Raw genomic sequence first — 269110 nt, 5'->3', positions numbered from 1 at the left:
TTTAGTGCTTCTGCAGCAATCATGTAACCATCATGACTGAGGAGGTCATGCTGGTAACCTTCATGTTCCTTTGAAACTAAACAGAGGTCATTCATCAGCTGGTTCAGCTATATTGTATGAATGTAATTAATAGAACAAACCGAATACTCCAATGAACTTGGATGTCCGTCCAATAGCATATGGTGTGCCACCAAAGCTGCAGAGGTTACCTAGGAAGGTCAAAGGGCACTGTAGTCACGGCTACATAGTTTGTCCACATGAGGGCAGTAATGTATAACGATTTGTTCTGCATTATGTAAAAATGCAGTGCTGTATGGAGTTACTCCATACTTTCCTAATTGTATGATGTGGATGCAAACATTTATGTCGTTTAATTTAAATGCTGAAGTTACCTGTTTAACAAAATATAGATGGCAGTCTGACAGAGCCAAAAAAAAAACCCAAAAACAAAACTTACACAAGGGCAGTGACCTAATATTTATATGTGTATGCATGAGAACAGTGCAGAAAACTAGTGTCTTATTAGCAACAACTCCAAGAATATATGCAAACAAAGTACTGTTTATCTCTCTTTGTGTTTTTAGAGCACTTGAACACCTGTAAGGGATTTTCACGCAGAGAACCTGTGTGGGAATTTCCTGACTGACACCCATAACACAGGTTACACGAACTCACACACACACACACACACACACACACACACACACACACACACACACACACACACACACACACACACACACACACACACGTATTCTTATTTTCCCTCATTACAGGAAGCTAATACTAATGACTGTTTTGTCCCTGATCGCCTCTCTCTGTTTGCTGCCGTGCAGACAGGGTTTACTGGAGTCTTAACCCAAAGACAACATCAGCCACACTGTCTCCACACTTCTACTCCTGATTAACTTTCTATGTAGTCATCACTTCAAGCACTAATTAACTACTGCAGCTGTAATAGCTAAATAAATAGGCAACAGATGCACAAGATTGGGTTCAGTTATGCAGCTGCTCATCAGTCACTGATAATAGCGATTGCAGCTCTTTGTTTTTCTGGCTGCTATCTTGGCAGAACATAGAATCATTGCACGTTTGGCAAACTGCCTCAGATGCTATTTCTTGGATTCTTCAACACAGTGTTTTACTGTAACAGGACAAAGCAAACAGCCACGGGACTTGGATATCAGTCTAAAGTAAATGATGTGTGTGAATATCACCGGACAAGCAATAGTGGAGTGGGTGGAGAAAAAAACGGAAAGCCTTGAGGCAGCCAGACAGTACTTAAATGTGTTTTCCTAGTTTTATGGCAGTTTTGACTCATAAACACTTAAACACTTGGCTTGTTTTCCTGGGACCGAGAGGCGTGTACTCAGCTGCAGCAAATCTTAATGTCACTCTCCCTGTTTATAGTATCTTTAACTGACCTTATCACTTGCTTCTCTCAATTAATACGCATTGTGCAATAGCATGTATTTTCTTAAGATATGCTGTTGAGGGTGGATTTGTATAGTTTTGGATGGTATACACCATCAGTTGGTGATCAGTGGTTGGAATAGCCTCCCGCTGCGCTAACAAGACTGAGTGAATTGTTAACTGGTCTGGTCTGTCTTTAAGCCAGAGTGTGCACAGAAAAGAACTAGAGACCATAGAGCCTCGACTTGTAATTACCCCATGGAGGGCAATAGTTCTCCTAGCCTACATCTCTTCGGGGCCCCTTTGAAGATGCTCCATAGGGAGCTGGTTGTAATCAGGACACATGACTCATTGATTAGTTCTTTGCGGTCTTCCAGGAACACAGCACAAGGAGTGGACAAATCCTGGGGGGAGGGTAGTCCCCTCAGAGCTGTGCAGGCAGACTGCAGATAGACTGGAGGTAACGATGCAGGATGGAGAGTGTGGCTTAGATACAAATTAGATCCTATAAACAATTGAATGTGCATTTTTTTTTTTCAAAAAGTGGCTATTCATTAATGTCTCAAACAAGAATGTGGAACCATGTGTCAAGAAAGGCCACAAATCTGCAGGTTTTCACTCCAGCCATACTCATTAGTACACTGATAAATAAATACAATGCTAACCAGGGAGAGAGGGACCTAACCGCTGTAGGCTGTAATACATTTTCCTCTTACATTACAGGTGCTGGGAGCTGAATTTGTCGGTATTAAACTACATGTCATCTAAAACAACAGTTTCTACAAGATTTTGTGCTGCAGAGAGTTAAAACTTTCCAGTATAATGCCATCAACTGTTTGATAACTTCCATTTTTCTATTCCTTCTCTAATCTCCAAGGCAAGCTTACCGTTACCCCGTGTTCTCGACTATTTCTTGTCCTTCTTGATCTATGATTTCCCCCAAACTCTATTAAACACAAGGTTACAGGAATGCTGTGTTAAACATTTTAACAGCTATCCTCAAGATGAGCGCTGGCTGGACTTGATTAATTGCTACGGGAGTCTCAGCCAACACGGAAAACTTAAGTGCACGCATATAACAAAGTCTAAACACAGAGAAACTTTAGCAACAATTGCAAGACTTTTAGTTAACAATCTGAGTTTTAAATGTGCATTCTTGTGAGTCTTTGTGCTCACCAAAGACAAAAGTTTGTTCAATAACTAATGATAATGCAAAGTTGTGTAAAAACACATAGAGAGAGAAACGAGGTGAGTGGAGAAGAAACACTCAGTGCATCATGGGAAGCCCCCAACAGCCTAAGCCTACTGCACTATAACTAAGAGAGGGTTCAGGGTCACCTAAGCCAGCTTTAATTATAAGCAAAAAGGAAAGTTTTAAGCCCAATATTAAAAGTGTAAAGGGTTTTCTGTCTCCTGATTTTAAACTGGGAGCTGGTTCCACATCTTAATAAACTGTAATCAACTACATTATATTATAAACATATGCTGTAGGTTGCTAATATATGTTTTCATTCCCTCACAAAGAAGAACATTTTGCCATACATTTCCTGTGTTTTTACAGCTATTAGTCACCACGTCGATTTAAATTACACGCATTAAACATCCAATGAATGAATTTTCACGTTTTAGGTTTTGTTATTATAGCCAGTATTACTTGTTTGTTCAGTCATAAGTGATGCCAGTCACCTGCGTTATGTGATGATGCCACATAATTATGCAGTAAACAAGTATCGGGTAGTTTTGCAAATAATCTGTTTGAACCTGGTCGTAGAGCTCAAAATAAGTTCACACAGCTCCTAATGAGATATATTTGCCTGTCCGTAAAGATTATAATCAGTAACATAACCAGCACTTATGGCCTCAACACCCAGCTGACGATGGTTGTGCAGAATATAGAGTTTTGGCAGAAAACAACAACAAAGCAGTCATCTTTAAGAGCTCTGCAAAGTATCAGCTGGACATTCTTCGACAATACTTGAGTTAACATTTAGAGAGGCATCTCTGCTAAACAGATTGGGCAAACCGAGTAGATCATAAACATGGTCTTAAAAGGTGCCTTTTGATGTTTTTCGGCTTGCAGTCTGGACACCTGTGGGGTTGAACCCGGTGACTGGCTGTCCTATGTGAGCACGGTGCGCAGGGGGAATTGGGTCATTACGCAGCAAGAAATAAAGCTTGAGGTAATGCTTAAGGCAGTGGAAATTAGTTTTAATTGCTCCGTGCATGAAAAAGTGATTTGTGGTGTAGTGTAAGTGCAGATTTAACATCTCATTTCATTTCATCTTTTGTTAAATTAAAAGCAAACAAACATCCAAATTAATTTGATAATTTGTTCGTGTGACTTTGCCCCTGCAAACTTACATTAATAACACCACACACAGATGCTTTTTTTTTCAGTTAGCTGTCATAAGTGATATATGCTGTATGGTTTCTATTTGTATTGGATTGTCCTTTGTCAGTCAAGCATTGTGGACGTCTGTAGCTGAGCCACTCTCTTGGCTTCTACGAGTGAGCGTTAGTGATGCGGGGTGTGTCATTCCGGCCTGTGCTGATTGCAAAACAAGAATCAGGGGAGCGTGAAGCTGCAGACAGGCTGCATACACACCCATTTCATTGTTGATGACCACACCGGAACAACTTAGAGTAGCAGAAAAGGCTCGCGGCAAAGAAAGTCAATCAAGGACTGCAGACTTGTAGAGGCTCATTGATCACATTGTGTCTATGTTTTGATGGATATGAGAACCTTGTGTACTCCAGATGCCACCTTAGCACACTTTCTCCTCTTGTTTGTCTTCATTTATTTTGTGATGTCTGGATGATAGCGTGTGACCTTTCGGAGTAAGACTTTCTAGGTAAAAGCGAGCTATAAATAAGACAGCTGTCACGCAGGCAGCTCCACGCACTCGCCCTGAGCATTTGTGTGTCTGGAGCACTTTTGCAAAAAGGCAAACATTTAAATGTCTATAATTCTTTATTTGCCTGTGTTTAGCATCTTCCTGCCTCCCACCTTTTACAAAGAGAGTGGTTTGAGTAATCTTCTTTGCGGGGTAGGCTGGGCTTATTTGCCAGTTGACATTTGGTGAAAGGGTGTTAGATGAAAAAAAGCACCTCACACCATGAGGTAGTACCCTCACACCAAAACCCATTCAGACATGTTGCGTTTGTGTGTAAAGAGGAGCTCGTTTTACCGCTCTCTTCTCAGTGCTGTGGCAAGTGTGCTGATCTGTGCCCAGAGACTCTTCTTTAGAAAGTATTTTTGTGCAAATAAACAAAGATAGTTTGAATAAATTTGCCTGCTTACTCCTTTTCATTGTTTTGACAGCATAATGGATGTAATTGCATGTTGATAACCGGTTTTTGGGACTTGTTATCTTAGCATTATCATTAGAGTAGTCCCGGTTAATTACATTACTCACCGTATAATTACTTTAGTGGGACAACAAGATGAGGGCAATTGTGCAATAGTAGCACAGGTCAGGTTCATCCATTCAGCAGTTAAAATGTGTATCTTTATTGAAAGAGAAATACTTTTAAGTGATTTTTTTCACGGATCTAATGGGTCATTACATTTTTGGAATCGCTCATTTTCTGCTTAAAATGTTTCAAACCATTAGTGATGCTCTAAATTAACATTATCTTTATGTTTTATTCATTTGTGAGGGTGTTATTCTGAAGGAAAGTGTGCTCATTCATCCTCCAGTACAGACACATTTACATATAATGACAGCAAATCAAGTCAAATCAGGATTTCAGCTACTCTTGAGCTATTACTGTACAGCCTGAGGCGAAAAAAGTTAATAATGCTTTAAAGATTCAGCAATGCTCAATAATAGCTCTGCACTTTTGAGAATAAAGTCCAATTTTAAAGATTAACTCACTGCAGGACTGATGAGTCTCTATTTCGAGAGTACCCTTTAGTTTATCTGTACAAGAGAGAATATTTTTGTCTCCAGTCAGTTCAAGCAGTGAACACTTTTCGTACCACTCTGAACGATAAAGCAGAAAAAGGGCAAGTCCAGTAAGGCTGAACAACATGATAGGAAAGACAGGCCCTGGACAGAGATGAAGTAATGGGTCAGAATCTAAGCCCCTCATTAGGCAGGGGACTCGTTCAGGGATGAAGGAAACTGCAGGGGGTTGCAATGTTAGATTTACTATAAAGAAATGGCAGAGTGCTAGGAATGTGTAGTGAAGTGCAAGTCAGCTGACGTTTCTTTGAACTGACTCTTTCTTTCTCTTCAGTTACCACACATCTCTTTGTGTATTATATGTAGGAAACAGGGATATTGCTTTTTAAACGTATATTAAGATTCACATTTGCAGCTCTGGACTGGAAAGTTTACAGTGAGCCACCTTTTAGTTCCCCAGTAACACAAACAGAACTGTTTAAAGCACCATTTGATCACACTGGTCTTGTAAACAGCTTCGGCCAGTCTCAGTAAAAGTGATAGTAAGAGATTTTGTTGATTGAAGTAATCACTGTCATGTTTTTGCCTAAGTACAGTGATTCTAGGTACAATGATTCTTCTTTAGGCTATGTTATTAAAGGGTATTATGGAGGTATTTCAAGTGTATGACGCAAAGGTCCAGTGTGTCTGCCTGATGAATGTGCTGTCTGGGCTTGTCTTCATGGAATGAAAGTAAAAGAGCGACTGGCCTCGTGAAACAGACAATAATAGAACAGAAGAATTTGAAATGAAAACAAAAAGTAACTGCTGATTAAAAACAATTTTTTATGGCTTCAAATTGTAAGTAGTTAACTATATAGGAATTATTTGAACCACCATTCAAATACAGATGCAGACGAACTTTAGCAACAAGCTAATGCAAAAAGTAGTCAAAGTACTGGTCTAATCAAATATACTCCATGACAATGAAAATATTAAATGCCCTTTTCAAATGTATACAACTTAAATTAAATTATACTTATATTATAACTGATTATTGATTTAAACATGAATGTATGTTGTTCTCATAAAAGAAAACACAGAAAATAAATGCCTTAATATTGTTTTATTTTATTTTTAAAATTTGAATTAACATTTGCTTGGTTGCTCATGTAAACTGTGGTATGTTTTTGAAAATGAAACTGTACAAAAACCATAAACATTAAATGTAAAACAGCTTTTTTACATTCATTTTAACACACACACATGCGCACACACACACGCACGCACACACACACACACACACACACACACACACATTCTTACTCGAATAACACACATATTTGTGGATAAATATAACTGTTGTGGAATTACATTTTCATATGTAAGCTTACATTTTCATTTAAATATAGGACCCTGCAGGAGCCTGAATATTAGTAGTTTTACCAAATAATTCAGAAATAAATGTAATGAAAACTACTGATGAAGCTGTATAAACCTCAGGGGATCACAGAACTATTGCATTTCCTTCATCCTCAGGGTGAAATGACTGAATCAATAATCAATCAAGTGCTTATTGAGACATCTCACTCAAAACCAAAGGTCAGGTCAAACTGAGTCAAGTTAAGGCAAGCCCATTTTCTGTGTCAGGTCTCCACAAATCCAACTACAAAACACAAAAACACACATAAACAGCACATTATTATGGAAAGCAAAGCTAGCTAGCAAGCTCAAATGATAAAAGGAGTCGAATAAAAATGAAATATAAATATAAATAATAGGAACAAGAGCTAAAATAAAACAAAAAAGATGTAAGAAAACAATTACAGTGGACTCGACAAAACCATAACGCGTCTCAGAATAACAGAAAGTGAAAATGTGTAGGTCTTTAGAACTGATTTAGATAGGTCCTTATATGGATGGCAGATATTTCCAGACCAGAGGAAAAACAGAGAAAACCTGCTTGGTGTCAGTGTTTAGGCAGCAGGGGGGCATTGACAGAAATGACTGAATTGCATGAATATTTGTGAAAAACAATATTACAATGCAATAGTTGGTGAGACTGAACAGACATCAGACAGATGACATGGCTGCAGCACCAGCTTGGCTAAAACTGATCCAGATTATTATATCTCCAGCTCCAGAGTCTGCTTTTATCTGCAGTGGAGTGAAGTACTGATTTAAATTGCTAAAACAAAACATACAAACAAATACAAAAAATTAACATAAATGTTACATGAAGTTATACCGCAGTAATAAAAGCAATGGAAATGCAGTGTGCTTTCACAGTAAAACAATATTCTAACAAAAGTATTTAATCAGTAATGTTTGATCTGAGGATTAAGAGAGAAAATGATTGCTTTCAACATTAGAGGGATCCAGTGTTCTCCAGTAAAAGCAGCTCCACCATACGGACTCCAGCATGTGTCAGGAAACAGCCTCTACAGTAAAGAGCCTTTTGTCAGCAGGGTAGCAGCTTGCTCTGTCATTATGCAACAGCAGCACACATCACTTCTTAACTGAGCTGTTTACATTAGGTGATTGATGACAGTTATTCCCCTGCCACCTCTCCAGCAGGCTCAAAGGTGCATTTAAGGTTTACAGTACTCCATTACTGGTGCATATGCATGCCTTGTTAAGAGGGAACAATGTCTGAGGAAATTGATCTCACACATGGATATGCTGCTTGGACTTCCAGCCCAGATTGTTGCTGATGTCAGGCTAAAGTGAGGCCAGATTACTGTCCTCTGACCCTTACTTAGAATCTTCTATAAATACAACCTGGTTTCCTGGTTGACAAATCCACTTATGGGACAGAGATGTCCTGTCTTCTTTGTAAGAATGTGCCATATGTTGATGTCCTGCCTGCTGATGCGATGAAAGGAGCGATGAAGCGGAAGAATAAGAGCAGAGACGTTGTTTGCCATTGGCATTCTCCCCAGTTTGATGGAAAAGTGATGTACAGGCTCAGTTCTTACACTGTTGACGCCTCAGATTAGCTTCCCTTCTGTGGCTGTGTGTTTTTCCTCCACGGAGGATCCATAGACTTCACTGCTGCTGCTGTGGTGACCAGCATCCTGTGCCTCACTGTAGGACTGCCCAAGACGCTTGGTAAACACAGGAAATACAAAGCCACTAAATACATCCCTACTGTGTTTGGAGGACTGCCATGACAACACATAGTGGATCTCCTGGAGAGCTGGGGTGTTTGTTAGGTGGATACACACTGAGATATGCCCAAGCGTTGCCCTTCTGTGCAGGGGCATGCAGCTTTGACTTATGTGCTGCCTGTCACTCCACTAAAATAAGAAGCTCTCTGGCTGCAGGGACACAGTTTGTTTAAGACAGGAATCTGTTCTTGGCTTTCACACATGTTGAACTCTACTGGAATGCTGGGCTAAAACTCTCAGCCTTAATCTGCTTCATGAATCTTTATGCTGGAGTTTTGAGATAAGGCCAGTGATCCTCATGCGTGCACCATAGAGGTCAGAGCAAGTACGCGCTGACTTCTCTGGTACATGGATGAGGATCTTCAGACTGCTGCAGAAACGACCGTCAAGGCTAATGTGCTCTATAAGCACGAGTCAGCTGGAGACAGGATCAAAATGGGACTTTCTAGCCAAACGGTCCCTGCCTTATTGTATTTTTTTTCTTCCTTGCCCCTCTTTTGTTCTTTAGAGTTTAATAGCTTTCCTGACTAGAGAGGAGGAAATCCAAATCTGCACACACATCCTGCAGAGAGGACGTCTTTGCTGTCATTGATCGCACCGAGGAAGGATACGCTTTTTGGTGCAGCTTGTAAAAAGCAGTGAAAAGAGACAGGCATTGATCAAGCTAAAGCACACCCAGCACCGATCAATAAAATAGATCGGCTGGGGAGCCACGAGCATGAGGGCGTCAAATTAAACTGAATGAGGGCTGAAGGCTGCTGGAGAGCAGTCTGACAGGAACCTCTAAAGCTGTGCGTCACCCTATCTGTCATCGTTTTCTTTATTTATTTAATGATTGTGGCATTTGTTAGGTGGCGCCGAAAGGTAGCGTGACTACATAAGCCTACCTGAGGCCACAGTGAGCAGAGTTCCCACAGAATATACTTTAATAGTTGTTTTGACATGAAACTCCCTACCACCTAACCTTGCAAGAGCCACAGACCTGTATTGTTTCAAAAGAGCTTTTCTGTAGAAGTAAAACTGCTTGTACTAACAAAGTGGCACGTGGTTCACTGATCTTTAGCACTCCCTTTCTCCGCTTTTTGCAAAACCATGTAGTGTACATTTCTATGAGTCGCCTGGACATGTTGCTACGGATTTATCTGTTGGATTTGTGCCATTAGTCAAGGCCTATCACTGCCAAATATTTATATGGTTAACTGAATCTACGCAGATTTTCAGCGATGCTTTGATGTTCTTGAACTTCTTCATGTGAAAACACCTCCAAAAGCTCAAAGGGTGTTATGTTTTTGATACAGGTGAAGCCCAGCTGCTCTTATTGTAATGAATGACACACACACACATAAAGATAAGGGATCTTACTTGCATTCCTCCTTTGAGACCCTCTAAACTCTCTGTCCTTCATGTGCAAATCCCTCAACAAGCTGGCATAGTGTGTCCCCCTGGGTTGTCCTGTTCAAAGGAGCTGCAGGGTCAGACTTGGCAGGTCAACCTCAGAGTGCCAGAGTTTACCCCCAAACTATCCCCCATCCTTCTAAAAACACAAGGGCCCCCAGATCTACTATCATCCTTCCTCACGACCCAGCCCCGTGTTGATTTACTGCCTCAGTGCACACCCCGTATAAACATATCATCCTCATGTCATCATCCAGGCCTGCTTCACTGAGCTGACGTCCACATTTGGATGAGTTATCCACTTCTCTGCAGTTAACACCATGAAACATTAGTCATAACCAGGCCAGTTTTCTCCAGAAGCCCCTTCATCTTTGCCTGCAGAACATTTATCAAACACTAATCCTGGTTTATCTGGAAGCACATTCACTCTCAGGTGTTAATGTTTATCTTAAGAGCCATAAATGGGAAGTTCATTTGCCGCCCTTTTAACATATTTATGCCAGGAAGCTGTGGCGCTAACATCCAAAAGCGATAACAGAAGCCTCGCCGTATGTTTCCTTCCACTTCCACAGCATGCAGCTCATACAATATAGAAATATGATAATTAGTGAAATAATAGATTTTTTTTCTCTATTTGAAAGATCCTTTTAGAATGGCTTAAACCCCATTTCCTGTCGTAATTCTTCTCTTCAACTTTCCCTACTACCACAGTAAAAGGGCTTAAGACCAGCCCTCCCCCATCAGCTGCTTTTGTGTCATGTTTCAAAGACCCATTCCTCAGTACAACATAAACAAATGACACTCGAGTGCATTCAAACAAACTTTGGCCCTCTGGAGCTTCAAATTATTAGGTTTCACGTTACGTATTTACGTAAATGTGTAGCGTAAACTGTCCATCTCTTATTCTTGTAACTATACTGGCCTTTTATGTTTTTTTTTTCTTTTACAAATCTATAAATTAAGCTATGAGAGATATTTTGGAATATTTTGTGTTATCTCTGTGTTTCCTGAAGGTGCAGTGAGTTGATACCACTTGGTCTGTTCCCTGCATGACCCCTGACCCCTGTGATGAGAGAAGAGGCCTGTCCAAATCAGCTCTTTGACAAGACCTCAGGGTGTCCTGCAGTTTGTTAGTGGAGCCAGATGAAATTACATTTGTCTGCTCCACAGTTTTCTGTTTGTTTGACTTTTGCCTTGAGACACTGAAAAAAAAAAAGGCGAAATAGAGACTAATGCAAAACAAAAGGACAGAAAGGAGGTTCTGAGTTAGGGTGTGTTACGGAAAGAGCCTTATTATTTCCTGCAGTTTCTTAGTGTTGGATCTTTTCCATTGCACCTGCGAGCTGGGACCTGTCTCAGATGAGGGGTGTGCAAGCTAACCACTGTACCTTGGAGACGGAGGCAAACAAACGAAACGGCAAGATACTGACCCCAAGGAAATGTGGCACTTTCCACCATAACAAGCAGTTTCCCCCAGCTGACTCGAATTTAATTGGATGGTCTCGGATACTTTCAAGAAAATACAGCGTGTGTATTTCATTAGAATTTCTTTATTTGATGGTGCTTTTCCTTTTAAATCAAGTAGCTATTTAAAAAATGTTTGAATTGCTTAAATGAATGAGGAGCACTTGGGATCATAAATCTGTGACAAACAAACAGTTTAGAGCTCCTAAAATTAACAGAATATTGACTTGTTTAAAACAAGCCAGCTGAGCCCATCTTTAACTGGAACACATGGGCTGGAAAGAGACAAATGGGGAGTCCTCGCTCAAAGTCTGAAATATTTTTACAGGTGTTAGGCTCGAGTCCATTACGGTTGGAGCTGTAGAAAGCCACAGCTTTCAAGTGGTCGGCTGCAAACGCTCCCAATGGATTTACGGCATCTTGTGGAAGGAGAGCAGTCACATGTGAAGGACAGGCAAACAGAGTGGAGGTGATAACTAAAGATAGCTAGAGGTCAAAGATAAAATGCCTGTAGCTTGGTGGGTGAACGAATAAACGCTTTATTTTAATAGAGATATTATTTGTATGCACAGATGTGCCTGAAGTCGGAATATTCACAGAAAGAACTGATGTGTTGGTAGGTGAGAGTCTTGTTAGTAGCCATATGGGAGCAGTAAGGAGGGTGACGGGGCGTGAGGGAGGTACCTGTTGGGTCTCATGTACTCCTGTCACTCTGATCTTATCAGGGGGCCAGACCAAGAGGAGGACCAGCTGTCACTCTCCCCGCTCTTTTGATGTCCTCCTTCAGAGCTCTCACACAACACTTCAGAGGAGTCAAGGCTTGTTTTTTGTTCATGATGAGAATTGGTGGCTTTGTTGGCGAGCCAGTTGACAAACCCAACAGTAGGGGGAAAAATGCAAGATAAAGCAAGATAGTTAGTGCTCTCTGAGGATGTATGAGGCCCGGGTGGTTCAATTTAGTAGTTTAGAGCCTGAGGCTGGACAAAAGAGAAGCAATTCCTTGAGCTGAAACAGGACATCCTGCTCATAAAAACGCCAGGACATCCTCACGGAGACACTGAAACTGATAAAAACAAAAAGGGGGAAATGTTACCTAATACTTCACAAATACACTCTCCCTTTTCCATAATGAGCTTATGATTTTTTTTTTTTTAAATTGCACACTTTAGGTACAGTCCCACTAAGCTACAAGGGGACTGTGGAGTAATCATTTTCCCTATCCAAGCGTGAAAACACTAGGAGTGGACTGTTTTTTAATAAAAACACAGACATGCTTGAGCATTAACTAATAAACTTAAAGCATTACTGGATTAAAAGTCAATTTTCCATATCCGACTGATTTATATAATCTCAACTGTTTTTAGCTGAGAGAGCATGTTCACACCTTGCTTTCTGGATCCCTACTTCAATGTTTTTAGCATTTATATATTAACAAAACAAGAGTGGTTTTTAGCCAAGCAGGGAAGGCAATATATGTTATATGGATAGTTGGGTGAAAGTGATGAAGTGTTCAGATATTTGTGGTTTCCACAAGATAAACCCAACCACTTAGATTTACAGGAAATGTCCCTGTTGAATTACAGATAGCTTGTAAGTAAGGTCAGTAGTACTGTTAGATGTGGCAGCATTAAAATCTTGTTTCCGTTTCAATTCCTGAACAGTGATAAAATATCATGATTTGCCCCAGTTCCACGACACCACAGGCCACACAAAATACCATTTTACCACAAGGAAGCTCATTGTGTGCTGTTCTCTGGTAGTCACATAACACGTATGCAGAAATCAAAGTCCAAGCACAGCGTTACTGAGTGAGAGTGACAACAGTGTTATATTACTGATTTGAATTTAAACATGCCCACCAATATAAAAAAGCTACTGTAGTAAAAATGTTGCTGTTAATATTTCTTTTCTTAGCGACATCAGCATTTTATTATTCAAGGAATTGCACATTATTGTAAATGACTAAATTTGGAAAATACTTTTCCACTTGCACATCTGTTTAACATTTATGATTTTTAATTGAAACGCCTCAGCAGCGTGTGGATTTATTTAACCAATCAGATGTTACTTTATTATCTGAGATTACTTTGATCTCCATCCAAAACTGTTATTTGTTTACTTTCGTTGATGATCAGATACCTGAGCTTCCACTGAGCTTTGTATTCGCTGTCAAATTAATTATTATTATATTGTCGTTAATTTTGTCTGCACATATCTTCTCACAAATGTGTGTCTTTACATGGATTGCTAATACAATCTGTACTGTAGTCTGCCCAATTATCTGTGTTCCATTGTTTTGGTTTTTTTTTTTTTCATATTAAAAAAGCTGATAATGTTGGCTTCAAATGCTAGAACCCCACGACTCCCTCACATGCGTGCACAATCTTTGTCTCAGACAATTGCTTAGCAGGAGCGAAAATACTCACAATGCCCTCAGTTACTGAGAGTGCGTGCCCTCCATACACTGCGAACTTTTGAACCAGCTCTTGACCACAGCTTGAAGGGAGTAGAGACAATGGTTAGTAAACATGCTGGAATGAATGAAGGGATTAGGTATTAAATGACAGGATGTGCTTAAAGAGGAACAGGTGGTAGCTGAGAAAGGGCCAGCTAAGCCCTAACATCATGCATCTCCCTGCAGCTTTTTCTCAATTTTCTGCATTTTCATGCTCTGTCTCTATTGCTCTCCATCTTTCACACTTGTCTCTGGTTGCTCATCTCTTCCTGTTTACATCCCTGCTTTTCTAAAGTGTTGTCTCTCTGTTCTCTATCTCTATTGTCCACTTCTACACAACCAGCGAAGCCTGCTCCTTAACCCAAGTCTCAGACTATTGACATTCATTAGATTGGACATTCTGGTCCAGCCCCATTCATATGTACAGTAAGCAAAGGGACAAAAGCCTTCCCACACACTACAGAGCCCATCCCCCATGCAAAGGACTGCAGTTGAGTTGCTGGTTGAATCAGTGGCTTAACTAAAAGCGCAGAGACTACAGTTAAAAACCCAGTCATCTTGTCAACATGTTCGCTCACCACAAAATATCTGGTGACATTTCAAAATACAACCACAGTTTTCACTAAGATGTCATGTTGATAAGCTGTATCATTGCATTTTGCACGTTTGCACCATCAAGTAATAATCTGTGTGTTACTGTGCCAACATACATCTTTTTCAGCTGATCTTAAGTTCTCATATGAGCCAAATCTGCAATCATCCTTCAGAAATCAGTCCATGATGATCTGAAATAAAAACGACTAAATGAGCTACAGGCGAAATATGGCCATGACTCGGCTGTGGCTGTTCTCATGAGTCAGTCTGCTTTGGCTCTGTTATCCAACATGTTAAACTAAAGTTAATCCTTCTTGTTTTCTTGCAGGATCCTGGAAAAGCATGAGACCCCCTCCTGGGCTTCCGGGGGGTTCCACTTTGGGCAGGAGAGGAAAGCTCCTCTCATCGGAGTGGTAATGAGTTTCTGAGCTCACATTTGTCAACATAGTAAATCCACATCTTATATCTGAAGCCCAGCACCCTCTTTCACATGAGGGAAGCAACACAGCCTCAAATAAATCATGTAAAAAAAAAAAAAAGAACTAGATGATGGGAAATATACAACCAAGAAATGAAGAGAATTACACAATAAGCAGCGTGAATTGAAAAAGGAGTATTATATACTGGAGTAACTGTGATGAGGAGATGAAACAGACTGCTTGATGTGATATTATGCGCTGTGAACATGCAGGCAGATTGGGAAGGGCTGGTGTGGATCGGGTTTTGGGATTACCTCGTGCATGTGTAAGAGCAGAATCCCTCCTCCATCTGTGACCCAGTGTGAACCAAGTCAAAATTGAATTACTGTAGTACCTGTCTGTGACACGCCCTTTGTTGTTCTTTTTCTGCTCTCAGTCACGCTTGTTTGTGATATTTACCTTGTTTTTCAGATGTGACATTGTTACAGAATTGCTAACTTCAATCTAAAATAATCTGATTCCCTTTTTTTTAAATCTCTCTTGTTATTTTTGGGTCTTTTACAGAGATGGAGCTATGAATGGACTATTAATCAAATCACATGCATGTTAGCTGAAGAAGTAAGGCGTTCATGCATAATAAGATCACTGTAACTGTAAAAGCCAGCTCAGTGGCGTGCGTTCTTGGCACCGTTTAACTGTCCTAGTACTGAAAGTAAATCAGCATTACACATGCACCTATTTATAACTCCCTGAACACTCACAAGCCTGGACTGCATGTGCATGTAAGGAAACCTAATGTGCTATTTAAATTTTTCTACTTACTTAGGTAATGTACCATCATTGCTTTGATGCTATTTCAATCAAGACTTTTTACAAAAGTATGATATTTAAAAACACTAAACGAAACACCTTTGTTAACACCTTTGACTGGCAGGTGTGAGCCAGGAAGATGCCTCATCTTGATTAGATGTGATCATTTGCCCATGTGTTCACACGTATATGGTGTCAGACTCAGAGCAGAGTGGCTGTAATGAGATCCCACACGACATCTGTAGTCCTTCAGTATGACTTGACCCGTATCCACTGGGAATCCTTCTCCTATGTGTACACAACTTTAAACCCTATAAAATGTCATGGGAAGATCCTGTTTGCAGGTGTTTGCCTGCATACCTGATGCTCAGCGTGCAGCTTTCAGTTCCACCCACCGTGGTTTCGTCACCTTGGCAAATTATTTCCCCCAGGTATCCGAGTATAATAACAGTTAAGATCCTGACTGATTCTGCATGAAAACGCAAGATTTTGCGTGGAACGGGCTTGCAGTAGACAGCCAGGCTTGCCCTCTTGCCACGGTCTCAAACAGCGAGTTAAAAGAAAGTTACTGGCTGATATGTCGGACACGGAGGAACACAATAAAGAAAGCCCAGAGACGGCAAGCATAAAACAAGACCCCTGACCTCTTTGTTATGACGAGATGCTCTCTCAGAGATGAGCTGGCCCTACATCTGGAAAGGTCACTGAACACACAAGGTCAGGCCGTCGCGATCCTGCAATACTCAACATCAAAGACAAGTCCAGCTCCTGTCATGCTCTCTCTGAGCTGGGCTGAAAACAACAGCGTTAATCCCACCGACCACTTGCTGACACTCTTACAAAGAGGACAGAGGTCAGCTGGATGTACGAACCCTAATAAGCTGTTTTGATTGTTGCAACTTTGTGAACTTAAAGTGATGACTTAGATCAGCATGCACCCCCTCCCCCTTTTCCCCTTTGTGTCTAAAACGAATAGAAGAAATGTGCTTCTGCTCTTTATCGAGCATTTCTATTTAAAAGAAAATGCATTTTTTAAACCTCTGAAGGTAAAGTGAACATTTCTAGTTAAAAGAGAGCGAGACTCATGCTGAATAAATGATTCATGAGCCAAAAATAACGGCCTTCGTAATGACTGGATTTGCAGGGACCACATCAAAGCAAAATTTGATCAAATGCTGAAAATGTTTGTCAGGCCTGTAAGCTTCTTAGTTGTGAACTTTGAGGTCACTGCGGCCTCCTGATGGGAGAAAACATTATCAAATATGACCAAAGTAGAGAGGACTGATTTTTGGAAGTGCTGCCTACCTTCATTCATGCCCTTTCACTCACCCCATCTCTGAAAGAATTTTAATGGAAAGATACCGAGGCAGGCTTTTTAGAAACGAGATTATTGGGCAACTTCGTGCAGCTGCCCTCTGCCTAAGCTTCTCATGACAGCTCAGAAATGAGGAGGCTCTTATCATCTGTCATTACTTCTAAATCCCATGTGCCCCATGCTATACACACCGACTGATTTAAAAACTGCACGTCTCTCCACAGAAACCCGAACCTCTGCAGCGACCGTCATCTAGGTGTCTGTTTGCGAAACTCTAGGAGTGGGAGTGTGTGTTTTAGTTCGTCATTGCGAGTATTTACTTACATTCAAACGAATGGGGCTGATAGGTTTAACCCTGTAATTAAACACGACCGGCTGGATTGATTGTTGAAGCTGCGACTTATTAAACCAACAGCTGGGCAGAATCAGGAAAGCAGATAAGGAGCTATCTATGCTAAACTGGGCAGCCACAGTGGGATGTTTGTGAGGATTAAGCAGAGACTTTTCCAACATGACTGATAACAAAGAGAGAGCAGAAGAAGAAGGAAGTTACCAGATAAGACACTGGCGACACTGTTTTGCTCACTAGTTCATTTGAGAAATGTCTACAGTATCTAGCTGTCTGAATATATGAGGAAAAAAGGACACAGTGTACATTAAATATCAGTTTATTCAAATAAGATGATTAACTATAAGCAATCAGCCAAGTGAAAGTAAAATGGTAACTAAACAAGATTTATTTCTCATGTACAGACAGTTATAAGACAGAGAAATGAAATTGTTCAATGCAGCTGCAAGCTATGAGAAAATTCCATTATAGCAATATGTATTTTAAAATAATTAAGTGTAAGGGTTGCATTTTTATACATGCAGTACATACAGTGATTTTTTTTACACTTTCAGATTCATTCATACATTGTTGGTTTTTTTTCTGTGTTTTTTGTCATAGTAATTACACACTCAGTGCACAAATGCGATCCAACTTGAATTAGGGGTTTTCTTACAATAGACTGCATTAGATCTTAACAGTTCTGGGAGGCTAAAGCTCTCTGTGTTTTCCCCAGGAATTCTCATTGTGCCTGGAGGAAACTCTTCTACACCAGGGTCATGACCTTTAAGGAGGCTGGCTGGAACCGACGAATCTTCTTCTTCAGGGCTCTGGAAGCTTTGATGCGGCAGGCTGCGGGCTCGGGGCGGGGTGGGAGCTGCTTGAGGGGCCTTCCAGCTGCGGTGGGTCCCAGCGCAGCCTCAGCCCACACCATGCTTCCCTCCTCATCGTGGCTTTCTGCCTGCTCTCCCTCGTACAGAGACAGGCTGCTGTCGGAGTCTGAGAAGGATTGGAAGCTTTGGCTGGACTCGCTATCTCCGAAGCGGTTGGTGGTGTTATCGCTCATCTCTCCCTCGCTGCTTTCAGCGATGGTGGAGTGAAACAGTGAGGCGCATTCAGCTGAATACTCAGACTCACACCTTGGAGGGTAGTGACTGGTAACGTGAAAGGGTGCTGGAGGGTATTTGGCATTAAGACTGTGGAGAAAAGAGCTAGAAGACACGGAGGACTGGAAGGGGAGTGCAGGTCGTATCCACTGGCCTGGCTTGGCACTCATACTCCGGACCATCTGCATGCTCCCTGGTGCCAGAGCGTGGGGCTCTTTTGACCTCAGACGCTGACCACACGAGGCCAGGAACATGTCCGCATCAGAAGGCCATTTGGCAGTCATCTGCCTCTTCTTCCTCTGCTCTACAGGCTGCTCATACTCCAGAGACTGCAGTCTGGGGCTTTTGCTGGACTTTGTAACCACATGGCTGGGATGCGACTTTGGGTGGGTCTTGTGGGCAGACATGAGTCCAGGACTGTAGAGGCTGGAGTCTGAGCCTGAACCCTGTCTGTATCCCTCTGTTTGACAGGTGGGATTTTTCTGGGTCGCTTTCCCCTTTCCCGATCTTCTGTGGTCTCCCTTTCTTCCAGTGCTCATCTCTCTGGTCCTCTCACAGAAGGAGTCAAAGTTTTGGTGCCTCGCAGCTCGAGGCTTCTCATTGGTTTTCCTTTTCAGTTTCAAAGCCTTGCTTTTACGATCTGCCTGCCTAACTTTGACCTTCTGAGATCCCGCAGGCACAAATTTGGCATGGACAAACTCAGGTGAAGCTGTGTGACTGCTATGAACCTCAAAGCCTTGACTTTCCTCTGCACTAGAGCTATGGGTCATCACCGGTCTTTGCCTATGATCCTTCCTATCTTGCGGCCTTGGCTCTGGATTTTCTCCACATCGTTTGTCAGAAAGGCTCTTTGCTACACTGCCATACCTTTCTTGTGGTTTATCATTTCTCTTCAGCGATGAATAGGTGACCTCATCAGAGCTGTACTCCTTTATGGCAGCAGGATAGGAGTACTGCTGTGGCACCTGTGGGCCTCTCACCGACTGTTTATGGTCTGCAATATTGACCAGCTCTTGGCTGGAGTATGCCATGCAGTGTCTCTTCTCGGTGAAGTCTAATGGAATGATGTTTGTCATCTTAGTTGGAGGAGGCTGCAGCATAAGCACCTCTTTCTGAGCCACTTCAGAAAAAACACTTTTATCTTCAATGGGTTTCCTGCAATAGTCACTGTGTTTCTCCAGAGTTCGACTTCCTGCATCACTCTGGATTTTGCTCAGGCTGCGCTGGAGAAGGTTGTCAATGTAATGTGTCAGTGTCTTTGTCTCATAGGGCTTTTCTAGGGTGTTGTAATTGTTTCCTGGGGGTCCTTGACCCTCTAGTAGTCCATACATGCTTGCTTCACCCCCATTGGAAAAGATGGGACTCTGGAGAGCCACCGCGTGCAGGGGGCTGGGATAGTGGTACTTTTCAGTCCCAATGCGGGACTCCAGATTGCGCTGAAACTTCGGGTCCCCTGTGGAGGTCTTAAGGTTTGGACACATTGGGGGTTTCTTTGCATCCGCAGACTTGTAGTAGCCTGGAACTTGAGCCAGCATTCTGTCAAGATCACCTGATGGAAACAAAAACAGACATTAACTTTCCACAGCTCAGGCTCCTTTTACAAGAAGAAAGACTGTCTTAATAAAAAATTAAGAGATGTCGTTACCAGTTGACACAGGTCTTGGCCGCGCCTGTTCGGAGCCTGTAGCGCTTGCTCGGATCCTGCTGCTGCCCAGATGAAGGCCTGAACCCCGCGGAGGGTTAGGCTGGGTAGTGCTCTCATCAGCAGAACGTCGGCGGCATACATCAACTTGTGGTGGTGGAGGGCTAACGTGACAATTAGAAGGGCTCATGGGAGCGAGGAGAAGGCTTGTTTGTGAAGATGACAGGCTCTCGCTGTACACTGAATTGCACGAGTTTGACAGGGAACAAGAGCCGCCATCACTGAGCTCATAGAAACCTTGAAAGAAAAGGAACAATTCAATGAGGATCTTCTCAGTATTTAAGAGTATGTGTAGTAGGTTGGGTGTATGCTTTAATATAGTGTGCCACCACACCTGAACTTGGCCTGCTGTCACTCTCCAGCTGCTCCGTGGAGGCCTTGCTCACATCCAGCTTCAGCTCACTGATCTGCTGGTCCAGCTGCTGCAAGTGAGTCTTCAGGCCCACATCCTGCTTTCGAAGACGAGACTGAAAAACAGGCAACACATACAAAAGTGTGAGTGGTACACCCTAGAACAAAGACCGTCTCTAAAAAGATTTCCTTAGAAAGGTAGAAGATTTCTAAGCTACACAATAAAGCTTCCCATGCAAACAAGGATTTCACTCAGAGTTTCTTTGTGCCAGTCTCTGAACAGGAAAATTGGTCTTAAAAGTCAAAGTCTATGTCAGTAATGCTGTAATTCCATTAAGATTAGGTCTGTTGTTTAGATAAAAGAAGCTCTAATGTAGAACCATCAGAAAAACAAAAGCGACTCAGCTGTGGCTGATGATTAACCCCAGCAGGACATGGGGGAGCATGGAAGAAGCAGTGGTGGATAACTCATTTCTCCCCCACAGCGAGGGGCTGGCCATTGTGTAAACTACTACAGGAGGAAAGCTTGGGGGTTGGGGCGAAGCACTGCTTACTTTGCAGCTTGAGTGGGGTATTTACTGTTACAGTGGTTCTTAAAGTGAAATCTCTGGAGTCAGTGCCTGCAAACACACTATTTTATGAATGCTACATTCTCTTGGAAGATCACGTTAGATCATCTGGTTTCTATTTAAACTGAGACCATTCTTGGAAAACTCCCAGTGGTTATCAGCATGATTGCAAAACGCAATTTAAACCTTATGCTGTCTGATGCATTTGACCAGTGCTGCATGTCAAGTATAGCACCCTAATCCCTTGCACTTCCTTTAAAATGCTCATAACAGCAGCCTGCATGGAAAAAGCTTGTCATGGAAAACTCCACAGAGCTCTCTGTCTCCACAACTCCTCTGATGAACAAGACTCCCTTGATTCTTATCCACAGCAAAAGTTCCATTTTTTTTTTAAATTTCCCAGCATTAGTGGTTAATGATTGAGGTTTGACCCCCTGCGGTCCTCGTGCACCAAGTGCGCGCGCACACACAGCTAAAAAGTCCTCGGGTCCTGCAGTGAACCTTGATTTATGACACCCATCCTACTTCCTACCCCCAGCTGAGGACATAAAAGTGTGTCTGGTAATAATTGAAGGCGGACTGCACATGAGCATCAGCTGACGGAAACCCCTTCTATACAAATAAACTGTTTATTAAAAATAAATAATAAATAAATAAATGTGAGCACAGTGAAGCTCTCTAATATTTAATGAAAACTGCAATAAAATATCATGACAGCATCAAGCTGTGCATAAGCATAGTATCACAAGAGATTCTGTTGTTTTTATTCTTTATAGATTTTTAATGAAATGATATCTTACCAGCTGTTGCTTCAGGGCTGTCAGGGTCGCCTCCAGTCGCTGCTCCTCGGCCCCCATGAGCCGCGCACCTTCTGAGTCTGCATTGACCGAAGTGACCGGTTCTTCTTGGTCGACTCTCAGCGCCCAGTTCACCATATCGCTCTGTCTGTCCCGGAGAAGCTGCAGCTCGTGCAGCCCTGCCAGAGCAGCCTGCAGCCTCTCTCCGACCCTGCTGCGGTCCACTACGGCTGCTGCGCTCAACATCCCCGTACAAGAGCCCTTCCTGCTCAGCATGCTGAATGATCAGCGCCGCCCGGGAACATCCAGAAACACAATGCCGTTAAGGATAACCGCTTCCCTTCTCCCCCGGCTCTTGTTGTGCTGTTTGGATTTTAAACTACCTGTTAGAATAAATTTTGAGTAGAGAATAGCGACTAAGCTCCTCCCACAGACCAAACGGTCCTCCTCCTTATTGGCTGACACGTCGGTCCCAATAAACATCTGGTTCCAATCCTCCCCATTCAAGTCCTCGCTGACTGAAGCTGCCCAGGCATGCGCAAAGTTCATCTGCGTATTACCACAAGATACCGCAGACACTTTATTATGCGATTTCCATCATTCTTTTGTTGCTATTAATCTCTCCAGTAGCGGAGCAAAACAAAGATCCGGAATCATCTTTGTGGACATCTGCCAATGTTTTCAGGGAAAGTAGACGTGAATAAAAACGACAAGTATTTCTGTAGTCACGAGACAACGCATTTAATCCCATCAGAGGCATGAAATTCAACAAATTTGAGGCAGAAAGTTCATCTTTAAATTGGTGTGATCTCGATGGCGCTTTTAAAAAAAGTCTTCTTCAATATAATCTTCATCGGGTTAAAACTCACACAAATCATAGTTGTTCATTTTTGTTTTTATTGTTATTATTTTGGAAATGGATTAAAAATTAAACAAATGCAATAAAAGAGACTGGTCGGTTGATATAGACCAATGACAGATAAACAGCTCCATCGTGTGGTTGAACAGAAAGATACAGATATAGCCAGTTTATGACACTGGCTATTTTTTTTAAACTCATCATCTCTATAATGAGTTAAAAACAGCTGCTTTAAGCTAAGACAATGACTAATAAACTCAATTTAGTCTTTTAGAAATTAAACTGCATTTTATTAAGGGATTATAACGACACAGCATTTAAGAATGACAAGCAATGCCTCACCTACCTCGTGTCACTAAGTGTTAAGAGCCAGCTTAGCAGCACATAGTGGGAAGGTGGTGATGACTGTGGATAAACAATGAGAAAATGTATACAGAACTGAAAAGAAAGACAATGATTTTTGATGAGACAGTACTGATATTGTAGGGTCTAACAATATAAAGCAACTTGGGGCAACTCTTGTTGTCAGTTCATGTTGTAGAAATAAAGTTTATTTGATATGATATGAATCACGTGGAATGCCCACCAATTACATACAGTGTAGTTTATACATATTTTTAATGGGTGAAAAAAAGCCAAAGTTAATAGAGTCAACGATTGGAACAAATCTACACACCCGAAACATTGGAAAGCACAACTTCAAATAAAACCTTTCTATGAAGATAAACTCCACAGTATCTACTTTTGAGTAAAAAATGAAAATGTTGTGCCTTATCTGATGAATTTACAATTACAGTCACAGTAAAAAGGAAGAAAACTCAAGCTTTCATGTATCAGGACATAATAACAATTATCTCTTTCTAACCAGGTTTTAAATTAAGCAATTACAACCTCACATGAACAACAACACATGCCAAGTTACACTGTCATTTTTTATTTAACAAAAAGAGTCAAAATACAGAAAGAGTGTGTGGAAAAACTGCATACGACCCATGATTCATGACCTTGTAGAACAAACTTTGACAAAAAATTGAAGTACTTGTTTTCTGTGTGGCTTTATCAGTGTCTCACCTTGTTGTGGAGGAATTTTGACCCACTCTTCTTTACAAAATTGCTGAGGTCAGTGAGGTTTGAGGACATTTGTATATACACAGCTCTCTTAAGGTCCCGCCCCAGAATTTGACTCAGATTGAGGTCTGGGATTGTTGTCGATTTGCTGCTGTGCTTGGGATCAGTGTTGTGGTGCATGGCCCAGTGTTAACCACGCTTTAGCTGTCAGGCAAATGGCCTCACATTTGACTCTAATATACTTTGGTATACAGCAGAGTTCATGGTCAAATCGATGACTAAATGTTTTCCACTTGTGAATAATCTTCCTCACTGCAGAATCATGGAATTGGCATTTTTTGAAAATGGCCTTATAATCACTTCCCAGTCAGGTTGGTAGCAACTATTACTTCTTTAAGGTCATTACTGATGTCTTTTCCTCCATGGCACTTTCTTACCCTTTTAAGTGCTATTGACGCTCTAAGGATGCTGTAAGGATGTATTTACAACGTTGAATTCTCTCAATTTTTTGTGTGTTTGTCACACTTAAATATTTCAGATCATTAAACAACATAAATTAATTGTGGCGTATCGCATCTTTGGAAAGCTGATTTCAATTTCTCCAGCCACACGCAGGCCTGGTTACTGCTACACCTGTTCTCAATCAAGAAACTTGAATTGGACCTGCCTTAAAAGGCAGACATCATGCTGCAATCAGAGGAAATTCAGAAACAAATGAGAAACAAAGTAATTGAGATCACTCAGTCTGGAAAAGGTTATAAATCCATTTCTGCAGCAAAACACGGTGAGAGCCATTATCCACAAACAGCAAAAACATGGAACGGTGGTGAACTTTCCTGGGAGTGGCCGGCTGACCAAAATTACCCCCTAAGACTGCAGTGATGTCTCATCCAAGGGGTCACAAAAGACCCCAGAACAAATTCCAAAGAACTGAAGGCCTCACTTGCCTCGGTTAAGAAGAAAGAAAGAGCCATAAGAAAAAGACTGGGCAAAAATGGCCTGAATGTCAGAGTGCCAAGACGAAGACCACTGCTGAGCGAAAAGGAACATAAAGGCTCTACTTAGTTTTGCCAGAAAACATCTTGATGATCCCCAAGACCTTTAGGAAAATACTCTGTGGACTGACGAGACAAAAGTTGTACTTTTTGGAAAGTGTAGAAGTAAAAGTAACAGCATTCCAGAAAAGAAACATGATACGAACAGTAAAATATCGTGGTGGTAGTGTGATAGTCTGGGGCTGTTGTGCTGCCTCAGAACCTGGAAGACTTGCTGCTGTTAAAGGGAACCATGAATCTGTAAAGTATCCTGAATTAGAATGTCTGGCCATCTGTTCATGACCTCAAGCTGAAGCGCACTTGAGTTCTGCAGTAGGACAATGATCCAGAACACACCAGCAAGTCCACCAACGAATAGATTAAGAAAAACAAAATGAAGACTTTGGAGTCAAAGTCTTGACCTAAATCTGATTGAGATGCTGTGGCACAAGCTTTAAAAAGGTTCTTCATGCTTAAAAGCCTTTGGCCTTTGTTCTTTCATATAGCCATTAATTATATGTTATACTGTATAAAGATTCCAGTCTTGCTCTTTTATGGAATGAAAATCTAAATCCAACAAATGTTAGTAGACTCAGTATGACTCTTAGGACAAACTTCGGAGTTCTTTCCAACTCAGCTGCTGTTTCAATAACTAAGAAAAACAACCTACTTGATTTTTGCCAGAAATCGGATAAGAAATAAATGACAGAAAATGACTGAGCCACGGCTTCATGCTATGGGGGGCGGCATGCGACTGTTCATTTACAATTAGATAAATAATATACATTTATTTATTTAACAAAAAATACACCGAAATGAAGATACATTGTGTGGAAAAAATAAGTACATCGTCACTGCTTTTATAGGGATAACAGAATAAGTAGCATCTATTTGCTGCTAGTCAAATGAGCAGTGCTTGATTGACTGATCATCATCAAGCGTGAGCAAAATTTTGGCAGTTTGCTGATCTGGAGCATTCAGGTGTGCATTAACTCAATGCCACAATAAGAAAAGATAGAGGGCCAATAATTAAATTAAATAGGAATAAATTAAATATATAAACATCCATCCATTTTCTGTCGCTTATCTGGGGCCTGATCGCGGGGAAACCAAAGTGTTCCCAGGCCAGCCGAGAGATATAATCTCTCCACGTGTCCTGGGTCTTCCTCCGGGCCTCCTCCTGGTGGGACATACCTGGAACACCTCACCCAGGAGGCATCCTTGTCAGATGCCCAAATGACCTCAACTAGCTCCTTTCGATGTGGAGGAACAGCGGCTCTACTCTGAGCCCCTCCCGGATGGCCGAACTCCTCACCCTTCGGAGAAAACTCATTTCCACCGCTTGTATGGGCGATCTTTTTTCTTTCGGTCAGTACCCAAAGCTCGTGACCATATGAGGGTAGGGATGTAGCTCGACTGGTAAATTGAGAGCTTCGCTTTTACACCATCAATTGCTACCTTATCGTGGTGGAGGGGTTTGTGTGTTCCAGGGATCCCAGGGGCTTTTTTGTTGGGGGCTTTTTGTCCTCTGGTAGGGTCTCCCGTGGTAAATTGGCCACAGTTCACACTGCCTGGGATAGCAGGGCCCTGTCCTGGAGCCAGGCCCGGGGAGGGTGCCCAAGGGTGAGCGTCTGGTGGCCGGGCCTCAGTCCATGGTGCCCGGTCGGGCATAGCCCAAAAAAAGGGACATGTGCTCACCCTCCTGTTGCCCACTACCCGCACACATTGTATGCTTTGCGGTGGAAGGGGGCAGAGACCCTTGCTGGTAAATCCCCAGCTACCAACATGGAATATATAAGCAATTATTTCCAACATTAGTTAATTAGTTTCCAATTGCAATTCATTAATGATATATTTAAATAATCATTTAATGACAAATTTATTTAATTCATTTTGGCATTTGTGGCCCTTCAATGAAATATCAGGAATGATTTAAAACAAGCAATTCTTGTAGTCCATCAGTTTGGGCAGCGTTAAAAGCAGGTGTAATGTGTTTTTACTATGACTGGACATTGCTGCTGTTCACACTGAATCACAGGTGGAAAATCAGGCTGCCCGAATTGAAAATAAATGTTTGTAAGTGCTAATAAAACAAGCCCCAGAATGAAAACAAAATGAGGCTAATGAGGCTAATTAGTTCTTTGCCTTATATAGTGTACAAAGGTTGCAGCCTTGTTCTATCATGGAAATGTTAGTAGACTCCTAACAGTATGACTCACAGAACATTTGAGAAAAAAACGAGTAAATTAATTAATTAGTTAAATATATACACAGTTAATCAAATATCAGTTTATTTCATTTTAACATTTAATAAACTATTTATCTGTTCATTTCAATTTTTAATTCATTAATGACACATTAATCAACTCTAACTCCACCCATACTTACACATACCCACATGCATGCTACATGGGATTAAGAAAGCTTGACTAACAACAACATGGCTTAAAAAAAATGAAGACACCAGACACTAGAGGGTGGTGTTACACAACTTCTCAATTTATGTGAGAATCCTTTTTACACTTTGCTATATTGTTGGTGCATACACTTTTATGGACGTGGCATTATCGCTCTCACCTGGAATTCTGATCCTGGATGGAAAAATAAAGCCATGTCACTCCTTCACTATGTAGCGGATCGTGAAACATGAAGATTATTTTTAAGATACAAAGCTAAAATCATTTGTTTACCAACCTCTGATTGCACAAACACATCCGCATCACTTTGACAGCCCACTTTGGCAGGACCCCCATCAAGATGCTCACATTATAGCAAACATATACAGTGCATTGTGAAGCCCACTCCTTACAGGGATAGCGTCATGTCCTTGTGATGGTGCTGGAATAAAACACTGCTTTGTGATGCCTGGATGTAGCTGTGCCCTCATCGCCTTCAAAGCACTTCCTTCAATGTGACATCACTTGGGGTACTGCTCCAAAAAGGTCCCCCTTTAGCAGGCAAGTACGTACCTAGTTTCTTATCCTCTTCCACTTGGACTTCCAAAAGCACATTTAACTACTTTGCCAGGCCAAGTCCAAAAATATCTATCTTTGTGTGCCTTTTTTTTTTGCGTGCTGCATTTATCAGCATATTTTCCATCCTCCCACTTTTTCCACACACTTAAGGTATGATAAAACAGACAAAAGCACATGGGTGCGGATCCCTTTTATGGTATCCGTGACACTTCTTGAAAACAGCCAAGACAGGACGAGTGTTTTCTACATGCTCAGGTAGATTTCAGAAACAAAGCAGCAGACGATGATGCCACAAACAGGATGCGCGTGATGGAAGGGGTAAACATTAGGTGCTGTCATATGTGGGAGGTTGAGAGGAGGAGGACAGGAGTGGATCCATTGTGAGCTCTGTGTACATGGAAAAAAAAGCTTTTTACATGTAGGCATTTTGACCTTTTAACTTCAAAAGATGAAAATCTGATATCATAGACAAGACACAGGCTTAAAAAAGAAGCAGAATTCCTCTGAAGGGAGTTGCTGATTTTAAGTTATTTCCTGGCCTTGTTGTATTGTCACATCTTTCTGTGTACTGTTGATCTTGTCAGGGGATTCCCATGAAGGCTCACTAATTGACAATCCAGGTAACAAAGCCAAAGATGGGGACTTTCAGAGATCAAAGTGGCCCCTTGTATCTGACAACAGAGCCTCCCTTGCTTTGCCACCTCTGGCCACCACAACACGAGTATCACTCGCTGCACTGAATGAATGAGTCTTGTAGAACCTCACATGGCGAAAACAGCTTTTTTGATGTTAACATGCGGCTGCTCACCAGTCTCCTTCCTTCACTAGAGTTACTTAGAGAGATTATGGCATTAGATTTTATGTCCAAAGTGAGTTTTACTGGGAAAGTTAATGCATCTGTCCTTCATCTGCAGCTTCTTGCACATATATGTGCTCTTAAAAGAAAGGCTGGCGGTAGAATCGCTCTCTGCTGCGGTTTTGTATGTTATGAAACTGTTGGCTTACTTTTAATGCCTCAAGTGATTTTTAATCTAAAGAGATCCAACTCGATCTCGCCCATGAGACATGTCAGGAATTCCAGCGGGCTGCCTGGGAATTCATTGCTCTCAAAGTTCCAAAACAGAAAGCAGAACTGACATTTGTTGATCCAATTTATGTTACTGACCACACTCAGAACAGTTCCCAGGAATTTTTGTTTTTTACAAGGTATTTGAGATATGTTCTGCTTGTGTCTACAGTTACTGACTTAAGAGCAAAGATCAGACAGTCACTACGCAATCCACCATGTAAGTTTCCAATTCATTGCCAGCGGAGCAGATCCAAGATTTTGTCTCTTGATGAAATCCCAGATTAGAGGTTTGTGTGTGTGTGTGTGGGTTTTTAGCCACGAGTTGTCCACAATAAAGCATATTGAATGGCCTGTCTAATATTGTTAGAATTCTCCCTTGGGTTAGTTTCATTACTCAATCGGGACATTTATTTAAATAATAAAGAGAGATATTCATTAAAGCAGGCATAACACGGGTTCCCTCAGGTAGAGCATTTAAATCCTGAAAAGCTTATATGAGGTTTGTAAAGATGTCATAGTTTAAGAAGACCCGGAGGATAATTTAATTTTGAAAGGTACAAAATAAATTTTGGGGGCGCATGGGCGTATCTCCAGTGTTGGACCGGACTGATGGTATCGCTCTCTATCATCTTGTCTTGTGTGCTGAACTAACTCTTTAGACTTTCATTTGATTTGCCCTCTGAGTGCAGAAACCCCGCACAAGAGAGAGACCTTTATACTGCAGGCTCGCAAAATTATCTCCTCATCAAATTTTATTTGGGTTGAGCAAATTTTTGTTTATTCAGCAAGTGAAGGAGACTGGCTTCCACGCTGTACTCCTGCAAATCATAAAGACATCAGTCTAAATTAACTGATTTAGTATTGCCTTACCTTTTGAATGCAGTGTGCTGCTTTCAGCCAAGTTCCACTGGATGGTCTATACCTCTTGTGTGACAAGCTGGGAAAGCTGTTTGGAAAGTCCCCCCCCCCACACACACACACACTTATGTATCCTCAGTGGGATTGGTCAAGGGGCACAGTGTGCTGTGCACAATCGGCACAAATGTGGAGTTAAAAAAAAATCATATTTATATGTTTACACCTGCTTCACTCTCACCCTCATATATTTTATAGAGATTTGAGATAACTTATGTGTACCTATGTGTACAGTATGCATGTCTGTTTGGGCTTCAGAAGGAGAAAAACAGAATTAAGACGTTAGTCTGAAAGACATCATTTACCAGGGGAATGGTTACATTTCACGCATGAATGTAAAAGTGTCAAAGTCCATACAAGGGACACTTATCATGGAGAGTCTCAAATGGCCTGTATCTTTTCATAGGCATGGAGACATTCATCTGAGCAGTGGAAGGCTTGGACATCGTACTTAGGTAACCATGTCTGGAGACCCATGCTACTCCACAGACTGCAGCATAGGGAATAAACTGAATTCCACACGTGCTAATAAAAAGGAGAATTTTATTATTGCTAATTAGATTTAAATTAGATTAAATAGTTTTACACAGACCACACAATGACACAGTCCACATATTTCCTTGCTGTCATCTCTTTGCTTTGTTTCTAGCCAAACAACAGCAGAGACCAGACACTTTAATTTTCTGCTTTTTTCCAATTGCTGCAGCTGAAAAGATTGTTATTCCCATAAACTGTATATAAAAGAGAGATTTGGTCCCAGGGTCTGTACTGTGAGCATAGAAGTGACCTAAACTTCCAATTTTTCCAAAGGCCTGCAGGGGGTGACTCCTCTGGCTGTGAAAAAAGAAAGACGGTACAGGAGTCCATGGGGAAAAACAATGTCTCAGTAAAGAGTTTATGGTCTCAATTACCTTCAAGTCTTATTTCATACAGCATGGTGTTCATTTTGTAAATTATGATCCCATTTACAGTAAAACAGAAGATAGAGCAGGGTATTATTTAGGGCATGACTACCTTGTGATTAACAAGTTGCTACTCAGTGTGTAATGTTCCTTGTTTTCTCAATCAGATTCCTCACTCGCATCTACATTTGAATTAAAAAAAAGAAAGAAAGAACAAAGAAGATTAAATAAAAATACTTAAAATAAGGTTTTACAACAGGAGTCTATAAACCAATAGGCGATGACACAGCGGCATGTTTTTATATACAGTGTAGTAGGGTGGCTACTTCTGGACAGAGTTGAGCAATAGCCTTAGGATTTGCAACGAGATGGAGACTGAAGGTCACTGACATTTCTTCTTTTTTGCCAACAAAGATAATTGAACAGTAGTGGTTGAAACAACAGCTCACTTCTCTGGTCCAACTCCTGCCCAGATTGAAATGAGCTGACAACAATGGAACGGTTTGCAATTAAAATTCGAACAGATATTAATGCAGTGAGCACCCTGTATGTGACTCTTGTTTGTAGCTACAAGTCTACTGCAGAAGACCATTTGATTTTAGCCATTAACTGATCTATCGGTATCAACATTCATAGTTGCCAATAGATGAAATGGAAAAAAAATGAAGAAGAGATGGGAGAAACACCATTCAGTCATGTTATGAGTGCTGATGCTGTCCACTAGAGGGCACTCTGCGAGTTTGTTGTCAGCAAGACATGTTTAGTACGCCACAAACACCTAATTTTATCTGGTGTTTAAGTCTGACGTCATTAGCCATGTCTGGGCCCAAACTCCGCTGCAGGTCCCAAAGTTAAATGATCACTGTAGCATTACTGAGAGTTTAAAACTGTCTAAATTCTTTCATCTGTAATAAAATGATCAACTTGGCTGCTCTACCAGGTGTAACAGTTAAGTTTAACATCCAGTCATCCATGAAAACAGAATTTATTACATTTAACAGAGTTAGAAGTTAGCAGGGAGTTAGCTCCCTAGCTTCCATCTAAATATAATATACCATGTTCTGACTGAGAGATTTCTGAAACAAATTAAGACGTACAGCTTTGCTCTCACTTCCAACTTAAATGAAGTCAGTGATGGCAATGACTTTTGTAGGGTTACTGAAGTTTGGCTAGCTGGTATATAATGATGTGCTGCGTGATGACTAGCGACACAGCTATGTTAGCATAATATAAACAGTGAAGCTGGAGGATGAACGCTAACGAACGGAGGACTTTTTTCCACTTGATCAAAGTTAACATGAGGGTTCCCGATGGCTAGGGGCAAATACAATTGCATGGCAGGATGCTGTAAACGGACCAAACTTCAGTCAGGAGAACAACTGAGATAATCCATCCACAATAATAAAAACTGAGCTTTAAAATGATTAATGAATAAAAACCAAGCCGACAGTGATCACTGACTGTTTTTAGGGGGCTTGTTGAGATTAAACAGAACAAGCAGAGTAGTTTGGGCCTGGAAGCAGGATTCATCACGCCATCACTTAAAGACCTGATAGCAGTTTTATGAGAAAAGATTCTGACCCCCCAAAATTCTCTGATATTAGTCCGAATATCAGCCACTAGCAATAAATTTGAAAAATTAAACATGTTCTGTTCAGGTCTAGGAAAGACTAGAAAAATGGCAGCGAGGAACTGATATCAACAAGAAATTCTTGGCTATGGGTGACACAATAAGCCAACAGTCACAAAAACGTTCCACTGTAAACTGTCTGCAAGTTGTTCCAAGTTGTCCTGCTGTTTGAGTTGTCTACATTGGTTAGGGTAGTTTCTCGCCGTTTCTCCTTGGCTTTTGAATGTAATCATTCTGTGATTCCATGAAGTACACAGTGATTCATTCAGTGCATGAAGCTGTAATGATTGGGGGCTGTGCAGATGGCAGAAGACGGGCATTGTGAAGAAGAATAACGCAGACCACCTAATTTAAAATACATTAGAAATGAATGTGAGCTGCTTACATTTTCGAATTGTGAATTTGGTTCAGAATTAATTATTGTAAACTATGAAGGGCAGCTAGCCCATTTTAATCTGTATGAAATTTACTTTAACAGACACACACACACAATGTGTGAAGCTGCACAATCCTGACCATGACACACATTTGTGGTTCTGAGTCAAAAGTCAAGCCAAATACAATCAGTGTGCCGCTATCACATTTCAAAAACTGATCAAAAGTGTAAGTATACAATACAGGCTTTTATCCACTGTCTCTCTATTGCACAAATGCTCGTGAAGAGAGGAAGTTTTGTTTTCCACCCAGCTTCTGTTATCGCCATCCAGTGAAGGGAAGTTCTGTTGTTAAAGAGAGCTACGTGTCATTTGTTGTGTCCTTTCTCCTGCATTCGCTGTTTATGTATGTTTATCACAATGGTGGTAGGGACATAGAAGCTTCTTTTAGCTACAACAAGTAAATCTCCTCTCCTCCTTTCGGGGGGACAGAGCATGTTGCTTCTTGTACACAGGAACACCAGCAGACATTGCTTTAAGCCATCACAATGAAGTTACAAGACAAACTCGGGAGAACCAAACCTGCCTTGTCTAAACCTCCCTCATGTCCGATCGGAATCAGATTTTGGCATCAAATCTGCGTGAGATGAGTTTGTGCTGAGATCTGTTGCTGGCTTGATAGGAACATAACCACAGGCTATACAGGCTGAGTGCTGAAATGCTGCAGCATGCAGGTGTGCAGTTTTAAGGGGCCTCTTTATTTGCAGAATCCCCTCCTGTGGGGAGTGTGACAGAACTGCTCATGCCCCTAGGCTAACGTTACAATACATCTGTCCGCGCAGAATGGTCGAATTCATCAAATGTGCCCCCAACTGCCCCACTCCCCTCTCCCTTATACACAAATAGAAAAATGTGAGCCCCTGCTTCAGCTCTATGCTTTTGAGACATGAGAACCTTGCTGTTTGTCAAGACAAATCGATGTGCTGTGTGATTTGTAACCACAACCCGCAATTCATCAAACTGAGGCAAACTGCCGCTCTCTCCCTCCTTGATTGTAGTCAACAGGAAAACTTCAGACTCAGGTGATCCTGTGCCCCTCGGACGAGCAGATTCTTCAGTGTGAATGTGAGAAAATTACAACTGATAGGTGGACGAGCTGAGGCGGATATCGGCGCAAGGAGGCTCAATGAAAATAATACATCACAGCACATTAATTGAGGAGATCAATCCAAAACCTCAGCCTGACCCCTAAACACTTGATCCTAAACCCTTTCCCTCCTCTGGTGTGCTAATCCTCCTAGAGCCCTCCACGGGAGCTCATGTGGTCGGGAGGCAATGGACCAGAGCCCAATGAGGCTGACAGCACCAACACAGCTGGCCTGCTGAATCAAAGGTTGGGACTGGGACCCGCCTTGGACGCTCTTTCACACAAGTGATGATTGCCAAGGAGAATGAAAACCCTCTCCTGCCCCATGCCCGTGTTGCGCCGGCCCCTTCAGAAACCACACTCCATAGTTAACATTATGTGCTAGCTAGTGATCCGATGGCCGTGAGAGGCATACGTGAGTGTGTTTCATTAGACAAGGGACCACACAAGACTGTTGTTCGGTATTTCCATAAACATTCGAAATAAAAGGCAAGATCTATCAAGAGCACCAGATTAAAGTTTGATTTTGCACAAACAAAGGCTCAGGGCTGCGTTCCCAGAGCCATCATAGAGCGAAAGTCCGCTGAAAAATGTACCTTTTTGTTTTTGAGGTGTTTGCCCACAACCTCTGCAACTCACATGTCTTTAAAATTATGAGCAGACTTTTACTGAGGCCCAAACGGGGAGAACAAGAGCCATTCTAGAGCGTCCTGTTTCCCAGGGCTTTAGTTTTATTGTATTTTCACTCCGGAAGCCCACTCACGAACACTAAATCAGCAAATTTATCTGCTATTTAAGGTAGAACGAATCGAACAAACAGAGCTCAGCACAGTAAGAAAAACAATTGCTGCTAACCGCTCTCCGAGCTAGAGCAATTATGCTTCCCTCCTATCAGGAAAAGAGTAAGGATTAGGAGTGTTTGTAACAAGATAATGCGCAGCAAATGTTTGCAAATTCCTCAGCATTACTCCTTACATATCTAAAGAATGAGAGCTCTAAACTGTACTGGCAGGCCGTTACTCAGACCTTATATGCTGAATGATATCCTCCTTTGACCAAGACTTGACACCTAATATAGAGGAAGCCAAAGGTCAAGCTGTGGAGCACATGGAGTCATTTATAAAATGTCAGAGATCGGTTGTTGGAGGCTGTGGGAAAGTATTATCTGTTGGATGGCTTAAATCCTCCATCCTAGCTTTTCCTTTCTCCTCAGAAGATTCGGCTCACATTATGTTTATGGAAGCAGGGGTGGTGGGGTGGGGGCACATTCTGGTGTAGCAGATGATGGAGCTGTTCTTTTTTCCTAGTTATTATTTATTAGTAATTAATTAGCTGTATTTATTGGTCATGTATTTCTCCCCAAAAGACCTACAAATCATTAAATCCTTCTAGGATCACATATCAGGGAGAGTATTTAAAATGGAACAGCCAAGCGACTATTTAAATAAGCATTCAAGCTCTGAATTAATGTATCACTGTGTTTGGTTGGCAAATAGATTTTGATGGAGTGGCTGATAGCGCAGACGTGTTTCTGGACAAGACTGGGTGCTGAGTTCCCCAGCTTCTAGAGCCAAGAGCTAAAACACGTGAGCAGAAGAGGAAAATTTGGGGGTGAAATTAAAAAAAAAAAAACTCCATCCCTGACATTTTCTTGTGGTGAAAAAGTTGTGAACTACAGGGGAGAAGCAGAGGCCAAGGCGCCATAATATAGCCCTTCTCTCCAAGGCCAGGTCTGACGCAGGGAGTCCGACGCTTTGCAGGTCGGGACAGAGCAGGTCTGTGTGGTGAGCCAACCACAGAAACTCTGTCACCTCTGTATGCCGCATGGAAACCCCTGTGTGCTGTCGCGGACAGCATCCCGCAACAGCCACATATTGATTCTGTCGATCTGTGAAGCATCAGCTGCATTTTGTTTCCCACATAAAGGTACTTAACAAAAGCTCCTGGTTTAAGAAACTGTAAGAACTCGCTTGATTAGGTGAAATATCTGCAAAACATTTCCCTTTGTTTACTACCCCAAGTCCAAAAAAAGTTGTGATGCTGTGCAATGCCCAGTTTACACTTCTGCTGGGAATCTTTGTAGAGGTTATGACGTAATCTAGCTATGTCGCTAATGTTGTTTTTGCTTGTGCTGATGCATTACTTGTTAAAAATGACTTTTTTCCTTCCTGGTTACACTTTGCTGTGTCCATTTTTTCAGGTGCAGATCTATTTGTCCCTCTAGTTTTTCCATTTCTTTGTGCATTCCCTCAAGTCCATTCCAACAATTTCAATAATTTTCCTCCAGGAATTTGCTGATATTTTGAGTGGAGTATTATCCTTCATACTGGAACAACTGGTTGTTATTCCATCACTGAAACATTCAAAATCTGTAGTGTAAAAGTAGCCTGAAATGCACAGAAGGAATTGTCAGATATGCACGTCAGGTTACATTGCAGGTTTTTGGCATAGGTTTCAAAACTGAGGAAAGGGGTTCATTTAAAAACACGTCTAAAAAAAGTTGGGACAGAGGGAAATATGACAATATCATATGATGTATGATCCATATGTTGTCAAATGGTGAAAGGTCTGGACTGCAGGCATCACCTGGACTCTTCTACTATGAAGCCATGCTGTTGTAATATTTGATTTTGAATATTCTTGCTGAAATATGCAAGGCAGTGCGTACACGTGGTAGATGTATATATTAGTGAGCTGATGTTCCAGGCTGAAAAATGCAGGAAAAATAAAAAAAAGTTAAAATTATAAACAGACAGAATGTTTTGCACTACAGAAAGTCAAACTTTGCTTTTCAAAAGTTTAATCATTACATTCATCTGTGTCAGCGAGCTACTTGGTTTGGTAACCAGCTGTTCATGTTTCGTACGTAACCGGAATATTTTTTTCAGTTTTTCTTGAGTACTAGCCAAACAACCATTACTATTGATATCTACTATTGAGGGTTTCAAGTCCTTGTAATTATATACATGTTGGAATCTATCAATTTCTGCTTGTTTGTAATTTTAATATTTAGCTCTGGTCTTGCAGTGTTTTAGTGGTGAAGTAAATAAAATAAAAACATTTAAAATTTTATATCTTTGTTCAAGAGAGACTAAAATAACAACAATATTCAGGATATGATAGAGGGAAAATGATCAGTCACAACTTTGCACTTCTCAAAAAAAAACCCCACTCAATATTAGCTGAATATGAATAAACACTGTGCAAAAGTAATGGGCCACCCCTTTCTTTATAATTTGCTAGGAAAATGGGAAAGCTATTTATGGACTGTTAATCTGGAATACCCAAACACTGCCAATGCAGTAAAAGCATCCTTGGATGGAAAAACACACAGTGGAACACTATCAGTCATTGATTGGCCTCCCTGCAGCATGGGGACACCATAAGACCCATTGCCACTGATTTTCAGTGTAATTTGGCATACTTCAGCCTTTTCTCCCTGTCCCTTCTTCAAGATTGGCTTCTTGACAGCCACCCCTCCACTGAGTGAATATCTGATTAACCTTTTGCGATCAATAAATTGATCAGATCCTTTATCAGCTCTTGGGTGGATGTTTTCTTTTCCCATTTCATGACTTTGATATACCACTCATTTCCTGTAGTATTTTTTTTAAATGTGCCACTTCTTCTTTTACACTTTACACTCTTTACATTTGTCCAGTTTCCTCAAATTTTTTAAGGAAAGGCTGCACACTATGCTGAGAGATGCTATGTTTTCAGGTAATAGCTCTTAGGAATGATCTTTTACTTTATGCCTTTTAAACTATGTGATCTTTGGCATTTTACACAGATTCAACTTAAGAAATTGGAACAAATGATTTTATGATTGTTTTTTGATTGTTTTTTTTTTTTGCAACAGGCTGCTTGAAACAAAGTGCATAAATATATAATTTACAATTCGTTATTTGCAAAGTTGTCATTTATATGTAGAAACAACACTCCTTCATCTGGATCAGGTGTTGAATGATTCATAGGTCAGTAAAAAAAAAACAAACATTTCTCTGAAAATGGTCAGATACATGGACTGGACTGAAAATGAGTGAAAAAGCTGCCAAAAATAGTGAAGAGGAAAAACCTTCATAAAGCCTGGAGAACTATTGCTCAAGACCACTTTCAAAAAAATACAATAAATCTGGCTCCTTGAATGGAAAATAAAAAGAAATGAGTGCTGGCTCAAGGCTTCTGCAAAGTACTGAATTAACGTTTAATTAAACGTGCTTTTTAGTAAAATACTTCAGGAGCTGCCACTTATGGTGACCTGTCATAACATTTTAATTTCTTTATGGAGACCCGGTCAAAGTTACTGTATATCACCAAATATTTTTTTAAATCATGACCATTAATTCCAAATTTACCAACATTTTACCTTTTACCAAGCCAAGATAAGGGAAACCGAATATATTAAAAACTTCAATATGCTAGCATTCTAGCATGCTAGCTTTGTTAATATTGACGTGTTAGCATACATAGCATTATGTCAAAATACAAACTAATCAGTTTATAGCCTATATATAAAGACTCATGCTGGGTGTTGTAAGTGTACCACAAGAAATTACTGTCAAGAGCAATGCTTCTTCATCCAGGGAAATAGAGCATGTTTTGTTGTGATAGAATCTGTCTTAGCTTCCGACAGCATGCTGGAGATACAGTGAGGTGCAGCTACGTTAGATCATCCTGCCAGGTTAAACCACATTTGCTGATTAGTTCCTATCTGCCCTCTGCGTGATACGGATGTGCACGGCGAAAAGGCCAGAATATCTCTCTGAGCTATGTAAACTCACCACTGCTGGTCATGGCGCAACAACTCCTTCCCCCACAGATCTGCTCCGAGAGACAATGGCAAAGGTAAAGAACAACATGGCTCTATTTTGCAGGATGAGTCACAGATAGTGTCATCACCACGATGAGATGAAGAGGAAAGTGCCAGGGTGCCATGTCTTTATCGTGACTGCTCATCTCTCGCCCCGCTACATGGCTATGCATGAATGGTTGGTGATAATTTAGTGTAATCATAAATATGGGTAAAGATTGCCTCATTACCTCGTTATCTACCTCAATATCTGGCGGCAGGTTCTAAGAAATGAACGCTCATGTTGCAACTTGATGAAACTTATTAACCCTGATTTTGCGTTAGATAAGATGAGCACAGACTAAAGCCTTGTGAAATGGTCAGTGTAAGTGGCTCCAGCCCTTTGGAGGATCACAAAACGTAAATGAATTTTAAACCACAGTTTCTGTTTAAGCTACATTTCTTGGATTTTATACCGCACCGCTTGAAGTTACCATCATGCCACACACTCTGTGGCCTGTGGCACTGGATGGTTACATCACTCAGTTACATCCGACTTGGGTCTAACAGGGAAATGTTACAGCATTTCCCTGTTAAAAAAAGAAAAGTGAGTTTATGCGTGTGTAAGAGATATCCATGACTACAATCAAGAGCATGCAATAGGGGCTTTGCATATGGGAATATGGGCTTGCGTTACCTGGGGCTGAATAGAGTCTGCGAGGCATGTCTCGGTGGCTAAAATGAAGAGGTACATTTAAATGCTAATGAAAAACATTAATGATATGCAAAGAAAAATATCAGGATTGGAAGCAGCGTGGGGAGCCACACACAAATAAGTCACATATAAAAAGCCAATAAAAACTTCATGCAAAATGAGGCATGAATGCTTTCTTGTGCCACCAAATATTAGATTATGCAAGTAATCCTTTCAGTCAGTGATGGCTTGGAATTTGAGGAGGCACCGAAGGCCAAGCCGTGTCAAGCCATCGGCTCCTTTCGCCAGCTCGTCCCCACTATTTGTGATTGATGACTATGGCTTGCACATGACCTAGCACAGTGAGGAGCCTCTTGAGCACTGACCAGCACTGAACAGTGCAGGGTTTTACTCGGTTTACATCATGGTAAAAACAGCCATCACCCTCCCTCATATTTCCAATACGTTGATGTTTTCTTGAACGCTGAAAAGCATCTTGATATCGCAGCCTTAGATCCTCTCTGTAGGGACTCATAAACTTTACATTTTCAATCAGATGAATTTAGCGCAGACTTCCAACTAGAGCATGGAAAAATACGCTTTTGGTTGATGTCTCCTTTATGGTTTTGATTTCAGCTGTTGTCTTTTGTTGCCAGATATTCATCAGAGTTGCAACATAACCTACGTTGTTGATATTTTCATGGAGAAAAACCTTCGTTCTGCTGGGCTCAAACCCAGCATGGCAACAACTCTGCATTCACGTGCCAGCTGTGAATGTCACACCAGGTTTTATTGACAGCTGCAATGATTGCGTTTCATATATACTGTAATTACCACAGTCAAAATATTGTCTCAAGGCATGAGAAATGCTAAGGGGCAGGAATCTACGCAAAATACACACACAGCTGAGGCTTTGGGGTTTTTTTTGCTTACACTGGTAATGCAGGCTTTTCAGTGAATTTTAGAGAAACCTGCGTCATGCGTGCACGTTTTGGCGTGGAATTGTTCATGTTGAATCATTTTAACGTGACAAATCACTGGTGGAGGGACAGAGATGAAGATAACAGATAACAGAGCGGTGATATGAGAGTGTCAGAAGGGAAGACAAAGTGAGAGAGAGTGGGTAGCGCCTCGCGTTCTTTGGAGTGCACGTCTGAGCTCTGAATTATCTCTTGTGTCTCGGCAGACGAGGCAGAGGGCTAGGGTATCCGTGCTGGTGACTGTACATGAAACATTCCACGCCGGGTTCAGGACGGGGTTCCTCTTGACTCGTCGTCCGTCATTGCATAAAGCTCGCTCTCAGCTGTGAAGCAGCCAGTTCTTTTGTTAACGGCGCGGCGAGCAGTAAATTATCATGGTACTCGCTCACTGTTGAAAGCTCCATCACCTCCCTTTTTCCCTGTCTCCCTAATCCACCTCTTGTGAACATCTGCTCCGATGGCCCACGGAGCACAAGCTCATGCCAGAGCTATTGTGCGCCACACACAGCTGTGGCTGAAGCGTCTGTCTTCACCTCAGTAACATTGCAGACGAACTAAAGAAGATAATCTTTAAAAGAAATCGCAGGTAAATACCTGCATGCTTTTTTTTAAAACCAGTGATTCAGAACAAGTCTCTTTCTGCTCTGCTGAAACTGAAGGCAAACTTGGACAAAATCAACCAAAAGCCAGTGAGACACACAAAAGCGCCTCATTAAAAAAAATACATTCAGTGGAAAGTTGCTGAGCAGGCATGCTCTTTACAAAAATATCCACACTCACACCTGGGAGCCTTCCTGTATAAATATTGCAATTGCTCAGCAGATTTTCACTGCTGTGCTCAATTGCATCTCAAAGAGGAAGTCATTGAGAAGTATCTGGAGATGCGCTCAATATTCGGGCAAGACGCGATCTCCAGAATGCTGTATCTGCGCTGTGTCCGAGTCTCGCTCTTAATTTGCATGTGTTTATGTGGCTAATTCTTCATAATGCTTTTTGGAGAGGAGTGAAAAGCTCTCCTCAGGGAGCGAACGGGCCCAGGTAGCCCTCACATCTGAAGAGTGGCCTAATGGGAAAGCAAACACGGTGATTACCAAGGCCCCTTTACAAGGAGCAGCCTGCAGCGAGAGTGCAGTCCTGCACCTGAGCAAGCATGGGTGTGTGTGTGTGTGTGTGTGTATTTTCTCGCTCATGTAGTGTATGTAGTTGGAGTTGACTGAAGCACGTAGCTTCCTTTCTTTTGTTTGGGAAAGATTGCAAAACTGCATTATCTATGATATGCTATTGCATAAAATAAATGTGGCATCAGTGCTGTGTAAACAGGATTCAAAGTACATTTTAAAGCCTTTTGTGTTAGCATTATGGCAGCTGCCTTATACTTGTTTTTGTAATCTAAAAATGCATTTGGATGAGCTGATGGTGTTATCTAGTAGCAAGCTTGATTAGCAAGCTTGATTAGCAAGCTGCATCAATAAACTGTATGGGTCTGTGGGGATTAATTCACTTTTGGAGCGAGCCTCAAGGGGCAACTCCAGGAATGGAAGTTTGGGGCTTTGTTTATTGTTTTTAGCTCCCAGTGTACCCAAGCTTGAGGAAAAAGGATAAATGTGACTTGTTTAAAGAAATTTCAGAAATATTGGATATGATCTATGTAAAATCAAGAGTCCTACATGAACAGGCCTGACAGTTCACCTCACAGCTACCCTATAAAATATGAGTCTTTGCCCTCGTAAACATGAAATGCAACGGAAATGTGTAAAAATGTAAAATATGATTGGTTTATTTAGAGTTAGCGTTTTACTTTGTACCTATGCAAAAATATTAATGGAAGATTTACATTTAATGACTTAAAGTCAGTCATTCTTTTTATACATATTGTAGCATTCGCCACCGGCATCAGTCAGCTTGCTGGCCATGTACGGGTAACTATTTGTTGCTTGTCATCCCTCCTTTCTCTCCACTTGCCGTCTCTAACACCATCTACAAAAGCACTAAATGTCATAAGGAAACCTTAATATGCTACTGCTATCAAAACTAAACAAAAGGAGTTCATGCAGATTTGTGCACAGTATGTTTACACATAGATGATAATAACAAATAGTGCAAATGTTTTACATGAAGGCATATAAATGTGGCAGGCTGATTCAATCAGCAATCGGGCTACTGATTACTAAGACTGGAAAACTAATACAAGCCAACACCGGTGACATGTCTTTGTATCATACTCTCATAGTGTATGATCAAAATTCAGTAAAATGTAATGGTACTGCTGCTAAGATTATTATGAACTCATACATAACTCAAACGAACAGAAACATGGAACTGGATGTTAAAGAAATACTTTTTCACGAACCATTTGTGTACTTTTAATACATATTTTAAACATATACTATAACATATATTTATCATCTATTTACACTCTTCCTCTTTAAACAACAACAACAAAAAAATGATTCCCAGCATGAAAGCCTGCTGGTGTGGTGTGCCATGTCTCCTCGGGGAGCCCGGCTGTTGCATATAGAGGGGCTTTCTCTGAAAGCACACGGGCCCTCTTCACTCTGTGTTGACTTAGTAAATTACTTGGGATGTCAGGGCCCAACCACAGCTTATCCTCTGAGAGAGGGGGGTGGGGTGGGGCACGGGTGCGGGAGGTGTGGGGGCTGGGGGGTGGTGGGTGCAGCGTGGCTGTGAGAAAACAAGTGAGTGTGAGAGCGAGGGAGGGAAATCATTGTAGAGGGCTAAGGTGCAGGTAGGAGCCAAAGTGTGCATTTACGAAGAGGAGGCCCGACTCAAGAATGAAAAAAACAACAACAAAACAAACAAAACAGTAATCATGAAATCATTTTTGCACTTTATCTACAGCAGTACAGACAGAGTATTAAACTTGTGCACATAAAAGAATATTTGAGCAGCTATAATGGAAAACGCATGCTCAATTTCAGAATAAAAGCTGATTTTTGGATGATAGCTATTACACAAAATCTCTTTTATGTCGTGTTTGAAGGTGCACAAAACAATCTGATCTTTTCCCCTAAGATATGCATGCTGGTACTCTGCAATCATGACATCCTTACATTCACAAAACTTGTGCTATGTTTGCAGAAAAAGGCACCACATGTTGTTTTTTGTCTCGTAATGGATCATTTTCAGAGTGCTGTGCTTCTTGTGCAGCCATCCAGGTGCTTGCAGGAGGTCAGTCAAAGAGACTCCTGCAGGACAAACTGCTGTATATGTTTTGTACGCTGGCCCTTGGAACTGTCTGCAGTCTGCACTCAGGTGAGAGGACTGCACACCTGTGGCAACTCTATCCTGTTTGCTTTGACACCTCGTATGCCGTCTCCTTCAACAACATATCTGTCATGCCCACACCCTCCCACACCAAACACCACACACACATACACATACCACTTTTTTTATGGTATATGCAGTTAACTTGAAATGGACCAATTACTGTATGTCCCATCGCTGATTATTTTCTTGTCAGTTTTGGCAGAAAAATTATTAAAAAACAAATTAATTCCAAATATTTTACCTCAAGCAAACTGTGTGGCAACCTCTTTCTGTGACAGCAGAATTTCTTTTCTCGCAGCTTAGCGTGCTGTTCTGCATAAAATGTGTTGAATTATGGGCTAAAACGGGCTTTCTGTTTGATGATGGCCTGCTTCCATCAACACTTGAACTGAGTCCTATGATCTGTTCTCTTACACTTCACTGGCTTCTTACATTTTTTTTCCCTCTTTTTCCTAATTTTTTTCTTCAGAATCACATTTTCTCCTTCATCTGTCCGCAGATCACGCTAAGCCTTTGATAGAGATGGCAGTAGAGGGGGCATGGGAGCGACGGGGGTGGAGGTTGATGTGCGATTGTGGGTCGGGGTGTCAGTGGCTCCCCCAGGACCTACTATGAAAGGATGTGTCTGAATCCAGGGCCAAGTGAAGACAAAAAAAAAAAATGCTCTCAAAGAATAAAGAAGGGCTTTGTGTGTAACCATCTAGCCGTGATCGTGCTACAATCAGCGTTTCTAATTTGTCATAACATGTTTTGCCATTTGTTGACATCCGTCATCCACCCTTACAGAGAAGTTTCCACACTTGGATGCACGCTATTTGGATTACAATAAAATGTGGAAAATGTTCTTCAGAATTAAGTTTGTGTGGTAATTTAACCTCGATGTCACGTGTTTATCCCTTCAAATACAATACAAAAAGTGTGAAAATGTGTGAAGATGGAAAAAGGTGGAAAAAGTTGATTGCCTCACGGTGTAAGGTGCAATAAATCTATTTTTCTTTGTCCATTTTATGTAAATGTGCTGTAGATATATGCATACATATTAACTGAGCCCCCAAAAAGTAGTGAAAGGTCCGAACAGTTTAATGTAACAGGTCCGGTATTTTCATTTAGTGCTTTCTAAAGTGGTTTTTAAAATAAATGTTCTTGTAGTGATGGATGTGTGCAGGGATCTGAATCAGCTGCAGCCATCTGGTCTTTTTTTTTGAAGAGTCCCATTCTCAGGCCTACAGATCTGAAGCGAAGCGCTAGAATGTCTTCTCTGATATAGACATTCAAAACTAACGCCATAACAGCAGCCCTCTGACACTGGACATTCACATAACGTGACTTCTAAGTTTTCCAGCGGCTAGAAGGAAGGGAGGGCAGCAACAAGAGCCTCTTTCAGAGGCATTTCACTGTTGATTACAGCGGCTGACTGCTCCCCGCGTTTGAACAATGCGACCACGAGGCCTTCGTGATTTGTAGCTTTGCTGGATTCGGCACTTTTGATAAATCATTGAATCACCTTTTGGGGAAAAAAATGAGGTAGAAAGATTAAACCAGCATGAGAACCATATGGAGACACGGGGAGGAAAACAGGGTGCACAGAAAGAGATATGCTCAGTATGTCACTCATAAATATTAAATTCGCGATTTATATTCTTGTATAAATTAACTTTTGTCCAAATTTATGAAGCAGTCTCTCAAAAGACAGCTTTGTGCTTCAGTTACAAATACAGAGTTAGTCATAGCATGCAGGATTAATGAGGGAAATGATCACGAGACATGTTTACCGTTGGCCTGTCGAGTTGCTTTCCTGTTGCCTCTGGCTTGTTTGTGAGTCGTGTGATTTAGGACTCTATCAATCTACCTCTATGTTGTTCTTGATGTTTGCATCGAGTGACTGGCGGAGGGTTTATGTGAGGTGTACCTCCTTCGTCCTGGACTTGCTTAAAGCTTGAGCTCAGACAGGGAAAGTACAAAGCCTTGCCTGGTGGTCTGCACATATGCCTAGATGATCTGCCCAAAACAGCCTGGATGGTGGTGTGGCAAAGACACACCTGCTTTGTCAACACCATCTTCCTCACTACTGCGGCCAACTGAAAATCCATCCTGTATAATTGCAAAGACTGTAAGGCACCATAGATTTGAAGCAGATTTGATAGGAGAATACTGAATACTTAATCTGAACACTTAAATGGAGTTTGAGCCATGTGTGTAGATCCTTTGTTTCCTGCTGTTTGCTATTTACAAGCGAAGGTTTAAAGTTATTAGATTAGCATTTAGGTATTGATTTATTGCGGGAAATTTGAGAGTTGTGTTACAAAAAGCAGTTTAGGTTATTGTTTAAGATGTTGCAAATTATGTAATTAACCAAAAAAAAAAAGACTAAAGCTATCATTTAAAGCCATGTGAAAAAAAAGTTTTCACAGGACCTTCATGGAGTTCTGTAAAAAACTAAATACTCCCCATGATTTAGTAGCTCGTAGAACCACCTTTAGCAGCATCAACCTGAATCATTTTACTGTCACTTTATTATCTCCCGCAGCACTCGCCTCAAGGTCCTTAAAAGTGCTTACTTTAGTTCTTTGAGGTTTGCAGGCATTCATTTATGCACAGCTGTTTTAAGGTCCGACCAATGTTGTCAGACAGATGTCGTTACATTTGACTCTAGAGTACTTTGGTATATAGAGGAGTTGACTGTGAAGTGCCCAGGTCCTGTGGCCCTTCATGCTTGAGAGTTAGTGTGCAGTGTCGGGTGCTGATGTGTTTTGTTTGGGTGGCACTGTGCATTATGGTCAAACATCTCCACTTTGTTCTCAAATGCCAAAAGAACATTCAATTCAATTCAGTTTTACTTACAAAGCTCAAATCACAACCCCCTTTGAGCAAGCACTTGGCGACAGTGGGAAGGAAAAACTGCCCTTTAACAGGAGGAAATCTCCACCTCCAGCAGAACCAGGCTTAGGGAGGGGCAGCCATCTGCTGCGACCGGTTGGGGGTGATGGGAGGAAGTCAGGACAAAAGACACGCTGTGTAAGAGATCCAGAGATTAATAATAATAACTAATGATTAAATGCAAAGTGGTGTATAAACAGAGTGAAAAGAGATGAGTGGGAAGGAAATGTTCAGTGTATCATGGGAAGCTCACAGCAGCCTAAGCTTAATGCAGCATAACTAAGGGAGGATTAAAGGTCACCTGATCCAGCCCTAACTATAGGCTCTATCAAAAAGTAAAGTTTGAAGCTTAATCTTAAAAGTAGAGAGGGTGTCCGTCTCCTGAATCCAAACTGGGAGCTGGTTCCACAGATGTGGGATCTGAAAGCTGAAGGCTCTGCCTCCCATTGTACTTTGAAATATCCTGGGAAGCACAAGTTAGCTTGCAGTCTGAGAGTGAAGTGCTCTCTTGGGGTGATATGGTACTATGACATTTTTATGATACGATGGAGAGTGATGATGAGGAGAAAGATTTCAAATTTAGTTCTGGATTTAACAGTATGGGGGAAAACATGGTCTCTCTTTCTAGTCCCTTACTGGATTACTGATTACTGGATCAGTTGAAGGCTTATCAGGGAGTTTTTAGGACAGCCTGATAATAATGAATTACAGTATAAGTAATAAATAGCATCACTCTGAGAAGTCCTCTCCAGAAGTCTTGTGGCGTTCAGATGCAGCTTTGCAAACCTAGGTTGTTCTGCCATACTCTGTGTTATGGCAAAGAGGCTTTCTCATGGCAACCCTTCCAAACAACCCATCCTTATTCAGTCTTTTTCTCACTGTACTGTCATGAACTTTAACATTTAACGTTCTAATTGAGGCCTGTAGAGTCTGAAATGTAGCTCTGGGGTTTTTTGCAATTTCTCTAAGCATTACACAGTCTGACCTGGGGGTGAATTTTCTGGGACATCCACTCCTGGGAAGATTGTGACATTGTGTTAACACACACAAGAATGTCTCAGACTAGCAAACTGCCAAAACTTCTACCAAGAGTAAAATGATGAAAGATGAAATTGGCACACTCATCCAACACTGACACTGAAGCATGCAACCCTATTAAAAAAAACACCGTACCTACAGTGCAAGTACCTTGAAGAGCAGTTGTGAATATTTTTACTTTATAATTTACTGCTTTACTTAAATGGAAGTACAAATCTTTTAGACAGATCCCTTGTTTTTTTATTTGTTTATTTTTTCCTTAGCAACAAACAAACCAGAAGTCTGTGATGTTCATCCAACAGAGTGATCCTGGTTTATCACCTTTGACCTCAAAGCCTCACCACCTGAGTGTTGCCGTGCCCCCTCCACACACCAACGTTCACCTGATGTTGGGACAGACAACCTGGTTCTCGAAACAGGGGAGGCATGACAGGGCAGGTCACCGGAGAGAGCGCAAAACAAAGAGTCAGATTTCACAGACCCTCTATCAATCAAACATCTTAGAAGCACAGTCCCACTACCTTCAGGAATCCCACTGGCTTCAAAGGGAAATGTGTGAGGGATTTTTTTTCCTCGCTTCTGAACACAGGATTGTTGTAGATCAGCGGCAGTGTTTATTGTCCTTTGTTGTAACATCCTCGGGCACAACCTTAGGATGTCACTAAAACCCTTTTGTGTTTACCCATATGGTAATAATACAACGCTGAAAAAATACAGCAAAAAAAAAAATCCTTTGTTTCCCATATTTGCAAAGTAATACTCAACGCTGCACGGCAAGCAGGGGCAAGATCTCGTACATTCCCAAACACAAATTAAGGCATGACAAATGAATTCACTTACGCTGTTGTGTGTGTTGCTAAATGCCAAGTCTGCTTTGTATACAGCTCGACGAAATGACTGGACTGAGACAAATGGGCATTGTTTTGGTGTGAAAAGCAGCCGAGACGTTTGTGCTGCTTTTCTAGATTTGCCACAGACTCAACTAAATCAGCTCAGGAAGGTGACTATAAGCATTGTTTGCAAAGTGTGTCAACCTCTGCCTCTATCTATTGTTTTTAGCAGTTTCTTTAAATGGTTATTGATCGGCACAGATGCCTGTTTTCAGGTGCTCTATAGGCTGATGTGGTTAGGCATGGATGTTTGCTTTGCTCCTTACCACCTTAGGCACTCTGTCTCCTTCGCACATCTACCCACCTCCTGCCTTGATTTGGCTGTGCACCTGTCTGGTGGAGGCAGCTGTGGGTGGGCGGGCCTTAGCTGTCAGTGGAACATTCCAGAGGAGAAGTCACCCCGTTAATCCCTTGGGTTTAGGCCAGACAGCTCCCCACCTCCTTCCCTCCCACCTTCATTACCTCCAGTACCCTCGGTTGCCTCCCTCTCTCTCTCTCGTTGTACTTTGCACGCGGTTCCCACTCTCAGCCCTGGTCAGGCTCAAATGGAATACTGCTATGTCAAAGTTGGACACTGAGAATGAGATTAAAGGACAAGTAACCCCCCTCCGCATGCACACCAACCCTCCAGCTCCCAGGCCCAGAGGTTTTAATCCCCCCAAATATTCAAGAATGGAAGAAAAAATCATGTCCAAATCTGTAGGCTTATTTTTGGGAAGGAAAAACATTAACAGACACAAAACTTATAGTGTCCATTTTAAGTTTATATGCAATAAAACTGTGACTTTATCAGTCTTGAATCAATAATTGTTGTCATGAACACACGTTTTTAGAAATCTGCTGTCCATTCCCTCTGTTCTCCGAATGTGTGCCCGTGTGTGTAATTAGTGGGTGTGTGTAGGTGCGAAGACCATGTGCATAACTCTGTCTATTGGAATTTAAAACAAGAGTCTCTTTATCTCCCTGTGAAATTCTGATGTCAGGCCAGATCCCGAACTTGGCAGCCGCTCCATTCAGCTGGAACACATAAATGAGAAAAGTATCCCAATTCACCCTAAAAGCACAGAAGATGACGCTCCCTTCAAGTTTTCCTATCTATAGCAGAACATTTTATCTCGCTCAGTCGGCTGTGCGGAAGGGGTGACTAATGCCGTGTGTGTCCGTGTCCAGCAAGGAAGGCTGAACTAGTTCTGGACAACAGCAACACTTGTGTTTTGGTGCAGGAAGTTTATAGACTACAGATGACTGATTGAAGCAGACAATTGAAGCAAACAGGGCCATATTAAATGTTTTGAAAACAAGTCTGATGTGTGTATGACAATACAGTGCATGTGGAAAGTATTCTCAGCACTTCACTTGTTCCACATTTTGTCAAGTTACAGCCGTATTCCATAATGGATTAAATTAATTTTTCACCTCAAAATTCTACAGTTTCTTCAGCATTGAAGGTCCCAATGAGCACAGTGACCTCCATCATCTGTAAATGGAAGATGTTTGAAACCACCAATAAGGCCTGTATGGTAGAGTGGCCAGACAGAAGCCATGCCTCAGTAAAAGTCACATGACAGCCTGCTTGGAGTTTGCCAAAAGGTACCTGAAGCACTCTTGGACCACGAGAAACAAAATTCTCTGGTATGATAAAACAAATATTGAACTCTCCAGCCTAAATGCCAAGCATCATGTCTGGAGGAAACCAGGCACTGCTCATCACCTCGCCAATACCATCCCTACAGAGAAGCAGCATGGTGGCACCATCATGCTGTGGGGATGTTTCAGTAGGAACTGGAAGACTAGTCAGGGTCAAGGGAAAGATTAATGCAGATGAAAGATGAATGTACTGAGACATCCTGGATGATAACCTGCAGTCTGGACCTCAAAGGTTCATCTTCAAACAGGGCAACGACCCTAAACACACACCTAAAATAACAAAGGAGTGGCTTCAGGGCCACTCTGTGAATGTGCTTGAGTGGCCCAGCCAGAGCCCAGTGTTGAACCTGGCTGAACATCTCTGCTAATAAGTCTGAAAATGCCTGCGCACCCACACTCCCCATTCAACCTGATGGCACTTGAGAAAGTCTGCAAAGAAGAATGGGAGAAGCTGCCCAAAAATAGGTCTGCCAAGCTTGTAGTGTCATACTCAGATAATTTGAGGCTGGTGCTGCCAAGGGTACTTCAACAAGGTATTGACCAAAGGCTGTGAATACTTATGTAGATCTTATATATGATTTATTTTGAATAAATTTAAAGCATTATGGGATATCGTGTGTAGATTTTTGAGATGAAAAATTTATTTAATTTGTTGGACTGAGGCTGTGACATGACTCAATGTGGAACAAGTGAAGCGCTGTGAATACTTTCCAGATGCACATTATGACAGAAAGCTGTATGAATAGGAAATAGATTGTCTGTCTTTGTATGAAGGAGAAAGAAAATCTACTTACCACTATTTTCCTATTTTATTTATTTAGCATTAGCATGTATTTGTCTCCCAAATGCACTCATACACTCTATGGACTCACCCTGCCTAAGCTCACTTTAGGCTCCAATAAAAACAGTACACACAATTTATGCTTACTTGAACAAAGTAATCCCATTTAAATTGTATAATGAAAGCAAACAACCACTAAGAAAGTTGCACTAATTAAGCCACTGTAGCAAAAATAATTATTCAGAGGGGAGGTAAAGTATGAAAAGGCCCCTTGTGTGAATTCACCTAGTCCTTTATGCTGCTTATTTTTCGTTTGCACCCCATCCATTAAAAAGTCACACCTCCTCTAGCAATTCATTTTCTTGAGTGTAATGTCAGACCGTGCTCTGCCATAGTGGCTGGACTGCTGGGGAAGCAGTAAGAGAGAGGCTCCCAGGGTGCACGCTGTCCTCATGCTATTTACCCACAGACCAGAACCCCCTCTGAAGGCCAGGGGGAAGCCATGGCTGGGCCAGAGGCTATTAAAGCCCTGATGGCTTTTGACAGTAATTTCTTCATGAGTCCACAGCCCGCAGGGCCTGCCAGCAGTAAGATCGGGTGCCTCCTCTTGCCCATTAAAGCACACAAACTGTGCCCACAAATCACGGTCAATGGTATCTCTGTGCTCAGGGAGTGTGTTTGCGCATATGCGAAAGAGAGAAGTGAGGAAGCACGGCTAAGGAGAAGAGGAGGGGGGAACTGTGAGAAGGTCCTGGTAACTGGGCCAAAAGGTTTGGATGCCTTTCTTCAACTACTCCATCAGTTCAGGCAAAAGTCCAAGCCAGCAGGGAAACATATTCGGAAAACCACACCTTGACGTGAAGCCAAATCATAAACTGTGTTTACATGCATTTGAGCCCAGGGGAGTAGAAACTACACAACAAAGCTCTAGCATTGTGTTGGTTATGGGACGGAGCTTCGGTAGCAGACATCTGGCTTGCTATAGGTTGATGCATTTGCTGGTACACCTGCAACTAGTATGGTGACCTTAACAGATTGTATGGTTGTTTGAGAAAAGCAAATGTTTTCGTGGGCATGGTGCTAACATCACCTTCAGGTTGACAAACCAGGAACATGGTTGGAAATTTAGAATTAGCAGACTGTATTTTAGTACATAGAGCATCACAGATGGCTGGAGCTAATCAAAAGGCGGTTTTTAAAAATATATAGACAGGCTTGGTTGGATACTTTGTTTCTGGGAAACAGAAATCTAAATATCCTTACTACTTTAGGCCTGTTGCTTCAGATATAACTTTTCCTTTGCTGTGGATGGAGAGGGGACTTAAAAAGGCCGTAGGTTATCTATAGCTAATCCACCATCGGTTATAATCTCTCCTCTGGTTCCCCTGTGGTGTTAAAACCAGACCATTGGGTTGGATTATATCAAAGAAAGGAGAGCAATGTGCTAATCATAAATTAGAGGATAAGCCTGAGTGAGCAGGTCAGCCTGAGGTCAGCCGCTGAGCCCTATAGAGGATTGTATGTGTGAAAAGCCACAGCTTACCACTTAGCCTCAACATAATAAATAATCAGGCAGGAACAATGTACAGTAGTGTAAAGTGTCACGGCTGCTCTGAGCTGAGAGCTGTTTCTTAACAAAGAATCTATTGAAACTTTATTTTGACTCTTTGGGTTTACATTTAACTATACCATAATCAACCATACATGCGCGTGCACACAAACAGAAGCTCATATAATGCCCTTCTAATGGGCACTCATACTGTACAGAGCTGAGAATAGTCTATTTATCTGTCTTCAGTCAATATGACAAAACTGTAAAACAGTACCATCTATTTTTTTCCAATTCTCCAACGTTGCCTTAGGGGAATTGGAAAACTGTCTTTAAATGGGATGATACACGACCTCTGCTATGTATGACTAATACTTGGCTCTTAAACACTGTGTCAACAAGGTGTTTTATTAAAGACACAGCAAGAAAAGACAAAATGGCAAAGACATTACAAGATTTATATAACGAGGGAAAATACAGAAGACTAATTGGATCCAAAGAAAGTCGCCGACCTGATTCCTCCTCTTTGACACATTAAGCAGACACAAGGAGCAAAATATATAAAAGAGTTCTTTATTTCTAGTAATCATGAATATATGCGAACATGTAGAATGTTGTTTATGATGCATCTTCCAAACATTCTTGCAAACTGCTTTACAAAGTACAGGAAAAGATGAAATAGGTCAGTACATGAGAGATGGTAAGGTTATTGTAGCTGTGTAGGAAACGATCAGTATAAACACCTCGATATCATTAATACAAGAAGAAAAGTAAACTGGGGAGAAATGGGCACAAAAATGTAACATCAAACATGAAAACTTAGACAACTTTCAAAAGTACACTTTTTAGACACAAAAGGACACATACATTGTATGTGTTAAATATTTTTTGTTTTGTCAGGACATAAAAAGCTAACTACATAATTCACAGATTCAGCAGTCTGTTTAAATACCTCATTTCTACAAAGTGAATTTACATTTTTTTTTTTTTAAAGTACAAAGTGCAAATACTATGGTTTCCATTTGCCGATTGGTGAGGGCGGATTCTCCAGATGAGAGGGGAAATCACTGTTGTAGGGCTTAGCCTTGCTTCTTTGAGGGATTCTAGGAAGAGGAAATTGAAGTTACTTCATTTTAATGTGCCCCTTTTTCAGAAATACACATTTTAAGGACTGCTTCAGTCAACACTACCGGAGACAATAACATTTCAGTTAGGCTGGAAATATGCAATGAAGGAAGAGTGTACTTACTAGTTTACTGGCTAAGCCTTCTCCTGGTATGGACCCTTTAGGATAAAAGAAACGTGACATGAATTTGAAGTATTATGGAGAAACTTTTGCAGAGTATAATTGTGCTGTGTAATTAAGCACTGCTGTTAGTGGATTCTGTTATTTGCAAGTACTGTAGCTAGGTGCTAGCTGGCTAATTATCACTTAAATGTTTTTAGTTGGTTAAAAACTATTGTTTTCCAGCTGACTCTGGTACAGCGTGCTGTAAAACATTATATTATGCCATTCAAGTGCTAATTAGACAACTTAGCTTACTCTTTTCAGGGGTGGGCAACTCCGGGCCTCGAGGGCCAGTGTCCCGCATGTTTTAGATATCACTCTGGGTCAGCACACCTGAATCACATGATTAGTTCATTACCAAGCCTCTGGAGAACTTCAGGACATGTTGGAGAGGTCATTTAGCCATTTGAATCAGCTGCGTTGGATCAATGACATATCTAAAACCTGCAGGCCCTCGAGGCCTGGAATTGCCCACCCCGCTTTATGTCATCACTTGGCGTAGGTCACATGTTGCTGTTGGATTTTTGTTTTTGAAATGTGATTATAACTGCCCTTTGTGCATCACTTTGTCATATGGATGAACCCAAAATCTTTCTGGTGCCTCGTTGCCCCATTACTGGGCAATAACGTTTGGAGGAGAGGTTTAAAAAAATTCAGGGTGATTAGTTTACATTCATCTAACCTTCTTCCTTGGTCACCCCAAGGCAGCCCATGAGCTCCTGCAGAGACAGTGCTTTGTCATTGCTGATGTCGCAGTACTCCACGAACTTCTTAACACACTTCTTTGGCTTGGACTTCTTGCGCAGGAAGCGTTTGAAAGGCTTGATCTCCTTCTTTCCAATGTCCCCACTGGAGTTTTTGTCCAGCTGACTGAAATACCAGTGGACAACCCTCTCCTCCAGGGTGTGACTGGGGTCTGGCTCAGCCACCCTAAAGGTCAGGTACAAATCAGATTATCAGCCAGTAATCACATCTCTCTTTATGCAGCAACTAAAAAAACAACTCAGTGAAATGCAGTCGCTCGCTTTCAGAGGGGAAAAAAAGCTTTTCCCACTTTTCAGTGCACTCAAAATTGGTGAGTGGCATACATTTATGTGTTTGTGGTGAATGATTGAACCCACTGATCCATAACTAACCATAGCATGAATATACACACTTTGAAATGTCATACCTTCCCGCAGATGCTGGATCTGTGACAGCGTGCACCATGTCTGTCGACAGCGCGTCAAGAACACTTGTCAGGAACTCTGTTTTCTTAGCCCCGGGACAGCCTGGAAAATCAACCACAGATACATGGATGTGTGAAAGCAGGAATTATGCCCTTGTATGAAAGCGAGTATGCAGACAAAGAGATTCTCTTGCAAAAAAAGCTTTGCAACAATGTTAAATGCTCTCATCATAGGTGGCCCAATAAATGTCTGGGGAGGGATGTCATGTAACAGCCGGCGTAGTTTTAATGTAGACGTCACATAAAAAGAGAAAAGAAACCCAGGACACTCGCAGTTGCTCCAATAAAGAATCAGAGCTCCCCTCCTGTGGAGGAGTGGAGGAAACCTGCCAATCATTGTGCAGTGTTTTTTCTTTCCACAGGTATAGGCATACCTGTTACTATTAACAAGATTTTACTAATTACTGAGGTGTTTGCTTTAAAGATATCCAAGCAGAGAGCAACAGACAAAATTTAGAACGCGATGTTCAACGTGTGGCGGGGTTACTCTATAAATGACTGACAGAGAATGGCAATATAATCAGACCATGAACCTATAGGGTGAAATGTGTCATTATCCACCCAGTAAAAACTAACAGTAAAGCATTATTGCATGCAGACTGATGGGAAAAAATTAAAATGAAGAACAACACTGGGTGAATGACCCTAATGACAGTAATTGTCTGTGAGCCCATTTTAAGGGTGAGGAGACCAAAGTTATTCCTTTAGAGCTGAAGGCTACAGAGACCTGAGGGATTCCAGCTCTTTTCTCCTTTCTCACAATCTTGTTTCCCTGCGCCGTTGGAGAAGAAGAAATTGTCCATAGTTTTCTGCTTTTTTTTATGGCCCAGGCCTGCGGGGCCCGATTCTCCTGTGTTGGAGATAATAGCATGCTTTGCATCTCTAACAGGTGGCGACCAGCATCGGCATAAACATCCAGCCTCTGCTTCACCTTTCAGGGCTTTAGCAGCTTGTACCGAGACCAAGGTTTTAAAAAGTCACATCCAAACTCTTCCGCGGTCTCCTTTACACGTTAAACAGACTTGTACTTAACTTTTAGTAGGCCCTCCCTGGCTCTTGCCCAGTAAAATATCTGACCCACCTGATAATAGCCAAAATGGTGCCTTGTGGACCTTCTTGTGGTAAATTAGTCTAGACAGTCAAATAATTGCACCCTCAGAAGGCAAAGTGTTTTTTTTATCTGGCTTCTAAATGAAGAGAGGTTCGTGGGATGCAGTGAGACTTGTTTGAGGCTCAGTGTTTTTCATGGAGAGCACCGGCGCTCTCTGTAATGCTGCAGGAATCTTAGCACGTCTGCAATTCATTCAGGGAGGGAAGCCATCATGTAATGTTTCAGTCGTTTCCTCTTAGCAGCAATGCTTTCACTGTGGGGGTGGGACAGATCGGCTTCTGTATGTCTGGACACTGTTTAGCTGAAGGGAAGGACACGAATGTGCCTGCTGTCATTTGAGGGAAATTGTGTCTGGCCATTTTCCGTCCATTTCAAGGCTGCAACAGTACACGGTTGCTGTCTTATTCCATAATAATTATAATTATGTAATACCAAAGTTTGACAGCTGCAGGACAGAATCAGGTTGAGAAAGCCTTCATGATTTCAATGTTTTTTCTTTTTGAAACGCAAAGAGCTGCACCACCATTCACAAGCCTCCATATATCTGCGGCCTGTAAAAAGTTGGCGTGTAAGTGCGTGTTTACATGTGTGTGCCTGTGCGTTACTGTCAGTAAGGAGCAGTGTTTTTGTACGGAGCCACATGGGGCTGAGCCCTGTCAGCACTCGCGGCCGCAGCTCCCAGCGCCTGCCCCAGTGCTGTCCCATGAGCCTGCTGCGGGGATAGAGTTAGCCAAATACTCAGCTTTACTTTCCTGGCTCTTCCTGGGCCTTTCTCAAGTCTCGCCCCATAAACCTCTCAACACCAGCTCTTCAACAGCAAATGGGTTGCAGCAATGTGAAGGCAACGTTTATAATTATACCTGGATCGTACAGTAACACGGTTTACAGCCATTGACGCAATTGCTCATAAAGAAAACAAGATGCTACGTTTTTTTCTTCTTCTTCTTCTTCTTTTTTTTTTTTACTGTATGAGCATACTGACTGATCAGGTGCAGATTTTTTTTTGACAGGTTTAAAATTCGGTCTGTGCAGCTTAACACATGCAGAGACATAATGTTTCAGTCTTAGGGTCTTTCTCACGGGATAGCGTCGCTGCTTTTTCTTCTTTTTTTTTTTACCCCCATTGCCTCCGCATACTTTCTGGAAAGCAAAAAATGAATAGCATTTGGTGGTCTACCAACCATTTATGTCTGTCTATGTCCCTCTGTTTTATATTAACTGTACAAGAATCATTGATGCTTGAGCAGAGACAGAGTGCTGCTCTCCTGCTAAACGCAGCACCTGCGAGCAAGAGAGCTCAGCTCTGGCCTGGCGCACTCTTACATAAACAGTTGTGGAGAGGACTGGAACAGTGGTGGCTCTGTTCACATGCTGCTGGACTATTAACATGTTTACTAAACCACCAAAAAAAATTGCAAATTAGCCAAGCACCATTCATCTTTAAACTGTGATTTGGTTGTAGGCAGCAGTTGAACGCTGTATCTCTACTTCACCTATCTTTGGCTTAATGAGAGGTACAAGTTGTGCAGTTACGTGATGAGTAAAAAAAGCGAGTGCAGCCGAATGAAAGCTGGCGCATCTTTAAAAATGGTTTAGTCATCTCAGTGTGGTTTTGAATGTGAGTTTCATCACAGAGCAAGAAGATCATTTTAAGATCCACGTGCATACAACAACTTTAACTACAACTTGACTTATTTTTAATGTAATATCTCCCTTGCTTTAGGAAAACTGGACATGAGACAGTTTTCCAAATTTTACTAACCACGGCAGAAGTCTCCTTGAAAAGAGTCCTGCAGCTGCATTTTCCTTCCAAAGTGACACATGTAAGTCAGATACTTTTGGCAGGTTACCGAGACCTGATTCTGTTTAGCGTCTCCAGCAGAAAGTTGTTAGTTCAAGTCCTACTTCCAGCATGAAGAGAAAGTGAGGCAGCACCAAATCATGTTTTAACTTTGTCTACATATAGCAATAAATTAGCCAAATGTTTTAGCCTACGGAACATGAATGAACAACTTTTTTTGTGCGCATATGTGTGTGCTTGTGTGTAAAAACAGTGAATGATAGGATAATGTAACACATTAGCTAATTTAACTCTGAAAAACATCTTAAAAACCCCTCAGTGCTTAGGCCCAGTAATGTATTGGCAAGTAGTTTGTTTTCTAAATATGCCTAAAAATAATGAAATATGCAGTAATTTAATTAATATTTAGCCCTATATGTTTGTAAGTAACATTCACATACTATATGCACCCAGCACCAGCAGAGTTTCACCTGTAATTAAGTCCGCTACATGACCTCCACCCCCAAAGTGATCTTCTGCCCTCAATATAGTTATCTACACTGTTATCAATCCCATGATCACCACCTATCTCTGGCATCCAATTATCCATTATCACTCACCTCCCTGCTGTTTCACCTCTTTGCTTTCATCCCACTATGCTCCAGCTTCCATGTCACTCGAAGATGAATTCTCCCCCAATCTGTCCCTATCTCCCTGCTTATTGACCAACGAAGGGCAGGGTCTGGCAATCCTCAACTCTTTAACAAGCGTTTCTTTGACCAACAGCACTAATGATGGTTTTACACACACGCATAGTTGCACTGTTATCACAACTTTGGAAACGAGGCAGCAGTTAGAGGAAGGCTGCAGAGGAACATCCCCGTGTGGTCTGGACACAAAGAAAAAACAGAGACCGAGTTCAGTTTTGAAAAACTTACCTTGGAGATGTCTGCTTTTATAATGGTCCTTAGGTTTAGCTGGGTGGGCCCTAGCATTGCCATCACATTTTGGCTGTTCATACCTGTGACAGAAAATGCACCACGTAAAAAAATAAATAAATACAAAATCTGTTCAATCAAGGGAAATGGGTGAAAGGGACTGTCAATAACAGTGAAACTATCTTTACTGTAAAGTCAGAGAGGACTCCCATGCTTTCCAATTACCCATTGCAGTTAAATCTTAGGGATAGAAATAACTGTTTTGTGGCAAATCCAGGGGCTGTGAAACACATCCAATAAGAGGGGAAGGATTTGGAACTGGTATGAGGATAGAAATGGGAAGGGAGATAGAAGTGTGGGAGACAGGGAGCGTGGGACACAAGGAAGCTTTCACAGTCTCCGTCGCAGAGCCCAGATTGCTGCTGTGCAAGTGGGCCAAAAGCTGGCCTGGGACAATAAAGAAAATCCATGCTTCCATATGCGTGCTAATGTGCTGTCTGGCACTCTGCCTGGAGCCTTGTTAATTTGATACCCAGCCATGCTGCTCAATAAGAGTGTACCAGTTCTCCAGTCTGCCAGGCTCACTGACCTATGACCTGCCACTCACCAGACCACCGAGACACTCTGCGCCATCAGCAATGGAGATGTCCATGTGTGTTCTTAGACGTGCAATCTCACAAGTCTGACATTTATGCAGTTTTACAAATCCCTGATAGAAAACCTGTTTTTAATCTCTGAAATTTATTTTTTTTCTAAGAGCTTCTTTTCAGTATTTTCAAAGTTTGCAGGGTTGAGAGCCTGCAGATATTAAGACCTGTTGTAAGATAATTCCAAATCTAGTTTTAGAACATTTAATGCAGAAGATGCTTGCCAAAGGGCAAAATGCAAGGTCATCTAGTTGAGCAGATTCTCTTTCTTGTGACCTCTCTGCTCTGTTAAGCTTGGCTAATGATCACTTACCTGCTTTGTGTAGCAACTTTCTAGTTTGTTTCCCACACAGAACAAGGCAATAAATGCCAAGGATATTTGAACAGGGTAATTAAGTACCACACATAAAGGTGCAAATATCTGTATACCACGTTGTTTTTTTTGTAGGTGATATTTTGCCCACCTTGTAGAGGTCCCAGGTATGGGCCGTCCAGTATCCACAAGCACACACCAGCAGTAGCCAGTAGAGGGGTGGCATTGGACAGGCTTGTAAAGTCCTCCTTGGGCACAGTCTGGTACAAATACAGCGTCGTTCTTGTGCTGCCTTGCCTCTTCTTGGGCAGAAAGCTTCTCCTGGTCACATGACGAGGCTGGGAAAGATCAGAGGTTATATAGGAATCAGCAAAGGTATTAGCGTATTGGTCACAAGAACGTAAGCACACATGCATGTGGTCTATAACCTGAGCTTTTGTTTTGATGGTCTGGGTTGTGTGACTTGGCAAACACTCACTCCAGAGAGGCACATTTGATATGAACAAGAGGGTATGTTTGAAGTTTAAATTTGGACTTAGTCCTAACCAGATCTGGCAACCACATTTGGAATTATACAACGTGCATTATGGTTGAATTAATTTCTGTATAAAAGCAAAACGCATGCAGCTGCTCTCTCATTCCATTCTAACCATTGCTGCAAATCCCCGAGGAGCAGGAGGAGGAGGAGGAAGACAAAGCGGTGGAGGACGAGCGCTCGGAGACAGGGTGTGTAGACTGCTATATCAGCCCCCCATGGCACTGTTTACGGACATTAACGGGCTAATGACTAAGCACGGGCTCCCCGTGCCCCAAGTTAAGTAAATATTTGGACACTCAACTGCCCTTTGTGGATGTGTGTGACAGCGAGAGAAATAGACAGGACAAAGGCAGCACAGTGGTCAGTTGGGGCTATGCTGTCAAACACCCACACAGACCGACACATAGCTGCAGGATACTGTAAAGTACCACAGACCTATATGTTTATATGTTCAGAATTCCCCTGAAAAAGTGCACGTTCCTGTCTTTTATCCATACATACAGAAAATGAAGTGGCTTGATGGGTTTTTACTGAGCCTCACCAGGATCTAATCAGACTTTTTTTTTCCCTGCACAGCAGCCGCATTAAACAGAGGAATGGAAGGAGAGCTCTTCTGGCCATGAGGGATTTTTATCTCTTCCTCTTTTCGGTGCTTGCCTCAAGGCTCGCAGGCTTCTGCAGGATTATGGATATCCCTTTTCTTTGTTTATTTTCATTAGAGATCTTTACCCACACAAAAGAGACCAAATGAAATGCCTCCCCACTTTCTCAACCAACTTTCTTCGCTCCAGTTGTTCCGTATGGGCTCTCTTTGTTGGAGCGGGTGGGGGTTTTTTTTTTCACCCCAATACCCCAAAGAGCATGTGGTAATCAAAACCATCAATGCTGCATTTCTCAAGCTTTTTATTGGTTGTAAATTATGATAATGGGATTCACACAGAAATGCACACATGCACAGAAGTTTCTTGTCTCTAGGCCAGCCTAAAATACTATTGTTTGGTACGAAAAGCTGCACATTTCGGAGACAACTGAGCTTAACGCGCGTGTTTGTAAAAAGAGAGCAGGATTGACCAAGCCGACTGACAGAAAATCATCTGCCCGTGCCATGTGAGGATATTTACAGGAACGCTGCAATGAGAAGAACCACAGAGAAGCAGATCCTCAAAGCCTGACGCACTCCGACACCAAGATGTATTGGTTTCACAACCCGCCATCTGTCCTTAAAAGACAGGAACAGCCTCAAACCACGATTGCTCACACAAGCTGGAAAAACACAGCGGGCTTTCAGTTGAGGTTTGCAAACACCCGCTCGCCATCATTAAGTAAAAAGCGGCCTTTGAAAACTCACATGGTGCTCTGGTTCTATTGTTCTGTCGGCTGCGAACCTGCTCCGTCCACAGAGTGGGGTACTGGGAATTGCTATCTGAAAGAAATCACCAAGGCAGCTTCATTAGCTTCAGTCAAACACATGCTCGTAAATCATCTGAAGCAAACCAAAACTCACAGCCTGTATAATGCACATGAAGGTTATCATATCTCAAACTGCTGCAGTGGATGCGGATAATAAATTGCATATGAAAGCTGCGACCAGAGTTATAGCATCAAAAGATGGGTGGGTAGGCTAGAATCTATTATTTATCAAATGATCGCATTAGCGTGACGCCGTAAAACGCTACTTTGCTCAAAAAATATATAAACTAGTTATAAAAGTGCTCAAATGCAGCAGATTTCCATTCATTATCTTTGAAGTAAAACGTGGGAAGCAACTTTTCTACATATATAAGTACCACATCCTCCTGCTACTGCATAGCTGCTGGTTATTTAACTGACAAGTTCAATATTTCTGGCAGATTTCGATAATACTGATTTAATGACTCATTTTCTTATGCTACAGTTGGACTATGCTTTAGAATTAAATATGCTTCACTTGCTGTATACAATACACAAGGAAAAAATTTTCATCATATCTCATCATTACAAAACAGTGTTTTACTATAACGTTTTCCACAGTGACCTTTTTGGAGCATGGGGCTGTAACTGACTCGGGCAGGCTCTTCTGCCCATTTAAGGGTTTTTTTCTTTTGAGTCAGTCAGCGGTATGTCAGTAAACACAGGCACAGGACCAAACATTTTTTACTCACAGTCTGACGAATAACAGCTCACCTTCTTCGTGTTCGGGAGGCTGAGGATCGATCACTAGGTCGGTGTCATCTGCATTTAGAATGGAGAATATTTGCAAGGAGACTACAATTACGAGAGTACGCTAGATTAGAGAACACTTGAACTATGTGAGATTTGCACATTGCCCGGTCAAGAAGGATGGAAGCAGAGTTAGAGGGATGAAAAATGACCAAGAGAGGCTGCACGTGTGCTGAAAACGGAAAGATGTGACTTGCAATATGAGAAAAGGAAAGCTAGGAATGTAGTGGTCACATATTCCAATGGTATCACGTCATGCAACGGAGGGAGATCACAGTGCTACAGAGGACAGATTTTGATCAATTATAGTAAATTAGGAGAGAATTAGGACTGATTGTCCCTGATGTTCTTCTTCAATCTTTCATTTCCTGCACTTGGATTAGGAAAGCTGTGCGTAGGTGGCGGCGGCGCAGAAGAGGGTTAAAATGCAGTAGCCAAGTTTCAGATGAACCAATTAACAGCGGGAGAACTGAGTATGTTTGTTTGGTCTCCGTTTGTTTGATTTGTGGTGAGAGACAGCGATGGAGGTTTTGGAGCGCTCCGGGTGAAACCATGGCTGTAGGTGTGGTTAACCTCAGAACTGGTCACTCCTCCTGCTTGAAGTAAAGCCCCATTAATGTATGAGTCAGAGAATCTCTAATGGTTGGCTCCACAAACAGGGATTAGGCTCAAATACATTTTCTTTAACAATGACTTTCCATGGCAAAGTCAAATACAGTTATGGCAGCCATTCATCTCCTCAAACACGTAAGGTGGATAAAAATACGTAGAGTCTGTGTGCAGTGTAAATAACTGAGGCAGACGTGTTATTACTCTGCTCACTTCAAGGATGGAAATGCCATTTCAAAAAGTGCATTTATGATTTGGATTTATGATAAACCACTAATGGCCTATCTTTACTTTGTGGCCTTTTACATGACTGTAACACCTCTTTAAGCATGTGCCAGGAAACCCCCGTGCTATTTGTGGTCATATGGCATTAGTTTTACTGCTGTTTGTCAGTCGTCAGCTGCATATGATTCCAGCATGTGAATTTGTTAAGTCAAGTAACAGAAATGGCTTTATTGCAAAATGCTAAGTGCACATCTCTTCCTACTTTAAGAAATGCTGCAAAGGCAGCTGTGAAATGGCTTCTTTTTTCTTTATTTTTTTTTACTGATGGGCTTTTGCTGAATCAAAATATTGATGCAATCACTGCTATTTTGAGCGCTGGCACACCACAAACCTACAGTTTATTCTGCTTTTCACCACCCTGTTTATCCAACCAGTTCAGATTGAACCACAACCAACCCCTCCACCTCTTTTCCTCCCTCTTTCCTTCTCCCACAATCCCACCTCCTCTCTCAAATTTTGCATTCCCACTTGATCTATGCGTAATGACTTGGCTGGGTTCAGACAGACGCTATACCCAAGACTGTTTACACAGAGAGAGAGAGAGAGACAGAGCGAGAGAGAGGCACAGACATGAATGTCACACTGACAGGAATAACCCATGTGACAAACACAAGTGGATGTGCACACACTTTCTCTCTCTCTCTCTCTCATGCAACCATGCACTGTCACATACAATCACATAACGAGTCAATCTGAATGAACCCAAATTGGACTCTTTGTGAGTCAAATCACAGCAGTTAAACAAATTGTCTCTTAAGAGATGAGAAAGCTATACAAATTTTGGAGCGCAGTCACAGGGAAGCTTAGTGGTTCTATATCTGGAAGAGGGAAGATGCTTGATGAGAGACACAGAAAAAGTAGACTTGAGTGTGAACATTTCGCTGTATCTTATGACACTGTGGCTGAAAAAGGAACCAAAATGGAGAGAGGTTAGTGAAGGAGAACTTAAGATAAGTCAGCGGTCCTCCGGTCTTGCTCCTGCTGCTTGCCTGGTAAAGACAACAAGCAAGTTATAGGCACCAAAGCTGCCAGTGGTGTGCAAAGTTTATCACACACTCTTAACTCAAGACTGCTTTTATATCAGCCTTCAGGCAGCTCGAACGTTCATGAATTGACAAAATATTAGTGAGGCAAGCCTAAACAGGCGACCCGTCTTGAACATCTCTGACAAAGATGAAGACAAATAGACAGATACAAAGGAACACACACACACATTCTCAGTGCCAGCGTTGATAGGTACATACATGCACACGAACAAACACAAAAGCAAACATGCATCGCCAAGGAGCCAGCGTGCCTATGAGGGGGAACTTTTCTTGAATTCTCACCTGATTTACCAGGCTCTCTTGTAGTTGTCTTCTCCTGCTTTGATCCTGAAAAGCAAAAGGCTCAAATTAATTAAACATTCACAACCGTGCTGCTGATTTTCCCTTTTTGACAGAGACAACAGATTGGAAATCTTTGGCACGCTTTAAGAATAAAATAGGCTGACACATGGTAACTCTTAACCCCCTACCCACTTTTATTAAAGCCACCTAATTTAAAAGTAACACGCTGCAAGTCAGCTGGAATGTGTTTTATGAAATATTTAGGCTTCATATCAGCTTACCCCCATACCCTAACCCTAACCCTGCCAAATGCAGCAGAAACACTGCTGCTGCAAATATTACTTCTACAGGCTTCTTACTATTGAGACAGCAACAAACTACAAGGCAGCCCCTTAGATGCAAAGGGATTTGATATTTTTAAATTTCACCTTTATTTATACAATGGGAGAGACAGTGTGTCATCTTCAAGACTGACCTGTTCTAAATATGTTAAAACATACACGTCATATAATCAGCTAACTGGAAAAATACAACTAAAACTAAAAAGACAGTAACAATAACACATCATGAACAGGAACGGTCATCCAGTAATCTTTTCTCCTTTGTCCTTAGAATTTGTTTAAATTCCTTGAGTTCAGTTAAACTGCACAGCTTCAAATCCTGTTGCAATTTGCTCCAAGTATAAGGAGCATTGTAAGAAAATGCCTTTTTCCCAAGTTCTGTATGTGGTGAAGGAACAGTGAATGTAATAAAGGCTTGTGAGCGGAGGCTGTATTTACTCTGTTTAGGTGACATACAGGAAGTTAGATACACTGGTGGCAATTCAGTTATTGATTTATAAATGAAAATAGACCAATGTATAGTCTGTGTGTAGACAGTGAAGGTAAGTTAACCAAAGAGTATAGAGTACAATGGTGGGTAAGAGTTTTACATCCTGTGATGAATCTCAAGAGGATAAACCACATCCAACATCTGTAAAGAGCTAACAGCAGTGTTCATAGTGTTTGGCAGATGCTACCCTCCAGTGACATTTACATTCCTCGCAGCTGAACTTCGTTTCTCAATTCTGCAGCACAGATTTTCTGCCAGGCTTATTTTTACTAACGCCCCATGCCTTGAGCAACACTCAGTCCTCGTATGGCCCTCGAACCCTCTGGCCGTCAGTCCACTCGCTGACCGCTTTCCCACAGGACTGAATGCTACACCCCCACACAAACATAAAATGCCATTTTATGCTGTGCTGACTTTGATTTATCATCATTGCTACACTGAATTACTGAAACCAAGTGCCATACGTCAAGCATATTACAAAATTAGATGCCAAGAGCTGAGAACTGCAAATCTGAAAAGACTTGGGTTTTACTGACCTTGGCATCGAGGTTTCTTATTGGCCACTGCTGAGCCACTGATTGGCCGGCCATTGGGGGTAACACACCAGCAGTATCCAGTGTAGCTATGGCACTGAACCTGCAATCAAAACAGCATACACACACAGAGTCAGTACAAGCTGCATTTGGAAACCCATCATGTTAGAATCAAATGAAATGAAAGAAGAGTTTTATTTGTGCGGAACAAATGAGAATTTTTAGAAAAATGTTGACTGTTGGTATGGTTGTTAGCTTTGGCTTGTGCAGTAAAGTTAATATAATTCATAGAGTGTTGTTCGTTACCTCGCTGTACGTGCCATCAGGGTTGCAAACAGGCACAAAGACCTGTGGGAAGAGCTTCTTGGCCTGCTGCTCTGTGTACTTCTTCTCTGCTACACATCTGGATGTATCTGAGGAGCATCACAAATCAGCAAAATCACTAGACACGCTATTTTCTTATGGTCCACAACTATGTAAGCAACATACTTAAAAAGTCAGAAGAAGATGTCGAATTTTACAGACGATGAAGAATAGAAGAAACATGCAGGGAGAGAGCAGCGACGGAGGGGGAAACAATTCAAGACATTTCGGAAGCAGCAGATACTTGTGTGGCTGGGAATAGAACCAACACCCCCACTCTTATTAGGACAAGTCAGGCAAGCCTGCACACCGCCTGGTGGTAAAGCCATTACTGAGCGAGACAGCTCATGCTGCTCTTGTAAGAACATTCCAGTCACCCAAGAAAAGGGCTGATGCACGGGGAAAACCTGACCCTTCCTTAATGTCTGAGTCTGCCTCACTCTCCTCTAAAAACCTCGACCGTCTGAGAGGTTCAGCCAAGGTTGTCCCCTCAAACTCAGCAACTTTTCATCCAGGTGTGCCTCCAGTTTTTGCACATCCCTTAAACCAGTCTTCCAAAGCTGCTTTATCTCACCTGGCCAGCAGCAGCAGCTGTACAAATGAGTCTGATGGTAACTCAGTGTAATGCAGTAGCTACTGCAAAGTGCTGGATGGGCTTCAAATCGCACTGAAACAATAATTAATGCCAAGTTTAAAAACATTCACCAGTTTGATGGCAGTCTTGTTGCCAGCATGGCTTCTAGGTAGATTAGCCATGTGAGGTGGGATGTGCACTGCTTTCTCTTACTCTAGTGTGCACCCTTTGTGTGTGTGCGTTTTGCTGACTGGTGAGGAGAGCAGGCAAGATGCTGGATGCTCTGGAGGGAGGAAAACAGTGAATTGAGGAGCTCTAAAGTTAGCTGCAGTGGAAAACCCCAAAACCATCATCCTTCTCCAGGGGGCTCTGACCAAAAAGCTGACTGGAAAAAATGACAGGACACTTGAATCATCCTAGCACAGTGATAGAAAACAAATGTGGTGCCACTCTCACCATCTGCACAATCCCATCTCTGTGCTTTTAGGCAAGGCGAGACCTCCGGTTTATTTCGGGTGCTGTTGCTGTGTCTATACTCCGCCCCCCCCCCCCCTATCCAGAAGCAGTAGGGGGGTCCAAACTCTTATAGACCCGATGTTATTGACGCATACAATACGACTTTCATGGACCCTCGTGCCTTTCAGCTTCCTGGCTGGAATCCTCTATTCTGCGTCCCGGCACTGTCCGCCACATCCAGATGTCCGCTTAGAGACGTTGCCATGGAAACCCAGCACGGGCATAAAATTGTGGAATGCTTTTCCATCATATGACACCTCTTTTTAAGCAAACTTTTTTGCTCACATTCCCTGTATTAGAGGTCTAATGTAATGCGGTAAGAATGGGTCATTGTCCCCAGTCTACAGAGCGATGAACTAGCAGTATAGAGTGAGCCTGTGGGGCAGGGGTGAAAGGGTTCAGGGGCTGAAGAACTGGGGTGTATGGGTTCTTCTTCCTTCCTTCAACGACTAACAATGAGAGAGTCTGTGAGCTTCCTGACCTCACAGGCTCTCCTTCCCTTTCCCTCTCTTCAACTTATCATATATATAAAGCTTTACATCCAGGATGATGAAATCTTTGTCACGATTTGTCAAGATATTTCTGCAATTTCCATAAATGAGGAAATCACTCATGTAATTAAAATAATTCATGATTTGTCAAATTAATGATGCGTCTCTCATCACACAAATGGTGTGAAATTATAAAACCACGCAGGCAGCAGTAAGCCCCCACTTCTACAGTGTCAAACCCACTTGTCCTCCCACCACTCAAAGAATCAATTATGCTGAAATGAATTTAACCCACAAGTTTCTACTGTGACCCCCCTCTGTGCATTTGAGAGCATCAGGCGGCGATGAAGCGTGACTCATGACCTGACCTTTGCATGGCCCTCGGCTGACCTCCAGCTGGGAGTCGCGGCACTTGGCTCGGAGGTACTCGCAGCGCGATGTGAAGGTCCTGCCATCGGAGGCGCACAGGGGCTTGCGAGGAGCTCCGCTGCATTCCATGTTGCAATCCTTATCCTGATCCACCCGCAGGAACTGCACAAGTGAGAAGGGAGGAGATAAGCAGAGAAATCAGTTGCTAAATGAGCCATTTCTGGGAATAAGTGTACTCTGCACCAAAACATTTTAATCTGCACACCAACAGGTAGGAGTTTTGAGGAATTTAGGAAGGCTGGGAGCTGGCGCTGGTGGAGCAAAATGTATTTTTGTGAAAACAAGCTACAACAGAAAAAAAAAATGCCTATTATTAAAAATCAAGCGCAAGAAGACACTGATAATCTGTACAAGACACAGACACAAAGATGGGGCAGTGTTGCTGCAAATCTGCAAAGGTGCAGCTGTGCTTTGTCTTTGTCTAAAGGGCTAAAGAGGACTTGACTAACACTTCCTCTTTTCTTTGTCTGTGCCAACACCTGCACAGGTATTCACCTGGAATCACTGCTAAGGATGTTTTACTCAGCCATGAAAAGAGGAACAAGGACAGGAGAATCCAGGCTCAACGCATCGGATCACCTGTGTCAATGCCACCATTGTATCTGCCACCACGGTATGAAACTCCCTCGCCAGGCCACACAATGGGGCCGTGGTGGTGGAAAAGGTGGGGGTTGGCAACAAGCTGTGACGGCTACAATGAATTAAAAGACAGCGAATGGGTACCTGAATAAACTAGATGTCAGCGGGCTTTGTGCTGCTACAGTGTGAGCGGCTTCATAAAGTTTGCATGATTCATTCACTTTGGGCAGACTGAAAAAAACCCAAAAAACAAACAAACTTGATACTCATGCAGATGCAGGTGCACTTTCAGTCAGTCATATCCACAGAGAAATACCTCGGTGAACTTTTGTCTCCTCTTTTAATAAAAATAATTGCACATATGAGACACTGTTGTTTTGTTCTAATTTTCCTAGATTCACAAACACCCCAAAAATCTCTGCATGTCATCTATTATACGGCAGACAGATAGACAGACAAGTGGGAACTTTCATCCACTCCCACTTATCAATCTGTGGCAAAAACCGTTTGCTAAAAAGGCTGTGGTAATGCCAAAGACAAAATTTGTTGTGTCTGACATCTTACAAATATACTGAGGAGGAGGAGGAGGGGCAACTCCCCCTCCCCACCCCCCGCATTCTGACAGGCAGAGCTGCAGGGCTGCATGCACCTGGAAGAGGGTTAACAGGTAAGGTAAAGTTGCCCTGGGCCAGTGGGAGGGAGGGTGGGGGTTGGGGGGGGGGTGGGGGTAACACAGATACACTCTGTCAACCATGCTCATAAATCTCCCAATGGGTAGATCAGAGATGGTAGGCCCGTTCAAACACACTAGAAGAAGGAGCTGTGAGGGGGAAGATGAATGTGTTGGAATGAATCAAAAATTTTCGAAAGGTAAGTATAAAACTGTCACGAGGAAGACAAGAAGCTTTATATAGTGTCACAATGTAGAGGAGAGGAGAGGAGATGATTTCTGGGGCTACATTCATTTATAGTCTGTTGTTCTGAAATAAACAAGAGGTCTTACTCTTACTGTCTGTGATAACATGTCACAAATCATCAAACAGTTATCCTTTTAAGGCAGAACTGGGGAAATTATCCATTATATGTTTGCTCTCTCTAATTGATACCTGATCAATATAAAACACTTTGCTGTGATATTTAAAAGTAGAATGGGAGGCAGAACCTTCAGCGTTCAGGCCCCTCTTCTGTCAAATAAGCTCCCACTTTGGATCCCTTTCTACTTTTAAGATCAGGCTTAAAACTTTCCTTTTTGATAAATCCTATAGTTACGGCTGGATCTGGTGACCCTGAACCCTTTCTTAGTTATGCTGCTCTAGGGCTAGACTCCTGGGTGCTTCCAATGATGCATTGAACATTTCCTCCTCTCTCACATCTTCTAACTCTGTTTATACACCACTTTGCATTTAATCGTTAGTTATTATCAATCTCTGGCACTCTTCCACAGCGTGTCTTTTGTCTTGTCTTCCTCCCCTTATCCCCAACCAGTTGTGGCGGATGGCTGCCTGGTTCTGCCGCAGATTTCTTCTTGCTGAAAAGGAGTTTTTCCTTCCCAATGTTGCCAAGTGCTTGCTAATGGAGTGTTGGTGTGATTGTTGGAGTTTTCTCTCCACCATGAGGTGATGGTTGTTATTATTTGGTGCTATATGAATGAAACTGAATTTAATTGATCTGTGCAGAGATTCCTGTTCATAAAATATTAGTGAAATCAAGACTGAATTTGAAACAAACATCTGCACTTTTTGTCTTCAACTAAACACTTAAGAGGTTCTATTTTTGGTTGCTTATGTATTTGGCTCGCTCTTGATAAACACAAGATCTTACATGTCCTGCCCCTACTCCCTCATTGCATCTCTCAGCTGTTTGAATTATTTGCATCATTGCATTTAACTGACAGAGTCCCATTAGTACAATCCTCCCTTCCTTCTGTTCCTCTTCTCTCCAGTGCTACTAGCTTCACACACAGGTAAGGAGGGCATACGTATTCAACACCGAAAGTCTCTCATAGCTCCCCCTTCACATTCAGACAGTTCTGAAGCCAATTACTACACTGATGGTGTCTTAGAGCATCCAACCCCACTTGGTGGTGACTGTCCAGCACTTGCCACAGCCAATGTACTGCCACTACACCAGCATTAGCCCCTGCCAGCCAGCAGACTGACATCGCAAACAGAGTCATTCAGCGGCCCAGCATCCTGCTAGAAGTCTGCTCTCCAGCACACACAGCATAGTGCCAAGCTCCAGCAAGTTTACAGTGAAGCTCCAAGAACGCAGCATGGAAAAACACAGTTGAAATCATGAAATCAGCCACCCATGAAATCAACCACCCAGACTCAGTTTCAGACATCCGAGTATTTATTTCTAAGTCGTTTCAAAGTTGGCCACACTGAAGGAAGTACAAAAAAATAAGACGTGAAAGTGAGGAAGAGGAAGAAACTTTGGAGACTAATGGTGCTTTGAGGGCTTCTTCCTCCTGTGTCCACCTAATTGTAGTTAGCTCTCTGCTACAGATCTCTGTGTGTTTTTTGCCTGTGGTGATGGATGGGTGAGGCTGAGGCAGAGCCCCGACACTCCCCTGATGTCTCATTCCAGCCTCTCTGAGTCGACACCATCATCCTGCACAGGAACATGGTGGAGAGTGATGGATGGCCTCTGCTTCAGCTACATGCGGCACAGACTTCCACCCTGAATTATCATAAAAGGAGACTCGTGCAAGTCTGAACATGCATTTTGACTCAAATCAATTTATTGCTCAAATCCCACTCCCGTCTACTTGCAGACATCTGGCGCTCACTTTCTCTGTTTGCCCTTCTCTTTATTTGGCCTCTCTCATGATTTTTTCCTTTTGTTCTTTGTGGGATCTCTCTTGGAAGATGCTTTTTGCATCTGCTCTAATAATACAGGAGGTTGGCAAAAGAACAAGAGACAGGCAAGAGAGGGCGAGGCGGGTGGAGTGTAAGGGAAATTTTTTTTTTCTAAGATCAACCAGCATACAAATCAAATCCTATTACCTCCCCCTGGCTCGACGGCATTGTGGGATTGAATGGGGTATGGAGGAGGCGAACCTCCAGCAGAGAGCGCATTGTAGGCTGATAAGAGCCTTCTGGGCTGGGAGGCCCCTGCTTCCAGCGCCTTGAGAGGCCCCTCACACCACAGCCTCACAGGGTCAATGGGGGCCCCAGCTGAGAGCTGTGGCAAACGTGTTAAATGCCCTTGCCGGGAGTTTCCTGTGTGGATGCTAGGATGCAAAGGGAATCATTAGTTTCCAGCATGGTGGAAAGGGAAGAAAGTGTCAGCCTTTAACCAGCCTACTAACTCAATCAAAGGAAAAAGGCATTTAATTGCTTTGAAAGATGTTAAAAAGAAAAGGAGGTGTCGCAAAAGGCCAGTGATAGTCATGTGATAAAGAAACCCGCCTCTTTGAGCAGGTGGAAAATTTTAGGAAAGCACTTGGGGGGCAACAGGGCCCGTGTTAGATCAAGATTTCTACATAAAGATTTGAAAATGAGGCAGCCACTATTCTGTGTGCCCTCATCTTCTCACACACTATTTCATATTTCCATAAACAATGGAAAAAATCGGTCTCATGAATAACCCTGGGCAAATATCTCATATATTTAACTGCCTGTCTGACCTCAAATATGCACAAAATATAACATGAAGACATTTTCTTTTAACTAGTAATGGTCTCTCCTGTATATGTCAGACAATAAGCCATTAATCACTTGCAACCTTCTTTGTAAAAGAAAGTTTCATGTGTTATTCCACTAAAGACAGTCTGATTAGCCCGTGTTGGGAGGTACGGCACACAATATGAAACAAAATTAAACTGAGGCACGCAACAAAGTAGAGTAGTTTCTCGTTCTTACACACGTCTCCAGAGCACAGCAGATAATGTGTCATATCCAAACAACCACAAACACAGCTACACCTGTGTAACCTTTCTATTAAATGACAGTAAATGGTATCAACCATGGCACAAATAGAGAAACGCTCCTCACACTAATTATCTGTAGCCTTGGTCTGTGTGTGTGTTTGTGTGTATCAACTCAGTGAAGCATCTGCTCAGTACAACACTTCCTCCCACATTCCACAACTCTGTAGTGCCGTCAGGCAGAAAGGATCTCCGACCCTTCACCTGAAGGTTAACAACTCATGGCCATTTGTTTCCAATTGGATACCGAGGCATCTTCTCCAGAACCATAAATACTGGTGCTGGGAGAGGTGGCTGTCACATCAGCCTCTAAATCAAAAGGGGGAGCCTCTGACAATGCACATTCCACTCTCTATTAAGTGTCCTTTAGCACTGTACCTGCACTTGATCATGGCCATGAAATTCCCCAGAAGATGCACTTTCTGTCAGAGTTTAATGTAAGATGGAGAGGATGCTGCTGTAAACAATGCCATGTGCTTTAATGCAGAAGATCCCGGCAGCTCAGCCTCTGAAGAGCAACTAGAACAACAGGAGCAAACCAGACAGAAAGGCAGCAGAGCCGAGAAGCTGGCAGGCAGGTTACAGCAGCAAAACCAAACCTGCAAAGGATCTGCTGCACACCCACCAACTGCTTACAAACCTGTAGCCTTTGCTGTGCCAACACTCTGTAAGCTGTGGCGCTCAGTTTACATGACTGACAAAAAACACAGAGCCATTTTCTCAGTGCACAGCTCTAGTTGATGCTCTCTTGAGCTCTAAAATGGATTTCTGCCTCATATAAAACATCCGACCAATACAGCCCACTTCTTTTAGAGCGAGATAACCTCAGACTCAGACTTCGGTGTAAGAATGTGGCAGAGTGTAGTAGTAATTGACTTCAAATGCGTCATTATAGGTATTGACTATTTTATTATTTCAGATTCTTAGACTAAATAGATCACAAGAAGCTTGACTTTTAAGAAAAGGGTGCGTAGGAACTATTTCTTTTATATTAAAAAATATATTTTCCAGATTGTGAATTTTGGAATTTTATTCATAGAAAGCACAAGCACATCCTTTCCCTTTAAAACAACTTTTACTCATGAAATTGAATGACATTCATTCTGGGAGTTAAGTGCCTCCTCATACCTTGAGAGCGGAGAACTTCTGAACGCCTCCAGCGCACTGTAGACAGAGGAAGACCAGCAGTGGACAGATGCGCATCCTGACGCAGCGTGGTAATATACTCTCCAAATTACGCACGGTCCAAAATCGTGTTGGCAGGAGTTCACCTAGGCGCAAAACTGTCTATGGGAGAAGTCAAAAATTGTTTAAAATCCGCACCAGTCCTTTCGAAGAAGTCACTGGGGGTCGGTGGTGTATTTCACGTCGTTTCCTTGGTTTCGTCTGCCAGCCCGTTTGTGTAGACACGCTCCTTATTTCTGGCAGTCCGATAAACCCCCCCCGTGTCCCTGACCTTTTCCCCTCCCTCGGTGTCTCTTTCTCCCTCTCTTTAACTCAACTTCGTTTCTCCACACCCCCTTTTCTGCTACACTTGATTCTGTGGACTAGATCCCTTATCGGATGCAGGCGGGTCCCCTAGTAAGTCAGGTAGGCGTAAGCTTACGCCGTCAGCTGCTGGTAGTCAAACACGTCAGGTATTCTTTTCTTTCACGTAAGAAAGTGGTGTGAGGATGCTCAACCCCAGTGACGAGAAAACACAGGAAGGGGTCAGAAAGTGTCTGCTAGGTGGATCAGCAAATACATTTTCGTTCTGGTGGACGCATACACAATCACATTCAATTTTTTTGATTATACGGCTATATACAATTCTCAAAACAAAGTTAGACAAGCCCCTGAGTTTCACACAATACAGATTAAAAAAACAAGGGGAGCCTAGAATAACAGATATTTTGGCAAACTATTAAACCATTCTCAGCTTTGTAACTATATGCTGTATGAGCACGAATCAGTTTGCAGTTTCTTCCCAATAACTCTCCATTCGCCGAGTCCACGGCCACTAGTGCAACGTTTCAGAGCGTCCCATTACGACTATAACGCCACCTAACGGTAGATGATAGTCTTCACAGCCTGCTCGATACACTTCATATGGTCAAATAGTTGTCGGGGATTTCGAAATTCTACACAGTCAGTTCTGACCTTTGCGTTTGTCAGAACTCCGCGTACTGCATTTTCCACAAGTTTATTTTATTCTCCACTAGAAAAATTAGGCTGAGTTTTCAACATGCATTTTTGTGCAGGAATCAAAGAAACGTGACAAATAAGAACATAAAGCCTATATCAAATTGTATCTGTTCCTCTTGGTGGTTTGTTTTTCAGTACCTGCACAAGAAGCCCTGCAGTAGAAAGGCATGTCTCGCCAGGAGTCCGTTTGTTTCCCGAATATATGTTTGGTCAAAACTGGTGTAGCCTAATTAGTATCATTAGTCATCTTTACAATACATTATGGTGAGTAAAAAGCACAGCTGTAAACAAATGGACAGATGCCGTGTCACGACCAGACACTAGCAAAACAATGAGGTTCATAAAATACATTTATGAAACCCTAATCAGAGCCCTAGCTTGCTCTTGTTCTCAGTTACACAGGTTTCATTCCCTAAGAGAAACTTAAGAAGAAAAAAACGCGGAAAGAAATGGTTATTCGTTTTTAAATTCACCACCCTCTACATCTTTTTTGTTTGAAATGGCTTTTAGAGGAGATATGCGAAAGTTTGAGAATCAAGTGTTTCTTTTCGTGAACAACAAACTCAATTTCCCATAGTGCTCCAATTACGATGCGTGTCACTCCTACGTCACAGCTACTTCCTTCCGCTTCTTCCCATCTCTCCACCGCCAGCTGCGTGGTTTAGCGGCGGTAGCTAATTGAGCACATATTCTCTTTTTTCACTCCAGCATCTAAACTAGCTTGGACTAATAGCTAATACAATGTCATACCACGACGAAGAGGATGTAAGTACACATTTACTCCTTCAGACATTTGTACGTTTTGACTGCAATAACAATGGCACACTGTTAGCTAGGTAGCTGTGTAGCTAGCTCGACTCCACCGGCATAGTATAACAGTGGCTTCAATGAGTTAGTGTGATATAAATTTACTCTTAAACCCTGCTTTAAGACAATGCAACCAAAAAAGTAGCTAATTGTCTGTAACTCTTTTTAGTGCATTTTTATTATTATAAAATATCACTATATAATCGATCAGGTGGTCGTTTCTCGCTGGGCAGATCAATATCAGATGCTGTAGCTGTATCAGTAACAAATGCCTGATTGCTTTGTTTCCTTACAGTACGATCCTTACTCCTACACAAACGACTACGATCTGCACACTGGTAAGTATACAAATAACCATCCCTTTTATACTCATACTATCTATTTTTACAGATACAATCCTCTTGTTTAGTCAGTCACACAACATAAGTAACTTTTAGAGCAGATTAAAGGATGTTCTTTTAATTTTCCTTGCAGGTGACCCTAAAGCAGACCTTGCCTACGAGAGGCAGTATGAGCAGCAGACCTACCATGTCATCCCAGAGGTGATCAAGAACTTTCTGCAGTATTTCCACAAAACCATCTCTGACTTGATTGACCAGAAGGTTTATGAGCTGCAGTCCAACCGGGTGTCTAGTGAGAGCATTGAGCAGAAGATCTATGAGATCCAGGACGTCTATGAAAACAGGTAAACTTAACTCTGTGCACATAACTCTCACACCGTGCGTGATCAATATGCTGACTTTTTCATGCTCTTACCTATTAAGCTGGAACAAGTTGACTGACCGTTTCTTCAAGACCTCTCCCTGGCCAGAGGCCGAGGCCATCGCATCACTTGTTGGCAATGGTGAGAGCGTTATCCATTACTTGTTCTACTTTTGATTTTGTATGGATAGTATCATTTTTATTCTTTATTGTTTGAGTGTGATTTAAAAAAAAAAAAAAAGATAAACTTGCACCGCTTAAGATTATTATTATTTATTTTATATATTTAAGAGTTTTAGGCCTCCTTTGTGTGGTTCAGTGGAGATGTTTCATGTTGTTTTTGTCTCTTGTGTTTTGCAGATGCCGTGTTTCTCATTCTCTACAAAGAACTCTATTACAGACACATCTACGCTAAAGTCAGCGTGAGTAGCTGCTAAATATGAACAGTCGTCTGTGTCTTTTTTATCACTGTCCAAAAAACTTTCTAGAATTTGGTTGAAAAAAATATGTTCTGTATAATCAGGGTGGACCAACTTTGGACCAGAGATTTGAGTCCTACTACAATTACTGCAACCTCTTCAACTACATTCTCAGTAAGGAGCACACATTGTCCATACATTTTCTCTTATCCGTTAGTGCAAGCAAGAACAGCAGCTATATGAGATCATTGTTGACTCTAAACAGATGCTGATGGGCCGGCCCCCTTGGAGCTGCCAAACCAGTGGCTCTGGGACATCATTGATGAGTTTATCTACCAGGTACATTACAGTGTTTTTAGAGTGCATGCTCAACAATCAATAAGATCCAAATAAAGAAAAGGGCTGATAGCTGTTGTTGTTAATGTTATCATTGCTTTAAGCACCAGATAGGTGACATATTAATGAAGATATTCATGGTCTTTAATGATCACTAGTCCACGTGGCTAGAAAGCATATTTAAAATCCACTAACAGACATCTCTTCCACCTTCAGTTTCAGTCGTTCAGTCAGTACCGCTGTAAGACAGCCAAAAAGTCTGAGGAGGAAATTGAGTTCCTGAGGAGCAACCCGAAGATCTGGAACGTCCACAGTGTCCTCAATGTTCTCCACTCCCTGGTGGACAAGAGCAACATCAACCGTCAGCTTGAGGTCTACACAAGTGGAGGTAAAGAAGAGTGTTTTTATGATATTTATAGAAACAATGGAGTATTCATAGAAACCTAATTATTTTAAAATCTTGAATTATGTCAATTTAAGGCTTTAGAGTCCAGGACTGTATAGGTCGTGAACATGTTATGTGTTCTTGTAATGCAGGAGACCCAGAAAGCGTGGCTGGAGAATATGGCCGTCACTCCCTGTACAAGATGTTGGGTTACTTCAGCTTGGTCGGGCTTTTGAGGCTTCACTCTCTGCTTGGTGACTATTACCAGGCCATCAAAGTCCTGGAGAACATTGAGCTCAATAAGAAGGTACGACCTTATTTAAGACCTCATGTAGAGAGAGGTCTGGTCTGCTCCCACTAGTGATGATGAGCGCTGGGATTGAGTGTCATTATGGAAATGTGTTGTTGGTGTTGTTTCCTCTTGTCCTAGAAGGATTGATACAATGCTGACAGATACTGATGTTTTTAATTTAAAACAAACAAACGATATTCTCAGAGGATTCTTGTGATAATTTGACTCGACACAGTTTCTGCTTTATCAGTCTTCATGCTCATGAAATTTAATGTGGGCAAAGTGAAGTTGCAGTAAAAAAGAAGGAACTCATTAATTTACCTGACACATTAACAATGAATAACTATTATAATACTTTATAAAGTAAATACATAATTCAAAGTTCTCAGTTCTTCAGTAGCACAGAGTCATATAGTTCATTTCATCTCAGAGTTTAAAGTTTCTATTAAATCAACCTTTGTAGCAACAAATAAAGTTTGGTTGATCTGTTGAAATTAAACATTAAAAAATGAAACTGCTCGTTTGCTCTGTAATTCATATTTCTGCATATTTTTTTTTCTCCCTGTCTTTCAGAGTATGTACTCGCGTGTTCCAGAGTGCCAAATCACCACATATTACTATGTGGGTTTTGCCTACCTTATGATGAGGCGCTACCAGGATGCCATTCGAGTCTTTGCTAACATCCTGCTCTATATCCAGAGAACAAGAAACATGTTCCAGAGGTCAACGTATAAATATGAGATGGTCAGTAACAGCAGTGGTTTTATTGTCTTATCTTTAGCTGTAGGTTCTTTTACTTATGTCTGTACAGAACGTGGTGAGAGAACTTCAGACAGCAACATTTGGGATGTGCTGATTTGCTTTAAAATGCTTTGACACGTGAATAATAATCAGGCGCACTCATTGTGTTGGATGATCAAACAGTATTATGTTTGGAACAGGTGTCATAATACCTGTATGTTTTCTTCAGATTAACAAACAAAATGAGCAGATGCACGGCCTGCTGGCTATCGCTCTGACCATGTACCCGATGCGCATCGACGAGAGCATCCACACCCAGCTGAGGGAGAAGTACGGAGATAAGATGCTCCGCATGCAAAAGGGGTAAGACCTACACTCACTGCCTTGCTTTACAACATATTTGTTTAAGTTGTGAGTCAGTCCTTTTCTGTTTTACTGTTATGATTTTGTATTATGTAGAATGTTATATAAAGTGTGGAGCTTTGCTTATGGGATATGGAATCAGTAATGTATGACTTTATCAGCATTTGTGCTCGTAGCCTCAAACATTTCTTTTGACGCAAATGTTACTTTTACCATCTCAGAGATCTGCAGGTGTTCGAGGAGCTGTTCAGCTTTGCCTGTCCCAAGTTCTTGTCACCTGTAGTGCCAAACTACGACAACGTCCACCCGAACTACCACAAAGAACCTTTTCAACAGCAGTTGAAGGTCTTTGCTGAGGAGGTGCAGCAGCAGGCCCAGCTCTCCACCATTCGAAGGTGAGTCCACCAACTTGTGAGTATGTGGAGGTTGTAGTTTTATCTGTAAAAGCTGGAGTAATGTACAAAAATATCCTGAATCTCCTCCAAACGTTTTGCCACACTTTACATATTTAAATCCTTTACATGAAGTATTAGATTGTGTCTGAGTGCTTATACATGTCATCTAAGTCACAATATGTCATCGTAGCTTCTTGAAGCTGTACACCACCATGCCAGTAGCCAAGCTGGCCGGATTTCTGGACATGACAGAGCAGGAGTTCCGCATTCAGCTGCTCGTCTTCAAACACAAGATGAAGAATCTGGTGTGGACCAGCGGCATCTCAGCGCTGGACGGAGAGTTCCAGTCTGCGTCTGAGGTCGACTTTTACATTGACAAGGTGAACATCTTTTAAATGAAAGTGCTCCTTTTGATGTTTCTGTGCTGCTGTTTAAATAGCATGTCACAGGGCTGGATGGCTCTGAGGAATGCCTCAGGTGTTTAGTTTGGGTAAAATTAAGCATAAGATTTAAATTAAGTTTTACAGAAGTTAGATATGTGGATGTGGCTTGTTGTACTTTATATTTGATGGCATTTTTCCCACAGGACATGATCCACATTGCCGACACCAAAGTCGCTCGTCGGTATGGAGACTTTTTCATCAGACAGATCCACAAGTTTGAGGAGGTAAGCAATCGTCCATAATGCCTCTGAATGGGAAAATATTTAATATGTTTCAGATGCTAACTATTACAAGGTGTAACAATCTAATTTGAATATTAAAAGTTTGGAAATTAAACAGTTGTCTCTAATATTAAAATTAAAAACATCACCTGCTCCTTTGGTTTGCCCCGCACTGAAAAGATTTTGAATACAGGACTAATGATCACTTCTTGTGTCCCTACAGTTGAACAGGACTCTGAAGAAGATGTCAACCACTGCTACCACTGTGACATCAGGAACCGCTACAGGCCGATGAGACAAGACATCACATCACGTCTTCTAATGCCTCCTTCCAGTTTTTTGACAGCTATTATTAATGAAAAATTTTCTATGTAATCTAATAACAATAAAAGGATGGATTGGAGTGCAAACTAATTACTTGTATGTTTTTGCTCCCTAATACCAGGTGTGTTCCACTAGGAGGCAGTATTTACCACCTCACCACAGTTGCTAAGTCTTCTTTTGTAGTGTTATGTTCCCACTTAAGCTTTTGTTTGCGGGTAGAACAGACGTCAACTGTGAGGTAACTGGGGGACTAATATTTAGGTTTATTAATGTTTATTTTCAGATTCCCAGGCTTTTTGTTCCTGCCTGAGCTCGTTCTGCTGCATCAGACACCAGACATATGGCAACATCTATTGAGGTCAGAGGCCATTGCATAAGTCTTTTTATTACCACAGACCATCCCACAACATTTCCCAACACAGATCTCAGGGCTGGTGACAAAAATGACAAAGAAATAAAAACTTACAAAATGGGAATATAAAAAAATCATTATTTTTTTAAAACACACCACTCATCAGAAACAGCATTAGTTGTCCTGCAAAGGAAAACAGAACGACATGTCACCATAGCACAAAATACACATACTCCAAACATCCAAAGTTGTTCCCTACCGATTTTGGTAAGCCAGCATATTTTTTTTTTCTTCAAAAATATCTTTTAATTCCATCACATATTCTAGAAAATAAAAAAATAAAGCAAACATTGCTCATTGGAGCATGACTTTTACTCCCTCAGGTGGCAGTGTAAAGTCTCTGGGCACAATGCCTTCTTTATGTCTATAAAATGGGATAATTCATAGTTTCCCCCATTTATAAGTCTTTATCAAGGCTTTCTCTAACTGCCCTTAATATCAAAGATTTATTTACTCCCTGTAACCCCAGTACCAGATAACAGTCATCCTTCATCCACCATGTTCATCATTTAAGAAGTCTTCCTCTTCTTATGCAGGTTCTTGCTTTAACTGTGACTGACACAGTTATGCTCTAAAAAGTGAGCTGGACTAGAGTCTGAATGTTCTCTGCTGCTCTTCAGACGATCAAAAAGAGCTCAGGCCTCCTCATCCCTTTGTGTGAGGCGAAAACGCCACTCCGTGAGCATCACTGGGAAAATACAGAGGTTCCCCTGTATCCATAAAGTGTTCATCAATAAAGTCCCAACAGCAACATCTAATATCTCATTCAACACAGACATGGGCATCTTTCAATAAGGAAAAATATCAGCGTGATAAGGAATTGTTATTGTCTCAGTCTCCCATTGACGGCCATCCGCTGGTCTGAGTGTGTGTAGCATCATTTTTATTCTATTTATTTATTTTGAGTGTGTGTGTGCGTTTGTGTGAGTGTCTGCAGTCCAGGCATGCCTTCAAAAAGTTTAGTGAGAACGAGGCACCTTCTGACGATTTTAAGGTCGTGGTTCAACAAGCTTCTCCCACAGGGAGGCTTAGTCCCTCTTTTCCACTCAGCTCTTCAAATAAAAGTTGATGAAACCAGTTTTTTTTTTCCTGTCTCGCTGAAGGAAAGTGTCGAGCTTGTCACTTTCCTTTATTAATATGTTTTCTTTTTAAATAAACCATCTCTTGACAAAATCCAACATGGGACCGTTTCCAATGCAAGATCCACCGACGCTGACCCAGTGCTGCGTTCGTCCTTTATCGGGATGTCTCAATGATGCACTGACGTTCGATGATGATGTTCCCTAGACTACGCACACTGCTCCTCCAGTCCTTCCCAAACTTATCAGGGTGGCGGTGTGAAGGCACAAGGACACACACACACACACGCGCACACACACACACACACGAGTCGTGGTTTGCTCTCAGACCAGCGAGGCCTCGGCTAGTCATAACTCTGTGATCTCCAGCGGACTCTCGGACAGGGTGTCCCCATCCTTGTGGCGGTGCATCGGGGTGGACTTTGCAGACTCTGTACGGGCGTTGCGCTCAGAGTACAGCACCCCATCAGAATTTAGTGCCTCCAGAGAACGTGCCAGGGCCCGCTGGTCGTCCTCAGGCAGGCTGTTGAGGTCAGACGTGAGGAGCGTGCCTGTGCTGCCGTGGACCACGTGCACACCCTCAGACCCTTTCAACTCCACAGGAAGCTTGTGCTTGAAACGGAGAGTGCCCCGACCTCCACCCATACCCAGATGCTCATCGTCCTCATCATCCAAATCGCTCTGGATCAGCTGTTAAAGGAGGACAGGAGAGGAGAGGGAGAGTGAATGAAGCTGCTAGCTATTAATGCTGGGATTAAAATGCATTAGGTTGACAAAGAAATAGCTTTGACAAGGTGCTAGAAAGGAGTAAATAAGTGGAATGAAACAGAAGTGAAATTAGTAGGTCACTGGAAGAAAAACACTTGAAACAAATAATCAGCAAATTTTAAGCTTAAACTCTGTTTGACCTGAAGTCTGGTTCACAGTACACGAGAAAGGAGAACCAGCAGGAAGGAATCACGTCAGAGTACTCAGACAAGCTGTCAGAAAGGGAACTGAGAGAAACAGAAGATCATTCTCCAGCAGACAGGAACACCTTCAGCAGGTGCAGAGAGCTCGTCCGTTTTTTGTAGCCCACCTCAGTGACAGATGAGATGTCTCCTTCGGTTGTGGATGCTGTGACAAGCCGTGCGGCAAAGAGCTTTTTCAGTCTCAGGTAGTCGTCCAGGACCACCTTGAGCAGGGAACCCTGACAGGATGGCAGTCATGATCAAACATAGTATGTAACACCATCCACCTTTGCACACCCGCGCTGTCACAGGACAGATAAATAAGAATCCAGAGCAGGAAGGCCTATCCCTGAAGTCACGTTAAAAGCCTATAATAGAGTCCTCAGGGTCTGCCTCTATATTTTATACTCAGGACCTCCTCCACTTCTTAAAAATAGGGGAAGGCTTGAGTTCTGGGACAAGAAACTGTCCCGACAATTATGAGATGGATGGAGCAAAAATAAAAAAGAAAGCATGCGCATGTGTGAGTGCATTACTCCTGGTCTCACCTTGATAGGGCCCTCCCTCATGATATGGCCCAGTTTAGCAATGTTGTCGTACTCCTGAATTGCTGCCCTCAAGTAACGATCATCCTCAGGTTTCGCTTGAGGCTCTCGACCAAATGTGCCCTGTGAGAACAAATGGTGAAAACGTTATGGTAGAGTATTTCATGGTAAACGATACAAACTCCCATATTCTACATCTCTTGAGTATTAAAACACATAGCAAAATTGTATCTATTAATATACTTGGGGTGTTGTTGAGAAATACAAATGGATGTTGGTACTGACGTGAGTGCGTGCGGGGCTGTTCCACAGGTCAGTTATCTCACTCAGGTTCTCAGGCAGGTCATCCTCATGGTCAGCCTGAGCAGCCAGCTCAAGGTTGCGACAGAATGGGTCCAGCCACACTGGATTGGCCCTGCAGAAGCATTAAATCCATCAGTGAGAGGTTATACAAAGGACCTTGCCTTTGAAGGCATCAAAATAAGCTTCAAGGAAATGGTTAATTCAAATGAACTTCCTGATCTATGGAGAAAGGAAAGAAATGATTGGATTATGTGTCTCTTTTCTCATAATTTGTTGTGCTATAGAAATGCTGAGGATACCTAATTATGGTGAAAACAGCTCAAATAGTCATGACAATGCAGTTAACTATGATTTTTACAACTATTTTGTCTGTAAGCTAATTATAAAGCTAATGTGCAGTTAGCTTAGTTTGATATAATGACACTGGAAACAGCTAGCCCGGAGCTATGCAGAGATAACACTTACTTACACTTAACACTTACTAATTAACATGTTAGTCTTGTTGTCACACGTTAAAACAACACTTTACGGTTTTGTGGGCAATTAAAATCCGATAATATTTCTTGGGGTTGCAGGACGATGATTTTTAACTTTCAACTTTTTAGGTTGTTCACTAGTTTTGTATACTGGTCTTTTTATTTTCGTGAGCATTTTGGAGCATTTAATTCTTGTTATAATTTAGTCCTTTTAATTTGTTCCCTCTTGTAGCTTAAGATTAAGTTAAAACGTTTAGTTATGGCGCTTACTTCCTGTTTTATTTTGATAAAAGCTAGTGGTGTCTAGTGTTTAGTTTTACTTCCCCTCCTGTATCACTGTCTTTCATTATTGTCAAGTGTCTTGTCTCCCTCCTGTGCCCTGCTCTTCTTCTGTCCTTTGTTGCAGTGTCTGTTAACCTCCTCTGTTATATTAGTAATAAATACACTTATTAAGCATTTATTTGTTTATTGTTTTCTAAGTCAAGGAGAGGCATGCCTGAAAAAACAGAAGTTGTCAAACAACAAAAATCAAGTGAGACTTTGAAAAAACAGAACTTGTCAAAAAACAAACATCAAGTGAGAACTTTGTTGTAAGTGAGAACTTCTTGTAAATAATGTTAGCCAGTAAAATGTAAAAATAAAGCTATTATCTTACCCCTCAAAGGAGTACTTGTTAGTGTTGGGCATGTCCAGGATATCCATTAGTCCCTGGTTTCCTGTGAGGTAGAGGAAAGTTCAATGTAATGGAAAAACAGCTTTGAGTTAACTGATATTTTGTACTGTACATCAGCAGATAGCAAAGTCATTTCCTGATCAACAGATAAAGGGACCGTCCCATCAGTCGAGCTGCTTCTCACCTGTTGATCCTGCGACAATTGCTTTCAACTTCCTCTCATGTCTGCGTCAAACAAAAAGACACATTATGAGATCATAAACATGTTGATCAGCTGCTCAGACTGGTAGCGTGACTGAGCGAGTTTCAAACAATGTAAACAAATGTGCCTTAATACAAAATTCTTACACTCTGCGATAATGCCAATTCATTGTGACAAACAAAATCCCCGCAAAGCACAGCAGCACAGCCAAGATAATGATGACCAGCTGTGAAAGAGAAAAAGAAAGACACCTTAAAAGCACCAAAACCAAATAACATCTGCAGCAGGCTGGAGACTTCCAGAGTTGGCAGCTTTGCACACCTGCAGAGTAGAGATGTCGTCTGGCAGTTTGTCCCCAACAGCTGGCTGGACGTCCACAACATTGTATTTTCTGAACAGGTTTCTCAGCTGCTCTTTGTTTTCATCGATCATCTGAATAACCCTGGAAAGTATTAAAAACAGGAAATCGGTTCAGAATGTGTAGTCTTTATATAAAAGAGGCCTTATTGCACTGGCCTTATTATGCCTAGTGTATGTGAATCAAAGTGCAACCACGCTGCTTTGGAGCGCTAGTGCATACACGACCTTTCAACATCTAGGATGGTGTTGGTCTGATTGTTGACAACGTGGATGAGCATATCAGTCTGAACATAGCTCACTCTGCCCTTCTTGTCCACATGAAACTGAAAAAAAGGGTCAAAGATGTCAGATATCTACACACTGCAAACAAATCAAAGCATTTCTCTAAGAAAGCCTAACCTGTATGTCATCTAAATTGACAATAGCACCGGTGATGTTGGAGAGCAGGTTGATGAAATCTTCCTGGTTTGCACGAACAAAATCGGGAATCTCATTGAAGACTATCTTGACCCTCTGGTCATCCCGGAGAATATAGATATTCACATTAGTTGTTGTGCTGTGTCCAGCGAAATCACATGCCAAAATCTCAAGCTGAAAGTAGCCGGGATTAAAGGCTGTGAAGAGATCGTAAGTGCGGATGATGCCATCTGTCAAACCTGGGGAAATCAAGGGACAGCATTGTTTCTGTGTAAGAAATTTGCTAAACTCGGGAGCAAAAAGACTTTTGTCACTGTATGTACACAAGTACAACTGAAACCATGCAGAAAAGATCTGAAAATAGGCGGTGGTTTAAGTAACTTTCTCTGCGTCTGCGTGGGAAAATGGTTACGGGAAGCAAAATGTTCATGTGTGAGAACGCTGTTACTATTTGTTAACTCGGTTTTATTGAAGCCATTTCAATTCCTATAATTTGTTTGCAAACGAGTTCAAAGTCTGAACTTACTCATTTGTGACAGAGTCGTCCTTATCTTTTAAAACAATATGTGAACAGTTTTTCATCAAGTTTTTATTATGAGATATTTGACATCTGCATTTACTTTAAATCTCTCGCCATTGCTACACAGTGTTTTTGCCCTCTAGAATTCCGAAATACTTGTTGTGCAAGTTTCTTAAATTTCTTTTTTCTCACAGGTCAAAATGTACCCAAGATTAAAATACAATGCATTTTGGTTCCCCCTTCAGAGGATTTGCATTACAGCAATGCATTATAGAAACGCACCGATGATGAACATATTGCCAACATCCTCACTGCCGTTGCTCTGTGAGTGGAAGTAGCGGATCGTAACGATGTGGTACTGGACCACGCTGTTGTTGCCTATATCATTATCTATAGCCACCAACTTGATAAGCTCTGAGCCCACTTTGGCGTTTGCTGCAACTCCTAAAACAAGAAAGAAATGTATAAAGTAAATGTCGGCATCACATAGTCCATCATACAGATTTATGCAGGAAAGCAGGTTACCTGCAGTGTACTCTGTCTTTATGAAGCGTGGTGTCTGGTCATTGATGTCTTCCAGTTCAATCCGGACATCCAGCAGACTGGGGTCTTGAGCCGGATCCAGAGCTTTAGCCCGTAATGACCTCTGACCCCTGGGGGGAGTCCAGCTCTTGTTGCTGGAAGCCTTGATTATGATGGAGTAGACTGGGATCTCCTCTCGGTCCAGATCTTTGAGCACTTTTAACTCTCCATCTAGACTCAAGCCAAAGTTTCCGTCGCTGTTTCCTCCTTCAGGAAGAGACACATTTGGCCACATTAAACACTGAAGCTTCAAAGAGCGAACAAAGACAGCTAGATCCATACAAATGTCTTCATTATTCTCAAGCTTTTGAAGTACAAGGACTTTCATATGGCCACACAATAGAGATACAATAAGTTAGGAAAAACTTGTTTTATAATCTTCCTAAATTCAAGACTTTGGCTACATCAGTTATTGAACTGACTGAGAAAAAAAATCACAATTAACAGCAAAAACATGCTACTGTGTGTAGAGCACCGAGTGACCTGCAATAAAGTAGTAGACGATTGCATTGGAGCCCTCATCGGCGTCCACAGCTCTGGTTATGTTGCCCACAGTGGTTCCTGGAGGGGAGTGCTCAGGCACTGTCAGCTTCTGGTAAGGCAAGCCACCACGCTGGGAAGGGCACACACACACAGACCATGGGAAAATATTACATAAAAACACATGAACATGATCTCTTATGTACAGATGACCACATTTATGATGTATTCCTAGATCTGTGTGCTCACAGGCGGTTTGAGGAAGACAGGCTCATTGTCGTCGATGTCCGACAGCGCCACCTGCAGAGGCTGTGTGGTCTCATAAGGCACTGGTTGGCCCATGTCACGGGCCACAATAATAAGCTGAGAGAACAGTTTGCACAGGGTTAGCGTCACATACCTACAATTACACCAACTGAAAACACAAACAAACTCTGGTGACTCACGCTAAGCAAGGCCTGCTTCTCTCGGTCAAGCTTTGCAGTAGTAGTAATGACTCCAGTCACGGCATCAATGTGAAAGTTTTCCCAGTCTCTGTTACCGGCTCCCGTCTGCAGGAAGGCATAGCGCACTTCTCCATTGAGCCCCTCATCAGCATCTGTAGCATGCACTTCATACACCACCAGTTCTGGACGTTGTTCCTGTACAGAGCAAAGAAGGGCAGTGAGTGTTTGTGTGACGTGAACTAAATAACCTATCTATATTACTCAAATGCAAGAAATCTGTGGTTTATGAGAGGTTTATATATTGTGATATGGTATGATGTCTCTCAGTTGGAAGATAAACAACTCTTGAAAGACCACAACCAAACCACAATAAGGGTTATTTTATTAGAGCCATTTATGATACTGATGGAGTGTCAGACAAATATGACTAATCCACATGAAATACATTTTATTAGCAGTGTATTAAAAAGGAAGTAAAAGTATAAGTTCAACTCTTCACAGTAAAACCAGTGACTCATTTCTTTTGAGCATCATAGTAGCACTAGAGTAAAGAAATCAGGACATATATATCCTTGCACAACAGAAGCGTACGGCAAAAGCACATGCTGACAACGATGACTTAAAGAAGGCTGTGAATGCAGATGGTACCTCTAAGATATGGATGATAGTTCCATTGGCAGGCCTAACAAACATAGGTCTGTTGTCATTGACATCTATGACTATGATGATCAGGTCCGCTGTGCCCCATAGGGGGGGATGCCCCTGGTCTGTAGCCACCACAGTCAGGTTGAAACGTTCCGACGACTGAAGCAGACGTCGAGATCGCACCAGTCCTGTGTTTGGATCCAGGGAGAACGCATCTGAAAAAGCGCAAGAGAAGACAAAGTTGTGATACTATTCTCTTTCCACCAATTATACAAGTGATTAAAAAGTAAAGTGTGGATATTTATTGGAAGAATTCAAGCTGTACCTAAGGTAGTAAATTTTAATTCAAAGCATAGTTCATTGAAAAGATTTAGTCATGTGACCCTATTGAGGATTTTATTGCATCTTGCGTCTTCATACCTGAATGGGGTCCCAACATGTTGTAGAGTACTGCGCCATTCTCGCCTTCATCCAGGTCAGTAGCCTTTATTGTTATCACAGAAGTACCACTGGGCTCATTCTCAAACACACTGGTGTTGTACACTCGCTCTGAGAAGCGCGGCCGAAAGTCGTTGATATCGAGAACAGTCACCAGGACCTGATTTGACACATTATAATGCAAAAGGATATTAGGGATAGTATTAGCTTGGGCTTTAAGATCTGCAGAGTTTAGCTCAGCACGCAGTTAAAACAATAGTTCAAATTATAAAAATTATATATATATTATAAGATAAGCATTGGCTTCAAATTCATAGATTCTCCTGGTCGACACCCTTAATAAGTATTTGATCAAGTGTTTGCATGATTTGCTATTTTTTGACTTTGACAACACAACTTGTAAAATTGGCCTATTTCTCATTTCCATAAGGGTTCAATGAATCACCCAAATACTAAAGACATATTTACAATATTGTTTATGTGTAAACCAAATATTTTTGCCATCATGAACTACGATTTCTACCTGGACAGAGTTCTCTCGTCTCTTGTTTGGACTGTCGCCGGGATTGTCTCGGGCGACAGCTGTTAAAGTGTAGTGATCCTTTGTCTCTCTGTCTAGAGGGGACAGGATGTAGATCTCTCCCTAACGCAGAAGAGAAAGAATGATGAGGGGAAGAAGTAAAAGTGTTGACTGGGAGAACATTTAGTTGGCTCTGTGTTTATGATAGAACAGAAGTCAAATACAGTCAAATATGTACTGTAGATATTTTTAGGTCATTAAAATCCTTCTGGATAAACTCGTGTTTCCTGGTGGTATGCTCCTCAGTCCTGCTAGGAGAGATAACACAGTAAAACACTCCTCACTACTCAATAAATGTTTATTTTTTTCCCCAGAGGACAGAAATTCCACATTTTCAGTGGAACCTGCTGTTCAAAGGTTATGGATTGCTTGGCTTTAACCTTTCCACTAAAATCTCACACAGTGGAATGTTACATTTACTGTAACTACTCTGAGATGTTTTTGTTACACTTTAAGCAAAGCTTTGTCATTTTGGATTTTCTAGGAAATGCTAAAACAAAACTCTAATTGCAGAAACAAAAATAAAGCAATTTTATTTACACTAGATCAGATTTTGCTGGTGTATGAGTTCACTTACAGTAGATGGTCTGATTCCAAACTTGCCCTCTCCATCTACCAGGCTGTACTCAATCACTGCAAAGAGCCCAGAATCAGCATCTGTAGCACGGACGCGAACTATGGTGGTGCCTAAGTCTACATTCTCAAACACAGGCTCCTACAAACAAGAAAAAAAGAACAAAAAAACACTCATGCAGTACAATGCTTGATGACATTGCAAAGCAAGCTCATTTTTACAGTTAATACACTGGTGGCAGTTTACTGTGGTGAATTAATTTCATGGATTTTGTGTGCTCTTATTCATAATTTAATGACTTTGTTATTTCTCGGTTTGCTGTGTTTTGTCCTTTTCGGGCTCACGTGCGCTGGTACTTTATTTAATTTAGACATAGATGTAACTAATGACACTAATAACACTGGCATCCTGAGGCTTGTACTTCTCCTGCGGTAGGCTCTTAAAATCTCCACAAATATCAAGTTTAAGCAGTGATCACAGAGAATATAGAAACATTTTAAGCAACAGTCCTACACAAATTTGCTTCAATTGTGTTCGTGTTTCTTAACATCCTCTTTAATACCTGATATGACGGTTGTACAAAGACAGGGTTGTTGTCGTTGACATCTACAATACGCAGATAAACTGGCAGCTCAGCAATCTTGGGAGGAGTGCCGTGGTCCTGAGCACGAATTGTAAAATTCAGCCATTGGACCTGCTCAAAATCTACCGTCTGGTTGGCTACGATCTTACCTAGAAAAAATGGTATCACAATGATAGTCACGGTCAACATTCATATACTATAGCCTGTGTTTAGATTTTAAATTTGCATGACAACAAGTACGGAAAAGTATAATATAAACACAATTACAATAAAAACAAGTCAAATAAAAAAATAAAGCTAGTAAATAGTAGCTTGTAAATCTCATAAACCCATATTTTCACAGAACAGAACATAGAAAACTTATTTAAACTGAGAAAATGTACCAGTTTAAGAGAAATAGTTTCTTATTTTGTTCTGTAGATTATGAGACATTCAAAGTGTTTGCAATTTTACATTAAGGAATATTATTCTGAAATCCTTTTACAGATGCAGTTTTTTTTTTTTGCCTCTGCCCTCTTTACTTCTGAGTTTACTCTCAGTTTACTTCATTAGTTGCAAAATGTTTCAAAATGTGGCACCATCCCAAGTTCTTTGAGACATGTCAAATTCAAAATGAGCTAATATTTTTCATTAAATATAAAAAATATTTCAGTTCAAACATGTGTTTTTGTTGTATACTGTGAATAAAATAAGATTAGCAAATTAGCAAATCATTGCATTCTGCTTTATTTGATGTTCCAAGTAACAGCACACAGCATCTTAAATGAAAGCAAATCTAAAACTGGTGCATGCTGCGTTTGTTGACAGCATGCAGCCAACGACAGCCCACCAACTGAAGGGTCCTCTAGTCTAACGTATCCCCCTCGAGGCAAGTGAAGCAGTTGGTAGATGATCTGGCCATTGGGACCCTTGTCTGGATCTACAGCTGACACTGACAACAGCGTTGTGCCTGGCTGAGCTCCTTCTAAAATCTTCTCTGTGAAGTTAGTCACTCCAAAAGGCCGGAAACGAGGAGCATTGTCATTTACATCCAACACGTTGATGGTTAATCTCGCTGTAGAGGAGATCATGATATGAGAGATAAGTGGAAACTACTTAGGAAATCACTTATAATAAACTGAAGGTTAAAGAGTCACTTACCATTGGGAACACTGCCTGACCTGTCAATAACATCGCTGGCATTGTCATGTACAGACACAATGATCTCAAATGTAGCTACCAGCTCTCTGTTGAGAGGGTTGCGTACAAATACCGCGCCTGAAAGTCCATATAAAGACACACAAAAGACCTGATATAGCCGGTATCCATCATCATTACTCAAAGTAAAGCTTTTTAGATCTAAATATACAACGCGGTAGAAATATATGTCTCACCTGTGTGTAGATCAATCCCAAAGGACTCCTGGAGCCCATCCACTGGGTTGTTCCCATCATCCTTTGCCTCCACGGAAATAATGTAATACTCCAACCGCGGATGCAGATCAGGGTCCTCGGCAGTCAGCGTGGCTACCACCACACCGGGCGGAGTGGACTCATTGACGTTTATCACGGTTACAGGCTGTATAAAACGTGGCCGTGAGTCGTTGACATCATCCAGGATAACAGTCAGGGTGGCCGTGCCAGACAAAGGGGGTGTGCCGCGGTCAGTTGCTATGATGACAAGACGGTATGATCCGCGCTCCTCTCTGTCAAGCGTGGTGTTGCCCACTAAGACAGCGCCAGACAGCGCTTCGACCACAAAGCGGTCCTCGGCGCCACTTTCCAACCGATACGTCAGCCATCCGTTAGAGCCAGAGTCAGCATCGGTGGCAGACAGCTGAGTCACCACAACACCTGGAAGAGACAAAGTAATGACTGGAGAGCAAACATACACACACACATTGTGATCAGGTATCACTACACCGAAGACAAAAAGCCCCTAAACCTCATACAGTGGAGGGGTAATACTTTTGTTTCAACGCCCCTCCTCCCATCCCACTCACTGACCCAGATCATAGAAACAAAGCAATGCACACACCAGTCGGGCTGTTTTCAGGAAGTCGAACGCTGAAACTGGACGGGCTAAAGACAGGAGGGTTGTCATTTTGATCCAGGATGGTGACTGTGAGAGGTACGCTGTTGTTTAAACCTCCTACGTCCTCCGCAACCAGAAACAGCTCTACACGAGGCTCCTGAAATGCCTCTCGGTCCAACTTTGCTCCCTGGCGCACAAGTATCACACCTGGAGGGAGATACAGACTTTACCATCACACTTTTTAAAAAAAGAAATCTTCTTTCTTGTTACTGGAGAGTCACAATGTTACCAGTATCAGCATCTACGGTGAAGAGGTCCACCCTGGGTCCCAGCAGGCGGTACTTCACCACAGCATTACGTCCAATGTCTTTATCCTCAGCTAGAACTGGTCCATTTAAAACTGTTACAGTGGTTCCTACAAGACAGACAGAGATGTCAGGAATGAGGAAAAAGCTGTCCTCCCAATTTAAATCAATATGTGGTAAAAAGAAAAGTCATCTTAATTATTACACACTGAAAATTATTCACGTAAAATTCTTTGCTTTTCTTCTTTAAAAAGTAGTCCTTGTTTGGGGATAGATTTAGGCTTGTCACTTATGCTGACTTTAGTCTCACATTGATCATCAGTCCTTACAAGGTAAAGGACTTTTGGAAGAAGTCTTCTGTACTGTCCCCAGGTCACGTGTTTGTTATTTGTGTTTTGAACAAATGTATTTTGTGTATCTGAAGTGTATTTATAATACAAGGCTATTTGTAAATCACTCGACAAAGTGAAAAAAAAGTCTTTGCTGAACACGAACTGTGTGTAAACAGATTCAGGAAGTGGGTTAGACAGTGCTACAGACCATGTTGCTCTGCCATGCAGTTATAGGTTGCAAAGGTAGACACACACACACACACCCACACACACACGGATGATACCTGCAGCAGAGTTTTCTGTGATTTCAGCCCTGTAGCTGCTCCTGGTAAACACAGGCCTATTGTCATTCTCATCCAAAATGGTGATAACCAAGAAGTCTGAATCCTGGTGTGTGGGACAAAAGATTCATGGAAACAAAATGCTTAGAAGACTGTGTGACACAGCAAGCAAGAGACAAATATAGGTCAGTCAACCTGCAAACTAATATAGAGATATCAGACATCAGATCAGACAGATTTTGCACTACTTTGTTGCATGCACTAATGGACTGCATTCAGACTCTTAGCGGTTCACATCTCTGCAGGCAAGAAGAACAGTTTCACACCTTTTCCCACAGATGCATGGTGCGTTTAAAGAAAACCTCACAACTGCAGTTTGATGAACTATGTTACTCTCGCTTTAAGTAAAAAGACCACATAGGAACACGATGCAGGAAGTAAAGTATCAAAAATACCAAACAGGTGGGACATAGGTATAAACAGAAGTGTCTTATAACTCTTAAAGTATCAAAATTATGTAACTTTCAAAGATGAACTTTATTTGAACTCACGTATCACTGTACCTAGTAGAGCAAAATGGGCACAGAAAAACTTTAGATTGAAAGTTTTGCTATTTTTCTTACATGAATCCACCGTTTGCACTTTTTACATTATATAACTTTTATAGTTGTGATCAAAGGATTATATACAGTCATCATGGGCATGAATGTCATGGTAAATTTGTCACCATACAACTGAGTGGTGGGTGTGTCGGGGCTGGCGGTCTTCTTCCTGGGTCCACCTTGAGGCGAGTCAGGCAATCTCCTTCACCTCCCTCAGTGGATTTCCTCCACTATCACTGCCTCCACCCTGCCCACTGAAGCTCTGGATTCCCTGCCACAAAACCATTCACTTGGGTTCACGACGACGCCTCCCAATTGGAAAACCGCTCTGATCCAAGTAAGCAGCCACACCTACTGAATCACTCCTCAGATTTCCTGCCTCACTTTGCCTCATTGTCTTTGTTCTCCTTGTGCCCTGGAGGAGACTGTAATCCTGTTCTGGTTAAACCAGTCATCTGTGCCCGTCTTCCGCTCCTGAGTTTCCCTAAGAAGTCTCCCCTCCACCTCACTGATGCTCCGCACATCTTGCCCATATTGTACATATTCATGTAAATAGTTGTTTAATATCTTGTGGGGTTGTTGTGGGTTTTGGTGTTTGTAAATGGCTTTGATATCACTGAATAAATCAAGTGTAAATTCATCGCTGAGCTTACTGAGTCTGCTTTTGGGTCCTTTCCCTCAAGCTGGCCTCCAGGTCACCTTGTGATAAACATGGGCTTTTAAACTTTTAAAACTTCGAAGTTTTCTTTTTCCAGTACAGCATGCATACATGCTTTTGGTAGACATCAACAAGCTTTTGCATAACTTAGGCTGGATATTTGACCATTCTCCTTGGTAGATTTGGTAGAATTCATATACTTTAGTTGGTTTCCTGGCACATGCTAGTTTTAAGCATGGGGTTAAGGTTGGGGCTTTAGGAACACCAATCAAAAAGCTTAACGTTTACTGCTTTATCGACTGGAAAACCAGTTTTGATATGTGTTTGGATCATTTTCCTGTTGTAGCACCCAGCTGTGTCAAGTTTCAAACATCAAGCTGCTGATTTCAGGTGAAGTTGATGATGTCTCGTCTGACCATAAAATCTATTCTCCAGAAGGCATTTGGCTTGTCCATGTGAGTCAGAACTCACCACCAACACAACGCAGAAGCTGGCCGCCCCTCCCAGAGCCTGGTTCTGTTGCAGTTTTCCTGTTAAAAGAGTTTCTCCTTTCCACTGTCATCAAATGCTTGCTCGTAGGCGTGTCTGATTGTTGGGTTTTCTCTCTGTTATGGTGGGCATCTGTTATTGTACAATATAAATCAACTTGAGGTCACTGTTGTTGTGATTTAGGGCTATATTACCCATTTGTGCCTTGTTCATCGTTCAAACTAAAGCAATCACCCAGAGTTTGAAGGGCTCATTTACATTTCATTCACATTATGGCAAGTGCTTTCGTGAAACAACTATTTGTGCATAACCTAAAAACCACGCTTGCAGTTAAATTCCCGAGATAAGCTGCAAAGACACACTATTTTATTTGCAGGCAGATGGGTTCATTGGTCTCTCTGTGAAACTGTCAGGGTGGTAGCATGCAAACACTTGCAACAAATGCACACAGGAGAGTGAGCTTACCCTACGAGCGATGCGGGGATTCTCGGGGTTGTCTTTGACGGTGATGGTGAGCGTGTATTCCGCTACTCGCTCTCTGTCTAGTGGTCTGTTGACCTGGACGACACCAGTCTGTGATACAAACAAGAGACATATTTCACCCTTATCTAAAAAAAAAAGACAAATTCATATCCTGTCACATAAGCTTTTTATTTATAGTCTATACACAGCTAATGTATATAGCAGGACTGCAGATTAAAGGGAGCCTAAACACTTCCATAGGTTAAACTAAACTGATAAACTGATCTGGGACTAAATCTAGAAGTACTTGGATGCTTCTTTATCTTCCACCACCTGCTCCACCTTTTTCAGCCTAAACCCCACCACCCAGTTCTCTCACTGTGTCATTGATGTAGAAGGCTCCATCCTGGTTGCCAGCAGTGATGTTATAAGTGAGCAGTGCGTTGCGTCCGCTGTCTGCATCTTGCGCCCGGACTCTGGCCACAGACGTGTGTACTGACGCGCCTTCACTTACACTTGTGTTGTAAGGCAGGTTAAGGAGGACCGGGTCGTTATCATTGATATCGAGAACATAAACCCCCACCAGCACCTGAAAAAAATAAGAGCCACCTTTAAAAAATAAAGGCATTCAGTTCAAGCTGGTTGAACAGCTATTAATAAACCCATAAAAACAAGACTTTATTATGATTTTTTATATCGTGGGTTATGTGACATAAAAAGATTAAAAAAACTACAGCAGTCATTCAGGTGATATATGGTATCCTACATGTGGTTAATGTGTATAGTAAGCAAATAATAGAACTAAGCCACATTTAACACACAGTAAGAGACATGGCAGAGTGTGTGGGTGCTTATGTGTGAAAGCGTGGCCCACCGAGCTGTTGCGAGACGGGGTTCCCAGATCTCGGGCTGTGACAGTGATGTTATAGAAGGCAGTGGTCTCTCTGTCGAGCTCTACATCCTTTCTCACTCGAAGCTCACCCTCCACTGGGGAAACCATGAACTCGTCTGACAGAAAAACATATAAGAGAGTGGAGATGCATATCAGTGTAGAAGGGGGTGTTCCTAGGCTTCTTATGTGACGTTATCTAAAGGTTCTCTACTTCACTAAAGGTGAAAAATGTCCCAGACCTTCACAGGACGCTGGGGATGTCCCTGAAACGCCCTGCCTCGGTTGTGAAAATGCTGCACGTCCCTTTTATACGACTATAAAATTTGGTTACTTAATAGTCAGGTTACAATGTCGCAAGGACATTTTGGACACGTTTCCAGGAAGTGTTACGAGACGGTGCCCTTCACAATAACTGTAATGTTCTCAGGATGTTCAGAGACATTTTGAGGGATTTCATAACAGTTTACCGTCACCACAGCAAATCAGTCTGATACGAACTTTGGAAATCTCCACCGGTGATGCTGTACTCCACTTTGCCGTTGAGCCCGGAGTCTTCATCCCTGGCTCGGAGCGTCCACACCCGAGGCCCTGGCTGACCTTCAGTAACTTCAAAAGGTCCCTCGTAGGCTCTGGGAAAAGTGGGTGTCACATCGTTTATATCCAGGACGTTCACCAACACCTAAAGAGGGGACAGGAGGGGAGAGTCAAATGAGAGCTGGTACACAGACGAAGGCGATCCTCGATAAAATGCAGAATGCATGTGGGAGGATTTCTATGTGCGTTATTCTGTAAATATAAATATGAGTGTTCGTCATCACTGTTGTGCTAGATGTCAGGCGAAGAGCAGGTTTTGGACACTGGTCCGTAGCTGTGACCACCAGCGCATAATGTCCGTTGCTGATCTCAAAGTCCAGCTCCTTCACAGCGGTAATTCTCCCCTAAACAAACACAGCATTAACAGAAGGTTAACATTTTTCTGCTGCTGCTTGTGACGCTTCAGCATAACTGCTCTTATGTCTCACCGTGATGCTGTTGATGTTAAAAGTCTGGATCAGGTTGCCTGAAGCGATGGCATATCGCAAGGTGCCGTTCAAACCCTCATCTGGGTCAATGGCCGTTACCGTAGCGATGGTGGCACCCACTGTCTCCGGTCCCTCGCTCAGCACTGTGACGTACTCCTCTTCGGGGAACTCCGGGGCGTTATCGTTCTCATCCACAATACGAACGTAGATGGTGGTTGAGGTCTGCATTACACACAGAGAAACACAGAAAAGCATTCACAGCTGCATGCTCTGTTTAGAGTGATTTTATTTATGTGAATGACAAAAAAACGATTAACTTGTGGCAACTGAGGCTGCAAGGGAGTCTCAATATGAGTTCATACTTCTTTTGTATTGCAATTACAATGAAACTACAATGAGTTATCATCAGTTGGGCGTGCAAAGGTCAACAACACAACAAAACACTTGTGATGCTCTCATGTGACACTGGATATTCAGCATTCACTTTATATGAAGGAATAATAAAACAAAGAAATAAAAACAGGTGCATTTTTTGCTGAAAGAATATCTTGTGAGAACCAAAACTGCAAAATCATGAAAGTGAGCCATAAAGCCCAGCCTGTTCCAACTCATTTCTGGTTGTTCAGATCTTGACACATCAGCAGAAGTAAAGGTATCACTGCAAGAGATAAAGGTCATGCAAGTTCCTGCTCCACCAGTTCCCCAACCAGTGCTGCAATAAGAACGAGCGACTAACCTGGCCCTTCAGGCTGGGGGGGTTAAATTCGTCATTCGAATTTTATAATGCTCCAAAAACAAAACCCACCAAGTGATAACCTGAATATCACCACAGCTTTGTTTACTCTAAATAGTTTTTGGCTAAATCAAAAAAAAGAAAAGACCTCAGTAAAACTTTCAAGGCCCAAAAGTGAAGTGCGATCGTTTTTCACAGGAAGATCAGTTTACTTGTAAAAGAGCTCTCTTACTGTCACGTTTATGTTTTGTGTCCTCGTGATGCCACTGGGGTCATCTCAGTCTTAATTGTGCCTGAAAAAAACTCTGATTGGAAACAAACAAAATCCCAGTTTGCTACAAACTGGATACTGAGCATTCGCAATAAACATTATTGAGATTTATCAGAAATATATTCTACCACTCCAAAACATGTCTTCTGGGCTGCAGACTATCACAGACTAAACGTCTAGATATTTCTAGACATACCTAACTAGAAGTAAAATCTTACAAGTCAGCAGACATTTCCTGATATTGTGACATCTCACAGATATAGTGGTCAGATATGCACCAGTCTGAAAATGTCCGTCAACAGAACAAGCTCATTTAGAAACAGTTTAATCACATAATTAGGGTTTGTTTTATCCACCAAAAGACTCCAGCACCCTCAACACTATGTGCAACACATGTCGAGTCAACATATGTCTTGATGGTCATTTGCTAACTACCGTGTGAAAGCTAACAATAATATAAACAATGACTGAGCGAGCTGATAAGGTAATACTTTGGTGCGATTACAGTATGCAGATGTAAAAGCCTGCATGCTGCCCCCCAAAATGTGATGATGCAACATTTTAAACTTTGCACCACTGAAAACAGCTCAAACTCTTTTAATATAAGTCTAACAGACAGGAACGCAAAAACAAATATATACATAATTTTTAAATCCCTAAACATTTATATCAATATTGCCGTTAAAAAACAAACTAGTATCTGTGAAGCTCTTTTTGCGAGAAAGGATAGTGGGTGGGTCACTGAGAGCGAGAGAGAGAGAAAGGGAAACAATGAGGAGGAGCGAATAAGGGACTGTCACGCTGCTTCACAACTCAGAGAAGCTGGAGAGACAAGGGACGATAAACCTCCCCAACTGTTCTGGAGTAAAGTTCAGACAAGTCGCCTAGTTTTAGACTGAATGGGAAGAAAGTTGAACAAAGGCTACTTGTAGATCTAGTTGAAAGCCAAATGTTTTTTATCCGGACAGCCATGGAATGGGTCTCACTCCGTCGCTCATCAGTCTGGGGAAAGAAGTTCGTGTTTTGGTCGCTTTTGCTTTGCATAGCTGGAGGTAAGCACACACGTCCATCCTTTTAAGACTCGCTTAACTGGCTGATCCGGGCGTGTATGAACTTGTCAGTTGTGTTGTTTAGTGAGCAGCTAGTTGACTGGAGTCACAGATGGATTTTCTGTTTTAGAAAAGTCACCTGTCACACACTGATATATATATATATATATATATATATATATATATAAAGCATCTACATGGACAAAACAGCCAACTTGCTGTGTCTTACGTGTCTGTACCAATGACAGTAAACCCTCTGCACACTCTGACTTTGGTATTTTAACCTCTGTTAGCTTTTTACCACATGCACTTGAACGCAGCGACCCTGTAAGCCCGTTATTTTATCCCGCGTGTCTCTAGGTTTTTACTGAGTTGGTTTGTTGCTGTTTTGAGACAGAACATCTGGCGTGGAGCTGTTTAAACCGCCCGCCATGGATGCAGCCCAGTGGAGTGTAAATCCACCTTAAAGTCAGCGACTTTGAGCTTGACGAGATCAGAAGACCCCCCCCCCCCCCCAGGTTTCAAAACAACTTGTAAAATAAATGCAGCGGACACGAAAAGAGGCGCCTGCAAAAACGCAAGAAGTTGATCCTCTGAAAGAAGTTGAGGAAAAGACTTCCTTGTGCCGTGCAGCGCAAGAACTGCACATAGTTTATCTTTTTAAGACGTCCGTAGGTTTCTGTTTTCTTGGAATTTATTGGGGATTCAGCTGGGAGCTGCGATCATACCCACACTTCATGTATTTATTTTATAAAAGGGACTTTGGGATTGGCTGAAGTTTAGGCAACTGACGGCGGAGGAGAGAAAAGATGCAGCTGTCGCCTCCGGGGTGTAGGGTCCACTTCAAACGCCGCTTAAAAACTCGGGAGAGGTTATCAGCTTTCGCCTTTAGGATTTAAATAAGCTCACCCAAAAGCGAATGTAATGTTTTACTTAAACTTTAAGCGAACTCTATACAAATCAAAGCGTTTCTAGAGCAGTTGCTTGTGGGGATTCAGGTATAAAGCCAAAACATTCAGTGACTCAGATATACCATTTGATATGTTTCTGAATTGTTTATGCAGCACAATGAAATCCGTATCGTTTAAGACAGTTTCCTCCTTTCAGTCTTGTTATGTCTTCCTTGTTGGGACGTTTCCTTCCTTTCAGCTTATGATGAAAACAGCTGTCTTTGCCACTGCCAGCAGTGGGTGTCTTCCCCATAAAAAAAAACTGGAACCAAACGGTGCCAATTTTCCAACCAGTGAGTAAAAATAAAATTACTCATTCTTTCTCTGCCTCCTTTTCTGCTCCTGTTGTGGCAGGGATTGTGCTTGGTCACATGTGCCAGATGGGCAAATCTTTACCTATGCAGCAATAAGCTGAAGATGGGGAGGGGGAGGCCCCGTCTTCGGCTTGAAATTTTTCTGGTCATCAGATTTTGAAAGGTCTGTGCATTTGTAGTAAAATCATAATATGAGTCACCAAAAGCAGCGGCCTTCATGCTGCTAGCAAGGGGTTTTCTCTCGCAAGGGCGTTTCTCTGAACAGCTCGAGGACACAGTGATGACCACTGTTGGTGGAACCTTGACTCTGCTTTCAACCTAATGCGACCTGAGATATGAAGACATTTAACTGTGCCAGAAAAAGTTTAACACTGGACGATGTATTGAAAAACAGGAAGGCAAGGTCAAAGTAAAAAGAGGAAGTTAGTTTATAATAATGAAGTCAGTTTTTAAAAATGATGTAATCCCTGGATTTTTACCATTTTTGAAAAGACAGAAAGACCCACGTCTGCTCATTTCCACGTCTGAAATGAGAGGCCACCTTCATTTTTAAAGTGAGGAAATAATCGTGCAATCGTGTTGTAAAACTTCTCACAAAGCTGTCATTACACAACCGTTTACATGCCATTTATTATGTCAAGAAGAAAAGAAAGAGGAAGACAAATTAAACACACAAAGTGCACACGTTATTTTGGAAAATGCTGCCACAAATTTAGTTTACAAAGTACCAAGGGGCACATCAGATTATTATAAGAAAATGTAAATCTCTAAACGTTGACCTGCAGCTGTGACCCATAACCACTTCCCTTTGTGACAATGTAGAGTGTAGAGCAACATATTTAAAAGGCTTCCTGTTGCTGAAAAGGTGCATCTGTTTGCCATTTCATGCCAGGGGCTTTAACTGAAACTCTCTTACTTTAGAGAGGAGCTCGTCTCCTGCTGCTTTCACTAACACCCTGTAATGGGTTTGATCATCATTACCATTACAGTGGGTGTGAAAAGGGCAGGATATGTGTTGGGAAACAACACTTGCAAGTAGAGGATTAATGCAGTTTGAGAAAACCAGATTTATCTGAAGGGTTCAGCAGCTTCTGTACCATGAGGTAATATCACTGTGCAGACTCACCACAGGGTTATTCAAGACGTCAAAGGTGGAGAAATTTTAGCAGGGTTAATATATGTTTAATCAGCACAGACTATCATCCATGTCTGAACGAAAGAAAGCTGTCAGTGGCAACATGTCCTAAACAGGTGGCATTCTGCCTTAATACAAAGGAGGGCCTGTTTCTGGGCCCTCTGGGGCTATCAGGATTCTGAGAACAGAGATCAGAGGAGGAAACTTATATGTATAATTGAGCCAAAAACACGTCTGTTGTATACATGCAAGAGAAAATCAGACTGTTCCAGACACATGGCATAGGTTGCTGGTTTGGAAACCACATCAAGACAGCTCAGGTAGTGCCGACACTGCAAACGCCACCCACTTGGCGTGCTAAAAAAAATCATATTCATTTCCTTTGAATACCTATTTAAAGATCACAGCGTTGTCGGTAAGAAATGTGTGTGCACATTAGCTCTTCCAAGCTGTTCCCCCAGCAATTAGTTAACATTTAGCTATATTTACCGAAAAAAATGCTGTCTTTACTCTCGCCTTCGATATGCATCACTTCTGTGAAATAGGTCTACAGAAAGCTTAAAGAGCTGTCAAAATGAAATTAGGAGAAGAGGAAGGTAGGGTGGGTGTGAAACAGGAGAGGCGAAGGGCTTCCTCTCCTATTGTCCCACTAGGAAGCCATGAACAGTGGGGGGATAAAAGTTTCACTTTAATCACCATCCCAGGTCTTCCTATTGCTTTTCCTAACACACAATGGCTCCAGTAGAGTTCAGCCCCGAATACAGAATTATGGCATCGACCTAACATTGTGTTACACACACACACACACACACACACACACACACACACACACACACACACACACACACACACACACAGGATGCACACATACTGTGCAAACAAATGTGCCAGCCAATGAAAGAGGAAAGGTGATCGACTGTTCTGCTGTATTTAACAGCAGCTGATTCTGTTAATATTTAGACAAAAACACTTGTGTGCTTATTAATTCTGGCTTGTTTGCACGGTGCAGCTTCCCCTTATAAATAAGTAGCACTGCCAGTAAGAGCCAGCAAGTAGTTAAATCCACTCTAATCACATTCAAAGCAAAAGTTTCTGCAGGCTTAGACGCATGTGGAAGTGCTTTCAGTGATTCACAAAAACATGGGTAGTTACTTTGGAGATTTAACTATCTAAATTATACAGCTACATAGAACAACATAACTGAACTAATAAAACATGGGAGCTTTTAAATTACTTTTCTTTCTTTGATGAAGTTTGTCAGCTTATTTTTTTCATAACTAGCAGGGGAAAAGACTTTAAACGAAGCAGTAGCTCTCTAAGAAAACTATTAATAGAGAACACACCGCAACAAGCAGGACAGCAGAACAAGTTAAAACTAGAAAGCGAAAATTTCTGAAGAAATTTTAAGTGTGCCTATGCCGCCGCTAATCAGTATAGTTTGCCATTCAAACGGCTACAGAGAGCAAAACTCAGCAGAGCAGCCATTCTCCACCATGAACTATGGTAAAACCAAACACCGCTCGCGCCTCACAGATGACAGCTTACAGTTTTGTGTAAAGATGAGGTGACTTCGTACAGCCCCAATTTGTAGACGCTGTGCGCAGAGGTTCATAAGCAGACCCGACAATGTTTGCATGAACACACTTTGAAGCATTACGTTATGGACCACTTTTCACACATAGTTGCTGTACCCACACAGCCGGCTGTAGCTTTTCATCTCATAGCCCGACACATACACAAAAAAAAAAAAAAAAAGCAGAGAGAGCACAGACTTTACACCTGAGAGGCGTGATTGCAGATGCCGCTGAGGTGGGTCCACCTCCCCTGCAGCGGCACTGCAGACCACGCCCTGCCACACACATCAAACACGTAAAATAAATATTTATGCACTTTTCATTCACTTTTTGTTTTTTGTTATTTTTACACAGTGTTCTGAATGATTAACAATGGTCTACAGCCAATCTTGTGTATTATTATACAAACTTTGGTTGTAAGATTCAGATAACTATTTAATAAAAGCTAAATATTTTATATGAGAGTAAGAAAGAAAAGTATATCTTTGTCTCATACTCTCATCAGACAATACATGAACCTCTCAATAAACAAAATATATGCTCGGCTTAAATGACAAACCGCTATTTTAGACAGTGGAACACTTATTTTTAAACAAAACCAATGCAGTTCGCCACTGACAGTGCTTACCTTTGCACATCACAGTAAACACTGAACCAAGATGGCGCCCACGCGAACGAGAAATCTGAACTACGGTGTCCTGCAGAGGACAAATGGTCAAAATTGCTAAAATTTACAACATATATGCAGCTCAACAGCGACACCTTGTGACTTATTCCAGTCACTACCTTACATATACATAACGTCTTACCTGACATTCTCGCCTGAAAATAGGGGAGGCTGTCATAAAGTTCAACATCAGTAACTTAGCGCGCACAGCTGTATAGAAACTCCGTCGTGCTAGCTAGCACGCAGTACAGTTATTGTAACTGTCAGCACAACGAAAATAAACTACACCTAAACTCGGTTTATATCTGACCCAAATAGAGTGCAGTTAATAACGTCTTACCTGAAATTCAGTTCACCAGCCGCCTGCTTCTCCTGCATTGGGTTTCCCTTATCCACGATTGAGCTCCGCGTTAGCCACCACCGGTCGATCGGTGTTTCTTTCCCCCGCATACGAGGGGAAGAGACATATACCGGTGGCTAACGCGGAGCTAGCTAGCCACCGGTATATGAACAACTCAGTTATTTTTTCCACATCGACCAGCATCATCGGCCCATATAAACGAAAAATAAGTCCAGCTAAGACAAAGACTGTTTGCGGAGCGATCAGGGGTGAAAGGAGTTAGAGACGCCTCACTGAAAGCCAAGCCTGGGTGCTTTTGAGCGAAGCGGCGCTAGCTAGCCGAGCTAGCTAGCCGGCTAGCCGGCCGGCCGAACTAGCTAGCCGGCTAGCAGCAACATCGTGAGAAATCTGTTGCTAATATGGGATGTTTTAACAAAACGAGCAGATATTTGACGTTTACACACCTACATTCTCACCTGAAAACCGGTCGATCGGCGGCCGCCTCACATGTTTCTTTCCCCACATATGAGGGGAAAGAGACACATACCGGTGGCTAGCTAGCTCCGCGTTAGCCACCACCAAACAACTCAGTTAGTTTTTCCTCATCGACCAGCATCATCGGCCCATATAAACGAAAAATAAGTCCAGCTAAGACAAAGACTGTTTGCGGAGCTATCGGGGATGAAAGGAGTTAGAGACGCCTCACTGAAAGCCAAGCCTGGGTGCTTTTGAGTGAAGCTGCGCTAGCCGGCTAGCTAGCCGCGCTAGCTAGCCAACATCGTGAAAAATCTGTTGCCAATATGGGATGTTTTGACAAAACGAGCAGATATTTGACGTTTACACACCTACATTCTCACCTGAAAATATCTTAAAAGTTTACTTTGTGACCTAGAAACACAAATAAGAGGAATATATTAAACCAAGTGGCAGCCGCCATTGTTTGACTGGTAGAGGCGTGCTTTGAATTGTGGGATATGCAGTTTTCCACCAAGCATACACCCTTGCCGTTACCGTAACTATTCAATGCTTCGTGCAACCTTAAGAATTCCAATGGTTCCTGAAAGCACCGACGCTGTGCGCGCCGTTCATATTGTTGTCATTATGGTAATCCAAATACGGGGACATACCACTAGAGTGAGCCAACACACCACAAATTAAGTGAGTGAGCAAACACACCACAAAGTAAGTAAAGTTTCACTTTCGTTCGTTCCCATTCATTTGAATGGGCAAAAACTTGCATTAAAATATTCATATTTAAAAAACTATAGAAGTAATAAACACCAAAAGTCATAGCACACCATTCCTGATCCAGCCGCACAAAATGATATAACATATATGAAGCTTGTGTCAAAACTGTGGGATGAGTTACGCGCGAAAATTTCAGGCTGAAAAAGGAAAATAATAATAACTAGAAAGCGAAAATTTCTGAAGAAATTTTAAGTGTGCCTATGCCGCTGCCAATGAGTGTAGTTTGCCATTCATACGGCTCCAAAAAAAAAATCCAAATAAGGGTAGACAGGCCGTACTACTGCTGGCATACCACTAGAGTGAGCCAACACCACAAATGAAGTGAGTGAGCCAACACTCCACAAATTAAGTTTCACTTTCGTTTCAAGTTAAGTTTCACTTTCCGTCCCATTCATTTCAATGGGAAAAAACTTGCATTAAAATATTCATATTTAAAAAACTATAGAAGTAATAAACACCAAAAGTCATAGCACACCATTCCTGATCCAGCCGCACAAAATGGTATAACATATATGAAGCTTGTGTCAAAACTGTGGGATGAGTTACGCGCGGAAATTTCAGGCTGAAAAAGGAAAATAATAATAATAATAATAATAAGAATAATAAATCCGAGCAATAGTAATAAGTGTGCCTTTTGGCATAGGCACACTTAATAATAATAATAATAATAAGAATAATAAATCCGAGCAATAGTAATAAGTGTGCCTTTTGGCATAGGCACACTTAATGAATCTGTGCAAACACAAAGAGTTAGGACCAAAGTTTTTAAAGTTTGGGATATGACTGTAATGCGGCAGGCACAACAAAGTTAATCCCCCACTGTTTGAATGATCAAGTAATTGTGTAAGTAATGTGTAAACTGGTTAATGTATTGCCTCATATTGTAGGAAAGCTGATCTTTAGGGTTTTTTTAAATAGTTGTGTAGACAAATACAGTAAAGATGTGCTAGGAAATAATGACTGGCATTTTATACACATTTAAATAGTTTAATCAAGACTCTGATTTACAGGTTAATCCCCAACATTAATAGTGAGCATAAATCAGCAGGGACAGTCATCTCCAACGCTATAATTACTGGCATTGTGGGTAGTGGTCCAACCTGCTCGAGGTTTTTATCACATAAAGAATCACGAAGTTTGCAACATCTGAAGTTTGGCTTCGTGGAATAATGAGCAAGAAACGGGGAGTGGAAGTGTTTATGTGCTGGGATAACTCAGGAAGGAAGTCCACTCCCCAAATTCTGGCATTGACTGAGACTCCACCCTGACTTTCCCAAACAGACATATGGACACACACACACACACACACACACACACACATTTACTGTAAAATTTTGCCATGGTGTCATTATAAAAGGTACACATACGTGGGCAAACTCTTCTTTCTCTGCAGTCCACCCACACACGCACCCGTGCATGCAGCCTTCCTGTAACTTTTGCAGCAGTAAGCATTCTTTAATCATCTGTTACAAAGGCAGATCATTACAAAATAATGAGTCCGTTGACAAAGCTAGAGAATGACAGCCTTTTTACGCTGCTCTTTTACAACATAGCGAGGCGTTATATAGGGTGTGCATTTTCCAGATCATGTGTCTGCTTTAAAGTGAGGTTCTGAGAGTGGCATCACACTGCCTAGCCTGAGGATGAGCTAATTTTGTTGTGTTTTTGCAATGCAATAATCATTGAAAGCACACAATTTATGTTTATCTATTCATGCATTCCACTGCAACACTGAAGAATTCACAACAGGATGTGGTTGAGGCAGAGAGTGAGAGAGGGAGAAAGGTTTATGCAATAAGCTGAGAACGGGCTCACAGCTGTGCAGCCGGTTTCCTGAATGTATATGAGTGTGTGCAGAAGATCTTTGAGCGTACCATCCTTTGAGATATTAATACACATAATCGATACACAACAATTGCTGTGTATTAATACCAAACAGCAAGATGATATTTAAAGTTAATAAACAGAACTTCAGTGGGATTTTTTTTTATACTGTCCCCATTTTAAGAGATGAAGAAGTTCCTGCCTATATTTCTGTAGCTGACAAAGAGGAACAAGAGATTTAACTCCCTCAGGACATTTGTATATTTTTCAAGACAGCAAACTATGCATGGTTTTTAACCACAGTTTAAATGTACAAAATAGGAAGCAAACTTTGCACAAAAACCCAGGAAGCATGCAGAAGTGTGCCACTAAAGCCCATGTTAAGTTTGGCAGGTGATAAAATTACTGCTTTTACTGTGGTTACTTGTGCAATGACTCACTTTACCTGGCAGGAACTCAACTCAGCGCAACTTTTAGGTGTGCAACTAATTTCAGCAGACCTGCCATTTATTTTCTACATTCATTTCAAATTGCTCAAAACATGTTATTATCAAAATGTCACTGTAGGGTTTTATCCTTTGCTTTGCTATCTTTGCTTATCTTTCGTTATGTAATTTTTCCCTGGCAGTTTGTACCCTGGAAAGGCCCGCTGCCAAACCAGATGCGACTTATATTTGTACTTCCTTTTTTCCTCTGGTTTTTCTGGGTCATCTGTAATAGACAGCTATAGGGAATTTGTGTGATCTGAACCGAGCAGAATAATAACAAGAATGGCTATTATTGCTTTGACCTTGTGACTCTGTGTTTGTCATTATGGTGAAATATAGTGCTGGAGACTTAGTTTAGTAAGTCTGTAGTAGGAACAACCAGAAAGGTTGCTTTGAGTACTTTGAGCTTCATGGGAGTTGTTGAAACAAAATAATAATAATAATAAAAAAGCAATATATAAAACATCAGCAAATAAAAGACTCTTTTTTTTTTGTTTTATTAGAATGAAGAAGTATAAACTTATATGATCCTACTTCTCCTTCCTGTCTTCTCGTTCCAAAGTTATACCAGCAAATGATCCGTCAGTGACGCACTCCACACTGATATGTATACGTAAAACATGTGCAGTTATACATCTATACATCCATTCAACTATACTATACATATCTGTACCCTTGGATTGACTCACACTCACAGCCACTTTCTTACACTTTACTCTACACCTACACTTTATCCCAATTTTAATAAATAATCATATTTATACTACATTGAAGTGTTATTAAATAAGCAAACAGAAATAAATCAATATGGCACAGTCTCACCCATGAGTACACACAGTGAAGATGCAAATGATCTGAGAACTCATTTGCATCACTGTTGTAGTTGGTGTGATCCTATTAAAAGCTGGCCACAAGTTTCACTGTCCCGCCTCTTTCAGTAGCGACACCCTAACATTAGCATCCCTAAACTGAAACATTTCTATGGATACGTAGAAAGGAGGAGGTACCATCTGAAAGGAAGTTATCTGCGTTACCTACATTCTTCCATTGCTTTTGTCTTTTCTCTCTAGCCAAAGGTGAGACACACCACGCCCAGCCCCATTCCACGCTGATTGCTTCTCCTCCCCACCTGTACTACACCTGTCCTGAAGGTGCAAGAGTCAACATGACGTGCGTCCAGAAAGGTACCCTGCTTTCCCCCAACGATGTTGTGAGGAGCACTTGGCTCTTCACAGCCCACAGTGACCAGCACTGTCATCCAGGAATGGGCCCAAGGAATTTTTCTCACCCACACCGTAACAGCACATTGCCACCAGGAGTGAAGATGGATCGCATGGGCCACAACCACTGGTTGATTCTAGAGAATGTGAAACCTTCGGACCAGGGCCGCTACTGCTGTGGGATTCTAGAATTCAATAAACATAGCTTGGTGCAGAAAGCCTACAACCATGTTATTCTACAAGTTATACCGCGTAAGTATGTCAAACGCTGTGAATGTGCACTAAGGTTATCAATAATATATTTTGCAAGAAGCTCAGGAGCTGATGTTGCTGAACAGTGAAACTGTTTTGACACGAGTGAGAACCGATATATTTATCTCTTTCCAGCAAGGAAAGGATTTCAGAATTGCACTGTCTGGGATCCCACACCAACTGCAGGTACTGCAAGTAAGTATGAAACATTATTCAGGCCTTCAACCAATAAATGTCTGAGGCAGTTATTTCGTGATGTTATTAAACTCACAGCCTGTCTGTTGCTTCCCTAGGCTCTGTGCCAGTGGCCTTGGCTATAACAGCCTGCATCGTGGCTCTGCTGTCCCTGCCTCTTATTCTAGTGCTCGTGTACAAACAGAGGGAGAATTCACCGTTAGGAAGACGTATGTATTACTGATGTGCACAAACAGCTACACACACACACTCACACTTAATTTCCACCTTTGGGCCACATAAGTCTCTCACACTGGACTTCCCATGGTGTTTGTTCTGACACGTTTCCTGTCAGTGAGCTCGATTAACTGTATTTCACACAGTAGGAAGTGCATTCATAGTCTTTTTGTAGTGTTCCGCTTTGTTTCAATTCATTTACAATGGCCCATTTCCTATTTCCTCTCTCCCAGGTGGACAAGAGCTAGTGAGGATGGACAGGTAAGGTTTCCCACAGGCAGCTGATCTCAGCGACCAGCTTCAAAACACAGCTGCTCTTTAGAATAATAGACTGTGACCATAATGGCCACAACACTTGTGACACAATAGCTAGATTAAACCCACTAGCCTCATTAAAATAAACTAGTTAAAACCATGTATACATTTTTTTCTTTTGCCATGATGTGTCCTGTATATGCAAATCCTACTGCTAATCATTTAAGTGTAGTGTTAAATTGTCATTACAGAAAATCCCTTATTAAATCCAAAGTGACAAACATGAAACTCTTGCATGTCTCTAGGAAAGTTTTGAAACAGTTTACTGGGTCATATTGAAAGTTGCTCACTTGTAATCATGCTTCTTCTTCATGTATATGTGTGTGTGTGTTCAGTGAGGCTCTGGGCCATGAAAACCCAGTGTTTCGAGGGGGATCACCAGAAACAAAGACCCGCACTGTTTCTCAGATCATGACCAGGCAGTCATCCGAGACAGGTCGCCACCTGTTGTCCGAACCGGGAACACCCCTTTCTCCTCCGGCACATGGCGACGTATTCTTCCCAGCAGAAGGTAGGACCCCCCCCACCCTGCCTCACAACTTGTACTCATACAATATTCATGCTGAGACTGAGTCGCTGACATAAGGGACCTTCCACTGGTAAACATCAAAGCCCAAAAAGGCAGTGCAAGTCATCTCACTTTTAGAGGTCATTTACATGGCTTAGTGTGTTATATCTGTTGTTCCGATATTCTTATTGTTGTGAATGAATGCAAATCACTTTGTTCACATTTATTTCACACTCAAAAAAAGAAACACTTAAAAAAACAAAAATGAAAAAGTACCGGGATATGCGTGTAACTGCATTGCACACAAGGGTTTTGCAAGACACCTATATCAAAATGTGCACTCACTCTGGTAAAAGACTGATGCAATCAAGAACCACTAGTTCTTTCTGTGCTTTTGCTGAAACATCCTGCGTTTGGTGGAAGTGTTGGTGGAAAGATGCTCGTGAATTTGTAGTGCGTAGCTGCACACTCAAAAACAGCTGGGCTGAGTCTCGCATGACTCTGAAAATATATTGTGTAGGAGATTTCATCCCCCCCCGCGCACACACACACACACACACACACACACACACACACACACACACACACACACACGAAACCACCCCCTTACACTGTCCTCTTCTTAATTCTTCTCACAAGTCATTCTCCACCCATCAGCACTCTCATTGAACACTAATGGCTCCTTCAGTTGTTCCTTCTGACTCAACTTGAAATAATATTGAAACATTAGACACGGTTAAGGGGTTCAATCCTTAGTGTTTTTCTGCCGATTCCTGGGACACCTGTGCAGACATTCCAGGCATACTGAGGCGGATTGCCCCCATTTCCTTATAGCACGGTTTGAGATGTGCATGGGAAGAGGGTAAGGTACAACTTACTGAGTATACAGCCTTAAGCAATCCATAAAGGTTTCAACACTGTAATAGGTGAATATATGGACAAGCCTTTCTGAAGCTCAAACAGAAATGAGAAACATAAACATAAGGTAAAATTGTGCCATATGCTGCAGTTTTCGCCTCTTCAATCAAACATTATTCTTTTACTGGGGAGCTGGACGCCTTTTCCATTTCTTGGTGTGATCTCTATGTTTCCCGTCTGCAAAGAAAAGTCAAAATTATTGATAAAACCTTCATATGTTTGACATAAAAAACAATATCTTTGACATTTGTCAAGGAGGATTTTCCATGCCGGAGCTCATTTCCTTCAGTGGTCCACAGATGTTATGTTGAAATACACAGCTTCTCATAAGGTTTCATGTTACGTGGATGGAGGCCACACTTTAGCTTTCTTCTTCATTTTTTCCAACTTGCTGACCTTAAACTTTGCGGAATTCAACAAGCAGCACTTCCCTGTTATCGCTAGCATGTCGCAACCCAGACCCAAGGCCTTGTTGTTCTGCTTTTTAATGAGTTTTCAGAAACACGAGTAGTTCTGTGGAACTGATCAGTCTCCATGTGTGTCTGTAGTACTCTGAGATGTGGGAGTTATGGAAAAAAAAAGTAAAGAAAAGGAAATTCTTTCAATTTTTTCATTTGACTTTTGAAAGATCGGGTATGTTTGAGGCAGGAAGTGCACATTTGCATGTTCGAACACCCCCATATCTAATTTTCCACATAACAAAAAAAGGAAAAGAAAAGAATTGTGTGTTTGTGTAGGTGGATAGTGATACCTACAATGATTTCTGTGCTCTCACCGACATGCACTCTCTTTGCTTGCAGCTGCCATCCCTGAGTTTCCAGAGTTCCTGTAGGTTTAAAGAGGAGCTGAACCTCAATCATCACTCAAACTGCTGATCTGGAAACAGCCCCGCAACTATCTTCCTCTTCTCTCTGCCTTCAGACTGACGCTCTCCTTCGAGCCATCTCAGAATAATCCCGGATTTTAGTCTGTACGTTGTCTGGACCCAAGGAGGGAAAAAAGAAGGCTGCATTTCTTTGATTCATAAACTACTTCCACCTGCAACAACAGCTGCAGGCAAAAAGTGAACTTTGGCTCGTGACGACTTGTTGTGCTTCATTTTACATCCAAACACTGGCGATGGCTTGCAAACCATTCATTCGAATCAGGTACCTCGTTTGGATGAAACACACTGCTTATAATAGTGTTGGCATGTTTTTGATTCCAGCCCTAAATAACTCACTTTGCGTGACTGTCTGTATAATTTGTGTCAGTATTGCGGTTTCTATATGTCAGCAAGGACACCAACCAAAGATCTATGCTATAGAAAATGTGCAGGGGTGGCATGTTGTTTAGGGCAAGTCAAACCCTAAAGAACTCACAATGATTTCTGTAAATTTCCTGTGTCACTCTTGTGGTTTCTTTGTAACTGTAAGGGGGCCAACCGAAGACTTATTGTAAATCTGTCTTTATGTATTTGCTAAATGCACAAGCTGTCTAAGAAACAATCCTATGTAAAAGACCCCACACAAGACTACTTTTTAACTTGTTGATGTTGTAACCTTTACACAAGAAGGCAGGAAGGTTACATCTCCAGGAAGCAAACAGTGTTGTTTTTGTTTTCTTTCTTCTTCATGTTTTTTTTTTTTAAAAAACCGAACAACTGGTGTGAGGACGACTTAACACCCTTTTCTCCCTTTAGTCATTTTACATAAGCCGTCTGCACCAGCGAACTCTCAATCATCAGAGAAGTGCCAAAGGTCTTGTACAAAAAAAGAACAGTTTTTGCTTTTACAGGCATTATGCTGTTCCTCTGTTTTAACTTGAACTTGCCATGTTTTCTATTTCTTCTTTGCTACCTCAGCTATGCGTAAACTCTGTTGTTTTAAATACTGTCTTTCCTTCCTGTGCTTCCAGAAACGCAGCCCTTCACAGTGGCCTTAAATATTCTCATAAAGTGCTGAAAATTGCAGGAAGAATTTAGAAAAAGCATTCAGAAAAGATGTTCTTGCTTGTGCTCGTGTACAGTTCAATAATTCTAAACAAAATGTTTATTGTTTTTTACTCTTGAATGTAGCTGATTTTTATTAAATAAAGAACAACAACAAAAACCTTAAAACAGTTTAATCACTGCAGTGGAAGTAAATCTTTTATCAATATTTTTGTTTTTTATTTTCTTTATTTGACTGTGGTAAAATATATTGTAGTATTCATTTCTATTTTATTAGTACGTGTGCAATGGGGCTGTTTGATAAATATCAAATATTTCAAGTGAAAGTGCGGGAAAAAAGCTTTAAAATGTTAACCTAAGATCAGTGAACACAACTTGGCTTAAGAGAAGAAGGGCGAACGTATATATGACAGCATTTTTGATATTATTTAGTGTGACTGTAAAAACCACCGGTGGGTTTTTTTTCACACTGAGGTGTACAGGAGGTGCTTGGAGGAAATCCTCTCTAGAACGATGTGTAGCAAGTGTACAGTTCGGGTTATTATGTAAAGGTGTTTTTATTCTCTAAGAGTTAATGATTGTTTTTTGTGTTTAAATGCTTGTGTTTTCCATTATGCCTGCTTATGTGTGTCTGGGTATGTGTGTTTTTAAAAAAAATCTGGACTGTGACCACATGTTGACATGAGTGCAAACGTTAACAAAATACAAAAAGGCTTGTAATTAGCATGTTTGTTCTGTATATTACCGCTGAATCCTGCTATTAGTGGCTTTTATAATAAAGTGGCACTTTAAAGCCTTGTGTCTCTCAGTTGTTCCTTTCAAATGGCAGGTCTCCAAAACTATTACATTACAAGGACATACTGCACTTCTGTCTGGGGAGCCATCACAGATAGAACAAGGTTGTTCCACTTGTGTGCTTCTAAGATGGTGCACACCAGAGGGAGACCGGCATTGAGGAGAGAAAATGATAAAACAAGCTTAGCATCTTGTTTCATGAGAAAAGACAGAGCTAGATGACTGATAAGTGAAAATCCCCGGTGATGGCCATTGTTCTCTTCCCAGCTTTTTCTCCAGCTTTACATTGACTGTTTATACAATGCATTAAAAAATGTGCATTATTATAGGTGTAAAGTAAATTTATAGCACAAAACTCAAGTACAAGTTACATGACAGTGGATGCCTTTGTGACTCATACAGTACTGTACATTATTCCTTCTGTATAAGCACACAAAGGGGAAAAGAAGAAATGTGAATTGTGGCTTTCGTTTTGACAAAATGAAAGCCATTTAACTTAAAGAGAATATCAAGAAACCACTATATTTGTCTTCCTGCATTTTATATTTGCCATATTTGTGCCTTAATTAGGTCAAGCAGATAAGAAAGCATTAAGCAGACCTTAACAGAACCCGTGTCTCGGACAAGAGTGTGAGTAAGATCAAAACTGTTATGTATAAGAAGCTGAATCCTCTTAACCAGCATTATTCAACTTTACTCATCATCATTATTTGTCCTGAAACTCACCTTGAAATTACATTTAAGTATATTTCCCAGTTATTATTTTAACATCTATTTCTTAAATATAACACTTACATGTGTTATTTGAGAGCTTATATCCATCATTAGTACACTGAAAATAACCCATCTGTCTGCATACTGCTGGAGCCTATGCTAGGTATCATAGGGGCAAGAGGGAGGGTACACCCTGAACAGGTCGCCGGGCCAACACATGAGTCCAATTTAAAAAAATGGGGTAAATTACAAATCCCCAAATAGCGCTCGTAGGTGTCTGTTTTGTTTTCCCAACACAGCTGCAGTGAGTTTACTTTAATATCAAGTGCCAAAAATAACACATTCTTTTCATCCACTGAGCTGTGGCGTCTGGCAGTACTATTTACGTCACAACCCAGATTGCGGCGGCGCTACGTGTTAGTAAATGTGGCCCATAGAGACAGAACTATTCATGTCTACCTCATGCATGCACACTTACAAACACAAAAAATGGTTAGTTATTTATTATCCTGATGAATTCAGATTCAATACTCTCAGTGATCTGAGAGTAGCTAAAGGAAAAAATTGTTGGAATTGATATTAATAAGATATGTTTGCAGCATGTTGTAATGCCATGCTTACTGCTGTGCCCTACCGACAGAGGTGGCGTGCCGTCATCTTCCACGGTGACCGTTAGTCGGTACTCGGACTGGCGCTCTCGATCGGGAGGGGATGGGCGCGTCACCATCTCTCCGGTCACTCGGTCCATGCGGAAGGTCAGGTCCTGGTTTCCAGCAGTGAGGTAGTAAAACAGCATGGCATTGGGACCGATGTCCCGGTCTGTCGCCATCACACGGACGACTGATGTACCTCCTCCAACGTTCTGCAAAATACATCAAAAAAGAAGCCTTGTTAAATTATGGATCATCTGTGGTAGACTATAATAAAACTTAACAGGTGAATACTATTTCCGTATACACTGACATCACTGGCTTGCTTAGCTTAGATCGTGTGTCGAGTGCATCCCTACCTCATTCACGCTGACGTTGTAGCCCCTCTGGCTCTCAACAACTGGCGCATTATCATTAACGTCCAGTATGTTGATGGTGAGAGAGTGGTCCGTGTGTCTGGGAGGTGAGCCATTGTCAGTGGCACGGACCTAAAACAATACATGTGAACTGATGTGCATTAGAACACAAGCCTCAGCATGCATTTTGATACCTGGCATTAAACCCCACAGAGGATAAATAAATGAAACGCATGCACTTTGAATACTTTATTAAAATCCGTTTTCATTAACATCAATAATATTAAAACATGACGAGTAAATGAAAAACACTAGTGCCTTTTGTCTCTACAGAACAACAGTCTCAAAAAATGTCTATTTGGTTTTCAATTAAAAGCATCAAACATAAGGCCTGGGGGCCAGAATCGGCCCAGCAAACACTCCAATCTGGCCATTGAATGGCTTTGGAAAATGTGAAGTAAGATCTCGGACTTTAAACTGTATTTTCTGAACTTTTTGTACTAAAGAAAGACCTCCCTCATTGCCATTCATCCTAACAAATGTGATTAATTAACTCTTTAATGGTTAAAAAATTAAAGATGTTTTTTCATAATCTACCACAGAGATTTTTCTTCGAATTAATAAGAACTTCATGTTTTATAATTACTGGACAGTCTGAGTCTAAGCTACCAGAACTTCCTCTGTAATTTTACACGCTTCTTAGAATTTAACCTCAATGCGTCACACTGACCAAGACTCAATGTTGAATTGCACTTCTTTTTCATATACAGAGATATTTCAATGATTTTAATATCTAATTAAACTTCCTAAACAGTGACAGAAAGGGGGGTTATGTGTGTGGCCCAACATGTAAAATGTGTTTGGAGTTCCTGGTTAAAAGTATGACAAGTAATTAGTTCATTGTTGTGCTGAATCAGGGATGAGGTGTAAGTTTAGAGCATGAATGTGAAAGAGACACAGGTGTCTGGTAAAACTGTCCTACAGTAACTATAGTAATCTGACCTTCAGTAGATAGCGGTCTACAGACTCCCTGTCCAGAGGAGCATTGACATAAACCTCTCCGTAAGTGTTGTTCACAGTCTTGATCATGAACACATCTTCCATGTTGCCTGCCACCAGAGTGAAATTGACCTGGCAAAGAGCAACAAGTCAGAATGAGTGAAAGAAAAATGGGGGCAGACAGTCACTGACTGAATGTCAGATGATTACTTCTACTTACTGCAACCAAAAATGAGAGTGTGGGTATTTTTAATAGCTTTTCTTTCACATTAAGAAAGTAAATCAAGAAATAAGAAGTGAGAGTCCACAACCTGCGCAGTAGGAAGTAGCAAAAAAGGAAAATGTGATACTGGCAGCTTAAGTTGGCCATCGAGATGCCAAAATCTAAGAGAGTCGATGTGAAACTGAAATAAGTTTAATTTGACTTCTTGTATTGCAATCTGAGGAAGTAAATATTTGTAGTACTAGTGCCAGATTAAGAGATACACAACCTAAAATAAGGGAAACACAAGTTATAAATGTCACATTCACTTTTGAGATGCCGGGAAAGCACGCTTGCTTGATTCAGGATGTGTTAGGAACTAAGAAGTGAAAAAATAAAGCACCATATTTAGGAAGCAACGTCTTTTTTGCTCTTTGTCAGCTGTTAAGTGCAGTAAAACGTAAAGTAAAAGATATGATATTAAGCGCCACACACAGAAGATCTTTCATTATTTTCTGCTGTTTTAAAAAAACCCTCACCAGTCCATTTAAACCAGCATCTCTGTCCCTTCCCAGAACTACTGCCACCTTTGTACCCTTGGGTGTGTTTTCCGGGATGGCGCGTGAAATATCAGATGTGATGTCAAACTCTGGACTGTTGTCATTCTCATCCAGAATGGTGATGGACACCTGTACAGAGGTACGATCGAATGGAGGTTAAATTCCACATTTGCAAAGTAATACTTACCTTGAACATTAAATAAACCCGGGCAAACAAAACATAATGATCACATTACACAGCAAATGCATTTACTGTTGTACTTAACATTCCCCATAAAAAGAACGTAAAGTCTTACCTTCTGCAGTTCCAGAGAGGGATGCAATTAATAAAAGAGGAAGGCCATTAGCTTTCTGCGCCAGAATAGACACAAACACATGAAGTAATAAATCCACAAGGCACAATAATAGGAGGGGTAGGCCCGAAACAACACCATTCACAACAAAGGGGCGTACCACAGTGGAGTCCTTTTTGGGTCCTCCATCATCAGCGACAACAGTCAGCGTGTACATATCACCCTTTTCTCTGTCCAGCAGGCCTGTCACTGTGATGCGGCCCTGAAACAACACACAGACACGCATCAGCAGATACCGTAACCATCATAGAGTCCATACAAGATGTATGTCCCAGTGTGACAACGACGAAAACAGAAGAAAATTAACAAGTATCACACAAATCAACAAAGGAATCCCCATTTCTCATCTATCAAAGGAATCAAATGACTTCAAAGCACCTAAAGCACTTTGATCAGCTTACAGTCATACAGCAACACGAGTGTTAGCCTAAATCACCGGGGACGAGGTGTTACTGAGTCGCATTGCGGTTAATGGATGAAGCATATTTGACGGAAGGTAGGCGCAGCCTTTGAAGTGCACACACACGAAAACAAGGCATGCACACTGTGATCAAATCATCAGTGACCTTTCTTCCACCTCTTCCTCACCGTGACGCTGTCTATCTTGAAGAGGGCCAGAGCTGCGGGCGACGTGTCGGGGTCGAAACGGTACTTCAGCTGGTTCAAGTTGTCGGCAGACTGCGCCTGCACCTGGACCACCTCTGTGCCCGTGGCGATGTTCTCACGAAGCGAAGCCTCGTAACCAGCGGAGAAGAAGGCCACGGCCTCATCCAGCTCATTAAGTAACGTGACGTAAACGGTGCAGAAGCCGCGGTGGAACGGCGGAGCTTGGTCGGTGGCTGAGACGTTCATGAGGTAGGAGGTCTTGGTCTCGTAGTCCAGGTAGTCCACAGTGGTAATCAGGCCGGTGCTTACGTCCACCTCAAACTTGCGGTCTGAGCCGGATACGAGGGCGTAGGCGACGGCTCCACCATCACCTGAACAGCAAGAGAGGAAAAAGGTGTCATTTCAAAGAAAAACAACTTATAATAAAAAGGTGTTTTTCCCCCACCTACTGTTACTAAGAATAACAACTTTAAAAGTTTGTAACATTGTTTCGATGAAGCTATAGTTACAAAACACAACCTTTTTCCTCAAGTCTGTTTTTTATTAATCACAGTTGTCAACGCTGCTCTTTTGGCTATATGATGTTTATTTCGGTTTCAGGCCTGATCCTGATCTAATGTTTTGGAAAATGTATGTCACGGTACAAGATGCGTCAGAAGCTGCCTAAGCAACACTTTACCCGACGGGAAGTGAATAAGAGGAAGTTTGTGCCATGGAGCAGAAGTAGTGATTTAAATGCCAATTGCGATGTTTCGTGCGCACCATAGTTACAAAACCAGAGGGGAAAAAAAATAAAGAAGAGGTTGGTTTGTTCTCTTTGTGGAGGCACCCACTAGTGTTAGGTTTATTGATCTGCAAGCTGATGATCAAAGGCACAAGCTATGCTAAATAGCACAGCTAAATATGTATTTCCATTTGGTGTTAGATGAAGAAAACCTGATGCTGAATGGTCATTAAAAAGATCTGGAATCAAACATTCCCTTTTCTTGCCATATTTGAAACCGAACTTACCAGTATCACGGTCAGTGGCACGCACCACAATCACAGAGGTGCCGATGCCAGCGGTCTCTCTCAGGCCCAGACGGTTGTACTGTTGCTGGGTAAACACTGGCACCTCATCATTGGCATCGTCTACGTATATGATCACCTGAGGAGGAGACGGTTCACATTTCCTAAATAAATATATCGAACAGCCACATAAAAGACAATAATTTCACCTCCAAACAAATTGATTATAATGCACATATAATATATTTTTCATCGGATGTGGTTTCTCTGCTTCTCACCCTCACTGAGCTCCTCATGCTGCCCTCATCACTGTTGTACGCCTCCACTTCCAACATATGGGAGCTGCTGGTTTCTCTGTCCAGAGCCCTGAGGCCTCTTGTCACCAGTCCGGTGTCTCTCTCTATACTGAACAGATTGTTGCTGTTCCCTGCATGCATCACAAACACGAGCGCACAGACAGAGAGACAGTGAAAGGAAAGGAAGGTGAGATGAAGCCAAGAGACCTGAACAAAATTGCACATTTAACCTAGGTTTACTGAAGTCCACTACGTGGGTCATTTCATTTACTGACATGGCAAATTCAACTTGTTTAAAGAGCCCGTCATCACAAATACTCTGACTCTTTGGCAAGACCTGACTCATATACACTGAGTAAAGCTAAAGCACAGGAACCAAGAGGAATGATCAAATCAGTGAATCTTGAGAATTTTACTATGTCGACAATTTTCTAAAGAACGTATCTTCACAAAGCTGCCATCACATATTTTGAGACTGTGTTTAAACTTGTAGACATTCAATCAGCGAACAGAATGACCACGTGCAAAGGTTTTCTAAAGGACTGCGACACTTACCAGTGAGGATCCTGTACAGGACTCTCCCATTCTCTCCCTGGTCTGCATCTGTAGCTTGAACCTTTACAGACCAAAAATGAAAAAACAAATAAAGACATCTGCATTTTCTTAAAACACCTGCACAGGATCACTGAACCTAATCAAATGCTAAATAACATGGAAAAGCAAACCAGCTCCGAGAAAGGAAACAGCTCTGCAGTTGTTTTTGCTTTAAAATTGGCAAAGGCACGCTTTAAAAAAAGTGATAGTCTAATGGCAATTATTGCAACTTTATGTGAGAGCTATCATTGCTCAAAACTAAAATCATGACGGACTTAAACAGTTGGATTTGGTTATCACAAGGTTTGAGCATCTCAGTTTTTCTAGTCTCTTTCTCCGATGATAGACAGAACATTTCATATGCACTTTTAATAATTGTCAAGGCAGAGGGAGAAATCTGTATACTATCCCATGCACCACACATTGCCGGGTGCCCAGTGTCTTGTTGCCACAACAACCTCTTCGCAGCTTGGCAGCAATAAACTCTCTCTCTCTGTGTTACAGGCAGATGGCCAGAAACACCCCAAAAAAAGCCAATCTCAGCACAGACAGCACGACTCCACAGCGTACACAGATAAACAGTGAAACCTATTGGGATGCTGGTGAATGGGCCATGTCATACGACTGACTTTCTGAATCCAGCATTGTCGCCGGCACTGGATGAGGCCGACTTTATGTCACACCTCGCTTCTCTGTGAATGTGTCAAAATCTGTGGAGGTACCTACAAAGTGCAGACTTATATGCACACAGAAGAAACGCTTATTCAAGCACATTTACATGTGCAGTCAGGTGCACGCATATAGTGAGACCCACACTCTCGCGGTCTCTGTCTTGCCCTGTGTGTCCTCCTTTGCTTGCTCTCACTCCCTCCGTGAAGAGGGGCCCAACTTCAGTCTCATTAGTTTTATAAAGAGATGTAGAGAGGAGAGGAGAAAGAGGAGGTGAGGGGAGGGGGAGACGGGAGGAAAAAAAGTGGCTGGGGGTCAGATTGGTGAGTGATGAATAGGGCACTACACAGCGGAATGCACCACTTGGTCCATAAAAGGGGGTGCCTGAAAGTGCAAGACTACATTGCGGAGCCAGATGTTGGAAGTGCAATCGTGTGGTGTAGACGCACAGCTTTTTTTTAAATCTAAGACTCTGTGTGACTGACAAAATATTTTATTGTCTTTGGCTCTGTGTCATTAAAGCAGCTGAGACGTATTACTTCTGTGATGCTGTTCCTGAGACTTTACCCCCTTTTCAACCCCATTCCCCTCTTCCTCCCCAGCGTTTCCCCCTCTGTTTCTGGGAAAAGCCGTAGTTTGAGGGGGGAAAAACAAGAGCGTGCAGTTACAAAGTGTGGATCTACAAAACAGATCTGACCTCAACTACTGGAACGAAGCAAAGTTCTGCTTTAAAGTCTCCAAAGTGTCAGCGTGAGTATATATTTTCAAGGGATTTCAGCGTCAATATTAATTGCTAAGAATATACCACAACAGTAAATTATTGAAATCACTGGAGATGTTATATTGCTAGAATTCATTTTGTTTCTACTAGAAATTAATTATTAGTGAAATTGCGTGCACAGTCAGTTAAATTTGCAAATGTGAATCTGACAAACAAAGCGTGCTAGAAAAAAGTTTTGTTGGTTTCAAAACTAGCTGAGTAGTCAGATCTGGAGGAGCAACAATGTGGGGAGAAACAGAGGGAGAGCACCTTAGAGCCAGGCTGCCGAGCTTAAGAACAGCGCGTCTAATCACGAATATGTGCAAGCTACAATATGTGTGGGTGAGAAAGAAAGTTTGTGTTTGAATAGCCGTGTGTTTGTGTGTGTGTGCATGCATGCGAGTGCGGCGTATGTGCTTGGAGGCGCTGACTAATGAACTGACTCTCTAACGAGCCATCCTGCTCCACTGGCCTTTTCACAGCTTTCCTGGCATTTGGTCTTAAAAATAATTTCACGTCCCAATGTGTTTCCCTTAAACCGATAAGCCATGCTTTGTCTCCACTGAATTAAGGACGATGACATTTACAAATGTTACTATGCTGAAGATGGGAGGGAGGGACGGGGGTGGGTAATTGGAGACTGGGGTAGAAGAGGTGGGTTCCTTGCATTTTACAAGAGGGCAATTTAATAAACCCAATTTGTTTTACATTGAGGAAAGCCTGTCAAGCATTGACTGTTTTGTAGTCCTTGATTTAATAGCTACATAATTGCCGCAAATGCCAAACAGTCCCTGCATCTGGCTGTGCGTGCAGGCGTTTCTATGCATATTTGTGCATGTGTGTCATTGTGTATAATGAGCTCTTGAGTGTATGAGCCTAATTAAGCAAAAACATGAGAATAGGCCTAAAATAAACCTAGTCAGCAAAGTTAGGCTTGGCTGGAGATGCAAGCACGTCAAGAGAGCTGTTATGGCACTTTGATGGAGGCTGACCACACACACACACACACACACACACACACACACACACACACACACACACACACACACACACATGCATACACTGAAATTAGCCAAATAGACTAAAACCAACACTCACACAATCTCTGAAACATCCTGACTAATATAGCTTTCTCCTTCCAGAACCGAGACAATATGAACACCACTGATCCGGGCTCCAACGTCACCTTTACTTCTAACACAGAAAACATCACTCTGTCCACCCTCACCACCACTGCCACCTCTGTCACCATTCGACAGCCCCCATCTTATTCTTCAGACATCCACGACCCAGAATTCACCATCATGGTGGTGCTGGGGCTGTCGCTGCTGCTGGCAGGGTTTGCAGCCTTCCTGGCAGTGTGCCGGCCCTCTGAACAGGACGGGGACTCCGAGGCGAGCTGCGGGCCGGGGGAGAGTTCGACTCGTAGAAGGAGGACGTCCAGCGAGCCCCAGCTGAAGGTGTGGAAGAGGCTGGGCTCGTATCGGCGTTCGTACAATCTCTCCTTCAGACGGCCGCCTCATCGCAGGCCGCAGGAGCGCGAGAGCACACGCGCTCCCCTGCCTCCAACTCAACAGACAACACAGCCAGAGGCCAGCGGAGAACCCCACCTCACTGTGCCTTGTCTATTTGACTATGTTACCGAAATCTGACTTGAAGAGCACCTGAAGGACGATTGACTGTGCAGCAAACATCACTAATACCAGGAGAGAGTGAAGAGTGCATTTATAGTATTTCTCTAACCTTCTTTGAATGCTAGGTGGAGGAAGTTTGGTATAAAACACAGGAAAAGTATTTAAAATTTAGATAATCAAAAAGCATATTTTTGTTACTGATCCCAGGTCGAAGTTTGGATCACAGGCGATCTTTTTCATCACAGCTCTGTGCTATAGTCACAAGTGACTTTACAGTGAGCAAAAGAAATCAATACAGAAAATTTTTAACACAAGACACCAGCAAAACGACTTGGAGGCGAAAATTAAGCCTCAGATGACAGAATATCACTTTAGTCTGTTTCTATATTTTCACTCAAATTCAAGCATCGCTACCCAACATCACACCTCTTGTTGCTCTGATGCACCGAAACCCATCCATCTGGAAATTCACACACCTTAAGACAAACACAGTCACGCTAGTCTCAGATTATGGGGGGACTCCCTGTATGGACAAGAAGACAAATGTAACTCAAGCCAAAAAGAGATCACTGTAACTCACTCAGTGTGTTTTAAGGAAATAAATTTGAGTTTTAAATTCGCTAACAGTGCCATTTCTGTCAGGATGTGTTTTGCAGTATATATGAGCGTGTGTTTGTGTGTGGGCGTGTGTATTTTTCACCTGAAGGATGCTTGTTCCTCGGGGAACACTTTCCAGTATGCTGGTCTCGTAACTGTTTTGGAGGAAGATGGGTCTGTTGTCATTAACGTCCTGCACCTCGACGAACACGGTAGCCGTGCCTGTCCTTCGGCTGCCAGCCGGACCATTGTCTACGTGCAAAAACAAACACGTTTGCATCAGTTTCAAGGTTAACATCAATTTTAGACATTGATAACAGAAACAGACACAGTCACTGACACAGACTAAATAATCTATTAATCCTCCTAAAAGAGATTTTTTATATAATATACTTGACTCATTAAAAACTGGGTCATTTTCAGCTGAATGAGGACAATGTGCACAGTTTTACATTATCTCTGCTTCTTCTCCCAGCGCTGGCGTCTCTGGCCTCTTCAGCAGATAAGCTACCCCCACTCAATGCTTTCCAAAACAGGAAAACCTCCGAGTTTTTGTTCTTTTTTTTTCACACAGGAACAAAGGCAGTTGAGCAATGGTCTGAAATCACTGCAGATGTGCAGGCAGTTTTTTTTTCCTTACACCATTATCATGCATGCACAAAGAAACAAGAGCAGCTTTGAAGATAAACCACATTATTTAAATATATATATAAACACACAGTATGTAAAAATGACAAAGACACAAGATCAAGTTTTATGACACACCTATAGCTTCTATGATCAGAGTGTACGCTGCTTGCGTCTCTCTGTCTAGACCGACCACTGTCCGAACAATACCGTCTCTGAAACCCACGCTGAATTTACCATCCTGATTACCATCTAAAAATGAAAAGAAGTCACAATTTTAGAAATTAAGCGCATTAATATCTGTACGTAGTAAAAGGCACATGCAAAGGAGCTCAGTACATACACAAACTCTCACACGCATGGATGGATTGAAGGAAGGTACGGGTGGCACACAAAATCTCCCGTGGCTTTAAAAACATTAACTCAAGAACACAGAAAAACATCTCCCACTGTGACCTCTGACCTGTGATGAAGTAGCTAAGTTCAGCGTTGAGACCCGCGTCGTTGTCAAAGCAGCTGAGGCGGGCTACAGTGTGGTCTCTAGGGACACTCTCCTTCAGGGAAACATTGTACACGCGAGGGTTGAAGGTAGGCGTCTCATCGTTTACATCCAGAACTGACGTACGCCACACACAGAAAGACACGAGGACACACGGATAGATGCACATGAGGACAAATAAAGGCAGCAGGGTGGTGCAGTGAGTAGTACATTTTTTTCCCTTTTTGCCTTTCTTGCTCAGGTGTCCTGTTTTCTGGCTGATGGCAGCAGATTTTCCAATCTTCTTCAGTCACATCCAGAGCAATCAGCCCAGTCCCCATTTGGGGTTTTACAAATCCCACCAGCAGGTGGCAGCATTTTATTCAGAAGATGTTTGAGAAATCAGAGGTGGGCTATTTGCCGTAATGAAGCAACTCTTTATTATTTCATTATTTTGGTTTTCAACTTTCACATTAGGGTAATTTCAGAGAAAGCAAAGGTAAATTAAATCTGAATCTCTCACCTATGACAGTGAGGGTTGACGTAGAGGTACGAGGGAACCGTCCTGCATCATATGCAATTATCCTCAATTGGTACTGTTGGATCCGCTCACGATCCAGGACTGCTGATGAGGTGAGGACGCCAGTGGAGATGTTCAGGTAGAAATCGAGGCGAGGCATTCCCATCTGTAATGTTAGTGTAATCAAACCATTCTTATCTTCGTCAGGGTCCTCAACCTGGATCTACAGAAGAAAGAGAGGAAGCGATACAGAGAAAAGAAAACCCATAGAAGATTACTCACAGGGTAACAGATAGCAGATGGTGAATAAAATGTGGTTAAATTGTGTTTATTTTAACTGATTAAAACTTATTATTCAGTGTTGCAGTGTTATTTGGCAGTCAAGTCTTTTAAAAAAAGTGAGAAATTACTTTAGGACTTTGTGTTTCTGTCTGTCATCGCCTATCTTCACTAAATATGGTGATAATATAATCCTCATTTAAAAGTTGGGACAGAAAATATAAATCAAAACAGAATGAAATTATTTTGACATTTAATAATTCCAAATTTAATCACAATAAAATGCAGGAAACACAACAAATATTTAAACTGTTAAAATTGACCATTTTGAGAAAAGTGTATATACGTATGTATGGATAGATAGAAACATATATATATATATAAAGAATAATAAAAAAAAATACACATGACATATAATGTAATTGCAAGGAGGTATTTCTGTAGTCTATTGATTACTAGATAGTGGAAAAGGGGTGGGAATAAATAAGCTTATGCTTCTTCCTGCTCCTTTTTGAACATGAAAGTTATTTGTAGTTGTGGTTGCTCGTTTTCCTTTTGTTTTGCTTTGTTCATTTGTCTCTTTTAATTCCATGTTGTTGTACTTTTTCAACATGTTCAAAATAAAGATTCAATCAAAAAAATCAAAATCAAAAGTGTAAGCTCATTTTGAATTTGATGACAGCAGCAAGATTGTTGTTGCTCAAGACTTCTGAGTATTCTTTGTCCTATTTTTGGTTTGTGATGATTCAAAATGATTCATGATGATTTCACGATTTTTCATCTTATCCGCACTCTTCTGCTCTGAAGCCGTACTGTTGTATGACATTAACTGCGGCTTAGTATTGTCTTGCTGAAATATGGAAGGCTTTCCTGGATGTGAGCATGTGTCGCTCTAAAACCTGAATATACCTGTCGTCATTGATGGGGCCTTTCCAGATGTGCAAGCTGCCAAGCCAATAGGCACTAACACAGCCCCATACCATCAGAGATGCAGACTTTTGAACTGAGCACTGATAAGAAGCTGGATGGTCCCTGTTCCCTTTAATCCAAAGGAGTCAGTATCCATGTTTTACAAAAGGAATTTCAAATTTCAGTCAGTTTGACCACAGAACAGATTTCCATTTTCCCTCAGTCCATTTTAAAGTTTTGCCTCAGAGAAGATGGCAGTGTTTGTGCATCATGTTCACATATGGCTTCTTCTTTGCACGACAGAGTTTAACCTGCATTTGTGAATGAACCTTGTAAATGCAGACCTGTCTGAGGGCCTGGAGATCATGGACTGCACAGATTTTTAGAGACTTTTAATGATATTATGCACTTTAGATTTTGATATATTCAGTCTGCACAATGCTTCATCAAGGAAGATTCATCTGAAAATCTTCCACAATTTGTAGAGATAATTTACCAATAGTACCAGTAGTCGGATGGTAACAAAAAGAGGGAAATTAGTCCGAACAGAGGGGATTGCACTACCAGAAGGCAACATTGTAGACATCTAAAAAAGCTACAAGTACCTGGAAATTGCAAAGGGAAATGGGAATCATAAAGAAGCCATTAGGAAAACTGCACCCCCCAAATACCTGCAGAGAGTAAGGCAAGTCCTGAAGAGTCAGCTGAATGAGAAGTAGAGGATCTGGGCAATCAACACCTATGCCCTGTCACTGATCAGATACCCTGCTGGGATAATAAGCTGGCCAAAGGAGGAGGTAGAAGCTACTGACATCAAGACAAGAAGCCTCCTCACACCATGCATGGATTGTTTCAACCCAAATCCAGCACCTATGCACGCTAAGCGAACAGAAGGAGGCCGAGGACTAGTGAGTGTCAAAACCAGGATGTCCAGGATGAGACAACAAACATCCATGAGTACATCAGGAATATGACCACAACCGACTGCGTGAAAACCTCAGCCAGAGAGAGTGGTAGGGTCCTCAAAGAGGACCTGAGCTTGAAGGATAAAGACCACCAGCAGGGCGAGAGGGGAAATTCTTAGTCTTTTACACGTCCTAGTGCATTACTGGGTTATAAAATGAAATTCATGTAACAAATTGTAAGGAAGGATTTATGATAGGACAGAGCATATAATGAAAAAAGTAGAAAATAATTAGTCACTAAATAGTATTAAATAAAACAATAGGGATTAAACAAATTTACGCTTCTCCTGAGTCCTTTTTGAACATGACTATTATGATTTTCACTATTAATTTTTTCCTTGCATCATTTTAACATGTACAAAATAAACCCCAAATGCAATGGAATACCATTTTACAAAGCACCAGTCTTTTATTTTACCCTAAAAAATGAGGATCCAATGGGAAGTCCCTCGGGTACTTCAGCCACAGATGGCAGATTAAGGAAGGTTGGGTCATTGTCATTGAGATCCAGCAGGTTGACAAATACTGTGGTGCTTGCTGATGCACGCAGTGGAGGTGTACCACCTAAAGAGGGCGCCAAAGGGATAGATAAAGATATATTTATATGCACACACACACACACACACACACACACACACACACACACACACACACACACACACACACACACACACACACACACCATATCTCATGGTCAAAAGAGTTTATTAGCCACCGTAAAGAGTTTCATGGTCAACATAAAACTTTAGGAATGAGGCTTGGAGGAAGAGGCTCATCGCTGAGAACTGAAAACTATAACGTGATAATGATACATTACAATTTAAGCTTGCTTTTGGATCCCCTGTAATTAATAGGAGCATTTTACAAGCACAAACCAACATCATACTGCAACACACTACTCACGGTCGACAGCTGACACGACGATAGTCCTCATAAGAACCGTGTCCCTGGGGTTTGTGCTTTCCCTGTCCAGTGTTACCCCACTGGTGCGGATCTTCCCAGTACTGCTGTTGATGGTGTAGAAAGGATTTTCTGGATTGATACTGTATATCACTGTCCCATTCTCCCCATTGTCAGGGTCCACTGCCAGCACCTGGACACAGAAACCAGTAAAGAAAACCCTTTACTTTCATTTGCCTGAGCTCTTCAGACAGCTTCCTCAAAAACGTTTACTATACACACATATATCACCCACATATAGAGATATATAAAAAGCTAAATTAGTGGTTTACTTTGCAAAAACAACTTAAAGATGAAGGGATGATCTGCAACAGAACTTTTCTGGTGAAAAAAGAAAGGAGGAAGAGGAAGGAGGAGGAACAAGAGAGGGAGGGAAAAGAATAACAGCAGCTGAGCATCGTGTACAATTCCTTTCAACTTTCCGAACACATCAGTCAGCTAAAAGAAAAATAGTAATGTCTCATTTTGTGACACAGAGTTGCGATGGGTGATGAATGCACGAAGCCGGGAGCCCAGCTAAAGCACAGGCTGATTTTTAAAGAGCTGATCAATTATTCAAAGCGCTGACTAAAAATGCTGGAAACTGGTTAATTGGTCATTAGAGGAACAAAGGTTTTGCAGGTATTTAATTATTAAGGGGACATGGTAGGCAGGCATCTCAGAGCCTCATTGATTAGCAACTGCACAGACAAAGGCAGGTGATATAAGACAGGGAGAAGTGCCTGACCGGGGCCCGTTGAAATGATCAATTCTGGCCCGAGCAGAGCACATTAAAAGATGGAGAGCAAATATATTAGCCTTGTCTATTGAACTGTGGTCCTCGTCTGACTGCAGAGAGGCAGAAAAGGGAATATTGTTTTGAAAGGCGATCTTCGAGGAGGCTTACGGTGTGTGTGTGTGTGTGTGTGGAGGCTGCAGCATTGATGGTGGGGTTCTCTGAGATTTGAGTGGGCTGATCCTTGCACTGGACACAGCGGCCAAATTCATCGGCTCACTGGACACCTCCAGGAGGACTCAGCAGGTGGCCTCTTGTCACCATGGAAACACTGGCTGGGCCAGGGCTACACTGGGGCCAATTACAGGACTGTAAGCCTGGGTGGTCAGATTTATTGAAAAATGGTCAGAGGAGCAACTGTGTCTGTCCACTGTGCACATGGAGACACATACAGTATGCAGCGCAGTGCTGGATGCACCATGAAAGAAGTCAACTGACGAATAACTACAGGAGATTAGGAAAAAGTGGCAACATTTTAGCAGTGCAAAGCTTATCTACCATTTCTTTTTCTCCACCGTTTCTTCATTTCACTTTTTTTTGCACTGCAAGATGGGTTCTTGCTTCTTTCTCTGCGTAGAAGCTGAATAATTTGCTTTGCGTATGACTGCGGGCTACATTTTAATTAGCAATTGGACTCCCTTAATTACACTCACTGACGCCTCTTTAATTAATGGACAATCAGGGCTTAATTAACAACAACACATTGCCAAAGACACCGGCAGGACAATGAGAGTTTGGGCTAATAGAGGAGTTTACTTTGTGATGACCTATGCATGACGGCCATTTGTCCATCGATAGCCGAGTATGCATGCAGATCTATATTTCAAATGTTGTTCTTCAGTTAAAGCAGAAAAAAATGGATGATTCAATCTTCACACTTTGATCACTCTGTATCTGACACTGAGTATTTTTTTTAAAATTAAAAACACATCTTTGGCATGTGTTTTCAAAATCAGATTAATCAAATTAAGCTGCAAAATACTGATTCAAAACAGGAAAAAAAAAAAGAATCAAATGACAGCAGTGCACCAATCAAAAGATATAAAAAATTCAGTAACTTACTTCTAAATTCATTCACCACCCGTCCTACACGAAACTACTCCAGGACCACAGTACTGACTTTTAAAGTAATTGCAGTCCCAACATGTGCAAAGTTGAGGCTTTTGCCCCCTTTTAATATTCTCGACATAATTTCAAGTGTTTTTTTTGCTGCTATGGTACAGGAAGTTTTTGAAAAAAATATATAAAAAATATTCAAAAACATGTTCATGTGTTCAAATGGTTAGAATTTCTTACTGTAATGTTAATAAAAAAAGTCAAATTAGTCAAATTAGTCTGAAAACCTAGTGTTATTTTAAATAGCTCTATAATAACTCTCCTTCAATCACCGTGAAGGAGAGGTCAGAGGTCACACCCCACTCTACACCCCTAAAATATCAGAATTGATGTAATTGTGTTTACAGACAGAATGACACACATGCTAGTGAAAACATAACCGCGTTGGTGGAGATAATAAACATGTAATTTTAGTATTATTATTACAGTGTGCCCATGTTACTATTAGTAAGACCACCTAATGAATCAAGTTACAAGTTGGGCTAGAGACACTCACAGAGATGACATCAGTGTTGATAGGACTCATCTCAACTACGTTGGCATTATATGGCTCGTCTCGCCACATGGGGGCATTGTCGTTGATGTCCAGGATGGTGATGTTCACCTAAATTCAGCAGGAGAGGGAAATTATTTTCATTAACTGACTATACTGATGCAATATGATGAGCCAAGTCCGATTACTAGTACCTCATAGCTTTTATACTACAGAAAAAAAACATGCCATGGAGCGTCTATGCTGACGAAGCAGAATTTATTGATGTCAAATTATTGGTTGATGGGTGATATAAAATTGTTACCGTGGCAATCCCAGTCTTCTGCTGTGGGCCCACGCCTCCATCCACTGCTCTGACTATCAGGATGTACTCTGACTTCAGTTCACGGTCAAGCAGTGCTGTGGTAGTAATCTCTCCTGAAACACACATGGTATCAGATCAAAAGTGCCAAGAAAGGAAAAAGAAAACAACAAGAACAACAACAGCAAACACTCAGAGAGCGCAAACCCCCGCAGAGACAGCTCACTTTACTTTAGCAAACAGTATTATATTTTATATGTATTCATTTTGTTTTATTTGTTCTTATTAAAGGCACTTTAAGAAGTTTGTAGAGTAGTAAAAAAAAGATTTATTTTTCTTTTGATGAGGATCGCTGTGGACACGGGGTGCAAGCCAGTCACAAAGTGCACAGAAGCAAAGTAACCAAAAAACACAAAAGGTTGTGCATACACAGATTTAAATAAACCATCACTTCCAGCATGATCTTACAGTCAAATCTAAAATCAATTTTCCCTGGTACAAAGACACACCATGCACACACACGTACCTGAGCGTGAGTTGAGACGGAACTGAGAGGAGCCCTCCAGGGAGTAGATGAGTGAGGCCTGGCCAAACTCCCGCGAGGCGTCCAAATCAGTAGCATTCACAAGCAGCACAGTAGCCCCTGCAGAAGGGGGGGGGGGGGGGGTTAGACATAAAGAAAGTTACAACTCACTGAAGTGAGAGACAGTATCATGGAGAAAACATGTGAAGTCTAGGAAAAAGGAAAGAAGTCAGGGATAGACGAGCAGCAGAGACAGACTGAAATGGCAAACACAGAGCTAGTGTCTTCACCGCCCCCATCCACAACTCGACTGATGGCATGACAGTGAGTGGGTTTATGGATTAGTGGATTATCAGCTTGTTTGGCACAGCCCATACTTGGCACAGACTTGATCAATACCCTGGCAGGCAGAGGGGATGAGAGGCTAGCCAGAGCCGCAGGGTTAGCCCTGAGCGCAGCCTTGCATCCCAAGCCTCGGGCCTTCAGCTCAGGGCCAAACACTTTAGACATAGTCTCCTAAACCTCGAGCCCCGGCCCAAGCAGCTCAGCTATGCGCTCCTTCAAAATCGGGCCCGAGGAATAAAAACTGGCCAGGATCTGGCAGAACTCGAGACAGAGAACAAGGCGGTCAAATATCTCATTTCCCTCTAGCGACTGGAAACTAATCTATTGTCTGGGATGAAAGAGTCTTTTGAATGCATGCATGAGAATGAATATAGCATCCAGTGATTTCCCTTGAATAGTCAATATCCTATTCTGACTGAGAATTTTAAAACATTATGCAAAATCAAAACAAATAAGACAGTGCAGGCCAGAGGATGGAAATAAAATAAAACATTTTAAAAAAGAAAAAAAAAGGAAACACAGCCCCAAGACAGCAGAGCCATTTGTTGTATATCCTAATAGTAAGGCAATTCGAGTGAGTGGTGACTGTATGTGCAACACATGGTGTTTGTCTGGAGTGTTTAAGTGCTGTGTTGGCTGCGCCGACCAGAAAAATGTATTCTAGCAACTAAACTGTAACCCCAAACGTATGAAATGACTCACCGGCGATAATGTTCTCGGGGATTTTGATGATGTAGGACTGTTTGCTGAACTCGGGTGGGTTGTCATTTTCATCCTGGGGGAGGTACAAACATCAACAACAGCTTGAGTCAATGTGCTAAACAATGAGAAAATGCTAATGTTGCTTAAAAAAGAAGAGTTGCTGAAACTGTCGTCACACATTAACACTGAGATTAGCAAATTTGGGAATTAAGACAGTGAGAAGCACAAACGTTTTTAATAGCATCAGTGCTGGTGGAATCTCTTTGAAGATGGCTACTGAGCTGAAAGACCCTATAATATATTATTTTATGACTTCAAACACTTTGTCATGCCGGCTGCTGTTTTCACTGTCCAATCAGAAACTATTTTGTAGCTACTACACTAACTATCCCACCAGTGAATGCAATGTTAGGTGTTTTGTGGCTTTAGGAGAAAGAAAGTAGGCTGGACAATAAGTGGATTGATGCTCAAGCTGAGGTAGATATTAAAAAAGAAGACACTGTTGCAACAATATATGAGAAAATAGTTAGAAACATTATTATTATTGCTTCTAATGGCACTGCCTGAAGCAAAAGAGTAATCAGGGCCTGTATACTGATAGGAATCACGGACTAGAGCGTGCTACAGCTTCTGCTGAAAAACAGACTTTGTAAGAGTATTTACATTTCCTCACAACCTCCCACTCGCTGAATTAGACTATTTCACACCAACACATCCAGTTGTGTGGCTATTCACAGAGAGTTTCCCCACTGTGTGAGCCGCTGAGAAATGTTAACACTTTAACAACAGTCACTGGCACTATTATCTATCTGGGCTCTGTGCTACGCTGGCGCAAAGCATTGTGTGTATGTGATGCTGCCAGCCACTGATAAACCCCTGTGGTGTGAGTCACGACACTGTGGAGGACAGCAAGAGAGAGAGAGGGAGAGAGAGGGAGAGCATAATGAATTTGGCACATCTCTCCCAGTTGTTTTACACAATATTTCTCCCTCTTGTAGGATGTGTACAGATATGATTACTGTCCGTGCATATCAAAGAATATTCCAACTGGATTCATCCATTCTACCGCCATTTTTTTCCTCGTATGAACAAAAGGTTTCATGTCTAATTGATGGCTATCATGGGAAATGAGCTTAAGAGCCAGCAGAGAGACTGTTTATTAGTGTTGGGTTGTTCGTTATATTTTTACAGCTGTATTTATTGCACCTTAGCAAAGGTCAATATTCATTCTTTTTTTAGTCAACAAAAATACAATATTACACCTACAACCTGATTAATGTGAGAATTTGGACACATATTAGACAGCTTTCTGTGACCACGGTTCCAACGCGAGTCGTCTTGAACGTGCAAGCATGATGTCATTACTGCCTTTAATTAGGACATTTGAACGACCTCCATTCACATCAGCATTCAAACATGGTTCAAAGATAACTTAAAAACCTAAAAGCATCATGAAATGAAACCATATAGGTGAAAATTTCCCGTGCATAGCATCACAATACGGTCTGTCCCACGAAACAAAAGAGAATTCTTCATGTACACATTTGCAGGGAAACATGCATCAAAAGCTCTGAATCACTATTTTGTAGGATCAGAACCCAGAACCTCATGCAGAGTGTTTTCTTTCCTCCATCCTTTAATATATTAAAACATCTGTGATGCAGTGCGGGTGCGAGTAGACAGCTGTGACTTTTTCTAGTGCCTCAAAATAAGACATTTACTGATAAGACTGACAAGCGAACTGGAAGCTCAGATAGCTGCACAGACTGCGATAAAGCTGCAGACAAAGTTGCAGTGAGACACGGGTTAAAAGGATTGAGAAGGTAAACAGTGAAGGAATACTGAAAGCAATATGTAAGTCAGAAACATATGAAACAATCCACCAGATGAGGCTGGTGACACCTGTCACAAACTGCAATGTGGATTTTTATAAGTATAAGGAAGCTCTGTGTTCATTCACTACATATGATATAAGAGCTCTGTGGGCTTCTTTCCTTTCCTTTTAAAGGGTTTGGCAAAAGTGTCTTAAAAGTGGGGAGACTGTAAGGATTTCTGTCGCAGGGTCTGGAATTAGAAAGAATCTCAGCTTTGATCAAAATAGTTACTATATAAAGAAGTTATTTACGTTGTGAAATATTAGTTGCAAATAAAGTCAATAAATGGGCATCTTTAAGTCTTAATGAATTACATGCAGGTTCCACATCAGCTAATCTTAAGAAAGAAAACAGAGGTTGAAGGCCGCTAGGGTACTAGTAACTTTTTTAAAGTTGTGTTTATAATCCTAAAAGTGCCAGCCGCTTAAGCATGCTGCACAATGGTAATGGGGAAATGCATGTTTTCTCTGATAGATTTAGCATTACTAACCTCTGTGAACTCTGTGCAAGCACTCTAGTTACACTGAACTGTTTGAGCCCTCTTAGACCTACCTTTCAGGTTTTATTTCCTGGAACAACTAACAAACCCCTGAACCCAGAACAACTAAACTTCAAATCACATCTGCTTGCGGGTTTGCTGTAAATAACTTTGGAAGAACAGCATTCAAATGTATTTGACATCCCGGGAAAAGATGCCACCCCGTTGGTGATAATGTGAGGTCAATAACATTTTTAGACATAAGCAAGGCTTCATAAAAGCTGCTATATGCCGATGGACAGTACATAGCAAGACGTGACAGTTGTTGCTTAAGATCATTAGTCTTCATCTAAGAGAATGTACAAAGCACCGGATGGTAGAAAACGTTCACAGCTTGAATAAGGCTGCATACTTGTCATGTTTATATTTGGGTTATGCAGGTGGAAAACATGCTGAAGATTTAACCAAGTCAAAAGCTGTGTACTTGCAAAATACTGCTCTGTGTCTGCATTTGTTGACAGCTGTCAGCAAAAACTGCAGGAGGAACTGATACTTGAACCTCCAGTTGTGGCTGTGTGTCATTAAGTTGTTGCTGTTGTGTGTATGTTGCAGGGTTATACTTACAATCACCTCCACCGTAACAGGAACAGTGCTGTTGAGGGCTGGATTTCCCCCATCTTTGGCCATCACTGTCAGATAGATCATGCCCTTGGGAACCATCTCATAGTCCAGAGGTCTGATGACACTGATCACTGGAGGAAGGCGCACAAACATCACATCTTAGTAAAATTGCTGGTCAAATAATTATTATAATCCCAAATAATCCAAGCAAAAACTTACGTATAAACAATCCTTGGATATATAATCTGTTTTTAGCTGAACGCGCACACTCTTAAACTCAACCACATCTGCGTACCTGCGTAGCCTTCCACCATGATGATACGGAAGTAATCAGGGAAGGCCGACGCTGAAATGATGGTATATGTCAACACGTTGTTGGGAGGAGAATCTTCATCTGTAGCCTGTGATTGGGCACAAGGTGTGCGAGAGTAGACGATGTTAGTGACTTGTGGCTCAGTAGGCCTTTTTATACATCCAGTGTGTCTTAATGGTGGCAGACGTAATGCTGGAAGAGTGTGATAGCATGCTGGCTTAGCGGAATCAAAGGTGTGCTTTGTGCACAAAAGCTTCAGCTTTCTGGATCTGCTTTCTACACATGCATACAGTACATTACCACCTCCACTGCCGGCTTCAGGGCGGTACCTCAAAGCACTCTTATTTTGCCTTTTTACCTTTTATATGGAGCAGTGAGGTGTAATAATGGTGGGGTTTTCCCACCTTGAAAAGGGAGTGCAAAAGAAGCTATTGACAGGCAAAGTCTCGCAGAGTGCGATGGGACAGATGTTGCATTAGACAGTGATAATATTTATGACTATATGTCTGCACAGCATGGGTGTTTTTGAGTCTGAGTGTATATGTGCAGCCAGGAAAGTGTCAGTCAGCGTCGATATGTTATTGGACAGATTAAAGCTGATTCTGGCTATTAGTGGCGCAGGCGTCAATACTGGATGAACACCAACCGAGCCTAGACAAGCCAAGCAGGCAGAGGACAGATGAAACCGTACTTTGCAGGTCTAATCCACAACAACAACAACAACAATGATGACACCCCCTCATTATTCTCGAGTTGGCAGGAACTTAAACACGAGTCCTCCGGCTGTGAGGGGAGTCTACTGGGCCCTCACTGGCATCATTAGAGGCTGGACAGGCTGTCAAAAACACTCACTTGTTTCCCTCCATAACACAAATCTCTCCTCTTTGATTTAACGCCAGAGTGTTGAGTAAGCAATACCTTTCTTCCCCCACAACTTCCTAAGCTGTGGCTTTCTCTTCCAGACCGTCTTCCTCTATCAAATTCCGACAAATAGTTTTGCATTACCACTCAAAGGTAAGAGGAGTTGGGGGCAGCAAATCAAATAGATGAGCGGCTAAGGAAGCAAAGGAATAAGGAGTGTTGAGAAAATGAAAAAAGATTTAGCTAGAAAGCATAAGCGCAGTGGTAGGAGGCACAAATCTCCAAGGCAAAAAGCAAACAACACAAGAGCCTCTCTTTGCTTTGTCTCTCAAAACACCCTCTCCTTCTATTTCAGCGTTCTTTCGTTTCCTCCATCCCTCCCTGTTTTCCTGGAGTACTCTGTGTGTGCGTGCGCGCACATTTATTTGTGTCTGCACAAGAGGTTCCAAGGCATACTGCTGACACACACAATTATGCGACCGGCTCCCTCCCTCCCCTTCCTCCTGAGGCGGCGTATTAATATCAGCAGCGTTTAAGGTTAGCTCAGACTAATCAAACACAGCGAGCCAAAGCACTGAGCCTGGCCATCAGCTCGGTTCCCACAATGCAAAAGGCAAACTGCCATAGTGTAACCGTAGCAGCGTAAAGCCACAAGGGATGTAATAGTCTTTCTCTTGTGGGTGCAATCAAAGCAAACACTGACCCACTGGTTACCACTGTGCCTGCGCACCACTGCCTTATGTGTGGCAGTGACTGATGGCCAACACAGTAAGCTGACCTGTTCTTTTTGGATACAGTGCAGACAAACATATTACTGCGTGATTACAGTAACAGAGAAGGAACACGGAAGAAAGACGAGAAGGGCAGCAAAGCCAAAAGGTCTGGGAGTCAGATTTGTGGTGGGGTTTGAGTGAGATTCTGTATAGCAGGGTGTAGTTTTTATGTGAATGTACCAAATAAGTGCAAGAGAACACGGGGAAATATTCTGTCTCAGTGCTCAGTGTGTGGAATAATTTCATTTCAAATCAATAATAAATAAACATTATTTTTTATCTTACAACGTAATTTGTTTATTGCAACCAAACAAACTGTTGCTATGCGGCACTTCAATACCATTATGGATGTTGATCTTAGTCTCGAGTGTTAATATTTAAAACCCGCGATGGTCACAGGTGTATGTTTATGGGGTATTTTACAGCAGCTATAAACGGGACACGTTTACGACACTGTCTTGTAAAGAGCATGTAATTTTGCCTACAAATTGTACAGTAAACATGCTTTAAAAACTCCGCTGCCTTTTGTGTGTAGGTGCTTCTTCGACCTTATGCGTTTATAATCACCCTGATTCGTGCCACTGACTGCACAGTCTGTTCGTTCTCTCGCAGAGAGCCCACATACGCCTCCTTTTGGAAGAGTGGCGCATTGTCGTTGACGTCCAATACGTTGACTCGGACCCTCCCCGTGGTCTCCTCCCCACCGCCGTCCTTCGCCAGCACAGTCAGCGTGAAGCGGCGCATTAACTCATAGTCAAGGCTGGCCTGCAGAACGACCCAGCCTGTCTCTTCGTCAATTGAAAACCTGCAAGAGAAAAGTGAGGTTAGAGGCCCATTTTTTTCCTTCCTGTGACTACAAGTGCACCGCACTAACTTTATTTCATAAGATTAATATGGCTAGCTCTGGCTGTAAGCACAGAAACCCCCAACACTGTCCCACGGACCACTCTCTACCACAGGAAATTTACATCTTTGGACTACAGCTCCAAAGGGGCCAATTAATTCTGGCAAGCAGCCCCTATGAAACTAGAAATCCAGAGAGTAGTTAGAAAATGACACAGCTCTGGGTGAGAGCCCAGAAGTCCCATGCAACTGGCACGCAAATCTTTTGTTTGTGAAAGGGAGCCAATCAGGAGAAAGCTGGCTTAAGAGATGGAGAAGGTAGCTAAAGACAGATTTTAAACTGTCATGCAAAGCTGCTCAAATATATATAATACAGAGTTGTTTAACACAGAGTTGTGTTAAAAAAAATAATTAAATAATTTTGTTAAAGACAGAAAAATATACATATTATAGGAAGCCACAGTAATGGTGGTCTTTTAAAACACTGGAGATTATTAATGAGTGAATTTTGTGAGTGTTTGTTTTTCTAGGTGTTTGTGGCCTGAAGAGAGCAGACATTGAGATAAGCGCCAGACATTGTTGTAGCTCAGCTGTCTCTGGTGATGCTATGTGCCAGAAACAGTGCGGTACAATTGTTAACAAGGGGCCAAATAAATGAAAAATTAATGTGCTTGTGTGTGTGTTTTTGTGTGTGTGGACTGATTGACTATGTGTAAGTGAGTGTGTGTGTGTAGCTGTGTCTTACTGGTCTGGCTCATCAGTGAAGTAGTACCGCACAATCCCAAAAGTGCCTGCATCTCCGTCTGTGGCCTAGACGGGCAAAAAAACCCAAAAAACAAAAAGAAGACAAACATTTAAAATCATGTTTAATTTTGTTTATTTGCTTCCCAGTAAAGTTTTACAGTATGTTCAGTTCCTGTCGTTTGTCCATTTTAATTTTTTATCCCGACTTTTTTCTTTTTTTTTTTTGCTTCTCATCCACTTTAACTTTTGAGTCACTTTCAATTTCAAGCATCATTTGGCTAAACTATTTTCATGTGGAAAAAAAAGTTTTGTGCCATGTGTCTGTGTACCTTGATTTTCTGTGCTGTAGCCAATTAGGAAGGGAAGTTAATGTTGAACTTTTGCGACATGATAGCAAAGACACATTATAATCATTTTTTTTTCACAAACCAGACATGAAATATTCATCCCATTCGAGACAACGTATCTGTTATGCTATTCCTCTGCATACATTTGTGCCTGTCTGTGTTGAAGTGTGGGGCAGCATGAGCTCACTTGTCATGACTGCACTTTGCTCCTTTTCCTAAATTTCTCACTCTAACAGCTGTCTATGACTCTATGATAAAACATGAAAGCCATGCTTCACGCTCCAAAGGTGTTGATTGGATTAAGTCTGATGGGAGGAGTGATACATTTTCCTCACCCGCATGACCCGCAGTTGCCTTAAAAGCAACAACAATTGCTGTCATAAGTTTTGCAGATAAAAGGGGTGTCAGAAGAAATACCATAGAAAGAGCAACACTTTTAGAAATCTTGTGCTTAATGAAATGCCACATTAAAGCAATCTGTCTTTGAAAAAACACACACAAACACACACGCCTGCTTGTGTACACGTGAACTGGCGTGTGTACACGGGGTGTTGTGTTGGCGCTGATGGATCGCGGCTGGAGAGGGTCTTGTAATAGAGTTTCACTTGAGTGCCTCTACAGTCAGTTGAAGGGCCAGACTCAAACGTGTCTGCAGCCTGCTCTGTCAACCACAGTGCTGGTCTCTGTGATTCAGTGATGCCCCGATACCGACCTTATTATGTGGACCTTTGCGTACACGTGTGTGTCCAGAGTGCGTGCTTTTTTTTTTCTGGAACGCAGCTGTGACATGTCCATGTGAGCTCGGATAGCTGCAGCTATCAATGTGTTTTCCACTTCCTTCTAAAAATTACCCTATGCTGTTTAGCTGAAGCTTGTAATTTCACAGAGCTTCGAGTACATTGTCCGGGATGGCAAATCGATGTTTCTTTTTAATGTCCGAACGGCCCCTTCTCAGTTGTCAAGTGTAATGGAGCACATCCTGCTGAACAAGTAGAGAGCGGGTTGCTAAATACAAACGGAGTGTTTGGAAATCCAGTCAGGTTCTAATGTTAACCTTTGAGTTTTCATCTATTGAGTCTGAATGACTTCATCATTTAATGCCGCTCAGCTGGCTGCCCCCCCCCCCTTCTCCGTCTTTGCATTCCAGCCCATCCCTTCTCCACTATCTTCCCCTTTTGCCTTCTGTCTTTTCCTCACTTTCCTCCCTGCATCCGAGCGCCTTTCCACGTTCTCCCCTCTCCTGCACGTATCTCCCTTAGCACACCCTTGGCCCTCGGTGCCTCCCTCCCTCCCTTTGCTCCCAGGTGAGTGACAGGCCCATAAGTGCTCCAATGATAGTGGCAGGGGTGTTAGCGTGACAGCTATCGAGGCAGTGACAGGAGCCCGAGCCCAGCCTGGGAGCTAATGTCGCTTCTGCTGCTATAGCTGAACTGCTCTCGCTACGACAGACAGACAGACGGGGCAGAGCGAGAGACAGGCAGGGAGAAAGAGAAATGAAGAGAGGTAGACGGCATCCACTCCCCTCCAGTCATTCACCAGCCAAACAATCGCCATGGCCCAGTCACTTTGCCAACTGTATGTCAAAGACTTTCAACTTTAGCCACAGAAGGCCCTCAGCAGATGGACGGCAGAGACTGGTTGGCAGAGGGATTTTGCAGCCACTTAGCATCCTGGGAATCGGAATCATTGACACCAGTGTATTATGCACTTGCCCCTCGTTGCCATGGCAGCTTAAACTTCTTTCTTAGTCAGTGGGTTGGAGGTGATAGAAAAGTTGAGGTGGGGTGCACAGGGAGAGAGTGAGCGTAGGACTTAATGAGGAAAGAAATGACATGGAAATAAAGCTGGGCAATGTGCCTTACTAATGTGACTAAAATCCTAGCAGACAATTACAACCACCATTTAAAGTGCAGTGATGGTTCACGCGGATAAATAGTTTTCATGCTAATGGATTCATGAAACACGACTTTTTAGGGAGCCACTGAAATAACTGAAAAGAGTTCGAAAAACTCAAAAAGAAAAAAAATAAACTGTAAAGGAGGCATTCTGGTAAGTGAATGCTGTATACCAGGATAGCACAAAACACTTTAGGTATATCACTACTGTGTTCTACTACTGTGTACAGACTATGGTGCAGATGTACTGATAAATACCAGGCCTAGACTGTAACAGCGCTGAGGAGGAGGGCACTGAGGTATCAGAGTCAGCGTCCTGATCAGAGTCCAAACTAAATTGTTAAGAAGTTTCTGCACAAAGAGTCACAGTGCTGCTGATTGCCACTATAAACTCTGCAAACCCTAGGGTCCTCAGGCAGTAACTACAAAGAAGAAATTAGTTCTCAGTTGACCAGTTTGGTTAAATGATGTGTTTCTTCACATCACAGGGGCAGAGCCAGTAGGCAAACACAGTTCTGTGTGTGTGTGAGTACCTGTGTATTTACCTTTGTATTTTGTATTGGATGGTGTGTGTATGTGTGCGCATATGTTTGTGAACATGTGAGAAGGATACACATGGACAGAGATTCATAGGTTCATTCAGTTTTGAGGTAAAAATGCACCCAAACCATTTACAGTATAAACAGCTATTATTACACTCAATTGCTTTCAAGAGAAAACGGAAATGAGAGCTTCCCCTCAAGGATGGCAGAGAGACAAGGCTAGTCTGTGTGCGTATGTGTGTAAGTTAGGGCTGGGATTGAGGGAGTGGGGGTTTGCAGGACCATTTTCCTTAGCGAGGAGGTTAAAGCTGCACGGGCTTCTCTATCTTGAGTGAGCTAAAATTTGAATTGATTGGCTACCAAAATTGCTTTTTCTGCAGGAGCTTTGGAGGCATGGAAAAGGAAACCAATTACTGCCTGTCAAAGCATGCTGTCAAAATAGAGATGACCCCCAGTCCCAACACAGACAACCTCTTCTGTCTCAGTGTTGCACACCTAAACACAATCACAAAGAAGGGATAGCAAATGCGGACCCACATGTGCACATAAACAGTAAAAGTAAAGCTGTCCAGTCTGTGAGAGTGACTGTGGAGGAGGTGGTCCACAAGGTTATCGTCCTGAACCTGGGTTCCTCTGCTCTGGTTAGGTTTCCACACTACTGATTGTGGCAAAATCATAGATTAACATTCATAAATGCTACGTAAGAATTAAGGCCCAGAGAACAATCATTTAATCAAACCCTCCTACATCATTGTGAATACTTAAATCAGTACACGTACAGTACGTTACATGTACAATGTTCTTTGTGAATAGATAGTGCTAAACAGTTTTTAGTGTAAATTTGTGCCTTTTGTTTTACACAATGAATATGGCGCTTACAAAGAAGACGAAGAAGAACCTCTTTTGCCATCTCACTATATACGATATATAATTAAAATAAAAAAAAACATGATAATTTAACATCCATGTCTATTTTTCTATACATAAGTAAAGTGAAAAATGGACATAGTTATATATAGTTATAAATAAAAGACAGAGGTATTTTCAGGTCTGAGACGTAAAACCAGTACAAGGTGTCTTAAAACTGCACTTTTTTTTAAATGACCAGCAGGTAGTGAGGCCTCTGGATGCAAAAAGGGTGGTATACAAGTCCCTGGTAAAACGGCCATCGGCTTCCTTGTCTGTAATCTCAGGCTCGTTTATCACGTTGTTAGGCAGTAAGCGTGTAGTGTCGGTTTCACAGTCAGATCGCATGACGCATCCTTTTTCAAAATAAAATGGCGATGGTGAACCGTACTTCACTAACTCTCGAAATATAAAAGAATTCTGTCACAACAGCTCTGCTTGTTAATCATCAGCAACAAACTTACAAACCAGCAGACAGAAGTGTTGGTGATTAAATTGCTTTGAAATACTGTATACACATGTCACGTAGTAATATCTTCTGATATGGCCATGTGGTCCACATAATAAGTGAAGATGCCCTTGCTAAAGTTTAGGAACTCCACAATCAACATTACGCAACTTCTTTAATGAACAGATTAATGCAGGCTGTAATGGTCTAAATTAATCAGATCTAATTGACATTAAAATCTTAATTAAAGCCAGTGTTTCCCGTGTTGTGCATTGGTGGAGTAATGTAAGTGAACTTACACTACAAAGTTTGGGGAACACCAAATTGCTTTGTTCAACTTGAATGCTGCTTTCTGGAACTTGAAATTGTATAAGCAGAAGTAAATGGTTGGATGGATGGATGGATGGATGGATGGATGCAATGCTACTGCAGACAGGAGAAACAAAATCAAACTAAAGCTGTTTCATCATACATATAGGTGCATTATTATCATTATTTAATTCAAGTTGTTTTAAGTTACAGAACAATGTAATTCCATCCTTTAACAATCCTCTAAAGAACATGGATTTAAAAAAAAAAATTGGCGAGCTGAGTTAATTACTCTGTAAATTAACATCAACATAACTGACAGGGGACAAGTCAACAAGTCACATTCCAACCGAAGACGTGTGAAAAAGTGAATTAAATAATTTAAATGTAATTTAAATTATTTAATTAAATAAACAGGTGTTGGCTTTCACTCAGATCTCTGTTTCTATGCCCGCAAACTAACATGGGACCGTATAGAGCCTGTCTGTGTCTCTGATCAATTCTACAGAGCAAGACTCAGCAGAGCAGCAGCCTGGAAAAAGCACAGAAACTCAGATACCACGTTGGGGCTATTCAGACATGTGTCCAATTAATGATCACATATCCTGAACATCTACTGACTCAACACTCCTGTGACTGAGCTAATGAGTGAATTTTATACATTCTTCTTCACTTTCATATCGGACACACGAAGCTGTGCGATAAGACACAAAACTCAAACCCCAACAGCAAAACTGAAATGAAATACACCTCCCCTCCTCGGATCGCACTAGGACTGACCGCTCCTCTCTCCAGCTGTGACCTAGAGCACCTGCTTGGGGTTGATGGGAGCTGTGTGTGTGTGTCTGTGTGTGTGTGTGTGTGTTTTTCATGGCAGACACTTTAGTGCAATGAAGATGGCGAGTGTACATTTACGACTGCTTTATTTCTTCAAACCATTAACAAGCAGGTGGGGGTGCTCAAAGCAATCGCCGCCTGCCGACAGGATTGAACTGCCTGCTTCTATTATCTCCTGACCACCCAGATAACAGCAAGACAACGGGAACGAGAAAGAGATAAAAGTTTAACGCTTTTCTAACAATGTCTCCAACAAAGAGGAGGGGATGTTTTCACGCACACTGTGGCAGCTTGCAAGATAAATTCTGTCTTTGCATGAATATGTAGCCACTTTATCATTTTCCACATGTAGACCTCTGGAAAAGAAGTCTGTGAAAGTGAGAAGAGAAGCGAGGAGTAAGACAGAGAAAGAGAGATGACTCTAGTGTGGGCATAAGCTATAGACAGAGTTTGAGCTTAATGCAGTTCTCAGCGTCTGGCAGCTTCACTTTACCAGCAGGTCTTGATTTCCCCTTCTCTGTCTCCCTGTGTTCCTCTGGCCTCAGTGATGAAGGAATGACATTAACACAAGAACAGGGAGGATGTAGAGACACGATAAAGAGTAAAGAAAACTCTACAAAGGTGGTGTATGCAAAGGGAAAGACAAAAATGTGTCTATAAATAAAAGTAGTAGAACTGAGGTCAACAAATTACACAATGACAATGGCAACAGCAGAAAAATGCGAACAAACAAACAAACCAAAAGTACTTTTAGATTTTCAGTAGTGATTTATATAAATGTAAAGTGAGCATCATAGAATTTAAGCTAAAAATATGTTAATTTGAAACCTTCTTCTTGAGTCTTGTATTAAAGATACATTATTTTCACATTTTATAGACCAGCTAGTGCTCTGACTAAACATCACTTGTAATTTTAACACCTCCTGTGACCAAAAGCTTCCAGTTCTTAACAAATATTTCAATATTGTCCAGATAAAAATGAGCCAACATAGAAATCAAACTGGAACGGGAGCTTATAGTGCACCAACTCTTGGAAAGCACTCGCTTTTCATAACTCTCAGCTTCTGTCGATTCACCCTCTGCGCCGGACTCCCATTCACAGCCCATTTCACAATGTCAGGACACCCATGATGAGGGCCCATTATTAACAGAAACTCTGTATGAGCATTCAGTAGCAGGAGAGAGCTGGTTTTCACCCCTTTTATTACAATAATGAATTATAATTGCTGTTGTGACTATTACCCTAAAAAACGGCTGTCTAAACAGTAGCGGTGGGTTCATCTGCAACTCTGTAATTTAAAACCACCCACTTGAGGCATTTATCACTGTGCCTTAAAACGCAGAGCATCTGCACAGAACCTGTAAAACACACATCACGGGAAGGTTACAAGACAGAAGGAGAAAGCCGCTAATACCAACTATACGAGGGGAGAAGGGGGAAGGCAAACTCCAGTATGCATAATGTGCATATTTTCAGTGCTCGGTGGATAGAAAGCACGAGCACTAGAGAACGTCATCCAAGCAGAAATGGGCAAAGAATCACAGAGCGAATCAGAGCAACACCTGAAAACCATTAGCAATCTAATGGTAAAACAGAAAAAGAGGAAAAAACAACAAGAACTGAAGGCATACGATAAATAAGAAATGAAAAAGGCTGATTTTCTGAAACCCAAGGAGAGGAAAAAAAATCACAGTGATTCACTGATACGAGCAGCTGCTTGGTTTCCCCAGGGTAAGGAACAGACAGAAGAACAGAGAGAGAGAAAAAGACCCAGACAAAAGAGTAAATCACAATAAATATTTATAATGATAAGTAATGCTGCAGACCATAAATATTAAAGAGCCGCTGCTTTTGCGTATGTGTGTGTGTGTTTGTGTCTGTGTATCAGTGCGCGCTGGTATGTTAAGCATAAGTGTCCACGGGGATGCAGGAGCGGACACTGAGTAATGCATTTACTAACATTGTGCACAAGCTCTGATCAGATGAGCTATGAATATTAACCCAAAAAAAGCATTTCAGATTGGCTGTTTGGCACTTCTTTACCTTTTTTTAAACAACTAGGAACCAACATGCATAAATTCAATTAGCATAGGTATAAAGAATTACCCGCCCTCTTTACATACAAGCCACTTTCAGCACAGTATTAATATGCTACACAGATACAAAAACATTTTCATTCTTAGGAAGCACAACAACACAACAAGCAAGAGAGAAACTACTATCAGTCTCTATGTAGTAAAAAAGTAGGGGATGAATCTTAACTGGACGATCCTCCCTGTTATTGTTGTTCCTACATGGCAGATCCAGACTGTCCTACAGCATTACAGAGGGTAATTTCTCACTTTATTGCAATAGCAAAAATGTTTTCAAACTGAATGAGTCTTTTTTTGACCAATAAAAGAGCAGATTCAACTCCGATACTAATCCAGGCATCATGATTGTCTAAAAAAAAGCTTTTCTTCTTTTCAGTATAATGATATTACCTCATTGCTGTCATCGGTAATGACAAGAGCTTTCTAAAAAGCTTAAATGATGCTTAAAGCCAGGTTAACATTATTATTGTTGAGTCCCTAGGCGGGCACATATTCAGGTAGATACAAATACAAAGACTGTATGGATCAGTGAATTTTTCGGACATTTATGATGTTCCTTAAAATTATGTAAGGGCTGATACACCAATCAGGTATCACACTATGGCCACTTAGAGGTGAAGTGAATAACACTGATTATCTCTTCATCATGGCACCTATTAGTGGGTGGGATATATTAGTGAGCTAATGAACATTTTGTCCTCAAAGTTGATCCTTTAAAAGCAGGAAAACAAAAGCACAAGTAGTAAGTCAAATAGTAATGGCTTCACAACTTGGTCAGAGCATCTCCAAAACTGCAGCTCTTGTGGGATGTTCCCAGTCTGCTGTAGTCAGTATCTATCTAAAGTAGTCCAATGACAAAACACTGATGGATGAGCCACAGGTTCATGGGCGGCCAAGGCTCATTTGTGTACATGGGGAGCGAAGGGTGAACCAGGGGATTCAACCCAACAGACAAGCTACTGTAGCTCAGATTGCTAACACTATACAGTGTCCATTCTGACAGTACACAACAAACAGTGTACCACAGTTTGTTGTTTATGGGGCTGCCATGCCACAGACCAGTCGGGGTTCCCGTGTTGAAAGCATCAAGAGTGAGCACATGAGCATCTGAACTGGACAACAGAGCAATGGAAGAAGGTGGCCTCGCCTGAGTCATGTTTTTTTTTTTTACATCTAGGGAATGGCTGGGTGCGTGTGTGTTACTAGGGAACACCTGGCACCAGGCTGCATTATGGGAAGAAGGCAAGCCATTCAGGTAGCGTGAACTGGACCATTGAGCAATGGTCTGCTGGGAAACCTTGGGCCCTGACATCCATTTAAATATTACCTTGAGACTTTTTGACATTACCACCTACGTAAACATTAGTGCTCCTTTTTATGGAAACAGAATAGCTGGGCTGGACGAACATGTCCGATCCATTTGGACTTACAGGATCTGTTGCTAACATCTTGGTGCCAGACAGCACAACACAACTTCAGGGGTCTCGTGGAGTCTGTGCCTTGATGAGTCAGAGTAGGTTTAGCAGCAAACTGGGGACCAGCGCTACATTAGGCAAGTGGGCATAATGTTGGTGTATCACTTAACATGATTATTTTAAGGTATATCTATGATATACATGATAACAAAACTGCACTACACTGCAGGTACCCAACAGCCTCCTAGTAGACACACCTATGGTATCAATTTCAAAATCCTATGTCGCCTGGTTCTCGAGTTATTGCATTCAAAACTTTGCGTGTCCACACCGCCTGCCTGACCAACGAGGCCTGGCCAATGAGATGATGACCACGTGTAAACTCAGTTGGTCCTTACCAGGTCTTAAAATTAGTTAAATACACGTTCAGATGAATAACAACACATGACATATTAAACTGGGTCATTACTTATTTAACAACCATTAAACAAAAATGGAGAGGCAACCTGGGAACCTTCCAGTCACCGAGATAACCACATACACCTCTGTATACCACAGTACCCTAGTATCAAATCTGAGGCCATCTGTCCGACAGTTAAAGCTTGGATGAAATGACTTCACGCAACATGTCAATGATCCCAAGTTTAGCAGCAAATCTACAACAGAGCCACTGGGTGGAAAAAAAGAAAGAAAAAAAAAAAAACAGAATCAAGGTGCTGCAATGGCCCAGTCAAAGTCCAGACCTCTACCTCAAGGAAAGTGTGCATAAACGAATGCCCACGAAACTTAATAAACTGAAGCAACGTGGCAAAGAAGAGTGAGAAAGAATTCCTCCACAACAATGTGAGCCTAATAAAGTATTAAAAGAAAGTGATTACTCCAAGTTATTGCTGCTACTAGGGTGTAATTAGTTTTTCACACACTGCTTCTGCATTTTGGCTTAGTTTTTGTTAAATAAATAATGACATTGTAACATGTCATGTTGTTCATCTACGGCTCTATTTAAGTAATTTTTGAACGTGGTAAGACCCAAACAATTTTTTTAATCATGTGCTGATATAAAAACATAAAGGTATCATATTATTTATTTTTTCACATATGTACTAATTTTCACATATTCTAATACGTGATTACCTCATTTTATCTTAAAGTTTGGAAATAAGGAGAAACCACTTACTTGGTTCTGACCAAGAGGGGAATAATGCAAACCAACAATGCAGTAAATAATCTTGTCAAACACTTATTTACCTATATGTGTGTTCAGTAGTTTCTAGCACAGTGTGTAAGTATGTGTGCCTGTGTGTTTGCGGCTGCATTTTGAAGACGGCCCACCAGGGTACACTGATTAAGAATGAAGGAGTTATCCTTCTGTTTGGTACAAAAACATAATTTGACCACCATCTGTTGCATTTTACAGCCACCTGACAGGGAGCACTGTGAGTTCAGTCGAGTCTGGTTATACTGTGATACCAGGGGTACAACTCCAGCAACTGCTGGTAAAGACTGAGACAGGTATGCAGAGTATCAGAAAAATGACAATACAACTGCTGTATAAACAAGTCCAGCAACAATTAACAGCACAGTTGCATAGAGCTATAAAATATCAATGTTAAGTAAAAATGTAATAAGTGAAACACTAGCAAAGGTCTTTATGAATTAATTTATTCACAACTAATGTTCCATCTCAGCATGATTTTCTGTGCTTGGGGATCAGGATAATTTGACCTTAACAGTCAGGTGATAGACAAGGTAGGTTATTATTTTACCTGGTACAGACCGACTTGAGTGGAATTTGAAGTGTTCTAGCATAAGATGAATATAGCCTAGGCCACTTTTGAATTCCTGCACTTTAAAATTTATGGCCAGAACAGAATATTCATTTAAAGACATATGATTCATTACATTTTACAAAAGGATCATGAGCTTATTTATCCTTTCTCCCCTTTATTTTTTCTTTGAACATTACGAACCAGAAACAACAGCTTGATGGATTTAACATCTTCTTGTGCCTCACTTTGGACATTATCGCTTATTTTATAAATACATGCACTGCCAGAGCCAAAATAAATATGTTATCATTCACACAAACACACGCGAGGCAGACGAAGCTTGTTTGCTCCGACTGCAGCATGAAAATAAACACTATCTGTGTTTTTCACTGGATCACAACCACTCTAACTTACTGTCTAAATTACTAATTAACTACATTATGACAAACCCACATAGGTAAACAAATCTATACAAACAGATTATTAATATGAGTCTTACAGAAGAGAAAATAGAGAAGAGCCAAAAATAAATAAGGACTTTGGTTTTAGGCATCTTGTGTTGACCTTGAGGGTGTTCAGGGAGATTGATGTGTCTATATTCCATGCATATATACATTGACCAGCCATAAATCACAGGGGAAAAACAGTAACAGGTGAGGGGACTAATTCCTGGTCATTCTGCTACAATCCAATGGTCTGCTGGGAAACCTTAGTGCAAGAGATTCATTTTACTTATGCTCACTCCACCTAACACAGTGTTTGAATCCCTAGCCTCCCTAATGCTGGACAAGGCACTCTAGAACTGCTTAGGAAAGTGTTGCAGAACACAAAAGCATCCAAACCAACGACCCGAGTAACCTTAGCTGTCCCAGATCCCAAGAGGATGCACAGCAAACACACCTGTTCAATGGAACAACCACAAAAAAACCTACAGGCCCCAAAGGGTCAAGCTCTGACCCTTCAGTACATGGAACCAGGGTCTCTGCATTTGATGTCATAGCATGTCTAGCAGAAAGAATGTGGCAGGAGATTTTTAGGTTCTGTGGATTGCTATATTTTTCCAAACATAGCCTGTTATGACAGTATCTTAGATTTTGCAGTATTTCCAGTTAGTTGTGAAAGGCAATCTGCTGTACCACTCCCAGCAAGTACATTTTCCCTTTCAGTGTAAACAGATCTGCCTCCAGGTCTTGGCAGGGTCTCTCCGGGTGATCTGCTGGGAGCAGTGGGTCTCTGTGGTTAGCATGCTCCTCAGTGCAAGTTTTATTTTCAAAACTAGTTCATTCAGTTGCTGACTCAAGCTAGACTGTCATATGCTCCACTGCACGTGCCCTGAATTTGGCTACTCATAGATGTTCCTTATGTAGACCATTGAGGACTGTGTTTCTTAAACTTACAGCAATGACCAGATACAGTGGGGCAAAAAAGTATTTAGTCAGCCACCGATTGTGCAAGTTCCCCCACCTAAAATGATGACAGAGGTCAGTAATTTGCACCAGAGGTACACTTCAACTGTGAGAGACAGAATGTGAAAGAAAAATCCATGAATCCACATGGTAGGATTTGTAAAGAATTTATTCGTAAATCAGGGTGGAAAATAAGTATTTGGTCAATAACAAAAATACAACTCAATACTTTGTAACATAACCTTTGTTGGCAATAACAGAGGTCAAACGTTTACTATAGGTCTTTACCAGGTTTGCACACACAGTAGCTGGTATTTTGGCCCATTCCTCCATGCAGATCTTCTCGAGAGCAGTGATGTTTTGGGGCTGTCGCCGAGCAACACGGACTTTCAACTCCCGCCACAGATTTTCTATGGGGTTGAGGTCTGGAGACTGGCTAGGCCACTCCAGGACTTTCAAATGCTTCTTACGGAGCCACTCCTTTGTTGCCCGGGCGGTGTGTTTTGGATCATTGTCATGTTGGAAGACCCAGCCTCGTTTCATCTTCAAAGTTCTCACTGATGGAAGGAGGTTTTGGCTCAAAATCTCACGATACATGGCCCCATTCATTCTGTCCTTAACACGGATCAGTCGTCCTGTCCCCTTGGCAGAAAAACAGCCCCATAGCATGATGTTTCCACCCCCATGCTTCACAGTAGGTATGGTGTTCTTGGGATGCAACTCAGTATTCTTCTTCCTCCAAACACGACGAGTTGAGTTTATACCAAAAAGTTCTACTTTGGTTTCATCTGACCACATGACATTCTCCCAATCCTCTGCTGTATCATCCATGTGCTCTCTGGCAAACTTCAGACGGGCCTGGACATGCACTGGCTTCAGCAGCGGAACACGTCTGGCACTGCGGGATTTGATTCCCTGCCGTTGTAGTGTGTTACTGATGGTGACCTTTGTTACTTTGGTCCCAGCTCTCTACAGGTCATTCACCAGGTCCCCCCGTGTGGTTCTGGGATCTTTGCTCACCGTTCTCATGATCATTTTGACCCCACGGGATGAGATCTTGCGTGGAGCCCCAGATCGAGGGAGATTATCAGTGGTCTTGTATGTCTTCCATTTTCTGATGATTGCTCCCACAGTTGATTTTTTCACACCAAGCTGCTTGCCTATTGTAGATTCACTCTTCCCAGTCTGGTGCAGGTCTACAATACTTTTCCTGGTGTCCTTCGAAAGCTCTTTGGTCTTGGCCATGGCGGAGTTTGGAGTCTGACTGTTTGAGGCTGTGGACAGGTGTCTTTTATACAGATGATGAGTTCAAACAGGTGCCATTCATACAGGTAACGAGTGGGGGACAGAAAAGCTTCTTACAGGGGACGTTACAGGTCAGTGAGAGCCAGAGATTTTCCTTGTTTGAGGTGACCAAATACTTATTTTCCACCCTAATTTACGAATAAATTCTTTACAAATCCTACCATGTGAATTCATGGATTTTTCTTTCACATTCTGTCTCTCACAGTTGAAGTGTACCTCTGGTGCAAATTACTGACCTCTGTCATCATTTTAAGTGGGGGAACTTGCACAATCGGTGGCTGACTAAATACTTTTTTGCCCCACTGTATGCCCTCTTCATGCCTGTGCCAATATATTATACAAGAATCTTCCCGTGGACACTCTAAAATCACAACATCATTTATGTGACACATTAATCAATCCAGACCTACAACAACCTCTGACATCATGCTTTTTTAGAATAGGGGCCAAGTGATGTCATAAAGGTTGTTGGTTTAGCAAACTCTTTAGCTAGAGGGATTTACAAAAGACCCATGTTACAGTCAAGACTCAGTGAGCTTAGTGAAGTCAACACATATGTAAGGATCACTTGTCTTTTTAGACACCACCATCATACTGCTATCCAGTGGTTCATCAACTCTCCTTACTCCAGTCTTCTCCATTCACTCTAGGTCTTTCTTGGCTTTCAGAGTTAGTGATAAGGGAATCCATTGTGGGGTCTTTAAAGAGAACAGCATAGCACTGGGTTTCAGTTTGACGGTAAATAGGTGCTACCTCAGACCAAGACCATTGCACACCTTCAAATATTTGTTGTTCAGCGTCTCTAGGCTGACACTAACTACTCGAGCTACCAGGCCTAGCACCTCAACAGCAGGTATGCTGAGCAGAGAACAGTGCAGATGCCAAGGAATATGTTGTCTTCTTCCTGAACCTCTTGATGAGGCACACACTCTTTTATAATGGCAGATCGAACAGTTTGCTGGACACTCCACTTTTGGGGTCTGAGGGACTTTTCCACATTTCTAGCATTTAGACAGTCTACTAGTCTATACATGTTACTGGCTGGGCTTTCCCCCCCTCTTATTGAGTTTCTTCTTCTCGTGAAGATGTTTGTCTCTGCTCATAACTCTATTTAACAAGCATGTCTCTCTTTTTCCCACAGTATCCCACGCACGTGTATATCTGTATATCCTAGAACCAGCCTGTCTTTGATTAGCTCATCATGAAACATGCAACATAATTGCAGCGTTCTGCTAAAGAATATAAATCAGTAACAGATGAGTCCACAGTTTCATTTTCTCCTTGTTTTCTCAAGTTAAAGGATGATTTTTCATATACCACATTTGCTTTGCCAATGAAAAAGCTGTGGAGTCCATCTCTCACCGTAGCATACTGACAGACAAGTTCAGCCCCTCCTCTTGGCGTCCGCTTCATCACCCATGCAGTACATGAGTGAATGTTTACCTGGTTGTCTTCTGATGTTGTGTGGAGATTACTAGCTTGCTGAAAGCACTCAAACTATCTATTCCATTTCACCCATTTCTAATGTTTGCTGAAGTCAAAAGGCTCTGGTGGCTTTAGCCGAGTGTCACACTTGGCCTGGAAACGGGGCCTTATCCACGCCCTGCAGCTGCTCTAACTCCATTGTCTGCGATCTCACCCAGGCTTTTCCAAACGCCGGTATATACTATCCCACTTGTCACACCATGTTTCCTTACCATTTAAACTCATGGGAAATCATAGAGATCCAGTATCCTGGCACAAGCATCCATCATTGTGCACAACTTTAGTCCCTAGTACAACAAAAATAACATTACCCAGAACCGTCTGGGCCTCCTTATATTTCCGACATAACCATAGCACCACAGAGGACTACTTGCTGGCTGTGGCTCAGCTGTTTGATATGGGAACTGGAAAGGATTGAGCTTTGGGAACGGCCAGTTGGTCTAAAGTCTTGAACACAGTAATAAAGACTGGATTGTGTAGTAACATCTTGCTCCTTAGACTGGTGTAGTTTAATTTCATTTCATTGTATTAATATAAAAATGTATCTTTTTAAAAAAAAAAAATTGTTGTTTCCCTTTGGACTTTAAATACATTCTTTATACAGATTGTTGTTCGTGTATTATTGTGGGGGAAAATAAAATAAATTCTTTAGTTAATATTGGTGCTCCCATCTCTGTCCTTGGGCTAGGTTGCGCTGCTCTCCCCTGTGGACCCAAAACAAAAACTAATAAACTAATAACTAATAAATAAAATAAAAATCATATATATATATATATATATATATAAACACCCAGCACGCCCCTGCGGGCGGTTTATCCTTCAAGCTCGGGTCCTCTACCAGAGGCCTGGGAGTGTAGCTGATGAACAGAAATAGAAATTCTGTGTTGTCCCCGTGGCTGAGCCTTAACAGCAGATGTCTGAGGCAGGCCACATTTTATTATTTCTGGACGACTTCCTCCTTTGTAGCTCGTAGAGACGGTACGAGAACCTCAGCATTTCACTGGCCCAAACTTAGGCTATGTCCACACGTTTTCTCTCAGTTTTGGCCTCCCATCCACACTGGGATGACGTTTTCCCCGAAGGAAAATGCAGCGTTTTGAAAACGCTCTTGAAAACGAATACATTTGAAGACGGTGCTTTCACGTCGCAGTGTGGGCAGCGAAAACGGAGACTTTTGAAAACGATGATGTATTTTGGTCATGTGATGCAGTCATGTGACCAATTAAACAAAGATAGCAGTGGGCATTATACAGCAGTTTTGTTTGCTCTCAATTTTGACAGCCCTATTAAAGATTAATATCAGTTTGTACAAGCTTCAGATAGCTTTTCTTCAAATTCCTTAATTCTCACTCACTTTTGCAACTTTGTACTTTTGTGTTACTCGCAGCAACAATTCCACCTCATTGTTAGTCCATTTACAAAAACTCGGTGCTTTTCCTCAACATTTTGCAGTGACGTTTCAATGAGCCGGAAAGTAAATAAACAAAAGTGGTGTGCGGATCGATACTGAAATATTGATTCTTCCGATACCAGTAATTTATGTTCTAGAATCGATTCTCATATTAAAATATCGATATTTTAGTACTTTGGGGTAAATTTGTAGTTTTTCATTAACAGGAACACAGTGGAAAGAAACTATATCATTCGGATCTTCTAAATTTGAAGGAACTACTTCCTCTTACGCCTTTCATAGTCACAAGTGAAATACGGCTGTATAAATGTGTTGCAGCCCCTGGCATGTACACTCACAACAATGGCTGAGCGTAAACTGAGTCATGTGTTGATGTATTTTACCTCCACAAACAGCCAAGACGTGGTTTCCGATACATGTGGCAAGACAGTGAGGTGTTGTGGCAACGCCAATAACCTCGTCAAACACCTCAGAGTAAATCATATCACAGAATATGATGAGCTTATGTTGAGGCGAAGTGAAGAGGAGGAGGACAGGTGCTGCTAGGGCGAGACAGGCATCTCTCGCGGAGTCCTTTAATGCTGCAGGCAGGCAACGTGTTCAAACAGCGCACAACTTCAAGTTTTTTTTTTTATTTCTATATGATTATTCTGTACAGTAGTCTGATGTCCTGTAATCATTATGAAGCCATATCCTTATAGTATTACTACAATTACATAATACAATTATATATTGTGGCGTGTTGGGGGAGCAGCTAGTTCTCTCCCAACATGCCTTGGGACATGTGCTGCTGTTTAGATGTTCTTGTTTTATTGTTTATGGTTACGTTACTTTTAACTGTTATCTTGAATGTTGTGTTTACGCTGTGGTGCAGAGTCACTGACAGTTGTTGTTTTGTAGAGAGAGTGCTGTACCCTGAGTGAGTTCTGTTGTGCTGTTGTTGACCCCTGAGGCACATTGTAGCAATGGCAAGTGTTTTAATATAGAGCTCCCCCTACCAGTTTGGGGTTGAACAGCAAGCTCAATCTCTCTGTGAGCTTCTTTGTTAAGATTACTCTGCATGCCACATAGGTGTCAAAAGAGGGCTTCCAAGAGCATGGCCACTATTTTGAAAGAGGAAGAGGAGCTGAGGAAGACTGAGGAGCTTATCACCTGCCTGGAAGCAGTGAATGGAGCACAACCAAAGAAGTGGGGAGAGCCCCAGGCAGCAGCAAACCAGCCAGGGGAAGATCTGTTGGGCTTACCAGATGGAGCCTCACACCCCTGCCCACTGGGAAGCTGTCGGAGCTGCAAAGGCATGCTGCAGGCTCCAAGACAACGAGCAGCCAGCCAGCCTCCACTCAGGGTGATGCCTGGGAGCAGCACACCCTCATTGCTGGCAGCTGAGGGGGACAACGCCAACTGCCTCCTGGACCAAGTACACTGCCACCAGGGGCTCCTGTCTGGGGGAGCATGAAGCTGCCACGCTATAATGGGGAGGCACCTCCAGAGACCTATCTTATCCAGGTACAGCTGGCTGCTCAGCTAAATGGATGGTCAATAGAGGAGACAGCTGTCCAGGTTGCCCTCACCTTGGAAGGCAGGGCCCTGCAGATCCGCACAGATCTTCAGCCAGAAGAGCGTTTAAGTTGGCCTGCTGTTGCCAGAGCAATGTGGAGCAGGCTTGGCCTCCGTACACATGCAGATGATGCCCGAGATAAACTTGCCAGCTGCCCACGGAGACAAGAGGAGAGTCTGGGTGCCTATGCTGCTGACCTTCGTCTTTACGCACGAAGACGGTACCCTGCTTTTGATGCTGCAGCACAAGAAGAGCTTGCTCTCCAGGCTTTCGTTTGGGGTCTCCAGCCAAAACGACTACAAGAGCACATCCGTCTGCATGCACCGGAAACCCTGGCAGCAGCTCTAACTGAGGCAGAAAGAGTGGAGCATGTGCTCAGCTCAGGTGCACGCAGCCCTGGCACAAATCACCGAGTGTGTCAAACGGAGTACAAAAGGAGCAACCAGGAGGAGACGGCCCTCCAAACCACCATCACACCACCCTGGCGATCTTGGCGAGGGAATAGGCCAGCAGGTGGCTAATCCAGGGACAACTGCCATCGGTGTGGAGAACCAGGCCACATCGCACGCTACTGTCCAGCACCGAGCCCATGAGGCCTGGCACCCCAGCTGCCGTTAAACTAAGGCGGGGTGGCACAATGGAGGAACTGCCCCCCACCACCAATCTGTCCTCCGAATCACACTTGCGGGTTGGCTGGCTGGCCAGACACGGGGACTGTATCTGGACTGTGACCTTGCTGGCACCACCTGTAGAGCCCTGATAGAAACTGGATCTATGCTTTCTTTGGTACAGGCAGGAGTCCTCCCTGGTACTGACAGCCCAAGACTGCAGGGTTGGCAGCCTACTCAGCTCCACATCACCACAGTCACGGGGGAGCGTGCCAAAGTTAAGTGGGAAAGATCCCTCCTGGTGACTGTTGCTAACTGCACTGTGGACCACCAGTTCTGGCTAGCCGGCATCCAGGACCAATGCATCATTGGTCTGGACCTGCTGGCCAAATGGGAGGCCACAGGGTACGTGTCCAGAGGAATCCTTTACCTGGGCACGGAGGCTGTGAAGCTCCACACCACCAAGGAAGTCCCGCTGCCTGCCTCCACTTTTTCAGCCAGTGTCAGGAAGCCTGAGGACCTGTCGCCGCTGGCGGTGGAAAGGACCTCTCCTTCACCAGCAGTACAGCAACTGTCCACAGAGACCAAGCAAGCTGTCGAGGACTTATACCAGAGGAGCTGCGAGGGTCTCCAGGCTGATCAGCAACGGCAGCTGTGGAAGATACTCGACTTGTTTGCCGACATCTTTGCAGCCAAAGATGAGGACTGCATGCAAATCAGGCTGGTACAACATGACATTGACACTGGGGATGCACGGCCCATCTGCCTCTGCCCTCGTCGCCTTCCCCTTGCCAAGCGTGCTGCAGCAGAGCAGAAGATCAGGGAAATGGCAGAGGTGGGCATCATCGAACCCTCAGACAGCCCCTGGGCAGCCCTGGCCGTACTGTTTCGGAAAAAGGATGGTACCTGGCGGTTTTTATGTCGACTATCGTCTACTCAACAGCATCACATGCAAGGACTCCTACCCATTGCCCTGGATTGACGATGCCCTTGATGACATTGCTGGGTCCTGCTGGTTCAATTCCCTCAATTTGCGCAGTGGCTACTGGCAGGTGGAGCTGACGCCAGAGGCCCGCCCAAAGACTGCTTTCTCTATTGGCCAGGGACTATGGCAGTTTAAGGTGATGCCCTTTGGCCTCTGCAATGCCCCAGCCACATTCGAGCGCCTAATGGAGAGGGTTCTACATTCCCCATGACCGCTGTGTGGTCTACCTGGATGACCTCCTTGTCCAAGCAACAGACGTCGAGAAAGCTTTGGCTAACCTGACTGCTGTTTTCCATGCTATCCGCCAGGCTGGCCTTCGTCTCCACCTCAAAAAGTGCCACCTCTTCCGAAATGAGACACGTTGTCACGTTGGGTCACGTTGTCAGCAGAGCAGGGGTTTCCACTGATCCTGCGAAGGCGGCTGCTGTGAAGGACTGGCCCATTCCAGGCAATACTGCTGAGTTGCGGAGCTTCCTTGGCCTGGCATCATACTACCGGCGTTTTGTCAAGGACTTTGCTACCATTGCAAGCCCCCTGCACTGGCTCACACAGGAGGGCCGAGAGTTCCACTGGAGTGAGGACTGCGCTGTGGCATTTGATTGGCTCCGATCTGCACTGGTTGAGGAACCGGTGCTAGCCTACCCAGACCTGCATCTTCCTTTTGTCGTGGACACCGATGCCAGCAACACGGGCGTGGGGGCTGTACTGTCGCTTGGAAGGCCCTGAGGGAGAGCGGGTCATCTCCTACTACAGCCGTTCCCTCAGCAGACCAGAGAGGAACTATTGTGTCACCCGTCGAGAGCTGCTGACCACCATCCTGGGCCTCTGCCATTTCAGACCCTACCTCTACGGGAATAAGTTCCTCCTGTGCATAGACCATGCATCCCTCACTTGGCTGCTCAGCTTTAAAGAACCGGAGGGACAGCTAGCCCGGTGGTTGGAGACGTTGCAAGATTACCACTTTGAGGTTCGTTACCGGGCGGGATGTCTCCACACCAATGCAGATGCCCTCTCCCGACGCCCTTGTGAGGAAGAACAGTGCAGGTACTGCCAATGCCTGGAGGACCAGGAGTGCATGACTTTAGTGATAGCGTCACCACAGGGTGGCCATGAGAATGACTCTGTTCAAGGTGGGCACTGTAGCAGTCTTCAGGTCCAGTCCGCTGCAGGGCACACTGAGGGTCTGGAGGCCATGGATCCCCAACAGCTGCAACATGACCAGAACCAAGACCCTGCCCTTTCACAGGTTCAGTGTTGGATTGGGGCCGGTCAGAGACCATCATGGCCAGGAGTATCTGCACTGGACCTCAAGACCAAGGCTTTCTACTCCCAATGGGCTAACCTCACAAGCCGGAACGGCCTCCTCTATCGCCGCTGGCAGGCTCCCGGGGGTCACAGTGAGGTCTTCCAGCTCTTGGTACCTCAACAGTTGCAGTCCAGGGTCCTCCAGCTGGTCCATGGTGTGGCGGGGGCAGGACACTTTGGAGTTACCAAGACTCTGCGGCGACTTCGGTCTCGGTTCTACTGGCCCAGGTGTCGCCAGGATGTAGAGCTCCATATCCATCTGTGATGCCTGCACGTCTCAGAAAGGGCCTTCCCAACGCTCTCATGCCCCCTTGCAGCAGTATCAGGTGGGGGCTCCCATGGAGTGGGTCGGAGTGGACATCCTGGGACCCTTCCCCACCACTGACCAGGGGAAGCGCTACATCCTGGTTGCCATGGACTACTTCACTAAGTGGCCTGAGGCCTATTATGCAGTCCCTGACCAGTGTGCGGGGACCCCGGGTTGGACTACCTCCACAACCTCCCGGCCCGGCTATGGGAGGTGCACCAGTTGACCAGGCAGGCTCTCCAAGACGCAGGCTCCCAGCAGAAGCGAACTTCTGATAGCTGTTGCAAGGGGGAAGGACTCTCGCCAGGTCAGCATGTGTGGGTCTACAGCCCGGAAAGGAAAAAAGGGCTTTCCCCCAAACTGATGAGCCAGTGGGTTGGACCCTGCACTGTTCTGGAGAGGCTGTCCGATGTGGTCTACAGGGTGTGGCTGGAACAGGGTGGTCGTACTCCATCGTGATCGCCTGGCACCCTATCAGCCCTTGAGTCCACCCAGGGAGGATCCTGGCCTCAGAGACGGCTGGGCCTCAGAGCTGGCCTCAGAGATGGCTGGGGGACCCACGGAACGTCCTCAACGACGCCGTCGCCTTCCCCAACACCTCAGAGACTTTGCTATGGACATGCTGGTTGCTGGGGACAGCTAACCACTCAGGTGGGGGCTGTGTGGCATGTTGGGGGAGCAGCTAGTTCTCTCCCATCATGCCTTGGGACATGTGCTGCTGTTTAGATGTTTTTGTTTTATTGTTTATGGTTACATTATTATGAAGTCACTGACAGTTGTTGTTTTGTAGAGAGAGTGCTGTACCATGAGTGAGTTCTGTTGTGCTGTTGTTGACCCCTGAGGCACATTGTAGCAACGGCAAGTGTTTTAATAAAGAGCTCCCCCTACCAGTTTGGGGTTGAACAGCAAGCTCAATCTCTCTGTGAGCTTCTTTGTTAAGATTCTTCTGCATGCCACAATATTGTATTATGAAATACAATGAAACATTACATTTTTGTCGATACCACCCTGAATTTTACTTGGTATCGGATCAGAAAGGAAATCAGTGGTATCGCACATCACTAATAAACGGCAGACAGAAATGAGGCAGGTCGAATCTTCTTGCGTTTCACGCATGCGCAGTACTGGAATGTGGACGCACAACTCCGTGAAAATGACTGAAAACGCTAGTGTGGACGCCGAGCGTTTTGAAAACGCCATTTTCAAATCTATGTGTGGACGTGGCCTTAGAGCAACCCCCCACCTGGGATAGGGTGCGCAGCTGCTGATGAAGGTTAAGGTGTTAGGAAATACCACCATTAAAGGGGTGGGGGATGTCACAAGGTAGAATATTTGGGTTAATGTGCTTTGCCTGTTTATTTTGTGCTTGTAGCGTTTTAGCTTTTTTTTCTGCTTGTTGTTGGTTTTATTTGTTTTTAGATGTCTTGATTTTAATTGATATATGTGTAGTTTTAATAACCTGCCAGATTTAATGACTGTAAAATTGACCTAAATGAAGAGTGTGAGAGAAAGCTGCCAAAGATTTCAGCCTGGGGCAGGTCACTGAGGAACATTTAGTAGCTGCAATATGGAGATATAGGTGGGAGATCTGATCAATACCCAGAGATATTATAAGTAGCCTAAAGCAGAGGAACATGGGGAATGCCAGCGTAAGATGCCAAAGTAGAAGATGTGCTACCACAAACACCTTGCCATTACTAACCGACCATAACGAGACTCAAAGCTAGATGCTATAGTCAAATCTGGTCCCACAAGGAGCCAAAGGGCAGAGCCCAGAGCTTCGCACACCTCTGTTAGTAACCTGTTTCAACTCTTTGTGAAGCAGCTGGACTAGTGTCGGGATAGCAGGAGTTCCAGAGGGGCATTCGGGATTAGAAGGAGCTGTGTTGGTATCAGAGTTGTTTGCAGCAGCTCTGTTTTACCAACAGCACTGCCCAGTGTTGTAGTATCAGGAGGGAGGCACGGTGTTGAGGGAAGAGGTGTGTTTGCTGTCTGTGGCAGGCTGTTTGATATGGGGATGGGAAAGGATCATGCTTTGATCTGAAATCTTGGATAGAGTAACACAGACTGGACTATGCTGTAACAGCATGTTTGTCAGGCTGGTGTAGTTTATTTTATTTCATTTGTTTTAATGTACCGGTGTATATCTTATGAATAAAGTTTTTTTGACAAGTTAAGTTTCTTTTCCTTTAGTATTTTAATGCTCAACTGTTTTACTCTTTTTAGTCACTTTTATTGACTTTTATCGAGTCAGGTTACCTTCTATTTACAGATTGTTTTCCTTTTATTATCGAAAGGGAAATTAAAATGTGTTTTTTTTCCAAACACATCCTTGCTCCAGTCTCTGTCCTTGGGCTAGGTTGCATTGCCTTCCCTTGTGGAATCAAAACAAAAACTAATAACTTAGAAACAAGATTTCCCCGGCTCTTTAAAACCTAGGTGGCATTATCATTAATAAAGCAAGTGGAAAGTTATCACTTAGCCTTGGCCCCACAGAGCAAAAGAGCAGAAACTTCACCACAGATACAGAATTTGCAAGATGAAGAAAACACGATTCCAGTCAGCAAAAGCACTGTAATGGCCATCAAGTAGTATTACTGACATCAGACTATGTGTAGAAGTCTCTAAACATGAAGGCGTATAGATGACAAGAGATTTTAGAGGAGCTGCAACATGTCAGTGGGAATATTCAAGTCTGGAGCTGTTTGCCTTTTCCTGGAGTTGGACACCTGCACCAAATGGATTCCTCTTATGCCAGAGACAAGTGCTCTTTCATTTCTGTAGAGACAGGAGACGCCATCTGCATCTTTGCAAAGAAAATTTCATAGTGCAGAAAAAAGAAAGAATCCCAACTGAAACAGAAAATACTTTCCAAGCACCATGTGAAGACCAAAGAAGGTCAAAGAGTACAGACAGTCATGGACTTTCATCTGACGTCAAAAGTATAAGCTCCACAGCTTTAATATTAAATACTGCATATACTGTACCCTGTAGGTGTGTATGTGTCTGTTATTTCTCAGTCTCAAAACCCACCTAGAAATGTGTACTATATTAAACGCCTCTTTAAAATGCATGTTACGTCTCAATCTCAGAGGACTAATGTCTATATCAGTGCAGTTTTGTGTGTGTTTGATAACAGGTCAGACAATCGAAACCTTTATCTAACAGGGTATACGAGTTCTGTCAGTCATGCCAGTGTATATTCCTCACTGAAACCGTCACATTTCATTCTGTTTACAGTCCACTCACTCCCCACAGCCAGATATCAGGATTCCAAGGCAAACCACATGCTCCAGCACGAGGCCAACACCAGCTATACTTATTGGGTATTAGACGGCCCTGCAATCTCCGTTTCATGAACAACTGGTCTATAAACACTATTGATTTTCACACTGTGGTTTTTGGCACATGTTTCTAGTGGATTGTGGGCGTTCATCACAGCGATGACTAGTAATGAATAATAATGCAGACTTATGAGGAGACAGTCAGAGGTGCTTTTGTTTTTTTGTTTCCTCATCTGATTAAAGCAGTGGCTGCAGGTGCTAAATGGTGGGACCCTGAGATCATGAGGTGGAGCAGCTACAAAGCTACTTCAAGATATGTGAAACTACATAACAATGATAGACATGGAGGAAATAAATAATGCAACATATGATAAAAAAAATATCCTAAACTCAATTCTTAAATTGCATTATTTTGTATGGAGTCATGCCATTATTATTGACATCTGTAATTTCAATACAATATGAAAAGCAATACACCTTAACCTCCTCTGATAACAACAATCCAATTAGAACTGGCATTTCTACAATATGCTTCAATTTGTTACAGATCAAAGAAGTTTAGCGTAATATGAAACTTTAAATCTGAATTCTGAAGATAATTTTATCTGGCCCAAACAATGATATGGACTAACCACACTACTGTTCTCTCCCTAAACCACTGTGCTGTCAGTAATTTGGTTAACTGTGGCCCAGTATAGTAGATGAGAAGGTAACTGCGTTTTTCATTTGTATTTTTCAGTTTCAGGCACTGCCTTGCTTGGGTCACATTAAATCCTTACTCGTACGGGAAAGTCTCAAGAGAGTACCGGGTCACGTGGGCTAAACAAACACTTCAAGATTTCATCCCCAATAAAGCAAGCCCTGTAAAAGTTACTAGTACAAGCCAGGTTTTATTGTAATCTGTTTGGAGCCATGTTAAGTTTCTCTCCAGGAATAAATCCCCACTCTGTGAGTAATTTATCACGTTCTCAGCTGTGTAAACACCACACAGCGGTTCACTTAGAAACTCACCAGGATGCGCAGCAGCGATGTACCAGGTGGTGTGTTTTCAGGGAGGCTGATGTTGTAGAGGGGTCTGCTGAAGATGGGGCGGTTATCATTCTCATTGATTAGTTCAATAAAGACGCGAGCAAATCCCACATGATCCGAAATGGATTCATTTGCATAAAGCTGAGAAAGAGAGAGCAAGGAACAGAAGCAATGAATACACACAGACACATGAATGTTTCCTCAGATATAAAGAATGATTAAAGGAAAAAACAACAGATTATTATGCATGGAGGCTGTTGGTTGCATTCTAAAAAGTGTAATCTGAATTTGCTACTGAAATAATTTAAGATTTACAGTGTGCTACTCTGATTCTATAAACAACTCGGGGTTAAACTGAGGTGACAAAATAGCAATTTCACTGTTCAAACAACTCGGTGCTGTTTAGAAAGAGATATTGCTCCAGTCTAACTGTGCCTTGTGTCCAAACAAATCAAAACACTTTTCAAGAAACATAATGAAGTTACATTCGGATTTTCTTTTTCACAGCTCTGGCTTGGTCCACAGTTCATTTCCATTGATTATAAATCTTTAAGCTACTTTAGGCTTTTTAATAGATATTATCAAAAAAACCAACAGCTATGCTTTGTTGGGGTGATGCAGGTTTCTCAGGTAAATCTACAGGGCACAACTACTCAAACTAAGTTGAAAAACTCACTGAAAAACTGAAGCTGCGAATCTGTTCGTAGTCCAGCGGCATGGCAACCCTCATCCTGATGTCGGCACGCCCTTGCACCGCTGTGGGGGAGATGGTGAAGTATTCTGAATTGTTTCCTGTCAGAAACACTTGGAACATGCTGTTCACCCCCTGCCATAGGAAGGATAAGAGAGAGGATAGAATAACAGCAAGAAAATTGTGTTTTTAAAAGATGGAGCACAGTCAGGTGGCAATATATACTGAGTCTAACCTATGAGTGAGAAATGTGCAGTATACGATACATGGTACTGTATATTTAGCAAGTCAAAAGAAATCACATTTAATTATAGGGGAAAAAAACATGTCTATCTATCTCGACAGGATAGATAGACAGCATACATATTTTTCACGCATTTATGGCTGCTGTACCTAGAATGATGTATATCAAAAGCCTGCACATAGTCTAGTAGTGTTAGGTAATAACATGTACTAACAACAGTGTAATAACTGTATGATATTCATGTGTTTTCATTTAAATATTTCTCTGTCTTTGCTGGTAAAATGATAAAATTGCAGCTATACTAAAGATTAATGTATCGCTGATGACAGGACACGAGATACTTGTAATTTATACCTGTACAAATGCATGAATGATGTGGAAGGGTTATTCTCTTTTTCTGACAACGCTGTATTTTATTCTGTTGTATATAGTATCTTATTCTTCTTATCTTATCCTATTCCAGTGTTTTTCTTAATTTTTGCTACTGTAACTTTGCACTGTCCACTTTCTGCTGTAACACAACAAATTTCCCATGGGTGGGACTAATAAAGGTTTTCTTATCTTATCTTATCTTATTTTATTCCAAACATTTCTTTTAATATGTCACATGTTTGTGTTCGTATTTTAAAATAATAGATTATTAGAGTTTTATATTTTCTAATTAGTTTTTTCCGGTTATTATGATCATATATCATATATCATATATAAATCTACATAGCCAAATACAAATACAGCCTCAACAGGGTCACTTTGATATGAACATATTTCATATTTCTGGTATTTTATTAGTTAGTTTTCTGAGCACACAATATTATTTCAGTTAGTTCATTTCTTTTCTTGAAGGTTCCCCCCCCCCCCCCCCCCCCCACACACACACACACACCTAGTTTTAATTTTGAGTTGTATTTAATTAACAATAATAAATGATCTTCAAAACCAGGATCAGCATGTAGGCAGCAGCTTTTTTATTGTCAGTCTTGAGCAGGATGTTTCTTTTCTGAGAACAACTGTGAAATATGTTGAACGCTCATAATGAAGCAGTTATAAAAAGGCACACCAAACAATGCACCAGTGAAGAAAATGTTAAATCGAGACGGAACAAGCCAACTCGAAAATTCCTTCAGGATGCATTTGGCGTGGAGGAGTGCACTTTGTACAAAAAGAACAAAGTGACAAGCCAGAATATTAATAACAGTAAGACTGAAAGGTCCAACTGTGATCAGACATAAGAATCAAATCATAGCCCATACCACAGATTCATCACTTCTCCGTCTGTAAAACTTGGGTCACAGTTTAAGTGATACACAGAATTTATTCCCCATTTATTTCCCACAGAGCTCTAAGAGTAAGTCAGACTGCATGAATACCTAGCCAGAGAAGAAAACCATATGCTTTGCGCACATTGTGTGTTTTATGAGAGAGGAAAAGGGGTTGATGTGATCCCTGGTGACAACCATGACTATCTACCTCAATCCAGCTACATTCGTTTGTGTTTGCTTTCTAGCTCACTGCAGCGTAAGTTGCCAGCACAATGTTTATGATTATGTAGATTATGTGAACATGAAGACTGATTTAGAAATACTATGTTTTGTGTCATTGCAGTTATGTGTAATGAAAAAGTATATATATGAAATTTGGAATAATGGAGGGAAAAAAAAAAACCCAACTCATCTTTTCCTTCTCTACTTCTTTTTCCTCAGATAAATCCCCACGTGCAGATGCATTATGGGTAAATATAAACCAGTGACATCACATCTCTGAAATACCTGTGGCTTTCTTGAGCGGGAGAAAAAACCCCATCTCTAGGTCCTTCCTGTCTTGATGTATAAAGCTTCAGGGCAGCCAATCATGTAGCCATTGTGGCAGACAGAGGAAGACGGGTGGCGTGGTCAATTGGCATTATGCTGCCAGTTGAAATAGCCCCCTTGTTTTTGTTTTCGTCTGTGGGAGAACCATTGTGGCTGATGACTCCTATTTAAAAGACCATCCAATATGCAGGGATGTCACCTCAAACTGCCCATAAACGTAATTGCCCGTCCATTTGCTTCTGCCTTTAGAAGCCCCCAATAAAAGCATCCTGTCAGATGCAACTGCCACAAAGTTTAGTGACAAGCTCCAGCAGCAAAAAGTTTTTAAAGATGCTAGCCAAGTAGAAGAGGATATGAAGGCAGCGACAGGCAGAGAGGTAACTACCACTTGTGTCATAGTCTAAGAAAAGAAATGTCTGCCTATAATCCCTTACACATGGAAGGAGTGAGATTACAGAGCAGGTGTAGTGGAGTGTGAATGAGTTTGTGTGTATCGGCAATGACATGCAGGTTTAAAAGATCAAAAAAGCAATAAAAAACTGCAAGACAAAAAACACCTCGTGGGCTTTACTCCTTGCAATTGATGTACTCGTGGCTCTATCACAGCAGAGTAACAATGCAAGACTGGTAGAGTTTAAAATGCCCCGGAATACGTTTTCTGCATTTTCTCTTTATATTTTTTCCATGTGACACTTTGCTTTTTAAGCTCTTTTTGATGTCTTTTGTTTTGTTGCATGATGATGACTTAACAGTGAGCTGGGGCTGCTAATGCGCCGATTCTGGTAAGTGCTTTCGAATGCAGCATCTACGGCGAATCTAGTAAATTAAAACCGTCTCGGAGCCATTCCCCCATTTGCAATAAGCAATCTTAGCCCAGATATGTTAGGTGTCTGGAAGCCTCCCCTGAGCGAACGCTGATATTGGTGGTGGTAAAATGTTGGTTGCTAACCTACAGAGAGACCTCTTATCACATGCCAGGTGTCTGGGTCGTCACCCCACCTGCGTGCAGCAACACGCTTGCAGTGCTCTCTTCTCTGCTTGCTGCTGGAACACAGGCAGAAGCAAACACGCCATCCCTAGAATGGATAAACAGACCTGCTGCTAAATATTCCTGCTATCTCTCCTTTCAAGTGCTGTATTCCTCTCCTGACTGTTTTCTTCCTGCTCCACCAATTACTACGACTTATGATTTTGCTCCTCTCCTCTCCTCTCCCCTCCGCAAGTCTGTTTCTCTTTATTCTCTACCTTCTTTTCTATCCACTTGACTCACAGTTATCTGTCAAATTCCACCCTGGCGGCTGCTGCGCCTGAATCAATCAGAGTTGACTAGCTTTCGGCTTATCTGCACCCTAGGTGATTGATTTTCCTCGTTAGGTATAATTTGATGCTCTATCCCATCTCTTCCAGAGCAAATTAAATTGTAGTCGAGTCCAATGCGCTGGTGTGAGCGAGCGTGTGCATATGTGAGCGAGGAAGAGAGAAAACAAGTGAGACAGAGCAAGCCTAAAATGTTTGACTTCTGTGTATGTTTTGGTGTCTGAGTGTATGTGACTGCGTGTCACCACAGTAGGCTGATAGATACAGTAAATGGGAAGTGGCGGGCAAACCAAAGGAGGCTGTAGCACACTCCTGCTGACAATCCACACACACACACACACACACACACCTACACACACACACACACACACACACACCTACACACACACACACACACACACACACACACACACACACACACACACACACACACTGCTGCCTGACATAGTGAAATATAGTTTCACAGAGTGGCTGATGTTCTTTTTTGGCTGTGCATTTATAAACAAGATAACAAGATAGATTAAAATGTATCTTGTTATCTTGTTAGTGCCGATCTATTCCAACTGAAAGTAAAACGTATGAAATCTGATAAAAACAAAGTTTGAACTATCAATTCTGCGTGTTCCAATCAGGTTTATTTATTGCACTAACCACATTCTCTTCATACTGAATATTGGATCTGCTTGTATGATGCAGGAATGCAAAAATACATCTAACATTTTGTCACATCCTGATTTACTCTTGTTCTCTTTTACACTAGCATACTGTACTGTACAATAGAACTATGTAGCAAAATTAAAGGTCTAAGGCAGACAGAATATTAGAATGTGGTAAAGACAGCATCTTTTATCTGATATAATCTTTAAAAGCATGCCAGGATTGAACTAATCAGTATCCCACATGCAAAGACAACTTACAAAAGATCAATGATAATATTTTAGTATGTCTGTATCTTACCAAACAAGAAATATACTGTCACATTTACCTATTTTCCTCAGTTATGGCACTGATGAATGCCTAAAGACATGCTTTGTCTTTGTTGCGTGATTTCATGATTTTATCCAGTTAGACATTTCATGTTTCCCCAAAATTAAATTAAAAGATTTCTAACAAAACAAACAACAGATTTCGTCTATCTTTGCTTATTTTCTATAAATTTTTAGCTTGAAGATGTCACACTGTGTCCATTATTCAAATTATTGCAGTTCAGTAATGATATGAATAGATAAATACTCACTTGTAGCATTTTGATTAATTACCACATTTCTGACAAAAGCCTCACCAGGTTTACAAGAAATGGTCGATTGATCAGGGCTATCACCACAGGTGGGTAAGCCATCAGCATTACTAAAGGGGCAAATTTCACCGGCTAACTGGCCACCCCTAGATGAGCCTGGCTCACAGCCCTGAGGATTGCTAGATGAGGACTTGGGGCAAAAAAGTGTGTTGAATATTTGCAGTTATTCATCAGAAATTGTTTACTAAACTACTCCTTTTTTGGACATAATTTTGAAAGGTCACTGAAGTTGTCACTGGAAATACTTTAATGTTTGATTGTGTTATTGTCTGGCTATTTTGTGCACCGGGACTTTTGACGTGTAAAGTTTTGCCAGCACTGATCTAAGAAGTCTTCAGTTGTGGGCAAAAACTGGTTTTGTAACCGCTAAATTCAATCACTGACATGAGAATATTTGCAACAGATGCCATGAAAGTCACTTCAGATGTTCCGGACATATTGCATTCATTCCTGAGTCTGATCAAATGTTCTTGTGTAATTAAAAGAAAGGTGTTGATGAGAATAGAGAAGCCAAAAACGTAATGCCTCCCGCTACAGCTGTTGTCAGCACAGGGGCATACAAATGTTGTGAATACTGGAAACCATTAAGATGTGATCTACCCACCTCGTCCTTATCTTCTGCCTGGATGAAGAGGGGCAGGGCAAAGCCCACCTGTGCCAGTTCAGTGATGCGGACCCGATATTCAGAACTGTTGAACTTCGGGGCGTTGTCATTCTTGTCAATTAACAGGATGGTGAAGGTGGTCACCACCGTTGCCCTAGATGGACTGCGGTCATCATTCAGCTCGGTGGCCTAACAGGAAGCCAGAGCAGGAAATGTTCATCAGAGAGAGAAAGAGAGAGGGACACAGAAAAAAAAGAGAGAGAGACATAGCGAGAGTGAGAGAGAGCGATCCATTTGATTGGACTGAAAATGTCATTCTGGATGGAGACGGTCAGCACGCAATCTCACTCGGTATTTACAGCTGTTCATTTATTGGATCAAAAGGTAGACAGACGGCCTAAAAGCAATCACAGAAATAGGCTCAAAGTGAGGCCAAGAGAAGGCCAGCACATGTACATCTACACATACACACTCATACGCATGAACACACAATGAGATTTAGGTGAAAGAAGTCCAATTGAGGAGACACAATTACACACACTGTTTTTGCCTGCCTCAGTTATTGAAGATGGCTGCCCTCTGAAATGAAAAAAATAGGAGGGAACGATAGAAAGGGGCAACCACTGTCTTTTATTGACGAACGAGTGTCACAGGCAATAGGAGGAGAAGCAGAAACAACATGGTAGTCTGGATAATCAGATAGTTTAGCCTCTTTCGTAACAGTGCTCCAGAATAATTTGACCTCCACCTCCACGTGCTCAGTGCTATCTAAGCTGCCTGAAGTTGAGAAATTAGTTGTATTACTACGGCACACTCCAATCAATAGCAGCACCGGCTAAGAAAGCACAAGAAGAGGAGAGAAAATTTAGAGAGGAGGGGGAAAAATCCATATCTTATAAATAAATTTTTGGGTGACACTTTTTTCTTTTCCAGCCTTTTTGCTCATTCTACTTTTCTGGTTAGTAATTATTGATTTCAATTAAAAAGACAAGCCTGAGCCTGGAATATGTTTGCCAGAATCTCTTTTTGTATTAAACCTCAAATGTAGCCAAATGTATCTCAATGGTCTCTCGTATAAAAATGTCACGCGACCTGCTTTTTATTACCAATAATTGCAGCCAAATCAGTAAATGCACAAACGCCAGAGAGGCCATTTCTCTTAAGGTGTGGCAGATTTGACTTGTCAAGCTATCAAGATCACGAATGGAATATTGTAACTACACAGAAAAATGAGGCCTTTGGTCACAAATCTTTCTGCTTTCAGCAGGACTTGGAAATCCATTTCACGCGTCCTCACACCCTGTGGGAACCACTCGGTGTACAATGGTGGAAGAGAAGAAATAATGACAACAAAAGTGGAGGACTGGACAAGGTGGCAAGGCTGCGGGTCGGGAGGTGGGGGGACAAGGGGGCGAGAGGGAAGGAGTGACATGCTAAAAAGCCAAGCGAGACAGACTTGGCTCATGGAGGGATAGAGGGATTCAGAGATCACACCTACTTCAAACAAGAGAAAAGGGGAAAAAAATGGAGGAACAAAGGAGGCCTCAGCATTAAGGAGGACTCTAAATCCTCTTCCTCTTTCTTGTTCTCTGCTCCCCTTGTTCTAATATCTGCTCATTCAGCACGAGCCTCTGGAGGGGACATTATCACAGAATCACAAGCATGAATATGGCCACTAATGAGCCCAATAAAAGCACTTGAGTTTGTCAGAGTCTCATTTGTGCAGAAGCATATTGACAAAACATCTAAAGATATACTGCACGCACATCATACATATCTAGTACTAACTGATTTCCTGCATAAGCGACAGACTGTATATCCAGTCTAAGAGATCTGTTTAGTTGGTCTTTGGAGACTATATAGAATACATTTTCATATCAAAGTTCTCTCTTAATCCAGCGGTGAAGCAGCCTTTCAGTCTCTTCTCTAGCCTATGACAGTCCCTCCACCCAATAACTCCCCCCACATTCGGCAGCTCACCCTGACAGTCAGAGAGAATCCTGCTGAGTAGAGGGGGTTTTCTCTGTCCAGCTGCCCATTCACTGTCAGGGATCCACTGATGTAGTCCAGGGCAAAAACACTGTTTGTGTTTCCTAGATGGAGTGAGAGAGAGAGAGAGAGAGAGAGAGAGAGAGAGAGGGAGACCAAAGAAAGTCAGAGAGAGAAACAAAACCTGCATGGTTGATAATTCAACATGTCTCCTGGGATACAACAAGAATCCTTTGGAAGGGAAGGTGGTGGATGAGCCATGTGCAAGTCTCTATTTCATGTAATATGGATACTGCATTCACTGTGCTGTCTTTTATCTCAGTACCTCCCTTAGGCTGGCTGACCTCCTCCAACCTGTCCACAAGCTGCTTCTCCTAAACCCGTTTTATTTCTGTCACACTCCCCTTCCCTTTTTCACTTCTTTATTGAGTTCATCTGTAATTTATGTAGTGATAATGCTGTCAGTAACTGACTGCAAGCATGGTTACACATCCCGGGAACTACAAGCATCGTGGCTGATATCGGAAAGATCTTTTTTTATTATCACTGTTAGTGTCACGGAGACTTTTTTTTATTAATTAAATAAATGGGCTACTGTTTTGTTTGTCTGTGAATTCTCATATGCAGGCATAAAACCATTTGTGCTTGCACCATGGGTCTCCTGTATCATTTGTGCTGCTGATTGGCAGTTAAGTCGCGATAAAAGCATCAAAGACGACGCATGCTAGTAAGAAAGGGTGGGATGTAGGATATCAAATGTTTTTAAGTTTGAATTTAAAACAATCTTTACTTAGAAACTAAAACCCACAGATGAACTTCAAGAACATATTTGGACGTATAATTTGGTATTAATAGAATCTTATAATTCTTATAAGAATTTCTTAAACTGTAACATAATAGGCTTACAATACAGATTGACTGCAGTCACCCCTTTTTGCATGGGTTGATAAATTGCATTAACTTTGTCATACTCCATGCACTCCTTCAGAGAGGAGCATTTCAAATTATGAACGCTGCACTGTTCTCATTAACAAGTTCAAGTGTGCCTGGTGTTATCCATTCACTTCAATTAAACAGGTTAAAATATTAGACCGAGGCCCACTTGAGTCCTCTTCTAATATTTTCTTATTCCCTCTATTCCTTTTCAAATTACCGTCCTTCTCGTTAACTTTCACACCTCTCTCACACTTTTCTGTGACACTTTCTCTTTCTGTCTCTCTCTCTCCCTCTCTCTCTCCGACACCCTGCTAATTACACCCAGCAGATGGAGAGCACAAACAAAAGTACACCCAATGGCCCTCACCTCTTCACTTTTAATGTTCTCTTGCTCCAGCCCCGCACTGCCTGGTATCTCCCTCTCTCAGATCAGATGCTCAAGTCTCACTCAGAGAAGCTAATGCCTTTACACTTTCAGTGTGATCCTTGGCGCCGATGATGTGTTATATGAGACGTGAATAGCCCTTTTGAAATCTCTGGTAAGTAGCACTTTATAAATGTGAATGTTATTACAGCAATCTGTTCAGCTGAAGGCAAACAATGGAGGAGACAAGACTAAATTAGATCAATGAATGAATGGGAAACATATCTAGGACTAATTCAATTACGCCGTGTTAACATGGAGCACTTTAACACTTTTAACAGCGGCCACCACAGCAGGTCATCTGTGATGTCGCACACTGCAGGTTAAACAGGTTAATGTGAGGGAATGATCAAAAATCAAATAATGCTGAACAGATAAAATATAATCCAGCCGCAACCAAATCCAAAACATCTGACAAAAATGAGCACTACACATCAGCACACCATTATGCTGCGTGTCAGGGTGGTCAAAAATAAGGCCCAGGGCACTAGAATTGGCCTGGAAAAGACTAGCACACTGGACAGCTTTAGAAAATATAAAGGACGGCATCGCTTTTCAATTTTTACCTGTAGTTTCAGAGGTTTTACAGCTTTTCCTGCTAATAAAGACGTTTCCATACAACAGTAAAATAATAGATACAGTAAAGTTTTTTTTTTACTATTGACTATAGAAATTTATGGAGTTTTTATTGATTTGTTTTTACAATGGCTCCAGTTAAAAAAAAAGTTAAATTGTGAATTAAGAAAAATTTTCATTTTGAATTATATTACACAATTTAGGTCGTAGAATTTAAGTCATGCTGACAGATTTGTTTCATTTTTTTGGGACACATTTATTTATTGGTTTTAACAAGTTTTACATAATGCACCATAGGTTTCTTTCCTTTACTACAGCAGTATTTTTCATAATGTAGAAAAACTAAGTCGCACTGTTGAAATTGCACTTCTTTTTCTTATACTGTGATATCTGAGACATCTAATGTGTATTTTAACGTGCTTACACTGAGATAGGAGAGTTTGACTAGTCTGGTCCATTTGAGATTAATGTAAGCTGTATGTGGCATTCGATGTAAAACGACTCGACATCCCAGCTCTAGTTTAAGGCACGTACACTACTAATGTCCCTGTTAGCCCGTTTTGGGGAAATTTTTAAAATTTCATTTTAACATTTCCCCATCAGTGAACTGCGTGTACCAAATTCATGCATGTAAGAATTTGTGGTCACATTTAACTAAAACTTGTTATTGAAATCTTAAGTAGCACCACAACATTTAACATGTATCGCTTTCAGTATGGCACAACTCTGAACGAGAGACACTCACACGATTGGACTGTGCATGCCTCCTGTGTCAAATTTAATGCTATGCTTGTTATTTGCAATAGCATTAAGACATTAAAGCATTTGTTTAGGATGCTCTTTTGCTATTTCCATGCAGAAAACAGATCGTTCAGTCTGCACCTGTGTGGATGGTCGGAAGCACCTGCTGCAGTACGCACACTTAGAGGGACTCTTTTGGTGGCAATGAAAGCGAGAGCTAAACATTTACAGGTGTGGTTACACTTCACCATAGTTGATACTGAAGCCTTTTGCACATATGGCAGGGTGTTTTGTGGCACACATCAGTGTTGTGTCTGAAGGAGAGGGCCTAGAGAAAAATAAAAAAATGAGCTCTTGAATTTATTTGGTTTCAAGGCTAACATTACTGCAGTTTTGGCAGATTACAAACACATGTATACTGGATTTACTTTAAGGTCTATTCAGTAAAAATTAAACAGATCTGTCTGAAATACTATTTGAAGTTCTGTCCAGAAATTTGTTGTAGCTAATCCCCCGGCTTTGTCCTAATAATATAAATCAGTCCTGGTTTTTGTAGCTATTACTTCTTTTACTCTGCAAAAGACAGTCAATTTTGTGTGTGTGTGTACAACAACTGCCATTATTAAAAGAAAAGTTTATTGTGACGGTAAACCACTTTACATTTTGAGACATGATTGCTTTTCATTAGCTTTTGCATGATTAAACTAACTTCCTTTAACTATATGACATGATAAATGCTATTTTCCCTTTTTCTGAAATCCTACATTCACAAGTAAGAACACTGTGAACCTTGAGCTACACTTTGAGCGGGATTAAGAAACATTCTCTTTCAGATAGGTTAGAGTAATAGCTGAGGTCTAGACTTCAGAGAAACATGTTGAGGTAAGTCTATAGTATACAACGGCTAGGGGTCAACAGATTAACCCATGCCTGTGTTCCCCACTCCCCAGTCGGCACTCTATTATTGCCCTGTATCTAGTCTGGAATGGAAGGGAGGGAAACTACAGAAGAATGAACATTGAGGAGAGGAGCCAAGCTAGCAAAGAGAGCAAAGCTTTGGGGTAATTGGCCTGGACTGAGGCCAAAAGGTGGAGAGTAGGATGTAGAAGGCACAGAAACTACTGCTGATCATATCCAGCCTACATAATGAATTTAGTTATGTAACTGATGACATGTGGCATCTATCTATCTATCTATCTATCTATCTATCTATCTATCTATCTATCTGTCTAGTGAAATATAAAGATGCTGACAAGGATTAAAACCATCATAAAACCTATCCTTCAGCTTCGAGACTACCTTATTGATGAACTGCACAATGACTAGTGAGCCAATAAGCCAGTAAGTCTGATGTTTTCCAAGCTGTTGGCTAACATTAGACTTAGTGGCTTATTTGCCTTAAGTCAAATATAATACTTAAAACCCCCCAAATTTTTTAGAGGCAATCGCTATGATTAAAACAAACCAAAGAAACAAAAGACCATCAGTATGAAACAGCCCCTCATGGTCAGCATTAATAATTCCTATGGTCACCAAAATGATTCCCAACATGAATTTGACCAACAATCATTTTGGGCCATTTGCTAAAACGGCAGATGCTCTTATTTTTCTTTGGCTGACAGTCCTAATAGGTGTGGAACACTGAAAACTATCGGAAGCAGGAAGACAATGAAACACAGGATCAATAACACAGAATATTGCAAAAAGGCCACATGTGATCAATGTAATAATCCTGCAGTAACCGCTAGACCCAAGTATCTTGTTAGGAGAAGTGTAGTAGTGTGTTGTTGTAAGAGTGTGCATGGGGGGGAAAAAAACACAAAAAAACTGCCACTTTGTGTTACGCACTAGTGACACTAAGCTGACACAACATTCATTGCAACATTTCTTTTTGCCTGATGGGAGAGGCAGGCAAGTTGATGTTGACAACAATTGTTAGAGGTGGTGGGAGGGTAACGCGCATCAGGGACTTAGACCCACTCAGTGTGGGCATCTTGCCTCTAAATTGCTTTGTCAGCTTCAGTGGCCTGACTAGAATGCCAATCTTCTCCAACAGCTGCCCCTTGCCCGGACGACTGGGTGCTCACCTGGCCGAGTGGCTATCGTGCATACACAAACACGCGCATCTACAAAAAGCTCTAGAGTGCCGTGCTGTAATGTACATTTGCGAGATAACAGCAGGCTGCTGGTTGTACTCTCTGCATGCATCCGTTAAGAGGCTTTGACTCATTGCTTCAGGTTCCATTGAAGGGGCCTTCCACCTAGGCACCGCTGTGTTGAGCTTGACCAGAGAGACAGACTGAAATTACACAGGGTGACTCAGAGGTGCCACTGAGAAAGAAAATATAATCATAATCTAATTGCTGATGCAAAGTGTTCTCCAGTGCTCTGCTAGGACACAGTGATTAGACCCCCAACGGATGAAAATTGCTGTTCAAAGATACACACGCACCCAAATTATACACAAATAGCAAAAAACTCTTTATTTGAATTTTGAAATTCAAATTTGTTACTTCAATTTGTGTTTTGTGCGTGTTAATATTTTGCTGTTTCAATTTCAAACTCCTAAGAAGAAATTCAAAGATTTGTGTACGTGTGTGTGTCAGAGTGCATTTAGTGTTAACCAGGAGAGTTTGACTCTGTGATGTGAGACTCCAGGGGATTAGCCATGCTCTCACATTACCAACAGTACTGGACTGGAAAATGAGAAAGCATGGCATGATTTTGTCTAGAGTGGGCCTGCACACTCAAATTCATCCACTCACACACACACCTCGAGAAATGCCCACAGGCACTGAGACACACAAAAACTCACACAAGCAGCTCTTATTTTCTGGGAATTTATAATGTGCTCAACAGCTTCAATGGCCAATGCTACAATTACAAAATAAAAGAAATCCAAATAATTTGCCACTTTTGAAGAATCTCGGCATTACCAAAGAATAGGTGGAAAACACGAGTGTAGATCTCATATTATGTATTGACAAACACATTTACACCCTTGCATCATTAACAATGGAGTGAAGGCTTATTTCCTGAGAACAGTTTTGTTATTGAAATTCACTCCCTCACAAACAGCAAAGGAGCGAGTGTAGACACAGGGTGGAAAACATGCTAGTGATTCTGGGTGACTTCCGTGTTGCAAAAGTGGAAAACTTACATGTGTAGTTATTATGGGAAGATTGCCCTGGAAGCAGAAGATATAAAGGATCTGATCTGATGAGTTCAACTGGGTGTGCGACGTGTGGATAACAATGACTTTCTCCAAAACTCGAGCTTTTGAGGACAGCCGAAACAGGACTTCTCCGAGTGTAATCGCCATGACTAAGCTAGTGACAACTGTTTTTTCTAGTTGGTGACAACACCATGGGGGCGCTGGAACATTCTAGTAATGTGATATGGCAAGCAGCCAGTGCTTAGAGGCTCGGGGCTAAGATTTTGTGTACTTTGCTAAATGTACACAAATTAGTGTCACTTTTAAGGATTACGCCTACAGGCATTCATATTAATGATGAGGTTTTAGTTATTGTCTTCAAACTACACTCGCTTCAAAATCTAAATGAACAGCTTCTCACTTACACTGATTTGCTTATGCACGTGCTCATCCGTGCATTCACACAAACCCTTTAGTGTATGACAGCTACTAGTGCATATGTATGTGCTCCTGTGTGTCTGCGATGTGAAGTGATAATGCCATTGGCAGACAAGCTGCATTTCATGAATACTAAATGAATTAGCTTCATCAAAAGTTTTTTTCTTCAGAAAAGATTCAAGGACAAGTATTGTCTGAGAATGTGTGGCAGATGAAACCGACTTCTGTTTGTAACCACAGATCACTCAGGTTGACACAGCTAGTAAGATGCACGTAAGCGGTCTTTGTGCTTTGACCCTTCCTGCCACCTGAAGCCCTAAAGCCTAACTTATGCTGTAACCTGATGTGCAGCTCCAGAGACGTGGGTCCCCTTCATTGCCAGCAACCTGTGTAAATGCTGTTAATGGTGTTGGCCATTTGCTAGGCTACGTTGCATGCTCTGCACAGATTCTACAGATGTATAAATTAAGCTTTACTTTCATGTACATACAGCCCACTTTGATTTTAAGTGGGCTTCCCATTTCTGTCAGTATATTCAGCAGCATGTCTCACTTTTTGTACATAATAAAACATACTGCTGTAGAAAATAAAAGAAATCTGTCAGCACGACTTAAATGATAACTAATAAATGTGAACTTATGGAAAAAGTACTGAAAGCTCATTGCCCAGACAGCTGTAATTATAAATAAGATTTTTTTTTTGTATTTTGCAAAAAAATGTCCTTTTTCTGGACGCATTGTAAAAAAAACCAAACAATAAAATCTCATAAAGTTCTATAGTTGATAGTGAAAAAACAAGAACTTTTCTGTCATTTGATTCTTTATCTATTATTTCACTGCAGTATGAATGGGCATGGGGAAGGTATTTATTAGTAGGAAAACTTAGTAAAATATAGTTAAAAGTCTAAAATATATGCCCTCCTTCACATTTTCCAAAGCTCTCAAATGGGCCAGACCAGAGTCTCTGCTAGGCCAATTCTGACCCCCGGGCCTTTTGTTTGACACCCCTGCTCTAAACATTTAGACAAATGCTGCTTTTCCAGTAAGGAGTGGGCGGATTGCTGAACAACAGTGGAATTTTTTTCCATAGCAGTACTTATTGACTTGATTTTACAACAGGCACTTGCAGCCACTTATCTTTGAATATGCTTAGTGAATCCAATGAGATGTTAGCTTTTTGCGCCTCTACCAAAAGAACTAGTCAAATTTGCTTGTTCTGTGACATTGCACATGATCCCACACCCATCGACGTGACATGATCAGGCCAAGCTTTTGGCTCTTCTACCTGCAGCTGAACATTTTCTCATATCTTAGTTTTTTATTGACTTATGTGTGAAAAGTGAAATTAACAGCTAAGTAAGAACAACAACAAACAAAAGAAAGAGGAAGAGAAGTACAGTTTACCTCTACCCTGCTGGCCAACAACAATACTGTTGGTTTGGTAACGTTACAAATAATTGAAGACACAGTCATCCCATGACCATTGTTGGAAGTGTGTGGGTGGAATGGGAGAGTGTCCAACTGCAGTTTGGACAGGGCATAAATCCTACTTTATTACATATTTATTAGGAACAAACAGCATTAAAACATTCTGTGTGCTTCCTCCAATGACTTTAGCTCAAGATGCCACTGACCTAACCTAACCTCAGACCAACACAATTCTCATCCTGGTCACAGATAAATGTATCCACGATCTACAATCTTCAGGTCTCATGAAAAATAATTAGGCTTACAGCTATTGATTCCTGGATTTGGTCTGTCAGCCCAAGACGTCACAGTCTCTTTTCAACTGAGTATTGAACTGGCAGTGAGGTCTTATCGCTAGTGTGTGTTTTTGAAGTGTATTTGTAGCAGCGTGTTTGCGAAAAATCTTGTCGGTGTCTCTCAGTGAGACTAGGCTAGACTGATTTACCCTATTATCTGATTTTTTTGCAGCGTGCTAGACAACACAAAGTCAGTTTTTGCACAGAGTACAAAACAGCAGCGGGTTAGAAGACAGCAGAAGAGGAAATTGGATTTGACATTGGGAAATGCTGTTGTTCACAAGCCAATAGCTTAGAATATCACTTCTTAAGGCCAGCGGTGTCCTCTTTATCCAAAGGGTAAATGAACAGAACAGCAATTGATAAACCTCCAGTGTATGCTGGAAATATAACAAAAGCAAAATAGACCTTTTATTACAATTAAAATACAGACCAATAACTGAGATCAATAGTGGAAAAGAATTTGAACAGCTGTGCAGTTTTTGTGCTCTTTCACGATGCATTGCTCTGCTAGCAGGGGCTGATGCCTTTGAGGAGGGTTGTTGCCATGCGGGGTGTCCTTGTTCTTCCACCACATCCAGTTGGCTAGCACATGTCAGAATAACATCCACAAAGATGTGAGCATCATGTCCTCACAACGCAGCAGATTTTGCATCGTAAGGAGATGATCAGTATTATTGACTTCACATTTTAGTTGCTGTAAAGCTGAGGCTGATCACACCATAACAAAGTGAGGCCTGGACTTGGCTGTGATTGCATTTGATTGCTGCACTCTACTAGACTTCACTAGTCCTGGGATTGTGTCACAATCAGCGTCCCGCAGACTATCTGCCTTCCCTGAGAGATTACATAGCACCGGGCTGTGGTGAGCCTCAGAGCGTCTAATTGAAAACCAGGAGAAATCCCCGTGATGCGACAGTGACAATAAGAGCTCCCTATAGAATAACAGGTATTAGGCTTGTCCATATTACAACATGTCTGCTGATACAAGTTAGGCAGTAGTCGCATGGAATCAGAGCATCAGGGTGTAGCAGTACTGAGAGATAAAGATATGTGGGGAAAGACAGACAACGGGAAATAATCGCCTTTACAACTTATCAGTGTGTCCAGGCAGGAAATGGCATGGCCGTACCTGTGACACCGCTTTGCTGAGGGCAGGCTAGAGGATGCCCCCCTAATACTAAGTGCAGTGGACAGTGGACACCTGTTCTGTCTCTGTGTCCATAGGCAAATGTGTACGTGCAATATGTGGTCTTGCTCTTCAGGTTCCTGACAGACTTCAAAATACCCAGTGATGATATTGTAAATCTGTACTACTTTAGCTGCAAATTAAATAACATCTTTGCAGCAGTTTCCCAGCACGAAGACGCTACAATGAGAAAGGAAGAATGGTCTAAAAGGAAAGAAAAGTGTAGCGATGGAAGGAGCTTAGAGTGGGATTAGTTGTGCTTGCATGTGACAAAAGCGATAGAACCAAGCACACAAAGATAAACAAGAGGCTGATATGAAAGGCTTGGGGGATGTCCTTTCGTTCTGTGAGACGCAAGGCTGACTTTTATTCTGCTTATTCTTACACTATTATTACAGCGCAGAGGAGAGGCTACAGAAACTTTACACAAGCTTAACTCTTATCCTAACGGACAGCAGTATTTTTGGGGCAAGACTCCTTGCCTCAAGTCCTCTATAATAGAAATCACAGAAAGCAAGACAGAAAGTTCTTTTTAGCAGGTAAAATATGTTCAGTAGGTCAATATTGGGTATTTTTTATATTTCTTAAGATGAATACTGTGCTTTAATATCTTTAAGTGTGAAGTAGGTGATCTGTCCGAGCATATATGTGTGCAGACAGACATGAGCATGTAGCGAGTAGACATTGTGCTAAAATGAGTCCATCTGGGCTTTAGAGTGATAGTTCCTTAGGTCATTGGGGGTGTCATTGAGACTGACTAGTGTTGTCTGTGTTTCCCCCCTGTCGTCCTCAGGGATGGGTTTGAGCCGATGATGGCTGACGTTTTGGGATTGTTTATTGCTTGAGTTGCTGTCCAAAAGCTATGATGTAATGCTATAGATGTGAATAATGTAATACAATGCTATGGCAGAAGCTCATTGGTGTAGAAGCTCATCAGTCAGAAACACCCCGGGTTTGTGTACTCTTTGATCTTTACCTTTCTTTTTAGTCGCAATTTATTTATGTGCTTAGTTTCTTCTTTAGCTCTGCTGTAGCTTGATAGCATAGCTGAGCATCATCTCAGTGATGACAGAGGTGCAAAGCTGTTATGATCTTATCTTTTAGAGGGATTAATCTGACAAATCTTTCCAAAGATCTAACAACTGGAGTCAAAGTTGAGATGCTAGTGTTAGAGGAGAACTGTCATGGGAACATGTAATCTGATATTCCTGAGAGGAACTGGAGTCACAGCAAGCGGTGAAACAAGACTAAGCACGCAGATATTTGATTCCAAAGACATCTGGGTGCCAAGTATCCATCCAACCATCCATCCTGAGGTCAAATGTTTTCATACAGAAAAACACCTGAAGCACAAGCTACCCCAAGGAGGAGGAGCCACAGATCTACTCCCTAGTCACTCCTGAATGACTGAGCTTCTCTTTCTTCTTCTTTTTTTTTTTTTAAAAAAAGGTTTTTAATGTGTATTTAAATTTTATTACATGGCAGATGTGTGACTGAATAAGTAGGAAGAAGGACCACTAAGAGTGATCAATAAGGATCTGCTGCACAGCTTTCCCAAATAAAAAGCCTTGCAAAAATGACAAATACAATAATCGCAAAAAGGCATGCTGGACTGATTTTATTTCAATTCAGCATGCCTCTCAGCACTAAGGAGCATGCTAACATGATTACTACAATGTGAATTAAGTATTGTCTTTTAATCTTGTTTGCAGGCACATTGCATGGTCAATGCTGCTTTTAAGCTGCTTTTAAGCTGTTTTGATGATTATACTGCACGCCCCATTTAAGATATGCAGGAATCAACATCATTAAGTAATAAATGCATGAAATAAAAAGTAACTTGTATATTTGGAGCGACTTTAGTACCACTGACAAATGATGAGCATTAAGTAATTTACCGACCATCAACTCAGAAGAAAGATTGTGTTTTAGCCACACTTAAAAAAAACCAAAACTCTGTCAGGAGTATACATGAATATGTTTGTTTGTTTAAGGCAACAGCCACTATACGTGTGCGATAAAACCTTTCTTTCTCATTTCCAGTAATTGAGGAATTGTTGGAGCATTTTGGGTCAGAAAACCTCCAACAGATGTTTAGAGCAGGAAAAATCCAGTGGATAGTTCAGCAGTGGGCTATTGCTAAAGTGATATATAATGAGAGCAGTGAGTCAGAGGTCCAATAAGAGGGCTAAGTCTCACCCTGTGGACCGGGGATTTACCATCAGAACCGCTACCCTGAATCTCCTTCATCATAACAAAAAAATAACAACTGCAACACTGCGGGCAGAGCGCTGCTGTGATTCTATCTCATGTACACATCAAATCCCAGATACACTCCTCTGATTGGAGGAGGGAGAGGAAATCCTCATCTTGAGTCCCACAATCATTAGCGTGAATCACAGCTGCAATTAAAACCTCGTTTATCTTAATTACTGAACTAATGAGACGAGTCCCGCAGGAGTGAGCCGCAGTCTCAGAGGACACTCGGGGTGAGGAGCGGGAAGGCAAGAGAGGAGTCATGCAGAGTCACACTTAAGTCTGCAAACAAGCACGCCCTCGCACCAATCTGAGCAGATAGACAGAGGCATATGTGTAAGCGTGCATGTACAAGCACACACATATAGAGGCCACACACACATATATCCATGCAAAATGCATCATCATATAACCTTACCCTCCCACCTTTATCTCCTAGCACTACATCACCCTTCAACTTCCATTATCTATCAAACTTATAATGATTTTATCAAGCCTACAGACTCCATCTCCATAAGGGCTTAGTGCGGTGCTATAACTCTTGATTTTGCAACGACCGGGAATACATCGCACCACCTAATTAATGTCTTTTTAATGCTTTTCTCCTCCAGAGCTTAACTCAGCCAAGCTCAACTTTGCAACAAGCACAACACACACAACAATACAACATGTGGCAGCAGACGGTAAGTAAGACTGAGTAGCTGTGTGCACTGAATGGGAGCAGCAGGTTTATGGTGAGCTCAGTAAAGAAGTGGGCTGGGCAGTGGCCTCTCTGTCCTGAGCATACAGCTATCATGCGCACACACTCACAAATAATGCATGGCTGCGCACATGCGTGGACAAAGGGTCAAATTCCTTCGTTCAGCTGTGAGATTGCGCAGTGACTCAGCAGATGGTAGAAGACTGAATATCTTTATCACCACAAATTCCCATGGTGTGCCAAGCATATCAAGCGGTGCCAGCCCTTATCAGCCAGCTGGCAATAGTGGAGGCACCGATGTCCCTCCATCCTGGCCATTCTGGGCTCAACAGGGGGCAAGCAGAGTTTAAAGGATACAGTCCACAGACAGTTGTAATCCTCCCAATGGGTGTTTATTTTCCACCACGCAGATCAATGTTTCAGTCCTGAAGGATCTTTGAGGGATTGTTCGTCCTTCAGGACTGAAACACTGATTGTGGTTGAAATAAACACCCTGCAGGGGTATTAAAGAAGCATTGCAGCAGTGGATGGACAACACAGTCAAAAGTGTTTGTGTGTTTTATCTTAATAGAAATAGAGATGCTTCATGTCTCTCCTGATTAACTATGATTCAGATTTGTATTCTCAAACAGGCCGCACAAGTCTGACTGATACGCTCAGCGGCTGTGATGCATACAAGCAACACAACTGGGTCAATTACTCAGATATAAATCATAATTTAAATTGACTATTTGCCGCTCACAGAAGCTTTGTGACAGTCAAGAATAATTTATAATAGTGCTGTCAAAATTACTGCATTCTTTTTTGTGAGTCAATTGTAATATCTGACACATTAGAAAGAAAAATGAACACAATTAGCACGGCTAGATCACTTCACAAGTTATGTAGGGTTCTGTAAATTGCACAGGTGGCTCACCGTCCCCGTGTCAAAACAGGTGTTAATGTGCATCAATGAGGAGAAAAAAAGAAACAGCTGAGGGTAAACTGATGGAACAGTCATCAGGTAAACTTGTTTTCCATCCTCTTCAGATACGATGTCAACAAATAGCACTAACATTAAGTTAATGTGCAGTCAACTCTCGATCTGTCTGTATCTGGCCTGCATCCACTTCCATGAGTTCTGCTTTTCTGGCACATGAAAATACATTCATATCCATGTGCACAAAAAAAGTCTGCCTTCCAGTAATTAACTCTATAAACATTTGTCCAGGCCAATTACCCTGGGGCAACGTCGAAACTTAAAACGAGCATGCTTAAGTTTTAAATAAGGAAATGGACTCAAGCAAGATGGTGTCACAGTGACTACTGATTTGGAGAAAATTAAAAAGGTTGATTAGCTGGGTATACTGGGCAATATGATTACATTTCTCTCAATAAATATTACTAAGTATTCATTCAAGCCACAGGACTGTGCAAAAGCCTTCAGCTGCCTGTCATTTATTTATCATTTGATAGGAAAATAGGAGATAAGTGCATCAATTTATAGAGATATTAGACAGTCAATATGCTTTTAATGAATTCGGCAGTGTGTTTGGGATCATCATCAAGCTGAACTGGCAGATATGCAGTCCCAAACCTTGACGGAGCCTCCACCGTGTTTTACAGAGGGCTGCAGACACTCACTGTTGCACCTCTCTCCTGTGTAATTTGATATACTTCAGCCTTTCTCGCAATAACCAAAGAAAGTCTTTGAAAGATGTTCAGAAAGTCTTGATAAATATCGCCTCACGAGCCTTAAACAAGTCTTGCTACTTTGAAGTAAAACATAAAGAAATGAGTGGTGATTCAAGACTTTTGCACATTACTGTAAGTATGGGTTATTTATATTTAATGTTAATATTCACTTCCACTTATTCCACTTAGAGGAAATTAAATTCTATATTAATTCCATGCTTTTTTCCATTCTTCGATCAGAAGCTTCAGTCTTAAAAAGGTAATTTATTGCAATTAATCCCAGCAAATCTTTTCATTAATACCTTTTCTTTTAAACTGATTAAGAGTTGTAGTTACAAAATAATAGCATCTTAAAAAAGAGAGTGATTGACTACAGTAGGAGGAATTTAGGATATTGTCATCATTATGTCATTAAGCTGTTCTGAGTTATGCTTCCTGCATTAAGAGCTAACTGTAAGATAAATTGGCACAGGTGTAAACATGACAGCTGAATCATTCACTTAATCTAGTTATATTCATAATACTGGGGTGCATTTAAAGTTTATCCTGTTACATAGTCAGTCAATATTACTCTTGTTGTAACTTCTCCCAGATATCCATCTGCACCTTTAGCGCAAGCTTAACAACGAGTTTTACAGGATTACGAAGCATGTGAAGCCAGTTTTACAGAGCAAAGTGGTGCAGTGGCGCATAAAGATTAAGACACAAAGTTACAAAGTGTGTGCAGAGTTAATACCCAATGCTTTTGCTGCATGCCGTTAGTACTCATAACAATAATTATTTCACGAAATCTTTATATTAATTTGATTCCTTGAGCCTCGGAAGGATGAATATAGTATTCATGTCATTACAAATACCTGTCTATCCCAGATACGGATCAACACCAAAGTTTAACTTTAAGCAACCTTGCCCCAGGGTCAATCTGTCCACCAACTTTCATGAAGTCAGTTCAGTTTGTGAGATATCTTCCTGGCAGACAGACAGACAAAGCAACTGGCAGGCATAAACATCATATCCTTGGCAGAAGTAAGAAAACTGAGTATTTAATGCAGGATCACTGCTTCATCCTTATCAGCACCATACAAGCTGTACAACTCCAAAGTAAAGCTCTCAGATATAGTAACACCAACACAAGTCAGGGATTTCCGAAGTGAGCTTAATATGGCGGTCATTTGTTTTGGCCCTTTATCTCAAATCTAAAACAAAATCTTAAAGAAAACAAAACAAAAAAAAAGCGCAAACGGAGACGACAACAGAAAAATCGTGGCATCCTTCTCGTCTGCCGAAGGTAAAATTTGTCACGCTGACAAATCATAATCCTGTTTTGATGGCACAAGCCAACTTAAGAATGATAACACAAAATGAAAGCTGACTTCTGCATAACTGAACCAAAACAGTGATTAATAAATGCTCAGAGCCAAGCCTATTCTCCAATTCTGAGGAGCTCCTCTCTGCTGTTATTGACTGTTGTGCTTGATGAGACTTGTCTATTATTACTGCGGAATTATGATAAGAGGTGATCGATTCCCCTCTCTGTGCTGCGGATGTCAGATCGATTATGTGACTCAGACCTGTGATGATGGTGTAGCCGATTCCTCTTGGTCGACCAAGATCCTGGTCAATGGCTGTTATCTTCCGCACTTCGTATCCCTGCAGAGACACACACGCACGCACAAATATAACCTGTAAGCTGCATGCAGTCTTCACAGACACATTTTTTTAGTTGTTGAAAAGTAGTTTCCACTTTAATCAGAGAAAAAAGAATAACATCAAACCCTTGGGACACAGTTAGCAGTTTTTGCTAAATAAAATACAACTACATGCTATTTTGTCCTCTGCTATGTGCACACAGGATGACAGACGCCTTGAATGTGTTTGAAATCTCCCTTTCTCTTTTCTTCTTATAAAAATCAGGACAGGATACCTTAGTTTATCCCGGTGAATCAAATATCTGTAACCAAAGCATCAACAAGCTAACAGAATATTCCTAGGCATATCAAAACCGTAAATATCCACTTATCTCTCACAAAGACGTGCCCATCAAATTTTAAAACATAACAGTATCGTATTTCCAATCCTCCTTTGTATCTCTTCAATGGAGAGGGTGGAAAAAAATGTAAAAAGTGCAGGCAAATCACAAACTATTTTTTCTTTATGTGTGTTATTAGCATTTCATTGGGGTTTATTTCTCCTTTCATTGTTTCGAAGTTCCCCTGCTGCGTCAATGACTCTGCTACTCAACAAAACCACAGTGTGACAGCTGAAAAAAGAGAAGAAAAAAAATCAAAACGAAAGACAGAAAGCTATTTGAAAAGTCTTTGATCCGCTGAGCTTTCTCAGCCTTCTTGCCTCAATCAGACACAGCGGTGGTACTTAAAAACCCCTGTGCTGCAGTGTGAGATTGAGAGACCTTCCCTTACTTCCTTCCTTCTCTCCTCCCTCCCTCCCTTACTCCCATCTCAGCCCTCTCACTCACACCCGAGCAGGCTGCCTCCCATTGATCCTGCAAATTGTGTCTAAGACGTGTTTATGCTCCATTTCTGCCAAAGCATCTCCTGTCATTGACCAATTACAGCAGAATCAATTACAAGCCTTTTAGAGAGACTGATTCGCACCTATCACAAACTGAGGGGGAAACACACCCACACACACACACAAACGAGAAAGATGCAGGGACATACTAAGAGAGGAATAGAGAAAATGAGCGTGGAGAAGTGATGCTGAAGTAATATGAGCAATATTCTCGAGCTGTCCACACAAGTGCAATATGTTCAATCAAGCGTCAAAGATACAATCCCTCCCCTCCTGCACACACATGCAGACACACACTAACATGTATACACTGAACCTCTTCTCCCTCTTTTCATCCTTTCATTTCTAGCTTTCTAGCTATACAGTGCATTACCCCCCCCCCCCCCCCCCCCCCCCCATCCTCCTCTCCTTCTCCTCATTGAGTTGACAGCCAAATTGCGTTTGTCCTAGAAGGGGCTTAAACGTCAGTCCGAGCACAGATTCACAGCTATAACAGCTAAAAACCCTGCCCTGTGATTTCATCTGAAAATAATAATAATAATAAAAAAGCATTTCTTCTACTCCTTTGTCAAACTTTTCCCTGGATGACTGCTTGATTGGCCCAGGAATAAAAGAAAGACAGAAACAGAGAAACAAACAGGCCGCCAGAGAGGGAAAGGTAGAAACAGAGCGTGCGCACTTACACCTTTGAGAAATGACCTATGACAGGGACCCAAGTTTGATATCTCTACGTGTAAATGTCAAGGGCCTTGAGAACAGTTGACACTCATTCCGTCACTGTACGCCCTCGGCTTATCACCACCAAACACTGCATAATGGAAATGACACAGAATACCACATGAGGTCATTGAAGGAGTGTCTGTGTATAAGTGTGGTGCTGCTGCGGGCTTGTACTTATGTGTCTGGCTTTAAGCACTGTTGTAATCCTGTGTCTGTAGTGGGGTCAACAGGGCTAAGTAATAGATTTCTGATTTTGGCTGTGTATCTGCCGTGACCTGCTCTTACATTGTAACTGTAATAGGATTAGACACTGCCCCCTACTGTTAGAGGTAAGAGATGAGGCACTCCGAGGTAGTATTACTGAGGATTAAAGCTTCCAAGCTGCTGTGATCTGGAATCCACTTTCTAATGTTAACTTTACAATCCACTGTAATTGGACTCTTTTTAAAAAAATCTTCCCTCTTATTCCCTCATCTAACTTTATACCTGGCTTTTTTTCTTCTCTCCGGTCACCTTTTTCTCATTCCACCCCGACATCCTATTCTCTTTCCATACCCTCACACCTCCCCCCTTCCTCCTATTGTGACCTTCCTGGTGACAGTTGATGAATCAGAGAGTCCGGGAGACACCGGGCTTCGACTCCGTCACGCCCCGTTAATATGCATGCAAATGTAGCACTTGACATTTCTACTACAGCGCATTCGGGCTGGGAACGAGGGACGTGCGGGTTGTTGTGTGAGTCGGGGGGCTGATATGGGTGAGAGACTGGGGACGAGACAGAACGAAAACTGATAGAGTGAGAAACCAAAATCGGGACGGACAGTGTTATGCCCCTGTGTGTAATTCTCTCTCTACAAGTGGAAACATCAGTAGCTGGACCATTAGCCACCTGGGAACTGAGTTTAAGAGCTGAGCCAGGAGAGTGAACATAATGGTGTACAGAGAAACAGACATTTAGTGTATCACATACCCATTATAAACCTACTTGAAACTGAAACAAAGCTACGGCCATTTTGAGTCCCTATTGTACTTCATGTTATACCCAGACTTCATACACATGCCACAGTATGAGCGCATAAGACCAGAAATCCTGTAGCCCTTGTGACCTTTGGCAGGGGCTTCGCATCTATGGATGAGGATTGTAAATCTATAACAGTAATTACCATCTTCAACCACCACAGTGCTGTATATGGGGGCACTGGACTGAATTTGGGTGCATTTCCAACATTTCCAGTGTTGGAGGCTCAGGAGTGATGATAAGATGTGAAATATCATGCCGTCATTCAATTAGAGTCAATTCAGTTTTTTTTTATAGATGGGCGATCGTGGCTCAAGAGTTGGGAGTTCGCCTTGTAATCGGAAGGTTGCCGGTTCGAGCCCCGGCTCGGACAGTCTCGGTCGTTGTGTCCTTGGGCAAGACACTTCACCCGTTGCCTACTGGTGGTGGTCAGAGGGCCCGGTGGCGCCAGTGTCCGGCAGCCTCGCCTCTGTCAGTGCGCCCCAGGGTGGCTGTGGCTACAATGAAGCTTGCCATCACCAGTGTGTGAATGGGTGGATGACTGGATATGTAAAGCGCTTTGGGGTCCTTAGGGACTAGTAAAGCGCTATATAAATACAGGCCATTTACCACAGAGCCCAAATTACAACAACAATCACCTCAAGGTAATTTGTAATGTAAGGTACGGCCCCAAAAATAATACAGAGAAAACCCCAACAGTCAAATGACCCCTCTGAGCAAACACGTGGCAAAAGTGGGAAAGAAAAACTCCCTTTTAACAGGAAATAACCTCTGGCAGAACCAGACTTGGCAGTGAGGAGAGGGAGACAGGACAAAAGACACACTGTGAGTTCAATTGTAAACACATAGAGGTGAGTGAAGGAGAAATGCTCATAGCAGCATGGGAAACCCCCACAGCCAAGACCTGTTACAGCCTAACTAGGGGAGGATTCATGGTCAGCTGATCTACTATAAGCTTTATCAAAAGGGGGAATTTTAAGCCTAACCTAAAAAGTACGAACCATCTGTATCCTATTCAGATTGGGAGCTGATTCCACAGAAGAACGTCCTGAAAGCTAAAGGCTCAGTCTCCCATTCTGCTTTTAGAAACTCTTTGTTTTTAATCATATTTCTTTGCACGAGTTGTATACACCTACTGAATAATCAAAGAGCAACATGAGCATGGGACAGGAGGAGCGGGATATGAGAAATGAGGTAAAAGATAAGTTGAATGTTCTGGCATCAGAGCAGGATGGAAAGAAAGAAAAGACGAAAGCTGCTTGAAGAGGGTACACACTGTGGTGGTGAGATGTAAAGTGGGATTGTATTACTGACCAGGGGAACATCCTCCTGTATGTTGGTACTGTAGGGCAGATTGGTGAAAATGGGATCCATGTCTTGGACATCAGTGATGGTGATAGCCAAGCTGGCAAGCCGTGACAGAGGTCTGATTTTGTCTTGATCCTTTCAGAAACCAAAAAACAAAAACAAACACAGTATACATTTAACAGCGCTAATGCAATTTTGCTAACAGAGACTAAGTTTTGATACTGTATGTGTGCTGACCGTAGCGTTGACGGTGAGCTGGTAGGCTGTCGTCGTCTCATAGTCCAGAGCTCTGGTCACAGTGACAGTGCCTCGGGCGCCATCAATGGCGAAAAAGGCAGAAGGTGGCTGAAAGGAGAAGAGAACACTGCCCCCAGTGCCTTGGTCTGGATCGGAGGCGTTTACCATGAATATGGATCTGCCCACCGGTGTGTCCTGAAAGACGCATCGAAGAAGACACACAGAGAAGTGAATATATACAAACAACAACCCAAGTGTATGCAGGAAGATATCTCCTATAATTACATTTAAAAGTCAGAGAAAAATAAAGAATGAAGCAGGTACAGGAAGGCTTTATTAACTACGAAAGCAACAGATGGCAGTTTAACTTAATTAATAATTATTATTATCCAAAACAATTTGGTTGTGATTGTGATTGATCCCCTGCAGCGTTTCCCATGAATAATGACATCTAATAACAAAGTATCTGTAGTCCATCTGGATAAATAAAAGCAATGATTTCAGTAATACAGCTAAACCGACGCGAATGTGAAACCATAACCCCAACGTTTGCTTTGAGTTGTCCGTGGAGATCAGGCACACAAGACAAATTTATGGCAGACTTAACCCTCTTGTTTGCAAGTGAAAGAGCAACTTGCCGGGGTAAGGCAAACTGTTGTTGTTACAATAATGCATCTATCCCTACAACAGAAAGTATTTGTTGCGCTTTGCTGTCTGTAAATATATGCATTGCCTATCTGTGTTGCCCACAGAAATGGTCTTGGGTATCAAAAAGCTAAAAGCAAAGATATATGAAATGCCCAGAAAGGCTGCAAGATGCTACACCAGAGGGTCATGTGTGAAATAAAAAAACAAGCAAACAAAAGAAAAAATTAAATAAAAAAAAGAGAAGGCTGTATAAAGACACACATTTTCCAGGTAGCCCGAAAAGTCTGTGGAACAACGGCATCATTAATTGGAATTTTATCTCAAAACAGCCACACATACATGCACGATTAATAAGAAATGAGAATGTGTACAGGTACAGAGGGGAAAGGACGTGAAGGAGGATGGGACGCATCCTGATATTCCACTAAAAAAGAAAAAAAAAAACCCCACTTGCACAGGTCTTCTACTCTCTCCTCCTGTTTACCAGACCTGTAGACACAGACCAGAGAGTGTGTGTGTGTATGTGTGTGTATGTATGGGTGTCTACGTTTACGTGTGTGTGTGGTCTTGTCTATCGCAGGGGCAGAGTGTGACCACATGGGGAGGTCATAGTGTTGAACTGAGCTGGGCCCTGAGCCAGAGCTAAAGTGACACAGTAAGAGAGCAGTTGACCCCACAGTCTGTCTGCACTGGTGTCAGGGGAGTGTAGAAGTCTATTTGCATGTGCATGTGTGTGTGTGTAAATAGTGGTGTGTCAGAGTCTATGAAACTGTGTAACTGTGTGTGAACGCCTGGGTTAGAGGGGGTAGACAGTATGAGCAGAATCAGACCTCGCGTGGGCATATGTGTGTACGCATTTGTAATTTGTGTAATGAAATGTGTGCTCTGCTCTCTCGCAGTGGTCTCTGCATGCAAACATAAACAGCATCGCAAACGGGTCTGTCCAACCACATTAAGCTAGATTGACATATGAGAATTTAAGGAGAGCAACAAATGTCAACGAGAGTAACAGAGCAAGTTTTTTAACCCTGGAATCCTCGCTGTGTTGTGTAATGTATGCAGACGGGGTCCCGGATCGTTTCTCAGATTTATGTAGTGAAAATTAATATAATTTACTTTTTTTTTTTTTTTTTTTTTTTTTTAAAGTAGGTCTGAAAGTTGTGAATGCTCAGATGTAATCGGAGGCCTCAGGTTAACATTATATTTCTTTTAGTGCAGTTGCTCTGACTACAGGGGACGACACTGTGGCAATAAGAGCGAAAAAGGAAGAGCAGAAAATCTATTTCTTGTTAGAAAAAAATGAAAATAAAAACTAATTTTTAAAAATTGAGAACAACAACCAGAGCTGACAGCTTTCAGTCACTTTCCATGCTCTGCTCTCTCTTTTTGGGTCCCTGAGAAGCTCTGCTGCATCACTTTGAGTGTAACCTGGCTGACAATTGCCGAGTGAAGGAACAGAGTTACTAATCCACTCCCCCACAACAATAACTGCATTTGAATAAACATCTAAGCTGCATTTCTCTGATATATTTAATATGTTTGTCAAGTTGTCTGCTTAGGAGGAAATTGGAAACACCTCTAAAGGTACCCCGCAGCCTGCAGCGCGACACCCGAGCACAGCAACAAATTAATTGGATGAAAATATACGCAATCAAACTCTAGGTGAATTAATTAAATACTGTTGCATGTAACGTGTGTGTGTGTGTGTGGAATGGATGTCGACATTATCAATTCTGCTTTGATGTCAAGGAGGCAGTTTGATGGTTAAGTGTTGGGTGAATGCATGTATGTGTGTGTGTGTGTGTGTGTGTGTGTGTGTGTGGCACTTTTTGGAAAAAGGAAGAGTGTTAGGATGATATCTAAATGTGTGTGTGTGTGTGTGGATAAAGAATGTGATCTGATGTATCCTTTTCTTCCCCTGAAGCATGCCACCTTCTATCTCTCTTTGCGCAGCAACCTGTGAAACAATAACTCATAAACACCGCCAGGGTCAAACGCCGCAAGGTTCGGTAAATAACGCAACGCGCTCATATATGTAAACGCACACGCGCGCACACGCCAGCGCCAGTTTTGATCTCTCAGATTTGACAGAGGCACAGCATTCAAAGCACTTCAAGCAACAACAGTTCAAAGCTTTGCCAGGATGTGCAGATGACCAACTCTCAGCAGAATGTGTCAGTGTGCCAGTGTGGTGCTGCTCAGGTTAGCGGGCTCGCCTGCGTGCGGGTGAAGCTCGCGTCTGAGCCGCTATTCGATTTTTTTGGAATCTCTCCCTGAAAACTGAATGCGAACATTAACCAGTCACATTATTCAGTCTTATCTTCTTGCTTCCCTTTAGTCTCTGAAGGTCAAACTGCTCAGTTTGCATAAACGGTGCATTTTAATACTAAGAGCAAAACAATAAAGCAACCTATTTAAAGAGTTTCCTTGGATCGTCAGCTCCTCTTGATGGATTTCTCTGCATTCCAGCAGTCCAACACTAAAGAGAGCTCCACGGCCTGAAATATTCTCTAAGCAGCCACTACACAATACTGTCTTCTACTAGCACTTTTCTCCTTTCCAATTGTTCACAGTACCCTTCCTATTGGGCTATTGATTGGACTCGTGTGAAGTCGATGTGAGTGACCAGGCGCAAAATACAAGGCAGTGAATAATTCTGGTTTTATTAACCTATAAGACTACGCAATCATTTCTCCATAAATGAGACAGACAGTAAACAACAAGGACACAAGAATGGGTGAGCACTGGCAGCTAAACTGGATACTACTGAATGCTAGTTGAGAACCATGTATGTGTCACTACCTATACCTTCAAAAGAGCAAAAGCCAATTGGTTTGTCACGGCACATATTCCAGCATATAAGCCTTGACAGTGCTTTGCAGCTTTTGAATAAATGGGGCTATTTCCTTGGGAAGAAGAATGTTAAGTGGAGAGATGGTTGAGGAGGGATGAAGCCAGTTCCCTGCTGTGTCTTATCTGAAGTGCACTGTGGGAATCACTCTTCTCCCTCTGAGAGCTGCTACTTATGAAAGAAGGAGAAACATACAGCAGAGATATATAGAAAGATAGAGACGGAGGAGCATTCTGTTTATGGTACAATTCAAATATTAACTGAGAGCTAATACTAATTTTGTGTCACAGTAACGCTGAAATGCATAAAAAATGAACATAAAAAACCCTCAAATGCAAAAGTGCTCCCACTAAATACTCCTACTAATATTTAAAATGAAAAAAAAAAAGACATTTTTAATTGCTACCTGTGTTATTGTAATCAGTTTGATAGATTTTACAGAACCTACTGTACAATAACAGAGCAAAAAAAAAGTATCATTACATTTCTATAGTCCAAAAAATTTCAAAATACAATTATGCTGCAGCACCGATCAATGAAAGAGTGAGAGAAACTGCGGCATCGATGAAACTTCCCAGGAGCTTTGTGGGCATCATTGTGAAAAGGAAGAAATCAGGAAGCACATTTCTGACTTGGCCTTTCAGCCAACTCAGTAAAAGTTTAAGGAAGGAAGGCAAGTGACCAAGAAAGTAGTGCTCACTTCAGTAATACCTCTGAGATCCTCTACAGATAGATAGATGCTGGACAGTTGCCTGTGCAGCATTACGTCAATTAGGCTGTAGAAGTGTGGCTAAAAGAAAGTCACGCCAGTTGTCAGACAGCACTTAAAAGGCAAAGCACTGGACGAAGAGTACTCTATGTATATAATATCAATATACGTCTGGTGAATTTCTTGGTACATCACCTTTCTTATCAAGCATGTTGTGCACAGTTTGCAGTAGCCAAGGATTCTTATCAGGGACAGAGACAAATCCTTGAGAATAAATAGCTTATGCAAGACACACTTAACCAAAATATTTCAGATCACATCCTATCATGCACACCCAGAGGACGGTGCTGGGACCGTTTCTGAAAAATCGAACAGTCCAAGATTAGCTGAACACCTCTGATGTGCTCAGTGAAGTCCTCTGACTAACATAGGCAGCAGAATTTCTTAGGAATGATTTCCAATTAATAAACCTTAAACAGTGTAAGTTCTACTCCAAAGCAAATGAAAACTTACTATTTCAGTGTTTCATCTTAACTCTGCAAAGACAAAAGTATGAAGAAGGTCGTAAATGTGACACGAAAAAACAGACTACAAGTTGTAAGGAGACTGAAAGAACGCAGACTGCGATAAAAGGAAGGGGAAGACAGAGAATACAGATGAGGAAATCAAACTGAAGGCCTGTCACTAACAACCATGAGACATTTCTAATAAAGAAGGGGGTCCCCATTCGCTTTTAACTTTGCCTCTGCTTTATCGTACGGTGTGTTTGCCCTGCCTTCTCCACTACTAGTCCTCTATGTTTAAAATTTCCGGTTTTTAATGGCAGCGGCACTTCTGAGGCCGCAGAGAGTCAGAGCTGGATGGACCAGGACTACACGCCGCAGCTTCTCTGTCGGACTTTAACAGGGCTTGAATCCCCTGAGGGCTGGACCTGTGAGGATTCCACTGGTTAAATGTCAGCGGTCTCCTCTAGGAGTCCTTGAGGGAGCAGTCCCTACAACGAGATTAGACTCTGTCCAAGAGTGCACTTAGTTAATTCATTAGTGTGTCACTCTCAGTATGGAGCCAAATTCATTCACACTGTTGTGTAAACGTAAATTATGCTCTTCAATTGGACGAGCTTAAAAGCCCCAAATTACTCTATTATTTATTCAATTAATTCGACAAATAATTAAACACGGCTCTTACAAAGCAGAAGAAAATACAGCGCTGGTTAAAGAGGAGAAAAACAAGTAAAATATATAAAGTTAAAACATTTAAAGCTTTTGATATTACAGTTCCTCAAAGACCGAGGATGTGATATTTAATACGGCTCACGCTGGTAGCATATCGCTGCTGCTCATTAAACAAAAGACTGCAAAAACAGCACCAATACTTTGCACTTTGCTTCTCTCTGAGGAAATGCAGATTGTTCTCCATCAGCCCCTGAATTTATGCCATAATGCGTGTATTTTTTGAACAAGATAAACAATGTTTCATCACAGCTAGTTAGTATTCTTCTAGTATTCTTCCTAGCACATACTGGATATGTTTAATACATTTTCTGACGAAGTCTAAGTTAATTCGTCTTGTAAAAATAACCTGAAGCCCTTGATGCTACTTTGGATTCACGCCACCATGCTTCTTCCTTCTTAAGTGCTTCATTTGCTCGGGATTTACTTATCTATGATATTTATAACAGCACAGAAACTGAATTGATTTCACTGCTCAGAAAAGACAGGTGTATTGAGTGTGAGCTTTTCTAGCCACATGGTCTAGAGATCAGTGGTGATAAGCAAAAGATGCGGCTCTTTTAAATACTTTTAAATGTTTTATTGATTGGGCCTGTGTCAGCTGGAGCTTATTTATCTACTTATTTAACATGTTTGGGTGGCAGAAGCTTCGAAGTAAGTGAAAAAATTTTAATGATGGTATACAAGCTGAATAAACCACACTCTTGCCCAACATGACAGTTTCTGCAATGTTTCTGAGTAGAGCACCTGAATGCAACTTAAACAAACCTTTAAAAAAAACATCATATCTGAGAAAAGTGTAACAAAAGGGATATTTTATAATAATTAGTATTTATAAATCAGGCTTAGCAAAACATTTCAACAGTTGATTGTAACATATAGTCACCTTAGATCCTAGCAGAGTAAAGCCAGAACAAATATGAAACTTTGTCATTTCAAACCGTATGACGATGTGATTCACTATATCTTAAAAAAAAAACCCAACTTAATAAGACAAATGGATTGACAGAAAGCAACTAACTGAACGTCCAGCTACTCCAAATGTGTGGCCCTGCTGCTGTCGGTCAAAAATCCATCTGCGACCCGTCGATTAAGCGAGTAACTTGTAAGTTAAAAATGCTATCACTACGATAAAAGTCACGCTAACTTTTTTTTATCCAACCTAGTAAAGCCGATGGCCAGCCTACAGACTTCTAAGTACAATGTTTTGTTCTTATTTTGTCAGAAATGTTAAAGACATGGTGATTTGAAGGGGCAGCGCCTGGGTTTCGGCTCCCTGCTGCTCGCAGCGCCAGAGGCCCAACTGTTCACTACAATAGAGCCATGATTACACCTACACTGCTCAGAAGGTTTTCAGTTCCTCCCCAGCTGTCTGCTCTCCGCTTGCAACCCAGCAGGCATGTGATTGTACCAGCTCAGCTCGCCCTTTCACTTTCTGCCTCGCACAACCTCTGTCCCTCCATCACTGCCTCCCACATGTGGCACCTTGTCACACTACCCCGACATTATTCCGACCTATGTGAGGGAATGTATTTCAAATGAGGAGAAAGTGCAGAATTGCAGGGCAGACAGATGTTCCCTTACAAAAAAGGGTAAATGATTTGACCAAGCAAACATGGCTTTGGTTTCTGATTAGCTGATTCCTGTTAGTGTGACAACTTAACGGTTTAAAACATATTTTTAAAAATTAATGGTCCAGTTCTCCAGGTAAGAAGAATAAAAAGCACTATTGCTATGTTACCAGGAAACTAAGAGCCAGTACAAGATCTCGCCATGCTGATTACTAAAATTAACAGTCAGTGTTGTCGTACAATAAAGCAACATTTTTGCATTCAAACATGATATTTTTTATTGAAACCTATGCTACAAAACAGTCGGGAATTCACACAAAGTGGAAAAAATGTGCAAAAAAATGTCCTCTCTAATGCAGGTGTCACAAAGTGCTTCACAGCTTAGTCAAAGAATATGAGACAAGTAAACAGGAGCCGTCCACACTGACGTTAGGCGAGCTGTTTAAAGTCATTTAGAGGGCAGTCTGAGAACAGTGGCTGTGCTGTGTGATGCTAACATTTCTCATTGCTTCCTTTGCTCCTTCCTTGCATCTCAGCTAATCTCTACAAGGATGTGAGAGAAACATGTGAGGAAGAGATTCAAGGTGGAGAGATGTAAACTGTCATGGTTCCTGGGTCGTGGACTCAGTGCTGTGAGTTTTGTCTTTTCTTTATTCTAGTTGTGTTATTAGTTCCAAATTTTGCTTATAATTTGAGTTTCATTGTATATTAGTCTTTAGTTTCCTTAGTCCATTAAGATTTAAGTGCCCTTTAGCCCTTTTTTGGTTCTCTGTTTTTAGTATTTATATTCTCAGACTTTTTTTTAGATTAGTTATCTGGGTTCTGCTAATAGTTTTAGTTTATAATCAGTTTCTTGTTTCTTGTTCTTCCTTTTCCTTCTCCATCTCTGTGTCAGGTGTTTAGTTACTTCCTGTTTTATTTTGTTTGTCTCTTGCTTTGTGTGCATTGTGTTCTTTTTTTTGCTTCCTCTTTGTCTCGTTAGCTAGATTCTGCTCGACTGTGTCTCGTTTTCCCACAGTCTTCTTTCGCTATTGCCTCCAGTTTGTATTTAAGCCCTTAGTTTTCCTCAGTTCCTTGTTGTGTTCTCCCACATGCTGTGTGCTCCTTTCTTCTGAGTTTTCCCTTTTTGTACTTCTGGCTCAAACCTGGCTTTATGTTTTTCCTTTTTCTGTTAGTTCCAATACAACTATATATTTAAAAAAAAAAAAAGAACAATAAAACCTTAGCTTTTTGTCGTATGTTCGTAAATAACTTGAATTTTAAGCAACCACCATTTAAACAGCTGTTTTTTGTTGTTGTTTTTAAATCAGATCACTGTGTTTCATTTACTGTAGAAAGATATTTCTGTAATACAGGGTTGCGCCACATTGATAAGTTAAAAATCATTTTCACTTTCAGCAAATATTTCAAAATAGTATCCACAGTTGATGCAAGGCAGGATGTATCCATGCTTTCATGTTTCATTCATGGTTTGTGCCAAATTCTGACCCTGCCATCCAAATGTCACAGCAAAAATCAAGACTCTTCAGGTCAGGCAACATTTTTAACATTTTTGGTGTTCTTAACTGTCACAAATGGCAGCCAATGCAATTTTTCACTGCTTCAAGGTTCAGTGTGTTGTGTTCGAAGATGCTCTACTGCATACCTTGGTTGTAACTCATTGTTATCTGAGTTACTGTTGCCTTCCTATCAGCTCAAAACAGTTCGGCTAGTTTTGCTCAGAGAAGCGCCACTTGCTGGATATTTTTCTTTCAGACAATTCTTTGTAAACCCTAAAGATGGCTGTGTGGGAAATTCTCAGTGGATCATCAGTTTCTGACCTGCCTGTCTAACATGCCAGACAGTTCCCCAAACCTTCCTCACTCTGATGCTCAGTTTGAATTTCAGCTCAACTTGACGATGCCTATATGCTGCTCCCATGTTACTGCCTGATTAGATATGGGCACTTACAAGCAGTGGTGTACTGAATAAAGTGGTCAGTGAGTAAAATAGATCCTGAAAAAATACAGGCACGAACTGCACAGTTACATGGTATATACAGTATGTAAGACTTTCTCATATAAATAGGTGAGGCCATGAGCTGGCAATAATTTCACAGTATGCAGTTTTGGCAGAGATGCTGAAGCAGGTGAATCACAAGAGTACTTAAATTAATCATAGAGGTGACACACAAAACCATATTTCACATTTGAAATTAGCTTATCAATAATTCACTGGTATTGAAACAAGATAAAGTGTCCTTCATCTGCGAGGTTTCGATAGCAAATGAGGAAAATTATACAAAAATGATTTATACCCTGCCAAAAAGAGTGCGGTTCATCTTACTTTAAAACTTTGGGGTTTTTAACCCTTATTTCTGTTTGTGTGACTAATACTTGTTCAACTATGACTTAAGTCCACATTACTTATCTCATGGCTGTGTTGCGTGTTATATTTATAACGGTGTCCTGTAAGTTTCCAGAAACATGTCCAGGATCCCGAGCTTCGGGAAACCTAGCTTGTGGCTTAACATTCATTATTTATTGCAAAGAAACTCAGTGAATAAGGTCGGTGATGAAACCATGTAGCAAAACAAGCCCACGTCTCAAGGGAGGTAATAGCAAGTTTAAATACTGTATGTCATGGCAGTAACATTTACAAACCAATGAAACAGCCCGTCTCATAAAAAAATATGTCAGTAATTACAATTCCACTCATGGTAAATGTTGTGACAGGGCTTCCTTCATAGCCCATGATTTCCCAGGGGCAGTGAGCAGTAGTATGTACCTGTGATAATGCGATGGAGACTGGACTTGGGGCTGAGGTGGAAATGGGAAACCCACCTCATAAAGCCCTCTAACCTTAGGAGACCCACTTGTAAAGCTTACGTGTCTGATACCATCATTTCAGCCAGAGTATTGAGTGTTATCTTGAGCCAGGTTTGAGCTAAGAGACTGAATGCGTGAGTGACAGCGTGGAGTCTACTGATAGGTGTAGCTGTCTGCAGTTTAACTCCAATTGCAGGTATGATGCTTTCTCGCAGTATAATTACTGTTAGTGAGCTCAACTCTGAACATGAGGGATGGAAACTGTGCAAACACCCAGTGTGCTTTGTTCATAATTCACTGAATTAGCAGTGATAAGCCAATTGCCTGTACTTGTCTAAGTGTGCTTTGTCGAGTAGAAGTAGAAAGTGAAATCTGTCTAAAAGAACATTTCCAGTTGCTTTGGATCAATTCTCAAAGTGTTTTGAATGTTTAAATGTGGGATCCTTTAAGAGAACACACATCAGAAAGATGTGGGTGTTTTAACTGTTAAGGATTTTAGTGCAACTATTTACAGTGTGGACAACTATTGACTGTCTTTTAGAGCGAAATAGCTGAGATTAAATTTACCTAAATATGCTACCATTATTATTTCATGGTGTAACTCATCACCTGCAAACAGTCTCTATAATCTAATAATCAAGATTGACTTTGCTGTAATGCAGGTTGTCTTCGTTTACACATGAGTAACTGTGATACTATTTGTATAGAAGAATAAAGACTCACAGAAAAAAATTTGCTATCTTTTATTGATTGATGTTTTTCCGTAGTTGCTTCCTTGTGGATAGACTTCCAGCTGGTACTGGTGAAAGTCTGCTCTAGGAACAGAAATATAGATTAGTTTGAAAGTTTTAAAGTTAAAATAGTTTTAAAGTTTTGAAAGATTTTAAATGCAAGACTGTTTTCTTTACCTGTGTGTTTGAGCCAAAAGAGTTCCCAGCCATCCTGAGTGTCATTCAAAGGTAACCTGATAGGCATATCTGCTCTCATTTAGATCAAAGCTTGTAGGCCAAGTGGGGAAATGTGAATTTAATAGTTGCTGCCTTTTCTGTTGTATTGATTTAATGTTAATAAAGACTGTTATGCAAGCTGTGTGTTGCCTTTATTAGTTTAGTTTAATATGTAACCTTACACAGTTGTATCAGATATGGCTTAGGACTCGATTAGTAGCAGTCAATAAAAGTCTGGAGTCTGCTGCTGGACCACAAGTCACTGGTGGGTAATGTATTTTTATTTTGTTTTGTTAGATTTTCTGTGTCGTTGAGTGTTGCTGAATAAATCCCTGGTTGGTCGGCACCTTATCTCTGCCTCAAGGATCCCACTAACCAGGGGCGTAATTTCAAGGGGGGTTAGGGGGGTTATGACCCCCCCCCCCCCCCCAATAATAAGACCCAACTAATATATACCACCCCCCCCCCCCAATAAAATTATGAATTATGTTGCATAAATAGGTTGTTGATTTTCTTTACTCATTTCAGGTATTACCAGCAAAATAGTTGCATGTTTAATCATCTGGGAATTTACCCAGATTTATTTATTTATTTAGACAGAGATCTTGACCCCCCCCCCCCCCCCCCCAATGTTCAGCACAAAGTTACGCTGATGATCCTAACACTAGCCCCAAAGACGTACATGTATAAGACTTATGCAGGACTTGAGGGCAACAGAATTACCAGTCCTGTGTAAAGTTTCTTTTTCTGTTACTGCAGTTTATTGTACTGTGTGACCATAGGAGGAAAAATATTTCCCCTCACACACTTGTAAATCTAAGTCGTCTTCTTCTTTACAAAGCAGAAGAGAAAACATTGTGCTCTTAAAATCAAGATCCGAAATTAATTTTATCAATGAAAGTATCTGGGCTAAACCACTATTGTACATTATAAGATGAAGAAGAAGCACTTATCTGAAAACTCTGACCACAAGAATTTGTCATTCTGGTAGCTTGTTTTGAAAGCTATCTATCTATCTATCTATCTATCTATCTATCTATCTATCTATCTATCTATCTATCTATCTATCGTAAATTCATATCTTTATCCACTTTGACCTCCAGATCACAACCCAAATAAACATTTTCAAGCTGAATTGGAGACAAATTAAATGAAAGATCAACATAATAATGGGCTGGATTGGCATGAGCCACCAGACTCTCTGGATTAAACACATTCAAGGCTGACCTGAAGCCATCTAACCATGTATATACTGACAATATTTTATAGGCATGCCTCTCTAACAGTTATCAGTCATTTTCTAATGGCAGTTAGTCTTTCCTCTCTAAATCGTTTGACCCCCCTCTGTTAAACTAGTCAGTAAGGCCTAATACGCTGCAGTAATGTGGTGCAAGTCTTTGTGTACCATACAGGAACTGATGTCCAAAAAGTGTCTTACATTATAACCTGCTTTTATTCCTTCTTGTTCTCTCTCGCTCCACTCTATGGCCCGTCTGCGATTTTCTGGAGAAGCACTCAGCCGAACAAAATGATTCCACACCAGCAGACAGGCAGAGGGGCCACTTTTGAAAGGCAAAGACAGCCTCCCAGTGTGTGTGTGAGAGCGTGTGAGTGTCAAGGATTCATGATGTGTTCCTGTAATTTCCATTTAGATCTTTTTGAGGGGCTTTTTTTTGTTTGGCTGATATTTTTCAATTTTAGTGTTTACTATTTTCAATAATGGAGTATTAATTGAAAAGTCTTATGTTGCTTCAAGTTTGGGTGACTATTTAAAATAATATATTTTAAAAGTAGGACTTTGTTTGGGGAAAGGTTTGAGGTAGCAGTAATGGTTAAAGTAAGAGGATTATGAGATAGGGAATCAATGCCTCCAGTGGATGGCGTGTGTTTGTATGTATGGGTTGGCTATTTTCTCCGTGGAGAAAAGACAACATATTTATCTCCTTATCAGTCTTCTCCCAAAACTGCCTAACCCCCTGTCAAAGCTCATGGCTGACTGCCTCCAAAGAGCTGGAGCTGTTTGTTTAAATGTAAAGGTAATCAGGCCCAGCATGCTGCAGGAATCCACAGAGCCAGAGAGAGACAGATGGGTAGATCCCAGGGGAAGGGTACAAGGACAGGCCAAATCACATCAGCCAGCTCTGCAACCTTTTTTTTTTTTTTTTTTTTTTTACCTGTTATGGAAAGTTATCCATATCGGTTTAGAGTACTAAAAGTACAACTCATTTTTCCTGCCTTATTTAAAGCAGTTACCTGTAGCTGTGGTTGAAACTATTGCTGGGTAGGGAAGCTCCTTTTTCTTAAATTTCTCTCAAATTCAAATGCAAAAGTTTGTAGATGGAATGCACATTTTAAAATTGACTTTTACAGTCTCGTGAGGACAGCTTAGTCCAGCACAGCATAACATTTGGGTAGCAGCAATTTTAGCTCACACTCACTGAGGTTTTTGCCAGTTAAAATGTCATACAGCTGCTCGTATTAGCTGACACGAGCTATTATGTTCATGACTAACTTAACTTAGAGGTCTACAAAGGTTTGTGTGTGGACGGGTGAAACATTGCTTCAGTCCTCTGAGACTTGAGGCCATTCATTTATGCTCTCTTAAGGTAGAGATCAGACAAACTAGTTGAGCGAATTCTTAAATCCTGAAGTCTACATCAGAGCATAATGCATTTCTGGTATTTGTCAGGCTGCAAATAGATCTTATAATTCTAAATTCTTCTCTAATTGGTTAGTTTAGTAAATTCTGCTTTTTAGCATAGTGCATTTTTAATGATTTTAGGCAAATGAATTCATGTTATTATGAATAAGCCGAGCTCCCAACTAATGGCTTTCCATTTCAAGGCTGCTATTACAACATAAGAGGCATGCTGAAGGTGTTAGCATCCCAGTGTCCAGATAACATTATAATGCTGCTATCAAGAATAATAAAAAACTATCAAACAAGATAAATGAGCTTCATTTGCTTCATGCAAAAATGTAGTTGACATGAATCAGTGATTACCAGATTACCAGTGACTGCTTAATGGATAACAGTGAAAGATGATGAATCCTGTTTCCTTTTCCTACTGTTGAACATCTTGTTCTCATACACAATTTTCCTGTCCTCCTCAACTCCCTTTTTTAAGAAGTCATTTTTTTTAAATAGAATTAAATGCAAATTAGAGTAGAGCTGATTATCATATAAACGGCTGTTGCCTAGGGGGCAAGACACTCTGGCTTTATTTATTTATTTTGTCATATTCTTCACAGTTCCCCATAAAACTCTGACTTTAATCAGTCTGCACTTTCTTTTAAAGACATAGGGGAATTTGGGACTGGTTGAAGGGAGGCGCGCATTTCTGTGTATGTGCGGGCAGCCTGTATTTGCGCTTCTGTGTGTGCATATGGGAGCAGAGCGTACGCCTGTACAGCATCATTCTGCACACTGCTCAATTAGCTCTTGATGTTTTATTTTACAGGTGAGCGCGATCACCTGTAAAGGTACACAGCTGGAACAATAACGCAAAGCCCCATAATCCAGTAGTGAATGGCAATTTTACATAGTGGTCCAGAGGCTTTTTATGGCAGGTGGATTATGTTTGCAGTCACCCACCAGTGCAAGTGATCTGATTTGAATTCACTGGGAGTGAGGGAAACACTGTAAATGGGTAATTACCCAGAACTAACATAGAGGGGAGAGATGAAGTGAAGTAGTGGGAAGGGATTTAGGCAAAGACCTGCAGAGTAAAGATTCCTTGTAAATTAAAATTTGGGAACTGACCTCCAAACGGGCTGCGTGTGTTGGATGCCAAGACTTGGTATCTTTATGTAAACCTGTGAGGGCTTAATTGCTCACAGTTTGTTAACCTTAAACAAACTAAGGGTTTAAGTCAGCAGTCCCCAACCCCCGGGCCATGGACCGTTACCAGTCCGTGAGTTGTTTGGTACCGGGCTGTGAGATTTGAGGCTCGGGTGTGAAATTCATGGTTTTCAGCACTTTTATCAGTTTTTATCATTATTTTTCATCGTTTTTATCGTTAACTCAGTTTCCCTGGGTCTTTTCCCGTGTGTTAGGAATAAATCTTCTTTGTTTTTTGGTGCCGTACTGGTTTTATTTTGTTCTATTTATCCGCGACACCTTAAAGGCTGGTCTGTGAAAATATTGTCAGACATAAACAGGTCCTTGGCGGAAAAAAGTTTGGGGACCGCTGCTTCAAGTTACAAAAAACCAGCTGATGATGTAGATATAGAGGACTTAAAAAATATAATTAATAGGTTAATAGGTTTTATATATTTTTGGTCACCTAACAACAGTCTGGATAACTGTTCTGATCTCATCCACCTGTCACCATTTCTCTGCCTCTGGCACAAAAAGATGACATCCCCACAACATTAAAACATCTTGACAGGGTGCGCAGACATAGGTTGGACTAACTGGCAACCGGTAGGTCTGACTGAGGGTGCGCATGCTTGTCTAAAAGTGATGATGCTGAAAGACTGAAAACTTGTCCAATCTATGACTCACTAAGTTTGTTCTAGGATAGCCCCCAGCAATGATGATAAGCAGTTTAGAGAAAGGACGTAGTGATGGATAGGCGTTTCTATCCCTGCCCCCCACATACTCATGTCTGATCGAAGGAATCTTCTACAATTCTAAAACCTCATTTTTTTTACTATTTCTATTTCACGCTTTTACCCAGGATATTAGTGACCTCGCATCGCAATTTTCATGTTCTGATTCATCACCCTGCATGGCCTGTGTCCACCACTCTTTTACAGTGAAAACATTTTGGTTTTAAAGTAATATTTAAACAATCACAAGTGGAATTCACCGTGCATGTGCAACAGTGCTAGTGTTTAAGGCTGATGACCAAGGGAAGCTGCACTTTACACATGCCATTATCAAACAAACTGCGATGCCAGGGTTGCTGTTGAGGCCATCTCATTTAAACAGCACACGGGATTTGATGCTCTCTGTGCTATTCAAAAGATACCCTGCTCTCTCTCTCCCTCCCCCAGTGCCTTTCTTTACTCTCGCCTTGTTTCCCAGTGTGCCCTTGATTTCAAGCTTTTTGTGTGTTTTCACTTCACTCTGAACTCTGTAGTCCTGAATCTCTCCATTCTGTAGTCTGGTCCTATAGGTACGCTGCACTCTATATCAACAACTCTCTCTATCTGTAGCCTCGGGCATGGGGTACCACGAGGGCATAAGGGGGCTCTACTTCCATGAGTCTTAATGTCTCAGGTGTCTCTTTGCACACACCCACTCACACAGACACCAGTAGAAATCTACATGCTTCTTTTTCCAATGCATAATTCACAGACTTCAAGCAACTGCAGACACATCTGACCACATATAAGCAGACTGTCCTTCTCCTGCACTATGAACCCCGGTACCCCTTTCGTTTTCATGCATTATTCTAGGATTTTAAAAGGCCAGTGGTTACTCCCCAAAGGAAAGCTTTGATTTTCAGCAGAGACCCAAACAAGCACAATATTTTAAAAAAAGTATTTTAAAAAAAAGGGTGTTCTTTGGATTGGATGGGTATTCTTATCAGCTGAGGGACTTTAAGAGATATGTAGTTTTCATTTTAACAACTTCAAGGGACATTGCATTTATTGATATGTTTATAAACAGGAGGCAGCAAGGACGGCAAGCAGACATATCTAGTAGGAATGATAAAAAATCATAAGTCTAAGAAAATAAACACAGATAGTTTGCCACCTCTGCCACTCAGGTGGTATACTATGATGGGTTCTCATAGAAATTTGCTGTCATGTCAGTATAGAAAATGCATTGTTAGGCTAGTAGAAGCACATCTGTATATAACATAGTCCTCTGTCCTGTAGTGAATTAGACCACTCAGAATAAACAGATTTTTTTAATGTGAGAAAAAACATTTTTCTGTCCAGTAGACGCATTCCCAATCTGGCAACAGATGCAGCTAACTTATCAGCATAAAGGGAAATAGGCCTATTTTTAATTCACTCAGTTGTCCTACATAACTATCTATGGAGCTGCAGTATATTTCCCGACGTGTCAGTATGTAGCACTCGTGACTAAGAAGAATAAGATAGACGTATGATGATACATCAGCAGTGTGCTGCAAAGTAAACATAGCAGTGGTCCTGCAATCGCACCTTCTGTTTATCTGCCTGAATAGAATAGAATGGAATAGATGCAAATAGATGAAACTCAATGTAAATGTCAGATACGGGAAGACAAACAGATCTGAACAGACTGACAGCCAGTACACAGAAACCACTGCACTACCGGGGTCCGTTTGCAATCACTTCATGTAGCTCTGCAGTAGAGAAGAGTGGGACAGAGAGATAATCGAGCAAAGAAAAGTACTGCATGTAGGAAGAAGATGGACATAAATGAGACAAAAACACTTTCACAGCCTCTTTATTACAGCAAAACGTAGCTGAGAATTACTAGGTGGGCTTTGTGTATATTACATGATGATAGCTAATTAAAAAGCAAGGCAGAACTAATAACACCAGTACAGAATGGCAACACATATAATCATCTCCCTTTTCTTTTCCTGTCTTTTTTTAAGAGGATCATTAGATGAAAATTGGTACTTCCAAAGCAAATATCTCCACCATTTATTTCCACTGTCTCATTTTCCTCCTCGCTCTATCTTAATCTCAATTATTACAATGTGATGTTGTCAAATTAAATTAACATCTTGTTGATGAGACGTGACACCAGTGATGGAGTGCTCAGCAAGTGGAGTGTCAAGGATTGTCTGTGTCTTTAACTGTCTCAGCCTCCTTTGCTCATTCAGCATTTCATAACAGCATTTTATTATTTCATTTGTAGGAAATCTTATATTACCTCATGGTAACTAGAGACTCAGTTTTCCTCCCCACATGTGCTTTATCTATAAGTTAAGTCCTGGCAGGGCACTGGGGGGAAAGGAGTGGGCGAATGCACTGTTCAGTTATACATCAAAGCTCTTATTTTGGGCACATCACACAATATGGAGACGAGAAGGGGGCCGTCGCCAATAGGGGTTTCACAAAAATGAAGTGGAATCTTGGTGACTGTTGCTATTATCAGTGTTCACTGGGGACGGGCAAAACTTGCTTATAACACAAAATATCTAAATGCAATAAGCCAAAGATTTGTATCTGAAAGACTGTCTGAGCTGTCATTCAGCTCATTGACTTTAAACAAAGCAAACAAAAGCAAACTGTTACAGAATAACAAACTCCTCATGACTGTATAGTACATTTTTACATTATCTTTTGTTCATTAAAAGTGAGGAGTGGTCTGTTCTTTGGGTACCTAATTATACAATGTCAGTGTGCAGCATTCCTTTCCAACTTCCAGACCTCAGTAATGTGCAATCCTACATCCCGTTGTCCTTTCTTGCTCGTTTAGTTTGACACAAAGGGTTTTTTTGCTGAGCTTTTAACTGTAATCACTGGAAGGAATATAATTTTGAAATGTGCAAACACTAAATGATCACAGAAACAACACAGTGCCATACTGAGACAGTGAAGTCTGACAGAAAATAAGAAAACGAATGGTGTGTGAATGGTGTGTTTAAAGATTAAATCAAAAAATCCCCAAAAAGGAAAAGTAACCTGCTAGAAACCACTAAGCACGTGTTTATTTACAATATATAATTAATATCCCTTTTCACAGCTCTACTAGGAGCGTAAATGAAATATAACATTTGCTAGTGGTAAAATTAAAATAAAACCAGTTTATGCCCTCCAGGAACAAAGACACGCAGGACAAATCTCTTGCAACGATATACAATCTAAAACCTCTGGGGCATATGATCAAGCAATGCTATGATTGGTGATTCAAAAGAATGAACAAAACAAGTAACATTTAGTTACATTAGAAAAATACTATCACTTAATCCTTTCAGCTGCTGGTGGCGGGTTGCTCAATAAGAGGACGTGCCAGACAAGATGATACTAGACATATCTGAGTGACTAGTATGACAACCTGAAAATGAAGCAGATATCTGACAATCATGGGCTGTAAGCTGGAGCTTAAACATCTGTTTGTCACTTTAATTAGTTAAAGAATTGTTTTTGTTACTGCAGTGCATGTCCGCTGCAACACAGCTCGCTTAAACCTGGAATCAAAACTTTAAATAAACAGAAGAAATGGCACCAAAAATAAAAAATGGCAATCTTGCATGTGGTTAACGCAATGTGCATGATTATAAACACTTAACCCTGTCATAATGCTACATTTATAGTGGAGGACATGAAGGACTATGAAGGAGGAGGAGACTGTAGGTACCATATGTAAGTACAGTATTTCTAAACCTGTTATTCGATTTGCACTGGGTGAGAGGCAGGGATGGGTTGGGTGGACCACTGGCAGACCACCAGACTATCACAGGGGTAACACAGAAAGTCACACCTACAGCTAATTTATAATCACCAACAAACCTAATATGCACATATTTGGACTGTGGGAGGAACCTGGACAAGACCTATGAGGAGTGCACGTCACACACAAAAGTCCCCACCTACCAGCTGGTTCAGACATTGTTCTTGTATGTGGTGACTCACACAACTGTTAGAATAACGCCTGTCTCTAGGTAAATTTTATTCATTTGTTGTTGTTCACCTCTGTCAGTGCGCCCCAGGGTGGCTGTGGCTACAATGTAGCTTGCCATCACCAGTGTGTGAATGTGTGTGTAGATGACTGGATGTGTAAAGCGCTTTGGGGTCCTTAGGGACTAGTAAAGCGCTATATAAATACAGGCCAAAAAAAAATTTGTTGTTGTTTTTTGTAAGGTAGAAAGTCTACAATATTAGAGAAAGAACCCTAAAAAGCAGATGATATCCTATGAGCAAGCAACTGGCGTCAGTGGGGAGAAAGAACAGGATGGGACCCCTTGCACAGCTAGATTCGTGGAGGGGCAGCTATTTGTGTATGAGGGTGAGAGAGAAGAGATAAAAGCAGCATAAAGAGACTATAAACAACAAACAGGACAAAACACAAACTATGGGAGAGCGTAGTCAATAGTTTTACCGACATGCAGCGATACAGATAAACAGGGACTGAAAGTGACTGAAGGGGAAGGGTTGAGTGCATCATTGGGGAGTTCCCCCAGCAGCCATAGCCAATTACAGCATAACTGATGGAGGATTCGGGGTTACCTGATCCTGAAGCAAGTTTTAATCCTAATCTTAAAGGTAGAAAGAGTTTCTGTCTCCTGAACCCCAACTGGGAGCTGGTTCCACAGGAGAGGGCCTCGATAGCTGAAGCCTCACATTCTACTTTTAGAAACTCTAGAAACCTCAAGTAAACCTGTGGTCTGTGAGTGAACTGCTCTACTGAGAAATGATGGTACCGTTAGGTCTTTGATCCCTTTCTAGTCTAGTCTGTTAATACTCTCACATTATTGTTATCGATCAACTTCTTCTTCTTTCTCCTTTCCTCTATAGTTCCACTATATGCATAATTTTTCTTTAGACCCTCTATCCTTACCATTTCAACAGTGAAAGTGACAACCAAAACAGATTTGCAAAAATTGGAAAGGTTATAAAAGGGAGGGGGGGAAACAAATGTGTAGGCAGGGAGGGGGATTCTGAAACACAAAAGAAGACAGAGAGAAAGAGTCACTGAGGATTTTGCATAATGCTGAATGGAGCCATGGTGAGGATAAAGGCACTAATTGGAGCTAAACAAATATTTTTCAGACATTAATTTCTTCCCTTTTTTAGTAAAACTCTTTTTTTAATAACTATTCTATGATAAGCCCCATTCAGATATAGGATGCATAACATCAGGTTATGACAGTTGTGACAGTTTTTTGTCATTCAGGCATACAGATGAGTGGCAAAAGACAAAAAAATAGAAACTACTGTGGCTGTCATACGCTTTGGGGGAAATTTTGCTGTCAATGTTTTGGCCCCTTACAGTGAAGGTTCTTCTAGGGTGACAGTCTTTTCAAAGAAAATGATGTAAATCATATACTGTGGCACACTGCAGACCCCAGAACCCAAGCTAACTAACACTTGTGAAAGATTTTCTACATATATAAAGACCCATTTATATATGTAGATATATATATATATATACACACACAGAGTTTCAGAGAGGTGTAATGACGCTGTCGTCGTGGCACATGGTGGCCAAACTCTGTAGGTGACTTTCACGGCAATGTGTCTCACAGTTTCATTCAGCCGGTGATGGAGAACGTTTGTCATACACCGTAGATTGGATGGTACAACAAATGATGTGGTTGAATTAAGTAAAATTTTCTTACTACATGATGGACAAAAATCTATATTTTCCCATATTTCTGCGGCATATCCTATTCACCAAACTTTTAAGTGAGCTGAACAACTCAAAAGTGACAACAAACATCAGCGCTCACTACACACAAACACGTCCCATTATAGATCAAACTGGTCTAATCTTTTGTGCCGATCCGTTAAATGTGCTGTGTTGAAAGAGATAAGTACTTATGGAAAAGACACCGGGGTGCTCATTCATACATGTAGCCAACACGTACAGATGCTGTCAGATTAAATCGTGTATTTGAAAGGTCTAAAAAACACAAAAGTGCCATGAGAGCTAGCACTCTATCTTCCTCTGTCTCCTATACACACATAAACATTAACACAAGCAGCTACAAAATATGGAGGGACTGACAACATGCGTAGCTGTCTTTTATGTTGGCAAAACTCGTCAGAATTCACAATTCTGCCAACGGAGTGTTAGAGAGAAGGAGAGTGCCAAAGGCAGGGTGGGGGTGGGCACAGAGAGGTGGGAACCACAGACTTGAAAGAAAGGGAAAGAGGGAACGACAGGTTGATTTATTCAAAGAGTGAGGAGTGGGTGAATCAAACTTTAATGGCTTTTGGGAGTGCACACCGTTCTCCCTCTCCCTTCAATCTTGCCCCTTTCCAGGCTTTCCTTGTGCGCTCTCACCTTACTTCCTTTACTCCTCGCTTTTTCTCTCCCCTTGTCTCCCTCTCCCCGAAATACACTTTCCGATGGTCACTCGCAAACATGAGCCCTCCCTTTTTTTGACAGACAAATTCTCCACCCATCTCTGCGTAGCACACAAATCAAGGTGCTCTTCATGCTCAGCGGGATAAAGTAAATGACAGAAAGATAAAGAGAGGAAGAGAAGGTGATTTACCTTCACGAATGGCAGAGTATGTGATGCCCCGGCAGTATGTGTTGTGTTAACCCTTGGACTGGAAAGGATGCGGGAAAAAATTGGTGTACAGGCTCGACAATCTCTCTGACAACTCCCTTAAGTAGCTATTTGTCCAGAAAGGCTCATTGAAGTCTAAAAATTTAATCAGTCAAAAAAGAAAAGAACCTATTCCATTCAGAATGAGCAATGCAGACATGAAGTTCAGCTTACCTATAGCAACACTTCAGAAAAGTAGGCATGATGTAAACTGTTAGCTGACAACAGAGGACAAAACATAGATCTCAATTTTCCACTCCCCACACCCAGTCCTCAGTGTTGGGTGTAAGGCGTATTAATGTGCCACGTGCTAATTTTTGTCATTACATTACAGATACAATTATGTTGTTACTTGCAAAGTAACAAAGTAACAAAGATTCTGCCCCTATCTGCACATTGGGCAAATTAAAAAACACGTTTTTTTTCTTCTGCGCGCTTGTGCTACAGTCAACTGATGTCAGATGTGTGTGAGGGCAGGAAAATAAATGGTGGAGCAGTCTACTGCAGAGATATGGACTTACTTTTAAGGACAAGAGAGTGATGGTAAAGTGCAAACTGTGTTCAAGATGGAAACGACTGCATTATACTGCTGACAGAACTCAAGTCCGCTGAAAGCATTTGCACAGACAGCGAGCTAACGCAAAGCTAGCCAAGAACCCAGAGTGATAAAGATGAGTGCATTCCCGCCCCGGCCCAGCAGCCAGAGCCTGAACTTCAACAGGTAAAAAACAGCAGTGACGAGCAGTCCTGTTTATGTTTCTGAAATAGAACCACTGTGTCAACTGAAGTGTCTTTAGGCTCGTTTTGATCGTTGCGTTGTCGGTTTTGTGTTCATAGGTCCTATGTGTGTCCTCATTACGATAGGGTCTGAGACAGTCTGTTTGTATAACATCATTATGAGCCAATGTGTTTCAGGTCATTTTATAGATTAACAAGAGAGTAACGTAATGAGCAGGGTAATGAATGACTTTCTCTGGTGAGTAATTAGGTAATGTACTGCACTACTTTTAAGAAAAGTAACAATTACCCCAACACTGCCAGTCATATTATTCATTGCCTTTCTGCTTAATTAGTTACGAGATTTTCAAGCGGACTTTATACTATTTGCGCCAAAGGCTTTACGTGGTTAGAAATCATTTTTGGTTTTTCTCTACATTTCGAACAGCATCCCATTTCTTCTCCAAAAATGGGGACGTACAACTTTTCCCTAGGATTAGATTCTGTGCACCAAAACTGTAGAAAGTGGAAAGTTATAAATGGTGCCTTAGGTGAGTAAAATATTGACTGCTTCCCATTTAACCTTCTCACTTTATCCATTTTTTTCTTCTTTCTTCATAAATCCCTCCATCCCTCCCTATGGGGCTCAGGGTCTTAGTGTCAAGCAGAATTCTCTTCGAGGCCTGCGCCTGTCAACCAGCCACCACTCAGCTCTGTAACCACTAGATTCAATTTCACCATAGGAGAGACCAGGAGAGATGATACTAATATAATTATGGGCCAAATCCGACTTTTAGGAGGTAAAAAGAGAGAGAGGGGGAGAAAATGAAAGAGAAAGGGAGTGAGTTTGCGAGTTTCATATCGAAAGCAGGCGTGTGTTTCTGTGCAGTGTGTTTGTGTTTACGTGCAGTGCATATGTGGGATATGTAAACACTCAGTAACACATATTTCATGAGGACAATTTCAAAAGAAATGTATTTCACAACAAGCAAGACTTTTGTTTTCAAGTTCTCAGACAACCTTGCAAATGTAAAGATATAAGGCATCCATATACTGTATTTGCTTTTTAGGCTAAGATATTTTTTTCTTACCTGGTAAACAAATTACCTTCAGATGCTGCAACCCGCTAAGATACAGGGCAGAAGGTGATAAAATAGTAGAGATTGAATTTCAGCTTTCAGAAGTGAACAAAGGCAAAGAAGAAAGGAATATAACAGATTTGTCTATGTTCTACCTGACAGCGACAGAGGGCACATCAAATAGCAGGTGCCTCTGCTTTGCTGCCAAAGCCTACATCAAGCACTAAACAGCTCATTCGCAGGCATAATAGGAGCTCTCAAACACCCTCTGCCAATATTATCTAAAATATGAGTGCATTTGCCTCTGTGTTTGTGTGTTCAGCATGTGAAATGTCTTCATGCTATCCATCTCAAACCTGTGGGAGAAAGTAGTAGCCAACAACGGAAAGCTAAAACAATGAAGATTTGAATTCCACACGTTTATAAAACAAACGCATAAACAGGTAAAACCCTCTAATTAATCCAAAATATGAGAAAGCAGATAGATATTTGTCTAGCTAGAGTTTCTAAGAATGAGTCCTAATAGTATATTTCTATAAAAAAGAAAAGAAACAAAAACAGGCACAGCAACTCCACGGCAGAATGGAGGGCTTTTCTTTCTTTAGATGTCTGACTTTCACCTGAAGGGTTTCCACCTTGGGTTGTTCTGCTTTATATCATCAGCCATAGTTCATCAGAGATTACCGTAGGTTAGAGAGGGACACTGAGATATGGCTGATAGAAAATAGAGGCTGAGGAGGGATTTGCTCACCTGCCTGACATACCTGAGAGACAGTAAACAGATAAAGTTTGGGTATATATCACTAGGAGCCTCTTGCCTGTCTGCTTGTTTGCCAATACGTTTAATCCATCTATGCACCGCATTACAGCGCTGGTCAGAAGTCGGCTATACAATCTCGTGTGCATCATTACTGCGTTATCCAAGACAGGATTCCACTGCATTGCATATCTACTGTAGGGAGGGGTGAATGAGAGTATTGACTAGAGGACGAAAAAGATATGCTATCTGAATTCTGCAATATTGTGAGTGGAGGGCTCAACCAAAAAAAAAAAAAAGCACATTTTACTATAGTGATGCTTTGCAGGGGTCATTGGAAACTGAGTAGAGATAATGGCTATAAACTCTGAATAAATGTATCTGTGTGAAGTATATATATATATATATATATATATATATATATATATATATATATGTGTGTGTGTGTGTGTGTGTGTGTGTGTAAGCGAGAATGACAAAAAGATGCTGGAGAGAACGAGGATTAGATGAGAATAAATGACTAAAAAAATAAAAAAGAAGGAAACTGTGTTCAAGAACAAGGATTGTCTGAACAGCAGGAGGTGGCACACACTGGGCGCACTTAACAGAAGCTGTTTCTGGTGGCGTTTGATATTATTTCAGTGGCACTGACCGGCTCCCGGTGGGTGAGTGTAAGGGTCAGGCAGCTGAGCTGAGGAGTGTGTGAGGTATTGGGAAGGTTGGTCTTTAAATAACGGATGGGCTCCAAATTGCTCAGATCTCGGTGCTGCACAGACGCACACTCAGCAAAAGCTTTTGAGCTTGTCAACAGAGGGCTCCCTTTATAGAGGACTATTTGTTGAGTTTAGGGAATGTGAAAAAATGCTTCTCAGTGTGTTGTACGTTCACTCTGCCTTCTCATCCAGTAATGGATTTGTGTTGTAGCCCATCTGCTGTTCCATCAAAACATTATTTTAGGTAATAGTTGTCGCTCTTTGTATCCGGTCTCTGCTGCTGGCTGCCTAACTGTGTGGATGCTGTAAATCTGGCGAGCTCATTAGCACTGACAGAGGGAATGCTAGCAGCCCACCTGCTCCCCTTCACCCTCTTTATGGCTCTACAAATTAAAATGACATTTACACACACTCTCTGCTATTCTGCCTCCTGCACTGCTCACCTTGCCACTCACATTGCTTCATCTGGACAGTGCCGTCGAGCCTCACTTCATAACACCTCCTGTCCTAGTTCTTCGAAAAACCCACGAGAATCTTTGTGTTGTTTCTGGTCTTTTCTTTCCGTCCTGCGTTTTCTGTCACTTGCGGTAAATCTCATTGTTTGAATCCTTTGTTTGTCGCCTCTGCTTTGTTACTTCTGCCACTCTTTCATCCTCCACACTCATCGCCGTTTCCCATCTTCTCCTTTGATGCGCTGATGGCACTTTAACCCGCAGTCATTGTGGCATGTCCAGTGAGTGACAGCATGATGAAGTGATGTTGCAGCATGTTTGCTTTGCCCGCTAAAGGTCGCTTAGGGTCACGGAAGTAATGAGGCCATAAAAATGCAGGTAACTAAAGTTGCTGAGAAATAATATAAGGTGGCGAAAAGGGTAGAGGAAGGAGAAACAGGGCAAAATGAGGAAGAGGCTGACTTGAAATGAAGGAAAACAGTTGCCAAAACTGGCAAAGGATTTAAGTGGAAAAGAGAGCGGCTTAATAAAGAGCTCTGTGCGTACAGATTGGACTGTGTGCTGCATTGTGATTGCAACGCAGTCGTGAAAATATGAATGAAATTGCAGTGTCTCATTTTGTCGAGCAAAGTACGCAGTTTAGTTCACTGAGATGTGTGATAAAACATATTTCACTTGCATTAGTCTAACATTGTGTTTGCACACACACACATGGTTTGCATGTTTTCTTTTCAGCGATGGCTCACTTTCCAGGCTTACACTATTTCCAATGTAAAGAAATGCTGGGGAAAACTCGGCTGTATGTACTGCCTGGGACTACACTGGAGTCTGATTTATTTCCACTCTCTATAGCCTCAAACAAATAAGCTTAAATTTTTTAATCAATAGGATGCCAGGATTGACAGCAGTAGTAATTCAGTAAGTGATGCAAGGGAACTAACAGTATGTGAGTGACTGAGGGTCAAACGCAGCCCTGTTTAATGGCTTTCTCAAGGCTAAACTGAATCCTGTTGTTTGCAGAGCTTGAAACGTCTGCATGTGGACTATAAGTGAGTCCCACACAACTTAGCGGCGGTTCAATGCAATGGCCTGAGAGAATCTTCCCTGGTGGGTGATCTAAACAGCCTCGTCTAAACAGTCCTTATTTCTCCCATTTATTTGCCTGACTTTATGGATTGGGAGAGAAAAAGCCAGTGGCTTTGAAGATTTGGTGAAGACTCACAAAGGGGTATGTGCTCAATATAAACACAACAAGACTTGTGGATGTGTATGTGTTTGTGTGTGTGTGTGTGTGGATTTCAGTCCCTGTTTGAAGTCCTCCACTCTGGCAATTACTTCATATCAAGGATTAGATGAGGGAGAGGGCATAGACGAGACACAAAGATGGAAAGAAGTGAGAGCTGAGAAGGAAGGTAGCCGATTCAGTGGGAGGACAGAGAAAGGAGAGAATAGAGATTGAGGTTTGCACTGGAGTTTTCTCTTCCCTGCAAAGGAGGCTGTACACATTCTCTAAACATTAGCTGGAAGACAACTCCTGAAATCGTGGGAAGATCACAGGTGCAGCAAAACACTGCTATTTCCAGCATGGCAAAGACCAAAATGCACTATGAATAGGAGATGATCACCATAAATCAGACGTAGCCACCGTGCAGATACAGCTGTTGCAATAGGCATGACGGTGAGGTGAATTTTATTTATGTTTTCGTAGTGTTTCTGAAAATTCATTGCAGCTCTTTGTTTTCCAAAGTTTTCATCAGTTTGAAGTACAGATTCCAGAGGAAAATGTTCTTCTACTGGAAATAAAAGTTTTTTGTTTACTTTGACATTGTTTTGATGTTCAAAAAACCAGCAAATTATATAGAAATTGTCTTGCATATGATGACTTTTCTTTTTCATGTATACCAGAGTAATGAATAAAATCACAGTCTCATTTCAAATCGAGTACAATCGGTAAATAACGTCCGGGCATCCTCACCTCTGGAATATTGACAGTGTATGGCTGCCCGTGGAAGTTTGGGGCGTTATCGTTCACATCTCCGATCTGGATGTTAACTGTGTCTTTGACCACCTGGGGAAAGAAACACCTTGGTTAAATAGTTCCAAAGCCACTGCCACACGTTTCCTGACAAAGAGTCAATGTAAATGTGACACAAAGCCACGATTCAGAGTCAAAGAAAACAGGACAGGTGTGTGACAGATTTCTCGCTGGGGAGAGTAGGTGGAATGTCACTTGTTTCAGCAACTATACTGTGTTGAGTCGGACAGGTGTCATGTGAGGAAGAAAAATAAGGGTAAGTGTAAAAGTGAGAGACTGAAAAAGAGACAGATTGCAAGGCCTCTGTGTGATATGAGGTCAGGCTATATGCAGGATGTCAGCGTGTGAAGAAATGTGTCACAACTATGAACGCAGTGCAAATCGGTCTCTTACCTCTTGATTGTCACTCACGTAGAATTCGACCTGCATCTCTGACTTGGTCTGGTGGAGACAGAGATCTATATCAGTACAAAATTTGCATAGACATGTAATGCAAAGGAGCAGAGCAGAAAATCAGAGACAGAAAACAAAAAGGAGCTACAGAAGCCAGTCTGAGCTCGACGTCCTTTGTGCTTTCCCTCACATTGTTTTGCACTTTTCGGGACTCTTTCATCATTTGATAATTTACGCCGCGTATCCTATTTTCAAAATTGTTCTGTGTGTCTTTTCTTGTACCCGGTGCATTTGCTTTGGTAATGTATGAGCGTGTGTGTAGCATTTAGTATGTGCGTGCACGAGTTTGTTTGTTTGTACCTCACGGTCGAGTTGCTGTCGAAGCCAGACCACACCGGTTTCTTTGGTCACAGCGAAATACTTCATGGCCTCTTCTCCTGAAACCCCATAGATGAGGGGTTCCCCTTCAGGATCATCTGCCTTCAGCTGGGCCACCGATGAACCTGTCAGCGAGAGAGTCAAAGGTCAGAAGTCCTGCAAAGTCAAAGTAGGCATCAACAAATTTTTAATGACTGAGCCAATTTAGAAAGGGCTGATTTGTGAGAGCACGCAATTCCTGAATATTCACACAAATGCAGTTGTCCTGTCAGAATTTCCAATTTGCATGCTACATGTAAAAGTTAGCCTTGCATTAAAAATTGATTTTTAAAAAAACATAAAAAAATAAATACATCAAAATAAAATGCAAAAGAGTTAACAAGGTACCATGATTGTGACAGAAACTCTGACTTCTCAACATTATATTCAAGGAAACCTACTAAAAAAGAGAGAACCACAACAACTATATGTTGTAAAACTCCAGATGTCCTGGTAGTGTAACGGTTGAAGACGACTTGAAAACGCACAAAGGCTCAGCACAAAGAAATGCAGTAGCGTGCAGGAGCAAAGGATTTTTAATTGGAACTGCAGCAGCTCACGGGCTTCATTCATCATAAACAGCAGAAGCTGGCTAATCAAAACCAGAGGTGGCGTGCTATCATGCAGGTTAATCCGCCACGCTGGACAGATGTATCATGAGGCTGTGTTTAAGAGCGGCACAGAAGACGGTATCAAGACCTCCGAGCTGGTTGGCAAGGCTCATTACCCTCCAGGGTCAAACTGCCTGAGCACAGCATTGTAAATAATATTATATATATTAAAAAAATTAAGAAATATATGAATCCGGGAAGGATTAGAAGCTTTTTCACAAATATCAGAGGCAAGGTTTTCCTCACTAAAGTCCAAAACATACAGTGCATAAAATACTTTAAGATACCAGTCACTGTCACTTCACAGATACCTACTTTGAAATTCCTATTCATTTCTGCCCTGTGCCTCTGATCTGTCCGGTGACAGACTTTGCCCGTGTTTGTTTCCTGCCTCTCAACCTATCATAGCTGGGATGGGCTCCAGCACCCTCCTCACTAGCTGCATAAGTGCTTGGGAAAATGAATGGATGGACTAGAGCAAGAACCCAGCCAAGCCAGTGTATTTCCCTGGTCCCAAGCCCAGATAAATGTGAGTTATGTCAGGAGGGGCATCCGGCAAAAATCTTTGCCAAATCAAACACACGGCTCATCAATGATCGGTCCGGGTCCAGGTTAAGAATGACCGTCCTCAGTGTTGTTGGCCAACAGGGTGCCGGTGGAAACTGTGCTTGTGTTGGCCAAAGACAAAGGCGGAGGATTGTTGTCACGGGTTGGATGACATGGAGGGAGATTAAGGGATCGGCCGAAAGAAGAAGAAGAAGAAGAAGAAGACTATACCAAAACACTGTGGGCTTATCTTTGCCTTGTAACTGCTATTTGTGCTCACACTGTTAATGCAAAAAATGCTGTTTGTAAATTCAAAAATGTGAGAATTTATCCTAAATGTCAAGACAGGATAACCTCACGGAAACACAGAAACTTAATCTGGGGTGTAATTTTCTTTGACTGCCTCTTGACCTCAGGGTGATGTATGCTGAGGTAAGCATTTGACTGTTAATTAGGAACAGGTTTGTTTTTTTTAAATGAGTGCATGGGCAGAAGAGAAAATAAACAGATCATTCAATAATTGCACAGACACAAACACTTGTCCCCCCTCCCTGGCCAGACAACAGAAGTGAAGCCAAACTAAATCAAATCTGTCACTTGCGCACCACACTGCTTAATACAGTGACCAATTAGGCTTCACAATCACACACCCCTCTCGTTTTATTAATACACCCCATTTTCTTATGAAAGGGTGGCAAAAATGACTAATTAATATAACGATTTATGAACCCCTCTCATTGCAGTCTAATGAGATTTATGCAAATTCAGCTGCTTTCAATATGAGTTATAATTTGGTTGAAGACGGTGCAAATTAAGCATTTTACCCCATAGTCATCAATAATAACTGTTTTTTTTCCTCCTGCTTTTGGCCCTCTCGACTGTGAACGAATTGTCTGCTGCACGTGGGTAGACATACACTTGAGTGAAGGATAACAAATGTTCATTTCAGACTATGTATGAGAGACAGTCTTGTGGAAGATTAACTCTTACTGCTGAGAAGAAAGATGAACCGAGACCAACTTACTGAGAATATGAGTTAGATTCTCTGCCCTAATTAGACAAACGAAGGGCTGCTCTAGATGCTAATATATTATATCACCAAATATGTGTGCAGTTATATATTATTGCAATAAATAAATTTTTTACATAGAGATTTAGTGCAGAGACCAATAACACTGCCTGAGAACTTCTTTTCTGGCTCCTGTGGGTCAGTTTTGTTTTATTAACAGATTTTTTTTAACCTTGCCTAAGGTTATAGACATTAACAGAGCAAAATGGGTGTACTTAGATAAAGACAATAGGATCTACATAATTTATTTTGTCCTCAAATATGGAAATTTCTGAGGTATTAGGATATTATACTTTGGTGAAAGACATTCTTAGCATAAATTAAGGTAGAAAAAAGATTTAGACATTTCAATAAACGACAAATTGTAGAAAAGTGGTTAATTGTATCATTTTGTTTTGGGTTTTTTTCTTACAGATTTTTGAAACGCTGTGTTTTTTCATTTCAAGTTAGATTTATGCTGTGTTAGTTTAACATTAGGATTCATTTTCAGGATTGTGGGTAAAGAAAAAAGGTGTAAAATACTTTGGGTCGTGATTTAGGTTGAAGTATTAAAATTTAAGGTGAAAGTTATGTTTTGGTTAACGTAAGGCAACTAATGGTTATAGTTTAGGTTGGAGTAAAGAAAATGAATGTAAGTCAGTGCAATGTCCTCTAAAGTCACATATACACAGCTGTGTTTGGGTGTGTGTGTGTGTGTGTGTGTGTGTAGCGTAGGTATCCCTCTAATGCTTATCTGTAACACTGTGACACCAAGCCCTTTCGCCTGACAAATGATGCTATTTAGCAGCAAGTGATGCCAGTATTACTGTTATGAATGATACAGTGCACATTAATATTGCCCCCTCCCCATCCCTTCTAGTCTGCAACACTGCATTCATGACAAGAGCAATGGGCGAGAGGAACCATCTCTCTACTTCACCTTTCTCTCTACGATTGTCCTCGGAACCTCTTACTTCCTCACTTTTCTCTCCACTTTTTGGTTGTATTCACGTTTGTAAAGTGACACTAAAGTCACAAAGTCAGAGACATCGTCATTCCCAGGACAGCAAGAACTGCCATCATGAACTTGATCAAGATGCTTTGTGTGTAAATATAACTAACAATCAGAGAGAAAAAAATTAAACAGCATAAAACATTAAAAAAAACCCAAAATTAAATCTAGCCTCTCATACAGCATCCTACACTGCTGCAACCAGTGAATCACAGCACAGATCCTGAGGGACACCTTGTGCATATCTCTGTGACATCCGCTGCTTCTGGCAGCATAGGAATGAGAATGAGTGGGTCAGAAACACAGCAAAGGAAGGTAAGCCCACAAAAACATCTAGGGACTGAAGTGAAACAGCTACCACATCTTGTTAGATTTGCAGATCAAGTATCTGAGACTTTCTTCTTAAGACCCCACATATTTCAGATTACTCATTCAAGCTGTGAAGGTTCCATAAAGATGTTGAATGAATGTTAAATAAAAACACTTTCCACCTGCTTACAGAATCAAAGAGGATGGATACCTAACTGAGAAGCTTAAAGAAAACAATGAGAGCATTTAGGTTTAAATGTCTGGGCTGGAGTGTGAGATGGCCACAATAAGGAAGCAGCGAAAAATGAGGGTAGATGTTAGTGGAAGGGAGGAGGAAGAACAATGATGTTTCTTAAAGGGAGTAACAAATACACCCCATTACTGCAAGCACTTTTCCAAAAGCATGAGTTCGTAAAGACAAACCAATTTTTGCTTCACTATGTCAGGACTGAAATTCACACTACCACTATAGGCATAAGCCTGAAACTGAGGAAGAAGAGGAGGAGGAAAAAAGCAAGGAAGACTTGCTAACCTATAGAGAGCAACACCTGGATGTTTTACTGAGCCCAACCTTTTAGAAAAGGCATGGGGGCCCGTGGGGGGAGCTAAATCAGCCGCTGGAGGACATCAATCCCTGCTGGATCAATAAGAGTCGTGCGCGTTAGACGGGGACTAGCCTCGGCCCTGCCCTGGGGCCTCAGGCTTGGGAAAGAAAAGGGGCTGTAGGCCAAAGCCCTGTTTATTATGTTGGTGACATCTCTAGACCTCTCGTTCATCTGAGTTCTGATTCACTGGGACAGGCACTGTCAGCACTGCAATTTCAGGCATGCAGTGAATTATAGCTTTAAATTTTATGGAGCACAGAGGCTTAATGGATATATGGGCAATGTTCAGCTGTCTACCAGCAGGGGCAAACAAAAAAAAAAAAAGAAGAAAAAAAAGAAAGAATGGATGAAGCCACCTCGAACTATATGAGATTGACTGACTGTGCAGGATGGTGCTGGAGAGAATCTTGATCTTTACCTGCTCTGTATAAATACTTGATGGGTTGTCTTGAGGCAGGGCCAGTAAGACTGAAGTCATGCAATCACTTGGCTGATGAGTCAGTATGATGCCACTCATGTTACTGCACTGTCTATCCGCTGACAAAGAGAGCCTTCAAACACATCAGCAATGCCAAGCTGAAGCCGCGCTGCCTCACATCAATCACTGCCATCAAAAATTCACACAGGCAAACACTGTCATAAGTTAACTGGCAGCATGAGCTAATTTCATACAGCGCACTTCTACTTTAAAGTGAAGCATTTGCCACTTTATAGATTACCACGTGAAGAAAATTTGAAAACAGATTGTGGTGAGAAGCAAAAATAAATTTCACATCTGTCAAACAGAACAGTTGTGATTATGAGAGTGTGACTCCAAGCTACAGTGCCGTACACTTTTCAGCATCACAGATAGCAAGCGCAGAGCTAAAGCACAAAAGCAAACAAGAGCATGTGCAAATTATATGCCATTGCAGCACAATGCAAGGACGCAAACACTCATATCATAAAAAGCGAGAGCGATAGAGTAACCTGAATGAAGCAACAGGGTAATAGCCTATAATGTTGTTCCATAAAGCTGTGCTATAAACTTACACACACACAGAAGGAAATTCTACTGAATATACTCGGCTGCAATAGCTATCAGCAGTCTCTGTTTGTGGTATATCTGACAGTGTGGTAACAGAGCATGCACACCCCAATGCACCAGTCCCTGTTCATGTATATGGAATATGTGCTATGGTGAATCTTGTTAATCTGACCTATTACTGACTTTGTCTTAGCTGAGGTAAATACTTTACTGTGACGCTGAATTTTAGAAAAATCTCAGTCTGTCATGGACATGATACTGAAGAGGTAAGTGTGAGAGACAAAATCAAGATGAAAAGAGTTTGGATTTTAAAGAAATCAGGTATGCAAAATCTGACTTCTGCATACTCTGGTCATTTATATTTTATGTTTTATAGAAGATCCATTTTGGTGCTGAGATGTGAACAAAGAATTTCTGGCAAGTGTCAGTATGTGAGCTGAAATCACAGAATACCTCACATGTATGTGGAATATTTCTATATTCACCATATATAAAAATATATAAAAAAAATACTCTAAATTTACTGAAATAAAGACAATAAGGACAGAATATGTCCCTAATCAGATATTGAGACTCAACATTAATAATTTTTATTTGGGTTTCAAAAATTAAGCAATGCTTATCAGTTTTTTTTAGACCACTTCCCAATATAAGGTTCATGATACAGTCATGTTTTTAATGGTTAATCCACCTGTGTGTGCAATCTCTTGAATCAAAATGATAATTTTTGTTGGTATGCATACATTTTGACATTTACCGTTTTACAAAAACTAGTAGTTGATTAAATCAACAAATTACGGTTATTTACCTGCATTTCCGGACAGAAAAAAGTTTAAATAAACAACAATACAGTGGGGCAAAAAAGTATTTAGTCAGCCACCGATTGTGCAAGTTCCCCCACCTAAAATGATGACAGAGGTCAGTAATTTGCACCAGAGGTACACTTCAACTGTGAGAGACAGAATGTGAAAAAAAAAAAATCCATGAATCCACATGGTAGGATTTGTAAAGAATTTATTCGTAAATCAGGGTGGAAAATAAGTATTTGGTCAATAACAAAAATACAACTCAATACTTTGTAACATAACCTTTGTTGGCAATAACAGAGGTCAAACGTTTACTATAGGTCTTTACCAGGTTTGCACACACAGTAGCTGGTATTTTGGCCCATTCCTCCATGCAGATCTTCTCGAGAGCAGTGATGTTTTGGGGCTGTCGCCGAGCAACACGGACTTTCAACTCCCGCCACAGATTTTCTATGGGGTTGAGGTCTGGAGACTGGCTAGGCCACTCCAGGACTTTCAAATGCTTCTTACGGAGCCACTCCTTTGTTGCCCGGGCGGTGTGTTTTGGATCATTGTCATGTTGGAAGACCCAGCCTCGTTTCATCTTCAAAGTTCACACTGATGGAAGGAGGTTTTGGCTCAAAATCTCACGATACATGGCCCCATTCATTCTGTCCTTAACACGGATCAGTCGTCCTGTCCCCTTGGCAGAAAAACAGCCCCATAGCATGATGTTTCCACCCCATGCTTCACAGTAGGTATGGTGTTCTTGGGATGCAACTCAGTATTCTTCTTCCTCCAAACACGACGAGTTGAGTTTATACCAAAAAGTTCTACTTTGGTTTCATCTGACCACATGACATTCTCCCAATCCTCTGCTGTATCATCCATGTGCTCTCTGGCAAACTTCAGACGGGCCTGGACATGCACTGACTTCAGCAGCGGAACACGTCTGGCACTGCGGGATTTGATTCCCTGCCGTTGTAGTGTGTTACTGATGGTGACCTTTGTTACTTTGGTCCCAGCTCTCTGCAGGTCATTCACCAGGTCCCCCCGTGTGGTTCTGGGATCTTTGCTCACCGTTCTCATGATCATTTTGACCCCACGGGATGAGATCTTGCGTGGAGCCCCAGATCGAGGGAGATTATCAGTGGTCTTGTATGTCTTCCATTTTCTGATGATTGCTCCCACAGTTGATTTTTTCACACCAAGCTGCTTGCCTATTGTAGATTCACTCTTCCCAGTCTGGTGCAGGTCTACAATACTTTTCCTGGTGTCCTTCGAAAGCTCTTTGGTCTTGGCCATGGCGGCGTTTGGAGTCTGACTGTTTGAGGCTGTGGACAGGTGTCTTTTATACAGATGATGAGTTCAAACAGGTGCCATTCATACAGGTAACGAGTGGGGGACAGAAAAGCTTCTTACAGAAGATGTTACAGGTCTGTGAGAGCCAGAGATTTTCCTTGTTTGAGGTGACCAAATACTTATTTTCCACCCTGATTTACGAATAAATTCTTTACAAATCCTACCATGTGGATTCATGGATTTTTCTTTCACATTCTGTCTCTCACAGTTGAAGTGTACCTCTGGTGCAAATTACTGACCTCTGTCATCATTTTAGGTGGGGGAACTTGCACAATCGGTGGCTGACTAAATACTTTTTTGCCCCACTGTATATAAGTTTTAAACACATTTTGGAGTAATTTCTAAAATATTTGCATTTTCTAGTCTTGTTGTGCACTGTAGAGATGATATGTTTAATATCATGTGTTTGTAGCTGTCTTTCTTATGAATTCATTATATATATCTGGAGCATCAGACAGCAGCAGGATCCATATGAGCATTTCTGAAACAAGGGAGTTATTAATTTGTTAGTTACAATAAATGTTACAATAAATGATCAATGATATGGGGGAAAGAATAAAATAAAATAACTTTCTGCTCTTTTCCACACCTCACACAGGTGAGGTGCAATGTGAGATCCTCACAACACATCCTGAGTGAGTGAAGAGACAGAAATGGACTCTCAAGCATCAAGCACAATGCACTTCTCAGTTAAAACTCTCGGCAGTCATAGCAACGTACAAACTTAACTCCATCAGTCAATTTGGCTCATGTGAAACACTTTGAGACTAATTTATGAGTCAGATTCCATCAAGGGATTTAAGCAGTTTCAGACTCATGCTTTTAAGAGACCTCTTGGGGGCATATGCAATGAGTTACACCCTTGCCACCAGTCAAAAACACAGCAAATGAATCTTTCTTCTATTCCTTTAGAAATAAGATGGAAATGAGTTAAAATCAACTCATTGCTGCTTTCTATGCCCACGGTGTTGTGCGCTTTGTTAACGTCTACAGATACAGGTTGCCTCGGGGAAGCCAGTTGGACGTAGAAGTAAACTAAACAGATCTACCTGGAATGACAATAGTGTGGTGGCCAGAAAATAAGTGCTTGGACCTCCATTTCCATATAAAGAGAGAAGTACGTGTTTGGGAGGCATCTTTAATAGCTGAAAAAAGGATGCATGCTGTTAGTTTATATCCCCGTAGGATGAAAATAAATACGGAGACTGACAGTAAAACCTTTTCCCCCACGGTGGTCAGTTAAATAGCTAACAATAAAAAGATGGGAAAAAAGAGAAAATGGCTCACCAATAATGTTTCCAAGTCTTTATGTCTCAAATAAACAAATGCAACCCATTTGTAAATTGAAAACTGCAGAGGACTACAATGTTCCTGTTGGGTAGTGGACACAAATCACAGCTAGAACCCTTTAAAGGATGTTATATCTGTCTGCTGCTGCAAAACAAAGTAGATTTACCACACAAAAATCTTCCCAAAAGTTCCTCTGAAACAAAACATTTGCCGTATTCCATTTCATCTTCCTCTCATTCACCTTTTCTTCAGCTTCCTTTCTCCTGTATGCACGTGTACTTATGTTTAAGTGTTCACACACGTGTTGGTGACATCAATAACTGTGATGTGGAATCAAGCCAAAGACAAATTGTACCTTGAGTCTGGCTTTAAGTGACTCCTGTGTTTCAACAACATACACCATAAGAGTCCTTGAGAGGCTGCGTATTAATCCGACAGATTTATGACTAAATCTGTCACGGATGAGCGGATACCCTCTGCCTTTTCTTTAGCCACTCCTGGGAGAAATACACGCCTCCTAAAGCACACACTCAACATCTGTGCGTAAAACTTTTGTGTACAGCCTGAAAATACTCAGGAACACAAGATAAACATATTTATAAGCTATGAAAATGTAGAAGTACTCATATTGATGTACATTTCCTGTGGAACCTCTGTTTAAGTGATTCATGAAATGTCTGAGAGAAGCCCAAAGAAACACGCAGTTTGACTGTGAATGTAGCATATGTAGTGTACAGATTCATGGCTGTCTTCTATAGAAAGGAGGCAATCGCTATTAGAGAGCTTAAAAAGGAGGTGAAGTGTACTGGAAACAAATAGTTTGGGTACCTGTTCACAGCTTAAAATAAAAATTCTTCCCCACTACGCTGTAACCTTGCCAAAACGGAACAAAGTCAAAGTGATCTGTTTGTTTCCTGTTGAGATTCCAGAAGAAGAGGCATCAAGGTTTTTGTGTATTTTAAGGTGCACAATGATGAATGTCATAGGGAACTGCAACTCTGATTATTTTAAGTATATTTTAAAGACAAAAAGAAATAATTCACATAAAAGAATATCATTAGAAACTCTAGCAAATATTTTTTGAAGCTGACTTCCGTCCAGACACGAATCATTTCATTTCATTTCATTTCATTTATTTATTTATTTCACACTTGGTACAACAGATCAAACAAACCAACCACACTTTATCAATAAAGCACTACAACCATGTGTGAAAAGGAGCAGGAAGAAGAAAATATTCTTATTAAACCCTGCCCCCTATCTACAATCCAACTTATATTACAAGTGGGCACCAAAAATCAGGGAACAAACTAATATTAACATTTCTCTCCGGTCCTAACCCAAACCAAACAACAAATTTACAATCAGAATATACCACTCCACATAGCAACAAGGAGAAAAATAAAATTAAATAAATAAAACAAAAAATTATAAAGGATCCTTTTTCAATGAACTCCAATTTCATTCGCATTCTTCATATTGAGTAATCGTTTTAAGCATGTAACACTTTTTAAAACAATGTAAACTTATACAATTCTTTAAATTATAATGAAGAGAGTTCCACAGTCGTATACCCCTAACAGTTGTACTCATTAATCTTTGTGTTGTCCTAGCTAACTGATGCTTAAAATAAAATTTCCTTCTACTATCTTCTCCCCCTGAACACATTAAAAATACTCTTTGTAACTTAAAGGGCAAAATATTATTTTTAGCCTTAAACATAATTAATAGTGTCCGTAATTTCACTAAATCTCCTAATTTTAATAATTTTGATTTTATAAATAATTTATTTGTATGTTCTCTATATTTAACATTATGAATCATTTGTATCACTTTCTTCTGTAATAAGTTTAGAGGTTTTATAGTATTCTCATATGTATTCCCCCAAACTTCAACACAGTAACTAAAATATGAGAAAAACAATGAAAAATATAAAATGCGCATTGTTTTATAATCTAATAAATCTCTTACATTTCCTAAAATATAAATGCTTTTAACCATCTTCTTTCTAATATACTCAATATGAGATTTCCACGTCAAATTTTCATCTACTATTACACCCAAAAAACGAAATTCAGTAACTCTTTCAATCAATTCTCCATCAATGGACATAATGACTTCATCCTCCTTTACACGATTACCAAATATCATGAATTTCGTTTTTGTCAGATTCAAAGATAATTTATTTACATCAAACCATTTTTTTAATCTTAACATCTCAGAAGTCATAATTTCAACCAAATCTTTCAAATTCTCTCCAGAGCAATAAAAATTTGTGTCATCTGCAAATAAAATAGAATTTAACCTTTTTGATACGTCACAGATATCATTAATATATAAATTAAAAAGTTTAGGTCCCAAAATAGAACCTTGAGGAATCATTGGTTGCCTTGCGTATGATAAGAGCGATCGCACGGCGATCTGAGGAAGAGGCATTTGATTGGATGTCCGGCTCAGGATTGGCTTTCTAATACACCCAAATGTTGAAGTGATGAAAACACTGACTGACAAGGCTGTGACTAACCAATCACGCTGAGAAACTTGGAGGACAGTGAAGGACATTAGTGGACAGTCATCCCACGCATTGGTGAAGGGGGACAGACCTGTCACTGCAAATTCACACGCAGCTCCATTCGGTCGCCGATCACACAGTAAAGCTCTTTGCTCTTGCTATTTTCTGTTCCATCCCATCACAGTCTTGCTGTTCCCCCACTCTCTCTCTCTCGCTTTCGTTTTTTGTCATCCTCTCGTCACGCTCCGTCCTGCTTGTGGAGGCCAGACAGAGGGACACAGGCAGCGCTGATAGGAGTGGACAGGTGGCTGTGTGCTGCTAAGGCTTCTGGAGTGACGGCTCAGCCAGCCTGGCCTGTCGTTGTCACAAAAGCAAATGCCTGCCCAAAACACACACATCCAACCCAAACCGCACCACTCCTGCCAATATGCCAAAATGTCCATCAACAACGGCACTTTGTGAAGAATGCCCAGTTTTTTCATTTTCTTTCTTTCTTCATGTCTTGCTCTTTTCATCTGTTTTTTCTTGCTAAGCTCAATTTTCAAGCCAGTTCTTATTCTGTTGTTTACCTCTCGTTTCTCTCCCTACATGCCCTCCTCTCCCACACTGGCCCTCTGCTGACCCCTCCAGGACTGACTATTACCTCAGAGTAAGCTAAATCATGGTCGGGTAATGGAACATGCCACTTTCACCGTGAAGCCACACACACATAAACACATCCACACTAAAACAAAAGCTTCTCCCTTTTGACCTTTTCTCTCCCGTTTACATGTTTATCATTTGTCCCTTGTATTGCTGAAATATAAGGTTGATGTTGTTTCTGTCAGCCCTGCGAATGTGGATGGAGATGTTGGCGGTAAGGCAGGAGCTAGGGTCAAGAATGAGGCTCTGGCAAGTGAGAGGTGAGCTAAAGTTCTTGTTGTCACTAATATGGAACCCTTCTGAAATAAAAAAAAAATGTCCTTCTTATTCTTTAAAAAAAAAAACAAAGAAAAAAAAAGAAAAAAGAACAACAAAAACTGAGACAAAATGCAGAAGTGTGTGAAAAAACTGAGTGATGATCCAGTAGAAAGACGGCCTCATGTTTGACTTTAGAACACTGTGGTGTACAGAAGAGGATGCCCAGGTCCTTTTGGCTGTGAAACAATCCCAAATCATCATCCCTCCACCACTATGCTTACTGTGACGTATTTGTCTTGATATGCTGTCTTTGGCCATGATGCACAGCACCACATTTGGAGAAAACCAAACATCTTATCTGTCCAAAGGACATTGTTCTAGAAGTTTTGTGGTTTGTTTAGATGCAAGCTTGCAACCCGTGCTGCAATGCTCAGAGAGGATTTCTTTCTCCAGGCAACCCTTCCAAACAGGCCATACTTGTCCAGTCTTTTTCTCATTGTACTGTCAAGAGCTTTAACATTTAACATGAGGCAACATTCAGCTGAGGCCTGTAGAGTCTGTAGCTTAAACTCTACAGGCCTTTTTGCAATTTCTATGTATATATTGCAAGGAACTGCATGTTGTAGACTAAGATGAGTTGCACTGAAGTGCATTCTAGTTCCTGGAAAGCTTACAAAATGCCCATGCTTTAAATATTTATTAAATAACTACCAAGCTACCTGAGCACCTCAGGTCAGTAAAGTAATTATTACTGGTAATACTAAAGCTGCCAATCAATAAATACTTGTCATCCTCTGTTATGTGGCATGATGTTCAAGAGAGGTTCCAAGTACAAGACACAGTCTGGAGAGGTAATGAGGAAATGTCTTTACTGGCAAAGCACAAAAATTAGAGAAACAGTCCAAAAGGTACGAGCAAAAAATACAGAACCTAAAGGAACAGGATTCATGAGGAACACTGCATGTACAAAGACAAGACTATATACATTTACAAAAGAGTGATTACACAGTAAAACAGGGCTACATGTAAAGACAGTAAAACACACCTGTTATTTTATAAAACTCTTCTCAAGTTTTATAAAAAGCAGCTTGATGGAGACTTGTCTGTGGAAATAAATGTTTGGTTTTTTTGTTAACACTGAAAATACCGAAAATGGTGTTGAAGTATCCACTTCAGTGTCTATCTAAGTGTCCCGCCTTGTCTAAGGAACAGTTCCAGCTGAAATGCTTCAGACAGCAATGGTAACCTTTCTGTTTTTATCAGCAAGTTCTCAAGTCGCAGATATCTCTTAACAGCAAAGGAACAACACAACTTTCTCAAAGCAAAATTGGAAATCTTGGAAGTAGCATTGATGCTGACCGTCCATGCTGCTAACTGTCGACTTCCCAAGTTGCCACCGACATGTATGGATTGGATGGGTTGTTACCGACACCTGGAGAAATGTCAATAGCACCCTGAGAAATATATTTAGTTTGGAAAATGGTGATGTTTTCAATACTTATTTTGTAATTTTTAACTATATATTAAATATATTATATATTTTCAACAATGTGTCTCACTTTTTCTATGTGACAAAGAAATGCTGAAAAATTGCATTTCTGCAGTAGATGGTGAAAAATCAAATGAACTTTAGTGCAGCAAGAATGGCCATGTTAGTAAAGAGAAAGCTGTAAAATTTATGAAAATACAGCTAAAAGTCCAAATTTTATGCATTTCTTCATGTTTTCCAAAGCTGTCCAGTAGGCCAGATTGAGTTATTGCCAAGCCAATTCGTGCCCCCGGGCCTTATGTTTGACACCCCTGGATCACGTTATTATAGCATCACATTACTCCTATTTTATTGTTGGAAACTTAACATAACTTAGCGGCAGCAGCCAAGCTCGGGAATCTCTCTGGGACTTCGGCCTCACCAGACAGGTGTACCGTAACAGTTGTAAAACTACACTCTGGTCTGGATGCCGCCCGAGCATGTCTGATCCCGGTCAGCTCCAGCTCAGTTAGGTTTAGCTGACTAACTGGCCAAGTCAACGCCAGCTGGACTTTGTCTGGCTGGGCAGAGGTACAACCACAGCTCTATCTTCAGCTTCTCTTTCTCTCTTGCTCTCTCTCCCTCTCCCACTGTCTCTCTCTCATGTCCATCTGCTGTGAAGCCCTCTTGCTCTCATTGCCTCCTTTGCCAGTATCTATTCCAATTTCTCCATGTGTGTATCACTTTCACATCCATGTTTTCCTTCACCCCCTTATTGCTTCAGCCTGCCTCTTCCCTTCCATTAATCCTTCATTCTCTCTTTTTCATTTTTTTCCTTCAATATTCCTCCAGCACTTTCCTCCCATGATATTTTCCCCCCCAATTTTTCTTTTCATTTCTTCTTCTTTTCCCTCCACATCACATTTCCTATCTGAACTCCCACTGTTTTCTGTGTGAGACAGGTAACAGCTGGAATTACAAAGGTAGAGAGAAGAGAGGAGATGCACATAGAAAATAAAGGGGACGAGATGGTCACTGTCTGAAAAGCTTGGCTGAAAATATATTAAGCTGACCAGTACAGGACTGCAATGCAGACATGCCAGAGCCTTAAGTGTGTGTGCGTGCATGTATGTGAGTGTCTGTGTATTAGAAAGAAAAAGAGAGAGCATGAGTGTGTTGAAGAGGATGCCCTGTGTGTGTGTGTGTGTGTGTGTGTGTAAACGCATATGTCCAGACTGTTTGTTACGCTGCAGCTGAATTTGCCACCATCACAGTTTTTTTCCCTCCATCCCATAACACGCCGCAGTTGTTTTATGGATTATAAATGAGCTCATTATCTGTAGTGCTCATTAGCTTTAGGTCCTAATTAGCCAAAATTAATATTGTTTCCTGACAAAGACATTGGCACTGGCAAATTGGCAATTGACCTCTTTGGTCAATCTGGGGAAAGGGACACAGTGATGAGGGGGGGCATAAACCCCCCCCCAAAAAACAGGACAGATCTGGACAATGACAGCTGCTCTGGTTTATCGGTTTGCGACGCCGCCCCCCTCCGCCGTGTCGTCCTCAAACTCGCGAACAACAACAAACTCATGAACAAAACAGCGTCTCCTTCAGCAAGACGCACTGTCATCACTATCACCCGAGAACTGTGACAGGTGTGGGTTAAAAGTGAGCACAAACAACCTCGTATTTTGTATGGTAAGTGTGCGAGTTTGTGCAGGCGTGAATGCAGGTACCTTACAATACACAATGACTGACAGCGGAAAAGCTCAGAATCTGTAATAAAAATAAATAAATAACTGGAGACAAACAGCAGAGAACAAAAAAAAACACCAACCAACCAAAAATGGGGGCTAAAAAGAAAGGCAGAGAAGACAAGCTTGCCTAATTCCTTAAAAAAGTGATCCGCACTTCTAAGTAGGCCTCGTGTCACACATCATCTCGGCTGTGAGATAAAAGGGACGAGTTCTATTATACTGCAGTCACTCCAGCTCACCACTGCACCAACGTGAAAAACCACATAAACATTACAGGATACAGATACAAACACACTCACCTGCCCTCTTGGCCTTTTACGGAGCTTACAGCAAACACGCACATATTTAAAAGAGCTACCGCTAAAGTCACAATGTATGAACGTGCTCTGAAAAGGCTGTAGTGGTTTTGCATGTGAATGTAAGTATACTGAGAACATAATCAGACCAAAATTATTAAAATAGAATAAATCAAAGGAAGCACATTCGAGCCAGGGACTGGTCCACAAAATGAGGGACAGAGTGCAGGCACCCCACATGTCAGTTAATTCCATCTGGCACCAACACAATGGCCTTTATGAGAACAAATGTCAGCTTTCAAGACAAGGACAAGATAACCTTTCTTCATAGAATGCACACCAGCCTCTGACGACCCAACGGTGATATTACACACTGCAAGCCGCTGGATATAGGCTGATCTAGCATGTCATCCAAACAATAATTTGAAGGTTTAGCAAATATCTTGCTCCAGAAGCGATCGCATTTTTGTGATATGTAAAGCAAACAAAAACGTAGTATTGTTACTATCGCAACTTTGATGCTGCTGATGGCAAAAATGAGGTGTTGCAAAAAAAATGTGCACTAAACTCAAGTCCTTGCCTCAGCTGGAACTCACTTTCTTCTATCATGCTCGGGTAATTTTCAGAAAATTATCCCAACCTAGTTAAGCGATTTTTGAAAATCGTCTCTAGTGGTATTTGAGACCTTCTGAGTTTCAAAGACCATTAAGAGTTTTCCATGACATTTAATTTCTCTTTTTTTGAACTTACATCTTCTTTATAATTAAAAAGAAGGCCTTTTTCCGTATGCATAAAAAAAACCCGAGCCTATCTGTATCAGCATTTGAGTCACGACACTAATATGCATGTGCACTCCATATGCATGTCCATCTTCAAAGGAGCAAAGAGAGACAGCAACAGATACATTCTCACAAACACACACATGGAAAGAAATGCGCACACATATGCATTCCTCCTCCTCAGCTTTCCTGCACTGGAGCAGAGAGAGGTGGTCGCTGATGTGAAACATCAATTTCTAGGTTAGCTGCTCTGCGTGGCTCAGGCAGGTATCAGCCGTGACCCACCTGGGCCAGATAAGCAGCTGCGAGAAGCTGATCCGCCATCCAGCAATGCACCCCTCACTACAGGAGAATGGGGTAACATGTGCACACATACAACTAACACATACACATGCTCAAATGCATAAGTAAACAAAACAGTAAAACCTGAACAAATAAGTACGTTTGAGGAGAAAAAATGAAAAAAAAGAAGCTAAATATAAAACTACATAAATGCATAAGTACTGATCAGGTGGAAGGCAATTCCTCTGGATACCACTGCGATTAAACTGGTTTTAAATCCGAGGCATTTCATTTGCACACACATAACAAACGGATCAACAGACTGAACTTTTTACCAAAGCTGATATTTTCGGGTATTGATTGATGATTTTGATGTTCCCCCATCTCACACTCTAAACTAAGTCACTCACAAGTAAGTGTCTTGTCCAGTGACACAGATTAGTTTGTCTAACTTCTTGTGCTGTATATTCTTCAAACTCTAGAGGCCCGCATACAGATGAATTTCATTCAAACCTAAATTTCATTTGGGGTCTAAATATGATTATCACGGTGTGAGAGCCCAGCTTCGATTAGTCAGCTAATCTAACAACTGCCACCGTCGCGGGGAGGCCTGTCAGCTGGGCGCTGGGCGCACTGGCAGCGCTGCTCAACCTGGTGTCGCAGCACATTCCCACAGACAATTTCAATTAACTTTTACAACCCTGAGAAAGATCTCACAAACAGCCTACAGTTATTCACACTTCCGCCGCCTTTGTATTTTTCTCAACGTTCTTACATTGTCTGGTCATAAGACAAAAAACCCCTGTATGGAGCGGGGCACACCACAGAAGCAGTATGTTTTTAAAGGAGATAGGGAGATAAAGAGAGATCACTACACTCTGAAATGTCTAAGAGTCCAACTCTGAGGAATTACAGCTAAACAAACCTTAAAAAGGTTGCTGACCTGTGAAGATGATTCAGAGCATGACAATAAACACTTTTATATCACCTCCACAAAGACCTGTTTCAAGGTGAGCCTCAAATGACCAGGAATACCTACAAAATTATAAACAGTCAACAGTAATCAGGCAGTGAAATTAAATGAAAAATTACAGCTGAGCTTGCCGAGTCGTTCCCGTTATTCAAGTCAAAAGTGACATATCAGAGCCAATCAAACGTGCCCTTTCTTGATATGATGGTTTAGCATGTAGAACAGGTTGTTCACCAATTAGGAGGTTGGTAGATTGATTCCCCAGCTATTGCAGGAACTTGGGTATATAAAAACGTGCTGGTCTGATTGGGTGAATGAGGCGTGTGAGTTTGGGAGCTCACAGTAGAAAAGCACTATATGAGAACCAGTCTATTTAACATTTACACTGCAGCATAGATTCAGTTTAATACCACCCATAGAAAAAGTCTACACTGTTGGAAATATAGTTTTAAAGGTATAACGTTTGCTTTAGAAAATTTTCATGCAGAACGCATGACACTGCTGCTAAACAGCAGTATATACAGACAAGAAAAAGAAGTCACTGAAAAGAAAAAATGACAGATGTTTAAAAAATCTTAAAATAAAACTTGCAATGATTTTGTTAGGTTTTTCTTTTTAGGTTGATGTTGTTGCGACACATTTCACATTAGAACATGACAGATGTGCCCAGGATTAAGTTGGCTAACTAAGGCCAAAACTGCTTTAGTTAGTTCATAATAATTTCGCTTCATGCAGCACTTTTCAGAAATAGATGTTGGAAATATTTGGGGGGAAATTTTTGTGGTTGGCTGAAGTAATAAAATGTTACCTTTAAGAATGACATGTTTTTTAAAAAACACAATCGTAACATGTTATTATGGATTAACAATTCCAAAATATATAGCTCTTATATTTACAGATAACGCTGAAAGCTATTGTTCCAAACCTGGTCTCGACTACAGTTTGACAATGAAATATATCAAATTACTGTACATCAACTGTTATTTGAGTGGTGAAAATGTTACTTTTCTCCTGGACAAAAATTAAATATTGAGTGGCTTGGAGGGCACATTCCTGGAAAACATGCCAAAAGGCTGCATTGGAAATGCATACTGTGGGTAACATTTCACTCCACCACACCACCAGTATCATTTATCATTCCAAACTGAGTAAGAGACAGCATACCGTGCGGGCAGGAAAGCAATGACGAAGTCAGATACTTAGAAAGAAAAAAGACGAGTGACAATTAAGCGTGTTCACGATGCTTAGCATTCGAGAAAAAGCGGAAGCAATGTTGCAATGACGACCTGTGTGTTAAGCGTTTGCACGGGCCATAATAGCACTAACATATCACGTGCTAGGTAAGCGCAGACAATATAGCACAGCACAGCGTCATGATGGATGGTGTGTTTGCAGACACCGCTGAACTGTGGACCCCATTATTTCCTGGGGGAGGAAAGGGGGAGCAAAGCACCACCGGGGAGAGATAAGGGATGATTGACTAAACCAAAACAGAGGTCCCTCTTGGATGGCAGTCTGCTGGCATTATTGGTAAGCCATTGTGGGAGTCAATGCACCACCTCAATGACAGCAGCGAGCTGTCACAAGATGTAAAAAGATCAAGTGTATCCCCTTCCTAAACTGAGGTAGGCGAAGACTCTTCATGTGGAGAGGAAAAACTTCCAGTCATTAAGAATATCTTCCGGACATGTTAGGACTCATCTCCTGCCGAGATCGGATGGTTCAAACCTCAGCAGGAAGGAATACTTCACATCTGCAGCTGGTAGATAGGATTTATAAAACCAAGACGCGCATGCACAGCCAGAGACACAGTGACTGTCGTGCACAAAGCACATCCACCAACTCAAACTCACAGTGACAGATGCAAAAGCAGTTGCCAGAGATTCAAAAAGAACACATACACAGCTTTCTGATTTGGCTAAATGAGGACTAAACGTGGGAGTAAAAACAGACCAATGGGCTGCCCCGCTAGGAGTAACAATAACAAACATCTAGAGCATGCATGCTGCTGAGAGACGGTCCCAGATACCAGCTGATATGCTAAAAACAACTAAATAAACACTCGGAGGAACTTCTCCTGTCATTTTCTCCTGACAGTACCCTAATTACCCTTTCTGTTTTTTTAAAAAAAATCACTACTCATATTTATTTACTTCTTCTTTTATGTCTTCTGTTCTGTTCCAACATACTTTGTCCACAGAAAACATAAAAGACGGGCAAAAGATTCCTGGGCATGTTCCAGTCCTGTTAAAGCCCTCCAGTGTGTTGAGGTATTTAATATGTCAAAAAAATTAAGGGTTCACAATCGTTCTAAATGCTTTTGACTATGCTTCCTGATGAGCAAGTAAAAGATTCAGGGAGAGATAGACCCTTTCAAGGCTAACACTAAATACTTGAAAACATAGCAACTTTCTTGAACTCAGTGTTTTGCTTTTTTTTCTATATATTTAAATATATTTAAATGTGACAAAAAATGTGACAATTGAGTTTTTGATTGAATGTTTGGCTGATTACTTTAGAGCACGTGTGAGCTCTTTGCACCATGTTGAAAACGTGTGTTAAAACTGTGAGATCTTAAGACTTTTTTCTGCAAGAATGGGACAAAACCTCAAGTTTAATATTATTCAGCAGGTTTAAAAAATTTCACACATAACTGTTAAAAACATTACATCTTTAAAATGTTACACATATTAGATTCCTGCTTGTTCAAAAATAGATGTTGCTGTCCACCAAAACAGAGCGGTTTGGTGGACAGCAACATAGGTCAAATCAAAGTAGTGCAAAGATAATTTTAAGTATATTTATAATATACAGTATATATACAGTATATTATAACATCTATGTGGTAGGAGGAGCAGGTGTTAGTGTTAGGAAATGCTACCACAGTGTAGTTGGAGCCTTAAAATGAGAGAAAATGTATTGCTGGATGATGCAGAAGCTCAGAGCCAAAGATGGGGGAGTCTGTACCTCAGTCAGTGGTTCACACCAGGAGTGTCAGCCAGGTATGAGGTTTTTCTCTCCAAGCAGGTAATAGTCTGGCCAATTATTTGATCAACAGCAGAAAAAAAGCAGTCCTCATCTCCAGCCAGGTGCAACAAATGGGGAATTAGATATGATTTCCAAATGCCTCTCAAGGAAGAGAAAAGCCTCAAAGGAGTATTCATGTTTCTTTAGTCATTTTCTGAACATTAAAATCAGTCATGTCTGCTTCCCGAGAGATTTTCATTGCTGCAGAAATATGGTTCAAAACACTATAGTGCTACACTGAAAATGTTATTTTCAAGGTAGCACAACTGACCTTGAAGTCTGTCTTATCTTTCCAACAAATCTTAACAAAAGAAAGTCATTTGCACACTTGACTAAACATCAATACAACTTCAATACAACAAAATCTTTAAAAGGATAACTTTAGAATTTGTACTGATGTAACATAAGTAAGACAACTGAAGTGTCAATAAAACATAGGCAAATTTACACCCTTTTTCAGGGCATTCATGCATGCCTAAATCCTGTTTCAGTGACTCTAAAAATAACTGATATTTTTGCATCTCTGTGTGTGGAGTGAAGCTGTGGAACAGACTAAGTAAAGAGATGAAGCAATGTCCGAGCATGGCACAGTTTAAACAGCGGTTTAAGGATATGGTTTTTGCAGGGTACAGGGAGGAGGTAGAGATTTGATGGGGTGTTCTTGTCCAATATTTTCATGTGTGTGCAGGTGCACGGGTATGTTGGTATGGGTATATATATCTGTAGGTTGTGTATCCTTTGAGGTGTTAATGGGGTTATTGAAAATGTGTATATGCGTGTATGTGTATATATGTATGTATGGATAGATAGAAAGATATATATATATATATATATAATTATATATATATAATTAATAAAAAAAATACACGTAACATATAATGTAATTGCAAGGAGGTATTTCTGCAGTCTATTGGATAGTGGAAAGGGGGTGGGATTAAATAAGCGTATGCTTCTTCCTGCTCCTTTTTGAACATGAAAGTTATTTGTAGTTGTGGTTGTTCGTTTGCCTTTTGTTTTGCTTTGTTCATTTATCTCTTTTAATTCTATGTTGTTGTACTTTTTCAACATGTTCAAAATAAAGATTCAATCAATCAATCAAACTATATATAATATATAATTATTATTATTATTATTATTATTATTATAGGAATAACACATTTTAGTATTATTTTCTGACAATGTGCTCTAATCTTATATTTTGCCATCTTGTCTATGGAAGTGAACACAGAGTGAAAACATGTTTAAATGTCTGATGTTCCTGATGCTTTGATGTCACAGTGCACACACACAGAGGCCTCGCATGCTTCGACAGCTAGGTTTGTCATGAATAAACGAGACTTACTTTGCGTCAGCAGAAAGAAAATGAAGATGTAATGTCACGACACAAATAAATGATGCACAATAATTCAAAATACATACTTGAAACATTAGTTCTGATAACACAGGGTTATTACTGTGTCTGCTCATTTAATCTCTATATACTGTTGAAAAACGTTAGTGCTAAAGTAGGTTAGACTGCTAAGAGATTATTGGCTATTTTATCTTTCTGATCCAATTTATTTGCTAGCATATTGTTACATGCCAGACAGGGAGCTGATGTACTTTTTTCATTGGTTGTTTGCGATAAATAAAGGGAAAGACAATGTATTAAAGGGAAGAAAGAAACTTTGAAGTTTCTTTTTCTTCCATTATTGTATATATTTCCTTTTCTTAAAGAAAAGGAAAATTGAAGCTAAATCCAGGTGAGACCAAGTCACAAGCATTGTTCCCTCTAAGCTGCGCACGTGCGCAATTACGCACTGCTGGCACGGTCTCTGCGCACAGAAAATCTGCGTTGCGCACAAAAAAAATCTAACCTGAATTGAAATTAAAATTAATACTTCAACAATCCTGTTTTGCAGTGTTAGTCAGTGAGTGACTGGCTGCTCCCATTTGGGATTAGAACGACGCCAATTTATCCCATAGTTCAGCCAATAATGCGTATATACGCAGCCAATCAACGTCATTGACAGGCTATGACAGCGTCCTTATGTGCCGACACCGGTGTTTTAGCTAGCAAAGCGGCGTGGCTGATGTGGAGTGAAGCCACGTTAATGACAACGTGTACAACCATTGGAGATGTGAGCAGGACAGACGGAACAATTGATGGAAAAAGTGTGGACTTTATACCAGGTTTTAAATTGTGTTGATAGGCCACGTAAAACCACAGTTATGATAAACAAAAATATGCAATGTTTGATTTTCTTCCTGAATGCTATCGTTGTTTATATTTACTGCGGGAAGAAACGGTAAAAACGGCGTTTTATAAGAAAAAAGGCTCGAAAGCTCTCTCCGCCTATGAGCAAAAACAAACCCCACCCCCCTCTTCCTTTCCTGTTCGTCCAAAAAGTACCATGTCGATCAATCAAAAAATGATATGGCAATGTGGCATCTAGTTGTTAAGAAACGGGGTGAATTTTTAGGACTGACGGCGGTGCTTTGAGATATGAGAGATTTGCGCAATTTAGCGCAATTTAGCGCAAATCTTGTGCAGTTAGTGTGTAGTGTAGTCAATAGTTTTGTTGTGTGTGTCAGAACAATGAGGCGACTACTGAATGTTACAGGTGTTACAGGAGTGATACATCTCCTGTTTCAGGCCTGCAGGTATACGGCTGTTGTTCTCCTTTATCTCATAGTGGACAGAAATTAGAAATAATTTGTGTGGCATCAGATTTGATGCAGAACAGCTGATTGTTCTGTAAATAGTTTGAAATGTTTATTTAAAAATGCCTTGGCTGCATTTAAAAAAATTAGCTGCAAAAAACTTTGTTGTTTGCCAAACTGAGTTACTTTTTTGAAGAAGTAACTATATAATTAATTGCCCAACATTGGTCATTATATACTGTATTTTGGAGACAGAGAGTTACAGGACTCTCTCCCAGACCACAGACTCATAATACAAGTCAGAGCTTTATAAAAAAAAAGGGAAAAAAAAGAAAGAAAGTTGAACTCCAATTTTGAAAACACAAGTTATTTTTACTTCCAATAGTGTTAACACACTACACAGGTCAATGACTAGATTTTTTTAAATTTTCATTGTAAGTGGGCTAAAGCAGTTAATTAAAAGTAGTCTAACATAAATGTAAATGCTGTAATTTGATTATTTTAATAAACCATGTAACTTGGATGGATTAGATGCCGGCGTGACCACAGTGCACGCGTCTGATGTCGCTCACAGTGGTCCAAGGGACCGCTCAGGGAGTTTGTGTGTTCGCTCAGACACGTGAAAAATTAGAGGGAACATTGGTCGGAAGGCTACCTCATATGTTAATGGCCAACAGCAAATTCAATTAGAATATTATCATACGTTGATTTGAATCAAATTATGCCTTTACTGAGTTGGAATTTTTTTTCAGTGTTACATTTATCTTTTTATTGACAGCACAAGGGCACAGAGGAAGAGAACGAGAGCAGGATGGTGACAGCAAAAGAGCGAGAGAGCAAAAAGAAAGAAGAGTCAAAGTCAACCCCACAGTTATAAATCCAAAGTATCTTCTGTTTTGACCACATTTACTATATTTATATCATTACACTGGGACTTTTTAGGACAACCTGACAATAAAGATTTGCAAAATTGAACAAGTCCAGGTTTATGATAGATTGTTTTTTTTTAAATATCTGAATAATGTTGCGTTGATGACTTGGTTGAGTGCCTGTATGTGGTTAAGAAACTGGTATAATGTTGTGCATGTTTCTCCTTTGATATTGCATCTCCTCTACTACAAATAGTTAACTGGCTGTAGAAAATTCTTGTCAACATGATATTTGTCTTAGGTTTGACAGTAAGGGTGCACCCTAAAATGGGTGTGTTATTGAAATCTGGGATTATTTTTCTGAATGATTCAGAGACACTACGATAGGTAATACAACTATTTAGGTTGGAGAAAGTTGACAACATGTGCAAACAGCATATTCCCTTTAACTCTTTATATTAACTTCAAGCACATTATGATTGGGGGCTGAGCTCCCCTAAATCTAAATGCTCAATTCCACAATCGCCCCTGCCATGACCTGTTTAATACCAAATTTGTCTATGCCGGTTCAAACACTTGCTTTTAGATGTCAGATAAAGACAACTCTATCAAAAAGCATTGATCCAGTAAAAATAAAAACCATTCACACACATTAGGACACCATCAACCCACAACAACCCACGAAAATTATAAATACCGCTTTTTCAATGCATGCGGGCAAGCTGACAGAGCCGATCGACCGAATTAGAAGGCTGAGAAAGAGACAGTGTCCAGAAAACAGAGAGTTGACGAGCCACAGTTAATGCAGAGCATGCTTGACAGTGGGGAATTGGCTGGGGAGAGTACACAGACATTATCAACACATTTAGGGGAACACTTTAATAAGTTCTTCCTTGGGGCTACCTCTTGCTCTTTAATTATTATTGAATTGGGTACGCCACAGAGCTAATTAAAAGTGCAAGGTATTTACTGTGGCAGTCGAAGAATGTGAGGGTGCAGAGGAGAGCAAGAGAGAAACGGGAGAGGGAAGACGTTCTGACAGAAGGTTGTTATTTTAATTGTTTTAATAGTGTCCTGGTAATGGGAGATGCAGCCATGGCTCTACATCCTTCATGCAGACTAAAGGAGAGAGGGAGGGGGGGAAAATGACTCGAAGAGCCATGCTTCAGGTCTCGTTTAGCTTCTTCTAAAATCAGACAGAAAACATGAGAGAGAAGAAAATACACTGTAAGATAGGAAGCTCTAGTTTGGCTAATAAAAAACCTGGCATATATATCATATATGCCAGTCATGTATGTCCATTATGTGATCTATAGGAAATAAAGACTTTTTTCTATGTTCAGGTCGATGATGAATATGATCAACTTACAATAACTCAAAGGGTTGATTCAGAAACACATCTCCTACATTCATGCAAACAGCACACAGAAGCTTATCTCCTGTTGTTTTCTTGGACCTCTGAGGATTCTCACTTCCTTGGTAAAAACAAAAAAAGAAAAGAAATGATTTTGAATGAATATAAAAAAACCTTATCCCACATAAATGATCATGGGTTGGCATGAGGTTAAAGCACGAGCCAAATTGTTGAACAGAACGAGGCAGCAAAGCCTTTTGCTTAATTGGCATAAACTACAAGACATACACCAACCTTCCCAGCAGAGTGTGGAAGTTTTTGCGACAAATGTTGTGTTTCCACAAGTTAATTACATAGTAGAGAGCTTAATCTGCCGAATCAGGGCAAAGTGGATTAGGAGATGAGAGCATTTAATCAAAGTGTTCTCTCTGTCTAATTACACATCCCATTTCCTGACACAACACACACTGTTATCTGCCATTGCATTTAAACATCAGCTCTTCTGTTTAGCTGCCCTCCCCTCTAAGACTGAATGATCGCACCGCCTGGATGTGACAAAATAAATAAATGAATAAAAGTCACTGAATGTGAACACATGTAGACTCGAACTAAACAGAGATGCGCGCACAAACACACGGACATGCAGAGACTGAACATAAATGCGGAGAGGATTTGGTTCCAAACAAAACATTAAAATATATGTTATAACATGTATCACTGTATAACTGCAGTGTACAGCAGACCACTAATGCAACATAATCACAAGCATCGTTCATGCCAGGGTGGGCAAAAGATTTCTCCTGGGTCCTCCTCACTCGTGTTTTAAACTGAAATTGTTCTTATTTTGGGCATGAAAAATAATGGAACCTCTGTTGGACTCAAAATAATCAGTATAAGGAGAAATCTGAAGAAGAAAGCGTAGGAAAGAAACAAGCTTTCTGGTTTCTGTTTGCTTGCAGACTGATTTCTGCTGACCAGTCATGCGTTTGTGTTTGGTGCAAAAAGAACTGTAGTTGCTGAAATATAATCTCAAAACTACCGTCTATCACCTGACCACAATTTTGCTTCCTAAAAGCAAATTTTTATTTATTCAAAATGGTCAGAGCACGTAGCAGGAAGATTTGGCTCACCGACTATATTGGAAGTGCCCACAAGTTAGCCGTTGTCCCCGGAGTCATTTGACCAGCCAGTATGTTGACAGTATACAGTATATGTCACTTGTGTGAGTTCACACCAAGTCACAGCCTAATCCCACTGTGTTACATATGCATCTTCAGCACACATCTGCGCAGCATCCTTCAAACAACTTGTGCCAGTTCCCAAATCAAATCCCTTGCTGCTGAGAGGAGGAGAGAAGTGAGTGAAATATCCATGTTTGGATGTGTTCCCTCATCTGCCTGATAAATATTGTATTGAATGTGTTTTTGCATGGTGTACGAAGGCATGAGGATACTGACTTAGAGGCCATGTGCTGAAGTTACCGATCTGCTGAAAAGACAAGGCCAAATAAAAGGTGTTTTAAGTGTCTCCACGAGCATCCATGTACAGCAATTTTCCCAGGCTGTTTTTCTTGTACCTGTTATACTAATTCTTGGTGTCATCTCAGACAGCCCGCTCACACGAACCACTGTTACACCACCACAATGACTTAATCCAGCAACCTCCATGGTAACCGAATGTAACCAATCACTGTGGCTGTGGAAACCTGATCATTGCGCTCAAGTTGAGCAGTTTGGCTTCCAGTCAGCTAGACAGGTGCTCATTTACGTTCATCAAATTTGTGTGAAAATAATGGTCTAATGAAGTACAGAGGAACATATTAAGTTTTGAATATGATTAAATCGCCTCCACTGTGCCCTGAAAGGCCAATTTAACACTTCTTTATTCTTTGCACAATCTTTGCACCGAACCTTGAGATGAGAAAATATGCGGGTTCTTTTTCATTATGGCCTTTTATTCAAATGAAAAGCAAGCGTAACGTCAATCCAGTGCAGCTGTAATTGCTGCTGTACACCTACACCTGTAGGTGTTTAGGTTGAAAAAGAATCTTAAGCTATTATTCACTAGGTCACATCCTTTCCTCACATAACACACCAGCATTTGACTCATAGGCTCGTGTGGTTGTGTGAGTACATTTGTGTGTTTACGTGTTTATGAATTGGAAGGCCTCCTAGAGGAGGACATCTGCTGAGCTAATAAACGATAATCTTGACAAATTGTCACTGTCTGATCATTCAAGCCGGCTTCACAATCACATTACTGAGTAAGCCATTACAGACCGGGCCAAGGACATGACTGACAGCTCTCTAAACCAATGGAGGGCGTTGCTGTACCAACGTCCAGCTGCTTGAGAGGAGGACAATAATTCATGGCCTAAGAGCAATTGGAATGTGGAATGGAGTAGTTAGGGAAATTAGTAATGCCACCCACTAACATATCCATGCCCTTCACTGGTTAGAACAGCAGCTGAGTTTATGAAGAGATGGCCTTCCGCCAGAACCGACTTTGTCCTTTTGGATAAATATGGCACACCAGGCAACTATTGAGGGCAACGGTGTTTGAGGTCATGATGATGCAGATTTACAGTAGGTCCTATTGTGGGATACAGTAGTCTGTCCTGGCTATAGTACAAAACATTTAACTGAGATGATGACACTGGAGATGACATTGACAGCTTGATGGTGCATTTTAAAAACGCAAGACAATGCCCGTGACATGCAACCACTCGCAGAAAACAGCTCTCAGGGTGTAGACATAAGTGAACAATTTAAGACTCAGACTAGGAGTGTTGACAGACTGGTAGAGTGTAAAGGTCATGTGATAAAAAACAAACTCCTAGAAAATCAATCCACTATAAAGGATTTTAATTCCAAGCCACTGACACCCTCAGAGATGATGAAAAGCCTGACATCTTCAAATTGCCCTGTCAATCACCACAACCAACAGAAATGACATGGAAAAAAAAGAGAAAATAAATACAGGGTATAATAGAGCCAAAACTAGTGGGACATGTAATGAACAAGCTTATAATCACACAAAGGTACCCAATGTGGACAAGTTCTTTCAGACATCAACATCAAGAGGAGCTGTTGTGCAAGCTTAATATTATATAGCATAAAGAATCATTCAGACAACCAGACTCATACATATACACGCATCATGATAACGGACATCCATTTCCATCACTGTCAGCGTTTTTTATGACATTCCTCTTGACTTGCTTTTTCTTCCGCGATTTGTATTCAAGGAAGAGAGGACGGAACATATCTGTGCAGCGAGTACAGCGACGAAGCCAAAACAAAGACTAACTTACTTTAGACCTTGTAGACGCATCACACATAACAGTGTATCCCAGCTTTTTGGAGCCACAGCACATATTTTACATTAGAAAAATCACACTGCCAAACAAAAATGTCACAAAAAGTACATATTCAAAATACGAAGTATAAAAATGTACTGATGTGTGCTGAATCTACTCACCAATAGGTGTGTCTTCATAGATGAGAAGGTAGGTCGAGAAGAAGTAGTTCAGGAAACGTGGTGGCTGGTTGGAGCCTTTGGGGAGAACAGAACAATTCAAGATACATTTCACTTTTTTTTTTTAGAAAACTTGTCCTAAAAACAACAAAAAGAATATTTTAGAAATCTATTAAAAACTTGAACTTTTAATCCCAGGTTAATTTCTTCTCTCAGAAGTCAGAAGTTTACCACTAAAAGCACTTTTAATGTTCATGAATTTAAGTAATAACTGCAATTTGGCATTTTTATCAAAAAATAATAATGTGCTTTGATGAATTTGAGAATTCATGAATAGCAATGTTGCTCATGGTCTCTGATTGGTCTTCCTGTAATATTTTTGCACATAGCTGCTTTTGTTAAACTAAAAAATAAAAAAGAGGCAACAGCATGTTTCGATTTCTCTCCCTCTCAAATATTTATACAGCAAACAATAATAATAGTATGAATGTCTATAAATCAAACTGCACTACAGCTGTGTGTTCAGTTCATGATGTTAGTCTTGCAGGCAGCATTAAACTTTGATTTGACTGCAAAATCAAACTTTGGACATTTTCTATTTTCCCACCATTTATCTTGGATTTCGTAATCAAAGCTTTCTTTAATAACCTCAAGGAAGCTTTTGTGCAAGTTGGGTGTTTGGGTTTTTCCTGCTGTTCTGTCCGTGTTCGCTTCCCAAATCTCTCCCTCAATTTTCTCAACTGCTTATCCTTCTCAGTGCCACTGGGTACCTGGAGCCTATCCTAGCTGTTAATGGATGTGGGCCGGGATACATCCTGGAGAGATCGCCAGTCTATCACAGGGCTAGTCTTTCCTCATCCTTGATTTTGTTATCGTCACTCATCCAATTTTCTTCTCGCCTGCCTTTTATGATCCAATCAGCTTCTCTTCCCTGGTCTTTGATGGTGAATCGTTCATATTGTGTCCTACATGTCTACCACCTGTCCCACAATCGCCACCAGAGTCTAGACTCCTGGTGTCTTATCCTAAATGCCAAAATAACAATTTTTTATTATTATTTTAATATTATAAAAACTTTACATGAATAATTTTTTAATTTTAATGGTGCACATCTAGTGCAACGTGTAGGTACTGTGGTATAAAATGCATCAATAGCTGCACTTTTTAAAAATGAGCTACTTTTTAATTCCTTTAAGATAAAGAAATTAAAAAGTAGTGGAGCAGTGGAGCTTTATCAAAGATAAAGCTCCACTGCAGCTTTATCTTTGATGTTTTCTCTTTGTATTAATTTTTAATGACAACTACTTAAATTTAACAAACAGAAAAACCATCTGCAAAGACAAAAGTAGGAAGATCTACGTATGGGAGGGATTGTCCATTACAACACAACAGGTTAAAAGGGCCTGTTAAAGGGTTAATAGCGTCCCGTGTTTGGCGAGTGTTCTGTAATGTCAGAAGGCAGAGCAATACAAGCTGTTTTTTAGGGGGAAAGATCAGCGAACAAAGCTGATGGTCTTTGATCAGCTGAACAAGCCGGCAGACCACAGAGACAGTGAAGCAAAAGAAAAGGGAGGCCAACTTGTTTGAAGTGAGAGTGCTTGATAGAGTGAATAGGTGCTTTGAAAGTACGAGCTTTTTGTTCAGTCATGTGCCAGTCTGTGCAGAAGAAGATGCTCATCTCTGGCTTGCCTCTAGCGCTCAAGTGCCAAGAACATGGAGCGTGCTCGACAGGGTTTGAAGATAGTTAGGGTGAGGGTTAATAAGCTCCTGTCCGTACCTGTGGTTTACACCAGGCTTGGTTAAAGTAATGCGGATTGATTACAGCTACAAAATAATCACAATGATGATCATAAATCCAATTTGCTGGATCAGGGAGGTAATGCTCAAGAGAAGCACAAGGTCAGTGTGCTAATGGGGTAGTTAGAGGAGGCAAGAGAAAGAGAGGGGATTTAAAAGGTGAGGAGAAGAAAGAGGGAGCAACACGGAAAGAAAATGTGCGAGGTGAGAGACTGGAGGACTCCAGAGAAAGAAGATCTTGATAAACTCATTGCGCTTGATGGAAAGAGGTTGTGACAATCGCTTAATAACTTTCCATGCTGCTTCAGCGCTGCGTGTGATTGGAGGTGTCTCCTGCCTGTCACTGAGAAACAGTTACCATGACGTTCCACAACAGCTGAGCTCTCCCTTGCTATATCTGCCCCCCCCCCCAAAAGCCTTCATACTCAGCAAGGAAGCAAACCGGACATTTTTTTCTTGGTGGTGCTTATGGCTTAGCACTAATAATGTGAGACATTATGCAAGAGACAGTGGGGGAGAGTAGAGAAGGAAAGCGTGAGCGAAGGAATGATAATGAGAAAAAAATGGGAAAAAGGATTGAAAGGTGCACAGGCCAGAAAAAAAGTGTGGGAAAGCATCATTTAGCGCAGGAAACAGAGAAGGAAGCAGGACAACTACTCCTGCTATCAACCTAATTAACATAAACTAGCATCTTCCTGTTTTGCCTAGTAACTGATAAAGATACTAGAAAACCCATAGTTATTCGTGATACCTTATTTGACTAACAAAGGTAGATCTGCAGTTAAATGTTGACACCACATAAATTTTTTAAAGCCTTTTATTCTGGGAAGTTTGACTGATTTAAAACCTTTTCAGTTATTCAGTTTGAAATTCACACTGTTCTACATATTCACAAAAATAGCTGCCAACTAAAACCACAATTTGCTACTTTTTATCCACGGTCATAAATCAAACTGAAATGCATCCACTACTGCAGGGATTTATGGTAACTGTATAAAATATGCAGCATAAAGACCTTTCCCTAATAACCAACACTCGACAAAATGAAAGTCTAGTCTGTGGATTTACAGATCCTTATTCTTCGCAGCCAGGACTTACCTTCACAGAAAGAGTGGAGAAAGAGGAAGGCAAGGAGGAGCTTGGCGACTGCCATCCTGCCACCTAAACCCACACTCCTCGACATCACCTGCACCTGATAAAAGACAAACACAGAATACAGACAGATCATTTTGTTTACCAAAACTAGGCCTGATCCTCAATATATCAATGAAAGACAACATTTCATCCTCAATTTTACAAGCATTTTCTTGGGTTAAGCCCAATTTTCAGTGTTTATTTCCAGATGAATTGAGCCAGAAGTTCTTAATGGCTTTTACTTTTTTATATGTATATACAGGGAGTGCAGAATTATTAGGCAAATGAGTATTTTGTCCACATCATCCTCTTCATGCATGTTGTCTTACTCCAAGCTGTATAGGCTCGAAAGCCTACTACCAATTAAGCATATTAGGTGATGTGCATCTCTGTAATGAGAAGGGGTGTGGTCTAATGACATCAACACCCTATATCAGGTGTGCATAATTATTAGGCAACGTCCTTTCCTTTGGCAAAATGGGTCAAAAGAAGGACTTGACAGGCTCAGAAAAGTCAAAAATAGTGAGATATCTTGCAGAGGGATGCAGCAGTCTCAAAATTGCAAAGCTTCTGAAGCGTGATCATCAAACAATCAAGCGTTTCATTCAAAATAGTCAACAGGGTCGCAAGAAGCGTGTGGAAAAACCAAGGCGCAAAATAACTGCCCGTGAACTGAGAAAAGTCAAGCGTGCAGCTGCCAAGATGCCACTTGCCACCAGTTTGGCCATATTTCAGAGCTGCAACATCACTGGAGTGCCCAAAAGCACAAGGTGTGCAATACTCAGAGACATGGCCAAGGTAAGAAAGGCTGAAAGACGACCACCACTGAACAAGACACACAAGCTGAAACGTCAAGACTGGGCCAAGAAATATCTCAAGACTGGTTTTTCTAAGGTTTTATGGACTGATGAAATGAGAGTGAGTCTTGATGGGCCAGATGGATGGGCCTGTGGCTGGATTGGTAAAGGGCAGAGAGCTCCAGTCCGACTCAGACGCCAGCAAGGTGGAGGTGGAGTACTGGTTTGGGCTGGTATCATCAAAGATGAGCTTGTGGGGCCTTTTCGGGTTGAGGATGGAGTCAAGCTCAACTCCCAGTCCTACTGCCAGTTTCTGGAAGACACCTTCTTCAAGCAGTGGTACAGGAAGAAGTCTGCATCCTTCAAGAAAAACATGATTTTCATGCAGGATAATGCTCCATCACACGCGTCCAAGTACTCCACAGCGTGGCTGGCAAGAAAGGGTATAAAAGAAGAAAAACTAATGACATGGCCTCCTTGTTCACCTGATCTGAACCCCATTGAGAACCTGTGGTCCATCATCAAATGTGAGATTTACAAGGAGGGAAAACAGTACACCTCTCTGAACAGTGTCTGGGAGGCTGTGGTTGCTGCTGCACGCAATGTTGATGGTGAACAGATCAAAAACACTGACAGAATCCATGGTGGCAGGCTTTGGCAGTTGTCCTTGCAAAGAACGGTGGCTTATTGGTCGCCTGATTGTTTTTGTTTTGTTTTGAATGTCCGAAATGTATATTGTGAATTGGAAATTGTTATATTGGTTTCACTGGTAAAAATAACTAAGTTAAATGGGTATATCTTTGTTTTTTGATTACGTTGCCTAATATTATGCACAGTAATAGTCACCTGCACACACAGATACCCCTAAACTAGCCTAAAACTAAAACACAAACTAATAAACTTGCCACAAACATTCAGCTTTGATATTAATGAGTTTTTTGGGTTCATTGAGAACTATGGTTGTTGGTCAATAATAAAATTATTCCTCAAAAATACAACTTGCCTAATAATTCTGCACTCCCTGTGTATACAATAACTGCTCCAATTTAAGTTACCACTTACATGTTTATAATTATTATTATTGGACTGCTTCAGGACAATGAATAGCTTGAACCCATATGGCTGTATGTAAATGGCATGTGGGTGTAATGTATTTGAATTATATGACTGGTGCTTTAGCTTTTTTTTTTTTCATTATACTTGTCCTATTTCAAATGGTGTCTGCAGTATGTTTTATGGTGAACCTGGTGAAGCCCACAAGCTGAAATGTGTGTGTCAAATAATACAGCTGTCCTGTACACTACAAGTATTGCTGGAGCTCTCTGGCCATATCATACCCCAACACAAGCACAGGGTATATCACAAACAATCAACTCATTTCAAAGTGCTTTAATTCACCAGTAACGATCACCGCACGTACTGTTAGAAAGACAGTTTTCGTGAGTTTCATGTGGTTGCTGGTACAGTAGGTAGCATAACAACAGCAGCGGCTGCAGTGTCTCCAGACATGCTCGCAAAACTATGGGGCGAGTTTGACTATCGTATGGACATATGCAGTGCAGGGGACACACTGAGCACTTCTGAACATTAGTTTTGTATGTTAAACTTTATGTTAAGCCATGTATTTTGAAATGTACTTCTATGTCCATATGCCGTGCCTTGTTTCAGCAGGGCCTCACAGGTAGGCAAACTCATTTGGTGACAACTTAATTTTTGAGTGTTATCTTTCCAAATCCTCCTCCTTCCTGAAGCCCACTGTGCCATTGCTCACAGTAAAAATGGTGCAAATATAGGGCTGCTTTTCCTTCACGTATCTAATAGCAAAGAATGGCAAATGACTAAAGAGACACCAGCGTAAGAAGCATGGATATACAATTCAAATACTGCTGTGGTGCCGTTAAAGGTGTTCTGTATGCAGTGGATTCAATTCCAGCAAGGCAGCTAAAATTTACAGGTGAGTGAGAAAGAAATTTCAAGTAAAGAATAGGCTGTCATTGCTTATTGTATAAATATGTGTGTGAGTGTATTTGTATGTGTATATGTCTTTATTTTAGCTATGCATGTGTGTCCCTTTCAATAGGCACATTTGTTTTCATTTGGATTCTAGTTTCCTCGGCATTATTTTTATTTCAATTCCTGTAACAATGCAGTCTGTATGGCTGTCACTATTATTTGTTTTACCTCATCCCTTCATCCTTTCCTTCCCCCCTCTTTTATTCACATGAATTTATCTCTCTGGGACCCTGAACACCTGGCTTTCAGGGGAGTCTTGTTTTGAATCCGCCAAATACTGACATTTAGACAAGACCCCTTACTGCCACATCTGAACACACTGGGCAATCCTTCACTGCAACAAATTTCCCCATGTAGGACGGAAGTCCTTTAATGCTGTGAAAGGGGGTTTCCTATGACAACCGAACTAGATAAATGTAACCAAACAGTAACTGAAAACAAAACACATCAGTGTCATTATTTATAAAGGCTGATAAATTAAAATTTGATTGAGATGGAAGAAACACCCTTCAACCATCTTAATGTGGGAGAATTTGTCCACCAGAGGGCACTCTGCAACTTCCCTGTTGGTAACACAGGTGTAGAATAGCAGGAACACAACAACTAACTGATCCAAGCAGAGAGTGTGAAAAAAGAAACTCATGACCCCTCACGAAAGTATTTATAAACTCTACAGTCAAGTAAATAACTACACATAAAAATTATTAGGGAAATCCGTTTATGTTTCACGTGTCCGATAGAAAAAATGGCGGTTAATAGTATATCAGAATATCACATATTTGAATCATCAAATATTGTTACTGGTCTTAATTGGTATTTGACACAATGTGTCAAACTTGTTAAATACAAGACAGCTGGACCTAATGGTGAAATGTTTCTTATTGACGCTTGGGGCTGATCAGTCTGAATTAAAACGATCAATAAAGCCATTTCCCAGCTGTCTACTCCAAAAAGATCTTAAGAAATTGTACAAAGAGAAGTGAGCAAAGACATTCGGTGTATTTTAATTATTTTTTTGTAATCCCATTAAAGCATTTTCTATATGTCTGCAGTTCTATATAGGATCAAGTCATATTCTATCGATTCTCTTCGAGGAAAGGCAAATGCCTGAAAACAAAAAAAGAGATCTTTGTAAAAAAATTTGTTGTGAAAGATGAATTTTGTACTAAATATCTGTTGTGCAATATAAATCATTTTTATTTACCCTGTCCTACATATTAATGGTGGATATTTACATTGCTGTCTGAAACAGATCCCTCAGTCCATTACCTGCACACACACACACACACGCACACACGCACACACACATATAATCCAGACCCTTACTCAGCCTTCCTCCAAATGCTAACGGACATTTCTGAGATGACAAATGGGTGAATATGACTGACGGATACTGGTCGAGACTGACACATTAGATCTGAAAGCGTCGGGAGCAGCCATGGAAAATTTAAAAAAAAGTCTTACTGCATCAGCATCGCTGGTGTGACCTGGATGCAGGTGGATTCGTTATTAAACATTCTCACAAACATGCATTCCCCCAAAAGTTGCAGATGGACAATACTGTAGCTGGAGGACGAGGGAATCTCACACATCGACCTGCCTCCTGTTTTATCTATGTGTGTAACCTGGATTGTGCCTATCACTCCAGGCTCCTATCACGGCCTGCCTGAGGCATAAGCAAAGTAACCAGCTGCTAAGTACTGCTTTGAGCAAATGACAAACTTGAAAGTTATTCATAATAACTTAACTCTAAAAATTCAGTAAAAAGTGAAAAACTGCATTATTTAAATTTGGCAACTTTTATGCACTGATCTTCTGCAGGAGCACACTGTTTCTAGTTCTCCAGTCTATGCTAAGAATGCTTCCTGTCAAAGCTGTGGCCCTTTTACTTAATTTTCATTTCTGTGAAGAGACAAAAGTTGCCGCGAGCTAAATCCGATGAGTAGGCTTGGTAATGAGCAACGACTGCGTTGGTCCAGCCAAAGAAATTTACACATAAACACACTGGAACAGTGTGATGCACCACAGCTCAGGTTGGTTCCAGAATTTTTTTTTTTACCTCAGACCCTTCAGGACATGCTATGACTCTATGATAACAGTCTGACCCTAGGGGACAAACTCGTGGCGCATAATCCTCAAAAACAACAAGCATGCTCTTGGTTATGTTCCTGTTCCTGAAGCCTGCATGCTTTTTGCACTGTAAAGACTGTTGTTGAGTCCCCATGTCATAGCACGTAATGCCAATGATGAGCCTTGATATGCAAGTTGGAACTAATTATTAGAACCTTTTGGGTAGTGTGCTCCCCAGGGAGAGCAGATAACAGCTACGGGGCACCAGAGTTCCTGTTCCACACACTGGTTTTGGTTTAGGAAGCGTGATAAAGTTTTAATGATTAGCTGCACTCACAACAGTAACAACATTTATAATAATGCAGTATTTCGAAACTTTTATCTATTTTTCAAAATTCCTGTTCAGAAATTAAGATGACGGTCTGCATCAGCCACTGATTACTCCTATTTTTATACCAACATATGAGCCACAAGACAGTTAGTGAACCATCAAACGAATACACTGTAACTGACATACTGCTGTCAGCATGTGCTGAGGTACACTCAGCTGCTCCTGCACCTTGCGGGGCTCTCGTCATTCATCCAGCTGTGAGAGAATTATGCAGCAGCAGATGCCAGAAGCCAGATCCGTTTTCACTTTCTCTTTCCATCGTGAATTATGGCCATTTATGATCTCACATAGTTATGACAGTATTGGCCTCATTGTTAGAAGAAGATTTGACTCTCTGTCTGATGTTCACACCTCTGCCTGCCCCTCAGCGTCTACAGTATCTGCGGTGTGATTCTTTTAGATTAATGTGGTTTTGATACATTTTGCCTTTTGGCTTCCAAACCTTGAAAATTTTATAGATTATTACAGACATATTACACATGTTCACATATGATAGACAACATGTCTGTGGTCAAAGCAATAAAGTTACTTTCGAATATACATGGACAATCTCCCTCATTAAACTGTAGGCATCAGAAATAGGATGATTTTACATGTTTTGTTTTTATCTGACAACACATAAGGATGAGAAATGAATCAAAAATAAGTCAAAACCAGCGTTTAGAACTTCAGCCCCATGTTTGTTAATTCTGTGATTTTTTTTCCCCTTTAAAACATATTACTGTGTGTAGTCACACTATGTGTATTATGTATGTTGTTGTAACACCATGTGTGTTGAGTCTAACCTGTCCAGTCTGTAACATGGAAACATCATGAAGGAAAAGTCAAACACTAGCCGACTGCACAACTGAAGCATTGTGTTCCAACGAAAAATGCTGCATCCAAGCTTTGGACACGTAACAAAAAGAAGGAAAGCGAAAACTCAGTAAAAAATCATTTCAGCAATGCTTGTGTAGGTTTGCAGTTTGATTGACTGGTTTAATGCTTGTTTTGAAACACATTATATTATAAATTTAGCAAAAAGAAGCATAAATAAATGTATACTGCATTCAAGATGGCAGGGCAACATGGCCGCTTCCACAAATCAACTGTGTTTTTTTAATGGATTAATTTTAAGTTTCTGAGAACGTATCAGTTCTTCGAAGATCTAATCACATAATGTGATCTTATCACACAAGCCAATTAGTCTGAAATACAACATATTCCCAACCCCTCTTGTTATGTTGTAGTGCAGTTTGAAACATTAATGAAAATGAAATGGTAATTAGATTCGTTAAGTATTTAACTCAGCCTATTGTGTGAACATGTGCAGTTCAACATGCATACAGTATGCATCACTGCAATCACTTCACAGTAGGGGAGTGTGGGAAGGTGAAGGGTTGCAATCAAACTCGGCATAGCTCCACGGGAACACTAACCATGGCCACGTGTCTTACACACTCAAACTTAAAACCAATTCTTTGATAGCAGATTTTGTATAAACGATGTACGAAAGCGAAACTGGAGAATATTTCTAAGCATGTTCAAGTAATATGTGTCCACAAACAAAAAAAAAAACTTTGTATAATCAAAGACACAGATTTAAAGAATATATTTGTTTTTAATATTAACCAAGTTTTTAAAAACTGAACTCAAAATGTGCCAATTAAACTGCAGAGGACATGACTCAGCAGGAGGTGGTCCTCAAACCAACCTGGGTCCTTCTCCAGCACCGTCCCACTCCACTGGTAATACTGTCACCATCTATCAATCCTTCACCACCAGCTCCCCAGTTTCTGTCAGAGCTACTGTTCATCTTTCTCCCATTTCTGTTTTTTCTACCTGTCTTTTCCATGTTTTTCACTTTTTAGTCATCACATTTTTCTGCTATTAGTGTTTTCTACATTTTTCCAATTTACCACGCAACTCGATTCTGAAGTGGGGTAGTCCAGAAAATGTTTGAGGGACCGCTGTGCTAAATTTTGGAAGAAATCATATCTACTAAAATATAGATCAGCAACACAACAAATACATATTTTTAAGGGCCGTGCTCTTTTTATTTGTTGGACAAGTACATCTCATCGAAACTACACTTCAAAAGGAGAACCTTGGGCTGTTCTTGAGACTTGCTTGTTGTGGTTAAAGGAGCTTATCTTTACCTGTAAATGTTGGATCACAAGTTTCTCACACTTACGCACACCACAATTTAAGTCCAATAGTCCACTTACTGTCTGTTTAATATTTAGGGAAACATTTTTATACATGTCGCGGTGGTAAAGTTTAGGATAGCGGTGATCCATGTCTGTGTAATGGTTTACAACCCCACAGTTTATCTGACAGTGATATACCTTTAAGGCACCATAAAGTTAAGAGTAATATCTGAACCCAGTGTGTTCTGTCCAGAGAGGCTTGCCTTCCCACATGGTGTCTCCTGGCTTACACCACTCGATATTATTGATTACATGGCAATTGTGTCTGACTTGCTTTAATCTCAAAGGCACCGTTTTCAGGGGAGAGTGTTGGACCTCAGCAGGCAGCCAAATCTGGGTTATTACAGCAAATCAATGAGTGATTTCGGCCTGCCCTTGGTGCTCATAAAAAAGCCATCACTCATTAGCACAGTGATCACAGACAGATTAGCAGACATTTGGCTTTGTCAGGGAGGAGGGAGGGGCAGCACCGCTCTGATGAGCTGAGTAATGTCTTCCTTCCCGCCCTCCTGATCTCTTCATCTCCAATATGACATGACTTTCTGAAACCCTTAGTCAGCAAACCTCACTTACATGACAAGAGTGCAGTGTAAACAGGATGCCATTTGGACTGCAGGGCATGCAGTGCTTTCTGAGTAGAAATTGTAATCAAACTGGCACAGATCCCTGATTATGAGTGAACTGATTTCGTCAAAGTTTGGAGAAAATCAAGCCAATAGCCACTGAGATACTATATCCTGGAAAACAACACATGTCCAGCAAAGTACCTAACAGCATTGGTAATAATCAAAATCACTTTTTATGCTTCTGTAATGGCTAAATCCAACAGTGTGAGCAAGCATTTAAATTAAAATTATATTTTTAATGCTCAGAATTTTCAAATTTACTGTTTTACAAAATAACATTTTAAAAATTAAAAGGTGTTATTTTTTTTTATTAAGATGCTAAATTACAGTTGTGTACTTTCAGTCCAGAACAGAACAAACTAGCTTTAGTGGTTAAACGTTATGCTTGATTAATTTCAGACTTCTCAGAGAAGTCCGGGTGTGTCGGCTCAAATTTGAGAATAAAAATGTGAATTCTGTTTATTATTTGCCTACTGAATAAAAATGTAATTTTTTACTTTTAATCAGGATTTTTGACTGATTTTTAAAATATTTCTGTTTTATTGTTTTTATGACAGTGACCTAAGCCCAGTCTTCTAATAACCATGTGAGTTGTCATTCATATATACGCACACCAAACTCCAAATAACCACAAGCCTTAAGGAACTGGAGAAAACATAACACAAGCCGCTTCCAGTTCTCAGATGAGCCGAAGCTGGTCCCTGCTGATTGGCTTGTTCAGAAAGCAGCTGGAGTGAAACCTCCCTTCAATAAAAGATCACTGACTCCCCACTAGCAGATATGGGGGACTGTAGATCACATGCCAAGACAACACTGTTCTTCCAATGGAGATGCCTGCATCGGCTTTGATCCTGTATGGGTTGACAGTAGTGCCTTGCAAAACACGGTAGGGGAGAGGGAGCAGCTTACACAGAACCTGAGGAGATGGTAATTATCCAGAACAGCACGGGAGCACTGAATGGCGCATCATTACAGCAGCCTGTAACAAAACGCTTGAAAAGGTGCAATTGATACACCCTGTCCCGTGTTGACCAACGCCACAACGTGTGAAAAGCAAGTTACCATCAGCACTGGGTGCAACACATTCAAATGTATAATAAGGTTTTGCTGTTCCTAAATTCAGTGATCACATTACAGTTACTAATAAAGCAATTATGGTCTTACTGGCGTGACCCAAGAGTCTGTCCTCAGCATGTTCAGTGTTACATGGGATAATAACAGTAACAACAGGGTTTCAAGGATGTTGGAGCAGGGGCAAGGAAAGAGTGCAAAAATAGTGTAGTGCTTAAAAGAGACATCTGGTGAAATATTTCACAACTCAGTTAATTAACAAGATGATTCAATATAAGAAAAAATTACCATCCCAGACGGATTTTACATGGAAAAATCTAAAAAAATGAAATGCCTAACCATGAAATGATTGCCAGAAATCCAAGTTTCTTACAAAATTGAGAGTTCATTGAACTATCTCGCAAATCTGTAAATAAATAAATAAATTAAATGTTAATTTCCATATTTAACGGTTAATTTGCATCTTATTTGCTGCCATTTTTTTATTGTTCAAAAATGTATTGTTTTTCAGGGGGGGGGGGGGGGGGGGGAATCACACTGATGATGCAGAAGTCTCCAAAACTCACAAAAAACTGCCTGCATCAAATATGATACTCAAAGAATTAAGGGGTTAACAAATATGAAATAACAGCATTACGGCCAAAAACCAATAAAAGCCCCTCAGAGGAAAGGTTCTGCAGTGAAAATCCCTACATGGGCTCAGGGATAATTTTTAAAAGTCTAGTGAACTGTTAGCAAAGACAGTGTATCACTCCAACTACAAATGCACTGAGAGTTAAAAATGGTAAATGGTAAATGGCCTGTATTTGTATAGCGCTTTACTAGTCCCTAAGGACCCCTAGGCGCTTTACACGTTCAGTCATCCACCCATCACACACACCTAAAATTCTAATATGCAAAGAAGAGAAAAACATATAACATAGATCCACAAAAGCTGCTGCCTTCTGAGCTCATCTAAGATAGACTGGGATGAAGCTCTGGAAAATCCAGTGCTCTAACCAATCAAAATTCGAATACTTTGGGGAAATCACGGAGGCTGTGGGCTAAAGAGCACAGGGACAAAAATCAACACCTGTGACAGAGTAGGCATGTGTTATTACAGTATGGTAAAGGAGCACATTTGTGGATATACAAGTCTTTTAAATGTTTAGGTGATTGAATGCTTAAGCGTGGATGATAAATGATGTTGATGTATGTACGCTATGAAAGCCGAGAACGGTTCTGAAGGAATGTCTTTAATATTAATTTCCCAGAAAAAGTGAGAACAGTTGACTAGATCCATATTCGACGCAGTGAAAAACAAACACAAAATGATGCACCAAAAAAAAGTATCATAATGGGCTTTTGTGTGGGGAAAAAAGATAAACATTACAGCTCGTTGTCTCATAAGACTTTCATTTAAAACACCACGGCAGAGTCAGACAGCTGTATCTCCTCCTGTCATCTCCTTTTTCCTAAGTGCACAGTGACAACGCAATCTTAATGCTCTTATTTTAGGCTTTTATGTGGTATAAGTATGTGGTGTGAACATAATGATATACTAGGTGACTTTTTCCTCTCATCCATCTACTGCTAAAAAGCCAAGATCCATATACTGTCACGTCCTTGTTGTTCTCAACTCCACTTTCATTTTACTCGATCACAATGTTTTTTATCTCCACTCCTGTCAGCCATACAGTAGATACCCTAAAACAGTTCTTTTAAATTCTTTCCCTTCTTTTTATACCATAATCAGAGAAATATTTCAATATACACTAAATTTCCCTCAATTCAGGGCTAACCTGTGATTTTTCTTTCCTTCACGCTCAGATTCTGTGACGCTAAACAAATTTAACTCCCCCATAATCTGAACTGATTGCTTCCTTCCCAAATTTTCATGTCAGTCATAAAACGCCTGTATTGTCACCAGGCTCTTTCTCCACTTGGCCTTCATGCGCCGCGATGAGCTTGGTAACGCTGTCCCAGCAGAGGCCCGAGTGTATATCAGACAACATAAACACAGACAGCTGTGTCACAGGGCAGCCGATAGCCTGTAGAGACTCATTCATCTCCTTTTGTCTCTGTCTCTGTTAGGATACAGTCATGCTACTCTGCCTGCACTTGACTGTCTATTCTGTTTGAAAGATTAAAACACAACATTTAGCAGCTCCTCTCTGACACAGATGACCTTTGCATCCCAACCATTCACCTCAACGAGTCCTGCCTCCCATCTTTCCTCGCCCTCCCTGTCTCTCCTCCCCCTCCATCATCTTTCATTCTGTTCCACTCCGACTTCAGGGCAGTATTCCAGGCATAAATACCAACAACAAGGATTTGTCACAGAGCTGCCATTAAATTGCTGTTTTGTTTGTTTTACATGGCATGGTTTATTTCCAGGGGAGAACGCATTTCAATATGGTAAATGCTACTGGCTTAGATATGAATCCCCAGTGTTTTCACTACAATGAATAAAAAGCTTCAGTCTTCTCCGTAGGGAAATTTCAATTTCTAAATTCCTTCATAATGGTTTCACACTTACACAATAAAGAATCAATACAAGGATTAGTAGCAATAGACCAGAACAGGATTATTGTGGATTGTTGGGTTTACAACAAACTCTTTTAGCCATCTCCTTCACTAAGAGGACACTGTCATTGATCTGATCAAATATGTGCCTTTTGTACACCATTACAAAGAAAAGCCTGTGTTCACATCCGTACGGATGGCAGCACCTGTAAAACAACTGGCTGAGCTAAATCGTCTCCTCTTCCCTCTCCTCTTCTCCAGCCTGTTTTCTTCAGTTCTGCCCGACTGCCTTGGCTGATTTAATGACCACACGTAGTTGGACCAGGAGAGAGGCTGGTGCAGAAATTGGAAAAGTGGGAAACATGCAATGGCTATAATCACAGGGAATGTGGTGTAGTTATTAAAACTGAAAGTCAAAAGGCCGGAAACCTTTCATCTGTGAGCTTTGTGCTGAAAGCTGTCATATGGAGAGCGCTGTGTTTAATATACATGTGCACTGTACATAGATGATCATTTAAAAAAATCTGTTAAACTCAATTCTGACTTCTAGAAATCTATTAATTCAAAATAAACAAACATACCAATAACTAGTACCAACTCAGCCATCACTTCTTTGTCACTGAAGAGCAGGTACACAGCCTGTTCAGATGCTTTTACACCTGATAATTAACAGCAGCCCTTTCCCAATGGTTCCACTCACAATTTCCACAGATTAGCTGAGCTGCAGCAATTATGCCAACACCACAGAACAAAATGACTTGCCTCATTTTATATCTATCACTTTTCCACACTCTTCATTATCTTCCCACTTTTTCCTCTTACGCAAGTTTACCTTTCTTAAACTTTACAGTACTACAGCTTTTTCTTGTCTTTATCCTCTGCTCTGCTTCCTGCCTGAGACCTCATACAACAGTCCAGTACAGTCACCATATCTGCAATTCATTCCTCTATCCCTCATATTGGGTTTCATTTGAGGCTGTCAGTCAAGGCGTCTGTCAGATATGGACTCTCCGTTTCACTATTTTTTTCTCCTATTTTTGAACTTAAAGAATGACAGTGACTCAGAAAGGGCAACTGTCAGATGCGTGCTTTCCCCACATAATGCATGAAACACTGAAATAGTTTCTCTTCAGTTTATCACACGCAGAATATAAAACATGAGATTCTTTGAACAGAAGGTCACGTTCTAACAATCGTTTTAAAGGCTTATGAAACAAGCAAATATAGTTTTTGTGGTATATTTTAACATTATAACCAAAGTCACAATAGCATAACAATTATATTTGCACTTACAGTATTAAGCCAGAATATGGGATTACCAAGGCCAAAATGATCTTGCAGTGGATTACAATAAAAGTAGTGACACTCTTTCAGTTCTCAGAGGCACAAAAATCTTGGTGACTGTTTAATTAATTAATCCCGATTAAAATTGCAGCTGCCGGTTACAATGTTTAATCTGAATTATACTGTTTAAGGCAAAAAGATATTACTATATTAGCCTTGATGGCAATTGATTCATTACTGCTATGGTAAGAAGCTTGCTCACATAAATAAATACATGAAAACACATATAAAGTGGATTTCTGTCCACTTTATCAGGTTTACAGTTTGAAAAGAATTTGATTGGGCTACTCTTTCCTCATAGTCACATATTTCACTTTGCTAGAGGCAAGCATATAAAGATGTCATTCAGCTTTATAACAACCACAAGTACACAGGCGCTACTATGCAAAGCTGCAGCATCACCTATTTATGAAGCAAATCCACACACACGCATTTATATATATATATAAAAGTTCTAAGTAAGCGTTGCGTCGCAGCGGTGTTCAGGTGACACATGAATAAGTAAGTGGGCACCGGGGCGCTTCCCAGCAGGCACCTCTAGAGTCGCCAGGGCTACCTGAGATAACACCGTACACCTGACACCTCTGCGCAAGAATGCACCCTACCTCACATGTACGGACTCTTTAGTTACTCTGACAAAATAACGTAACAAGAAGATACAGCAGCAACAGTTGGACGGAGGCATTACAGAAAACGACCCAACTTGAATGAAGTGCAGGTGCTGGTTAATGTCCAACATTTCTGTAAAATTTGACCACATTAAAACATTAATTGCATCACCAGGCAACTAGTTCCAAAACTCTTCTTTGTGCGGAAATTGAAAACGCACTGCCTCACCAAATGCCGAAGTCAGAGACATATGTGAGCATAAAAAAGTCGCAAATTGCGGCACATGGTGAGTGAAGTGCTAGAGCAGATCACACAAAACATTATTGATTATGTGGAAAGCTCTCCCCTGTTGCAGTCATCACTCCATTTCTGCTTTGTGTCCACAAACTCATAACTGTGTGATCAAGTCATTATCATATTGTCCTACCTTCCTCGTCCGTGTCCGTCGCTGGCTGGGCGCCTTTAGACTCGATTGCCTGTCCTGCTGTGATGCGTTACCAAGTATCTGCTCCCCTCTCCCTCTCTCCTTTCTCCCCTCTCCCTCTCTCTCTCCGTGTCTCTCCCGTTAGCTTTACTCTATCACCACCAACGCCCCGGTGATTGCAAATTTCAAATCTCAGTGTTCAAAATTGCCACTGCAAACCCACCAAGCGCAGCATAAATCATCTCTTCTCCGAAGCTCCCATAATGTCCAGCGTTATACCCACTGCTCCATAGCCAGGGTAGCACTCCAACAGGCACCATAACTTTTAAATATTTTTTCTTTCACATTTTTTCACCTGCTTTTCGCATAAGCCCTCGAGCACAAATCCTTTCCCATATGTCACCACATGATTTGCATATTATGCTTTTATTGGGGCATTAACTGACTGCAGCTTCTTTTGCAAAAGCAAGCATACAGGAATGGCCCGGCTGCTGCGTTTAGGTCAATGGAAAAATGTAAAACAGATATTTTGAAAATCATCTGCGCGCTTCACCAAAGCAGAATGAATTTGGTGCGATTACACAGATCTGTTTATGAGCTTCTACATAAGCTCATGAGCTGATATATCGCACAGATTAAATTTGATATCAGTTCATCACAGAGCTCATTGATAAGAGGCGAATAGTCAGTGCGATACCACCACCTAGTGTACATTATAGGAATTACACGTATTACATATTATAAGAATTGTCGAAATAAGGCAACCTGTGACACCTACATGAGAAAATTATTGGGTTTCTCTCTTTAGTATTATAGAGGGTTTTTTTTTTTACCCTAAAATTATAATTCCACGAATTATAACTGTAATATCAAAGATTTGTTTTTAAATGAAAATTTTAATGCAATCTCCTTCTCTCACAGTTTTATTACATTATACTAACGTACTCTCACATTTTTAATTAGTTTGTCTGTACAACACTTTGAATGGATTTTGCTATGTAACGTAAATAGATGTCTTTGATCATTTTCTTTACCTTTCTTGGAAGATCTGCAACTGAAACTGTGAGAAATATGTGATGTGTTTCAGCTTTTCTGAAATCAGTAACACTAGCAGGTGCCTGCCAAAAAGAAGCTGAAACTTGGTTCTGCTAATATATGCCATATGAATAAGGCATATATTAGCGTATATTAGCCAAGGGCAAGAATAACCCCTTTATTACCAGGCCGGTGATATATAGAACACTTGCCTCCATCAAGAGACTGCAAAATTCACTGCAACATGTGACTGCACAAGGGCTATAGATCACACTGTACCTGTGCAAATATAGGACTGTATTAAACTTTTGAACTACCCCTCATTTTTTTTATATTTTGCTTCCAAGGAGCCAGATTTTCTAATACATTTTTAAAGTGGTCTTCAGCAATAGTTCTCCAGGCTTTGTGAAGTTTTTTTTTACCTCACCATTTTCAGGTCAAGTGTATTTATTAAGACACTTAACACTGCCTGAGTCATTCAAGCACAAAAAGGGTACCTAATGCAATGGATGAACACAGCAAAGAACCAATTTTAAATTGTATCTTTAGGCACTTTGTTACTATCGGCCTCTCTGGAATTTCTGTTTTTATTTTATTTTTTTCCCATTTCTTTAGCTGAATAGAAAATTCGACAGCCGTAAAA

General features: G+C 41.3%; 6 protein-coding genes across 8 annotated transcripts; 3 read left to right on the top strand and 3 right to left on the bottom strand.

Annotated features, from left to right (window-relative positions):
- Positions 1 to 17590: 17590 nt before the first annotated feature.
- On the bottom strand, positions 17591 to 22175 carry dact2 (dishevelled-binding antagonist of beta-catenin 2). The gene is made up of 4 exons (XM_040034479.1): positions 21779 to 22175; positions 20393 to 20525; positions 20002 to 20295; positions 17591 to 19905 (listed from the first exon to the last, which is right to left on the bottom strand). Exons 1-4 carry the CDS (start codon positions 22049 to 22051, stop codon positions 18017 to 18019), a joined length of 2589 nt encoding a protein of 862 aa, XP_039890413.1. The 5' UTR covers positions 22052 to 22175; the 3' UTR covers positions 17591 to 18016.
- Positions 22176 to 52833: 30658 nt separating this feature from the next.
- On the bottom strand, positions 52834 to 74435 carry smoc2 (SPARC related modular calcium binding 2). Of its 2 annotated transcripts, none has more exons than XM_040034473.1 (13): positions 73921 to 74435; positions 68222 to 68384; positions 66216 to 66322; positions 65913 to 66012; positions 64546 to 64590; positions 62288 to 62368; positions 61473 to 61547; positions 59738 to 59924; positions 58627 to 58709; positions 54741 to 54840; positions 54252 to 54499; positions 53531 to 53565; positions 52834 to 53384 (listed from the first exon to the last, which is right to left on the bottom strand). In XM_040034473.1, exons 1-13 carry the CDS (start codon positions 73993 to 73995, stop codon positions 53361 to 53363), a joined length of 1323 nt encoding a protein of 440 aa, XP_039890407.1. In that variant the 5' UTR covers positions 73996 to 74435; the 3' UTR covers positions 52834 to 53360. The 2 variants fall into 2 exon arrangements, with proteins under 2 accessions (XP_039890407.1, XP_039890408.1); XM_040034474.1 differs by having other exon boundaries at positions 62288 to 62335; positions 73921 to 74429.
- Positions 74436 to 75605: 1170 nt separating this feature from the next.
- LOC120735230 (eukaryotic translation initiation factor 3, subunit 6 interacting protein) lies at positions 75606 to 80494 on the top strand. Its single transcript, XM_040034471.1, has 15 exons — positions 75606 to 75741; positions 76079 to 76121; positions 76258 to 76468; positions 76548 to 76627; positions 76846 to 76907; positions 77009 to 77078; positions 77170 to 77243; positions 77457 to 77628; positions 77778 to 77932; positions 78491 to 78661; positions 78888 to 79021; positions 79243 to 79416; positions 79607 to 79796; positions 80003 to 80083; positions 80304 to 80494. Exons 1-15 carry the CDS (start codon positions 75718 to 75720, stop codon positions 80373 to 80375), a joined length of 1713 nt encoding a protein of 570 aa, XP_039890405.1. The 5' UTR covers positions 75606 to 75717; the 3' UTR covers positions 80376 to 80494.
- A 275-nt stretch (positions 80495 to 80769) lies between these two features.
- Positions 80770 to 267848, bottom strand: cdh23 (cadherin-related 23). The gene is made up of 69 exons (XM_040034470.1): positions 267436 to 267848; positions 253358 to 253451; positions 250466 to 250540; positions 221474 to 221616; positions 221114 to 221161; positions 220661 to 220753; positions 193026 to 193220; positions 192795 to 192923; positions 188782 to 188860; positions 173352 to 173464; positions 171372 to 171560; positions 166087 to 166236; positions 165393 to 165551; positions 140167 to 140231; positions 139146 to 139383; positions 136927 to 137032; positions 136635 to 136762; positions 133659 to 133731; positions 132615 to 132731; positions 132092 to 132204; positions 131791 to 131898; positions 129347 to 129536; positions 128862 to 129007; positions 126294 to 126513; positions 125756 to 125908; positions 125431 to 125544; positions 124769 to 124917; positions 120967 to 121027; positions 120394 to 120542; positions 120119 to 120254; positions 119090 to 119478; positions 118602 to 118703; positions 118445 to 118447; positions 118128 to 118277; positions 117390 to 117518; positions 116391 to 116519; positions 116016 to 116243; positions 97726 to 97947; positions 97522 to 97641; positions 97202 to 97382; positions 96686 to 96819; positions 96191 to 96400; positions 95815 to 95922; positions 93604 to 93706; positions 92972 to 93097; positions 92686 to 92889; positions 92043 to 92501; positions 91810 to 91926; positions 91499 to 91723; positions 90649 to 90818; positions 90090 to 90227; positions 89456 to 89575; positions 88915 to 89092; positions 88498 to 88709; positions 87850 to 88044; positions 87653 to 87766; positions 87407 to 87536; positions 86867 to 87130; positions 86624 to 86785; positions 85804 to 86060; positions 85630 to 85727; positions 85366 to 85486; positions 85191 to 85270; positions 85027 to 85067; positions 84825 to 84885; positions 83676 to 83805; positions 83394 to 83513; positions 82974 to 83084; positions 80770 to 82585 (listed from the first exon to the last, which is right to left on the bottom strand). The coding sequence occupies exons 2-69, from the start codon at positions 253440 to 253442 to the stop codon at positions 82244 to 82246; spliced, it is 10107 nt and encodes a 3368-aa protein (XP_039890404.1). The 5' UTR covers positions 253443 to 253451; positions 267436 to 267848; the 3' UTR covers positions 80770 to 82243.
- vsir (V-set immunoregulatory receptor) lies at positions 99532 to 113904 on the top strand. Its single transcript, XM_040034475.1, has 7 exons — positions 99532 to 99781; positions 109389 to 109790; positions 109926 to 109985; positions 110084 to 110194; positions 110435 to 110462; positions 110852 to 111027; positions 112743 to 113904. Exons 1-7 carry the CDS (start codon positions 99679 to 99681, stop codon positions 112772 to 112774), a joined length of 912 nt encoding a protein of 303 aa, XP_039890409.1. The 5' UTR covers positions 99532 to 99678; the 3' UTR covers positions 112775 to 113904.
- LOC120735234 (uncharacterized protein C10orf105-like) lies at positions 120969 to 124692 on the top strand. Of its 2 annotated transcripts, XM_040034478.1 has the most exons (3): positions 120969 to 121723; positions 122277 to 122424; positions 123577 to 124692. In XM_040034478.1, the coding sequence occupies exon 3, from the start codon at positions 123589 to 123591 to the stop codon at positions 124084 to 124086; it is 498 nt and encodes a 165-aa protein (XP_039890412.1). In that variant the 5' UTR covers positions 120969 to 121723; positions 122277 to 122424; positions 123577 to 123588; the 3' UTR covers positions 124087 to 124692. The 2 variants fall into 2 exon arrangements, with proteins under 2 accessions (XP_039890412.1, XP_039890410.1); XM_040034476.1 differs by having other exon boundaries at positions 120969 to 122424.
- Positions 267849 to 269110: the final 1262 nt, after the last annotated feature.

This window comes from Simochromis diagramma, unplaced genomic scaffold (assembly GCF_900408965.1).
Source record: "Simochromis diagramma unplaced genomic scaffold, fSimDia1.1 OVJJ01000481.1, whole genome shotgun sequence".
NCBI classification, from domain to species: domain Eukaryota; kingdom Metazoa; phylum Chordata; class Actinopteri; order Cichliformes; family Cichlidae; genus Simochromis; species Simochromis diagramma.
Note: the sequence above shows the minus strand (reverse complement) of the source record. Positions and strands in the feature narration are given on the sequence as shown.

Coding starts and splice junctions, on each gene's coding strand:
- LOC120735230 (XM_040034471.1), top strand. CDS start 75,718: ATGTCATACCACGACGAAGAGGAT. Junction 77,244..77,456: donor TTGATGAGTTTATCTACCAG/GTACATTACAGT, acceptor TTCCACCTTCAG/TTTCAGTCGTTCAGTCAGTA. Junction 77,629..77,777: donor TGAGGTCTACACAAGTGGAG/GTAAAGAAGAGT, acceptor CTTGTAATGCAG/GAGACCCAGAAAGCGTGGCT.
- smoc2 (XM_040034473.1), bottom strand. CDS start 73,995: ATGCGCATCTGTCCACTGCTGGTCTTCCTCTGTCTACAGTGCGCTGGA. Junction 66,323..68,221: donor CAGCCGAGGGCCATGCAAAG/GTCAGGTCATGA, acceptor GATGCTCCTCAG/ATACATCCAGATGTGTAGCA. Junction 62,369..64,545: donor AAGAGAGCCTGGTAAATCAG/GTGAGAATTCAA, acceptor TCGTAATTGTAG/TCTCCTTGCAAATATTCTCC.
- dact2 (XM_040034479.1), bottom strand. CDS start 22,051: ATGCTGAGCAGGAAGGGCTCTTGTACGGGGATGTTGAGCGCAGCAGCC. Junction 20,526..21,778: donor CAGCCCTGAAGCAACAGCTG/GTAAGATATCAT, acceptor CCTGTTTTTCAG/TCTCGTCTTCGAAAGCAGGA. Junction 20,296..20,392: donor TGACAGCAGGCCAAGTTCAG/GTGTGGTGGCAC, acceptor TTTTCTTTCAAG/GTTTCTATGAGCTCAGTGAT.
- LOC120735234 (XM_040034478.1), top strand. CDS start 123,589: ATGAACACCACTGATCCGGGCTCCAACGTCACCTTTACTTCTAACACA.
- vsir (XM_040034475.1), top strand. CDS start 99,679: ATGTTTTTTATCCGGACAGCCATGGAATGGGTCTCACTCCGTCGCTCA. Junction 110,195..110,434: donor GAATTCACCGTTAGGAAGAC/GTATGTATTACT, acceptor CCTCTCTCCCAG/GTGGACAAGAGCTAGTGAGG. Junction 111,028..112,742: donor CGTATTCTTCCCAGCAGAAG/GTAGGACCCCCC, acceptor CTTTGCTTGCAG/CTGCCATCCCTGAGTTTCCA.
- cdh23 (XM_040034470.1), bottom strand. CDS start 253,442: ATGTCGAGGAGTGTGGGTTTAGGTGGCAGGATGGCAGTCGCCAAGCTC. Junction 117,519..118,127: donor ATGCTGGTTTAAATGGACTG/GTGAGGGTTTTT, acceptor GCTCTTTGCCAG/GTCAATTTCACTCTGGTGGC. Junction 96,820..97,201: donor CACCGGTGGAGATTTCCAAA/GTTCGTATCAGA, acceptor TTTTTCTGTCAG/ACGAGTTCATGGTTTCCCCA.